The following is a 262,392-nucleotide window of genomic DNA, read 5'->3' as shown; positions in this document are numbered from 1 at the left end:
ATTTCTCGAGACGCTGCGTTTGAAAGGAAATGACAATAGTTATAGTTTACAGTTCTCACGTACGTTTCACGTTATTGCTAGTTACTGCTCTTTCGCAGACAATAGTCTCTTAGACGCGACCAGTGGTGGCGCAGCTGTAACGACGTGCAAGATCATTGTTGCTTGTTATCATCTGGGGACGACACGGCCTCCGTCTGTTCTTTACTCTACTGGATCGGTCTATTATTAGTGACATACTAGTGATTGTTGACATTACTTTCCCACATGATGACAATCTCGTGAAGGCCGAAAAAGAAAAACTATCTAAATATATGGACTTAGTCCATGAGATAGGAGATTACTATCATGTGGGATCATTGTGCCGATAGTGGTTTCAGTTAACGGCTTAATAGCGAAAAGCATTGATCAACATCTTAAGAGGTTATCGCTTAGCTGTTGGATCAAGAATTGGATGCAGAAGGCAGTTTTACTTGAGAAGGTGCGTAATTTGAGGAGATTCCTCTCTCTCTGAGGCCCAGAAAATAAGAATTTAAAGGCCTAAAATAAGGATTTTATATTATAAGAATATAATTGTATAAATTTCCTTATATTAGAATGTGTTTAAGTATCAATGTAAAATGAATATTTAAAAGTATTTAAATTAAAAGAAACACAAAATATCAGAATAAAACAAAACTTAACCAAACGAAGAAATAAAAAAAATATACTACTCGAATTAGCGAAGAGAACTAAAGAGAAATATGAATTAATAATGAAAATGAAAATTAACAGTAGATCGAAAATGTATGAAAATTTACAAAAACGTCGACGTCGTCTGCCCTTTCAGCACGGTAATTCCGTAACCAAGCCCCCCTACTTTGCGGCTCATAGGCTGGGTCATTTCGAATCAGTGATATTTCGTAAAGTACTTATTATAATGATGTAGAGGACCCTCAAATATCACCGATTTCACCGTGATTCCGTCACTGACAGACAGACTTTCTAATATAATAATTATCATTACAATATACGTCAGCGTAAGTTCGTTTAAAGGTTATGACATTTGAGCGTGAGTGTTCTTTATTCATTATTACCTTATAAAGTAACAGCTATTATTCATAGTTTACTTTTTAAACTACCTACGCTAACAATGCATTCAGGTGCTTAACACCTATAGATAGAGCTGGTAGTCAGCATTACTCCATCAAACTTACAAACTATAAAGAAACATTGTCTGTTCTGCCTCTACATTTTTCATAGTCCGAACCATAGAGCGTGATGCTTCCCTAACGATCAGTTTGCAATAAACGATCGAATAAAAAATATTTATTGCTAAGAATACTGTTTTCTCATTTACCTTTAAGGAGTCTTATATTTTGTTTAGTGTAGTTGAGTAATGGAATAATTTAAGTATTTCTTGTCTACATAAATATACTTAAACTAGCGGCCCGCCCGCCGCTTCGCCTGCGTGAACTACGTCATTATTCATTTCTGTCTCCATGAGTACCTACGTCCTATAAGTGACGTCCATACAAAATTTGAGACTCCTAGTATTTGTAGTAAGAAAGTTTCATACAAACTTTCAACCCCAAAAACAACCCCTTAGAAGTCGAATATTACAAATTCCCGTCTTAGCGAGCACCTACGTCCTATAAATAAGTAGTTTTCGTGATGAGTGAGTGATCTTTCGATTTTGTATATATAGAAGATGTACAAATGCAAGTTTGTAACGTGTTTTGTCTTTTTGCTACAAAAATACCTGCAATTATGAACTTTGATATTAATTAACTTTATCTTTAGCGAATGGAGTGGATGAGGTATTTTTATATTTTGTATGTAGAAGTTCATCAAAATATTCGTGGTGTTCGTTTATTCTTTATGCTTCATATTACCTGTATTGTAGTTGTTGTAGTTCTTCACTAATAAGAACTAAGAACTTGGCAATGGAGTACTAATCACTTTGCCAATGTCACGTTGCCGTGGCAACGGATCGCGACGCTATATTAAAGTTACGCTATACACACGTTTTAACAACTTTGAATTAAAATCGAATTTTTATATATAATGAAAATAAATGTTTATTAAATAAAGTCACCATTTTCTGTAAGATATAGAAGATTTGCAGGGTGAATATAGTGTCAAAACACTCCGTTTTCCACTTTCTGCTTAAATTCGACATTGCGTGTAGAGTGGCGGATTTCAGCGCCACGAAACTTTCCTGTATTTATATACACAAAATTTATTTATCAAAAATATTTTACTACAACCGTATCTATATACCAATACCAAGAATAGACAGACGTTTTTCAAAATCACATAACGATTTATCGAGACCACAAAGCCACAAGCTGTACTCCTTTACTATATTAGCATGATATATATTCCGATTAAAATTTAGTACGTGGCCAATAAATGCCAATTTATTTTTGACTTGGAACTCCGAGGATCCATACATACAGCATCGATGCCAGCGCACCTTACATGCACTGAGGTACAGTCGGCTACATACTATAAAACTCTAGGGCCCAATTATATTACTTACTCAATTGGAATAAGAGATAAATTTTGCAGTAAATGTCGCCATGTGTACTCGGCACGATCTGTCCCAGCAATAACTCTAATAATTGACGTCAGCCACCCAGTGCGGGGCGTCTAGGCAAAGTGGTGTAACTCAGGTTATTTAAATTTTCTATGTACGTTATACTGTATTATACAACTTTTATTTATTATTTGGCTTTATATCTTTTTAATAAAATGATTTCTGTGTATTTTTTTTTAGAAAAAATTACGATCAGTTTTGTTTCAATACAAAATTGCCATAAGACTTAATGATAACGTTCATTAAAAGTTAAAAAATGAATATAATGAAGTAGCAGTAACTACGAAAATGCGGGTTGCATTAGGGTTTAAATAATTTTCACATTATCTTAAGTGCTTTGCAAGCATACATTATATGAATAATCCAGTAGTAAAAGCGGGCGAAGCCGCAAGAGGGTCGCTAGTTAGGTATAAAATCGAAAAAATATAACAGTAAGATAATTAACATAGAAAATTTTATTTTAATTGATAGACCACCAAAATCCTTAGTATTGAAAAATATACCCTATATGCAACATGGCCATGGCCATAGCCTGCGGGAGCCCGGACTCGAGCACGATCCTTATAGGTCCTGAGCCAGCCGTTAAGTCGGAAAAGTTCAGGTACCTTGGAACCGTTATGCACGAGTCTGGAGGCATCGATCACGATGTCCAAGGCCGGATAAGCGCTGCCTGGGCCAAATGGCGGGAGGTCACTGGTGTGGTCTGCGACCGCAGAATACCGCCCAAGCTCAAGGGGCTGATATACAAGAGCATCATCCGACCGGTTCTTTTATACGGCAGCGAATGTTGGCCGGCACTATCTCGGCACACTCAGGAGCTTCACGTCACGGAAATAAAGATGCTGAGGTGGATGTGCGGCGTAACGCGGTCTGACCGCATACGCAACACATTCATTCGAGGTAGTCTTGGGGTCCGTCCGTGTCCGTGATAAGCTCCAAGAGCGTCGTCTGAAATGGTTTGGCCATGGTACGCGCCGGCCTAAGAACTATGTCGGATGCAAGTGCCTTTCTATATCAGTTCCTGGAGAGAGACCTCCTCGACGCCCAAGGAAGCGCTGGCTGGATGTCGTGATGCAGGACATGAGAGCCAATGGTCTAACCACCGAGGACGCAAAAGACCGTGCAAAGTGGAGTAGGTTGAGTAGGAGGGCAGACCCTGGCAATAGCCGGGATTAATGCCAGGAGGAAGATACCCTATATGCAACATATTACAGCATATCATTAGTCTTATCATCATTTGTACTTAAAATAAATAATAACCTGAACGTAACGTTATATGAATTTATACGAGGAAACTTTACTTATATTGTTTTACTTATATTGTTTTCCACTCCTTACATTGTAAGCTGTTTGTTCATACAATTATGTACATTTTAATTACTGATAACTGATTAGCGAAGGTGGTCTAACCAAATAAGAAATGTTGTGGAATGTTGGAAGTAATGTAATTATGTTAAACATAAACTTATAACGAAATGTATAAATTAAAAATAAAAGCAGATAATACTTGTGGCGCAGAGGCACAAAGTGCGACTGTAAGCGCGACTGGTTGAGGGTTCGATCCCCACTTGAGGAAATGAAATATTTATTTAAATGTATATTTTAATTTCAGACAAAGGGCGACGTTGAGTCCCGCCTCAACACGCAATACCTCCAAAGTTCGGTAGTAATGGTCGAAGTGTCTTAACACTAGATTCCTTCCGCTTTCCTTATGCCCACATCTAAGATTTTCGTAAAAAAAAACTAGATTTTAAGTTTAATCTTAACTTACAGCACTTTTATTAGGGCGTGTTTCGTGGTCGTCCCCATAAGTCAACAGTCGCGTGCGGTACTCGCTATGATATTTTAATTGTAGTGCGTGCCGTCTGATATATATTCATTGCATGTCACTATTGCTGGGAGCTGTAGATTTTTCAATTGCTTCCTAGCTTATAAACGATAGACACAACAAATCACTAACTTCCCACCACTTCCTTAGTTGTAAAATATTTTATTATGTTGGAATTAATAAAGGCAGATAAGAAATAGGCATGTAAAATATATTGTGGAATAATAAAGCATAGTCTAATGGGATTTTTTTTTATTTCCTTTTTCCTATAAATTATCTTTTATTCCATCAAACTTTTATAAGTTCGTTTGAACATTAAGCCATGGACTGGAAAGACACTTCTTGTAAGAACATCCATATTTTATTATTGGAGTTCCTGTATAATTATTACAGAGAAAACTATTCGAGAATATATTACTTAACTTTTTTTCAGCTTCACGCTGTATCCCGCACACAGCAGGGTATGCAGAGGGAACTTTTGGAACCGTAACTATTACGCACGGTGAGACACATTTACCCATAATATTATTCTATGTTTGTTTACTTAACGTTATCAATGGAATATACTATGGGCTGTGAGTATTAAAACAGATACTATAGAAAAAAAATGCAAAGGGCACGCCCATATTGTTAGCTCCTCCTCACGTTAGCCTCATTGTTAGCTTCCTTACGTTAAACAAAAGGGCATCCGAGTAATTAATCAGTAGCTTCACTCCATCTGACCCTCTAAAGTGAACACCAACATGGAAAGTCCATATTCCGCATTAATTCCTTTAATCCGAAAAATCTTACTATAAATCTAGTATTATCTAAGCACTATGAAATAGCTTTACAAACCTTACTTAAAGGGTACAAAAAGCGCTCTAGCGTAGATCGCAGCCATCTGCCGCTGCTATCTGTACACGGATAGGCCATTAGAACAAGTTGTTTCCACGGACTTCATTACCAGGGTGGTTGATACACAGATACAAGACCACCCGTACTTATGATGCGATGTATCTTCAGAGCATTGGATGTGACGGCCGAATACGGCTGAAACTGTACTTTTATCTCCTATTATGCCAATTTCCGGCCCTGGTGGAACATTAAGGTGCTTGCACGACTCCCTTTGGCCATTCGTTTAATCGTCACGCCGTCTTTAACAAGCAAGAATATCTTTCAATGTGACTTATTTACTTTTATCGAGTACTTCTTTTCTTTAATTTATATCAGTTTTCATATCGACGGCTGCTAAGTACACTGAATCCACTAACAAATTTAGTCAATTTCACTTTTTAGTATATTATTTAAAAATTAAATGAGCTTCACGCTGTATTCCGCAAACAGCAGGGTAGGCAGAGGGAACCTAGTGTTGAGACACTCCGTTCCCCACTATCTGCCGAATCCTGGAGGCATTGCGTATATTATTTATAATAATTAAATGATTTCCTAAAAATGTATGTACCTATACCAGGATACGCGGGACGCAAATATGGTCGAATCTGTATAAGTTGAATTTGTCTGAATATAAGTTGAAATAGCGCAGAGGGTGGCTTTAATCGTGTGCTTTTTATTATCAGTAATTAATATATTATTTTGAGTGTTAGTTTCAATTTAATTTGGAATAATAATGAATCAAAAATGGTGATAAGCACTAAATGTTGAAAATTTATCAACATCTTTTCATTTTCCTGTTTTTAAAGGAAACATTATTAGAAACACTGTTAACTCAGTATACTTAGGAGCCTACGGTATGTCAATTTGAATTTAATAAATATTTAAAATATTTCAGTACAAGCAAATTATTGGTATTAAATTATGTAATTAAATTATGTCTTTTATAATATATATATATATATATATACTTTTTTAAGCACTGAACGCCTGACGCTTGTGACCTGACACCCCTTTTTCGCTTCGCTCTTTAGCATCAATCTATATTATACTCTCTCTCTCCCTTACTTCCTATCTTTTCTCAGGATTATGAACACTATTTACAAAGGTCAATATATTTCTTATCCTTTTTTTAGCTTCATACTGTATCCCGCTCACAGCAGGATCGGCAGAGGGAACTTGTAAACCTAGTGTTCTTTCTTTTCCACCGAATTCTAGAGTCAGTGAAAATATTAAATAGTTACTTTCCAGAGTGGGAATCAAACCCACAACTAGCCTCGTTCATCCTTTATAATAACAATAAAATAATTAAAAGATATTAGAAATATCAAAAGTTTTGTTATGAACGGACCTTAGCGTCGCATTTAAGTAAAACAAGCGTCTAGTAAACGTCTATTAAAGCGGATCTATTGAGAAGAATTGCTGAATTAATTCCCACTTTTACGCGATACCGTTACATTGCCAGTACTTTGTTTTCCCGGTAACGCGAGACAATTACATTAAAAGCTTTTACTAACATCTCGTCTTGAGCTTTGATAGCAATAAACTCATTCGCTAAACTTTCAACTTGTTTCCTTACGCCATCGTGGTGCAGTTGTTATAAATCTTTTTTCACGTTAGTTATAGATTCATGTTGTGCTATATATATAATCCAACATGTAAATTGAAGTGGAGAATTAGTTCACTATATACAGTGTAATAATTCTCTATAATATAGTGCTATACCAATAATATACAATAATTTAAATTTAATTTGAAAATATAATATAATTTAGTCGGTGAACTAGTATGCACCAATAAACATAATTGTAACATGCATCGTGGAATGTTTTCAAAACAATGAATTATGAATAGGCAACGTGCATCGGTCAGCGGTAAATCACTGCCGCCCTGGAGGCAGACGCGAACTTCTGATACGATTTCAGAGATACAAAAGCGTAATAAGTATTATAAATCTAGCCTGCTATGTATGTGTAATTTATATAACGTTGAAGAACTGTTTATTTTAAGTATAAGCTTAATAGCTTGCTTTACTCGCTTTTCTTTTTTTTTAGCTACACGCTGTATTCCGTACATAGCAGGGTAGATAGAGGGAGAAGACACTTCCATTTTCCACTTTCCGCTGAAGTCTGTATGCATTACTTGTTACCAACGCGAGGAAATGGAAATATTCAATATTTCATTTCCCCGAATGGTAATCGAACTTACAAACGTCACGCTAACAGTCACATGCTTGTGGCCCTGCGCCATGACGGCCTCAGAATAATACATTTGAGATAGACAAATATTTACGTTCGATTCTAATATGAGGGCAATTATTCTAATTTCTTCGCTCTGGTAAGAAAAATGAAAATTATTGTAAATATTGAAAAATTATTATTATTCTGTTAACAAAAAAATTAAATAAACCAAAAATATTGAAGATTTCCAAGGCTTGAAGAAGAAGAAGAAGAAAAATACTACCCTATATTTTAACAGAAGTTATTTCAAAATCTATATATATACACACATATGTCTAATATTATACTTGTGTCTCTAGAAATGGCAAAAACAACAAACAAGTCTAGCCTAGCAGAAGTGTTCTACTTGTTTTGATATACTTTTACAAATGGACGTAAATCGTCCAGCGTTACTAACTCACCGTAATAAGGTGGTGAGCGTAATATCCACATGCTCTCCACACAGAACTGGAAGAAAGCGAATTTATAGTTATTTTAAACGACTTCGAACTACTACACAAAAAGATTTTTAATTAGGAAAAACGTTTCTTCCGTATTTAGGCAAGTTTCAATTCAGTGTGATTCCTATAATCTTAAATTTATTGCCCAATTTTTAGATATTCCTGCATTTTGTTTGATGAATAGATAAGATTTGGTGAAATTAATAAAAATAAAGTAGTACACGATTTTTTTAATTAATTTTAGAGATATGGACGTCATGATGAATTCCAACGACAGCGTCGTATAAGATCATAGTTTTGTTGTAATCTATATATATAAAAGGACTTGTCCTCACTGACTGAGGTAAGACGCACGCACAGCCGTAACCGCTGTGCGTAAAAACGTGATATCTGGACACATGTTTAGTTTCGCAATCTGGACATCCACTAAGAAGGGATTTTGAAAAATTTTAACCCTAAAGGGGTGAAATAGGGGTTCAAAGTTTGTATGGAAAAAAAATTAAATCGGCACCGATTATTATAAAATTTGAAATTTAGATTTTTAAAAGTATTTAATTGAACATGTGTTTCAGCGTTTTCTAGAATTCTCCCCCTAAGGGTGCAAATAAGGGGTTGAAAGTTTGTATAGAATTTTTTTTAAATCGGCACCAATTTTTATAAAATTTGAAATTCAGACTCTTAAAAGTATTTAATTGAACACATGTTTCATGGTTTTCTAGAATTCTTGCCCTAAGGGGGCAAATAAGGGGTTGAAAGTTTGTATGGAAAAATCTTTAAAACGCCACCGATTATTATAAAATTTGAAATTTAGACTCTTAAAAATATTTAATTGAACATGTGTTTCATGGTTTTCTAGAATTCACCCCCTAAAGGTGCAAATAAGGGCTTGAAAGTTTGTATGGAAAAATCTTTAAATCGCCACCGATTTTTATAAAATTTGAAATTTAGACTCTTAAAAATATTTCATTGAACACATGTTTCGTGGTTTATTAGAATTCACCCCTAATTACGCAAGCGAAGCTGCGCGCGTCCGCTAGTCTATATATATAAAATCGAAAGGTCACTCACTCATCACGAAATCTCATAAACTACATGTGCTAGGAATCTGAAATTTTGCATAGGAGTTATTTATAGGACGTAGGTGCTCGCTAAGACGGGAATTTGCAATATTCGACTTCTAAGGGGTTGTTTTTGGGGTCGAAAGTTTGTATGAAACTTCATTACTACAAATGCTAGGAGTCTCAAATTTTGCATAGACGTCACTAGGACGTAGTCATGGAGACAGAAATTAATAATAATATAGTTCACGCGGGTGAAACCGCGAGCGGGCCGTTAGTATTTAATATTTCGAATTTTTATTAGTTACTTTGACTATTTTATTTGTTCATTTCAATTACTAAAATTAATAATTTTATTTCTCTTCCTTATATCTACTTATTTACTAATACTATTCAAAAGTGAAAATTACTTATAAATATTCGTGTAATCAAGCGGGCGAAGCCGCAAGAAATGTGAAAAATTATTCCGCTGAGTGAGGATCGAACCCACAACCATCGAGTTTACAAAAAGACACTGTTCCACAGTAAACGACACGTTAATCCCTTATAGACATCTTAATTTGACTAAGTCGCTCTTACTGTACATATGACCGCGACCTGACTCAAAGGCCACGCCCGAAGGCGCAGATTTCAAACAGCGGGTAGCAAAAGCCAAACGATTGCAAATTGGTACATGTTATGTTATTTGAATTGTTTTTGTTTCCACTTTTGGTGTTATTGACGTACATATTCCCGATATTACTAACGGAACGACCGCAATCACTCTTAACTGAACTTTTTTTCCTTTTAGATATCTACAAATAAAAAATTAAAATAAAATAACTAGACTTTTGTAAAAGTACTGTAAATTATATATTTTTTAAAAATCAGAAGTAAAAGTCGGACTCGTGCACGAAGGATTTTGTACCATTATCTGTGATAACGGCAAAAAAATCGTTTATTGAATGGCCACTATATTTGTTTTATTCAATTTTTTAACATTTTATGTGAAAATATCAACTATATAATTATTACGGCTGACAGACCGATCCCTACCTCGCTTACCCTTACATTTAAATGGTTTTCAAAAAGGCGTGGCATATCACTCAAGAAAGGTCAAAAAAAAGGAAACTAGTTTAGATGATTCGTTATTTTGTGTTAAATTTTGAGCAAAAATATATGAATTTTATTTTAAGTTAGTAAAAGAGTACAAGCAAATAATTCCTCAAGTTCTAATACTGGCTTACAGTATTTACATTGATATTTACTACAATATTATATTTATATACATACTAGCAGACCGACGCAACTGCACCTGCTTGAATAGAAAATACATTAACAATAACCCGAAAAAAAAATGTAAAATAAATATACTAAATAATTACAGTACCTTCAGAGAAAAACTTATACCATCGCGGATTTTATTATATGTTTTTTAAAGGAAAATATTTTTGTAAAACATGGTTTTTATTCATCTCTAGGTTGAATCAGCACACGCCATGCAAGCGTCCAGGAAGCCCGTTTTCTTAAAAAAAACGAAATTATTAAAAAAACTAAAAATCTGTAAAAAAAGTAGCCTATATTCGTTCCACGACCCTTAAGTATCTCTATATGAAATTTTATCACAATTGGTTCAGCGATTTGGTCGTGATTTCGTCACAGACAGACTAACAGACAGAATATTAGTATGGATAGTAAAATTTTATTAAACTAAATAATACAAGCTGTTATTGCTTCTAGCGTTTTCCCGATACAATAAAACATTGAGTTAATTATCATGCAGCCGATTCTGTTATGTATCGGGATTTCAGAACGCCCGCCATTTTATAACACGTAATATAAAATAGCAATGGCCTAGAGCATCCATATGATTAGAAGCTGAGAAAATTATTTATAGATGAAGGCAGCTCTACATATTTCTGGTCTAGGTAAAATTGGCTTAGAACTACTTTGCTGTAGAATAATTATATGTATAAATAAATACTTGTGAGGCCAGTTGTGGGTTTGATTCCCACTTGAGGAAATTACATATTTAATATTCTCATTTTCGGTGCTCTGGTAACGAAGCACAGCCTGATGTCGACTTGCTTGTGCCACTCAACACGCAATGCCTCCAGAATTGCGTGAAAATGGGGCGGAAGCGGAAGTATCTTAACATTAGGTTTCCAGGTTCCCTCTGCCTACTCTGCTATGAGTGTGAAGATAAAAAAATTAAGAAATTCTTATACTTGGGCATAATATGTTGTAATATCAATATAGAGCATACTTTCTTTTCATCTCAAGTCCTTAAAAGTGCTGTGGAGTATTTTTCGACTATAAAGTATATTATATAAATGTACCTGACTACTTCCTTAATTGTTATTAACATTGTCAACCTAAAATTTAACCACTAAGAAAAGTCACATACAAAAACTTGTTACTATAAACCTAAACGACAAGACAAGAACAAATGATAGTTCAATTATAATTAATAATAACTTTATATTAAAAGAGATAGCTTTGCATTTTTTTATTCGTATCGGATCATACTTTTCATGTTATGATAAGCATCAGTTTAAAATATAGTTCTTTGTATGAAGACGATAACTGGTTCATGACTACGTGACGCCGCTCGACTAGAATATTTGGTGTTACATTGAAAATCACCTTTATTGCTATAGTCATAAGAGCCACTGTCAAATCGTGAGGTGTTTTCGCGATAGATTTCAAATAGTTTTTAAGTAGGTACTTGTATTGACATCCGAATGATTTAAATACTAAGTTACGAATGGCAAATACTTTATAGTATATTACGATTTTGGGTATGATTGTATTTTCACAATTTCGTTGTTAATGCCAGTTTTTGAAATTACTTATTTTTTTAAGATAATTACCTGAACGTTTAACTTCTTAGAAAGATATATTATTTTCGTTTTCATATTATTTCCGAAATTTATACAGTGATATTTGTTAATTATTGTATTTATAAATATCTGTAAATTTGTATTGGGGAAAAACCACGAGCACAAACCCAACAATTAGCACAGATATAGCAGTTGCTTTTAAAATTTTCCTCAAGAATATGATTTCCTGCAAAAAACTGTTCTGCTGAACCAGTAAAATATATGTGAATGAAAAAATATAAACCAACGTTGTCCCGTCGATCGAGCTACACGCTGTATAATGGAAAATTCCATTATACAGAAAATTAAATAATCTTTAATTAATCATTACTAATTAATTACTCACTGTATTCTTACTTAGATTTTATATCAATCTTAATACATATTTTCATATTAATGAAGTGATCAAACACTCAATTAAATTTCCAATACATAAATTGTAATTTGCGATTATACTGAGGCCGTCGTAGCGCAGTGGCATAGCATGTAATTGTAAACGCGACGGCTATGAGTTCGATTTCCACTTAGGGAGGTTACTAAAAAGGTTTTATTGTTTTATATTATTTAAGTTAGCATCAACTTAGCAGTTATTTAGTTGACCAGTTGGAAGTTTCATTTGAAACGGTAAATCATATTTTTTATATTGATTCAATAGGAATAACGAAAAATCCAGTCCTACGCTTTCGAGGATAAGTTCCAAATTTCAGCTTTCTACGCGACACAATTTCGACCGTATTTTATTAGTAATACATAATTACCAATAAAGTCGAAATTAGATAGAAGATAGGCTTTAAGCTGCCTTGACTTGACTTTGACTTTTAAAACAAATGAATATCGATAAATATAATTTAGCTAAGTAATAAGAATCGTACGTGTATCTTAAGTATTGGCCGATGGTATCGCACGCGTGCTCTGATAATCTAGGCCGCCCGCTGCGGCCACAAATATTATATAGGGGGCTTAGTAAAATAAATTGTTTCACATTGTTAGCTTCCGAGTCATTTGAATGTCTTTGGTTTTTACCACTTTTAACATAAAATGAGTAAAAATGGTTTATTTTAATATATTTATTAAAGTTTATTTTCTAATTTTAATATAGTCTTTAAGACACTCCGTTCCCCACTTTCTACCGAATTCTGGATGCATTGCCTCGACACCAGACCGAAGAAAAGAAAATATAAATTTAAATAAATATTTCATTTTGTCGAGTGGGCATCGAACCCACAACCAGTAGATTTTACATTCACACTTTATTACCCTGCGCTACGACTGGCCTCAGTTTTTTATTTTTAGTTTTAGTTTTATTAGTTTATTTTTAGTTCCCGAAATTTTCATTTCAGCACAATTAAATGCATTTTTTATTAAATGACTAATATCGTTACCTCCTTTTATATCATTAATTAAGTTTATTAAATTATCCCATTATATGGACCGTTTATTTTGAAAGTGGTGTAAGTCCATTTTTGAGAAAAATGAGCTATCACGTAATTCATGCTTAATTTAATGTAATTTTTTTATATATAACTAGTCCGTGTTTAATTTCTCAAAAAAAACCCATGTTTTGAACAACTTAAAATCGGTCGGTAAATGAAATTGCATAATCATCGATATACTAATCTTTAATTTTCTCGAAACAAAAGAAAATGGACTTACACCACTCTCAAAATAAACGGTCCATATATCGAACCCACTACCTAAACCACAGCAATCAACACCTAACTCACTATCAACTATCACACGATAAACATTTACATAAAATAAAATGTACGAGATAACTGACCTTATTGCTTCGCTGTCAGACTCCAAGCTTACAATATAATAATTATTTTTTGTATAATTTCTCACAGCTATATATGTACTCAGTGTTGTATTAATCACACATTTATTTGTATGGAGTTGTATGAGTCGGGTAAGGCACCTCCTTTTGCGACGACACCGCAAAAAGAAAAAGCCATGGCGACATGAAGTAATAAATATATGAATTTAAGCCTACAGAGTGCTTCCCACGTGATACATGATGAGATCCATCATAACTGTTATTCAGTTTATTTCTCGTTTGCTCCTAAATATACTTTCATTTGCATGTTCTTAATGTGTTAAAATATTGCAAAAATATACGGGGTATGGGTTCAAATCTCGTTACGTTCAATATTTTATGATTTCTAAAAAATATGTTTCGTCTTCGTAAATGTAGAATAATCTTTTGAAAATGTTGAAAATATTGCATATAATTTTATAAATATTTATATTGATGCAGTAGAATGACGGGTGTACGATATTGTCGCTCTGATAGTCAATCTTAACAAATGGCGTTTTATTTTCAAAGGTAATTTTATTATTTATTCAAAAAAACACACTTTTTAATTTTTGACAAAATCTGTTACGTTTTAATTGTATTAGGCTTTTATAGAATAATAAAAACTGTTCTTTCATTTAAAGTGGTGAAGACAAATACTCTCTGTATGAAGAAGTTAACTTTTAGATATAAAATTGTACTTACTATTATTTATGTTTGTATTTCATTATCACTAGAGGAAATTAAATATTTATATTTTCATTTCTTCGCTCTGGTGTCGAGACAAACGGTGCGACGTTAATTTCCGCCACTCACTGCGCCCAGAATTCGGCATTCGGAAAATGAGGAACGGAATGTTTTAACACTAGGTTCCCTCTGCCTACCCTGCTGTGTGCGGGATACAGCGTGAAGCTGACTTATTATTATACACTGATGTACTTGCTGCTCCTTGTCACAATAAATTGAGCTTATATAAATTTCAGATTCTATACTAACATGGAACAGCCGTGGACAGCAAATCATTTAAACCACCATTTAATGTACAAAACGAAAAATATAACTAGTTTCTTTGGTACTGTTATCGTGAAATAAATTTGATTATTAGGACTGCACAAAGGTATTATACATATTGACTGTATGATATTTTTTGTATACATATTTTTAGCCAATCTTGTTCCGAACGGAACGGAACGGAAAGACCTTCCGTTCTCTATTTTTCGAATAAATTTGAAACTTTACGTGTTAAGTGGCGGAACTCGACGCTGGGAAATTAAAATAGTTATTTTACGAAAAAGATAAGGAAAACAAACGTATGGGTCACCTAATGGTAAGTGATCAGGAGCTACAGGTGTGTTGCCTGCCTTTAAGTTGAAGATAGACGCGCTTTTTGAAGGTATCCATGTCATATGGACCTGGAAACACTGCCGCGGCGTGTAAAAGGAAATTCCTCCAAAACCGCATTAGGAAATGCCGAGATGATAAGGATGATATTTAATTTTGTGACGTACTGTGCCATTAGAAAACGCCGCAAGTACCATATGTGCGAGGTACAGTTTAAAACATGTGAACATACACATATATACTAACTATAATATAAAAAATATTTATGTGCCATAATTATAGTTCTATATAATCATTCCTCGAGTGGAAGTTGAACCCACAACCATCGCGTTTTAAATATTACACACAGATAAAGAAATAAAATAGCACAGTCAGTATGCAATCTCCATACGCCAAGAGTATATCACAAGCACCCCGGTGGTCCGGCCGGTATCACGAGCGCCCTTATTACGCGTCATGTTTATGTGTAAGTACATTGGAAATACAAACGGTTTAATATTGCTATAAAATAAATATGTAGGTACATATAGAGGGCAGTTGAGGGGCAGGGGCACAAAGCATGACTGTAAAGGCGACTGGTTATGGGTTCGATTCTTACTGAAGGAAGTGAAATATTTAATTTTTCTTTTTTCTTCGAGCCAAACCCAGCCAAATTTGCCTCAACACCAGAGGAAGGAAATGAAAATATTAAATATTTAATTTGCTTAAGTGGAAATCGAACCGACAACCTGTTTGCTTGGCCGTTGGTCAGACGCTTGTGCCCCTGCACCATATTTGGCCTCTTTGTTTACTATAATTCCCTCAACGATAATTGTCAGTTAACAACTATCATGTACGATCCGAATCCATTCACCTGCCGTACCTATATCGATAAGTAGCTACTATTGCTTTTTAAAACTATAATAAAAAACAATTAAAGGCAAAAGCCATTCAAAATATACCTCAAAGGTTTTTTTTAAGAAAACCCAATATCTGTTGCTGTGGGCAACGTGTCCCATTTTCAAGACCGGCGGTACTCAACGCCGCGCATTATCCTGTTACCAGAGCGAGAGCGTTCCCCCAAGTGAGAATCAAACCTACGTAAAATACGAGCATTTGAACATTCACATTCAGTTCAATATTTATTTTTTAATTTAATTATTTAGGTTTGCCAGTGTTAAAAATAATTAATACGGCAACCCTACCACGAAGCCCTTAACTTAGTCAATTGCCACGCATTTTTATCGTTCTCCTTGTTACTATGAAATTATGAGTATATTAAATTTTATAACTTAACACACTATCCTTAATGTATCTTGGGGCGTTATTAGTATCAAGTTTCAGTAATGTGACTCCAGACCACAATCTCTCTCAACACCTTGCGAGACATATTGCAGTCTCTTCAAAAGCTATTTACGATGCAGTAGTCAATTTTAATGTAGCCTGTGTTTTTTTGCTTCACGCTGTATCCCGCACATGGCAGGGTAGGCAGAGGGAAACTAATGTTAAGACACTCCGTTCCCATTTAAACACTTCCGTTACGCACTTTTTGCCGAATTCTTGAGACATTGTGTATTGAGTGGCGGAACAAAGCCGCACTTTGCCTTGTTCCTAGAACGAAAGAATATTAAATATTTCATTCCCTGGAACTTCTACTCTGCTATGAGTGGAATACAGCGGGAAGCTAAAAAACCAATTTGTTGATATGAACCAACTGGTCAAATAGTAAAAATAAGTAGAAGTAAAAATATTTTTAAGTTCCATAAAGGTTTTATAAATTATAAACAAAATGTAATTGCCGTTAGTTATACTGAATGGACTATGAAGGCTCTGAACCTATATATCTACTTATGTCCACTCAACATATAGGCTGTACGCGGTATCCCGCATATAGCTTTACAGGCAGAGGGAACCTAGTGTTATGAGTGGGATACTTCCCAACTTTCTTACCCTTAGCCCAACTTTCGAGATATTTCGTGTTGAACTGCGAAACTCAACGCTTCTCTTCATTCCCCAAGTGGGAGTGGGAATCGAACTTGCAACCGTTCGGTTCGTTGGCCTCATATGGTCACATCTATATACACATAAGAATAGTTACAAAATCGTATCTCATTTACACATAAGCGATCGTAACTCCGCCATGCGGCTCCCGACCAGCACCAATAAAGCTATGAAAGGCTAGAGCTAACTCAACTCACGACTTCTATATGTTTAAACATTAGAAGTTATTATTTATTTACTTTATCCTGACACGATTGTAGCCTGTAGGGTTCCATTTGACAAGTAGATAATAGAGTTCTCTCCTACAATGTAATTTTAACTTTGATATGTTTAAAACTGTTGGTTCATGTAGGGCTGTGTTTATTTCGATATTGTTTTCGAACTTCTTTTCTTAAAGGGTTGGTAAAGAAAAAGTGGTGTTAGACCATGAATTTGGACGACGTTTCGCCTACTTTTTCAATGATGCAGAAATTAAAAGGAAACGATTGGTTGGACCTTAGTAATGTAGATATCGTTTCTTAGCCACCTTCAACGTGCGGTATCTTTTAAATTGAATACGCTGCCTTTAATATTTCTTCGGATGAAGCTACTTATATAATAATGACGGAAATTCGCTTATGTCAGTTCTTTTGATTATTTGTTATGTATTACTTCTAAGCCTAGTTTAAGTAATAAAAAAGTTAACTAAAGCTACGGAACATTCGTCCATAGCGATCAAAAATTGGTCCATAATGCTCATAGGTTTATATATGAATCATTTTCAATTTATAATAACTTTTATATATCACCATTCACCACTCAAAAATGTTTTAACTTCAATGTTAGTTGAAAAAATTTTACTCAATATAATGAGATACATGTATTTCACTCGGTCGGTTGAATTATATTCATTTTCTAGCTCTGGTAACAAAACAAATTGCGGTGTTGAGTTTCGACACTCACACGCAATGTCTTGAATGTGGGGAACGAAGTGTCTTAACACTACGTTCTTTCAGATAGGAAACAGCGTAAAGCTAAAGTAATTTTTTTTTATCGAAGGATTCTAAAACACGCCCGTTACGTTGTTATTCTGCCATTTTGTAGTTTTTGTGAGCTGTATGTTTCTTACTTTATTTACTATGAAATTTAATAGAACATTGTCCATAATTTTAATACTGTAATTAAGCAAATGGATAAATAAAATTACAACGCCTATTTCTTTCTGACACTTTCCAGCAAAATTATTTGATACGATCTAAACGGAAGATACTATCTTGAAGGAAATAAATCGCTTACTTGAGCGTTAAGGTGCATACATATAGTGAGTCAAGAAAAAGAAAATTACAACTGTTTAAATGCCCTTCTTTTTATTTATTTTTTTCAGTTTTAACCTGTCTGTCGTATACAACAGGGTATGCAGAGGGAACTTAGTGTTAATATATTCCATTCCCCAATTTCCATACCATTTTGAAGACATTGATTGCTTGTTGATTGATAGATAGAACGAGGAAATGAAAATAATTCATTCCCCCAAGTTAAAATCCAACCCATAGCCACCGCGTCTAGAGTCAGAAGCTGCAATGCATACTGCTGCGCTACAGCAGCCTTTAGAGACTTTATTTTAAAAAAAACTCATTTTCCATTATTATATTGGGTCTTGGATTTTTTTTTGCATTTATTATATTTATTTTGCAGCAGTCTACAATTGTTCTGAAAATACTTTTCATATTATTTCATATTATATTATATATGAGTTTGACAGACACGTCAGATATCCTATGTTTTACATTCTTTTATCTCATGTGAAGAGTGTTGCTACTAATTTCTCAAACATTTTTATTGAAATACTTTACAATACTTGCGAAAACACTACAACATTAATAAAATAATATCGTTCTATACAAATAACGCAAATATCCATACATTTGAAAAGATAAATATCATATTTTGTCACTGGCACTCTAATCGAAGTAATTCATTATTAATATCTGATATCGCGCCTAGGTGACCACACCCTTATTGCACTTTAGCGATCACCTGACATTCTGCTAAATAACTACAGTTCTCCGTATTTTGTCATCATTAAACGTTAAAAATATCATTTACCAATAACACGAGTCACAATTTGTTCTTGAAATGCAATAAATAAGAAACTTTGATATATTATAGTGGCTTGTGCTATTTGAACATTTTAAATAAGTTTGTATAAGAATTGTAAATATATGGACTGTTTAAATATAAAATACGGATAAACGTTTTAACGAATTTGTATCGCGCATATTTTACTATATTTGCACCTTTAGGAAAGGTCGGTCTTGGGTAGCTAGAAAAAATATGTAATTTCTCAAACTTCAATATAATTTATTTTGTGGAATGTACGTAGAAGCTGACGATATCTTGATGCTTATGGTAGGTTTAGGGTGTTTAGGACTTTATAATAATTGGTAATTCAATAGTGTGGTAGATTTTTTAATAGTTTATATATATGTTTATATGTATCTCCTCATGTTACTCCTGGGAGACAAGTCAAGTGTAGGCTTAAGGGAGTCCTTTAAACTGAATTAAAACAATAACTCTCTCCTCTACCATCCGAGATCCTATCCCTGCTTGCCCAAACTCGAAATATAGATATGTATGCACTGCCTACGATATTCTAGAAATTAACTGATTATAGTTCTAGAGGTTGAGACGTTTTAGTAAATTGTATGTTGAAAAGTTTAAAGCAATTTTTTGTGTGTGTTATTCTATTATTCAACACTTAGGAAAGAAAATACTTATTAAGAAAACATATAAAAAATTTAAACGTAGCTAGATTTGGATCCGCGCTTCCTTAGATTGGACGATTTCCAAAGAGTCACAGGTTCAAATCCCGCTAAGTTAAAAAAATATGCGTTTTCTTAATAAGTACCTCACTTTGAAGAAAATTCACTCATGTAGAGTCGCGTGGTATAAGTGTACGTAATGGTACTATCAAGCTAATGGCTGATTAATGACTATATATACATAATTACTTATGGTTAGATTAGGAATGAAATTAAATTGAGTACATTCAATAGTTAATTTATGTTATAGATAATTTTCTTTTTATCTAATACTTCTGTATTTATTATTTTTTTGCCGTTTAATAGCTTCATAGGCACGTTATGAAGTAGATGAAGAAAATAGAAATTATATTATTAAAATTAAATCAGCTTCACGCTTCAGGGTAGGCAGAGGGAACGTAGTGTTGAGACACTCCGTTCTGTTGAATTTTTCGAGGCATTGCGTGTACTCAATACAGGGCGTAACTCAACTCGGCGGTGGAACTCAACGCCGGGCTTATCTTGGTGCCAGAGCGAAACAATAAATAATAATTTATTCCCTCGAATGATAATTTCCACTGTTGTGCAAAAGATTGTAATATAACTTGGTTATTACCGATTTCAACAATAAAAACTCGTCAGCTTACAACCTTTAAGCAAACAATTATTATCTCATTATTACAGTACTCTTTATTATAAAGAACCAGCTAAGTTCGAGTTGGCCTCGCCCACCGAAGGTTCCGTACCAATTTCATAATTGTAGGTCAATGGGGATGTGATTAATAAAAGTTGACAAACTTAGGTTTACGCGAACGACACTACCAGTATCCTATAGGTTTTTATTCCGCGCCGAATTTCTTACAAGCAAAAACGATATGGAATCGCTCGTATCTTATAATTGCGTTAACTTAGAAGCCTATTTTTTTCTGTGCTCCAAGTGACTGCAGACCTAGATATTTAATATTAATTTTAACTTAATATGATCTTGAGATAAATTACCGTCACCGACGGACAGACATACAAATAGAGGGAAAACAAAGTGATCCTATAAAGGTTTCTTTTAAGGCACGGAACCCTAAAAACCAATCAATTAATAAGTAAAGAATAAAATAATTTACTTTTGTGCGTTTTATACTAATTGCTAAGTACATATGATTATACATATTTGCACCTGCCTATATTTAATAGCAGTCTATCAGCTTCAGACTGACAGCCTCCGGTTGTAGTTTTTCAATCTGTTATTCAGTTTTAATTACAATATAAGCTTCAAACAACATATTGCCAAATAATTATAGTAAATGCCAATAGCGTAACCACTATAAAACACAATTAAAAGTGTTGTTTCTTTTTTAATTTTTTTACTTTGATGTAACCTCGGGTTTGCTAGGATGGTATGATACCCACTACGAATCTTGAAGTGTTACAGCACCCTATTACCCGTTTCGATTTTCGAGATATTGTGTTGAGCATTTTTTTTAGCTTAGCTGCAGGAAATGCAGAGAGAACCTGGGAATCTAGTGTTAGACGCTCCGTTCCCGAAATACACTTCCGTTCTCCACATTCCACCTATTTCTATGTTTAATTATTTCGTCTGGCAATATTTCAACAAGGTGACCTTAATATGAAATATACTTTTTTTATGTATTTTGATTGGCTTATTATGGTTGTTCGTCCCATTCATAATTTCATAAATCTATGGCGTGAAATGTCTATAAAAGCAGGTAAATAACTATGCATCACTTTGCTTTGCATCACTTTCCCTTAAAACTCGATATAGACGTAAGTAACGTCTACCATTAAACTATATATTTAATTGATTGCGTGATTCATCACGATTTCCATCTCGACTACAATATCGAATTAATTTATTATCGATACATCGATAAGAGTAACAACACTCGCCCGCTCTAAGGATTTCTTGTGTAGTTTCAAGTTATAAGAGAATAATTTTATTATTATTCAACACACTAGGTTATAACACTAGATTCTCATTACTTACCCTATTTAGGGTTCCGTACCTCGAAAGGAGAAATATATATATTATGGGATCACTTTGTTGTCCGTCCGTCCATCCGTCTCAGGAACTCGTGGAGGTATCAAGGTGAAATTTATATCAAATACTCAGGTCTACTGTTCCTTGGAGCTGTTAAAAAATCATTTTCTAAGCCCACGCAATCATAAGATACAGCCGTTTAGCCACAAATTTCGCAAGGAAATCAAAGACCTACGAAGCAACGTTTTATAACACAGATAAAGGAAAAAACACTACAAACTGATATTCGTAGTTCATTTCATAAAATGAATGCATATAGATACATGTCTGTCGCTTTTACAGTCGCATGCGCCAGAATGGATCGCTTAAAGTTATCATTATATTATAGCCAAATTAATTAATTATTACATAAATTGTAGCGTATATGTTAGTTTTAGGGGAATGGAATATCTTAAACTAGATTTCTTCTGCCTTCTCTTCTATACACAGGATACAGCGTAAATCTAATTATTTAATAAAATTTATTGATCAAACGATATTGCCCAAATCAATTAAAAGAATTAGCAGTAAATACAAGCGAACTCGGTATTCAGCTCATAGCTTAGACCTCTTCTAAGTAAATGCCTAGTCTACCACGATGATTGATCGAACGGACACGCCCGCGTAAAGTGCGTGTCAACGCAAATTAACCGCTACTTGGAAGCTGTGCCTGACAACCTGCTCCTACACTAGATTCATTTGTGATACACTAAGAATAGCACCTGACTTTTGATAGAGTTTTATTTAAAATAAATATAGCTTAGATGTATTACGCATACGAGTATAGTAAAGGAGGCAGGAATTTAGTAAGTTACTCCGTATCCCACTTTCGGTCGAATATTTCGAGGTATTGCGTGTTAAGTGGCGGAACTCTACGCCGGGTATCCTGCACACAGCAGTGTAGGCAGAGGGAACCTAGTGTTAAGACACTCCGTTCACCACTTTTTGCCAAATTCTGGAGGCATTGCGTGTTGAAAGGCAAACTCAACGCCGCGATTTGCCTCGACACCAGAGCGAAGAAATGGAAATATAAACACTTTGAATATAAAATCAAATTTAAATTTAATATACTTTATACACAGACAAACGTATGTATATTTTAAGTATAAATAAGTACGTCAGAGCATCAAATCTATACTCATGCTAAGGATCATGAATGCTGTCATTAACAGCCTCTTCCTTAGTCCGCCATGGTGCAAGTACACAAGCGAGCAAATGTAAACGCGACGTTTATGGGTTCGATTCCCCTCGAGAAAATGAAATATTTAATATTTTAATTTCCTCGCTCTCTTAACCGCGCGCGCTTAAAAATATATATTTAACCCTTAAAATAATAATTAACGGTCCCAGTTGCCCTTTCTTCATTTATGTCAAAAGAAATGATCTAACAGAGAAGCGAACAAAAAACAAGAATAAATAAGAATATCTTTACACAATAGGTATTTTACACGTACATAACTTTCATTAGCGGTTTTTTTATTAATTAAAACATGCTCTACTTCTAGTTAAGGTGGTATTTAACGACCTGCTTATATGTCAAGTCGTGTTGAAGCTCTTGTTTAAAGTTATTATTTGTAGTACAATTACTTCATTAAAAAGCCAGTTCATCGAACTAATAAAGATTAAAAGTTAAGATATGGAAATGTTCTTGAAAATACTTTATATTTTAAAAAATATATATATGACATAATGCTGTGGTTGCGGGTTCTCATTCGTAACAATGATTCTTTTTTATATCGCCATGCTTGTAAGATAACGTGCGTTGAGTTCCACCACTCAACTCGCAATATGGAAAACCGGCAAGTGAAGAACGGAGAACCTTATGAAAGAAATATTCACGATGTGGAGACTCCAAAACCGAAACCATTCAAACTCTTTCCAAATAAGACTTTACCAACCAACCCACGATATTATTCCCTAATAATTATTTCTTATTATTTCGTAAATCAAGAGGACAAGTCAACACAATCAATTTCAAATCAACCAACAAAAACTTTTCACATCGATCGCTGCATTTTGTATAAAACCTACAGCTTAATCAAAACCGTACAGGGTATCCGTAGACCTACAGTTATGAAACTTGAACACGAAGGAATGAGAACTTACAATACAAATAAAGGAAAAAATGCGAAAAGTGTATATTTATAGGTTTTTACTGCTAGGATAAACCTAGCGTGAAGTGAGCTCGACACAGCAGAGTGGCTCTACACCACAGTGAAGAAACAAAAATATTAGATATTTAATTTCCTCAAACGGGGATCGAACCCAGAACCCATCACGTTTACGTTCACACACTTGTAATCCTCGCCACGACTTGTATTTCTAAGAAAAAAATCAGTACAAACATATATTTATAGTTCATTCAACTAATATGTTATTATAAACAAGCAATAATTCAGATACTTAAGCTAAACAAACATTAGTAACGTCCCAACTTATAGCTAAAAGCGTTTTATCTCAGAATTTATAATCCACATCACTATTTATGCGATGTCGGTTAATCAAACCGGCTATGAATTAGAATCAAGGGACGTTGTGATCTGCCTCCGCGTAACTCATGTCCGTAGTAATTCTTGGTACGCTCCGGGCGATGCTAGGAACAATATATGAGTAAATGTTCTTATGAAACTGTTTGAGGAACGAAGCTTAGTTTTACATTTAATGGTTGTTCTTTCATTTTTGTTATTATTAAACATTTTTTATATTATATGCAAGTGGGGAAATAGTGTCTTAACACTAGGTTTCCTTTGCCTACCCTGCCTGTGTGCGGGATACTGCGTGAAGATAATATTATATGCATAAATAGAACCCACTCGTGGGGAAAGAGCACAAGCGTGCTTAGCTAAATGCGACAGGTTGTAGATTCAATTTCACTCGAAGATATGAAGGGAAAGCGCAGCGAAGGAAAAGCAAAAAAAGAAAAATAATTCATCCCTCTGAACACGACGGCCTCTATCTCTGTCTGTAATAATAATAATAAAAATAAAAGTACCTTTTAGCAAAATCTCTTAAGTACCTCTCTTGCAAAGCATCTCATCTAATCTCCAAGTAAGTAAGCATTACTAATAGCAAAGTTGAAAACGAGCATATCAGCGATCAGCCTCGGAGTCGTTCAGCACTCGTGAGCTGAGATAATAATATTAATATCGAGTTTCCACGTTTATTGAAATCTAAACGATAGACGTTTCTCAGACTGTTAGGGATGCCGTATTAGGCGGTCATGGGCGGCGAGCTTTGGAGCATTGTCTAATTGTATTGCATCGGCTGTAAACAAAACTTATCTTGATAACATCTTCAAATCATTACCGATTTTTTTGTTCTCGTTGTTGGTTAAACTTAGTTTACTAGTTTAATTTTTTTATGTAGGTTTGAGTGTTTGGTGTCTAAATTTTTGAGGCATCATGTGTTACATGGCGTAACTCAACACCGTGTTTTGGCTTGTTACCTGAGTTTATTCGTCCGAGCGGCAATTAGACTATTTGTGGACCGCTGCATTTAAGATCCGGGAAACAAATACTAAAAATTTTACTCTCTAGAACTGAAACTAACAACCAGGATATTTTAAAATTAATAAACTCATTAATAAACAACTCTAGAGATTTGAACTTTCTATCTTTCATATTGAATGAAGGCGGGGCGTAATGTAAGCGCAGCAAACACTCCCTTCTACACTTTTCATCCGAATTCGAGACATAATATGTATCTCTTCTTCTATAATATAATTCTCAAATGTATTAAGTGCATATGCATGGACCTCAAACCTGAATGCATAAGCCTAAATTTGAGGAGAACCGACACAACACAACTCATTGGGACTTTTTTTGATGAAGACGTCAAGACAGACACTTTTACACATTAAATAAAGTCAAAATAAACATTTTTTTTTGTCAAAACTAAAAAACAACGGAATATCAAGTTGCAAAGAAAAGTATGTTCTACAGGCCTACTATTAACTAAGTACTACTTAGGCCATACAAAATCTCTGTAATTCGAACCAAAGCGATTAAATCTTATTGTAATTACACCAATATACTCACATTGCGTACTTTCACGTTACAAGTAAGTTTCATTAGGAATTAAGCTTTGGCAGGAAATTCCAAAGGGAATATTTGAAATTTCTTCAAAAACCACTTAGAAGTGGATAAAATAATTTTAAATGCTACTGCGTGCGTATATCTCTTGTTTTATAGCCATCTTTAAGGACCTATCTGATTATAATAGCTCGGTCCTCTCTTTCTACGATTTATATAATGTCCATGCCTAATGCCTGCGAGTATAGGTGTGGTACTAACTTTTGTAATTTATGTTACTTGCTCGCATGAGGTCGTAGGTTTGATTATTTAAACGAGATGAAACTAAAACTAGTACGAATTTAAATTTCTCTGTAATAGTATTTTATTTATTTTCTTTCATATTCTTTTATCCTGATCACGGTGTCCCCTACGCCAGGTAAGTATAAAGCCAGCAGCATGGCACACATTTGCTAAAAGTAATAAACTGATTGCAAATACAATTCAAAAAAAAAAAATATATATTCTGAGTACTCTGAGTTACTTTCACAATTGAATTGTATTGTAATTTTTAATTTTACACATGCATATCACAATTTTTTTAATCTAAATTATGTATATATTTGTATGTTTGTACGTAAAAAATAAATAAAAAGCCTCCACTTAGATCGTTTTTTTAATATACAAATGTATTTGGTTCACCCAGTGGCCGACTAATGTGAAACAGTAGTCGCTGGACGCGATCTGACGACGAGCCGCTAAGTTGCAATTTGTATGCAGAATAATGAACGCGTGAACAAACTCTTGGGCATCGTTACCGAGTTTTAGATACACAAAATGTATGGAGCTGTCGTATGTGTTTTTTTTTTCAGATGCACGCCGTATCCCGCATGAGATAGGGAAAGAATAAACCACGACGTTTTAATTTGCAAGAATTTGAGCACGTACTTGCGCTTCATCTTACCAAAGCGAGAAATATAAATAATTCTTTCTCGCGACTGAGACTCGAACTCACAGTTATTGCGTTTACATTCAGACATTGTGCCCCTGCGCCACGAGGATTTCTAATAGATAATAAAATTAGTTTTTTACAATCGACCAAACTGGTTCTCAAAGTGTCATGAAGAAAAAAAAGCCTAAATATTCTTTACCTGTCTCCCGTAACATCTAATGGAAAAAATGGCCAATGACAAATACGACGTGATATATCATACAACCATTGTAAAAAACAATTTGACACCCGCATCGAACAGACAACCTTCGGATTACAGTCACACCCTTGGCCCATGACGGCCTACAGCCCATGTATTTTGACATAAATAATCTTTTGAACTTTTGCGTTTCTACATCATTTTCAGCAGCGATGTCATCTGCGGCGTGAAGTCCGTCTATTACGAAGTATCGCACTTCGTTAGCTCGACACATTCTGTACTAGCCTCGTTATCCGAAAGTATGTATATATATATGTTTGTTTGCAAAGGCAGCCTTGCCCCTTCAATCGGGTGATTTATCAACGAGGCGATGGCTATTTCAACTGTCTGGCTCGTTGGTATAGTGGCTAATAAGGAGGACAGCTAAGATTTTTTTTGCTAATAATGAAGCACACCACGAATTTTATTCGCCCGCTTTCGTTTCTATTCTTTTCTTTCATAATTAATTCCAAATAGATTTTGTTACCTCTAGCAGAAAAGATAGACAAAAATGACATATTTCATTCGCATTACCTTCACTCGTATGTTCTTCGTCATTTTCTGCTTCAGATCTTTCTTTTGGATCTTATCACTATTGAAAATATACATTTTTTAAAGTATGACAAGGATCTACCTCATCCTCGTGTTGAGGTAAGAAATTACCCCAACACCTGCTTCGTATAATAAATGATAATAGTACACGTAAGCCTATTAAAAATAATATATTTAAATAAAAATATATATTGCAAATAATTTCATTATCGCACCTTAGTTTAGCAAAAATTTGAAGTCAAATAATAATGTTATAACAAATACATTAATTTATGTCAGGCCATGTCCCTTGAGCGAGTATTATAATACTTTTCTGATAAAATCATAGAATAAACAATATTAACCTTTAACAGAATTATAATTTTAAGCATTTAGATTAGTTTAGTACTGGTCCTAGAACGATAACCATCGACACAGGCGTTCGAACAAGTGCTTAAAATATGTTTTTCGCTTTCTTAAAGTCAATTATTTAAATGTTAACGTTATTATATATATACTAAAGACAACGGTGGAATATAAAAAAGTATGTATAACGAGGCTATGGCGACTGTGCAATGACATGACAGTTGTGGGTTCGATATCTATTTGGGGGAAAGTATTAAATGTTTCATTCTCTCTCGCTGGTAACGAGGCAAAACGCGGCGTTAAGTTTCGGTACTCAACACGTTATGCTTCCAGAATTCAAACATAGGGAACCGAATGTCACTAGATGACTAGATGTGGATTAACACCAGGTCCCCAGATTCTCTATGCCTATCCTGCTAAATGCGGGATACAGCGTGAAGCTAAGAAAATAATAAATACGTTCTGAAAAAAACGTGAAATTGCAGTACACCAATATTTAACAGCTAAAACGACATAATACGACGGCATATTATACAGGAGAATAGAGTGCGACATTAATCTCTCCTTTCAAGTCCTCTCCTATTTTATGCGAGATCGGATGTGAAATTGGAAACAGTTGTTAAATATTCATATACAGGGTGAGTCATATTGAACTTTCCGATTTCAATAAGGTGTGTATTAAAAACAAAGCGACATGCAGTAAAAATTATTTTATTGTTTGAAAGCACATAACATGCAGTTTTAATTTAGTTGGTTTTAAAAATGATATCCTGTAAATGTCTACCTCCATTGACCACACACTGCTGAAGCCTTTCCCGGAAGTTGTCCATTACTCGTCGAGTCATATTCAGCGGAATAGCATTGATTTCTTCCGTGATTGCAGCCTTCAGTTCATCGATGGTTCGGGGACGATGCGTGTACACCTTTTCCTTCAGGTAACCCCAGAGAAAGAAATCGCAGGGGGTTAAATCAGGTGATCTCGGCGGCCACCCAACGTCACCTCGCAAAGAAATGAGATGACCGGGAAACATTTGTCGCAGGATTTCCATTGAACGCCTGGATGTATGGGCTGTAGCACCATCTTGTTGGAACCAGATGTTATCGTTGTCATGATTCTGCGTTAATTCCTCCAATTTCGGTTTCAGAAAAGTTTCAAGCATGTCGCAATACCGAGTGATCACGGAGCCGCCATTTTTAATAAACTCTTCAACTACGAACGCACGATGTTGTCCCGACCAAGCCATTGCTCACACTAAAACTGCATGTCATGGCGCGTCTAATGACACCATCCCCACCCTTCTACTCCTTCCCTTCTTCGTGCAACGTCCTTCCAAAACCGGAAAGTTCAATATGACTCACCCTGTATTTATTAAAACTAATTCTGTCACACACTATCTCTGGCATCTAAGAGACGGCAGTGTTTAAAGATTGGTTCCGCACGTGAGCAACTGATGGTATGATAAAGCCGTAACTTTCTGCCACAGTTGCACAGGGCACGCCCAGCTTTGCGTAATTTTGTCTAGAGTAACCTTCATTTTATTTTGATATAAATTTGTAAGATTTGCTTTGGAAGGAAGCTGATAGAAACAGGTTTATATTAAAGTAACTTTTTTTATGATATCTAATAAATTTATTTTAATCTTGTTATAGAATCGAAAATATAATTATCATTAAAATATTATTTTAATTAAAAATGTACAGTAACAGAAACACTATTTATTGCTAGTAGAAGTTATAAAATAAATTAAAACTTAGAAGGCAGGGCGGCGGGAAGTTTGTTATTTGTCAGTTACCAAAAGCAAAATACTCGTATATATCGACTATATATAGCAGAGTTCCCGTCCCTCCCCGAAAGGCAGAGGGAACCTACTATTAGGACTGTTCCCGAATTTCCGCAAAACTTTCCCGACATTGCTTGTTGAGTAGAACTTAACAATGCGCTTTGTCTACGAGAGTTTACAGCCACTACGTCAAATTATTTTATTAGCTTCACGCTGTATCTCGTACATAGCAAAAGGAACCTGGGAACCTAGTGTTAGGATACTGCGTTACCCATAAAGACACTTTCGTCAAAATTTTCCGTTCAATTCTCGAAGTACGTGTTGAGTGGCGAAATTCAACGTCGGGCTTTGCTTCCCCCCTAGTGGGAATCAAATCCACAACCGTCTTATATAATAAATAAATAAGCCTTTTATTCGGATATAACAGAATATACAATTAACTAGTCGTTTCACTACACATATACATGTAAATACTAATACAACATAATATTTATTAAAACTATTCGTATATTTGCTCCTTTTTTATTTTCTGTAAGTCCGTTTGCCAGTTAGCAAAGGCCTCCTCCAACCAACGTAGATTTTTGATTTTTTGGGATTTTTTCATTTTTTCTTTTGTGATTAGTTGGAGGGTTGCGGTCTCTTTTCCCCACGAGGACCAGTCGGCTTGGGGAAGATTGTGTTAGTTATTTTGTTTCGTTTTCGTAATTTAGTTGGATAGTCCGTTTACCGGTTGTTAATTGCTATTGGTTCATGTGTCACAACCGTCTTATACTAATATCATAATATAAACATAAAATACACAATCTACTTTTCTGATTGTAATAAAGTAGTGTTTACAGATTAGTTCCACACCCATTTCGTGTATCGATCGGTTTGATAAAGCCATAACTCGCGAACACACTTGTAGGAGTTGTAGGCGGTGCGGAAGTTTTACCAGATTTTAACGCCCCCACCACATTACTTGACTAAAGGTAATTATTAACTATTCTAAGATCCATTTCAATAAATTACACTTTTGTATTATATTTAAAATAGGATTTATGTTTTGTTTTTACAAGTTCAATAGTTTTATGGCAATAGTGGATGGTCGGACATTTGATTTCCATTCGAGGGAATTAATTTTATATATTTTTATTTTGTTGGTTCGGCAGAGAATCTGGACGGTGAGCAGAGAAGATTTTTACAGTGAGTACGTTCTTTCTGCCTAACCTAATATTTGAGAGATTAAAAAAGTTATAGAATTATTATAGAAGAAAGAAACATGTATTTCATACCTATAGTTATATCTGTTGTTCTGTTTCTTATTCTATTGTTCATTTCACCAATATCAAATTGAAGGGAGAATACACGATATATCTTCGGTCACTCACCTTTTGTAAAACTCAAAATCAATTAAGTTAAAGCCGTCGTCGTCGATTTTCACTCAAGGGAATGAATTATTATTTATTAATCTTTTTATTGCTTTGCTCTGGCTGAAAGGCAAAACCCCGGCGTTGAGTTTCGCCGCTCAACACGTAATGTCTCGAAAAATTTTAGCGGAAAGTGGGGAACACTGGAAATTATTTAAGGCATTTACCTTTTAAATATATATAAGCAAGCTTCCTTGTACCGTGTACTAAAAAATAAAACGGGAACCGCTGTGTTTATGCAAATAGACGAACATTTCAAATGTTGTTAGTGTAGGACTCTGGTGTTCTGAACCGAAAGACCTTTATAGACTAAGAACTAGTTGCTAATAATAATTACATTAAATTACCTTCACGCTGTATCCCGCGTACTGAAGAGTAGGCAGAAGGAAGCTAGTGTTAAGACACTTCGTTCCGCCAAATTCGGCGTGTAGAGTGGCAGAACTCACTGTCGCGCTTTGCATCGACACCAGATAAGAGCGAAGAAATAGAAATATAAATTTTAAGAAATATTTTATTTCCTTGAGTGAGGATCGATAGTCCGGCAGTTTCATTTAAAAAAAAAACAAAGAAAAAACTTTTGATTCTTATATTGAAATATATATGTATAATTTTCAAGTCCACTAGAATCAGAAAGTTGAAAATCTCGCAATTTATTTCGCAAAAACAAAACTATTTTGCAAAGAAAAAAATCTGTTGTCTCTCATACTACAGGGATACGATCTAGTACACAGGCAGCATAGATTGCGCGAATACTCCCAGATATCTCTATCAGATAGATATTGTTCTACATTATTATTATTGCTGTGCAGTACTTTAATAGCAAACTTACTTTAAAATCTTGCTCTTATTTGCGGTAGTAACTTCTTGATATAATTTGTATTATAGTGTAATTTTATTTTACCATTTATAATAAAAAAAAATAAACGTTTTTTTTTTCATATTTTAAACGCTGAATTTTGCGTACTACATAAAGTTAATAAGAACAATTCCACCGTTGAGAATCGAACCCAAAACCATTGCGCTTGCACAGATGAATCTTTAGAATAAGCAAAGCTCATTTTAATGAATTTTGTAACAATGTCGATATATGCATTATGTATATTATTTCCTATATATAGCAGTTCTTGGAATACAGAACTGAAATGATAAATTCATATTTTACTGACAACTTTATAGGATAAATGAATAAATTATTGTACAGATAAATTACTCAATGTCCGTAATATGTTAAAAGTACACATTCATATCTTGATGCAAGTAGGTAGGTATATATTATTCTAGTCGTATAATGTGATTATTTAAATAGTTGTATATAGTAAGGTCGACGAATCGTGGCCGCTCTGAAATTATGTTTTCTAAACTTTTGCACATTGTCTACTCGCGTCGGGAATAATCAAAAGTAGCGCAACCTACAACGACTCATCGATTCTACTGTTCGATGATAATATGAAATAGAGAAGAATAAGAATAACTTACTAATATAAAAACTTCTTGTTTTAAAAAGATCACAATGTATAGTTTTAGAAAATATTTGATTTAATATTTGGTTGTTAAAGCAATATTTTTACTTTTCTTTACTGCTTAATGTTTAATTTAGCTTCATATAAAAGTATGCATAGGAAAACTCGTATTAAGACGAGAACTTCCCGAGGCTTGAAGAGTTGAAGAGTCTTGTTGGGAAATAAAAATAAATCTTCCCGAGGCTAAAAAAATATACAGACATGTTAACTGTACAATTTTTACTATCGTTTACATAATCAAATACACGTATGTACGCAGGCATGGAAATAACAAGCTTTTATGAAGTATTCTAATAAATATTGCAAACAAAAAATATAAAACACGTTCACGTCAAGACATCAATAAGTTATTATTGTGCAGCGGCACCCATGTCTCTCATATATTGAAGTACATATTTGAATTTATAAATAATTGGTTTGATAGCGGCATGACTTCCGTCACTTAACACGCAATGCTTCCAGAATGAATTAGAAAGTAGAAGTGAGTGTCTTAACACCTGGTTCCCAGGTTCCCTCTGTCTACCCTGCTGCTTGCGGATTACAGAATAAAGCTAATAAAATTGGGTTGTCGGAAAAAACTCGTCAAACGCGAGTCGAGTTTTTTTTTTCAGGAAATCAAGGGACCGTATAACTTAGTACATGGTTTGAACTCGATATCTTCAAGCGTTCCTGAGATAAAGGCTCTTGACAGACAGACAAACAGACGGACAACAAAGTGATCTTATAAGGGCTCCTTTTTTACTAAGAGTACTTAACCCCAAAAGTACCAAGATTTATATTTTTGGCTGCTTCACGCTGTATCCCGCTCACAGCAGGGTAGGCAGAGGGAACCTAGTGTTAAGACACTCCGTTTCCCACTTTCTGCCGAATTCTAAAGGCGTGTTGAGTGGCAGAACTCAATACCGCGCTTTGCCTCAACACCAGAGCGAAGAAATGGAAATATGCATTTAAATAAATATTTCATCTCTTCGAGTGGGGATCGAACCCACAACCAGTTGGTTTTACAGTCACACTTTGTGCCCCTGTACCACGAGTGGCCTCTTGATACTAATGGTAGTAATTATGACTAACGATCTTAATGAAGTTAATCAATTATCGCCAGTAAAACTAATGAGAACCAGTGACTGACAATGCGTGAATGATATGCAAATATATTAATTTATTAATACTATTATAATTGTATTAATGTGCGTAAAAAAATAACTTTCCTGCTAGCTTCACTATATTCCGCATATAAAAAGAAGTCGAATGCAATCTAGTGTTAAGAAACAACATTTTTCACCCACTGCCCACATTTCGAGATATTGCGTGTTGAGTTGCGGAGCTCAAGGCTTACCAATAAATTTATCAATATTAAATAATTTATTCTTTGAAGAATGGGAATCGAAGCGGGTACTGGCACACGCTTGTACCACTGTACCACGATCATATTTATTAGTTTAATATAAAAAAGTTATTATTTAGAATTTTGAATATAACAACTGTCTCTAAGAACAACAGTGGAATCGTAATTGCGGAAATAGCCTTCGCTAGCGATAAAAGATCCTATCAATATTGAACCAGTTCTATATCCAGGATCGCATTGCCGTCGCATAAACAATAGAATATTATAAAATAATAGTTTGAATAAGCAAATAATACACCAAATAGGATTTTGCTATTTTTATCAAATTACGTTATAAATGGCTTAAGTGTTACTTGAGATTTGTTAAGTAAGTACGTATTTTAAGAAGCTATCTTTGCGAGCCGAAGGTTCCATACCAATATGACGTTTGTGGGTCCACTGACAGTAGTTATAAATTATAAAAGTTGACAAATGTTATATTTTTATTTTCTGATTCTGAAAACAAGATAAACCTTACGGCTAAACTTATTTCCCAAATAAGAACACACTATACCTTTTAAAACAATCAAAGTAAGTCTTAAACCACAGTATTTCCTTTTCACTATCGAGCTCTATAATCAGATATCAGCTGTTTACATCCAGCCTCCAGGAATTTAAATGCGGCGATGTTGTCGTGGACCTGCGGGCTTCGGGAGGTTAGAAGATGCAGCGCGACAAGTTACGATATGAATGAGATTGAGATATTGCGGGAATACGGAGCTGAAACGCGTGATGCGGCTGTTTAATAAGGCCTTGATATAACGATAAACGAGGCCGTCGGGGTACAGTGGCAAAAGTTTATATATAAATTTCTGACATAGTGCAGCAAAACTTGTATCTATTGATTGTATCGACTTAGAAGCTTATTTTTTTTCTGCGCTTCGAGGAAGGAAGGAAGAAGGAGCGAATCTACGGTATATTGGAATTTTTGATATAAATTTGAATTTTCCTCTCGTAATCTTGGGACTGGTGTCGATAGACGGACAGACAAACAACAAAATGATTCTATAAGGGCTTCATTTTTACCTTTTGAGATACGGAACCCTAAAAATTAAATAACTACTTCCTTATATCTCCTTATAGCTCACCTGCAATCCATTCTAACTTTGAATTATAGAACTAAATAATGTTAATTAATATCTTTGAAGTAGTTCATTGTTAAATAACCATAAAAGCAGCACAAAGCGTGCGCTAAGTAAACAATGGTTTTGTCAGCATCAGGCCATAGAGCAGATAAGGGAACTACGAGTAGGATTTAACAATTCAGCTTATTATTCGCGAATCTCGCGAACATAAGGTGTGGATGAAAGTGTTAAATTTCACAAAATTATTTGAATCACTGATGTAATGTTAAAATTTTGCTTATCACCACCATCGGTCACCATCAGTGGAACAAGCTACTGATTGCAAACGTTATAGTGGTAACATGATAGTGGTTCGATTCCCAGAAATGAATTATTTTCTTTTTCTCGCTCTCATAATAAAAATGTGATGATTTAAGTTCTGCCATTTAACACAAAAACCGAGAACGAAGTGTCTCAACAATTGGTTATCTTTGCCTACTTGCCTTTTTTTTCCTAACTCCTTTCTTTAGAATCTCACTTAAGTAAATGTTTGTAAACGAGACCTAATGGCTAAACTACAGTTCCGCGTAATCGATGTACCTACGATCCAAACAGAATCGATTGTTATTGTTCAGAAATGAGGATAAATAATAATTTATATATTAAATAGTAGAATATTAAACTTAAAATAGTAATACTCTAAAGCAAATTTATTTGAAAAAATCTTTAAGTATTTTTATTATTTAATATTTCTTACACTACTTCTCTCACTCTACTCGCTAACTCACTCACTCTATTCGACACTCTAATGCTTCTTCTTCTTCTTCTGCTACATGGCATAAGTCCCGGCTTTTATTGCCAGAGTCTGCCGATCCTGAATCTACGGTCTTCGACACGTATTGGTGCGGAGGCACTCCAATAGAATCGTTTGGTATTCCCTCTTCACATTTGCTGCCGTTTAAATACCTGCTTACCTTCGAAAATCTTCTAATTTTCTCTAGTAGTTTGCTTGATTGCACTTTCAACGCATATGCCAGTTTGGAATTGAGTCTGTTACGAATGCGATTTTGAGGGCTCAATCTGCACCAAGTATATGGTCCGAAAAATGCGCAACTAACCAAACTAAGCAAAAATGGCGTCCAGCACCACAACTCAACATGTAAAGTCTCGAATTTGAAGGGAAAGTAGAGAACGGAATATTTTGACACTGAGTTCTCTCTACCTGCCCTGTTATATGCCAAGATAAAGCGTGAATCACATTTTTAAACAATAATAAAAATTTAATAGCTACAGTCAACTGCAGATAATATTTGAACCTAAATAACTTTAGCGAATATAGTTATTAAACATGAAACGATCTCAATCACGACATAATCTATGGAGGCTGTATGAAATGTAACCAGTATTCAATTTGATGTTAGTGCCCAGATTAGTGTTTACTAAATGTCAACGCATTTGAAATATGTGTTAGTGTTAGGCAATATAGGAAAGCCTACCAATGTTCACAGATTAAATATGGGTTTCAATTTAAAATTATGTTATCTATGGTTATATCTGTATTTTAATTTTGAGATCATTTATAATCTGGAGTAAGGCATAAGATTTCTTATATATTTTTTATGGTTCACAAGTTATTCAAATTGTCTTAAAATATTAAAACACTTTTTAATGAAAATTTAAGATTTTCAGATTTGAACTTTTAAATGACACAGGACCAATAGCGAAATGAAAAAAAATCATCTAAATTCCTATAAAACTGACATTTTAATTGAACAAATTACACCTTACTAAGAAATAGTTATAAAAGCATACATTGCAATTTTCTTTAGCTTCATACTATTATTTTATACAGGAATTTAGAGTTAATAAACTCCGTTCCCCACTTTCCGCCCAATTTTCATAACATTATATATAGGGAGGCGGAACTCAACACTACGCTTTGTCTTGGAATCCCCCGAATGGAAATCGTACCCACAACCTTCACTTTTACTCATACTACTACTACTACTATACTACTCATATATTACAATTAAATGAACAAAATCATAAGAAATTCTAATTAATTCTGAGTAGCCACCGCTTCGATATCTCGCGGGCGACTGGTCAACACAATGTATTATAAGATGCCCCTATCGTCTAATAGCGGTAACAATGGCCGTGATAACCGTCTCACCCCATTAGAACGGCACGAACGTTGTAGGAAAAACGCCGTATAATTTATATGGTAGTATCGAGGTAACTGAATTGGAAATTAACTATGTATTTACTAGGCTGATTGCCTTTGGAATTGTTTATTTTTGTGTGTGGTTTTTGATGACGTTTTATTTTATTTTTAGGGTTCCGTACGTCAAAAGGTGAAACCGGAACCCTTATAGAATCACTTTGTTGCCCGTCTGTACGGCGTAACTTCTATAACTTTTGTAAATTGTAGGTACTTCTCGTTGACATATAATCCTTAAATTGGTACGAAAGGCTCAGCATTCCAGTTAGGCGTTCTCATCAGGCTAAATTTAATATACTATACATTAAAATTCTTTTAAGCTTGTTACATCTTATTCATATAGTTAGCACGAGAACATATGGCTTAGAGGTCAGAACGCTTGAACGGCTTCCAAGAGGCGTGGGTTCCAATTTTTATACGTTTTCTATATAAGTATTTTTCTTTCCTAAGTATGGAATAACACTTTAAAAATGTTAAAATCTTTATTATAATAAAATTACAGCTACTAGCTATTAATTAATTATATACTAAATTATCAATATCTTTGTAGACACACGAAAATGATAACTATTTCAGTTGGGGCACTAAATGAGTCAGACATTTGCTATTGGCGCCACGGTACCTCAGCAATACACAGATAAGCCTTCGATGAATAATTAAGAGCCTTCGTCATACTGCTCTAGTAACATAGTGTACCTCATCGATTGAAAATACTTTAGAGATAGAACTTACATACATATATGAACACATTTTTTTAATAAATAATTCGCTTCACGCTGTATCAAGCGGGGTAGACAGAGGGAGGTTAGTGTTAAGATACTTCCGTTAACCATTTTTGGCAGAATTTTGGAGGCATTCCGTGTTGAGTGGCGCAACTAAACGCCGCGCTTAGCCTCGACACCAGAGCGAAGAAATGGAAATATAAATGTAAATAAATATTTCACTTCCTCGAGTGAGGATCGAACCCACAACCGTCGCGTTACAGTCACACCCTTGTGCCACCGCGCTTACGGCCTCTGTATGTGTCGTATGACTTAAATAGGTTCTTCGTATCAGATGCAAAAGGAGCTGACAAATTGTAATTACCACATCATATCTTAATGTCTAAAGACGCGATTAACTGCTTATGTTAGTATTTCATCGAGATAGTATATTTCGATAAGGAACGACGTGATCTGGAATGTGGCTCACTTATACCGGAGCTTATAGTGCGTAATGGAGAAGTTTTAGCTTAAAGTACATTTTTTATCAGCTTCCTGCTGTATCCCGCACACAAAAGAGTAGGCAGAGGGAAACTAGTGCTAAGTCACTCCGTTCCCCATTTTTCGCTGAATTTTGGACGCATTGCGTGTTGAGTGGCAGAACTGCTTACCCTGCTACATGCCGGATACAGAGTGAAGCAAAAAGAAGAAGTTGAAGTGAAAACAAAAAGCGATATTACTATGGCAAAACTTGACTTAGTACCACCCAGGCAATAAGAGGTGGATCCTGTCAATATAGAGTAGCTGGTTTATATTACCAATCCTAAGTGTCAAATCGTCAGGAGAAGTTCTAGAGTAAGAAAGAAGAAAATTAAGAAAAAGAAGAAACCCTTTGTTTTTCATAATTTTCTTTATAAATGACCCTGTATTTTGTACTGTAGGCTGTCAAAATATTACTTCGTCCAAAACTAAATTTGAACCAGTATCAAGCACGTTACGTCTGTACCTACGCAATACGTTAGTTATGGCAATTAAAATGTTATAAAAAAGTAAATTGGACTGAAAACAAATGTTTATTAATAAAATTTCTTCTTTCTTCATAAAACTAATTAAATTTATGTATTTTTATTACCAACTGCAATGTGGAAGGTCCTGTTTACTTATATTTTAGTAATACACCACGAAAAATGCCTTGGATATCTAGTTGGGGCTGGCTGTAAGTAATTGAAAATGCATAAAAATATTTTAGTTTTTTTATGCTGTATCCCGCACGGAGCAGTGTAGGCATAGGGAACCTAGTGTTAAGGCACTCTGTTTCTAATTAAGGTACTTCCGTTCCCCACTTTTTAACGAATTCTTGAGGTGTTGTATCAATTCGGATATTCGCCACTCAATTAATAATGGCAGAACCCAATGCTGTGATTTGCTTCGTTACCAGGCCGAGGAAATGAGAATATTAGATATTTCACTTCCTGAGTGGGAATCGAACCCACAACCGTAAAGTTTAGATTCACACTCTTCTGCCCCTTCGCCACGACAGCCTCCATAAAAATGTTTTTTTTTAATTATTGTAAAGAAATCAAACACCTCGAGGCTTTTACAGAACTTATACTTCTTCCAGGGCTAGATACCATTAGGCTTGTACAATGTATATCTTAAATTATAATACAATATTTTATTCTAGAGGACCACTTTCCTCTTCAGCTCCAAATCTAATAATGCGCATCAGAATTTTCAACACATCAAGCGTCGCGCTAGTTCTATGTATAAATTTTCAAATATATCTTTTTATTAAACAAAGAGGTTGATTTACATTTTTCTATAACAAATTATCGTGAATATAAAAACTATTTATATAAAATCATTACATTCGGCCATCCGACTTCGTGCAATCTCCCGATGCACGACTACTCACAAAAACAGTACAAATCAACAATGTATTATTATAAACTCATTACATTCGGTCGATTACAAATAATATATGTATTGATATTGCCGCAGCCTACTTGACATCACTAGTTTCAACAAATATACAACTAATTAAATCATTGCGTCTTGAGCTAGTACAATCATATTATAACAAAATGCGCAATAGATACTAGACTTAACATATAATTTACAAAAAATAATTACTTTTGAGACCAGAAGACTTTTGGAGTTCTCTCAGAAGTTTAACCATATGTACATATAACGAAATTGTAACTTATCGCTGCGTGGAAGAAATACGAGAAAATCTATCAATAAATAAAACATGTTTTGTTAAAATGTTGTCTGTCGGTTTTGTCGGTTTATGTGTCCCTGCGTTTGTCTGTACGCATATCCTGAGATTATGAACACTTTAAACATTTTTAGTAATAAAAGTTGAGCAAGTAAAGAAATATGTAGTATAAAGTTTAGTTTCAACTTAAAGTAACATCAATAATCATACACACAAATATAAATATTATGTTCTAATGTCCACTGGCTACATGTTTGTTTATCTCTACGTATATTGCACTCTTTACGTACATACTATTTAAAGTTTATTTCTTGCTGTTGCCTATTATTATCTGTCAGTTCCGTTATTGAACTTTAATTTCACTCTTAAATATATAAAATAATAAGGATAGCGTATTTATATTTGAAACTCCGCTAAAATTACAAATATCCTACGAAATACTTTATTGTCCATCATTAAATAAAGTGTAGTAAAAGAAAATACTTCACATAAGAAAATGCACAGCAGGCGGCCTTATCGCTGTAAGCGATCTCTGCCAGGCTACCTTAAGGTGCACTCGGAAGTGTATGTCAATCGGTAGCCTACCGCTGCTTTATATCCTTATACACATACGTAATATATCCTATTATATTGTATAGAATTATTAATTATAATAAAATATAATTTCTAATGTCAACAAATATATATAAATACGGTCACGTTAATTTGTAAAGAAAAGGATACAAAAACTTAAATATGTCTAGGTCTAGGTCTTGGTATAAGGATACCTAGGAAATATTATTAAGCAATTTTAATTAACACAATAGATGTATGTTGATAAGTATGTAAAAAAAATCCATAACAGTACGTTCAGAAAAGTAAAAGGATCTACGATATTACAGAGCCAAGTAGTGTGCATCTAGCTGGGCTTATAATGTTTGGATTGAGAACGTTACATTCGATAGGAATACAGCGTCGAGCTATTGGCATCATCAAAAATAAATATATATAATAACAATTTTGCAGTTGAGTTATAACAATTACTTCACATACATACTCATAATAAAATCATAAGAGGTTCGGTCTTTACTTGAAAAATATTTTTTTTAAAAAAAAAATGTTATTAACCTAATAGAACCCAAAACAATTATTTTTGAATTTTTGTTTATTTGTCCGTTTGTCTGTGCGTTTGTTATCTCAGAATCGACTTAACCTATTTAAATGCGGTTTTCACTATTGGGTTCTGGCAAGCTCCCGAAAACATATAGGGTTAATTTTATTACAATCGGTTCATAAACAAAAAAAATAAAAGTTATGCCAATTTAAAGTATTTAGTTCGACAAATTTGCTAATTGCCGTAACAGTTATTTTATACAAGTGTTTTACTGAACTGACTGAATCTTTAGTTTTCAATTCCTTTATTAATATTTCTATTTCAGGCGGGCGTAGCCCCGGACGGGCCCACTAGTAGTAAATAAATTCTTATGTAATGTAAAGAATAACCTCATGAGAAACACTATAACGATTTTACAAAGTTATTTTTTTATTTTAAAATCATCCAATATGAGAATTCCAATTTTAATTAAGTAGAACAACATGTTCCCTGAACTATTCAAGACCGACCTAAACACAGCAATCCCTAACCATGCCACGGAACGACATGCAAGGAGAGTTGGCTGTGGCTGAAATATTCGAAACGATCATCTGTTGAACTATATTTACATAAAAGTCATTTAAACCATCAAATATTCTTTGCGTTGTAAAATTTACTCGTTAAAGAACCGATTCCGAAAATTCCTCAAATTTTTGCAATTGAAATTTACTGAATTTAGGTAAAAAAAATACATATATATATCAAGGACGAGTAATTTCGACGGCTAAATCAAATTTTAAAAACTATGATTTATATAAATAAAAAAATAATTTTCCGTATTATTTCTTAACGTATACACACACAATGCTACAAAAACTATTTTTTTAGTCCTATGTAACTTCCCTAGTAATTTCCTAAAAAATATTTCTTTTGAGATACTTTAATTTTTATAAATAAATTTAGAAATCTTTATTGCCCATTTACGATTAATGACTAGAATTGGTTTATGAATAAAAACGTTATGTTAATATGAAGCACGTTTGTAAGACCAAATTGCTGCAAAATAACTTATTGAATCGGCTAAAAATGTAATTTTCAACGTATAAACATTGTTTCTAAGTCTACGTTGACGATGCGGTCCCAGAACGAAAATACACTACGGAACAAAATCGCGTTTAAATAATTACGTACGTAGCAGTTATTATTATTTAAAGTTACCAGCAAACAAATTGCGATCTTTTACGAGCTACCAATTGTTAAAGTTTCGAGTTCGTAAGAGAGTAAACATCTATCTTCGTGACAAATTTGACTAAGACAAGGTAAGCAACAAACGCGGAACGCCATATTTTAATGCAGTAAAATCTCATCTACAACTAGAGCACTAACGCCTGCCTAGTCATCAGATGAATTTTCAAACGGTAAGTAAACCCCTGGACAGAGGTCCAAGAGAGGTGAAGAGAAACTAACAAGTTTATTAGTCTTAGTTTACATGTTTATTAAATTTATGAGCTTAAGAAATGCAGATATTGACACTCGCTCTATGTGCGTTTCAATTCGCTACCATAAAGAAAATGGCAGAATACATAAATATACATTTTGTACTAAATAATATGTTTTGGAACTGGAGAAAAATATATATAAAGACAATATACTACTAATTTACACATAATTTGAAACGTCTGTACATATTGTAATTATGCTAATAATAAAATTGTAACGTGTGTATGCTAATAAACTCTTATGTACGTAGAAACAAATTTAATTAATTTATTCCAATCACCCCAACCCGATATAAATCACATATATGAATTCTACTGGAAATAAAAAATGTCGAAACTTGTAGGTGGTACTACACTGGTGGCAGAACCTAATGCTGTGACTTTGTTATCGTGTTTCTATTTATCTTGTTTAATATATTTGTTGCCACAATAATTGATACATAAAAAATATATATCTTTCAATATATAAAATTTTGAACTAGCAGACCAAACTAACACTGTTATGACCTATGATATTTATGACACTGACGGTACCTGATCCTGATCCTAATCCTGACCCGATACCCGAGTGAGACTAATTTTCTACTTTTAATGCATGATATCTGAGATAAATCAATAAATCTTCTGGTTTTTTTACATTTCTAATAGGTTTATCGAGTATCCTAATACAGAAAATAGCTTTTTTCTTTCGTTTTAACCAGATCTAAAGGTAAAGCTAAGGGTAATTTATTACAGAAATATTGATGTATACTTTTTTATTGTCTAGTATTAGCTTTCATTTCTTTGAGAAACTGATCATAATTTCGCTCAAAGCACTTTATTAAACTTTTTGTAGATACGAATTATTTCCTCACAAGACCCATTATAAACAAACGAGCAAAAATGTCACACAAACTGCGGAATTACATTTAAATGTGATCTATTAACTTTTATAATACCAGTAACTAAAGTTTAACTTTAATTCTTATCTATTATACAGAAATTTATAAAACTAAACATTGCTTTTGTATACCAGTAAAAAGTTCCTTTGCTTGTCTTTATGTCACCGAAGCGCTTTATCACATCAGATGAACCGCTCATCAGAAGATGTAAATCACTCCTACGGCCGCGAAGATCTCGAAGTTTTGCATTTTCGATAAATTCCTTTTTTTTGTTTGTCATTGCCATCATTCCACTGGGTGGTTCCTCTAGGGTGCGTCTTAGCATCCGACTCCATTTCCCTCAAATTAATGCAACAAATGTCATTAAAAACTAATAATCTTAATAAATTAATTTGTGTATTTATAAATTATCAATTCAAAAGCATTCTCTTTTAAATGTCATTCAAAAAATATTTAAAATGTATCGTCAAAATGTCAATAAATAAATCAGAATCAATCAAAAGAAAAAAAAAATACTAAAATAATCAATATTAATAAACAAACATAATAATTTAAGCTTACATTACTTACAAAGACTACTACACACTATGCCTGACTGCCGCAATCATCAGTCACGAGCAGGCGCTTACTTAATGTTTTACTTTACTACTACGCCCGACATACCGAGGCCACCACCAGCCTCGAGCAAGCAGGCTCTTACTCTAAATACATAATATCAATCATCAATCTTCGGCACGCTGACCGATAATTCATCTACGGTACGCTGACCGTTAATTCATCTATGGTATTCTAACCATTCTTCTGTGGCACGCTGACCACTAATTCATCTATGGTATTCTAACCATTCTTCTGTGGCACGCTGACCACTAATTCATCTATGGTATTCTAACCATTCTTCTGTGGCACGCTGACCACTAATTCATCTATGGTATTCTAACCATTCTTCTGTGGCACGCTGACCACTAATTCATCTACGGCATCCTTAGCCGTGTATCAATCTTTATACTATTCTATAAAATATACTTAATCTTCATACTATTTTATAAATTATACTTAATCTTCATACTATTCTAATAAAATTATCTTCATACTATTCTAATAAAATGCATAATAACTCTTAAAGTGACTAAATTTTCAATCAAAAGCTCTCCGATCAATAATATCTACAAAAGCTAGCAGTGGGAAACTTGATTTCCATGTTTTTGTTGTACGTACCTCACTTTGGGGCTGAATCTGATCCCGCTTCTGAATTGTAAAGAAATCAAACACCTCGAGGCTTTTACAGAACTTATATTTCTTCCAGGGCTAAATAACATTAGGCTTCTACAATTTATATCTCAGGACTTTTACAGAACTTATACTTCTTCCAGGGCTAGATACCATTAGGCTTGTACAATGTATATATTAAATTATAATACAATATTTTATTCTAGAGGACCACTTTCCTCTTCAGCTCCAAATCTAATAATGCGCATCAGAATTTTCAACACATCAAGCGTCGCGCTAGTTCTATGTATAAATTTTCAAATATATCTTTTTATTAAACAAAGAGGTTGATTTACATTTTTCTATAACAAATTATCGTAAATATAAAAACTATTTATATAAAATCATTACATTATTTATTACAAATTAAGTTAATATCTTCACATTACATTGATTTAGTCTGCATTCATATACTTAAGTTATTTCATACAAATAAAGTTAAAATACGGTGTAGACTATGTTTAGTCATTTGTCTTTGGAACATTTTTTATAGCCTTACGTATCCCACATATAGCAAAATAGGTTAGGCTAGGCTGGCCCAAAACAATCTGTTCCCCACTTCCTACTCAATTATGGAGATATCAGTCAGTCAATAATTTGAATATTTCTCTTCACAGTGAACGTAAGGTTCGCCCAAATCCTACACACCGATTCAAAATATCAAGTATTGCGGGAAGAAATGGTCAAAACCAACACTAGGAATTTGGTCTACCATTGTCGAGCGGACAAAAGCGACTGCGACGCCGCCCTCGCTAAGATGAGATACAAAGCCAGTAAACATTTCTACGCTTTATCCAAGGCTGTGGTAGATTATGTTAAGAATAAAAGGCAGGCGAGACCCACTGGTTATGTTGGTAAGACGGTTCTTTATACTTTTTTTACATAAAGCAGTATCACGCAATGGCAGGATAGGATAATGAGACACCCCAATTGGGCCTTTTGTTCCTAAAAATATTAGTAAAATTAGTATTAAATCTGCCAATGTACACACAACTATTCACTTTTAATATTATTTGGTAATAAACTATACATTGCAGGTCAGGCCCCTTTGTTCTTCTCTAGATACAACTACCTAACTATATGCTATATGGCAACCCTAGTGTCATTTAATAAGAAAAACTGAAAATATTGATCCCTGTTCATATAATAATATGTTAATAATATAAAAAATATTTTAAATTTAAATTTAAAATGACTTCAGAAGCAGCACGTACATACATATACAAACATACAAATCTATACATATTTATGTCAGTTACTTTCTATCGCAACATGTTTTGCTTTGCACAATCATGTATATAAAAAATTGCATAAATTATTGAGGCCGCGGTCTCAAGGGTACTACTAACGCTACGGCTGTGGGTTCAATTCTGTCGGTTCAAAATGAATTATTATTTATTAATATTATAATGTCTTCTCTCTGGTAACAAGGCAAAGAACAGCGCTGAATTCTGCCACTCAACGCGGAATAGACTTGTCTTAACTCTTTACACTAGGTTCCCTCTGCTTACGCTGCTAAAAAATAGACAACAAAATTAATGTAAGTAAAATTAGCGAAATAATTAATCTGTCAAAAATTAATTTATAATCTGTCATATTTTGCCGAATACTTTTTTTTTAATACTTTACACTAATATCTTAGGTACGGCCACATTCTGCCAAGACAACATATGCGTACCAGACACCGACCCCCCTATCGTATACGGAGGATGCTTCACACTGATATCTTGCGGTGGAAACCAAACTTGGCATCTCGACCCTGTCATTTACAAAAAGAAGAAAAATAGATATTATTAAAGACCAAATAGTTATGCTAAATAAATTGAATTTAAAGTAATTGTTTTATTTTATATATAATAATATAATAAAAAAAATATCGAGAAAAAAAAAAGGTGTCTCTGACTGTAAACACGACCGTTGTAGCTTCGATACTCAGTCTGGCTCTGGCGAGTCTATTTTTATTTGATGTATTATATTTGTTTTTCAAATATATTACAGAAAACATTAAAGAACTGTTTTTATAGCTTTCAATCGAGTGTTAAGATAAAATGTCTTCTTTTGGTTCCCCACGTACTGGCCAATTTCTTATAGCTCCACGCCGTATAGCGCAAACAACAAAGCAGGCAGGGGGGACCAGGGAACTTAGTGTTAAGGCACTCCGTTCCCATTAAGACACTTCTGTAGCTCACTTTCCACCGAATTCAGAAGGTATTGCGTATTGAGTGTCGAAACTCAACGCCACGATTTGCCTTTGCCAGAAATGAAAATATTTCATTTCCCCGAACGGGAATCAAACTTGTCGTGCTTACAGTACACGCCCTTGTGCCGCAACTAACCTAACCTACTAAGGTTAGGTTAAGTACTAACTTATTGCAATTTATGTAAGACATTCTTGTAAAAAAACGTAAAATCTAATGAACACCTGTTGCAGCTACAATGGTACCACTGAAACAATGTAATACATTGTTAGAAGTTTCATAAATATTACTTTAAAAGAGCAGCCGAAGCATTTTCCTCAGTTATATAGAAGAAGAATACCAAAAATGAACTGAACGCAAACACTGTCATATATAAAATGAAACGTCTCATACATTTTGCTACGATATTTTTAGTTTGTAAAGGAGTCACGTTGGAAATAAGGGGCAGCGTCATGGTTAATAAGTAAGTTAATATATTTTTTTTGTTTTTGTTGACGTTAACTTAACGGTGTATCCCATATATAGCAAAGCAGGCGGAGGGAACCTAGTGTTATTACGTTCTGCACGTTCCACCCAATGAGTGAGTGATAGAACTCAACGCTGCTACGTGCGGGACAGACAGGAGGAATTAAAAAAAAAATAGAAATATTTAAATATAAATTTTCAGATTAGCAAAAGTCAAACCAGTAGGAGCTAATGTTGCAAAGAAATTCGTTCCCCTAACCGAAATTCCACCGCCTTTGGAACATAAGAAATCTGGCAGAAGGCATTTAGAAAGCGACTGTACTAAGAGACCACCTCCCCGGGAAGTATATGAAGGGAACAACATAGATATCGTTGGGGACTATTACGATGATAAAGTTGCGAAGACTGTAGCAACAGTTATTATACCTGATCATATTGATAGTGAGTGAATTATTATTCCAGCTATTTCTGCTAAAAATGTTTTTTAATTGGGCAGAACGTAAAAAACTTATTTTATTATTTTTTTGTACTTTGAAAGGTCTTTTTAGTTAAATAGGTAACCCTTTACTAAGTTCCTTCCAACTACAGCTCAATTAAGTTGGTTGCTGCCCGGTCCATTAAGCGTGAAACCTATTTTTTACTTTTAAAGATAAGGCTAGACGACGACTGGCCAGTCGCGGCTCAGGGGCTCGAGAGAGTGACTGTAAACGCGACAGGTTTGGGTTCGATTCCCACTCGAGAAAGTGAAATATTTAATTTCTTTTTTTTTTCCTCGCTCTAGTAACGAGGCAAAAGCGGCGTTGGGTTCCACCAATCACACGCACTTCCTTGAGAATTTGGCGAAAATTGGGTAGCGGAGTGTCTTAACTCTAACACTAAGCTCCCTCTGTCTACCCTGCTACATGTGGAATATAGCGTGAAGCTGACCAAAAATTAATTCAGCCTTACAAATACAAAACATTAAGCAAACTTAAGAAACATCCCTTACCAATTTCAACAACAATTTCCAGCCAAACATTTTCAAGTGACCACACAAGTGCCTTACCTAACAGTCGGCCCAATAGAAGCGATAGGGTACCACCCAAGTACGATAAAGAGCGAGCACCCCAGCGAATGCGAGAAGATATACCAGGACCACATAGCAGAGATGTACTCTGACGAAACAACTGACTACTCCGAGGAGTCTTTGGAGATGGCGAAAATGCCAGTTCAGGCTATGGCGGTGTCCGATTTGCCGATTTTTGGTGGTGAATTTCCTTTTTACGATGAAAATAAGTGATATCTTTTTTCTTTAATTTTTTTTGTACTTTGTGTAATATATTTTGTACTGTGTAATTTTTGTTCTTATTTTTATATGTTATCTTACATTAGAACTAAAAAACCGGTTTTCTAAGTGTTCTAATATTACATAATATATTATTTAGCTAGCTTTTACAAAACTCATATGAACCTAAAAAAGGAACTGTTTTATTCCACTCTCGTAGGAATAACCTATTTATATCCCATATTTCGACTTCCTAAGACCAGTATGTATATGTTTTGTATGTGAGCAATCCATCAGGGATTTAATTATAATCTATGAATGAAAATGGATCTCAAGATTGCTCTATTTTCCGTTAATTAAGTTCTAAATATAGGCCTAGGTGATGGATTTTTTTATATACGTATATTTATTTTAAGCACAAAATAAATTAAAAATAACAAAATCACTATCATTAATCTGAAATGAACTTCCAAAAAAATTTTTTTGTAGATAGAGGGTGATATTGTCTTATTTGGTTTAATGAGAAGGACATAAATAAAAAAACGGAATTAAATTTTATATTTATTATCATACAACTAAATACATACATAGATACATATATTTAAATTATTCTACTAAAATATTACACGGGCCCAGCTTGTAAATTAAATTTGTTAAGTAATTTTATGTCTTTATCCTTATCGTCAAATATTTCTTCTGTTTCGTCATCATCAAAATCGTCCATGTCGAGAGGATTTCTGAGAATAAAAGAAAATATGTTATAATCTTTTTAAAATAACCTTTAAAACAGGTTTTTTTTAGTATGTATGTATGTATTTCGCAAGTAGCAGAGTAAGCAGAGGGAACCTAGTGTTAAGACAATCTGATCCTCATTTTCTGCTTAATTTTCTAGACGTTGAGTGTTGAACGGCAGAACACTGAGGCTGAGGGTTTATCTTATTACCAAAGCCAGGAAATAAAAATATTTTTTTTCGCTGAGTGGAAATAGAATTCACAACTGTCGTGTTCATAGTCAAATGATCTCATGACAGCCCCAGCGGTAAGAACGTATAAGTGCGCCTTGTGTGTTATATATTTGCTTGTATACATCTATATATATAAAATCGAAAGGTCACTCACTCATCACGAAATCTCAGAAACTACATGTGCTAGGAATCTGAAATTTTGCATACGAGTCACTTATAGGACGTAGGTGCTCGCTAAGACGGGAATTTGAAATATTCGACTTCTAAGGGGTTGTTTTTGGGGTTGAAAGTTTGTATGAAACTTCGTTACTACAAATGCTAGGAGTCTCAAATTTTGCACGGACGTCACTTATAGGACGTAAGTAGTCATGGAGACAGAAATTAATAATAACGTTGTTCATGCAGGCGAAGCCGCGGGCGGGCCGCTAGTATTTGTATATATATTTGCTGTTGTACAGCAAATATATATACAAATATGTAACCATAAATTTATATTTACTACAGTAGGTTAAGTCTCACAGAACATCCGAAAATAAACATACTTAAGTAATTTTAGAAAATGTAATATTTGATAAAGTTACTTACTTATTCCAATCTATTTTATGTCTTTTCCTGTAAAAATAAAACAATGTCTTCATCATTAAATTAATAATTTAATTGAAATACTTAATTTGTCAATTACAAATTATTATCATTTAGATATTAATTCTCCAGAAAAAAAAAATTGGTATTAATTATAACCAGGGAATGAATTGGCGAGTACAAAGCTCGTTGCCATAGCAACGTGTATGCGACTATACAAAAGTGTTAAACATATGGTAATGTATGTTGTTTATTTTATTAAATTAATGTAAATTTATGCATTATTTTTTTTAAATCTTAGCATTCTGCAATCCTTCACCATATAAACTATAACTGTGGCCATACTACTCCATCCGCACTATTTTAGTAAAAAGAGATACAAAGTTTTTGCTTTATGTAGATTAACTTAAAAACGTTGCGCAGATACTCAGTCTTTAGAAGTAAAGTTCTTCTAAAGTAAGTAACTTAACTATTGGTCCTAAATAGGATTGGAACCCCACACTCATGTCTCAGCACTTATAGCTAATCGCTAAACTTACAGACAGAATAATCATACCTATTTGTAGCAATATAATCTTGGTCCATGTACTCTTCAGATATCTCCACAGACAAGGGCTGTCCTCTATGATCTTGCAGAATACCAAAATATCTGGGCGCTCGAGTCACCGTGAATAGCAAACCTAAAATTATATTTATGTAAGTTAGCTTTAGTACCGTCTTTTTTATGGAAAAGACAAGGCAAACGAGCGTACGGGTCAACTGATGGTAAGTGATCGCCATTCTATAGATGCGTGGCGCGTGGGAGGAGTTCATACTTCAGTGGCGTAGCTAGGGGGGTGCGAGCGGGGCGGTCGCACCGGGCATCAAAAGGAAAAGGGCATCAAAGTCGACGATCAGTGTGTTTTTTCTTTGTTTTTTAGACTTTATACCATTTTAAAGAGCATCAAGTCCTCTAAGCCGCACCGAGCATCGAAAGGAAAGGGGCATCAAAGTCGACGGTCACTGTTTTTTTTTTAGAACTCATCAACAGGAAAGGGGCATCAAGTCCCCCAAGCCGCACCGGGCAGCAAATACCCTAGCTACGCCACTGTCATACTTATTTACTTAGTATTGGGCTTATAACGTACGGTGCCGTTAAAAAGTTCAGAGACAGATAACAGGTCAAACAGTTCCACAGAACACTCCCCAAGATAAATTTTATAGTAAACTACTTATAGTGTAATTTTTTTTAATCACGCCACAGAAATAATAGTATTTTAAATATATATATTTTTAATGCGCTAGATTTGTATCTATAACTGCCGTACACGATAACGTAGACTGGCAATCTACATTTTAAATGTTCAAAATAATATTTAAATTCACTTACTATCATCAACAGCAAACAGTCCTTTTAGAGTAACAGACAAAACTATTAAAATTATCTGAAGCTTTAACTGTTTTTCACACATTTTAATGAATAATTGATTTTTTGTCTACTATATTAATATCTAATAAGACTTTCGAATATGTTCGACTTTATCAAAAGTTCAAAACAACATGTCGAACGAACGGTTTCATAAATTTCCAAAAAAGGAAATTCAATTTAAAAGGTAACTTGCCTACCAAATTAACTGTGTAGTGAAGTTTATAAAATAAGAATTGTTTCACAAACTTTCCTATTGTTGCAAATTTAAAAAATGCTTTGAATTAGAGTCCGGAAACACGTGACACGGAGTAAACAATTATGCAACCTGAAAACTCCATACATAAAATTGCAATAATTTATATAACAGCATTTCTTAAATTCATCCATTTTTCAGCTTCATTGCTGTCTAGAGTAGATAGCAAGAGAGAGTGAGATTGGGTGAGATGTATAATGTGAACTTCAAGGCCGTACTTTGCCTAATTAAATAAATACTTATTATAGATACATATTATTATCTTTTGAGTGCGACACGGTACAAGTTATATGAAACCGTGTACAAGGTACATGACCTTAGACTAATAACTTAGATTTACTTTAAATTAGTAAAAATTGTTGGAATGGAATAATAGAAAATCTGATTTTAATAATTATTTGGCTTTAACAGAGTATCTATTTTACTAGGATAGCTTAGCCTATTTTAAAAGAAAGTATAAATTTAAAAATGATAATAATGTGGGTAGGTACAATTTTGTTACCATTATATATATTTTTTTTTAATAGCCTTTATTCACTGACCCATTAACTTACATACTAAATTACGTTTAACTAGTATTTTCAATATGGTCAGGTTGTCTTCAGACATCAGGCCTCCTCCAATGGTCTCTTGAGTTGGCGAGCTTTCTCCAATGTTTGGGCAGGTCGTCTTCCCATCTCTTCACCTGCCTACCCCTTTTTCTTATTCCGTCTCTGGGATACCACTCTGTGACATACTTTGTACCTATACCTATTACCATTATAATACATACGAGTAAATCACCTAAGGTTAATGGTGCGTAGGACCACTACGATTTTTTAAAAATCTCTGATTTGAGATTTGCTTATAAATACAGACCTAAAAACACAGGATGTCTTAGGAAAATTCGGGCGTGTTTGATAAAATTCATATTACAATTGGATTTCTTTTAAATATAATCTATTTATATTTTTGTCCAATCAAGTATATCCGCACAAGGCTCATAAATATCATACAGTACAGTCATCGGATCGTGGCCTCCTGTATAAAGAAGCTGTATAAAGATTTTTCTCAAAAAACACAAAGAGCAAAAGTTTTGAAGTTCTAACTTCGGGGCGGCCAAGACTCGCCAAGACTTTGAGGCTTTGACAAGCCTTAAAGTCAATGAAACTATTTCAGCGCAACAAAATAATTCAAGCTTTAGTTTGGTTCAGTCGCGATATATAAAATTTGTAGCAAGTTGTATGCTCCTGAACCTGACTGTACGCAAAAAGGTTGTGGGTTCGAAAACCTACTTATTTTTGAAGTGAACGTGTGCGTGAATGCACATATTCACAATAATAAAAATAAATTTAAATCTTAAAATAAGTTTATATATTTTATATTATTATAGTAATAGTAATAATAATTATAGTTCAAAAGAATAATAATAATCATTATTATCATTATGTCCTCTTCTTTTTATAAAATGCAAGAATCAAGAAAATGTAGAAAATAAAAACGAAACTTTTAATAGTTTAATAATAAATCTACAATTAAAATCTCTGTTGCTTTTATAATAGGTATTTATTCTATGTATTATTAATAAATAGACATTTTGACAACATTAAGACAAAATAATAATAATAATGGATACCTAACAGAAATACAATTTCATAAAATAAAAACATTTATTTATTTAATCACTTTATTTAATATTAATTATTATTATAACCAAACTTATTATTATAACATTCTTAATTATTGTTGATTTATAATTTAAATAAATTATCTATAGAACAAATTGCCCTCTCCCCCCCACAATCTCCTCCCGCCGTAACCAATAAGGTCTTGACGTAATGAGTTATATTTTTTGAAAAACAGTTTCTTTAAAATTCTTTTTCTGCGTTTGTCCTCTTTCAGACATGATTCTAATTTATCCATACAAACGTCCTCCCTGTAATTAATATGCAGTTAATATTTTGATTTCAATATCTCAAGGGGACGAGAATTATTTATTTTTAAAAAATGCATAAATTATAATGATATGCGTATAATATTATTACAAAGACGTAATATAATTATATAGATTTACTTTTCATTATTCTAGATTTATGCTAAGCAAATTGTTTTAGGAGTACCTACTTGCCGTATAAAGGTTATAAAAAATGAAAATAGTAAATAAATTGTATAGATGAGAAGCCATCAATATACAAGTATTAAACGTGGTGACAGTTGTTGGTTCGATACCAACTCGAGGGGAAGGAACGGAGTGTCTTAACGCTAGGTTACGCCTACCACGAGACATACGGGATTTAGCGTAAGGATAAAATATCTTACTTGTAATTTTGATCCAAAAGAAGTTTAATTGGTTCCGTCTTAGTATATTTGTCTGGGAGTCGAGATCCTGGGGGCATTTTAGATAATTCTTTCATTATACCCATTATAGTGTTTTCGAGTTGCGCTAATTTTGGTACCATTAGCCTTTTAATTACCTACAAAAAGAAAATGCATTATATATATTTATTTCCAAGTTCTTAGTATATATCTACACATATATTTTATTTATTGTGACGCCCTTTTAGACTTAAAGTAAGAAAAGAGTTAGTAAAGTTGTAGGTACTAGAAACTATGTGGTTTATACACTATTAAATTATATTTGTAATTTATAAGTAGCAATAATGAAAAAGATAACAAAATCTCCGTTACATTGGAAATATTTTAAACAAAAAATTATATTATTGGTTAGGCTGTCATCTTCGTCAATTCGTCAATCATACCTTTCCACACCTATTTCCTGTTTTGCATGGAGTCCTAAATTTCCTCCCGAGATCCATGTTTGGTAAATTTTGAATCTGCGAGATTACATTCGAAAATGTACCCACAGCTGTATTTTTTCCTGTTGATAATAAACCATATTTGTTAATATATCTACTATAAATTCTAACTAAAAAATTATAATTTGTTAATAAAATTATAATTAATTATAAAAAAATACATACTCATATTTTCTTTCTTTGTTTTACCCATTCCTAGTACGCCATATTCATCTGATACCACAACAGTCAACTGAATAACAAATATGTAAGTTAATGTTATGTTAAATAAATAAAAAATTGAAGTCATATCGGAGAGAGAAATTGCTAAACACTTAAGTCTATGAAAGTATTAGGCTAAATGGTCACTTCTGTTTTCCTAAATATTTTCCTTTTAGTAATTGAGCAAACTTAAAAATCTTTTCACGCAAAAAAATATTTGTAAACATTTTGTAAGCAGTCAAGTTCTATTGCTATTACATCAATTTAAGCCGAAGCCTAGGTGGGCTGTCAAATTTTACAATTATTAATGCCGTCGGGGCGCAGGGGTACAAGCGTGTGACTGTAACGCGATGGTTGTGGCTTCTAATCCCAATTGGGGCAATAAATTATTGTATATTAATATTTTCAATTCTGTATTCTGGTACTAAGGCAAAAGCACATCGTTTCCACGTTTCGAGGCATTGCATGTTGAGTGGCGGAACTCAAATTCGGCGGAAAGTATGGAACATATTGTCTCTAATGTAAGCGTATTATCTATGATAGTGTCTAAAGGCGAGGTTCTCTCTGCCTACCCTAACGCAGCGTGAAGAAAAAATATCTTTTTTTAACCGATATTTTTTTTTATAATTTTAATTATTTTTCTGTTATTATTATACCTACATACTTATTCAATATAATTCCTTCACTAATAAATTTAAATACGACTTCATTACCAAACATTTTTTTTTTTATATTTCACTTATTATTTCCATTTATTTCTAACATTGATTGACACATTAAAATTACATGTTTCATATTTATAAATATTTTAAGTTTACTTTATCAATAATTTTCAACTTTTGACTTTTAAATTTGTAAGTGACGTTGACAATTGACATCTCACCTAACATAATGGTATTTTTACCGAAAGGCGGTTTAATATTTATCGCTGACTGCATTTTTAAATAGAAAATTATATTTATTTTGATTACCACTGAAAAATAAAATAAGGTCTACAAATTATAAATACGTGTAAACTGTTTATGGAAATGGAGGAAAATGAAAACAAACCAATACCAAATACAAATGGGCTTATTTCAATTCATTTGAACCATGATATTATAACTGTGTTAGATTTAAGCCATAAAAATATTAGTGCCATTGATGGAAATTTGCAGTTACCTGTAAATTTAATGGAATTGAACCTAACACATAATGAACTCCGTGAAGTACCAATTGTTGTACAAAACTTAACAAAGTTAAAATTTTTGGATATTTCATACAACAAAATAGAATATTATGATGACACACCAAAATTTTACCAAGAAATAGAAATACTCAATCTATCTCACAATGCATTACTTGGTCCTCCATACTGGATATGGGCAGAAAAGTTGAAGAATTTGAAAGAAATAAACCTGAGCTGTAATAACAAAATTACACAATTATTTATAAATGGATATTTTGAAGAGCTATTAGAATATGAAACACTAGTCACACACATAACAGCTTACAATTGTAATTTAAATAACAAATATATGAAATTATTGAGCACACTCCCATTAGCTAAGTCCATTTGTTTGGGGACATCAGAACTTAGTAATAGTAGATTTGCAAATTATATAGAAGAATTTCCATGTGTTGGTTTAGATAAAAGTACTGAAATTGAACATTTAAACTTAATTAATATAGGGCTCTTTAATATTACATCTGACATATCAATTTACATAAATCTAAGAGAAATAGATTTATCATTGAATGGCTTATCAGATCTTCCTGATGAATTTTCTTTGCTCGAAAATTTAGAAGTATGCATTTTATCTTTAAATAACTTGCTATACCTACCAGAAACTTTTAATAAATTAAAGAAACTTTTTTGTCTTTATTTAAATAATAATTGTCTATGTATACTTCCTGAGAATTTATGTTTATTGCCATTTTTGAAAAAACTTGATCTTTATGATAACAATTTAAATGAAATACCTGAAGGAATAGACAATCTTCTAGAACTAGACTTGGCACAGAATTACTTTGAAGAACCAGCGGATGATGAATATATAAAAAAGAAAACAAAACTCAGGATTAAGAGTCCAGAGCGAAATAATGGAAGGTAAAAACAATTAACTGTAGCCTCCGAATTTATGGTAAAGTAGAAAATGGATTGTCTTAGAGAGAGAATGAAGTATCTTACATAAAGTATGACACTAAAAAAAGTTTTTATAAGATTTTTAGTTATTTAAAAAATGCTTATTAAACATTAATATTTTAATGAATAGTTTTAAAATACATTGCTGATTATAAACTTTTATCATTTCAGGAAAGTAGAAAAAGAGAGACCTGAAAGTGAACACTCCAGGACTACTGATGAAGATATTTTATATAATTCAGAAATTGAAAAACCTGGTATATTGAATACATTTTTACATTGTATATCTCTTATAAACAACAACATAACAAATCTAATGTTAAGACAGAAATTATATATTGAGTGGCAGAACTCATGTCCACTCTTTCTCACAGGGCGGGGAAAGGAATAATTTAAGTATAATCATTCTCAATAAGGATTTCGCTCACAAATATTGCAATTACAGTAACATACTGTGCTGATAAGAACATAATAGAACTAATTTAACCTAAAATTAATTTTAATAAATGATGGTGTCATTAATGGCCCTGTTGTGGTGTAAGCGAGTGACTATTGACTCTGCAATTGTAGTTTGATTCCCTCTCGGGGGAAATGAAATATATTTTAATGTTTTTGCTCTGGTAACAAAGCATGTATTGAATTCAACAAGCATTTCCTCAGATTTAGGTGGAAACTTTAGAACAAACTGTCTTAACACTAGGTTCCTTCTGCCAATCCACTATATGCATACATTTATGGGATACAATGTGAAGCTAAAATAAAACAAAAAATATTGGGTATATTACTCAAAATATTGTTTTATATTTAGTTGCAGATGTAGATAACCAATCTTTCAGTGAAAAGGAAGATTGGGATTCTGATGAATATTGGATTCCTCATAGAGGCCCTTCATATACAAGTACACAGTCACCATGGCTTTATTTTGTCAAGAGAAAAATGAGAGAAGGCAACTTTTGCCCAATGGACGCCCATCAAGTGCCCATAGCTGAATTAGTAGAATATGAAAAATATTGCAACCCTAAAGTCAATTATGAGTCTGATGGACAATTTGAAGATTGTTCAAGTGATGATGATTGATACTAAATCTGTGATATGTATAATTAAAAAGCATGCCTTTCACTCTTAATAAGGTACTAGAAAACATTTTCCTACAATAGTTATCATAATAAATCTAAGCCCTAGATAGGCAAATGGAAATTCAGAAAACTTTGAAAATGATGTTTCTTTTTAGTTACAATCAAATAACATATAAATTTATTTGGTGTTCTGTCTGTTTAGGGGTTAAAGTACTTTATTGGGTTTTTTTTCTAATGTTGTTAACTTAAGCATAATAAATATTATTGTTGTAAAGTTCTTGTTTTTTGGGTATTAACCTAAGTATATACTACTAAATATAAATTTGTTACTCTTCTTGACTATTTATACAGTAGTTAAAAGTATTCTATTTACTCATAAAATAAAAAAATTCGAACAATTCAAACATTCTTTTTGTTTAATTTTAAGTTATTATTTTTGAAATTCTTAATATATAATCACACTTATATATGTACAACAGATTTCACTTCATTAAATATTTTTTCATGGATAATATTTCTGTTTTCTCTAGTAATCTGAAAAAAAGTCTAAGATTATGTAATGATAGATTTATTTTCAAAAAGATAAATTTTAGTATTAAAACATATTTTCTGCTTTCCACCCAATATAGAATCTTTTCATTAAGTGGTAGAATACAATATTGCACTTTATCTTACTGGAGCAAAGAAAATAAAATAATTGCAGTCAGCCATTGTATTGCTCTGCCAAACTGGCCTCAGCAGATGTATGAATAGCATAAATATATTAACTTATGAATGCTTTATTTTTTACATAAATTTAGAGTGCTTACCATCCAAATTTTTGTTTTGTTATTATTTCTTATGTATTCTATAATAGGATCTCCTTTTCTAGACGGTATTGTGGCTAATACTATATTTTTCGATTCTGTACTAAAAATTTCCTTTATTCTTAACTTGAAACTTGAACTAAAAAACTCCATTTTGCCAATTTCGTCTATTACCAATAAGGAATTATCATCATACTGTAAAGTACAAAATTTAAATCACAGAATTGAATGTACAAAAATTAATAACACGTAAAATTAAATTACTTCTTTTATGGCTGGTAATGCTACATTTTCAAATTCTTCAACTAAAACACCATATTTTCCAACTGAATATTTTGTGGGTGCAGGAAGCATATTCTGGTCTCTAGCTAATCTTCCTCTTTCACCAGTTAAAGAAATAACGTCAAATCCTTCCCGCATTTTATTTCGTCGCACTTCCTCGGTCAAAAAGCCTACAGTTTTTACTCCACTTGAATTTAATGAGGAGCATATTTTCTGAATGATAGTAGTTTTACCGACACCTAAAATTATTAATGATTATTTTTTTATTGTTTTAAAACCATAATAAACATGATTACAAATGAATAATGATATGTGTGATACCTAACCAGGGTCTCCGGTAATTATAAAATATTTGATGTTTTGCGTCATTATTGCTGAACTATTATTTTAACATTTAATTGACCTATGTTAGGTTATTACTATTTATTTCTTAATTTCTTATTATATTTTAAATTTTAATGAAATGTCAAATGAATACGTCTTCTGAGTTCTGATTTCTGGATTTGGACCACAGAACTACTATGTTGGACTAGGACTACGTGAGTTGGACTCACAGAACACATTTACTCTATGAGTGAATTGGACTAGCTAGTATATTGTGGACTAGTATTAAATATTAATATTAAGTATTACTATTACCACCTATTGTCTTTTCCCGAAAAAATAGCAATACACAAACCGTTACAAAAATATGTTATTCATAAGCAATTTTATATTAAGAACTTCTATTTATTATCATTAAATCTTGAAAATTTTTAATTTTTTAATAATAAAATACATTTTATATATTATCATCTTAAGCTTATTTTAAAGTTTTATTAGTCTGTGGATCTAAACTTTTACTTTTATCAAACGTGTTATCAGTTTTAACTTGTTTTTGTACAGTATCAAAGTTCAACTCTTTATTTTAATTCGTTGGCCGTTTCATTTCTCATTTAGTTAAGTGCTGTTGTGGTTATTGTTTGAGGATTTAATAAAATGGCCTCCGTCGCAGCAGTAACTCGTGCTTTATTAGGCAAAAATGCTATAAACGCCGGTCGTCTCGCCGTACTTTCAAATTCCAACTCTATTAAATTCTACAGCAGTGGTAATTATTATTATTATTATACCATATTACTTTTTAACTTTATAGGAAATTACTAATTATTAAAAAATAAGTAAAAATACAATATTAGTCACGTACCGGCAATAAGTTAAAACTTAAAAAAACATATTTTAAACTAAATTTATGTACAATCCGACCTTCTTTAGTATGTTAAAATCTAGTGTGAGCTTAATAATAAATTATAATAGTTTGTATTTCTTTTATGACTTAGGCCCATTGTGTTGCAGGGGCACAAGAGTGTGACTGTAAATGCTACAGGTTGTGGGTTTGATCCCCACTCGAGGAAATGAAATATTTAATATTTTCATTTCTTCGCTCTTGTGTCGAGAAAGCAGAATACGTCGGAAAATGTGGAAAGAAGTGACTTAACACAAAGACTCTCTTGCCTGCCATGTAAATGCAGTAATTTATTACATAATATAAATTTTGTTGCTATGTATAAAATTGCCACGATTTCGGCAAACACAGCTCTTATCATTTATCTTATTACATGATGACATATATTTTTGTAAATCTTGTTTTCCATATTAGTTTATCTGTTACATGATAAATTATCAATAAACAAATATTGTAGCTCTGAAATTAATTTAAAGTATAATAAACATAATTTTAGTGTCTGAAATCTTATTTAGTTTATGTATGATAAAATATAGTACTGTACATAAAATAAAAAAATAGATAATTTATACAAGCAAAATTATCTAATTTTTTATTTTATGTACAGTACCATATTTTGTGATTGCTTAAATAATATGTTTAGTTTACAAAATTATCACTACATAAAATTTATAATAGTAAAGCTTAGTGTGTGTGTCTACTAGCCACATGTAATTTTTTTTACTATGAAATTAAGGTATATAATTTTATCGAGCGGAAGTTGAACCACAATACTTGCATTTACAGTCAGGTCATTTAATATTTTATTTATAAACTATATACTAGCGAGTGGCCTTATGGAAATAACTAGCAGCTATAGCACTTAGAGTCTGTCAGTTACCACATGTATAAAAGGCTTAGGCAGTTACTCTGACCATATGTAAAAAGGCCACAATAAAATGATTAACATCCATTTATTTTATATACCTAAAACTAATTTTTCAATTTCAATTAATCACTCTCTAATGTCAACCAAACACTCCAGCTTTATAATATTGTTCTATTGTGAATTAATATAGGTAAAATTATGTCAATGTAATTATATTCCATATATTTTATTTATACTATACTCATACATAACATAATACTTAAACAAAAAAGAAAAAAACAATATAGCTTATTTAATATTTAAAATGATTATTTTTACAGCTCCGCAATATGAAAATATCAAGATAGATGTTGTAGGTCAAAAGAAGAATGTAGGTTTGATTCAATTGAACAGGCCGAAAGCTTTAAACGCATTATGCAATGCTCTGTTCAAAGAGCTTGGTGCTGCCGTTAAGGATTTTGATGCAGATGAGAAAATTGCAGCTATTATTATTACTGGTAAGGAATATATATTAAAATTAACTGAGTGTCTAACAGACACACAACACAAAATATAACACAGAATAAATCGAAAATTGGGGCGAAAGTGGGGAACCCTCCGTTCCCGTTCTTAGCATTAGGTTCTTTCTACCTATCCTGCTAACCTGCTATATGCGGGATGCAGTGTGAAGCTAAAAAATATTTAAATATGTTACTAACAGGAAATGAAAAGGCATTTGCAGCGGGCGCTGATATTAAAGAAATGCAGGACAACACCTTGAGCAGCACAACTAGGGAAGGATTCTTGCAAGAATGGGAGGATGTGTCGAACTGCGGCAAACCCATTATAGCTGCAGTTAACGGATTTGCTGTAAGTATTTACCCTAATTAAGTGTAAGATTCTCAATAACGATTTACAATTTCGAAAGTAAACCCGACGGTTTGGAAGTTAAAAGTAAGTAAAAAAAGTATTTGATATTTTCATTCCTCGCTCTGGTAACAAGGCAAAGCAAAGTGCTGCTTGAATTGCCCAATCAACACACAATGCCTCCAGAATTCGGAGAGCGGAGAAGGGAAGGGAGTAAGGGTATTTATGGGAATGGAGTGTCTAAACACTAGGTTCCCTCTGCCTACTCTGCTATGTGCAGGATACCGCGTGAAGCTACAACAATTTTATTAATAATGATTATTATAAAAAAAATCAACATTTTATAATCATTTTATAGCTCGGCGGTGGCTGCGAATTAGCAATGCTTTGCGATATTATATACGCGGGGGAAAAAGCCAAATTTGGTCAGCCCGAGATCAACATCGGTACCATTCCTGGAGCCGGCGGCACCCAGCGTTTACCCCGTTACGTGGGGAAATCTAAGGCAATGGAGATCGTTTTAACTGGCAACTTTATTGACGCTCAGGAGGCTGAGAAGATGGGTATGTATTTTTTAAATGTTGAATGGTAAACGTTTTGACTGGCAACTTTACTGAACATTTTAAATAATGGTATATTTGCAATATAACAAAATAAAAAATTATAAAATAAAAATATTATTTTAAGTAAAATTTAAAATTACAAATAAAATGTACAGTTGCTTTACTGTCATAAATATTCAAAGATTTTTTGATTTTCTTCAACCTTTAAATCTAATAGAGCATCTTTATTAATGAGGCAAAAATACATTAATCAACTATCCACTTGATTATAGGTAGCATACAAACACGACTCAAAAAATGGCAAGAATCAATATAACCACAAATGCAAAATATTATTTCACACAGACTTATGTATAACATAAAATTGTTCCAATAAAATACAACCTTATTACAGCGAGTTAAGATTTAGTACCGGCCGACCAGCGCGTAATGGATAAGAGAGCTCGTAAAATTTTATGATACAAAAAAATCAACTGTCATTCGAATGACAGTAACACTTAAAATTGGAAAAGCAATTTATTTCGCTCAGTATTCAATATTTTTTACTTACTATATCTAATAAATGAAATAAAAAAAATATATATTTGTATACTATCATTGCGTATGCAGATGATACTGCGCTTGTGGTTCATGGAAAAGATTGGAATGAGGCCAAACACTACGCTGAACATGCGGTCAGATGGATAACAGGCTGGTACAATGCTAATCTTTTAACTCTAAATATAGACAAAACCAAATACATCGCGTTCTCTCATCGCTCCCATTCCCAGCCGCCACCTGAGTTGTCGATTAGAGTACACACATATACTTGCACTCTTCTGGATAACTGTAATTGTCCTAGCTTACCTCGCACTTCTAATATCAAATATCTTGGCCTTACAGTTGATTGCTACCTGAACTGGAAACTTCATATCAATCACATAACCGGCCGTATAAGAAAACTGATTCCTATTTTCAGGAAACTTAGAAGTTCAGCTAATTTTGAAACCTTACTTCTTGTTTATCATGCCCTTATTCAAAGTCTCATCAGCTACTGCATCTGTGTATGGGGGGGTACAAGTAAAAAGTCGTTACTTCCCTTAGAACGTGCCCAAAGAGCCATACTAAAAGTCATGCTTGGAAAGCCCAGACGTTACAGTACCGACCTAGTTTATAGCAATAGCTCAGTCTTAACAGTTAGACAACTTTTCATAAAATCAGTTGTACTGCGGAAGCATAGGAGCACTCCTTTCAAGACCATCTGTAAGCGCAATAAGCCAAAGGTTTGTGATATCGAACGTTGCAAAACCAAGCTAGCTCGTTCTCACTTCTACGTCCTAAGCAGTTGCTTATACAATGATGTTAATAAAATTATCAACATTTACCCTTTGTCTTCGTCAAAATGTAAAGCAGTTATGAATACCTGGCTGCAGAGGTTGTCCTACTTGGATACGGAGAATCTTCTTCGTACCTAACTTACATTCATGACTCGTACATACATATACGCACATAAACACACACACGCACACACACAAACACACACACACACACATTTGACACGTGGTAATAATATAGAATCTAATTGTTTTTCTTTTCTTCTTTTTCAATAATTAATTTAAAACTTTTGTTATATCGCTTTATTTTTGCTTATGTCGACATAATAATATGTACCTAATTGATGAGTATTCTCACTTTTGTCATCGAAATAGTGTCTTAGGGGCAAAGATGCTGGCAGCTGTGACACAGTTTACACTAGTACGGCTGCCATCGCTCACCTCTACTAAATTGTTGTCTTGTTTTTTCCATTTTCTAACGAAATTAGAGTGTATATGTAACATTTAATTACTGAATAAAGCATTTATTATTATTATTATTACTATTGGCTACAATGGTTTTTTTTTATAACAGGTCTTGTAAGCCGCGTCTTCCCAGTAGAGAAACTTCTAGAAGAAACAATCAAACTGGCTGAAAGGATTGGAACTCACTCCCCCCTCATTGTTAAGATGGCGAAACAAGCAGTCAACCAAGCATATGAAACAACTTTGGTTTCTGGTCTGCTTTATGAGAAATCACTGTTCTATGGAACTTTTGGCACTGTAAGTTGTATTTTACATTTTTTTTAATACAAAAAGAAACAAAACAATGTCAATATATAAAAAATATAAAATATAATCAAAAATGCAAATACAGCATAGGTAAACTAGAAAAACCAGCAATCTTACTAACTGTAAACGCAAGAATGTGAGTTCGATTCTCACTCCAAGGATTAAAAAAAAATCATTTCTTTGCTCTTTGGCAACAAGACAAAGTGTGGACAAAGAGTTCTGTCACTCAACATGCAATAGAAAGAAAATGAGGACCTAGGTTCCCTATGATTGTATGTATGATATACAATGTGAAGCTAGAAAAGATAATAATATTTCTCAAGTATTTGTCTGACAGTTAAAATATATGTTACTTCATTATTAATATGAAAGATATTTGTAATTTATTTTTAAATTTTAGGAGGACCGCAAAGAAGGCATGTCAGCATTTATTGAAAAGAGAGCACCCAATTTCAAGAATAATTAAAAAACATGAGAATGTAGTTAGAATTTGATCAAAAATTGGTAATTGAAGATGAACCACCATTATCAAACTCATCAGTGATTTTTTTAGCAATATAGAATATAAGGGAAAATGAATTTATACCTGTGCTTTTTTGATTGTTGTTATATTTGATATATGTATATTTTACAGACAATATCTTTCTATACTTTATTATCTGTCTTTCATTAACCTATACTTTTTATTTTTCTTTATTTAAATTTTATGGAATTTTATTGTTTTTATTTACACTTTATTGTGCACAATTACTCATTTTGGAATATAGAGTAGTATGAAAAACGACAAAAAATAAAACAATTGACACACAAAAGGCGGTCTTATCGCTAATCAGCGATTTCTACCAGACAACCTTTGGGTTAGGAAATTGTGATAAACTAGTGGTTGGTGTAAATAAACTTACATGTCATATGTATTGCATGGAAATGAGATTTTGTGAAATAAAACAAGATAAAAAATATATTTATAGTCATACAGTAGCTATAAAATTTCGTAATTTTTCTAAAGTTATTATTATTAGTTAACGAATATAAAATTATTATTATTAGTTAACGAATATATGATTAATGGTGATCATAAAGCTTATTCTAAAATTTTAATGGAATTTCCCACAATACGACATTTGGTCAGTTAATATCAGATATTAATTACACACGAAATAATACGATATACGAAAGAAAGGGGAAGCGTGTGAAATCTGAAATTAATAACGTATCAAAAAGCAGATTCCCGTTAGTAAATGGAATTCAATATAATTCAAGGTATTGCATTTATTGATTACTTCTAGAAAATACTATTACGTATTTCTTACTTAAAATACAATGTCTATCTATTTCGAACATAATTATATGGTTACTCCGTTAAATAAGAAAACAAAAAATCCTCAATTTCATTTATAAGTTTGATTTTTTTAACATAAAGTTATTGAAATTATTTGCGTCTCTATACATATAATAAACTGACTCTGAACATATAAGGTATATGAAAAAATCTATAATTGGAGGCGTTTATTAACATAATAGTATGGTATGGTTTTTCAAATCTGGCGTTCTAAGCGTAAAAACATAATAGTACCTAAAACAAAGTTTTTTTTTATTTAAAAAAACATGTCAAAAAAGAAAAATAAAGAAACCTTCAAAAAGGGCGTCTATCTCCATCTCAAAGACCGGCAACGCACCTGTAGCTACTCTGGTGTTGCACAGGGTCGTGGGCGGCGCTGAGCACCATCAGGTGACCCGAACGCTCGTTAGCCTTGTCCTTTCTCCTAAAAAAAAATGTCTGTTTTTTTATGCGTTTTTTAACGTTTAGACAGAAAAAGAAAAAGTTTTTATAACTTAAACTTAAAAACTGATTTAAATTCAGTTTTTCAATAAGCTTCCTATAATATTTAATGTTTTATTTCAATTGGTTTATAAATAAAATAGCCGGTAGTTTCTTATATCAATACTGGCAACACTGTTTAATTCAATATGTCATTTTAGAAACAATTTTGATGCCAGAAATCAGAAAATTTAATGATTTACTAAAATAATACTGTTATTAAACATAAGAATTAATAAAATATCTGAAATATGAAATAGTAGAATCGTAATTGTGTAAATCGAAGGGACATACATTAAATTAATTAAGATATAATTTCTTTAAAAGATACGTGTACATTATCGGTCACAAATATATATCTAAAAATTTTATTATATTTATTTATAAATCACGAGAAAATCTATCGAAATGAGATAATTTAACATTTTACTTGTGCAATATATCATACACAACTAAACTCGAAACGAAAATACGGTCTGTTACTATTGTATAAGTGCAACGGGAGTTTTTCTTCATGATTTGGGACTATGTGTTCCGCACCAAGCACATTATGCAAGAGTTCGAGGATATAGAAGTCCACAAAACCAGCGTATCGGTGTTCGTCGCACTATTTTACCTGGAAATGCTGTACATATTGGTAATGACATTATCAATTTTAAATCGCATTAATCAATCATCTTCATAACTTAACTAATAATGTAAGTAAAGTGAATTAAATCACATATTTACTATTTCTATTTTGATAATTGTCTTGTGACATTGACATATTTTTGTGTATGTTTTGATTGCAGTAAACAAAAATGATTGGAGGTAAGCAAAATGTTATAAGTGAATGTTTGTATCTGCAGAAGGAAGAAAATAATAAAGTGTTTTTAAATGATTGTCAACTTTTAAAACAGCATCAAATAGATGGATTGCGCTTTCTGTTTCTACAATTTAAGAAGGTAGGTTTGTTCTAGAATCAATATTTGAATCCTATTCATATTAAATTTTATATGGATAGTGTATGTAAAAAAAGATATCTAGTATTGATTGTTTATCATTTTCATACACTGTATATTGTATATCCCATATCTTCACACTATCACTATAACCCTATGAGTATAACAAATTAAATATTTACATACTACTACATTTAATATTTTCTAGAAAAAACCAGCTGCAGTGGTCAATTTTCCTCCTGAATGTGGCAAATCAGTGACAATTGCATTATTTCTTAAAGTTCTAAAAAACATTGTAGACAAGCCTATTCTTATTTTGTGCAACAGTAAAAGTGAAATAAATGTATGGAATGAAATCATATTGAAATGGACAGAATATACTACTGGTAAAATATAATTTCAAATTTTCTATAATATTATTTTCAGTTTCCTAGTGTCAATATGGTCTTTATTATTATATTCTTAAATAACTTACTTTTCCCAAGTGAAGATACACGGTAAAACCCATTCACAGTGATAATGTCAAAACTATTTCCCTGGTCCTGTTATATTGTGTTTTATGCCATTCACAGTATTTTGTTTCATAGTTCAAAATTAAGTTCTAAATTGATTATCTTACTTGGCCGTTGTGGCACAGGGGCCGAATGTGTTACTGCAAATGCAACAGGTTGGACTCCAGAATCCATCAGACAGTGGGGAACAGAAGTGTCTCAATGGGAACAGAGTCTTAACACTAGGCAGGGGAGGGGAACCTGGGAAAGGTTCCCTCGGCCTCCCTTGTCATGTGCAGGATACAGCGGAAGTTAAAAAAAAGAATGTTGCTTCTTTTCAGATGATATAGCCATTGATTCATCAAATGTTTATATAAAGAAGAAAATCTTTATAAAACATATGGAGGATTTGACACAATACCTGCGTCGTAGTTGGAGCATACTCATTATTAAAGATGACTTAAGTAAGACCACATTGAAACTTGCATTTGATGCTGATTTTAAGATTTGCATCACATCTACTGATGTAAAGGTATTTATTTAGTTTATTTTTAGCTTCACATACTAATGTAATGTAGTAGTGACATAGTAGCTGAATTGAAAATATTAAGTATTTTTTTATTCTTCTCAAATAAAATAAAAACAATTCTTGTTAAATATTTCTTTTTTATCGAACCCACAACCTATAGGTTTGACAATCTAGTGTAGCGCTAAAGCGTAAACACGCTTTTGTGTCCCTGTTCCATAACTGGCCTCTTGTTCTATTTAATTATTTTATAATTTTTTGAAAATAATTTTCAGAAAGATCTCAAAATGCTATCTACAACTTACAACTGGTTAACAAAATTAACAATGGATCCCAATGATTTCATGCCCAGTGGAATCTCAATAAGAGAAAAAATTCAGAAAGATGTTCTTCTTGATTCATTCCTAGAAGATTTTCTCATACAAGAAACGAGGATTGAACCTTTTAAAAAAACACAGGTTGGTCTTTTAATATTATTTAAATTTTTAATTCAAACTTAAAGTTTAACTACTCATATGTACATATTAAAAATTAGTAATTTTGCATGATTTTTAGAGTTTTGTACCTCAAAAGAGAAAAACTGAGCCTTTATAGTGTTATAGAGTTTGGTGTCAAATCCCAAATCATGTGGAAGTATCAAGCTGGTAATAATATTAAACATTCAGGTCTATATTATGGACCAAAACATTAACTCCTAAGTACTCACAATAATAATTATAAATTTGAATTTATGAAATTAGAGTATTTATTTATTTATTTTTTATTTATTTATTTTATTAAGTTTATCAACGGCTCATACATTGTTACATTTCAGTAAATCTAACTTAAAAACTAAAAACAATTAATGTACTGCCACTTAAAGATAAACACTGCATGCAATATAAAGTGGTTGTGAACAATCGTGAAATGGTAATTTATATAAACATATGTTTGCAAATAAATAAGCGCGTATCAAAATTACATAAAAATATACTGAAAACTAGATTAAGGAATACACACATACATATATACCATAAATGGGTACATAACCAGGAGCATCAGTAATAACATAATTTACACACATTGTGTTGCTTTCTTAAAAGCTGTTAAAGACATTTTAAAGATATCAATATTCGTGGACACACTACATTTTTTATTATAAAGTGAGCTAAGCCTTGTAATAGGAGAATTAGATCCTAATTTTGTTCTCCGTTGCGGTGGTGCAAACAAACGGATAGGTTTTCGAGGTATTTTACGGGGTATAGTAAAAGAGAGTTTAGAGAGAAGACGCGGACAATGTATGTTATAATTTACCAATTTATATAAGAAAATTAAGTCAATGGCGTCTCTCCGAGTATTTAGGTCAGATATTTTAAAGTAATCTAGTGATTCTCTATAAGAGTACTTGTCTCGTTTAACTCTATTAAAACAAAACGCGAGATGTCTAACAAATCTCTTTTGCACCCGTTCAATACGCAGTGTATGTGTTGCAAAATGAGGACGCCAAACAACGCTCCCATACTCCAACATTGACCTTACAAGACAGTTGTACAAAATGATTTTCGTTTTAGGCTTTTTAAAATATCTAGAAATTCTAATTACAAAGCCTAACATTTTTGAAGCTTTTTTTATCAAGAATTCTATATGAGGAACAAACGTTAATCTGTTATCAATTGTGATTCCTAAATCTTTTATGGTCTGTGTCTCACTGATTTGCGCATTCTTAATGAAGTAGACTGATTGTATAATATTATTCTTTCTTGTAAATTTAATATGAAAGCATTTTGATACATTAAGCTCCATACCATTATTTTGACACCAACTAACTAGGGCATGTAAGTCTTTTTGAAATTTTACTACATCCTCCCAAGTTTCAATTATTCTATACAACTTTAAATCGTCTGCAAACAACAATGGAGTGGAATAGTTAAAACATAGTGGAAGGTCATTGATAAATATGTTGAACAATATTGGACCAAGGTGGGAACCTTGTGGTACACCAGAAAGTATTTTACATGAATATGAAGTAAATCCGTTAACCACAACAAAAAATGAGCGTTCCGATAAATAAGAACCTAGCCAATCGAGGAAAATACCTGCAACACCATATGAGTTTAATTTCATCAATAAAATTTTGTAGACAACTTTATCGAAAGCCTTACTGAAATCGGTGTAAATTGCGTCCACTTGTTTTTTTTTATCTACACAAGAAATAATGTCCTCCATGTAAGTCGCCATGTTAGTATTAACTGATCGACCTCTTAAAAATCCGTTCTGCTCATCGCATACGTATTTCTCAAAGTGTGTTTGAACGAAAGGGCATACTAAAGATTCAAAGATTTTAGCCAAGCTAGACAGAATAGAAATTGGACGATAATTGCTTACAACGTGTATATCTCCTGACTTGTGGATTAGCACCACCTTAGCCGTCTTCCAAACTGAAGGAAAAACTCCTGTATTGAGTGAAGTGTTGAATATGAAATGCAATGGGGTAACTAGGTTTACAGCACATTTGCTGATAAAATATGGCGGAATACAATCAGGTCCAGCACCTTTCGTGCGATCTATAGAATTTAGGGTTTTAAGAATTAAATCACTACTAATATACAATGAGACCAGTGCCTCACTGAATGCGTGATTACTGTGGTGTGCTTTGGGGCACAACAGGGGATCCAAGTCACAGTCATTGTTGTTATACACAGACTCAAATTGAGAAGCAAACATATTGCAAATACTGTTTCCATCTGAACATGTAGAGATGCCATTCGTAAGTGTGACTGGGTATGAACTGCTACCACCGCGTCTCTCTTTCACAAATGACCAAAAATATTTAGGATTATTGCATATTCTACTTTCTGATAAATTCATATAATTACTGTAGCATTCAGTAGTAATTGTGGCACAGCGCTCAGCCAATAACTGGAAAGATATCAAGTCTAAGGGGTTATTATATTTTTTATACCTAATTCTATATTTATTTTTTTCATTTAATCGTTTAATCAGTTGACGTGAGAACCAAAGTGGGTAATTTTTATTATTTGGTCTAGAAATTGGTACAAATTTGTCTATTACCTCTCGAATGACTCCATAAAAAATTTCAACTAGTTTATTTACATCCCTCACACCGGCGAACATATTATACCAATTTATTTTAGATAAGTACGCGTTAATAACCTGGTAATCCGCTCTATAGAAATTATAGCTGATATATTGATTGTTGTAAGGCAGTTTTGTTTCACAAGAAAAGTTAATGGTTATATTTAATGGTGGGTGAAGTAAATCTATTGTAGATAAAACATCAACTGCACGTGATACAATACATGGAGATGGAAAGTCTAAGAGTACCAAATCCAAGATTCTATTCATGCTATTAACAATATGGTTGTGTTGTTGAAAATTGTTTAGGTTAAGAAAATCCAAAAAATCATAGTTTAATGGAGAAGTGTAATAAGTATCTGAATTTTTGACCAGTTCCCAGTTGATATTACTCAAGTTAAAATCACCGATTATACATTTATGACAGTTATTTTGTTCATTAATATTAGAAAAATTATCTAAAAAAGCCTTAAGATTAGATCTTAATACTGGAGGTGGCAAGTAGACAGCACAAAAAGCTATTAAAAAAGGCTTCATTGGTGTGTCAAGATCAATAGTAACCCACAAGTCTTCATTGGCAGTCTCATATGAAAACTGCCGTTTACATCTTATGGATTTTGAAACAGCTATTAAGACTCCTCCACCTTCCTTCTTCGTCGTAGTTCTTGATTCCTCTCTGTCCCTTCTAAAGACAATATAGTTGTCATCAAAAAGTTCTGAGCTCAATATGCCACAGTTTAGCCAAGTCTCAGTTAGAATTATCAGATCATATCTGGTCCTACTAAGATTACAAAAGAAAGCATGCGTTTTTGTTCTTAGACCTCGTACATTTTGGTAGTATATCGATAAAGAACATAAGGTAGTGTTTGATGAATTCATAATGTTTATTTGCGCGAAAAACTATGTATCAAATACAACATGTATATTTTTCCCTTTAATATTAGACTATTTTATTCAGTGCATCCAAATCTCTTATTAATATGTATTCAGAAAAATCAGTTTTTCTTGTGTAAATACGACCTCCTCTGATCCACACGTGCTTATATCCTTTTTCTTTAGCTCTTATGCGTGTTGCCGCGTGTAACGCCCTATTCCCTGGACTGAGATGTTCAGAGATGTATATGGGGGACTTTTCGCCATCGAAACCTATGTATGACGTGTTTAATTTATCAGCAATACTTTTAGTTTTATTAAAATTTATTGATGCGGCCAAAAAGGAATCACGACATCTTGATGAGGCAAACTGAACAACAATAGACTTGGGACGATTGCTGTTGTTTTTAGATTTCATGACTCTAGTGCAATGGGCGATGTCTTCTATTTTAGTCGGGCTATTAATAACCTTTCCCAATTGTGCAATAATATTGATGAGATTTTCGTTTTTTTTCTGGGGGATGCATTGAATTTCAAGATTGTTGGCTCGGGTTTGTTGTTCTAAATTGTTAAGCCGGACTGTCATTTCCTTTAAATTTGATGTAATGTTTTTATTTTGTTCCTCTAAATTCCTAATTGTATCCTTATCTTTCTTGCTTTCTCTTACGATATCTTCATACTGTAGATTAATAAAAGAAACTGAGTCTCTAATATCCTTTATCTCCTCCCTCATAGACTTAAGTTCGTTGCTCAACATATTTTTCATAGATAACGTAATTTTTTCAATAAGCGTATCAGCCTGCTTATTCATCTCCTCCTGTATGATAGTACGTACACTATCTTCGGTAATAGAAGCATTAGTCGCACTAGGTGGAGATTCTAGAGCTTGTCTTTTTTTGGAACGTACAGTAATATTGGGATTGAAACGGACTGGTGTGTTATCACTATTTTTAGTTTTCGGTGTTTTCGAAACACATATTGGACAAGTCCATGCAGTTTTTTGGTTGGTGTAATCCAGGTTTAGGCATTTGTGATGAAAAGCCTTTTTGCATAAGTCACATTGTAGATATTTTTCGTTTTTGTTGTTTATTGAACAACAACCCCATTCATATACTGTCGCGTCCATTTTTATAGTGTAGACCACGAAATATATTTAAAAAAAAAAAAAATATACATAAAATATATCGTTTATAAAAGTAGCACTGTAATAATTGCTCCCATGCAAATGCACCTCAAGCAAACAGCATTTAAACTTATAAATTGCACGCTAATAAATGCTCTCGACACAGCATAGTGCAAAACCAGTCGCTTACTCGTTACGTTTAATAAAGCTGTGGTAAGGTAGGCACAAAAAAAAAAAAATTCTTGAGATACGCGAAAGAATTTGTCGAAATACTGCTTCTTTAGAGGAGAATACGTAGAGTTTATATGACACACAGTTACAACACAGACTTAAGTTTATATTAAGCACTGGCACGGTAGTTAAACTTCACTTTACGCGATTATATTTAAATACTTGTTCGGGACATTTTGACAACAACTGTTCACTTTGACTGGTGAGTATACCAGTCAAAGTGAAAAATATCAATAAAGGGAAAAAATAAATTTGTAACTTATAAGTATATTGTAGAAAGACTGCAACAAACTTATATTTATAGTTTATTTTATACAAAATTATTACATACGCCAGCAAACTTAAGATTGACAACTTCATGAAATTGGTATGGAATGGTTGTGAGCCAGTCTGATTTGTACTTGACTGCTTTTTTTATGTATTCTGTCTGTTGTGTGAAATTCTTCCAGGCCTGTGGGTGTTAATGTTTATTTTAGGTGTTTTTGCGTTGATTAATGAAACTTAGATAAAGAAAAGATCCTGAAATATTTTATATACTTTGTATTCTTTCAGATTCATAAACCACCAGATATTGATACTAAAGAAGTAAGCTCACCTAAAAAATCAAGGAAGAATAAAGATGCATCTGGAAAAAAGGTTAAGAGATCAAAAAGAAAAATTGATGATAACATCATTACAGACAATGATTGTGAAAATCAACCTACGGAAGAAAATAATGATATCATTCAAAAAAATAATGATCATATAGATATAACAGCAGATCAAAATAAACATAACGAAAATGAGAACTCAGAGAGTACACTGGAAAATTATGAAAATATTTCTGACATTAATATGAATCAAGATAACTTAACCGAAGAATTTACTTTTGGAAATGCCGCACAAGATATAGTAGAGATGAAAAACATTCTTTCAAATAAATCAACTGAATCAATAGATTTCGATGAAATTGCAATGAAAATAGATAATAATGATGTTAATGATAAAGATTGTAAGGACACTTTAGAAGAATGCAATGAAAGTAATGATAAATGTCAAAGAGAAGAAAAACTTACTGATAATGATGAATATTTTAAAATGTGTGATACTAAGAGTGCAGATTCAAAACCGACTGATAGTATGGATATAGGCAAGCTTGGTGACTCAGTGGTAAAGAATGATTTAGTTTTAAAGGAAAGTATAGATATAAAACAAACGGGAACAGAATTAGATATAAATGGCGAATGTCATAAAGACATAGATGCTAAGATAAGCGAGTTAGAAGAAAAAGCTCTCAAAAAGTTCAAAGGATCTCTGTTGGATAGTATATTTTAATTCATTTTTTTTCACGCTGTATCACACGTATAGCAAGGTAGGTAGAGGGAACCTAGTGTTAAGAGTTACGTGACACTTCGTCCCCCAATTAATTATTGAGACATTGCAAGTTGAGTGGCAGAAGTTGCCACAAGAAGGAAATCGAGGAAATGAAAATAAATTATTCCTCCGATTGGGAATCGAACCCACAACTGTCGCATTTAGTCACTGTGCCACGACGCTCTCTTTAAACATTACTTTTAAAGAAGTCATGAGTTGGATATAATCAGCTTAGGTTATATTAGTATTATTTTTTTTTTATTGTTTCTGTGTTAAAATCTGTATAGAATTTATGTTGTGATGCTTAATATATTGTTTCATGTATACACAAAATATGTTAATTTTTAACCAAAATAATTTAAGCATTGTAAAGGAATTCTTTTTCCCAAAATAATAAACTATTTTGCATTTTTATATTTTCATATTTAATATTATGTACTCATAATGAAATAATATGGCTAAAGCTTTTTATTATACATTGTAGGTAAGGTTGCCAACGGTTTTTCTGTGAAATATTGTAATTTACACATTGGAAATTAATATGATTTATTATATAGTGGTACAGAGTTAGAATTTTTCATTATTTTTGTATTAACAATAATTTTGACTTGGCACTTACATAGTGCTATATTCAATATGTATCATATTAAAGTAAATGGAAAGCTTATTTTATACAAATGAAATTACTTTGAAAAAAATATTTTGAAAATTATATGACATGAAATTTTGACATACTGTATATTTCTTCAATTATTATTTACTCGAGTGGGAATTGTCTAAAGCTCCATCGCTGACCCATTGCACCAAGGCATGGCCACATGTTTTTATACTTTTAATATATTTTGCCGAATATTATGATATTAAATATTAAAGTACAGTTGGCAACCCTAATTGTAAGGTTAAGATTGTTATTAAAATTTTATTTTATTAACATGTGTTTGTGCTTGCATGCGTTTATATGCAATGTATTTAGCACAATATATGATGTATTAATATGTAATATAACCAATAGAATTACATTTTAACTTGGTAAATTGTCTTTTTTAAATAAATGTTTCTTTTATTTCTATCTATTCAATGGTATAAACATTCTTCACATAATTATTTAATAGAAGCGGTCAACAAAATAATCTAGATACTGGTAATCTTGATAAATACAATATAATTTTTAAAATAATCAAAATTTCTGAAATAATTGGTTGGTTTTTTCTTTAAAATCGGGAAAAGAAAGCGTCTTAACACTAGGTTCTTTCTGCCTACCTTGCTATGTGTAGGATATAACGTAAAGCTAAAGAACATATAATTTAGATATAGTAGAAAAGACGGGAAAATAATACAATTCAACATGCAACATTCATATATATTTGACATTTAGTACATAGATTATATAATAAATGTGTGTATAAAGGAATGTAGACGAAGCTAATAGCAATACTAACAATTATTTATAATATTTCTATAATTTGTAAATAAAATGGATAATATTATATAAATATATCACAAGTAACATATATTAAAACATTTAGAATTTTGTACGAATTTGATAAAATGAATTCATTCAAAATAAAAACAAAATGTATATAAATTTATATCGACAAATTATTAAGTAAATTGCACCAGATACATCTATAGATACAATACTTATTACATAAAAGTAATATTTATATCATTTGATAGTGTAATATTATGAAAAATTTGTTATTTCATAAACAGTTTAAAATTAATGGGAGTAAAATATATAAGAACTAGGCCTCGAGGTTAATAAATTATATCTTATCAAATTAAAAATTACCCTCTTACATTACAAATTAAACATGCACAGATACGAAACTGATTTTTGTGCTTAAAGTGTTTGGCGAGTACTTTTGTGAAATAATATTTATAATATAACAATTACATATTTTTAAGTACCTAGTAACCTACAAATAATTGTTTGAACTACACAAAATATTCTAAATTTATTTTAAGCTTAAAATTTAATATCAAAGATATCGAAAACTGAAAAAATAGAATAATGAAAATCTTAAAGTAATAAAAAATACAATTTTGTCATTATTATAAAGTTAGATTTTCTAGTGATTTGTGCATTGTTTACTTTTTTGTGCCTTGGGAAGAAAATAATGAAAGATAAAAAAGTCCTAAGCTGACATCTCCACAGCCATTTACAGCTAGCTTCATTACCACTTCATATTGTACTAAATATATTAATTATTTATAACACTTTACGAAATACGACAAAGAAACTGCAAAATTATATAATTTTTAACAATGTTTATATTTCTTCATTATTAAATATTTTCCTATTTTATTTGAATTCCCCATCGAATTTATATTGTAAATATAAAAAAAAATATTAAAGTAGGATGGAAGTATGGAATGTCGTTGTGTGAAATATTTATCATAAAATATTACACAATTAAGATATATCAATGGAATTTATAATTAAACAACAAATATTTAAACCAATAATTTCTCAATATTTTACATATCTTAAAATATTTTCATATACAACCTTTATTAGGAACATAAGTAATAATATTTTTTATAAATCAAAGAATGTCCATAGACTGCGACGAAATTGTGAATAAAATGCAATTTTTAATTATTATTTGATAAGTACATGAAACACAAATCTATTCTGTAATTTTTTAAGTTTATTTAACATTCTTTAAGTGGCTGCTAAAAGTGACGCTTATAAAGCATTACTTTTTTTATCAATGTAGTGTTTCTAACAATTTACTTTCTAAAATATATATATATATTTTTAAATAACTTGCAATAGGTACCCTATAATTTTTACTAATATATCAACTAATCATTATTTATTTGTTCCAATTTATGTACCTAACTTATTTTAGAAATTCGAAATCTAAATGTAAATTTAAAAAATGCTTACTCTCTCTTTAAAATTATATTATTAAACACACTTTTAAAATTTTATCAACATTAACTGTAAATATTTTTATCGTACAATTTCATAAACAACACAACATATCTGAATATTTCTTCTAACATCGATTTGTATATAAATAAACATAAGTTTATAAAAAGTAACTAGACGCCTGCGCCTATGCACTATGAAAAAATATCTAACATTTACATACATCATTTGAGAATTTAGTTTGAGTGACAGCAGTTTAGTGCCAAGTTCAAAGTTTTTACCAAAGTAGAGTACATTTTAATTGCAATTAATAAGTAAATATTAAAAATCGAGCACATATGCTTCGTTCGAAATCACAATTAATTAATTGTTATACTACAATTAAACATCACCTAATTGGTAATTGTGACTTCCGCACCAAACAAGCAACCGATTGTTAATACAATTTATTATTTAATTATGATTTGCAATTAAACTTTTTTCAACTCTAGTATTACTTACAATTTAGAATATTCATAACAATAATGAAAAATCGTCTCCAAAAAGGCCGTTAATAAGAGATCAGTCAGTCATTCGTGATGTCTTCGCTGTTTAATAAGAAAGAAAAATACCATCTTCGCTAGGGAGTTAAATGTAAATATTCCGCTATAAATACACGGAATATTTTGTTTAAATTATCTATAGTGTTAAAGTCTAATGCGGATAAGTTGTCACGAGACGTGTGCCACACACTAGGGAACGGATTCGGGATGATATGTAGTACGTCCACGTCTGAAATTATCAGAAAAAAAAACACTGTTACTGCAGGCAAAAAAAAGAGAAAACCTAGTGATAAGTTATTTCGTTCTCCACTAATTCTGCTCCTAACAATATTCTATTGTGCATTTTTTTAATTCTTGTGGAATGTCATCTTTATATTTTACCTAAATTTCCTATAACTTTTTTAAATTGAGGTATCGAATCTGACGGAGTCTGTCAAATGTCAAGGATGTCTCAAATACTTAATCGTAAACTTAAAATATATTAGAAATTTCTAATATATTTCAGTTTAAAGCTATGGTTCCGTTTTAAACAAGTTTTAACTTTCTGAATAATTGATTTTGAAACATAGCGGAGCCTTAATTTTCCATTTATATAAATCTTTCACGCTTCGTTTGCCTTGCGTCAAACCGAGTTCACATGTTAGATTGAATTAAATTGTTATCATCCACACGTGGACAGGATATGTTAATATGTTATAACTTTTGTTTCAGCTTCACGCTGTATCCCGCATGTAGCAGGGTAGGCAGAGGGAGCCTAAAGTTAAGACACCATACCCACTTTCCACCGAACTGGAGGTATTGCGTGTTGAGTAGCAGAACCCAACGCCGCACGTTGCCTTAACAGCAGAGCGAAGAAATTAAAATATTAAACATTTCGTTTCCTGTAGTGGTAATCGAACCTGCCGCGTTTAGAGGGCACACTAGCTAGCCTCAATCATAATTCTTTCATTTAAAGAAAAAAGAAAGAACTTCAAAACACATTTCACGCAAACAATAAAAAATAATAAAAAAAGCAATAAAGCCCAACTTACCCCTCTTATAGAAAGGTATATGGTCGTCTTCAATTACGGCGTTTGATGTGGAAAGTCGGAAGTATGTTTGCTCGGCCTTCCCCGGAGAGTAGGCGGAAAGTTGACCCAATTCCGCCAGCCTCTGCTCAGCGCTAGCCATACGTATGTACCATTTCTCTGTGGATCTAAAGTAACTGTAGAACACTGGGTCTGGACTGCCAAGGAGGTCGAGAAGAACCAGCACATCCTAAAAATATATGGTATTTTTTTATTTAAATTTGTTATTATTAAACAGTGTTCTAAGGTAACGCTAACTATTAGATTATAAGTTAAATCAATTATTACTTGTTTGATAAAACATTAGTAATGTTAAGATGGAAATTATGTTTCTAAGTTGTCTATTATTTAATTTTTTTTAAGCTTCACAAATATATTTAGTATATGTGTGAACTACGTAGAGTGGCGAAACTCAACGCCGACACATTATGTAACGCCGAACATCTACATTACAATGTGTTACGAAATATTTGTGAATAACGTTCTTTTAATCGAATGTTTGATTAAATTGTATTTTGTATGTGTTATCGGTGAAAGGTCAAGGTACATTGATCAATGTATTAAGAAAACCATTTTATTAAGATATTTTTGTTTCTATGCTACAAATGTTTCTGATTTTTGCCATTTTATATTAAAAAATAGAATTGTATCTCGCAGAGAGTTGCGTGTCATCTTAGGTAGAGGGAAGCGGGAACATAGTTTGCCATTAAGACACTTCCGTTACCCACTTTCCGTAGAATTTTGCAAATTTTCAATTGATTTTGAAATTTTAGCATTATGTATTATTACATTTTTAATGAAAACGAAAATATCAAACATTTAATTTTCCCAAAGAATGTAGATCGAACGCCCGACTCTCCGCCAAATAAAATACATATAAGTAAAATGCATATCTTCTATATATATATAAAATCGAAAGGTCACTCACTCATCACGAAATCTCAGAAAACTACATGTGCTAGGAATCTCAAATTTTGCATATGAGTTACTTATAGGACGTAGGTGCTCACTAAGACGGGAATTTGTAATATTCGACTTCTAGGGGGTTGTTTTTGTCGTTGAAAATTTGTATGAAACTTCGTTACTACAAATGCTAGCAGTCTCAAATTTTGCATGTACGTCACTTATAGGACGTAGGTACTCATGGAGACAGATATTAATAATAAAGTAGTTCAAGCAGGCGAAGCCGCGGGCGGGCCACTAGTAGATAGTATAAAATAAGGTCACGTAACACAGCATAATATAATAGGTATAATTATTTCACTCATTATATGAGCACTATTATAACTCGCAACAGGATATGCCACTTTACGAACAAAAATATTTGTATATAATTGACACTCAGTATGTGAAAATTGTGCGGAAAATGTTTTATTTATATATAAGCAAGCACGAAATTAGATCGTCTAGTGAAAAATAGAAAATATTTTAGTTTCTAAGAGCCAAGCTACAAGTAAAATTTTAGATTACTACCTGATAATTAAGGCTATCTCACAGTGTTCTTATAATTTTTTCTGTTTCACCAGGGTAGGAAGAAATTAACATATAAATGTAAATAAATAAATTCCTTTCCTCTTGTGGGGATCGAACCTACAACCATTGCGTTCAGTTACACCCATGTGCCGCTCGCTGTGCCACGACGGCTTCTTACGTAAAACGAACGAACAAATATAAAACGAACTCGTTAATTAAAAAACTTTGACATTTTTTGTATCTCGGGTTTTTTCCCGCAGAGCAGTAAAGGCAAAGAGAACGTGAATTTTGTATGAGATTAATGAAATGAAAGCGGCATCTCAAGATCGATGTCAGAGTTGAGAACGATTTATAAATACCGCCCCTAGTGTTAAAAGACTCAGACGGGGAGTCTTTACGTTTAGGTATGCGTGTTACATTTCGGAACTCGCGGCGTTGAACTATGTCTACAACAATAAGAAAATGAAAATTATTTAAAAAAAATAACGGTTGTCTGCAAAATCGGTTAACAGACGATAATTTTACGTAACAACATGGTGAAAAAGTGCAAACTTTTATGAAATGAATTGAATTATTATTATTAAATTATCATTATTTTACATACAAAGAAGGAATTCATTGAAAAACCCCATTTTTTTTCGATGAATTAACATTATTATTTTCACTCGTTAATTCAAATATTTTATTTTCTTAAATTATACAGATTAATTACAAGTTCAATACGAATGTACTATCCATCATGCTAATACACATTTATAAGTAAATGATAAATAATTACAAATACTTTAGGGAGATAAGGCATGAATTTCTATTTATTTCGTAAACAACTTTACTATTATCGAAATATACTTAAAATTGTATCATTGTTTACAACAATATATTAAATACTACTTCGAGCCGAATGATAAACTTTTAACTTGGTTGGGTTTTTACTAGATTTTGTCAAAATAAGATGATTCCTTTTGGACCGTCTGACGCCATCGTTACGTATTTTGATTTCCCACTGTGGGAAAAAATTATGTTTAAAATAAATATGGGATTATATATTAGATTAAAAGAATTAGTTAGCTCAATGAAAATTTGAAATAAAGTATGTTTATACTATATGTAGAGTACAGTCGACAAGTCCTGAATTAAGAGTTCTGAACTTTTGTGCATTGTGCACATGGGAATAAAATAATTAAATATATACTTAAGTCTGACATTTGTGGTATGGAGCTTGCTTATGTATATATAAATTACACGTATATTTAATTCTATATGAATTTACAGATTCAAGGTCAGGACTGCTTCCATGGGCATGTCTAGAGATTTTTTTTCTTAGTAAATTTTCTAGGATGGTTACCAGACTATTCTGTGGTGGGCACGAACCACCCGGGGATTATTATAAGGCATAGGGGGGCCTATACCCACGCCCATGACTTCTCCATTACCAGTAGACTATTAATTATTGTATAATTTACAACAGTTCCAAGATATCATGGCAGCAAAATACATATTTGGTAATAATTTATATTTAAATTTTAATACATGACGCGCTCACTTTAAGCAGGAAAGGAAGGAAAAGTAGATATATTTACACTAGCGGACGCGCGCAGCTTCGCTTGCGTATTTAAGGGTGAATTCTAATAACCCATGAAACATGTGTTCAATGAAATATTTTTAAGAGTCTAAATTTCAAATTTTATAAAAATCGGTGGCGATTTAAAGATTTTCCCATACAAACTTTCAACCCCTTATTTGCACCCTTAGGGGGTGAATTCTAGAAAACCATGAAACATGTGTTTAATTATATACGTTTAAGAGTCTGAATTTCAAATTTTATAAAAATTGGTGACGATTTAAAAAAAACCTATACAAACTTTCAACCCCTTTTTTGCACCCTTAGGGGGAGAATTCTAGAAAACGATGAAATACGTGTTCAATTAAATACTTTTAAAAATCTAAATTTCAAATTTTATAAAAATCGGTGCTGATTTAATTTTTTTTCCATACAAACTTTGAACCCCTATTTCACCCCTTTAGGGTTAAAATTTTTTAAAATCCCTTCTTAGTGGATGTCCAGATTACGAAAGTAAACTTTTGTCCAAATTTAACGTTTCTACTACCAGCGGCTAAGGCTGTGCGTGCGTCTTACCTCAGTCAGTGAGGACAAGTCCTTTTATATATATAGATTATCAATCTACACTCAAGGCATCTAATATATAATATATTATGATAAATTGGCAACGGGTGAAATTCTAATCTATGTATATGCATAAATTCGAATAGTCTTAGACCTAACAAGACAAACATTCTTTCAACATTTCAACAAGACAGACTCATAAAATTTTGTACCAAAAAAAAAAAAATGAAAATTCTGCAAAAGAAAAGAGTTAGTAATATAATAAGAAATATATTACTAAAAGAAGGAAAAAGTTCTTTCATTATAATAAATATACACCTGAAATCGATCTATGTGTCCAATGTAATTTTTTGAACTGTTTTATAGTTGATAACAATGCTATCTTAACTACCTACTACAAGATAAATGGACCAATTGATAAAAGATATCTTAATATCGATCAATCAACTGTCAGAATGATATAATATTTAATATGCTTTTTCTTTCTATTAGAGGAATTAATAATTAGAGAGATGAGAGGAAAGGTAGAGTTTAACCTGTAGTTTTCTTTATCATAGCAAAAATAGGCCTCAGTCACTCTGTTCTACACGTCATAGTCATTGCATGTTTGGTGATAGAACTAAAGAAAATATTTTTGTTTTTAAAAACCAAAGTTTTGGACACTCCGTTCTTTCGAATTCTTAAGGCGTTGTGTGTTGAGTGGCAGAACTCAACGCTGTACTCAACCTTGTTACCAGATCGAGGGAATGAAAATATAAAAAAAATAATTCAGTGGTAATTAAACTCACAAAAAATAAAATATTTTAAGTTTAAATAATCCCCTAAATGATATTTGACCTACGACCCTCACAGTACAGTCTTGTTAGCTACGTCACTACTTTGTGTCTGGGTTACTATGGCGTCAAACAAACGCATACATCTACATAATTTTGTATTCATCAATATTGATTTACCTTGAATTTAGATGTTACAGAGAAGAATACAAAATAGCCTTACGTATAAATACCATGTATTCTTGTTCTATCTATGTATTATTAAAAAAATGTTGATGTGGACTTTTTTATTCATATTTTTTATTAAAAACCCGCGACCTGGGAAGCTTAGTTAAAAATTTGTTAAATTAGATTAAAACTGTTAATAACCGACTTTTGTGAGAAAAAGAGATTATCAATTCGACAGTGTTTTTTTATTATGGCGATCCAATTCCCAAGTAATTTGGAGTTCGCTGTAACCACTTTAATTAGTCTTCATTAGGAAAAAACTCACCATTCTCTGCAAATGACTGGCTCCTTCCTTATAAGGCATTCCGTGCCACATTTTAGCTAAATGACGGGCCCCATATATGGAATCTCTTGGGCCCCACTGTCTGAAAGCCTCTTCACCGTCAAAGAAAATGAACATGAGACTTGGCGACGAACTCTTTAATTTGTCAAGTTGTTTAGACATTACTTCAGCAAGATTGATCATCATGGCGCACGGCACCGCCGAGTCTGTAGCTCCTAAAAACAATTTAAGTACAATGTGAGAAGCGTGTTTAGAATTTTTAATTTTTATTGCTTGTTGTTCACTGTGTTATGTTGTGAAGTTTATATTTAGGTCAGTAAGTTTCCATATAAGGATGCGTAAAAAATAAGCTGCTTTGACAGCTGCTATATTATTATGGACTCATTTAGGGAAGAATAAAAAGAGTCTCTTAGTCTCTTTTGTAACGTTGAATTAGTAGTAACGTTGATTTAAAGCTTCAGTAACAACTAATAAATATTTATACGCATTTAGAAAGAGGCGCGGATTTAAATTCCGCTACGTTCTGATTTTTATGTTTTCTAAATAAGTTTTTTTTTTCCTAAGTGTGGAATAGCACTTGAAATACACTGAAAGCCTTCAAAAAACAAATCAATGAAAAGATTTTTTTTTTTTTTAATATAATTTACCACCCACCCAATAATTTATAAAGCGAGTATTTGAGCTAAATGCTAAAACTTACCAATAAACACATGTTCCCTCGTATATTTACTATCGTAATGGCACGCAAGTACCAAATATCTATCGGCATCGGGATTTAGCTTGGCTATTATATTCCTAAATTTCAATTCTCCGAACACAGGAGTTTGGTCTGTGAAGGCGTCTTCTGTGACCTCCCATCCTAGACCTTTCATCTCATCACGTATATAATTACCAACTTTTTCATGATTTTCTGAACCAACCACTCGTGGTATTAGGATTTCGTCTAGAACCTTCCGAAATTGTTGCCTATCTGATAGTTTCGCTATGTCCTTGATGTTGTCGTCTGTCAGTTCTTGTGCCTCGTGGAAGTTCTGAGAATAACAAATTGAATATAATACTAGAAAAGTGATAAGGTAATTTTAAATGTACAATATTTTTTTTTAGCTTGACACTATATCCGCTTATAGCAAGGCGGAGAAAATTTAGTGTTAAGACTTTTTTCCATTATCTCCTAAACAGTGAACATATCAGACATTATGTATTGAATGGCGAAATTTAACGCCACGCTTTGTCTTGTTAGCAAAGAGAGAAAATGAAAATATTAAATAATTCAATTCCCAGTCTGGAGATAGAACATACAACCATCGCGGCAGTCACACACTCTGCCACGGCGCCTCAACGATCTCGGACGTAAAGTCCTTATTACAATTTTTTTAACTATTACTAATCTTTTGGGAATTCCTCAAATATAGTTGGTAAACTAAAACATTATTGTCATATGAAAAATATTTTAAAATCCACATTTTCATTCTATACAATCTTAATTTTTATTAATCTTTTTATAATGAGATTTTTTGATAGCTCAACCTTGTTGTTTATTGTTCAATAGCTTACAAAAACTCTATTTGAGTATACTATAGGAAATAGGTATAAATAATTAGACAAGATATATACCTAGCTCCAACCTTGTGGTGTTGTGAAAGTGTTCTGTTCAATATAAGTCATAAGGTCATTAAGTATTTATAACCATTATTCATAGTTAAGTTAAAATTATTTAAAATGATATATATTAAAATTGTGAAAATATTATAATTTTTACTTAATACAGACATACAATAATCAACCCGCGTATAAATATTTTCAATAAATTAACAATTTATTACAAAATCTTTAAACCTTGTCTCTCTACCGATACTAAATTTGGAATGTTTCTACTATGGCTGCTTTAGAAGTATATTCTAGAAATAAATTAACAACAGTTCTAGACAAACTGAGATCTTTTAGCATGCTATAAATGAGTTTTGTTACTATGCAAAATGCATAGTAGAGCAGAGAGGGCTCACTCCCCACTAAATCTTTTTCAATTTCCTTATTTCAATTTACTCATACAATTATATTACATTTTTTGTATTTTGGCACTAAGTTGGCTTACCTACCTTAGGTAGGTAGGGAAAAGTTATGAAGCTTGTACTTCAATCGCTTTCTAATATTGATAATATGATACAAACCAAATATCCATGCAAATAATTAATTAATAGATTGGAGATATGATAATACTACTCTATTTCCAATATTATCTTTGTTTACTATGTAAATAAATAATCTCATTTATTTAATAAATAAGGTTTTATTGGAATATTTACATACATTATGCTAACATGTTAAAAGTGTTACAAAATAAGACATAAAAAACCAACCATGTCATATGATACATTAGTGAAAGTAAAGTTAAAGATGTTTTAAAAAAATATAAATTAATACAAGAAATGTATGCAATATTGTGATTTTATATTTTACATTGTACTTAATTGGAACTCGATCAAATGCGGTTGTAGGCTGAGATAATATCATCACAATGGACAGAAGTTTTACTACTTTTGCAAGTTTTGTTAGCGTAAGTTACAAATAAAGTTTGCTTACCTTTTCTTGATAGAATTTTAATGGTGTATCTGTGTTTACAAAAGTAAAACTTAAGCTAGCTATTAATAAACAAATTATTTTAGACATTTTTAACTTATTTCACTTCACACAAAACATATGCTAAAACATTCCTTTGTATCGTACGTACTCACTCGATGAAGTTCTACGCGAAACTCATTCAATTTTTAACCTTTCACACCTCCTACCCCATTCTTAATGTTGACAGCTTTAAGAAATGTTGCTATATTGGTTGTCTGAGTTACCCACATTTGCTAATAAATTTAAATATAATTTTTATTTAAAATAAATGTAAATATTCTACAGAAATAACTAAAATTCTACGATAACTTGAAAATATTTCTTTTCTTTAAAGTTGATAGGATTTTTTTATTCCATATGTAACATTCTGCAAAGAAATATTAAATATATATATATATATATATACATTGGGAACAAATCTACTAGATAAATGGCTGTTATAAGAACAGAATAAATATGTGTCTCATTATTTTATACTTTTAAATCGTTCATAAAAAATTTTATGACCTAATAATTAAATTAAATAGTTGAATAAATAATGAGATTTGTCTTGAATAAAATAAATTATAGTTTTTCATTAATGTTTTTTTTTAAAGCAGTTTATATTGAATTACCCGAAAAACTAGGAAGGTAAAAAACTAACAACTCAACAAATTCAAAGATTACATTTTAGATAAAAGTAGAATACCCAGAAGTACAACAAGTAACAAAACAAACCAAATGACTTACTAAATATTATGATAAATAATGTCCACAATTCAATATGTCTTTTGATAATATTATGATTTATGGTAAGTGGTCTGATATGATATAATTTTTTATCTCTTCAATATTAATTCGGTTGCATTGTATTTAGTGATAGCCATAATATACCTACTACCCACATTATTATTTTTTTCATCGTCGCGCTATAAAGTCAAAAGTCATCCTGCGTATAGCCTGGTAGGCAGAGGAAACCTAGAGTTATGACACTTCGTCCCCCACTTTCTGCCAATTTTTGAGACGTTACATATTGAGTAGCAGAAAGAGCGAAGAAATAAAAATATTATTAAATAACATTTCACTCCCCTGACTGGGCATTGAACCCAGAATAGTCGTGTTTTTCTTAATTAGTGACACACTTGTGCGATTGCGCCACGACAGCCTCAAAATTAGGTTGCACAGAGATTAGTGTCATATTATTCTTCTTTTAAAAAAATAACTTCTATCTTCACATTCTATTATAAAGTTTTGTGACGTCATAAAGTGTGACGTTAGCGGTCTCCAACAGTAGTTTAGTAGAGCGGCCTGTACTTTACTTTTAAAAACGCACCTTATACCGTTGCAATAGAGTTGTAAATTAATACGTAAGTAGATTGAAATATAGCACAAAGTTTTCCTCCAAAATTTATTATTAAAAAAGGTTCCCTTTGTTTCCATTGAGATACACAAGGGATGTGTACGACGCGTGGGTGAAATTATATTAAAGTCCAAAGAATGGTCTCGGGGATGAGGCTGACGTCTTCTAATTTAAGCATTGCTATATAAGACCACGCAACTGTAAAATGTAATTTCTATGTTAATCTTAAAAGAAAGTATGCTAAAATGGTACTGGAGTGCTTGGTGAATTATTTGGTGAAATATTAAATATAAATCCTTTGTTTATCAGATTTAAACATCTCTACATATAATAAAACTGTAAATTCTGATTTCGCAGCACTTCTTAGTGTACAGCGGCACAAGGGTGTAACTATAACGCGACGGTTGTGGGTTCGATCCCCACTCGAGGAAGTAAATTTTTTATTTACGATTATATTTCCATTTCTTCGCTCTGTTGTGGATGCAAAGCGCGGCGTTGAGTTCCGCCACTCAACACGCAAAGCCTCCAGAATTCGACAGGAAGTGGCGGTGGCGGAAGGTGTCTTAACTCGAGGTTCCCTCTGTCTACCCTGCTGTGTGCGGAATACAGCGTAAAGCTGATTTAATTTGATTTTTAAAATCCAAATATACTCGTATGTGCAAATATTTAAGTAAAATCCCTATAATTATTTTTAACTTAAAAATAATATTAATAATAACATGTGTAAAAATACTTTCAAAAATAATACTATGTTAAATCTTATCTTGAACTGTACTTTTTTACTCAGGAATTATAAAAACTCATCGAGTAAACAAGATATTCATCACACGGGATTCCCAAAACTGTTTCGAACAGGAAATCCCGGGATCTCATTTCCCTGGAAAGCGTAACCACCACCTAGCTGTATTTTTATTATGTGCAATTTAATTATTTTCCTGTCGAGATTATTTAAGTATGTAATCATGTGATAATTACTAAGAATTGATGCGGAGAATAAATTAAGAAGATGTCTAACGTTCTTGGGTTTTACGGAGTCCATATTCAATTAAAATCTACGAAGATTAATAAATAAATCAATTTGATAATAAGATTGGTCCCAGCTGAAGAGTCATTCTTTTATTTACAGGAAAAAATTTTTTTGCCTAAAACCTAGTAGGTAGATAGGTATGATGCCGGGGTTGCACCCAATACAAAATATTGTAATCGAGGAAAATTGAATAGTTTCTAATTTTCTAAACTTCACACTGTTACCCGCATTTAGCGGGGTAGGCAGAAGGAACCTGGAGAACTAGTGTTAAAACACTCTGTTCTCATTAAGACACTTCCGTTCCTCACTTTCTGCCGAATTCTGGAATATTTGCGTGTTGAATAACGGATCTCCACGCCGCGCTTCGCCTCGTTACCAAAATGAAGAAATGAAAATATTAAATATTTTATTTCGTTTCTTGGGAATCAAACTCACAGCCTGTGAACCAGACCTTATGTCACACGCGTGTGGCGCTTAGGGGAATTGTGCTCAAGATGGCATACTATGATAAGATGACACACTACCAATATTGATGAAACTATTAGCGCTAAGTGCGATCTTGTGACGTTTTAGAGAGTGTCTGTAGATGCAGCTAGTGCTTAAATTCAGTATGGCTGAACGTGAATGCAGACGGGCAAGTAATTCATGTTTTCGTTATTTTCAATTGCAACAAATTTTTCTTTCGCTTTTGCTTGATGGTGAAAAGACATGTAAGATAAAGATTTTCAATTTGAACTAATTATAAATGTAAAATAGGATTATTATATGACACAACTAACGTTAAAAGCGCATCCTAACCTATAACCTTTTGGCACAACGGTTAAAATTAAATTCATATATCTATTGGGTAAGATGACATACAAAACGTGAGTATAAGATGGCATACTATCTTACCCTTATAAATAGAATCGATGTATTTTTTTTGCTTTACCTACAAAATGCCTGGCAATTACAAACGAATATATATTGGTCACAAGAAGAGATGGATGAGGCTGCTAGAGCAAGGGCATTCAAGAGCCGTCAGTGACGAAGCTTATTTCCCTTTTGGAAAAGGAAGTGACTGATAACGGAATCCAACCTCATAAAATTTGCAACATGTATGAATCTGGCCTTAATACTGTTTAAAAGCCCCCCAGCAAAGAAGAAACTATTTATTTGTGAACTATGCTCGACAAATAATGATGGGGTTTTTATACCACATACTAAGTATGTCATTTTACCCTGTAGATATGTCGTCTTACACTGGTCGACCTAAGTGCGATTTTTGTTTATTTTTAAGATGTTTGAAAGATGATTGTTCTGAAACTAAAATAATTTCGTAGATTATGAAATATATAATAGTATACGCAATATGCTGTTCTCAGATGACTTTATTAATTTGAAATATTTGTCTTCAAACAAAAAGTATGTCATCTTAAGCACAATTCCCCTATTAACTTGCTCTTTGCTCTGTTGGTTTCTCTTGAATTAGTAATTTAGTGCCTACTAGATTTTTTACTGTTTTAGTTTTGGAGGGTCTATTATTGTGTTGATATTCTTTACATTAAAAAACACTCGTTCGTTTAATATTTTTTTAGAACTAACAACAAAAATTAAAAAGTAAAACCTTTTAATCTCATATTAATAATAAGTACTTCAACTAATGCTTATTACAATTATGATTTAAAGTTAAATAATAGGTACTAAAGCAGCCGACTGCATGTTTCAACACAAGTAGGTACCTACTATATAATATTACCTACATATACAAATTTAATGTCATAATAAAAATTAACTTTGATAAGGATTTATTGCTAAATTAAGTCGTTGCACTAGTTCACTATCAAAACCAATACTGCGACGTATTTTATATTGTGAAATATATAATTGTGAATTACCAACGACGCGGACGCGTATTGTTTTCGGATATATTCTACTTGAAAACACAACTTCGCCATTGCCACAAAATACCTCTATCGAACTAAAATCTACAAAAATTCTCATGTAAACATGACTAACGGGAGACCAATACGCACGCCTAATACCGTCTATGCCTCCACGATCGATGCTCACATATCCATGTTCTGCTGAATATCCTATTGTAAATCTACCCAATTTCCATTCGAAGACGAGCCCTACGTCGAAGTAAATCGATGTAGAATTCACAATCAACTCAAACGATTTGCTCTCCGCTGGGAATGTCTCTCCTGGACTGTACCACGCATCTTCTAATAATTCTCCTCGTAGCTCCTCCATTTCTCTTATGGGAGACATGAGGAGAACCCCGTTTTCATTTAAACGTAGTTCGCGTACAATTGTTAGCATGCTTGCCCATCCAAAAGTAGATTCTTTTAATTCACTCTCCCACATTCCAAGCCACGCTATAAGAATTCGTCTCCCATCAGTGGCAATCATAGACTTGGCGCCGTAGAAGTCGTGACCGTAGTCAAGTTGATTAAACGTAGCACTCGATACTTCTATATCATCAAATCTACCTTTGTAGTGATTAAAATGTCCGATTACGTACCCTGTTTGACATAAGTTTCTAAACCTCCATCCATCCAATTCCATGCCTTGGACGGATATTATTAAAACATGCATACCATCTAATTCAAATAGGTCTGGGTTCTCCCATATATAACCCATGTCTCCATAGGACGTAACCAAAGTATTATTAAAATTCCAACTAAATAAGTCCTCAGATGTGTATAATAATAGCTGGCCGTGTCTTTTCGTCGATGTATTTCCGACTATCATGTACCAACGTCTGCCGAAACGCCATACTTTTGGATTTCTAAATTCTCCAATCCCATTCGGTGATTGCCTTAAAACAGGATTGTATAAATATTTCTGAAAGAACACCCCATCTCCGCTCACAGCGACATTTTGCGTTTCATAACTTTCTTTTTCGGATAGAATTCGTCCTGTGTAAAAAAGCAGCAGAAAATTTCTATTTACAATAGCTGAACCTGCGAAGCAGCCATGGCGGTCGTAATAATCGTTTGGTAATAAAGCTGATGGGTAATGCATCCAATCAACCAAATTTTTGCTTACAGCGTGTCCCCAATTCATGTGGCCCCAAGCGCCATTATATGAATGGTACTGGTAAAAAATGTGATATTGACGTTTGTAGAAGGTGAAACCAGTTGGATTGCTTATCCAACCTTCAGGAGCGGTTATATGATAAATGGGTCGGTATCTTTTTCTTAATAAGTTGTTATGTTGGGCGACCACACCAAGTATAAATAAAAAGGCTACGGCTACAGTAATCCGAATGTGATCCATGACTGAAAGGATTAGGCAGCGATGTGTTTGAGCTAATTTGAACAACAATGGAATATTTGTTTGTAAATAGACGACACTATTTTTGTGTTGCGTGATATATTTTGATTATAATCATTGCGTCACCTTCACTTCACCTAAACATTGTGTCATGATACAATTCTACAATTGATTTAACAATTTTGAGCGAATTCTGTGGTGTGGTACTTCCATTCCATTTAAGGAATCTGTTAGGAACTTGGGTATAGTTATTGATAAGCATTTGTCTTGGGAACCCCAAATAGGAGAGATAAGTAAAAAGATTTATGCTGCTTCTGCATCTCTGCGTAGGCTGCGCAATTTCCTACCAATACCTACCAAAATTGCGCTGGCAAACTCACTCCTATTACCAATTCACGATTATGCTGATATTTGTTATCTCGACATTAAAGAGGAGCAACTGAATAAACTTGAGCGACTTCAAAACCTTTGCATTAGGTTCATATTTGGTATACGTAAATATGATCATATTTCTGAATTTCGTGATAAGCTCAAGTGGCTCCCTATCCGCCTTCGCAGGAATACTCATATACTTCATCTTCTCTATTCCGTGCTGTTTAATCCTTCTACTCCTCCTTATCTAAAGAAAAAATTCAGGTTTCTGCATGATGTTCACTCACTTTCCCTACGTTCCCAGAATAATCTATTACTTGAAATTCCTCCTCACTCTTCTTCTTTTCTGACTAACTCCTTCACTATTAAAGCTGTCCGACTATGGAATTCCTTACCAATTGAGATCAGACATGCCAAAAAGTTACAAAAATTTAAAACTTCACTTAAAAACCACTATATGAATATTTAATTTAGCCTTTGTTTTATACTTTTAATTTTCAAAATACTTTTTAGAAATGTATAAATATTATATCTAAGATTTATATGTATATATATATATATGTTATTTATTGTTTATTATTATATTTATTTATATAAATATTTATTCGTAGTATATATATATATCTATGTCCATGTATTTTATTCTTATTTCTACTATTAAATAATCTCCTGCAATTTAACGCACCACCCACCATCTTTTTTATACAACTCCAACGACCGAAGGTTGCCTGGAAGAGATCGCTTTAAGCGATAAGGCCGCCTTGTTGTACATGTTGTTTCTATTATTTTGTATATAATTTTTGTGAATTTTTTATGTGCAATAAAGTATATTGTATTGTATTGTATTGTATTGTGGTTAATAAAGTATTATGAAATTTCTGGGCTTGTCACATCTAGTGAGATACTTAAAATGAAATTCAACCTTCTAGATGGAGGCCATTGAAGTTTAATCCAGTAACTAAAATAAACAAATATAACCAATACTCATTACTTATTTATTTTCAGATTTATTTATTTTGGACAGGCCGTCTATCCCACGTGAATACCTTTATTACAAAATTTAGCCCTTGAGATTGGAACCCATGATAAAATCATTTATGTATGTAAGTATAAATACTTCCATACAAATACACTAAATCAAAATAAAATAATAAACAATAAAGTAATGTATAAAATGTATATATGTTTATTATCAATAGGTACAAAGTAACAGATTGAATATATTGATTTCTAAAACTAAATTATTGCATTATACTAATACTAGCATTGATATTCCATGTATCACAGTAGATTATACATTTTGGTCTTATCTTATATAATTATTTCTGCCACCATAGCTGTATGCATTGTTATATTATTAAACATCTAATATATATTTTTATATTTAGTAAAATTACATTAATAGTTGCATTCAGAGATGTCATTTAGCATTTAATTGACACTAAATTACACTAAAGTCAATTGAAGTCAGTAAACAAAAATGTCTCTAAATACAATTGTAAAATTATAATTTGTATCTTAACTCTTTTTTAATCATAATCATTATTAATAAAATATATGTGATGTCCAAATTATCGAATACTTGTCCTTATTCTAATTATTACTATACTAATACTAAGAAATAACATTTGAAAAACGAGACAGATCGAGACAGAACAGAAAAATGGAATGTTTTTAGTAAAAACGCTGCCAAAACCTTGCCATAAGTAAAAAAAAATAACCAAAACAGTTATTTAATATAATTTTAAAGTATTGTTATACTCTAATGGAATGTTTTCTTATAATATGTTAATCCTACATTAAATTACTAACTTGGAGATACAATGTCTGAATAGTTCTTATATATTTTTTATGTCAACACAAGAACATTGCAAGTAAATCCCTATTGCACAGTCAATATTAATTAAATCATTGTGTTATTTCATTATTTTATAATAATTATTTTAAAAAATTAGCTGTTTTAAATGGACATATTAAATATGTCAGTTTATTCAAATTTACATAATCAATTTAATTCGTTGTTTATAATAGCAGAACTACCTTCAAAATCGGTGGTAGTACTTTAATGTTAATTTTAAAATGTTATCAATCATTATTATAATCATTATTTAGACTCTCTCTCTCTTAGACTTAGCGTGCGGGTGTCGTAGCGCAGTATGCAGGTCCGCCCATAACGCGGCGACGCGCGCGTGTGCCGTGCCCTCCGCCTTCATTACCTCTGGGAGTACTTCGAGAGCTGAGAGGGCGTAGGCGCGAGCTGTTTTGGCTTCCTGAAATTTTTAGGGTTTGTTATAAATTTATTTTACATTTCTTATTATATTTAGATAGAGTGTTCCAGTTACAGCAGGCTTTGAAGCATGTAACGATTAAAACACTAGTAATCCCATTGTTCATTGTTATTTCATTGTCGATATATAAAAAAATTGACAATGCATTTTCCACATCTATATTTGGTAGAAAAATTTATACTGTCTTCCTCATACTTCTACTCTTTTTTTTTTTAATTTACTTTAATTATTTTATTTTATTTTTTTTTAAATTTGCTTTATTTAATTAAATACAACGATTTTTATGTAACTAAAAAAAATTAAAATTAATTTATTTAAAAATAATTCAATTAAAAATAAAAACATTGTGATGTGGAAGTACTGGGATAACATAAAACGCAAGAACTTATGCCATACAATAAATACACACAGTATGTTGTTGAATGGAAAATTTATTTATTTATTTTGAATACTTTTATATAGACTTCAAAATACTAGGATAACATAAAGCACCTAAGCATATCACATCAGCATATTGCAATGTAAGAAAGATAGGATATCCGGAAGTAAAACTGTGTCTATCTATCATTATTCTACTGATGTGGAACTGGGAGAGCATAAATTAGTAAGAAGTCTTTTTGGGCCAATATAAACAGAACAATAAATTAACAAACATTAGCAAAGAAATACCAGGACAACATAAACTATTAGAACATGTCATCAAGAACACCATACAAAGTTTGAAGAAATAGTCGGGGAAGTACCAGGAAACCAGAAGCTACTAAGTACTAATAAGTGAAATGTAGTACCAGCATGATATTGTATGTAGTAAGTAGTCCATCGCCACAGCACACACGCAAAGTACATACAGAGTACGTATGCATATTGTTTCGCACACAACTACTAAGAGTACATAAACTATAAGGACGTACACCCACCCCACCTGTACAGTACACCACAATGCGTACCGCCAACTCATAATATCTATGTTGTTGATATTATTGAGTAGGCAGAACGCACTTAAGTGCTAGTACCATACCTTCACATGAACTGTGACGTACCAGGAGAACATGAAGCATCAGAAAGTTTCTATGCGCTTAGTGTATCAGACTACCAGAACATAATGGCTATACTTGAACACAAAATTTCAAAATAATGATTTGCAAATACCAGGATAACATAAACTACAAAGACATGCCCACCTGTACAGCACACCGCAACGCATATCTGTGCCTAGCCCGCAGCGCGCGGGCGGCGGGGGCATGCGGGGCAGCGGGGGCGGTGGCGGCAGCCGCCCTCTCCGCGTGGAGACCGCGGGTGAGACGCGCGCAGAGCTGGCGGTATGCACTTAGTGCGTCCAGCGCTAGCGCCATACGGTCTATGGGCTCTTCGTCCTCAATGTCGTCTGTTAGGGAGTCAGTTGCCAGCCTGGGGATTTGATAGGGAGTTGGTTTTATTAATTTGATAGGTGATAAAGGGTATTTGAACATGTTTTTTATAATATTATTTCATCTACTGATATTTAAAAACATAATGGCATTTACCTAAATTTACTTAACCACTCCAAATAAATCATCGTTAAATTTAAATAACTATTCAAGGAAGTTTCGAACTCACAATCTTTACCTAAAGATATAAATATGAAAAATCTAAAAAAAACAATTTGCTCCATGTACAATTGGTATCCTATCAATACTTTTGTGAATGATACTATGTAAATAAAAAAAACAGCTTCATGTGCTTGTCCATATAGCAAAAGTCTAAGTCTAATACATTTTCCACTTTCCGTCCAACTTTTCGAGTCATCGCGAGTGGAGTGGAAAGGCTCAACGCTGAACTGTATATACAAAAGCTGAGAAATGATAATAATCAAATAAAATCATGCCTCGGAGCGGGTATCGAACCCACAACGATCACATTTAGTCAAACACTAACTACTAAGTAAATAATAAAAGACATAAACCTGGCGGCAGCAGTGGCAGAGTCGCGCATGCGCGTCCACCGCGGCGAGTCGGCGGCGGCGGGCGCCGCCAGCGCCGTGAGCGCCGCGCCCAGCTCGCGGATGTCCGCGCGTTCCGAGGAGCACCGAGATTCCACTGACAGATTATATAAATATATTTGTGTTATAAAATTTTGTTATTACTTTTGAAAAGAGATATGTAGAATTATTTTTACTCTTTTCTTACTCTGGGAGATACAATTTTTAAAAAATATATTTTATTCCTTTTTCTATTTTTATGCTGGATCTCGCAAATAACAGGATAAGTAGAAAGGACCAAATGTTAAAACTGAATCTAGTGTTCCTGTCAGAAATCCAAATATATTTTATTATGAAAAAAAAAAAAAAAAAAGATAATACACCAACCTTTTTCAAAAATTTTAAAGAGACGTCCTATCCCTAACTGTGTCAACCGCAACTCTTCTTGTTCAGATGCAAAGGCTTCTTGCATTTCGTCAGTTCTCATTTCGTTCTACGCATAAAATTTTTATATAACACTGTTATCCACAATAATACATAGCAATTAATAAAAAAATTGTATTCAATTTAATTATACATCTTCTTTTGCTTAACCTTCAAAATTGTAATATAATTATTATTTAAGCCATTATTGTATCTAGTTTAGTTTTATATGTAAACAAATAAATAAATTACTAAGAAATAATATCAAACTTGATTAGGCTCAATACAAAATAGTAATACATACCCATCATTCCTATGTAAAAAGAGATGCTTGAAAAAGGGAACCACAAAATAATAAACAGTTCCCACTTAACATTCATATACACAAAATAATAGTAATAGAATATATTCGTTTAAATTTTTTAAAATATTTTCTATTTGCCATTACTTATATTTAATATATATAAAATGTCTATTTTACCGCCTAACTTTCAACGCATTATGTGTTGAGTAGCGGAGCTCAACGCCGCTATTTGCTAGCGTGTACATATCAGTAATTCATAGTCTGAAGTGGGCATGGAATGCATACCACATTTACGGTTAAATTCTCTCTCTCTGTGTCTTTATTAAAAACTTCATCTAAATCCATTTAGTAGTTTTTATGTCAAAGCAGAACATTTGTTCTAAAATTACTAAATGGATTTAGATGAAGTTTTGCGAGAAGATTTGCACATTTATAATTTTAGTAGGTTTTCACTAGTATTGCACTTACCGGATCATCCTCCTGCGTACCAGCCAATATAAACTCATCATGTTTCGGTTTCTCCAGCCTGGGTGATGTTTCACACAGAAACGTTCTTAAATCAGCATCATGTGCCAACACAGGATGCCTTGCGACGAGGGTCAACCAGCGTTGTAAGGCCGCTCGTCGTCGCTGCAGGAACAGGGAACTGCCACCACCTACGACCACCCGTTTGGGTGGTAGGCTGCATACTGCGCTGTAATGTGGGAAAAATAACATTAAAATAAGAGTATTTTTACTGTATTAAATGTATAAAACATGGTACTCATTGTGGCATAAATTGCATTAAATAATAAAGATAAAAATATATTATGCAGGTGCAGACTTTACACGCCGAGCACTCCGCATTCTCTACGAAATTTTCGAATTTGTACTTTGTCTTGTTACCAGGGCTAGGAAATGGAAATAATTTATTCCTCAGAGTGAGAATTGAACACAAAACCGTTGCGTTTGCAGTCAGACACTGTACCGCTGTGCCACAAGGGCCTCGCCTTGTTAGTTTTACTTTGTTAGCTCCATTTTGAACTTAGTACCACAATAGGTAAATAATAATTATCAAAAACTTTGATGATGTTGTACATACAAAGCAAAATAAAAAATAGATATTAATATTTTAAAAATTCAACCATTTTAATATTCATTTCACCAACTGAATAAACATACGAAAATGAAAACATATTTCATTGTCTTTTATAAACATGTTTTATAAGAGATGTTTTACTATAAATGACTAAATAATTTTGCAGCTTTATTTAAGTATATTTCATGCAGGGTGGCAACAAATAATATTGAACCTAGGTTAAGTAACAAAAATATTTTTAAGTATAATTATATTTTAAGGTTGAGGCTGTAGTGGATTACCATCAGACTGGCAGGATATAGCGGGTTGCAGTTATTAGGGGATTGGGGACCAATTCCTGTATTACGGTTTCTACGAACAGATTTATGCAATATATTTTGTCAATGATATGACATGTAATATGTAAATTCAATCCACCAAACAGCTATATAAAAAAAAGATAATTTTTTAAATTTAAAATTATCAGAGCAAGGAAATCATTATAATTTATTATATCAATATCTTATATATAACTCACCGATAAGGATATTTAGCATACAAAACATCATAAAGCTGCACAAATTCATTGTATCTCCTTGTGACAGTGGTTCCGTGTCTACGAGAGCTTACATAATATTCACAATGTTTTAGTATTAACCCTTTTCTTTCAGGAACTAATTCAACACTAATTACATCTGTTGCTTCAAGTTCTTCAAATGTTACTTCTTCAGTATTTGTTGACATATTCACTAAAATTTGTTTGGCATTTAAATAGTTTTAATATATATTGCAGTTAGTATTGTATTGTAGGTTATGAATTTAATCTGAAATAACTTGAAAAAAAATATCAATACTCTTAATAGGTATTAAGTAATTTAGCTCTGTTAAGTAATTATGTTTTTATATATTATTTACAACTTCAAACTGTCCCTAACGCAGTGTAACAGTGTAGGCAGAGTGATCCTAGTGTAAAGACAGAATGTTGACAGAACTCAATACTGCATTTTGTCACATAACAGTACTAGACCAAGGAAAATAATAATCATTTATGCCTCCAAAAAGGAATTGAACTCACAACTGACATATTTACAATTAGATACTGCCTCAATATTTTTATGTTCCTTGATTCTGATATTTTTTTGACATTAAAAGATTTAAAATTTAAGCTGTAAGTAATATAGCATCAGTAAAAAAAAGTTTTGTGATAATAAGAATATTAATACAAACAGGACATTACAAAACTGATAAAAAGCAACATGTGTTTAACATTTAGGAATTCAAATAATCAAGTATATTGATAAGTTTAGAAACTACACATATTACATACTGTTAACATATTAATAATATTTTTTTTAGCTTTATGCTGTATCTCCCACACAGCAAGATATGCAGAGGGAATTTAGTATTAAGACACTCTATTCCCCACTTTCCACACAATGCACGAAGCATTGCACGTTTACAGTCACACACTCATGGGCCTGCAACATGACTGGCCTCAAAAAATTACATATTCATGTTTTGTGTAAATTAATATTCTATTAAGGCTTTATAATTAATAAGTAATATTTTAATAATTCCAAGAGCACTGTGCTGTGTAAATATAATATTTCACGTACAACATACCTGCTTTTTTATATTAGATTATTGGAAATTAAAATATTTGCAAGTTGCAAATCGTAAATTGTATCTATTTCTAAGCTGTCTTGTGGTGATACTTCCCATATAGTGCAACTGTAATCATATTAAGATGCTTCTTGTTTTATTCTTACTTCAAATATCACATCGATGAATAATTAATAAAAAAAAAACTAAAACTATAAATATAAAATAAATAAATGTTTTCCATTATGTCATAAACTTGTTTGGAAAACTTGCCACGTCCGGAAACCGGAAAAGAAAACTTTTGACATTTACATTTCGTTTTACGTTATTATATAATTTTATGTAAAATAATGGTAATAAAAATATGTTGATATGTTACTTATTGTTTTGTAAAAACCCCTTTAAAATAAGTTCCCTCCTTGATATATAAAAAGCTCCAGTTTCAATAAATTCTCCATTCCAATCCTGTCTCCGTGGACGACTGTTATATTTAAAATTTAATGGCTTTGTGCCAAGATTATCATGACACCATCGAAGTTGATGTTCTCTAAAATAAGAGATTAGAACTATTTTTTGCTTTTTCAGATTTAATTAATATTTACTTTTATTGAGAAATTACCTTTTAACAGAAAATATACAATCAAATGGTTCTGGATAGTTAAGCTTTTGAAATGAAGAATACAGATCCTTGGCTTTCATAAACGGTGATGTTGTCTGCAGAAGGGCTACAATTTTTACATCCAATCTGCTATTAATAAATTCGGACACGCCCCATATCGAGGGAGCCCAGTCTGTTGATGTAACATAACTTCTTTTAAAAATATCGACATTATCTAAAAAAATTATGATTAAATTTAAATTCAATATTTATGGTTTTGTGTGATAGAACATTTCTACTTACATTTAAGAGCTTCTAAGGCTATCAAAGGGTGATCTGTGGACACTGTTATATCCTGGAATCCAGCTTTCTTTGCAGTAAGTATATTACGAGCTAGGAGGCTAATACCGCCTACTATTTGAATATTCTTCAATGGTATTCCTTTGGAACCACCACGAGCAAGTATTAATATAGCGGGATATTGATCAGAAAATATCGGAGAAACACTGTATGATAAGAAATGTATATATAGTATTTGTTTTTACATTTAAACATAAAATAATATAGAAAAACATACACTCCAAAGACACAAATAATTTTTATTAACATGATAATGCTCTACTTAAACATACAGCCAAAAGACTTGATCGAACAAGGATATTACATCTAATGAAACATTTCCGTGATTGTTACATACTTGTAACGAGCAACGTGTACGACAATCACTTTGGTTATTGACGATATCATCATTGATTTAAACAATATCGAAAATATTAAACACGAAATTATTTGTTTTTGATAAGAGAAGAGACTTGTGTATTTGTGAGGTCCTATGGAACATTAGGATAGGCAGTGGGGTGTTCAAATTGTATTTCTAACTAGCACTACAATAGAGTTAATCTTTCGTTAAGTTAATTCGTTAATTTTAGCATTTTTAATAAACGTGAGTCAGATATATTGACCACTTTATTTCTTTAACTTCATATTATATTGTAAATCTTATTGTTTACTTCTATTAATATACAACAAAAGTAAAATATAAGTCTAAGAATTCAATTCTGAAATTACTTGAATAGATTTGGACGATTTTGATTTGTATGCCGTAAGGCGAAAGGTTCTTTTATGTTGTAAAAAAGCTAGTAAATCTAACATTTATTTTGTGCATTTACCTCTAGTGGTTCAAACTGTATTTATGATAACTAACTCGTCTTTTATTTAAATGGTTTTTATTTTTAGGTACCTACTCTTCGAAACAACGTTAAAGAAAAAATCTAAAAGCACTGGGTTTCTCATACAAAAAATGTGAGTCCGAAAGATCTGTATTGATGAAAAAAACTAATATTGCAATTAAACGGAAGCAATGTCTAAAAATTATAATGAAGAAAGAAATTAATCACAGGAATTGCAAAAAGATATTGTTTACATAAGTATGTAAACAATATATATAATATAACTCTCATCTAAGTGATGAGAGTTACGTTTATTCGTCATACAAACTTAAAAACTGTTGGCAATCAATTGATGTTACTGGATCAAAAGAACATGTGTCTAATGGCAAAACGTACATGCTTGATAAAATAGGATATAAAATAACTAAAATACTTCTTTCTTTTATTTAAATTATCTATATAAAAAAAATAAGATCATAATGAATAAAAAGTCAAAACGAACCATGTTTTAAAGTGAAATTAAAATGTCTTATCTCATTTCAAATAAACATATTTCGAGTTTTAAAAAAATAACACATTATGTAAAAATAATAACAAGAACCGTGACTGTTCTTGTCGTACTGTATAAATTCTAGTGGTGGCTTCAATTTCTCCATACCCTTTTTTGCCAAGCTGTAAAGCTTATTTTAATTAATATCTATTGAATACCACTCGTAAAAATAAATTTTTATTTATTGATATTTTCATTTACTCGCTCTGGTAACAAGGTAAGGGAAGAACAGAATGTCTGAATTAGGTTCCCTCTGCTTTCACTGCATAAACACCGTAAAGCTAAAAAAAGGAAAGAACACAGTAGTTACAATATTTCTTTTATTAAAATTTTCAGCATTATAGGTGCAGTACGCTATAGAACACAAATAACATTACTAACCTGTACCTGTATTCCTTGACAATATTGTCAACCTCAAAGTCACTTTTTCAACGGTTACGCCAATATGACAATTGACATTGTTTTCTGTTTTCCAGCATACCTGAAATTCTGAATATTGGCTGAAGTTGAAGTATAGGATTGCATTTATTATGAAAGTTCAATACCAAACTTGCAAATGACTAATTGCGCCATGCGCATAGCAAATGCAGGCTGCAAATATTCCATTAAAAACGTATCATTTACGTATCAAGCTTTTGTTTTTCTTTTAATAGAAGCAGTTTTACGCAATGAAGATCGAAGATTTGGAAGATGAAATAGCAGAGGTCGACAAAGATCTAGCGCAAATTGATAAAGAAATACTCAAGTTGCGAAATAAACAACGCGAACTGAACGAAAGAAAAACTTCACTTACGAATTCTATTTACAAAATAAAATTAATATCTTTGTCTAGGGTTGATTGGAATGGAAACGTGTACGAATGGTCAGATAAAGTAAAAAAAACCCTCAAAGATGTTTTTAAAATAGAAGCATTTAGGCCAAAACAATTAAGTGCCATAAATGCCACTCTTAGTGGTCAACATACAATAGTAGTCATGCCAACTGGAGCTGGCAAAAGTCTTTGCTACCAACTACCAGCTATTGTAAAACCAGGTCTCACCATAGTTATATCACCACTAGTGTCTTTAATGGAAGATCAAGTTAGGTCCTTGAAAAATAAAGATATTCCTGCAATGCTAATGACAAGCACAAGCTCAAAAGAAGAAACCTCCACAGCCTTAAATGCTTTAAAAGACAAAACTACAAAAATAAAATTATTATATGTCACTCCTGAAAGACTTGCAAAGAGTAAAAGGTTTATGGCAAATTTGCAGAAATGTTTTGCTGAGGGAAGATTACAGAGAATTGCTATAGACGAAGTACATTGCTGTTCTCAGTGGGGACATGACTTTAGACCTGATTATAAATACTTAGGGATATTAACCAATATGTTCCCCAATATTCCTATTCTTGGCTTGACAGCGACTGCTACAGCTCATGTTCTGTCTGATGTTCAGAAAATGCTTAGTATACAGGGTTGCCTGGTCATTAAGTCAACATTTAATAGGCCTAATTTATATTACAAAATTCTAGAGAAACCAACATCACAAGAAGATTGCTTATCAATATTAGAAAAACTTTTAAAATATAGATACAGGGGAGAAAGTGGTATCATATATACTAACAGTATTAAAGATTCTGAAGATATAGCTAATGGTTTGAAAAAGCGAGGTTTGAGGGTTGGCTACTATCATGCAACTATGGAAGCTAAGTCTCGATCTGATGTTCATATGAAATGGCATGCAAAAGAATATCAAGCCATTGTAGCAACTGTTGCATTTGGCATGGGTATTGATAAACCTGATGTTAGATTTGTTATTCATCACACCATCAGCAAATCTATAGAAAACTACTACCAAGAAAGTGGCAGAGCTGGCCGAGATGGACAAAGGGCAGAATGTGTAACTTTATACAGAATGCAAGATATATTTAAAGTTAGCTCCATGGTATTTTCTTCAATTGGCAGCATGGATCATTTATATGACATGGTAAAGTACTGCCTGAATGGAACTTTTTGTAGAAGATTATTACTTGCAAAGCACTTTGACGAGGATTGGGGAGATACTGACTGTAATAAAATGTGTGACGTATGTGAAAATTCAAATACAACCACCAGAGAAATTAGTCTTGAAAACCATTGTAGAACTATATCATACATAATTGAGAATGCTGCCCGTCAAGACACAAAACTGACTGCTCAGAAATTACTTGATGCATGGTTTTTAAAAGGACCAGTTCCATTGAGACAAAAGGGTAAAGAACCCAATTTTGCTAGGAATATTGGTGAAGATGTAATTGCATTTTTGCTTATTGAAGGATACCTTATTGAAGATTTTCATTATACTGCATATTCTACTATATCATATATTAAGAAAGGTCCCAACTTGGAAGCAGTTGATGATACAGATTTCACATTAAAAATGCCAGTGAGAAAATATACAGAATTTCATTTGGATAGGCCAGCACCCCAAGAGATTGAATCAATTGCAATAAACAAGCCAAATGCCTCAGAGATAAAGAAAAGAAAATCAAGTAGTGATAGAAAAACAAAGAAGTTAAGGATTATAGAGAGTGATGATGATTAAAAAATTCAGTGAAATAGTTATATACTTTTAAATAATTATTATTTATTTGGTTTTGATGACTGTTAAACCAAGATAATTATGTCTGTGCATGTGGGTGTCACTCACTGTTACACTAAGGCAACCTGCAGTAGACCTCTTTATTTGATTTTCAATGGCTACTTCATATTTGTTTTATTTATTATTTATATATTTAGGGATATGTTTAAAAATATTATATATATTTCTATTTGTTTCTTTATTATTATTAATGGTTGTTAGTTTAATTCGATAAAAACAACATTTTGAATGTACATATTTAATTTTACAATAATATTATTAAGCTAATATTAAATCACAAGAATTTTTATTATATCAAAAGAAACCCTGATTTCTCAAATTGTATAATTATTTTCATTACATTTAAGACTGACTGATATAATTCATAGTTTTGGTGATATTTTTTTTTTTTTGTTCCTGCTATTATATTAATTAAACTCGACGTCTTGGAGAATATTGTAATGGCGATAGTTTTTCATAAGCTGCGACATTTTCCTCTGTATACTTAGATTTCCTGATTGGGTATTTTGGTTTCCTATTTCTTATTGCATTAGATCCACTTATATGTTCTGTAATTAAAAGATTTTTTTTACACAATGTACTTAAATTTAATAAAAAATGTAAATGCCTGTCCATGAAAGACATATGACGAAAAATATATTTTGGGAATAGTTATAAAGTTGCAATAACACCCAAAACAAACATTTTTATATTTTTTCTGTGTGCTTGTGCACGCTTATCTCAAAAACGGTTGAACTAATTAAAATACAATTTTCACTCTTGTATTTTGTTAAATTTCGTAAACATTTAAGGTTAGTATAAATAAACAACTTACCAATCTTTCCGCTGCTACTTGACCTAGCAGTTTCGTTATATAAAACACTGAAACCGGTTGCCGATGACCTGGCAGAAGAGCAATGGCTGTCGACACCCAAAGCATCAAGGGCCCTCATACGTTCAGCTATTTGGTCTTTAATGAGATCCCTATGAGGACCAGCTTGGCCTAAATCTTCCATCTCGGCTAACCATTCGGCTCTTTCGCGAATTTGAGTCAGTACTACAATTTTTTTTAATATATTAAAACAAAACAGATATATTTCTTTAAAAACTTGATGTAACTTTTTATCGAAATATATCTGAGTGTTGTATACAACAAGAGAAGTCAAAGTGAAATATACAAAACTATAGATATATTATATATGATATTTTCAGTTTTTTAGTGGTTGTTGATATAAAAGCAGATATACATCATCTGTGAAAATGACTATCAAAGTTCATGAGATACAACCGTGTGACAAGCGGATAAACAGACAGCGAAGTCTTAGTAATAGGGTTCTGTAGGCTTTTTTTTAACACAAAAAAAACAAAATCTGCGCAGCCTCTACAGCTAACTTTACTAGGTACGACCATGACTCGTCAAGTGTATTGTCCCTAAAGCTTACAATCATTCCATTGTTCCTTTTTCGTCGGTATTTTAGATTTTTGTTTTGTAATTCGCGGAGGCGAGGGCGGTTTATGGTCAGTGTCTCCATAGGTCATTATATTTGCTAATTTATCTTTTAATTTCTCTCTATCTTCGCCTGTTTTTAACGGACAGTAGCTGTAACATTAAAAGTATTTTTTTAGCTTGCGCCATATAACACACGTAGCAGAGGTGACTTAGTGTTAAGACTCACCATTCCCATTAAAACACTTCCGATCTCCTACTTCCGCCAAATTCTCGAGATATCGTGTTAAGTGACGGAATTAAACACTGCGCTTTGCTTCATTACTAAAGCGACTGGGGGTCGAACCCATAACCGGCGTGTTATCAGTAGCAAGCTCGTGCCACTGCGCCACGACGACGGTCTCTAACAACATTAGGCTAAGTTCAGATGAATGCGCGATTCAGCCGGTTCAGATGACGCCGGATTAGTATCAAGAACGTGCGCGCGGTCATGTACACAAAAACATTGATTTGCGAGAAATGTCTAGTACCTATATGTGTGTTATCTATGGTTAGAGTCTTTAGCGGCGCGCCGAGCCAACCGCGCGTCGCCGCAAGTTCATCTGAACTTAGGTATATTTTTTAGGTACTATGCGTACACACTGTGGTGGACTAACTCCGTCGGAGGCCCGGGGCGGTGTCGTTGAATGAGGCCCCCCCAAGCAACCCCCCCCCCCCCCCCCCCCCCCCCCGGCCTAAAAAATTTTTTTATGTACAAATTAGTGTGTATACTTATTTAGTTTACATTTACACTTGAAAATAAACGACGAATTGGGATAATAAAAGAAGCCATGATCCGTCTAAATAATGTATGGAAGAAAAGAGGAATTTGTATCAAAACCAAAATAAGAATGGTACGAGCACTGATATTCTCTATTACTAGCATTTGATAGTTAGGTACAGGTGGAGGCAGAGCAGCTCTAGATGTAAAACCTGATCATTGTCAATTCATAAGCTTAGTTCCAATATAGATAATAATTTATCATCATGAGCTAGTTCACACTCTATAATAATATTAGTTCCGCGTATGAAATAAAGTACACTGAGATCTCAGGGCCCCCAGACCTACGTCATTTTAGTAAAGCTGAAATTTTGAAGATTAATAATCTAATAAGTAGGTAAGAGTGTATGCGTACTTACTAACTTGAAAGTGAGGCCCTTTCAAAGATAGCGCCAATTTAAGGTACACGCTCACCAACGTTACAGTAAAAACGCTCGTATTTAAATATGTTTTTGAGAAAAATGTAAAAAAAAAATATAACCAAACCCTTTACGTAGGCTTTACTCTTGCCAGACGTCCTAAAGATTGTTTAAAATTGGGACAAAATACACTATACTTCTTCTTCTTATTGGCATTAATCCCAGCTATTTCCAGGGTCTGCCTTCCTACTCAACCTACTTCATTTTGCACGATCTTAAGTGCCTCGATGGTGAGTCCATCGGCTCTCATGTCCTGCATCACAACATCCAACCAGCGCTTTCTTCGGCGTTCGATAGGTCTCACTCCAGGGGCTGATATAGCATGGCACTTGCATCCGCGTAACGTGGCCAAATTATCTCAGGCGATGCTCTTGGAGTTTATCCGCTACGTCACGGACTCCAAGACTACCTCGAATGTATGTGTTACGATTGCGGTCATACCGTGTTACGTCGTACATCCACCTTAGCATCTTCATTTCCGTGACGTGAAGCTCCTGAATGTGCCGAGATAGTGCTGGTCAGCATTCACTGCCATATAAAATAACAGGTATGCTTTTATATATCACCCGTCACCTCTGCTAGGAAGTCAGTCTACATCGGTCCATTTAGCTACTTTTTTCTTCGGGGTGACGTTAAAGTTAAAGTTAAAGTTGGTCCGTCAGGCTTTCCCCTGGAATTATTTTACAGTTAGTTACTTTGCCCATATGACACCGTCTGGTCAATAAGTAGTTAATTTGAGTTGAGTGGGACCCAATTTGCTATTTGCCAACTGCCATTTGACTTCCAAAACCACTTTGAAAAGGTACGCTATAATTTTACATATATTATTTATGGACTATTTTAAGACCCCTTATAAGTAACCAAACCGATCTGATGGCTCAATCATCCTCCCAGACAGAGATGTATCTTTATTTTGCGCTACTTCTGGAAGGGCCCCACTTTCAGGTTAGTGAGTACGCAAACTTTTATAAAATGACGTCGGTCTGAAGGCCCTAGGAACTTGAAGTAAAAAACTTCGAACTGTGATTCCATCACATGCAAACTACCGGTACAGGCTGCACTAATCCTTGTACTTATTTGTTTATTGGAGGCCCCCTTCAACCTTAAACTTTCTCTTAAGTAGATACTATGCGTTTTTTCAAAGGCTTATTTAGGATTTCATCAAGGGAATTTGCACCATTTGGAGGCCCCCCAGGACCCGAGGCCCGGGGCGGACCGCCCCTGCCCCCCCCCCCCCCCTAGTCCGCCACTGCATACATAAACATATAAAATACACCTTAAAGAAAGACGTTACTCAACATTTAATAATTTGCAGTCCAACGGAAAGAGGAGACACTCTCTGTCTTGATTTTGATCAAGATATAAATAAATTAATTAATCAAATATTTTAGTACTTACTGGTCTACACTTAAAGTTTCCGATACTCTTATAGCAGAAAGAGATCGACGTCGAGATGTTCTAGGTCGAACTGATGGAGGCTGCGGCCGTGGCTTAGTTTCCAGTTTGACTTCTTCCTGACGCAGCGTAAAGGCATTCTTACGCCGCTGCGCTATTGTAAGCTTAGATTCCTCTAGGAGTACTAGGATAATATATAGTAATAAAAATATATTGAATTTTAAGACATTTTTAAGTAAAAAAAATATTATAGGTACATTTTAAAAAATCTTGTCGGGCTGCGGAAGGTTCCAGTACTTTCGTGTGAAACACTCCACCGTGCGGTATAGTTTTGCTGGGCCACGTAATATTAACACATCCATTTGCATCGGGTTTTTCCATTATTTTAATAAAAACTTTTAATTATTGTTTAATATTTTGTGATATATATGCAATGCGTATGATTTGACTATTTTCAAAATATCCCAGGAAACGCTATTGATATAATAATAATGTAATAGATAAATTATATTTGGAATATTTTGTTGTAGTTAATATTATGTAAATTTTATGCTGAAAATAAAATATAAAAAATATATTTTATTTTCAGCATAATATTTACTAATTTAATAATTTTTATTTTTAATATTTTTTTATTTTGTTTACAAAATAAAATTAAAATATTATAAGCCTGAATATATTACATAGTGGTTGGCGGCTGACACGGTGGTGTTTCAGCTGGGACATACTTATTGCATAAAAAAATATATGAACCAGCCCCTAATAGCACGTGTCAGCGCGCAGCAACTTGAAAGTAAATTAAATTGAACGTAAAAAAATGGAATTCTCTGTTAGTTCAACAATTGAAAAAATTAAACTACAAGAACAAGATACAGAGATAAAACTCAACGAGGAACGAGAATGTGAGTAATATTAAATGGATAATTAAGTACTTGTTCTTACAAGAAATATCTTTAAGTATTTCTTTAAAATTGTAATTCATTTAAATTATTGTAGATGAAACTGCAATAGCTTCGCTGCACAAAGAAATTCGTAAAGCTACAATACAGGCGGAGAAATCAGAACAAGAACAACAAACGTTGATAAATAAAACAAACACTCTTAAAAAACAGATTGTGCTGGAAAAAATTCAACGTGATTCTTTACTTGACCAATTGAATACTATGAAAAAAGAGTTAGAAGAATTAAGAAATAAATCGGTAAAAAATATACAATTTCCTATTCAATGATATACTTTTATTATGTAGTAATAATCTAAGCTATAATTATTATCGACTAATAAAGAATGCAGGTATTTTAAAAGTGTGGGAGGAACGTTCAACATTTTGCAAAGAAATACAATCCACTTCAGATAAATATGACGTTTGGGCTCTTCTTACAAAGCCTGTTTGTATGGAAACATTTCCTAAAATTGTTAAAGAACCTGTAGACTATGATAAACTACTGTTAGAAAATCAAAATAGATTAGTAACCGCTATTGAAAGACGTAATATAGCTGTTGCTGAAAGAGATAGATTGAAAGCCGAACCAGAATGCGGGGAAGAATTTGTTCGGTAATTTTAATAATTATGCAATTAATAAGTAAATATTAAACATTTTTTTTTATATTTACCATTTAAGAAATAAAATTACAAGTTTATTTAAACATACTAAACTTTTCCTTTTATAGTATAAAGAATGCTTTATGTTACTCTTTGGAAAAGATTGAACCACTAAAAAAGGGATTTAATTTTAGCAATTAAATTATTTATAACATTTTACTTATTATATAAAATTTATTTAATAAACGAAGCGTCAAAAGAAATCAAAATATCAACAGCTGTAGAAACGTCAAAGTCACAGTTAATTCATCAAAATGTTGAAAAACTAAGTGCCTACCTGGAAAAATTACAAACAATTCTTCTTATTATTGTGTAAAAATATACAAAAATGAATCGAAGCATTTCCCTCATAAGGTATAAGATAAATTAAAGTTTATATTAAGGCCATATACAATAATAATATTCCTGTATAACTCTCCCCAGTGATCTCTTCCTAAAAATAAATATTTAGTTTTATGTGATTATCATTATTCCTTACATGCTTTGCTGTTTAATGCAGTTCCACCAATTCGTTATAATTTGTCTTTGTATGAGAACGTAAAATGTTTCCAGTACAGTCTTCATTGCTTATATAAACAAATTTAAGGTTATGATTGAGGATATTAAAGTTGTTTTATTATGTATTAATATGACTATATACAATGGTAACTGGAAAGTAAGTTACCAAAGTATTAGACTTATGGATTCATAATTTATTACTTGGTAGAACAAAAACACAACATCACAATATACATGACAAAAAATATTATGCCTCATCTAGTATTGAACACTAGATGAGGAATGGTTTTTTTATATTTTGCTTATGATGAATATTTATTATGATATCTATGTTATTTTTTGTTATCTTCTTATTTCTTTCTTATTCTCCAGATTATCTCATTACTCTGCAAAACACATGTAATATGTAAAGATTAAATTAAATCTAAAATTTTCAGAAATATTATAAAAAACAATAACCTACACAGACTGTACTGTACACAAGTAAAAGAGAATGAGCCAGTAAAATTTTCAACAAGCGAAGCTGCAAGACGAAAATTACCATCAGTATTTAGAAACAAACAGGCAGAGCAAATGCCGTGGTATCAACCCTACTGTGTAGTGGGCAGTGTTGCCATCTTCTTACTGTACTTCTGTGTTTTCCGAGAAGAGAATGATGTGGATCTTGAATTTAACAAAACACTATATGATAGAATAAAAGGTATGGAAAAACAGCAATTGTTACAATCTTATAGGTTCAATAAAGAACAAGGCTTAGGTGTTGCTGATATAGAGAAACGGTTGCAAGAAATAGAATTACAAGAAGCAAATGTTGCTGAATAAGTTAAGACTAATGGTATCTTTGTTTTAAGTAGTTTGTTGATAATAAATTATTTTAACTGTCTTTATTTTGTTTTCTTATGCTCCATAACTTTTTTTGTACATTAAATAAAACACATATAAATAGTCTGATGGCAAGTCTTTAATGGATTTGTCCTACAAATTAAGAGATGAAGATGAGATATGGACGCAGATAGCACTGGTCAATCCATTTATGATCATTTAGTGAGCTATAGAAGGAACTATGTTTGGGAGCATCCCTAAAGGATAAAATTTGAAATAACAAGATTTATACAAAAGATTACCAAAGTTGTTGACATAGCCCAAAGAATTAATATGGTACAGGCATGGGCACAGGAAGGGGGGGAGCCGGGTGATCTGTGCCTACCTCAGAAGTCTGGTCAGAAAATATCTTGAGATATGCTAATGTTGCTTTGTTGCATTAGTCACACAATCAATAATTGTGGAAATTGTGATTATGATAATGGAACTTCCCACCAGAGTTACATAGCAATATAATAAATAATGAATCTTGAATTCACTTTAAATTATCCTTCTATTAATTTTAGAGGAGTACTAGTAAATTAATATGAAATGTTTTTCAAAAACATTAATTATTGATAAATTGAATGGAATATGTAATTAGTAATTACAAATTATTAATAGCATACAAACAAGCACACCATGAGTTATGACTCATTTTTCAAATAATCTTCATATTGTTGCACAATAGTAATTATTAAAATTTGATGACTCAATTAATGAATTAGTCATTAAAACATTCTTAATCTATACATATAATAAGAAAGTAAAAATAGTGCATCTTTACAATTGAATATATTTACAAAATAATATTTGAGGGTGGCTTAGGAACAGTAAGAGCCAAAATTCACAAAAAAAAAGTCTGCTAGTCTCCAGAACTACTGGACGGATTTGAATGAAACTTTTTTGGTTGTATAACTGGAGTACCCGATGTGGAACCTTAGCAGCCCAACTAATCTCTAAGAGAAATAAATATAGCCTTAGTAAAAGTTGATCAACACAACAGCATTTTCTGTTCATGTAATAAAAATGAAGATGTGGAGCAGCTCATATGGAACGCTAATAGTCCAGCTAAACCTTAAGAGATATGAATATAATGACTTCGGAATAGTTGTTCTGCGTGGTCAGAGTTAAATGAAATGACTATATATATAAGCTAGGAGTACCTCCACGCGGTGCAGGCGGTAATAGTTGAGGTCTTCTTTATAATGATATATATTATTGAAAACTTTTCCTCGCCCCTGAAAAGTAAGTACGATCTTTAATGGAAGCTCTTATCTTGCATCCCTCGATTAACACAATTCTTTTATAGTTCGCTAACAGTATAATAAATAATTAGCTTTACGTATCAATGCTCTAATATGTTATCTTCTATATCTATTTATATAAAATCGAAAGGTCACTCCCTCATTACGAAATCTCAGAAACTACCAGAGCTAGGAATCTCAAATTTTGCATAGGAGTTATTTATAGGACGTAGGTGCTCGCTAAGACGGGAATTTGCAATATTTTATTTCATTGAACACGTGTTTCATGGTTTATTAGGATTCACCCCTAAAAGTGCATATAAGCGGGCGAAGCTGCGCGCGTCCGCTAGTAACGTATATAATTTTAAATATCAAGTATCATCATTCCTTACAGAAATTATGATAATGTCGTAAAAGAACATATTAGAAGTCTATAATTTCAGAAATTACAATTGTCAGTCAATTGTGTATTAAATAAATAATCATGTACTTCAAGCGGGTAAAGCCGCGGGCGGTCCGCTAGTATTTAATAAAAATCTCCTACTTTGGCTAAGGGTAGCAAATATAACTTTTTTAGTAAAGAGCAAGAGAATTTAACATTCTTGTTACATCATTTTAGTTAGCTGAAATATATATAGCACCATTGCAACTTGCTATAATCAATATTGTTTTGATATTTGTTTCATTACATAATAAAATTAAGACAAAATCAGTCATGTAATAAATTGGTTAAAAATTATTATGTAAAGAACTATAGACAAACAAAGAAAATTTATAAGGATATGGAGCTAAGGGCAAAAGCGGAAAAGAATTAAAATTTTCCTATTGTATATAACACAATTAAAACATTAAGTTATTACCATCAATTCTAGAATATGCTTACCCTTTTAGGACTATTGTAACTGAATATTATGTATTATAAGAAACTTGAAATATATTTTTAAGATTAGTTCAGTGAAAAGAAACAAATATTTATTCTAATTATATTTATTAACTCCAAAACTTGTCATTACACATACCAATAGTGCATCAAATTACATACACGGGGGCTTATGTAGTTATAATATTGCCTATAGTACTACCTAGATATACCACAAGTCACTAAGATATAGACTCTACGCTGTTTGTACAAGACGCTAGCCAAGAGTGAATCTCCGCAAGACGTGGCAGTGCTCCGTGTACACACAACATACTAACTTATGTTATAAGAAATTTATAAAAAAAAAATCAGTACTGCTGCCTCCTTACATTAAACGATTTTTAATGTTATTACTATAAATTAAATATGAGACAACATAGAAAATTTTCATAGAAATAATGTCCATTTGAATTATGAATAATTTAAAATTAGGTATATTAAAGCTAATTTATGCGCGTTCTCCTCGAATCCGTCTGGCCAACTGAATGTCTTTAGGCATGATGGTTACACGCTTAGCGTGGATGGCGCACAAGTTTGTGTCTTCAAAGAGACCTACCAAGTAAGCCTCGCTTGCTTCCTGAAATCGAAAAAATGATTAAATAACCATTAGGTTATGACAAAAGGTTTGCTTAATTTATAAAGAATTAGTAGACATTCCCACCTGCAGAGCGCCGATGGCGGCAGACTGGAAACGAAGATCAGTTTTGAAATCTTGAGCGATTTCTCTCACGAGACGCTGGAAGGGCAGCTTACGGATCAACAACTCGGTAGATTTCTGATAACGACGAATTTCTCGGAGCGCCACGGTACCAGGGCGATAACGATGGGGCTTCTTCACACCTCCCGTGCTAGGAGCCGATTTACGGGCTGCCTTTGTAGCCAATTGTTTACGAGGTGCTTTACCTCCAGTAGATTTACGGGCAGTCTGCTTGGTACGCGCCATTTCAAGTTATTGCTGTAATTTATAACAAAAAGAAATTTCACCCAACACAATAAACAACTGATGTTGCAATAGCGTTCACTTAATAATATTATTGTCAAAGTTAAGGAATCCGATTTTTTTATTAAAAATTATTATTTAGAATACGTACCTGGATCAAATTAACACACAAAACACAACTTTTATCGAAAATTAACGCAGTTTTACTAATTCTAACAGAGAACTAACAACAACGATCATATGCTCGAAGATAAGTCAAGATGGCGCCGAGAGAATGGCGGGTGAATACTGACGCCTTGATCTGGCCACCGGATTGGATAACCTCGTTTACGTATGAAGCAACTGATTGGTAGAAAAGTCGGCCATGCTATTGGCTGCTTTATTTCGTCATTATATTAAGTGCCTGTCGTCATTGGTTAGTAGTACGAACTCAGTGTTGTACTATAAGAAAAAGACAAATAAAAATTATTTATTCCAATTGTTCGTTTTTATTTAATGATGTAAAAATAATTGAATATTTATCTCTCTTGTGAAAGTTTGACTTTATTGAATCAATTAACCCATATACATTTAAAGTTTGTAAGATTAATTAATATTTTATATAAAAAAATATTTTTTAAATTATAAAAATGAAACAAAAATCGTACAAACATATCTTAAAATTTCGTCATAATATTAAAATGAAAGTTTTTGTTTTTTTAATATTTTTTATTTATTCTGCTTTCATTCTTAAAAAAATGTTGTTTGAAAAAAAATTACCTGTTTTCTGTCTCAGTTTATTATTAAATTGTAGCGTATGCGAGTACGAGACAAATAGAAAACATACTACGTGACATTACTGTCAAAAGCGATTGTGTTTGATATTTTTCTGTTTTTCTTGAAGACATCAACAAAGATAAGCTTATTTTAAGTTCAAGGCCGTTTGTTTCTGAAATGTTGAGTTATTTAAGTGGGATTTTATTATTTAATACGTTATATTTACATTTTTTTATTTTGTGACAATATTTTGTATCACGTGACCCTATATTGAATTTTAATTGGTCATCGGTGAGCGTGCCCTGCGCGACGCGAGAGGCGCAATAATAGTTCACCAAAATGCCGTCGGAATCTAAGCCTTTGTTGACAGCCCAAACAGAAAAACCAAATCATTATAAGTAATTACACGTTATAGATTTATTAATTGCGTAAAGTGATTGTGCTTCTTGTGTTGTACATTTTGGTATACGTTTTATGTAGTCCGGGGATTTTGTTTTCCAGATATCTAAAGGAATTCAGAGTAGAGCAGTGCCCGTCGTTCCTACAACACAAATGTACACAACATAGACCATTTACATGTTTTCATTGGCATTTTAATAATCAGAGAAGAAGACGACCAGTCCGCAAAAGGGATGGAACGTTTAATTATAGCGCAGATAACTATTGTACCAAATATAACGAGACATCTGGGATATGCGAGGATGGGGACGAGTAAGTAGTTGGCATTTTGCTTTGTTTTGTTCGTATAACTATTTTTATTTATTCTCTTCGTACTAGTATTATATCGTTTGTAAGTAATTTCATTGTAAATAAAGAATGAACGTATCTTGTTTTTAGCGAGCGTCTTGTTTTGGAATCTGTTTAGAAATCTTTTGCTAATAAGAAAATCCTAACTGAATAGAAAGTTAAATAGCACAACGCCAAAGGCGATGGCTTGCGATCGTTCTTAATTTAAGGACTATTGTTCATGACTCTTAAGAAATATTAGGTAATTGTTAATATTTATTAAGAGCCATAAATAAATATATATATATTTTAAATTTAATTAGAACTTAATAGATAATGGATATATCTTTGTATGAATGTATAGACAAATTTAATTGTCAAAGAAAATAGCTTTAATTATCTTTCTAATTGAGTTCTTAAGTGGATGTTATTTACTCAAGAGTTCAATGCCTATTCACTTTTCTTTCATATATTGATAACAGAATAACAATATTAAATATTTTTGTATTTATGACAGTAAACAAAGGAGTAAAAAGTTTCAAATTAATATTTTTAGCTATGCTAACTTAAATAATATATAATAGTAATTATACTATACTCAATGCTTCCAATACAATATTTAAATATTCTTAATTATCAGAATACTTATTAGATACCAGGTATAGGTAGTAATATTAGATATAACAACTTGAACATTTTAAAGTCAGCATATCACAATTGCTTTTCTGCTTTAATTATTTTTTCCAACAACTAACATTATAAAGAAATTGTTTTGTTTTTGAATTCAACATTAAGTAGGATATAAAATCAATAAAAATATAGTTCCAACAATATATTTTTCATGAATTGTTTTGCAAAAGTATGCATTAAATGCAACTTTGACTGTGTTATTTATTTTAAAATTCACCCTATGTAGATAACATTATGTAAATTTTGTAAAATATGCTATTATCAAATATCATACAGTCTAAATCATAAAGAAATATTTAAAGTAATTCATTGTTGGACCTCTATAAACATATGATACACATATATATATATATACATATACATATATATAGTTAAGGAAATATAGTGTAATGTGGGGATATTCAATTAAAGTAAATAAATATTTGTAGAACTAAAGTGAATTTATATTACTAATTACTTTGATAATTATTAATTTTGTTAGGGATGATTATACAGGAACATAAAAGTTAAAATTAGACACATTTTCTTTGAAAAACATTAGTCTGCAAATTTCCTCTAAAATGATTCAATTAGATTGACTTGTATTGTTAACAACAAAATATTCCTTTTAAAATATTGAGGTCATGGTTGTGCAGTGAGTCACCATATGACTGTACATGACTGTGGTGGTTGGTTCAATTCTTAATTGTTGCATTAAGTTCTGCAACTGAATTCTCTATGCCTACATTGTAATGGTATTAAGAATGGAGTTGAAAAAAATATTTACTTGTCACTTAACAATAATTCAGCTTCCCCGCAGCACAGCAGAGTAGGGAGAGGTAAGACACTCCATACCCCACTTTCTGCCGACTTCTAGTGGCATTGCGTGTTGAGTGGCGAAATTCAACGTCGTGCTTTGCTTCGACACCAGAGCGAAGAAATGAAAACATACATTTAAATAAATATTTCCTTCCATGAAAATGGGGATTGAACCCACAAGTAATAGATTTTGCAGCACACTTTGTGCTCTTGAGCCATCAACTGGTCTCCATTTTACAATGTAGAAATATTAATGTTTGTTTGAAGTGAGCTTAAGTCCCATTAGATTGAAACTTCATCAAATCTATATTTTATTGTTATTAGCTTTATATAGTAAATCAAAACCTAAAAAAAATATCGTATTTCCATTTCCCTCTGGTGTCGAGGCTAAGTGCGGCGTTGAGTTCCACCGCTCAACATGCCTCTAGAATTCGGCGGAAAAAGGGGAACTAAAGTGTTCTAATGGGAGTTGAGTGTTTTAATATTAGGTTTCCATGTTCTCTCTGCCTACCCTGCTATGTAGTGTGAAGCTAAAAAATTTTACAGTTGAAAGTGGTTTTAATAGCCTATATGAGAAAGAAGACTATTTTAATTTGTATATTTTTATATTTGAAATGCCCTTATATGTATAATGCTCTTATATGTATGTCCATAGTAAATTTATATTTTTTTATTTTAGATGCCCATATTTACATCGCACAGCAGGCGACACGGAACGTAGATATCACCTCCGCTACTACAAAACGTGTATGTGTGTTCACGACACTGATGCCAGAGGACTTTGTACCAAGAACGGGGCCCATTGTGCCTTCGCGCATGGAGCCCCGGACCTTCGCCCCCCAGTCTTGGACATGAGGGAACTGCAGGCCCTGGAGAATCCAGATGGAACTGATGGTGACGCAGGGGCACCCAACGCTTTAGATAGGGAACGAAATTTAATGAATGAAGATCCTAAATGGCAAGGTAGGTTCTTTAATTATTTGTTAAATAAAATAATGTTTTATAAATAATTGATTTAATTAATTTTAAATTTGTAAGTTTTTAAGAATCTGAGGTCTGAGGCAGTAACTTTAGTGAACTGATGGTAAATTATTTGACGTTAAAAAAAATTGAATAAAATTATTTGACTTTGACCATCCACTTTCAAAAGTATTGTTAATTATGTTTAATAAAAAAAATAATGGCGTTACTGTTTCCAGATACGAATTATGTTTTATCATCATATAAGACAGAACCATGTAAAAGACCACCTAGGTTATGTAGACAAGGGTATGCCTGCCCACAATATCACAATAGTAAAGTGAGTATAATATTATATTATTGAAAATTGTTATTATCACACAGTGTTTGATTGCAAGTGAAATGGTTTTGAAATCCACACTAGCTAGAGAATTGTAAGTTGGAATTAAATAGTTTTCCAATAACAAATTACTTCATTGCTTGCTATGCTATATGTATATGCGAGCGAACAGACGAGAAGGTAGACTATGCCCAATGTAAATGTATGCCTAAATAGAAAAAAAATGCTTAATGAATCACTTTGAATAAAATCTGAATTTTAGGATTTTTATTTCGTAAGTATTAGAGGACTTGTTTTAAATCAATACTGTAAGGAAATTTCAATATTTAAAATATAAGCTTTATTATTAAAATGTTATCTAATTTGTGTAGTAAATATCGTAACAACGAGGAAAATGGGTATATTCTTAGAAATTTATAGAATTGTGTAATTATTTATAAGAAACTAGCGGACGCGCGCAGCTTCGCCTGCTTATTTGAACCATTAGGAGTGAATTCTAATAAACCTAATAATATAAATAAATAAATAATTCTAATAAACGTGTTCAATGAAATATTTAAAAGTCTCAATTTCAAATTTTATAAAAATCAGTGGTGATTTAAAGATTTTTCCATACTAACTATCAACCCCTTATTTGCACCCCCAAGGGGATGAATTAAAATGAACCACGAAACATGTATTCATTGATATATTTTTAAGAGTCTTAGTTTCAAGTTTTATAAAAATCGGTGGCGATTTAAAGATTTATCCATACCAACTTTCAACCCCTTATTGGCACCCTTAGTGGATGAATTAAAATAAACCACGAAACCTGTGTTCAATGAAATATTTTTAAGAGACTAAATTTAAAATTTTATGAAAATCGGTGGCGATTTAAAGACTTTTCCATACAAACTTGCAACCTCTTATTGGCACCCTTAGGGGGTAAATTCTAAAAAACCGTGAAACGTGGGTTCAATTAAATATTTTTAAGAGTCTGAATTTACAATTTTATAAAAATCGGTGCCGATTTAAATATTTTTCCATACAAACTTTCAACTCCTATTTCATCCCTTTAGGGTTAAAATTTTTCAAAATGCCTTCTTAGTGGATGTCCAGATTACGAAAGTAAATCAAGCATCTGTCCAAATTTCACATTTCTACCATCAGCGGTTACGGCTGTGCGTGCGTCTTACCTCAGTCAGTGAGGACAAGTCCTTTTATATATATAGATTAATAGCAAATGTAGTAATTATTATAAAATACTTATAGATAAGCTGGTACTATATACAAAACCCACAAATATTTATAAATCTTTTATCCTACAAACTTATGTAATAGATATTTAAATTAGCAACTGATTGATTTCATTATTGGAACTTATTATTGAAAGTTATTTTATTTATTCTACTAACTTTAACTTTATTTAGATTTCTTCAAACAACATGTTTTAAATGTGTTGCAGTATAAAATACAATTATTTTTTTTTTGTTGTATTTTATTCTTTAATTGACATTTATTCAAACATTTGTAATATTTCGGTTTATTTTGTAACAATAAGACAGAGTTGTATTGTATATTTTAGGACAAACGTCGATCACCTAGGAAGTACAAATACCGCAGCACGCCATGCCCGAACGTGAAGCACGGCGAGGAGTGGGGCGAGCCCAGCAACTGCGAGGCCGGCGACGCGTGCGGCTACTGCCACACGCGCACTGAGCAGCAGTTCCACCCTGAGATATACAAGTCCACCAAGTGCAACGACGTGCAGCAGGCTGGCTACTGCCCGCGCGGCCTCTTCTGCGCCTTCGCCCATGTCGAGCCTGACGACCCCCGTGATCCCCGCGACCCACTCGACCCCCGTGCGCCACACACGCCCGCCAGCCTCGCCGACCTCCTCTCCGCCGCGTTGCCGGCGCCCGCGCCGCCCCTGCACCACGCTAATGGTTCCGGCGATGGCTCCGAGTGTGCCTCCACCTCCTCAGGTGGCTCGGCCCGCGCCCCTGCCGTCACCGGCTCCGCGCCCGCTGAGCCGCCCGCCACGCCCTGGGCTGCCGCCGCCTTCGACGCCACCGTGCTGCAAGAGGTCGTGGGCAACGCGCTTGACGACCTGCACCTCGACGACCCGCGCAGTCTCGTGGCCGCGCTCGACCGCGACCTCGCCGACGCCGCCTCTGCGCCCGTCGCCATCCCCGGCTCGCCACTGCCGCCTTTCCTGCGCTACGCCGACGAGCGCCTCTACGCGCATTCGCTGCCGCCGCCGCCGCGCGCCGACGCAGGCGAATTAGCGCGCCTGCGCGAGGAGGTCGCGGCAGCGCGCGCCGCCGCAGCGCGCTGGGACGAGCGCATCGCGCAGGCACGCGCTGCCTGCGAGGCCTGGCAGCGCGAGGCCGACGACGCGCAGCGCAAGGCGGCGCGCGCTGAGCGCCAGCGCGACGAGGCCGCGGCGCACGCGCGCGTCTTGCAGCGCGAGCTGGAATCGGCGCGCCGCGACGCGCGCGAAGTTCGGGACGTGCGCGACGTGCGCGGGTTGCCGCTGGCGGCGCTCAAGGCGCTGCAGGCGCAGGCGCGCGTTGAGCTGGAGGAGATCGAGAAGGTGCTGTACGCGGAGACGGCGGCCACGTGCATGGTGTGCGAGGAGCAGCCGCGTGCTGTGACGCTGGCACCCTGCAACCACTATGTGGCGTGTGACGCGTGCGCCGCAGCCGCCACCGAGTGCCCCTACTGTCAGACGCCGCTGCAGTAAACTATACTACTCTATGTTTTCTACTAATATATGTACATTTTTAACGTGAACTTTACAAGTACGCCGCGCGGTCGTTGGGACGCCTCGGCAGTAGCTCTCTACTCTGTTTAGAAAGAGATAAATAATTATGTTCTGAGCTATCTATGAATGCTAAACTTTAAATCTCTCCTTTATAATATTTTTATATATGTATGTTGAAGTGAATATCAGATAATAATTATAGGATATATTTAACGTTAGTGAAGAGCAAGACTTATTCTGGTAAACTTATTAAAATCTATGCACAGAATTAGATTTTCAAATGGATGCCACCATCGCAGATTACCTACATACAATGCGGTGGTACGAACTTCAACGAGTGTAATCATAAAATCTATTAAGATATTAAGAAACCTTTACCTTTTTCTACTCTATCGTATATTTATAAAAAAATCGTCAGGTCAGTAATATACATACGCGGCGGGCACGAATGGGGCGAGGACCTGTACCAAAGCTAACTAACAAAAAAATTATCGATTGAACAGATAAAATACCTTTTTATATTTGTCTATTAAAATATTATAATAACTAAATATTTTTAATAAACGATACATATTATATTACATAGGGCATGATTACTGTAGGTTTTAAAATTTCTGATATGCTTTTGATGTTGATACATTATGTTTAGAATCGTGTATTAGTGGTTGCTTTCTTACTAAATATACTAAATACAAAATATAATATAGCTATTTACGAGATCTTATATTGAAAATGAATATTGGACGAACTTTTTCATCAACATTATAATATAGCGTAGTTTTAGTGACAGAGTGGCGTATATATTATAGATAGTATTTAAATTATAATGCTAGAGTGTGGGCGATTATTTATATGAAATTTACAATTCATTTTTAAATCGATCGAAATGTCTTCTCTGATCATTTTTAATATATAAATAAAAAAAATATTTTGTCAATTTTACAATTTATTTAATTATTAATGTAATAAAAACAAATATAATAATATCGAGTAGTAACCGATTATATGAATGGACATCGTAATCGCCCACCACTCAGCTAATTTTATTTCAACATGTTGAATGGCTATAAGACTATAAGAATATATTATTATCTTTAAAAATATAAATTATATTTGAAAACCTCAGTACAATGGAATATTGAATCGTGCAAAAACTAATGTTGATTGAAGAAATAATAAAATAGGTTTATAGATATATGACCTTTCATATGTGATAGGATCAAAAAGTTTTGACATGAATATTCTATATTCCAATATTGGTAGCGTTGTTTTCAATTTTATTCCAATTCAATGCTGCCACTTTAATAAAATTCAATTGACGCTGTATGTCAAAAGGTTATTGACCCTAGCGCTATATGAAAATTGTAGTTTAGTTTTATATTCGAAAGTTTTGCATGATCATAGACTATATCTATATAATTATTCGCTAATCAAACAAGTTGTTACTCTTTATAACTTATTCGACAAGCTTATAGCTTCAGGAATGAAGGACCAATATCCACACATCCCTATTTATTGTCACCACTTTACAAACCTGGCCAAATGACTATCGTTTTTACGATTTTTTCTAACAAATCGATATTTTAAATGATACTTTCTGATAAATGATCTTTTTTAAAAAAATATATCAAATTATAAAATATTCTCAATTTCTTAGTAGCGTCTTAAAATTATCGAAGCAAAATATTTTTCATAATTAATTAAGTATTAGAGGTCTTTATTCGACTCATGGACGATTATGTTTTTGAACGATTTATAGTATTTTGACTTTATTTAGAAATCTCTTTTTATATTTAATTATGTTAGACTTTTTGCAATGCATAATATGGTATTTAAATTCATGTCTTTTTAGTTCAGTTATTAAATAATCATTTTTTTTTTAGAAAAAAAAAACATGGTTAAGTGTATAGTGCATTTTATGTGTACATTCCTAATTACTTTAAATATGTTTTTTTTGGTGGACACATTTTAATAATATTTTCGAGGTGATTACATTTTTTTTTAATTTTTTTATAAATGAATGAAAATTGACGATTTTTTTTTTTAAGAAAGTAAATTTTAATCAAAATTATTTTTATATTGCTAACTACGTATTATTATTATTTAATTAGAATCTTTAGAAATTACTCCTTAATTCGCCTGGTTTTTTATAGTTTTTGAATTTTTAATTTTATAAAGACGAGTCGAGCCTTATTTTGTTATTATATCAATGTTTAACGCATTTGTTTTTTATTTTATATTTTAAAACGTTGACTTTAAACAGACGAAGCATCGGTAATTTTATAATCTGTTGTTTTTTCTTTCCATTTTTTTAATTACCTATTATAATATATTGTTTTATATAATTATTATTAATTTATATTGTATCGTATATACGATAAGAAAAGAAAAAAATATACTCGTAATCTTAGCTACTTTTATAATAAACTATCGCCGTTTTATAGGTTTTTTTTATAATTTTTCTACAATAAAAAAAAATAATATAATATTAACATTATTTATATATATTTTAAAAGGAAAAAATTAATTAATTAGTACGTTTTTTGTATCGGTAATAGCATAGTAATAGTGACAACAAATTGAATTTAGTATAAAATTTAGATTTAAGTAGTGTTTTCAAATTGTATTCGACATTATTATTTAAGTGTAGACGCGAGCAACGTGCATTGTGTGTAACCGGAAGCAATACAACCACAACCGCCTTTTACTCAATAAAGGAAAAAAATATATATTTATTAGGGCGATCGCCACACGTGTTATAGATGTTATAAAGAAAATCTTAACTTTTGTAGTCACTCTGTTTGAACAAGTAAGGGATTCCCTTAAATATCTTTTTCATATACACTGCGGTTGCCGTGTCACCATGACTGCTTGGAACAAAAGATTTTACACGAACATAAGAGGGATCTTTTTTAGATATATACATATATAAATAAATAGTTATCGAGATATTATTCTAATAATATGTATGTTGTTGATGTGCTTTTGTTGATATACAGCGACAACCGCAGTTGTAATGTCGATACGGTACATTTTGTCGCGGACAAGTATAGGAGAGTGTGAGAGAATTGGATGCTTAAAATGTTTCCCGTTTGGAAAGTCACGTGACCTCATTTAAACAGTCAATTTAATGAAGTTGGAGATTAGAAGTATGGATGAAGGTGATACCTAGCATTTTACATGAATTAGTGCTTAAAAAGAATTAAAGTTGTGTTTTCTTTATTTATTTAATACTCTTTGTATTTTTTTAAAGAAAAAATAATATTGATAGAAATTATAATCCTACATATCACTTTCATCTACAGTTGCTATGTCTCTGGATAGAACAGGCCTTTGGAATCGTTATGTTCTCTCGTCTAAATTATACATACATACATGTATAAAGGCTGAAAATAACCTAACTATGCATAATTCATTTTTGTAATTATTTATTAAAATATATTCTAAACGCTGTTCTTTGTATTCTATTTGCAATCACAATATTTTATATATTATTAAAATATAATATAGGAGTGTGGTAGGCCTAAATCGTCACAAATTGTTGTATGAAGTCGCGTGGAGTGATAGGTGTAGGGTTGCCGCATACTGTAAATTATAAGAAAAAAAAACTTATTTATTTGACTAAAACGAAAATGCTAATTGGTTTTTGATTAATGAAACGTGAAGATTATTTAATATGAGATTTTTATATTAACAAAGATATATTAATTGGTATTTGTACGTTAAGTTTTTTGAAAATTTACAGTATGCGGACTAAGTGTTGGAAACAAAATGTTCTGTGTTGCCATCGCCTATAAAGTAGCTTGCTAGTGTTTGTATTTCTAATATTTTTTAAACTAAACTAGATGTGTACTAGAGTCACATTTATTTTTTATAGTCTTTATCACATGGAGGATATTTCATCGGTGTATTGAGTTGATGTATGAAAAAAAATGTAATTTACACTTTAATAACAAATGATTTTCTTTTATTTTAGCTTTTTTGACAATGTAATTTTGGCTGGCTTAGAATGATAATTTTCATTACTTTCATGTTTTCAAAACATATCAATTACTACATTGAACTACAACATGCACAAAGTAGTTGGTTTTTTGTTTTCAAATATTGTTTGTAACCTGATATTGTATCAGAGTAGACTATTTATGATTGAATTTGATGTGAACACACTAATAATATGTAGAAACGTATAAAAAGCGGGATTTTACGCTCGCGTCTCTTTGGAACTGCCAAAAAGGCACGGGTTCGAGTCCCGTTACTTTCATTTTTTTTATACGATTCTAAATATTTTGTTTATGTCTGTATGAATGATGTTTTTAGTTTTTGAGTACACACGTATTTGTTTTTATTGCAATTTGCAGTCGTCTAGTGGCTCTTGTTGTTGTTTTTATTATACTATTAATTGTATTAAGAGTAAATAATTTTCTTACACATTTACGATCCAATTTTACAGTTTTGCATTTTATATAAGCAATTTTTTTATTTAGGACCAATTTTGTTTATCATTTTTTTATATATTGTTGTGTAAGCATAATAATTAATCCATTAAAATATGTTTTAATTTAATTTTAATTATTTAATCTTTAGGTAGGTAGGTCCAACAAATTCTTTCAAATTAATTATTGTTAGTTGATGTCGGTGGGTGACACTCACACATGAAATAATTTTTTAAATATTTTTTTTATATTTATATTACAGTACGTAATTCCAATAAAGCTTGTAATTTGTCATAGTAGATATTTTATAAACAGTAATTTTCAAATCCATGTGATACAAACATGTAACAGAGAAGATTATAATATTCTAGGTAGGTAGGTTTAATAAATTTTAAATTCCATTCAATAAAATACGTGTTTTATTTATTAATAACCTTTGCCCTTATATATAAAAATAATAATACAAATGAAATGCTAACTTAATTTATTATAAATCATATTGCAGTAAGTCTACTAACTAGATGTTATAAAGGAGTTCAAAAAAAATCAATTTGGTACAAAAATAAAGGGTACAATCGATTTGGCTCTAAAAGGACGGACAATAATTTTAATGGATCAGAAAATTAATATAAACAAAAACCATCAAAGAAAAATCTAAAATATTAAGCACAAAATATTTATTTATTATTTGATTATTAATTTATTTCATTACTTTAAATGCGCCGTAGTATTGTGATTGATGAATGTTATTATTTTCTACTGTATATATAAGCATAGAGCTTAATCTAGAAGGTATTATAAAAAAGCCGTGAACAAAATTATATTTGGTTGTTATTTTATCCATTATAACGAATATAATGATATTGACCAAATTATTAATTACTATAAAAAAATACATTTAGTGAGTATTATAAATTAAAAGTAATAAACATTTTTATAATAGTAGGTAAATGTAGGCCCAAGCCCATAGCTCTAATTGTATGTTTTGAGAAATAAAGCAGATCATTAATTTATCTATCATTGTTAATTATAACAAAAATTAAAAAGCTACGTAATATGATAAATAATAATATGTTTTAGTTGCCATATTAATTTTCAATATGTACTCAATTATTATAAACGAAACAGCTGCCTTTTCTAACACAGATTTTTCAAGAAAATGTCCGAATATTATATAGCAATGTACTTATTTAGAAAAAAATATTTTTTATAGTAAAATATGTGAAAATCAAAAATTTTGTCTCTTGTTTACCCGCTATAGTAATCTATTTTTCCAACAAGCATATTGTGTATTTCTAAATAATTTTCCAAAAAATTTTATTTGTTTGTGACAACACCTCAAATTGATCAATACACACATTTCACCAATATGTTATACATGTATTTTATACACAAATTAAAATGTAACCTAACTAAAGCTTATAGTCATGATCAGTGATAAATGTTTAATTTATTTTATTATATATAAATAAAATTATATATTTGAAAATGTTTTAAAATCGCGATATTTCATATTTAAATTAAATTATTGATTACCACAGATTCATAATGGTTACAAATTTAATTTCCTTATGCCTATATATCAATAAATAAAAATAAACTTGACTTATAAACAATAAAAACTGAATAAATAATAACTCAGTAAACATGTAAATGATAATTATAAAGTAAATATAGTTTTTATATATTAAACTATCTACTATTAAAATAAAATTAATACACATTTGCATTAAAACTGCTATTGAAACACATCTATTGCTATTATATGGCTAAATGAATAATTGAGTATAGTTTACACCGACATCTAGTCGGTCGGATCACAATATTGCTATTTAGAATTTTGTAGATAATATTTATGAACAAGAATATTGTTTCGGGTAAAATTGAAAAAAATAAAACTGCTTATGAGAAAATAAACTCTTAATAGATATTTCTTAAAAAAAAAATGTTATTGAGTATAGTCATTGTGTATTTCTGTATATTAGTATAGTACATAGTTAAAACAATTATCTTCTAGAAGTTTCGAGTATTATTAAGCGAGAAAGCTTTTAAAAATTCAAAGAAAACATTATTTTTTAATTTACAATGTTTATAATCTCATACGAACGTCAAACACCTTAACTCTACTGCGGTAATAAATATAAAAAAATAAACTTATTATCTCTGTCACACTCAAATAAACGTTCTCATCATTAACTTGAACCTTAATATTTAAATCAAAACGTCACACGGTATGAAATAAATGCTTAGTTTACGTAAGTTGTAACCATAGTGCGTTGTGCAATTTTTATTTCTAATGCAAAATGTAGCCGTGCAAGAGCGTAGTCAGCTTTCTATAAGGGTGGGGCAGATAAAAAAAACCTAGACATTGTTTTTTAACAAAATAAGATAAATTTATAGAGTCAGTTACTATATCAGCTTTATAAATTCCATAGAGAAAAAACATAAAAATCCTAGTTGCTGGTGACATTTTCGCCCCTTATGAAAATAAAGTTTCTAAATAATAGACCGCTGGCCCATGGGAGGGGCCCCTGCTCCCCCTGCCCGTACCTCGCGACGCCCATGTAACAGTGAATATATAAAATCGAAAGGTCACTCACTCACCACGACATCTCAAAAACAACATGTGCTAGGAATCTGAAATTTTGCTTAGGAGTTACTTATAGGACGTAGATGCTCGCTAAGACTGTAATTTGCAATATTTGACTTCTAAGGGGTTGTTTTTAGGGTTGAAAGTTTGTATGAAAGTTCGTTACTACAAATGCTAGCAGTCTCAAATTTTGCATGTACGTCACTTATAGGACGTAGGTACTCATGGAGACAGATATTAATAATAAAGTAGTTCAAGCAGGCGAAGCCGCGGGCGGGCCAGTATATTAATATATGGCCAAGAAAAAATTATAATATTTTTTTAGAAAACGTATAGCAATTTGGACGTAGCGGGATTTAAAGCCGCGCCTCTTGGAAACTTGCCGAAGCGCTCTAATCACTAAGCTGTACGTTCTTATCAATAACGTCGAAATTCTTATACGCTTGTTACAACTTATTTAGGTTCTTAGCATATTTATTATCTACTTAATTTAACTTGATATATAAACTTAATTAAATATAAATAATTTTCTGATATCATAAATAAAAAAAATGCTTTGTTTAAAAAGAAATAACTTAAAATGAACATTATTGCAATAAATGCTTTGGTACTATTCGTTAAAAATATTTTTATATATATGCTCGAATATATAAAGTAAAATATATAAAATATTTTAGACAGGCTTATACTAAGTAAGCACAGGCTAGATCTTAATTTGAGATAAAATGATAAAAGAAAATCTTTAATCCTCCTATTTCTTTACTATATCTTCACATGTGTAATATTATTGTTCAAAAATATATAGTACAATATTTTATTGTATTATCTTCTGTACAATAATATTTTGCTTGTTTTTTCATTTCATTACAAGTCTTTAATTTCATTTTAAAAAGATTTTAAATGCATGTCTTTATAATTATAATCGGTGGTTATACGTAACGTAAATTTGTCAGCAAAAGCACTTTTTACAATTATATTATTCCTTTTTTTATCAAATTTAAGATTGTCAGTACAGGTGTGATTAAAATTCTAATTTAAAATTTAAGATATCATAAAAAATTGTCCTTTATTTGCTTTTGACTACTTAAAGTTTATAAAAAATGAAACACTTAAAAAAAGGAAACTATAAAAATAAGTTGTTTTGAATATATCCTACATAAGGCATACATACTGTCTATACAATCTAACGCGATCTATCAAAGCACTCGGCGGCAAAAGATTTTCAACCTTATATTATAGATTTAAAGTTATTTTTAAAACTACGTTTTTCATATAATTTAGGCATTTTCGTTATAATAGTAAATTCAAAATTTTGTTGAGTGCGTGAAGAATTGACCAGTTTATTATTTAATTTTTATTTTATTAAAGTAACTGCACTGGTATATTTGTTAAACCTTTGGTTTATTATTTATTTATAAATGTAATGTTATGACTGATACATATATTATTAGAGAGTCAATTTTGTGAGATTCTTTCCTACTAGGCTATATATTAGTATTAGTAAGTTAAATTTTCAGTAGTTTTTATTTAAATAAATAAAATTAAGTATGTTAATTATATGAGAGTGATGTATAAAAATACATACATCTAATGAGCATATAAATACGTATATTTAAAAAATATTAAATACGTATATTTAAAATATATTCAATAAACATTAATTTGTTTTTCTTATATTTGTTATAAAAACAACATATGAATATGTGTCTGTTAATAAGTGTGTTTACAAAAGACATTTGACAATCTAGCATTCCAATTTAAGTTTTCTTCTATGTTTATGATGTATTGCGTAATAATTTGAATTGGAATTTAAGGTGGACGTGTGTACTAGCGTATGTGGGCGTGACACTTCCATTTCGTATCTATTTAAGTCCAATGCATAGATGTATGTATGTGTGTGCTTAACACGTCACACGTACATATAGGTACATAATAACATACTCGTATAAATATTCCTCATCTCCGTGTTTGCCTGTGTGTGTGTGTAGTCGCGTATGTGGCCGTGTTATCTCGTCTACACGTCGGTGCCGACGTGCCGGTCAGCGTCGAGAGTGACGTCCTCAGGGCTGGCGAGGTCGGCGCGCAGGCGCACGCCGCGCCCCGTCAGCGTCCAGCGGCACGCCGCGCGCTCCGTGCGAGGGGAGATCCTGCGATTGTTGGATATTTATTAACTTAAATTCACGCTTTATCCCTAGCGGTGTAGTCAGAGACAACGGTGCGCCAAACGCTACGGTCTCTACATACCTCTTTCGCCTCGTCCACTGTCATCAACCTCTTCATACATGAAGTAAGTTACGAGGACCTCCATATAATGAAGGCAGTAACCAAACACAATTCATTTTATTTATTTCACAATCGACTTAAGGACTAGGGATATACTCCAAAGATGTTATTATTTTTGTGTACTTCTTGAAACTGATTCGTACTACTATCCAAGTAGATTCAAATCTCATTTACAAAATGTTAAATTACCTATACAAATTACATATCTACCACTGAAGACGAAGTTTAGAAAATCGATGATAAATTGGGAACGGAGTGACTTAACACTAAGCTCTCTCTGCTCCCTGCTACATGAGAAATGCAACGTAAGATATAAACTGGTTACCTGCATAGTGCGGGTTCACGTGCCGCTTCGTCCTCGGGGGTCTCGGAGCCGCTGGTCTCGCTCGTGGCCTCACTACCACCGCCACGGTACCTCTCTACGCCATCTATTTATTTTTTTTACTTAATTAGTAAAAAATAAAATCTAAGTATTTCTTGAGAATTGATTAAGAACATAATAGCATTTGTACACATAAAAAATATATACAAAAAATAATTGAAAAAGAAAACCATTTTTTAATAATAAGATGAATGACTGACCTCTTCTGTCGTCACACTCAGGTGCGTCTTCCAGACTCTTCAATATCTCCATACAGAGGTCATTGTCCAATGGCACAGGGTTGTCTGATTCACTAAACAAAAAAATAAAATCAGCTTCACGCTGTATCCTGCACCCAGCAGGGTAGGCTGAGGGAACCTAGTGTTAAGACACTCAGTTCCGGATTCGGAAATTCGGCGGAAGATGTTTCGCCGAATTTTGGAGGCATTGCTTGTTGAATGGCCTCATCACAAGTCCCACCTTTTTTAAATATTTACTTGCGGACGCGCGCAGCTTTGCCTGCTTATTTGGACCCTCAAGGGCCTTTAATTCTAATAAATCATGAACACGTGTTCAATAAAATATTTTTAATTTTAAGCATAAATTTCAAATTTTATAAAAATCGATGGCGATTTACTCTGGCCCTGAAAGAAATTGCAAGTAGCCTTGAGTCGATCATGAACGAACGGGTCATATAATAGCAATCACGACAAGCGTGTGGCTGATTCTATCACTAAGAACGCAATGACCCGTTCATATGAACGACGGCGGCCATCTTACACGACAACCAATCATGAACGATGAACGAATTCAAGCATTCGATCATTTGAACGAATTGGAACATTTCTATCATTTGAACGATGGATTCGTTCAAATGACAGAAATGTTCAAATTTCCAAGCATTTCGATCATTTGAACGAATTGGAACATTTCTGTCATTTGAACGAATTCAAGTGTTTCGATCATTTGAACGAGATTCAATATGAGATCGATGATTGGCCGCTGTGGCTTCTCAATTTCGGTCTCGAGTATCGACTTTGACTCGCGTTGTTTCGCGTTCTAACAGGGCGCTAGGAGAGTTTTTATTGAATATTGACGGAACTCTGCTAAAACCAGCCACGACTATTCCAGGACTTTATTGAGCTGCTCGATTATTGAAAATCCACTGAGCATAAAGGGCGCTTCGATAGGCTACGACAACACAAACATATTAATTAATTAACTTTTGAAAATATTTATATAACTTCTAAAATTGCATAATCAGTATAAGTAAAACTTACCCCTATCGCATTGATTCAAATTAAAATACTAGAAATTAATATCAAAAATAAAAATAAAAATCAATATGTTCAAAGGCAGATTTGAACTTGGGTCGCGACTATAAAATGCGCAACGATGGCCGCTGCGCTGTCAGACTTTATAAACACTTGTTAAAATTTCCTATCTTATAATAATTCCTATCGAGTCATACGAGTGCGACAGAGACAATATGAAAACTGGAATAAAATATATCTTAAACATATTAGAATTAGAGTCTATTTTTGCTGCACGTTTCAAAGTTAGTATATCTTACTTCTCAACTTATGATTTTTTAGTTATAGGTAATTATCATACAATTATTTTCAAATATCGTAAAAACAAATTTTTAGTTTTGAAGGATCATCAAATCATCAATACTATTAGGTGTTTTATTGAAGAGTTTAACCTAAAATTGTTTTGTGAAAGTTAGCTAGTGAAAAGTGAATCATATTAAGTCTACCTATTTAGTCTATTATATTTGTTTTAAACCTACATACAATTAATGTAAGATTTGGGCTTAGCGCATTTTATCACAGAATTAACAGTAATTACCTACCAAGTAGTAATCACTAGAGAATCTACATTTTTTAAACCTAAAATTGCAATGTTTTCGATACATGATCTTATTTACATATAATCTTATTTTAAATCCAATTCTATATTATTAAAAATTACAAAAAATCATTGTTGTGTTCTTATCATTAATTTTCATATTTATTTAATCATATTTTCATTTTTGTGGTATATATACATTATAAGGGTAGCAAAGACGTAAAATGTAATATTATTATGTAGTTTTTGAACTCAGAAAAAACTAAACTTATTTTTAGCAGTAAGAATAATATAATAATAATAAGAATAACCCCTTTTTTGTAACTAAAAAAATATTAATATATATTACTGAACCGATATTTAATTTACATATTTATAATGTTTTTCTTATATTAATATGCCTACAAAATAGCTTTTATTTACTTAAATGATCTGAAAATGGCTATAATATAGGATTGGACATCTTGTAAATATTTTCAATTTTGTTTAACTACTTATTGCACTTATATTATAATGGTGACGTTATAGAAGCCTAGTTAGTCTTGAAAATTAACTATATTTATAAGAATATAAAGAAAGATTGGTGACATTACTTAAGAGGTGGTTTAGTTTAAGTTTGAGACAGTTTTTTGTATATTTTGTAAAGGCTAGATTGCTTTTGAAATTTTCTGTTCTTTTAATATATTAAAGTGGTTAAAATGTATAAACATTGTGTATTATTATTATTTATGAGTATCAATAAATAATAGTGCTTTATCATTGGGCAAAATTAAATCTTTTTATAAGCGGATGAGATTGTGGTGATTTTAAAAACAATACCCTATTACGCTATATATTCTATTATATATAAATTACATGTCACTGTCACATTCTATGTCCTCGGTGGACTTCTAAACTACTGTACCGATTTTATTCAAATTTGCACACTGTGTGCATTATGGTGTTCCATTTATAATTGCAATATTATTATTTTATTAAGCTTATATCTTAATTTTTTTATTGCAATATTATTATTTTATTACATATTATTAATAATCAATAATATAGTGCTTCAAACGATTCCAAACAGATGGCGTGTGCCTGTTGACTGTATGGAATTAGGTAAGGATTCAATAGATGGCGCTATAGTAAAAGTATAAAAGTTTCATATCACTACAGAGTATAAAACAAAGAATATTAAATGATAGATAAAAAATTAATACGTTTTTAATAGGCCCCGATTTTTGAAATTGAAATTGAGACTAAAAAAAAAAACGTCAGCCTAAGAGAGTCAGAGTCAGAGTCGCTTATGAATGCTCAATCCAACCATTCAAATGAACGAATCATTTGAACCGGGTCATTGTCACAAATGATAGAGAATGATATCAATCACGGAGTTTGACCGAGCGACACAAGCCTAATTGCAAGCACTATGTGAAGTGAAGTTGCCTGTGAACAAGTCGACGAACGTAAGGGCGCCTCCTGCGGAACTCGAACCGCCTAAATACATGGCTTATATATTATTTAGGTAATATATAAAAGGACTTGTCCTCACTGACTGAGGTAAGACGCACGCACAGCCGTAACCGCTGTGCGTAGAAACGTGGAATTTGGACAGATGTTTACTTTTGTAATCTGGACATCCACTAAGAAGGGATTTTGAAAAATTTTAACCCTAAAGGGGTTGAAAGTTTGTATGGAAAAAAAATTAAATCGGCACCGATTCTTATAAAATTTGAAATTCAGACTTAACTTAAAAGTATTTAATTGAACACATGTTTCATGGTATATTCATTCAATATAGAATTCACCCCTAAATACGCAAGCGAAGCTGCGCGCGCCCGCTAGTTTAGATATATTTATAGACGGCACCATAGTTTGGTGACCGCTCCAAAAAAATGGGAAATAGCGTGAAGATAAAAATTAGTTATCCCACATTCGGCGGAAAGTGGACTGAGTACTAAATTTTTTTCTATATATGCTTTTGTCGTGAACCAAACGATAGCGCGGTTCAGAAATGACATGAAAATAATCAACGCCATCTCTCGAGCGTAAGAACAATCATTTATGTATATCAGGGAGGTTGCCGCCAGCTAGTGTCGCCAATTGGAATCTTGTAGTTTATTGATAGTTGACATGACATTCCAATTTATAACAAGCAATTTTTTTTTGTGAAAATTATTATCATGATGCGTTGTTGCACTTATGGATGTACCAATTCATCCATTAAAATTGAAAGTAAATCAAAAAGCATAATATTTTATTACCTGAGCGAAGAAATGAAAATATAAATTTAAATAACAATTTCCTTTCCTTGACGGGACGAGTGGGGATTGAACGAACAACGAGTCGCATTTGCAGTCACACTAAGTGCCTCTGCAAGGCGATTAGAAAACCAGTACCGGTTGTGCAGCACGAGCGCGACGGCGGGGGGCGCGGGCAGCGGCGGCAGGTGCGCGTGGCGCGGGCTGAACGCGGCCGCGTCCAGCGCGGGGGGAGGCACGCGCGGCGCCGGCGTGCCGCTCCACTCACCCCACACGCCTGTCGGACATGTACGGATATATTGTTATTGTATGTGAAGAATTGTTCATTGAAAATGTGTCAAGAATGGAATGTTTAATTTTGATTTCGATCAAGACACTTTCAAGTAGTTATTGACAAAAAAAATTGTGTAGGATAAAATTTTAAGTGAGTAGTCACTTTTTGTTTACAAAGAATAATAATTAACATTTGATATTTTTACGAATGACATAATATCTTATATAGTTATATAAGACATCTTCAGGTGAACGAATACAAGCACAAATAGACCTAAGTGATTATTATAAAAATCGAAAGGATTATTATCATCATTGCATATATTTACGTATGAGCATGTTTGTGTGAACATATAAATACGTTATGTAAATATTCATATATATATGACCGCATGCACGTTGCGTGTAGGTATATAAGAAGTGGTCACCAGGTGCGGGACGCCAGTCGTCGCGTTCGGCGAGCACGTCGGGCGGCGCAGGGTGTCGCGCGGCCAGCTCGTGCCAGCGCGCCGCGCCTACACCTGACTCCAGCGCCACGCGCGCTTCGCCTTCCTCCAGCGCCACCAGGATCTCCGCGTCGAACACCTGTAGCCACACATCATTGGATTTTTTATGTCTAAATGAAAGTATTTTAAAATTTGTATCTACACGCGAGGTGGTCATAAGCTCGAATGGTTATGGGTACATTAAAAAAACAAGGCAAAACATTAAATATTCAGACATTATGTACCTCCACGAGCGTGTTGGCGGCGAGCGCGTGCCAGTCGGCGGGCTCGAGGCCTCGCGCCGCCCACCACTCGTCCGCACGGGCCGCGGCGCCCCACATTCGCGACAGCTCCGCCGCCGACGCGTGCACCGCTTTCTGGGTCGAATATTATATATTTTATTTAAATATAAATTGCGTTAGTTACTATTTGCGACTGCAATTACCTATCTACTATATCTTGTTTACATGTGGTAGCTTTTTAAATTATTAATACTATATCACAAACACGTCTTAATCCGGGCCCTTTTTTATTATTATTACATTATCGTATACATACACAACTAATACGTATCATAAGAAATTATTAAAAAAAAACCACCGATACATCAATATGCTAGCTATGAATTACCCTCAGATCGTTAGGCAGCATGCGAACGCGCGCGCGCGCCGCGTCAGTGAGTGGTAGCGCGAGGTCGCGCCGCCTCGCCGCCAGCTTCTCGCGCGCCGACCACACCAGCTCGCCACACTCTTTCTCTATTTGTTTGTAGGCGCCAGTCTGCAATACGAATTTTATAGTTATTGTAGTGTGGACGGTGTATTGTGGTTGCTTTGGAGTTAGGCTTAGATTTGGAAATAATCAAAAGAAAGAAATAAAAATATAATCTACACAGTCACCTACAGCTAACTTCAGTTTAAATATTGTTTGTATTATTAATTTATGAAATTGAAGTGCAATTTTTATTGATAGTAAAGAGTTATAAAAAAAGTGCTATTACTAATAGATTTCATTCATACGCACAAATAATTCATATACAAAAACATTAGATAACTTAAATATCTATATAAAGAAAATGTTACTTTTATTGTATTCTAAAATTCATATATTATTTGTCACAGAAAATAATAAATAACTATTAAATTATGTACATGTTAATCTAAATAATGCCAATACCTTAGCAATCTGCACAGAGAACGGTCCGAAGCAAGCGTCGACAAAGTGTCTGTAGTCGCGCAGCGGGCGCTCGATGGCCGCCTCTGTGTCCGCCGCCCACGCCGCCAAAGCCTCCAGCTCGCCGCGCGCGCACACCGCCGCCAGCGCCTGCGCTGCACTGTATCACATACATAAAAATATCATATATAATATATATTTATATATTGTCAGTTTAGAATATCCCATTTGAAAATTTAATAACTACCTTTATTTTGTATAGTAGAGAATAGTAATTAAATTTTGGAAATTGTAAAAATTTCTCGTAATATTTGTATTATTAGACCTCTGTCTTTTTTTCTTTTTTTTGTCTCTACAAACAGAGATTTAGAGACGCAGGCACTTCATCTTTCCGCTTTGACAATATCATAGTAGCAAAGTGTCACATTGAGCTCCTGCTACGTAATATTCCTGCAATGTGTGGAGAATAGAAGAAAAAGCGTCAAGCTACCAAAAAGAAAAATATAAGTAAACTTTAAAACCTTATCTGATAACAGGCGTAGCTGTGCAGCGCGGGCCCGGCCACGCGGTGGCAGTAGCGCGAGTCGTGCGCGGGCACGCGCGCCGCACGCACTATGAGCGCGCGCCACGCCAGCGCCTCCCACGCGCCGCGGACTAACCACCACGAGACGCCACCTACGGGATGGAGTGGTTTAGCGCGAGTCGGATACGGATAGCGAAGGTTCCTTAATTTCACGGCACGCCGACTGCAGAACGAAGTGGTTAAGTGCGGTTACGAACAGAGTGGGTAACGTATTTTCACGATCTCATAATTGGATTCGGATATATGAAAAGAGGGTTCCGTAATAACTACAGTATTGTAGGTCAGTCGGACCCTCTTACATGTTGTAAGAGTCAAGCTGTTGTTACTGGACTTGGGGAGGCCAAATGCACAAAAAAAATAAATGAAATAGCCGAATACTTACCAACAAGAAGTATAATTGAAGCCAGAGGACATAAGAAAATGGCCACAACGAACGCGAGTACTGGCTGCACGAGACCGAGTAGCCCGACACGCCATATTAACGCTTCAAATAACGCGAACCATCTGAAGTCATGAAAATTATAAATCTTATTATAACATACAAACAATAAAATAATCATCACTAAATAGCATTTACCTGGAGGCCTGTCGTGACGCAGAGGCACAGTTATGCCTGTGTGTGACTTTAATCTGTACTGACTGTAACGAGAGATTGTGAGTTCGATTTGCTCTCGAGGAAATAAAAAATGTAATATTTTCATATCTTAGCGTAGGTGTAGACAGCGCCATTCAAAACACAACGACGCTTCCAGAATTCGGTGGAAAATGAAGTATGGAATGCATAATAAATGCATGCAGTAACACACACATACTAGCTTCAAACTGCTTTCCCACCCTGGGATATATTGTAAAGCTTAAAAAACGAACTACCTATTAACCCTTCCCGGATTGGGGCAGTCCAGGTCATACACCACCGCGAACCCGGCGTGCATCACCAGCGTGACAGGCAACATCCACAGCGGCACGCTGACAGCGGCGAGCAGCGACAGCACGCTGGCCGCCAGCGTGACCAACGGGAACACCAGTAACAGCAGTACGGAGCCCAGACCACCTATCAGACCATAGTTCCAGAGACGATTCGCTTGTCTACTCAGACCTTTGCCGAGAAGACCTGGAAGAATAGGTTAATAAATATTATGAATGTTTTTGTTTTTTTATTTACAATTTTTTGAATTTTTTTTATATTGTTCTATTTAATTTTGTCCTTTTGAACCCAAATTTGATAGGTCGGATTATATATAAAAATCAAAAACTATTTGTATTTTAATATTAATGTTTCTACAACGACTAAAAGACCTAGTCTCAATACATTCCGCCCTTCGCTTTCAGCCCAAATTAAACAATTTAAGTAATCATCCGTTCCCTCATTCACCAATTATTTAAAATTAAGAATTTTAACACAATAAAACATATTATTATGCATATATAACCTGTATCGGGTTCTGTTTCAAATCGCGTCCTCTCTTTGGATATATGTCGCCACAACTTCAGTAACATTGACCACATAGTCTGTGTTTCGCTGCTACGCTTCGGGAATAGAGTTCCGTTCACCTAAAACCATTTCAAAATATATGAAATGAAAAAATATGAAAAACTAAGTTTTTAACAAAATATTTATACCCTTTGTAAAATAAATAGCATAACAGCAAATCAGCTTCACGCCGTATCCCGTATATATAATAGTAGGCAAGGGGAATCTATTGTTAAGATACTCTGTTCCCCACTTTCCGCCGAATTCAACGCCAGGTTTTTGTCTTGACGCTCAGAAAGAAGAAATAAAATATTAATAAATTTAAATAATACACAACCGTCGCGTGCAAGTCACACCCTCGTGCCCCTGCGCCACGACAACCTCTACCCTTTGTGTAAAAGAAAAAATATCTTACCTAATCTGCTTACAACAAAAATATAATATTTTGGATTGAATGTCAGCAACTAAGCAAATAATAACTACGGCTAAAAATATTGATAATTCCACCCACCTGAGATAATTCAAGATCCGGCACAAAGGGCTTAACACATAGCAACGTGCGTAACGAAAGAGGCGAGCACCACGGCACTAGTACACCTAGGAGGAACATCAGGTTCCACGCCCAGCACCAGGTTCTGTTAAATAGAAATAAGTATAAATAAAAATAAATACATATAAATAAGAATAAATTTAATGATTAATAAAAACCCATATTATAGGTAATATCAATGAATGATAATGGACTGTCTTAATTTAAGGTTCTCTTTCCCTATTATACTACATATATGGTCTTATTGTACATTTACATATACTTCCCACAGAAAAAATATGTGAATTTATTTATTACACATACCTATGAGCCAAATTAAGCAGTCTCCAGCCAGGCCACCTGGTAGTGGTCGCCCTGGTCTTCTCTACACTCGCGAGGAAGACGGGCTGCGAGGGGTCAGACCGGGGGGTGACGATGTTAGTGGCTCTGGTGCTAATCACTGTCGGTATCCGTTCTGATCGTCCTCTAAAATGTCGGTGAATCTCCCAGTTCTGGGGTAACCATATGCGCGTTGACCATATGAACTCGCGGGTTGGTGTTTTTGCTGCGCGTAGCTCCTATTTTATATGAGTAAGAAAAAAATATATATTTTTTTTAAATAATAATTAATTTAAACATACATCTGTAAAACAATATTTAACATTTATTTCTTACAAGTAGGAATACATTAACAGTTTTTATTGACCTTCGATGCTTTTTGTATTTTTTTAGGTCTTATTTTTTTGTGAAAAAATAAAGATTGTACCTTTATTGCACAGTCAATTTACTGAGACTTGTGGTCTCAGTAAATTGACATAACAGTCCATTCATGAGGGGGTGGCAGCAACTTCATGGCAAAAAGTGGGGAGCGGAGTCTCTTAACACTAGGTTCCATCTGCCTACCCTGCGATATGCGGGATACAGCGTGACGCTCAAAAATAAACCTACTAATATTTACAAATACCAGGAAAACATAACCTTTCAGCACCACTACGTACCTTCATAAGCAACGGCTCCCTATCCCTCAAGAAGGTTAGGTCCCTCAACAAGAAGTATCTATGCTGGGGCAGCTTGTGCCCCTGCATAGCATTGGCCGCGTCCTCCATGCCCGCCCAGCGGAGTTCATTGCGGAGGGAGTGGGCCGCTGCGGCCAGTTTCTCCTTGCGCCACGCATCGGCCCGCGATATTATGGGATGGGAAGCCCTGATGCGGGCCTCGGCTGTTGATAGGCCAGCTTCGAGTTTGCGTCGTACGCCTTCTTCCGCTCTGTTAATGAAATGGATAATTTTGATTTAGCAAGTGAAGTTGGGTAAATTTATATAATTTTGTTGATTTACTTCTGAGGAGTTGAAATGAGTTTGTAAAAACGTTACCGTAGTGTTGTGAAACATAAACGCTAGAAGTGCCGAAGATTGAGAACCCCCTTGAACGGCCGTCGTGACAAATTTGTCCCATTCTACTTATTATGTTGATTTTTGGTATAATACAAAAAAAATATTATTAAAATAATGCGTAAAATATGTAGACCGTCTTTAATAATCAATTCTTATTCTTTAACAAGCATAAAAGTACCAAAAAACAAAACACAAAGAAAGAATCAAATATTTCAAATATGTTCTAAGGTCGTGACAACTAACTGAATAACTCTTACAAAATTATAAGTTGTTGAAATTCGTTAATATTATTATTAGGTCAAGAAATGCATTAATATATTCTTCATCAGTGACACATCACAGATGATTTTTAACATTGCATAGTAATGCCTCCAGAATTCAGTGGAAAAGGCCAGCGGAGTGCATAGCACTAGGTTCCCAGGTTCCCTCTACCTACCCTACAATTGCTCACATTTGGTATCGAGTGTTTTTCTGAAATTCAAGCCTAATTTAGTTATCCCTTCATCTGATACCTCACTTGAACTAGCGGCAAAATTTCGTATTGACACCAATTTTACATCACTTTTCAGGCTATTATTTTTTAAGATTTATAAATAAATGTATAGTTTTCAGATTTTTTCCTGTACTAGTACTACATGTAGATGCTAACTGCCAAATTTTATAATTCTAAGTTAACTGAAAGTACCTTATTAATTTGATTCCCTTTATAGTGTCGAAATACACGTTTTTTACTAAATAAATGGTCATATTTTTTTTAAGGGCGCTTTTTCAGGAAATCAAGGGACTGTAGATCGTCATATAGTTGATATTCATATACTCATATGAATATCAACTCGATTTGTCCAAGCATTCTTGAGATAAAGGCACAGACAGACGGATGGACAGAAAAATTATCTTATAAGGGTTTTTTATTTCCTTAAAAGCTACAGAACCCTAAAAACTTAGGCATTGACTGCTAAGCCAACCATTCAATTTTTTTCCGCCCCCGCATCACCCTTTCACCTCCACCTCGTCCCCGAGACGTGGAAATATGTCAAATTATACCCTCAAATAATAAAATAATAATGGCGGGACAAAAATGACCCAGCGGCAGTTCTAGGTAAATCTATTTTTTTTTCAAAAAGTATGACTGCTATAAAATTATTTATATTTTTAATTAAATAAAGGTGTAAAATTGGTAATAGTAAAAAAGTTTCATCAACATAAATTAACAAATAAAAAAGTTATATACAATCACTCTTGCGTTTGGGACAAAAATGGGACGGCGGCGTTTCTAGTGTTAATCTATTGTGTCATATAAGGGTAGAATTTTTTTTTGTAGCAGGGTAGAGTGCACACTTTTACTTTTCCACTAATTCTGAACACATTTTGAGTTGAGTGGCGTCGCACTTTGATTCGATACCAGAGCAAAGATATGAAAATATTGAACACTTTATTTTTTCGGATAGGAATCAGACCAACCTGTCGCGTTTACAGTAACATGATTGTGCCCCTGCGCCATGACAGGCCTCATTATAGCATATGCATAACATCCATAAGCTGACATTTGTTGATGTTTCATTTAGAAACTTAGTGGCACTTAACGCAAAATATAATGTCTCTAAGAAAGTCTGACACTAACATAACTTCTATTTCTCAACATATACCTGTTGACAATAACGGCGGCGCGGAGCTGCGCGGCCAGTAGGTCCGGCAGCGCAGGGCCCAACGCCGCCAGCTGCTCGCAGGCCAGCACCGCGCCGCATACGCGCGACACGTATTCGCGCATCGCCGCCGCGCTTACCTCCTGTGGGGGGGAGGAATTTTTTATTAATTTAATCATTTTTTTACCTTATTATTGAAAAAAATATCTACATTTTAGACTCCTTCTATATATAAGCTATAACTGAGACAATTTTACCACATAGTGTGGCCATGTGTAGTGGCTTCCTTGAAGTTAGGTTTTCCGAACTTTTGTGCATTGTTCACTCGGGAACAAAATTTCCAAGGAGCAAGGAGTAAAATTTAAATAGGTCTGGACTGTCAATCCTTTTGAATTATGAGGCTTATTTTTTCCTTTAGTGTTTTTAATAATTATTTTTTATATATGTATATTTTACTAGTATGATGTAATACTTTTTACGCCTTAGTGTGCTTTTTTATACAAAGTCCCGTATATAATGACCTTGTTAAGAAATAACTTATAGAAATGAGGCTGCCACATGTTAATTTAAGCTCCTATATATTGTCTTTTTCTTAATGTAATATTTACAATAAACTATCATTATTATCCCTTAGAAAAACATCGACCTCTTCAATATCCTTCAAAGGCATTTTCTGACTGGCCAACAGGGCAGCCCTTCGTTCGCGGAAGTGTAAGAACCAACCCCTCGATTCTCTCTCAAGTATGGTTTGAAGAAAGGGCGCCGCCCGACGAAGAATGTCACGTCTGTAGAGACGGAGGTCCACCTGGGAAGTAGATGGTGTTTTAAAATTTATAGGTATTATTTTATATACCTTCACCCTGTTCACGGTGGGACGTGGGAAACGAAGTATCTTAACAGGGAATTAGTGTTAAGATACTTCGTTTCCCACGTCCCACCGTATTTTGAGACGTTAAGTTTCGCCTGAACGAACGATTTGATTAGATTAATCAGTTTTTTTTTCACAAAATGGAACATAGTAACGTAATATAGAGATTTTTAATAATTTCGAATGATCAAATATTTAAAATGAATTATTTATCATATGTTTTGTCCACATATGACTCAGTGAATGCTAACGACCAGACGATCATTCAGGCTCTCAGGGTTTAATTCTCAGTTAAGGCAAAACTTATGATTAAGCCAGTATTAAATACATGCCAAATGTAGAGTATAGTGATAATGCTTTTTTAAAACATTTCTAGCACATTCAATATTTATGAATAAAATGATATAAATAAAGAAATAAAAACCTGAGTCCTCTGTGGCGTCGTATACAAATACGGTATCCTCGGCACCGCCCGAGAGTTATCTCTGATATCTCTACTCTCGCTGTTGGCGCGCCGCATCGCAAGGTTCACCCACGCGGCGAGCGCTGCTATATCTTCTTGATTTTCCGGCTGAAAAACATCGATATTTTTATTAATAAATTTCAAAAGAAAGTATTTAACCCTAGCAGTCGAGTATATTTTAGTATCGTAATTTTTTTGGAAATTCGATATTTATCCGTAACTAAGAACTACTTATACTAATAAACTTATAATACTTGCTACTATGTCCGATTAATCAGTTTAAAAGTTGCATTTAACTTATATACACATTTTTAAAAAAAATTTTCCATAAAAATCTTTACCGCTATACCGAATCACCAGAAGTTCTAATCCAAGGACCGGCACGTCCGACTGTGTCCATGATGGTTGCAAGTTCAATCCCAGCTCAGAAAAATACTTGTAGAGATGTGTAGCAAGACAAAACGCTACTTTAAATTAACAGCTCACCAAGATATGTTCAAAATAGATGGAAAGTAAAGGACGTAGTGTATTGACACTAGGTTCCATTTGCGTAACCGACAAAATATGATTAATTCTAATAATGAAATAACAAAGGCCCGTAATATATACCTACCATTAACATAAATCACGCTAAGCAGTAAAGTGACCTAATTCGAAAGTCACAAAAAATGTACTAGGAATTGTGACCTATTTTACAAAATTCCATTTCCAAATTGAAATGATCAAGTAATGCATTTTAAGAATAGATATTTTTGAACGTATTAAAACAATATTGTAATAAAATAATAAAATGACGGTTGTTTCGTTTCTATTCAAAGTTAGCTATATGTACTAAAAGAACAATAGTTAAAGCAAGTTAGAACGTTTATCTATTTATGAAAAAAAAAATCATTATCATTATCATCATCATCAGCACCATCATCATTAGGCTGTCATCGTTTACCATGTTTTTGGTTAGTCTAAGAACTTCTAAAGTAAAATAGTGCTATATTGACCCAACCACACCCACCTTACATATAAGTTCAGCAACGAGATATCGCGAGCGCTCTTCTCGTATTTTCTTGTCTAGATCACGCGCTTCAAGCGACGGCATTCCAAATATTAAGTCAATCAGTCTATAAGAAGGTATAAATATATTATTAATAATAATTTAAAAAGGTAGCAAAATCTAAGATTCATTTTAAATGTAGGTGAGACTACTATTTTACCTATGTAAACCTTGCATAAGCGCCTTCGCACCAGCAATGAGAGACAGCGGCTCATCTCTCAGTAGCCTATCTCTCGACACCACCACGACGAGGGCGATAGCTCTAGCTATGTGGCAGTATAGCTCCTCCCGAGCCCTCACTCTACCCCTCTGCAGCCACCCAGCGACACGCCACACGTGGATTTGTCCGGGAAAATGTCTTGATGGTACTTCGAATTCGCTATAACGATATTTATTTTAATTTAATATTACATTCCAAATAGATGTTGGAATTATTACAAAAAATGAATATTTTAATGTTGTTTAACATCACTTAACACGATATAGGTCAACTAAAATTAACAAAAAATGTGTTATTTAAAAAAATCTACCGCAAAATTGCGGCTAAACTATGCTATATCATACAAAAAAAACTTAAATTTAAAAATACGAACCTACAGTATATAAAATAAATTTCTGACCCAAATATATTTAATTAGGGCACGTATTGCCAGAAGGCAGCTATTGTATGGTTCCTATTTTGTTAGTATTCCTTTGTCTTATGATAAATACTATATAATATATATAAGTGCTTATTTTGACATACGATGCTATATCATACCTAGACTTTGGAAGAGATTATTTCGAGTGATGGAATGCGTCTACTATTAGATGAATGCAAAGGGATATAAAAATACACATAGAATAAAAAGCTTCTAAGGCACGAATGCGGGTGGGGCATGCTATGTATGTAGAACACTGTCGCCAATGTCAGACCAATTGGTATTTATAATTATAAATATTAATAAATTGAATTGAAATATATATTTTTTCTTCTCAATTGTTTTTTTTCTCTGATTTCGCATGTCTCCGTTTTGCGGGTCAGGCAGGGAGATACCTAGATGTCACTTTATTTTCTCTTTTTTAGCTTTTGTTTTCTTTTTTTTAGTGTCACGCTATATCTAGCACATAGAGGGGATCCTTATGTTAAGCAACTCCTTACCCCGTCATCAGATTGAAGAAAATGAAAACATTAAAAACTTTATTACACAGGTAATACTCATATCTATTATGATAATTAATAATAATAATAATCATTGTAAAATCTAACTTTTAATATAATAAAAGTTATTTGGTTTTATAGTTATATCTATATATAAATCGATTGTATCAATATTAGAAATATAAACGATTTCTACATTATTTTATCTCGAAGCCAAATTAAAAAAAATAAAAGTATAATAAATATTTACGTAACATAACGTTGTAATAAATATTCGAAACTGAAATAGAGCCTGAAGTGCCTGTGGGCGGCAGAGCAGTAAAAGTTCAATTTTTTTAAATATATTTTTTGTCAAAATAAATATTTATTATCGTGGTCAATCGTGTTGCAGGTACACAAACGTGTAATTGTAATCGCGACAGGTTGTAAGTTCGATTCCCACTCGAGGAAGCATTAAATATTTTCTACCTTCCCACTCTGGTGTCGAGACAAAGTGCGGCGGTTATTTCCACCACTCAATATGCAATGCCTTCAGTTCAATTCGGGTGGAAATAGGGAATGGAGTGTCTTAACACTAGGTTTTCTCTGCCTATTCCAGCAGGATATAGATGCAGGATATTCGACGGGTTTCCTTAGCCAACATACAAAATCTTTAAAAAAAGAAAATGAGGAATGAAAGTGATGAAAAGTGACAGCCTGCCTGTATTTGAGGTGTAAAAAAATACTTTTAACTACAAAACATGAAACCAGGTTATAATTAATGTTTAATAATAGTTTGTAAGTAGATAATTTAGAAATTTGACATTTCATTGGCGTCAGTGCATTTGGAGGGTACACACCTACACAAAAATATAACGTAGAGACAAGGCAAGGGTAACGTACCCCCTTTCACGAATCGTATCCAACTGTTTAATATTTAGCTTCTTCGGCCTATATCTGTCCTTGAGCAAGCTTATGAGAGAAAAATGTATGATAATAAACTATTATATGAACGCTAACTGTTAAGCATGTTTTTTATTTCTACACAAGTATGGGTCTTCTCTCTAATGGCTAAAATGAAAAATAATACATGAAAAATGTCTTATAAATAATATATTATAATATGTTGTATGTAATGTATGTATAAATATAAATATATATATTTACTATAAAACATACTTATACAGATTAATATCTAAAGCGTAATTTTAGAACCAAATTAAAAACTCATACAGTCTCAGCTTCAGGCAAGTACCTACATACAGTCGTTTCTTCGGCTCTGACAAAACTAAATATTCAAGTCGACCTTCGCCTAACTTCTCATAACTTTGGTTGTTATCGCTCTTAATGACCAAACACTTTTTTGGGTTTGGGAAACTTAGGCCCGTTTTTATAAGGCGCCTTCAATTCTTAGATCTTGAGATGCAATTCTCATTCATAAATTATAATCACTTTCACACTTACTCACACTTAATCACAAAGATCTTTCACGCCAAAACTACTCAACCGATTATCATGAAACTTTGTAAACTCTAAGAATATTAGAGGTATTAGAAAAAGCATAGGATACTTTATGTAAAAAAGTATATTGCTTTGGATATAATATAAAATTAGCTTAAGCGAGCGAAGCCGCATATATACAAATACTTTCATGATTTAGCGGGCGAAGCCGCGAGCGAATAGCTAGTATTAATATAAAATGCAATACGTAACCAATACAATGGTAATCTTATTTTGAACTAATCAATCAATGCCATGTTGTGATATATATGTATTACATAATCATTATTTACAGAGAAGATAATAAATTCCATGAAAGTAGTAACGTCAGCATATAAAAGCTATAGTTTTAATTTGGCATTTTAGTTTTAGAAAAAAACGCATATAGAAATAGATATTTTATAAATATTACTAGATATGGTCCCTACATTTTTTTATATAGATAATAAAATGTTAATATATTATTTTGAGATCATTTTTTGTAAATATGATGATGGTTATGAGTTCGATTGCCATTGGAAGGAATGAATTATTTTCGTTTTTCCATTTTTGACGAACAATGGAGAAAGCAGTGCCTTAATACAGTTCTCTCTGCCTTTCCTTCTATAGGGGAAAAAAGCGCGAAACTAAATATGAATACATAGAAAATATATCTAAAATAGTGGCCATAAAATAAATTTAGATAAGTTCCATGTTATCTAAGAATGTTATGACATTGGAAGGAGTTCAAAAAGCTATATATGGACCGTTTATTTTGAAAGTGGTGTAAGTCCATTTTCTTATGTTTCGAGAAAATTAAAGGTTAGTATGTCGATGATTATGCAATTTCATTTACCGACCGATTTTAAGTTGTTCAAAAAATGGTTTTTTTTTAAAAAATTAAACACGGACTAGTTATATATAAAAAAATTACATTAAATTAAGCATGAATTACGTGATAGCTCATTTTACTCAAAAATGGACTTACACCACTTTCAAAATAAACGGTCCATATATGAATGAAGTACTGTCGACCTTATATTTTAGTAGCTTTTCATAAGCTGCTAATATATAATATGTTACGCTTTTTTATAAGAATTTTACGGTCTATTTAAAATTATATTTTTTGTATCACAATAACAATTATAAATTCATATTTATAATTTATTTTTATATTTTCATATTAAAATGTATAATTATATGTAATAGATAAGTTAGACTTAGAGTGAGTTCGTCAATTTTAGCTGCACTTCAAGACGTCTATTAAAGTTCAATCAATCATTATAATTGACATTTCATTGTGCAGCTAAGTAAGTATAACTAAAAGGTTTTTTTTAATTTATTTTTTTTATTTTTTTTCTTTTTGTTTTTAATACAAATAGATACTTTTTTATTTCTATGTTCATATTTAATTTTAGCTATACGCTACGATCCGTTTCCGGCTGTCTATCAGTAAGCATCTAAGTGAATCCTCCAAGGAAAAATAGTGAAATTAAATAGTTAAATTTGACTAAATTGCGTTTAAAACAATTGCCGTGGACTTAAAAAGTGCCGCTCTACGTTATCACAAATATAAAGTGCCAGTAAAAACCAAAACAATCACAAAATTATCGAAATTCTTTTCACCAGTATAAGTTCAAGGTTATTTGTAGAAAACAATCATAGACAATCTAGAAGAAAAGTGAAATGACGCCACAATACTGCCAACCAAAAGAACTGTCATAACTTAACGCTTTGTCACACGCAAAGATAATTGCGTTTAGTTGAATTTTTTGTGTTAATTAAATACAAATAAAAATGGAGCAACAATTTCAAATGCTTTTTGACCAAATGAAAATAGAAATGGACAGGCAAACCACAATGATCACCAACAATCTTCTAAAACAGATGAACGAAAAATTAGTGCCGATATTGGAAGATAATAAAAAACTGAAAGAGAAGATGGAATTACTAGAAAGAAAGGTATATAAACTAGAAAATGACAAGAAAAGGAATAATATACTACTCTTTAAATTGGATGAGACAGAAAAAGGCTCAATAGATCTACACAAAGCAATTATAGAAATTATTGGAAATGACCTCAATATCTCTCTTGAAACAAGCGATATTCAGAACACATTTAGAATTGGAAACAAACATAAAGGAAAACCCAGACCTGTTCTGATCTCTTTTACAAATTATTGGAAAAAAGTTGAAATTTTAAAAAACAAGAAAAGATTTAAACATGTTTATGTAGTTGAAGATTATCCAAAATCGGTGCTAGAAAAAAGAAAAGAACTGCAGCAACAACTTAAAGAGGAAAAGGCTAAAGGAAACATTGCTTATATAAAGTATGATAAACTGATAGTTAAGGAAGACAATGTAATTACAGAGAGAAAGAAGAGAGAACAATCAACTTCTCCAGGAACATATATAAACCCTAAAAAACAAGTGAATATGTCTTCAAATAGCATAATAAATAAAACCAATGCTTATGATTTGATGAGAGGGAGATCAAACTCACTTACCTCCACATCATCAACTAGCATTAAAAAGAATTAGCAATTAGATATCAGCAACCGGAGACGGACCAACCCCAAGCCGACTGGTCCTCGTGGGGTTGATAGACCTACACCCTCAAATACCACTCCATCCACCCTAAATAATAAGACAAGCAAACTGTATATAACCACTCTGAATACAAGGACACTAAGAACGGAAGACAGACTCATCGAGCTCGAAAATGCATTAAAGGATATTAAATGGGACATAATGGGCCTATGTGAAGTTAGAAGACTCGGAGAAGAGATACAGGAATTTAAAGAATACATATTTTTCTTCAAAGGAGAAATTCAAGGGAATTACGGAATAGGATTTCTGGTTAAAAAAGAATTAAAAAAATATGTGGAAGAATTTGTTGGCATATCAGATCGAATTGGCATTTTAAATATAAATTTACCTGGTTTCAGGAATCCATTCTCAATCCTTCAGATATATGCCCCTACAGACCAAGCAACAGAGAAGGAGAAAGATATATTCTACCAAACCCTCACCAAAACAATGCAAATAGTAAATAAGAATATAATAGTAATGGGAGATTTTAATAGTCAATTAGGAAGTAAATCGGAAATAGGTGAATATATTTTGGGAAAATATAGCCAAGGAAGGCGAAACAATAATGGCCAAAGATTCATAGATTTCTGTTTCGAACATAACTTGAGAATAATGAACACTTTTTTTCCTAAAAAGCAGAAAAATAAATGGACTTGGATCTCCCCTAATGGTAAAGATAAACACGAGATAGACTTCATTACTACTAATGTGCCCAAGATTTTTAACAATGTTGGTGTGGTGCCCAAATTTAACTTTAATTCCGACCATAGACTGGTGAGAGGTGCTATTGCGTGTAAGAAACTGAAACTACCAAGAAGAAAATTCCACGGAACGAAAGGGGGGGCCCTACCACTTTTAACAGAACAAAACTTACACGAATTAAAAGGTTCATTAGACAAAATAGAGAAGCAAAGTAACGGACAAGACAAGTACAACTCTTTAGAAGAAGCGCTGTCAAAATTAAAGAATTGTTTGTGGGAAGGTACAAAAGACAAGCTTGGAAATACAGCCAGATTGAAGATTATGGAGAGAAAAGAATTGATTAGTAATAGAACAGAAAACCGTGAAAAAATAACAAACATTAGCAAAGAAATCACAAAAGCAATAAGGGACCATAGAAAAGCAAGGCGGCTTCACATAATAAGAGAACAAATAAGCAAAACAGGAGGCATTAAAAGGGCTTCAAAACAACTAAAAGAATATTCTACATGGATATTGAAAACGATAAAAAAAGACAAAAAAAACAATATTCATACTACAACCAAACGACAACACATCTTAAAAACAGCAACAGATTTTTACAAAGAATTATATACAGACAATCTAACGGAAGAAACAGACGATACAACATTTAAGGACAATATAAACCAAGAACCAATCCCACAGATTCTGCAAAGCGAAGTAAGAAGGGCTATTCAAACACAAAAGATAGGAAAATCACCTGGCGATGATAAGATAACTAATGAACTACTAAAAGCAACCATTGAACAAATAATAAAACCTTTTGCTCATATATGTAACCAAATTTTAGACACAGAACAAATACCCTGTCAATGGACATCTTCAACAATCATACTTTTGCATAAAAAGGGAGACAAGAATAATATAAACAATTATAGACCTATCAGCTTAATCCCAAACTTGTATAAAATATTCATAAAAATTATACTAGAACGCCTGACCAAACAGTTAGACGGTAATCAACCTATAGAGCAAGCTGGATTCCGATCCGATTTCTCAACAATTGATCATATACACACTGTCAAGCAAGTAATAGAGAAATGCAACGAATACAACCGCCCGTATTACTTATCCTTCGTCGACTATAATAAAGCATTTGACTCCCTGAAGCATAGCTACATATGGGACTCATTGAGAAACCAAGGGGTTGAGCAAAAATATATAAGAATAATAAAGCAAATATATGAGAAAAGCACAGCAAAAATACAACTAGAAAAAACAGGAAATCTATTCCAAATTCAGAGAGGAGTTAGACAAGGAGACCCGCTGTCACCCAAGATATTCAACGCAGTCTTAGAGAACATCTTCAGGCAACTCAACTGGGACAACTTCGGCATCAATATCAATGGAGAAAAGCTACACCACCTGAGATTCGCAGACGACATAGTCTTGTTTACAGAAGATCCAGACACCCTACAACTAATGCTGCAACAACTAGCATCAGAAAGCAAAAAAGCAGGACTATCAATGAATACCAGCAAAACCAAATTAATGACTAACATGACCAAAGTCAAAATAGAAATGGAGGAAGAGATTGAATATGTCAACGAATATATATACCTGGGTCAAGTAATATCAGTAAAGGATCTGCCAAATAAGGAAGTAGACAGACGAATAAATAACACCTGGCAAAGATACTGGTCTCTCCGTGAAATAATGAAGAATAAATCAGTGCCCATTTCAGAAAAATCAAAAATATTTAACACATGTATCCTCCCATGCCTCACCTACGGCTGTCAAACTTGGCCATTATCACAGAAAATTGAACACAAGCTGGGAGTATGCCAAAGAGGAATGGAAAGGAGCATGATGGGCCTGAGATTGAAAGACAAATGCAAAGCAACAAAAATCAGGAGCAATACCAAAGTGTTGGATGTCAAAGTAAAAACAAGAACTCTTAAGTGGAAGTGGACTGGTCACATGATGAGATCACATGCAGGAAAGTGGACCAAAAAAGTCTCAGAATGGTACCCAAGAAATGGAAAAAGACGGAGAGGGAGACAGATTAAAAGATGGGAAGACGACCTGCCAAAGGGGTGGAGACGGATAGCACTAGACCGGAACAAGTGGAGGGAACTTGAGGAGGCCTATGTCGTAGGACAGCCTGACCTGGTAGCTGACACTAGCAGAAATAATAATATTTAACAATAAATTTAAATTTAAAAAATAATAATAATAATGATAATAACAGTTGGAAAAAAAATGGACAATTTCAGTTAATATTCTATTCTTATGTTAGTAAATATTTCCATATATTGTGTAAAATGTTAGTTATAAGTAAAACAAATTATGTAAACAGGTCAGAGAAAATAAAGGCTCTTTTTATTTTATTTTTATTTATTTTATACGCTACATCCCGCACATAGCAGAGCAGGCTGAAAGAATCTAGGAAACTAGTATTAAGACACTCCGTTCCCAATAAGACACTACTGTTCCCCACACCGCCGAATACTGAAGCCATTGCGTCTTGCATAGCGTAACTCAACGCCGCGCCACGTCCATCGATATCATTACACAAATTGAAGTAACATCAAAAAGTTAACCAACAAACACAAAGCGTTGTGCAAACGTTAATTGAAGTTAACGAGGGCGAAGGATCAAAAAGCTCGTTCGCCATTGTCAAACGAGAAATGAATGCAAGAGACGAGCTATAATCCCTCCGTATGTATGATTATAAAACTAGGGCACAATTTTAGTGTCAGTAGAGTGTTATAAATTTGAATAAATTGTTTGGGCTTGTGTCGCGTTTTAGTTTAGGAATTGAGAGTGAAATATTCATTTTGTTTTTTATAATAAAAAAAATCTGGCTCTTGGGTTTTGAAATATTAATTAAAAAAAAAATTCGAAACCTTCCTCGATAAAGGGGCTATCCAATACAAAATATATTTTTTAAATTCCTATCAGTATTTTTGAAAATGAGGGCGTTTAATCAAACAAACTCTAACTTTATAATGTACTAGCGGCCCGCCCACGGCTTCGCCTGCGTGAACTACGTTATTATTAATTTCTGTCTCCATGAGTACCTACGTCCTATAAGTGACGTCCATGCAAAATTTGAGACTCCTAGCATTTGTAGTAACGAAGTTTCATACAAACTTTCAACGCCAAAAACAACCCCTTAGAAGTCGAATATTGCAAATTCCCGTCTTAGCGAGCACCTACGTCCTATAAATAACTACTATGCAAAATTTGAGATTCCTAGCACATGTAGTTTCTGAGATTTCGTGATGAGTGAGTCACCTTTCGATTTTATATATATATATATAGATTATAAATATTGAGGTATAAATTTTATTAAAAATCGATGTTATAGCTTAGGCGTAGACAAAAAATAAATACGTTATTTCACATATCCAAATACTAATATCCAAAACATAATGAGTTTTATTCGACATATAATCAATAATAAACGCAAAGTTAACGTTCATATTATTAAATGTACAAGAAAAAATATTATAAGTATAATAAACAAATACAATTTTAGCGAAAGCTTGTAACAATATAATATCCAAATATACATACACATTTGATATAAAAACTTACCCCTTTTCTCTAATAGAGTGTAGTTGTTTCGGTGAAAGGGGATGGGGTTCGACGCCCGCGTCGAGTGCGGCCGCGTCGAGCTCGTCGCATGGCGGCGGGACTATTATATCGGATGGTCGATTACCCGGACCCGAGAATCTTGACTGGGGGAGCACTGAGAGACAAAGATATATAAAAATATACAGATATTCTCATGCTAACAAAATGTGTACATTTTTTCTCAGCCTCAAGATGTTACCGCTAAATGACAGGGTAGGGTGAGGGATGGAGTGTTAAGACATTCCACTTTATGACCAATTTTCGAGATATTATGTGAGGAGGTCTTGTCAGATAAAGGAAATTAATACAATTCATTGCAACAAATGGGAATTGGACAAACGAGCAGTGTTTACAGTCAGACACTGTTGCTGCACAACCACCTCAGATATGTACTTTGTGCTTACAAATTTAAGAAAAAAAAAATCAATTAAAATTTGTTAATTAATTAAGCCATCTAAGTAATTTAAAATTTGAAACTATTTTATAAAGAAAAAATCATTAACCAAAAGAGAATATATATTTTTTTATCTAATTGTGTTCAAGTTGAATATATAAAATGTATAACGTTAGTGACATAATGATAAAAAGATTCTGGTTCAATATTACTATTTTATGGAAAATATTTTTATTTTAAATTTATCTTTCTATATAGCATAATAATATTATATTTTTTATGTTCAAAGAGGCCATTGAGGCACAGCGCAATAACTTCTGACCATAAACACAATGATTTTGAATTCAAACCCCACTTAGAGGAGTATCATTGAGTTCATGAAAACAAATGATGAAACATTATAATTGTTCCACATAAAACATAATATAGATAATTTTATTAACATAAAAATCACTTCGATTGTTATTATGATAATAGATTATTGTCAGTAAGCTATAACTTATTAGTAATTTTTCATGAATGCCTTAGAAACTCTTTTGTGCTAGCTGAAATATTCTTCTTTGTTATATATAAGCCTTTGTCATGAGCTACTATTGTACTATTCAAGTTTAATCTTTAAGAAATGAAATATATTCTGTTTAAGTTATATTAGCTTAGCTTGTTGTTAGTTGTGATAATTTATGAAATTACTAAGGTACAGTTAAATAAATTATAGGTATAAAAATATCATTTTTACATAACATGGTAAATATACATGGTGGGTGTTTATATATTATTTTAAATTTATAATCATGTTTATGTCATAATCTCATTAAAAATATAAATATTCATATAAAATCGTTGAAATACATATAGAAACCTTACCAATTGGAAAAGTTTTCCAATGATAGAGAAAGTCTTCAGCGACTTGTTTAATATTGTTTACAAGCTGCTCGACTTCCGGGGGGGCTCCAACTAGCTGGACATCGAAGCGCAAGGGCTCACGCTCGGGCGCCGGCGCTTCCAGGACCAGCGAGTTCGGTCTAGACGCTCGCTCCTCCCCAGACATCCTGTTCTCCCCTCAACTGACCAGCCTCACTAATCGCATAATGATCCTGGCCGCTGTAGGCGGAGATATCACTTGACACCGACCACTTATTGTTTTATTATTTACATTCATTTGATCAATTCAAAAAAATACATCTTAAGAGATAGCGCTGCGATATTTTATTTTTGTCATGAAATTTGATACGAGATCATTTGACTATGTTAGTTCAATATGCATGTAAATTATTTCAAAATGCGAGAAAAAAATATACGAGAACCGATATTTTCGACTCTAGCGAAACGATTTGCCTTCTTGGTTGATTTGACATATGACATGTCAAATGGGAACTTGAGTAGTGACGCCATTTTATTGTGTTCGTCAGAAAATTCAATCATATAGCACTAAGAAAATATTTTTTATTAATGTTATTCAACGTTAACATAAGTCTCACTCTGGTCACATGTAATAATTTTATCATTATATTTTGTGTTTTTTTTAACAAAACATTGGTAACATTATTAAGTGTTAACGGTAACTAAAAATGTAATGAATATGCAATATAATATAATATTATCTGTGATCATGTTTCTTGTGTCAATGTGGTAATTTCGATCTTGTTTGGAAAATACGGGTTTTATTTATGAAAATCATTTGCATTTACGTTATAATTAACACATTCCAGCATTTCTTTTAACTGTACTCGTTTTGAGTAACACATATACGGGCCGTTATATCAAGTTTCTGTCTTTGAAGAAGGCTGAAGGCGATCGTGTTGGGTATGTCCTAATTTGACTATCATTCTCATTTCCATCGTATTATTTATCTTGCTTGTTTAATTTATGTGATCGTCAACAAAGTTTATGTGTTTTTCGAAATTTTGAATTACTTTTTATTTATTTTGGTAAGTCTTACTTTGATTAATTGTTTATTTCAGTTACGTTTATTACAACAAAAAAAAACTTGTTTCAGTGATATGGAAGCGATGGATATTCAGGCTGTAGAATCAAAGTTAAGCGATGTAACAGTGACTGCGATACCTATGAGTGGGAAAAACTCTCATAAAGATTTAGCTCTCGGAGGTAATAATCACGCGACCATATCCACTGTCCCAGCGTCGTCACCATCGTCGAATGGCAAGGATAAAGACAAGGACAGCATGTCCAAATATGCTCAACTTTTAGCAGTCATTGAAGAAATGGGCAAAGAAGTTAGACCAAGTTACTCAGGAAGTCGCAGTTCTGCAGAAAGACTAAAAAGAGGCATTGTCCATGCTCGTATTTTAGTTAGAGAGTGTCTCATCGAGACAGAAAGGTCTGCGCGACAGTAAAACAATTCAGTCATATACCTCAGTCAATTTTAGGTACCTCGTTGATGATAGGAGCATATACGGTAAACATTGTTTATAGTTTTATACACAGGCACCATTGATACAAAACAAGTCACAGAAAACAAAATTATAGTAATAATAGTACATATTGGATATCTATTATTTGTAAAGGATATTTTTAAAAGTTTCTAATTTTTTAAAACAATATACGAAAAACTTAAGCAAAAGTTAGAGTAAAATCAAATATAAAATCCAGGGTACTTAGACATTAAATTTATAAAGAAAATAATTGTGTGAAATACACATTCAATTTAAGATGGAGTTATATAGGTATTTATGGTCATATTTTATTTAAGGTCAAAATTTAAACAGGTCCCCAAAGAGACAACTATCCGCTTTACAAAAGTATACTTAATTCTATAAATATAAAATCTTGCATATTTTTATTAGTGTTAAGATAAAGATTAATAAGGATATTGGCAGTTGTGAGTTACAAATTTAAAGTAATACAAAAAATTCAGACGTGAAGTTGTTTGGTGGAATTAGATTGTAAATCATGTTAATTAAGTAGTGTTATTCATTCAAAATAAGTATCAGTTATGAAACAAAAACATACAATACATAAAAAAATCAAACTCATTGTAGAACAGTCATGTGGGTACAATCAATATGTTGGGATATCAATTATTTTCATTCATTTGCTTTGGTAACACAGTATATTATTTGAAATATAATATTCAAGGGATAAGCAGAGAAAGAAATTTCTTGACACCAGTAGTCTCTGTCCACCCTGTTATTACAATTTATAGCATTAAACTGAAAAAAACATTAATGTGCCAATCATGATGATAAATGTGATAATGATGATTATAAAAATTCAGTACAACTATATAAGAAAGACAATATAATATATATTTCTAAAAATGTTATAGCAATAACACTACTCAATTAATGACAATGATTTGCTTGTGACAAATTTTCGTATTTTAGCCTTGTTTTAAAAGAAAATGTTTAGTCTACTGATTTTGATTGAACACAGGCTGTGAACAACATTTATTGTGAACATCTACCTCAAATGCAAAAATATAATATTTTTAATATTCTTATGAACAGCTTTCTATATAATGATATAGGAATACAGAAATAAGTATTGGCCAAATTATTTTTTTTTTATAAAAAAACAAATTGCTCATTTATCAAAATGGCTGTTACAAATTCTGCAATGTGCTGTAGATTTTAGTCAAATAAATAAAAAAAATAGATACTAATTTAGCCATAATCTGTGCACAATGAGATTTGTCATATTGTAGACAACATGACAAATGTCAAAACAATAGTGTGATAATTATGTATGTTAATCCAATTTAAACAGGGTTCACATTTAGTTGAAATTCAACAAATCTGAACAAAAATTATAAATACATTATTAAAAGCAGAGTAATTTAATACACAGAATATTTAGTAAAATTAACAAAATATATATAAATGATGGACCCTGTCCCCACAGATGACATTAAATTTAAATGTTTAAGGCCTTGTGCATGACCTCAATTTTAGGATATTATAGATTTTAAGAAAAATATGTGCTCATCATTTTTGGTAATTATTATTTAGTAGTGTTAAGTTGTATATAATTTTATTTTTATAGGCTAATCCACCTTAGTCAAGTCAGTTAAGAATTCTGTCATGTTTAATAATTTGGCGACATTGCAAGATTTGAAATAAACAAAATAATTCAGTAAATTAAATAAACTATGAGTATTATATATATATCTATAATTTAAAAAAAAAACAAAATAAAAGAGCATTCCATGTCTTAGCAATGTTGCCATACAAACCATACACAAAAAGTAAAGTCAAAAATACAAGTCCAACTGCCGTTGAAGTATACTTGATAGATAGTAATTAGTCTAAGAAGAAATTACGAAGTAGCTTTTAATATAACGTAAGTTACCATTAACTATTAGCGTACTTACATAATGTTATACTTAAAGTCCATTTCAATTGATATTTTTTATATTAGATTTTCCTCTTCATATGTTTATTTATATGGAAAAATAATGCATAATTTTAATTATTATTAATAATTTAATGAATTTTGACTAGAATGTATACTGGATGGCTTAAACTTTTATTTTGGAGATTTTATTTTGTGCTGAAATCTATTATTAACGATTTTCTTGTAGTTATCAATGTAATTTGTAAGTGACGAACCATAAAACAGTACAAATTTTAGTAAATTAGTATTGTGTGTTAAAATGTGAATCGAGATATATATGTTGGTAATGCGCGATGACGCGATAATATACCATATTTATTCCCGTATGGACTTATTTTTATTATTAATTATTAATAAATGGATTTAAAATATCATATCGAAGTTTTATTTCGGTTACGCTCGAAGGACCAATACATATTATGTATGTACATCAAATACTGACGGTTTAATATTTTATTTTTTAATCAAAACAAGTTCACACAATTAATCGTATATTATTTAATAGAACCTAGTAAGAAATAATATCAAACGGGCCGTTTTCTGCTTTGCGCTCGGACTCAAGACATTGCGGGTTAAGTTGCAGAATTTATTGCGGTTATTCCGCCGCCGTACTTATAAATAAAATTTACTTCTTCAAATTTAGCGCGGCTCGAATCTAAAATCAACACGTTTACAGTCAACTGCGCCACGAATGTCTAGTAAACAGTCAGTAATGTAATATCACTTCACTTTCTGCTTATTGTGGCATAAGTAGGTGGCGGAACACAGCATACCGTTTTGTTCTTTGTGAAAGATTATATTAAAAGCGTAAATATTCTAGTGTGGATAATATTTTGACTTTTTTTATCTTTATGCACTTCCCTCATATAGACATGTTTTCAACTGAAGCACTATATTACTATTACCCCGAATTCCTGCCTTTAATTGTACTTGACAATGGTAAAAATATCTAAAATATAAATAATATTTCTAGTTACATTAATGGCGGTTACGTGGAATACTAAATTCAAATGGCTGGCGGGCTACAGTGCGGATTCTGTGGAGTGGTGCCCTGTAGATCCATTTCGACATGTTCTAGTATGTGGGACGTATCAACTACAGAAAAACGATGAAGGTAAATTAATTTTATTAAAACATGTAATAATATGAATTAACCTAATATTTTTGTATAAGTGTAGCTACTCTGGTCCAACCTACTTATCCTCTTTACTGAGTTTTCGTCCTCTAAATTATGGCTTCCGATATGGTATTTAAACATTAGATACTTATTATTATATAATTAGTTGCAAAACTGACACACTGAATTTTTTTTCAGATGAAAAAACAGCTGACCAACAAAAACAGAAGAGACTTGGCAAAATTTACCTCTTTTCGATCCTAGAAGATACCACTCACCTGTCACCCGTTCAAGAAATAGAAACTGCTGGTATTCTAGACCAAAAATGGTGTTACCACACTATACAGGAGCATCCTGTATTAGCCATCGTCACTTCTGAAGGATTTATACAGCTTTATCAGTTAATAAATGAAGAAAGCTCACTAAAATTAAAGCTTTGGACAGAAGATTCCATTGGAAGTTCTTTAGCTCTTTCTGTAGACTGGTCTTCTAATAAAGAATATTGTGAAAATCCGTGTTTAGTTGTAAGTGACTCGTCGGGTGCAGTAACAGTTTTTCGTGTTCTTGAAAAAGGATTAGAGAACATAGGCCAATGGAAGTCCCATAATTTTGAAGCGTGGATTGCTGCTTTTAATTATTGGAATTCTGATGTTTTTTATTCTGGTTAGTATCATTGGTTATTTTAGAAAATGGTAATTGGTTAGTAAATTTGTCCATAATTATTTAGATACTGATAAAGGTTGTTGATTCTGTCTTAATAACAAAAATAATACTTTTTTAGCCAACACGTTTTAGAATTGTAAGCGATTTAATGATTAACATATTTATTTATATAGTCTTACGTTAAAAATTGTATTTAAATAATAACATTCCAGGTGGCGACGACTGTTTATTCAAAGGGTACGACGTAAGAGTGCCCGAAGCGGTGATCACGAACCGCAGTCACGAAGCTGGGGTCACATCTGTAAGGAGTCACATTGAGATAGAACATGAACTTCTTAGTGGGAGGTTGGTTTTTGTTCCTATTTCAATATAAGTTAAGCAACATCGATTACCACAGTACGCTTGATGAGTTTTGACCGCCCCGAACTAAGGCAGGCTTTCGGAACTTTTGTGCACTCGAGAAGAAATTAATTAAAAGAAATCGTCCGTGTTCGCCATTCGAGGACCTTTCTTCCCCATTGGTTGTCGGTATATACTTATTTGTAAATAATAATATATTTTGTTCTTTTTTTTCTTTAACAAATATATAATGTCTATTAGTAGATTGCTTTTTACTAAATCCATAGTTCTATTTTGTTTAACCAGATCAAGAAAATCATGAACAAATATATCTTTATTATTGTACATTATTTAGATATCAATAAAAAAATAACAAACTAATTATATTTTACAGTTATGACGAAAAAGTCCGTTTATGGGACACAAGGAACCTAAAACGTTGCATCACCGAGACCGACGTCAAGGGCGGCGTGTGGCGACTAAAATGGCACCCATACAACAAAAGAGTAATTTTAGCGGCCTGTATGTACGGCGGGTTCCGTATACTAAATATTGAAAAACAAATTAATATAATATCAGAATATTTAGAGCATGAAAGTATTGCGTACGGCGCGGATTGGAAATTCGATGATAAATTGTCGATGGTAGCGACTTGTTCGTTCTACGATTGCACTGTGCATGTGGGCGAGGTTGATTTATAGTTTCGACTTTCGTGCAATAGTTTTTTAATTAAAAAATATATTGTTATCATTGTTTTGTAATATACTTAGTTACTGCTATTTTTTATATCTTCAATGTGTAAAAGGAAACTGTTTTCGTTAAGCTTTGTTTCGCGTTTTTTTATACACTTGATTAGGACACTTTTTTCTTCCCTTTTATTGCTGCTCCAAATGCATCTTCATGTAATTAATCATTACATTTTTTACTGGCAAGTATCCATTATAATAAACAAATATATGGTAATTTTAATATATATATATATATACACTAGTCTATGAAAAATAAAAAATAAAATCATACTATAGGCAGAAAAAAAATATACTGAAATAAAAGCAGCAAATCTCATTTAAACATGTTGTATTTCAATTTGCTTATAATGTCATGATAAATATAATTTATAACAATTACATACTTAATAAAGTAATTATTTCGCCGTAATTAATAAAAAATCTTACACCATTTACAATAAGAAGGCTTTGGGATGTCGTCGACTCTCTTCTATGTCCGAATAAAGTTTTTTTAAAAACACTAAACTGGCCTGATTACCCCTAGTATAAATTTGTACCTTATTATTTTCTAAAATACAGTCTATTCTATTCATTCAATTTAAGATATTATTATTTATAGATTAATTATAATTTCGACATTTTTAACGCGTCAGGTAGAACTAATTATTCAATTTATATAAATTCACTATACTTGGCCGATGTTATATTCTTTTCAATTGATGCAGCCCTAATTTTGCATTTTTTTGTTTCAAGTAAATTCAATTTGTAATTACTACTAAATATACAAATACTCACTAAGTGCATGGTCTAATTAAATTTTTTGTAGTAATCAACTTAAAAATACAGATTACAAATTCCAAATAGAATAAGTTTATTTACTATTCCATCCTAAGTTATTTAAATTATAAGCGTACATTTGTGTGTTATTTTTTTTTATAAAATGACTTTAAACAGAATGAGACATATTTATGCATTTTTTAAATTTTTAAGACCATTTTTTTTAAATCACATGATAGTAGACTAGTTCTGAACGTAAAATGGCAACACAGCTGAAATATGATACAAATACTCAATGCTTTTTAAATATTTTTTATTTTTTATCACTGCATTGTTACATGTTGTCAGAAAAGTTTACATAAAATGTATTAAAAATATAATATAAGATATTCGGGTGAACGAACAGCTACTTCACATATTTTCTTTTACAACATCTTTTCATTTATTATTTTACAAAGAAGTATGTGTCCAATAAAGTTGTATAAGCAGCTTATGTAAAACAATTAAATAGCTGTCACGATCCATTATAAATACAAATGGAGTCATTTAATATGTAAAAAAAAAAGCAATTTGGCCCTATCAAAGTAACAAATTGAAATGTTCAAACATTGAACAACAGACAAAATACACAGATACACTTTATTATGGTTCAAAAAAACGCAAATATACATTATAATATAGCATAATATTAACATGATATAAAGATTTCAGGGCTTAAATAAGTGTAATCTCTATGACGCGTCGAGGCCCCTCCATATATTATGTCACACGTTAAGAGGATTGACGAAGTGCGACCTTACGTGACAAGGGGTGGGGAGAGGTCCTAATTTTCATGATATAATATTTCAGAATATAATACACAAATACAATTTCCTAACTGCTGTTTTAATTTAATTATTAATAAAAAAGAATTAAATTTTTCTTACTTTCTTTATATGTACTCTGTTCTTCACTCTCTGTCTATTATAAGGTACATAAGAGAAATCCAATGTTTTACAATGGATATAACTAAAAAAATTACATAACTATTATATGCTAATACGTGATGTCACACTAGATATGAGAATTCGTGTGACATAATTTATAGACGACCCCAAAAAGCAAATAATAAATTTATAATACATTAATTGTAGACTTCAACACCCAAAATAACTTTGATTACGACAATTTGCGCGTTCCAGAACATTCCCATATATTATCGCCCGCGACATATATACATACATATATAATGTAATATTGCAATATATGCAGTTTTCTAATGATTTCCTCGTCCATTTTGTTGTTTATTTTTACACCTTGGTATGAAATACTGGGTCTATTGAATATACCATCTTAATTTTATTTTACAATGAAAACCCGATGGTGTTCTGATGCTTTAAAATCGTATAGATCTATATATACATCCATTACAACAATAATATTAATAATTAAGTATTAATGGTAAATACTCTGTACATATACATATTAAGATTCATTAATATCAAATGTTGGTATGAATAAATTAGCTCTAAAAAAGTTTAACGACAATTTATCTACATTACCTATGTTACAACTGAATCATATAGATGCAAATAAAGTAATCTTCATTCAGATCAAAATTTGGAAAATTAAATAAAACATTGGTGTAATTTGTAATAATTCCTGCAACTTTCAAACAAATATTATTTCACTACATTTTTTTTTAGCTTCACATGGTATTCCACATGTAGCAATGTAGGCATAGAGAGTGTAGTGTTAAGACAATATATTTCTCGCTTTCCGCAAAATTTTAGAAGCATTGCATGTTGAGTGGCTGAACTCAATGCCATACTTTATCTTAACATCAGAGCAAAGAATAGGAAATAATGGCACATGACACATGTGCAGCAATAATAAATATAATATTCACTTTATTATTCAAAAACATCTTTAAAATCAAATAGAATACAGCTATTTACTTAAAAAGAAATGATTATTCCTATATTTGCTTTATATATGACTCATCTAATAAGACATCCAGTTGTAGGCAACATGTTGTGGGAAGCTAGGGCCTTTGAAATATTTCCTAATAAAATCTAAATCCTGTAGAATATAATGGTCTAATTAAGTTTATACTACTATAAACTTTTATTTTACTAAAATTTTCTTTGGACTTGTAGTCCGTAATCAGTTATAATAAACAATATGGGGGGAGTTTGGAAGATTTGTATTATAAGTTTAATTCGATAAGCCTTGTAGTATACACCATTAAAGTATTCAGCAGATTCATATAAATAATCAATATTTATAAAAAAAGTCGCCACAGACTATAAAACATCAGTTTCACTAGTGTAAAAATAATTAAAAAAATGTTTACATATAAATAAATGATTTCTTTACTTAAATGGCATATACTGTGGAATCATGGCATTTTGGCATCAGAACACCCCAACAGTGCGAAATCGTTAAACCGACATCACACTATAATACCATTAATAGTACAATATATTTTAAATACATTAGACTCTACTTTCTTCATTGTGGTCGATAAAAATCGTATGAAATACATTTTTTTATTTTCAACAAACAAAATAAGCTGTAGTGTTTATAGAAGAAAGCACCCACACCATGCGCAGTTAAATCACGCTTAAAAATATTTTTTATGTTTCTAATTTGAAACCAGATAGAAGAATGTAAATTTTTGAATAGAACTTGTGTAACATTAACATTGCAGTGAGGGATTTACACATTTTCAACATATATATTAAAGTTTTGCCACCATTAAAAATTTATAATAAGTATCTGAATAGAAAAAGAAATAAGTATATGAATATTCTTCAAAATTAATAATAAGTATCTTAGATTTTTTTTGTAAAAATTCAAATAAATATGTTAAAACTGCATGAGAAATAATTTATGTCAAATTCCTAAGTTACCTTCTTTTTGAAGTACAAAATGGTTAGTAATGGTTGTTATACTGTAGAATAAATAACCATAGTTGTATCAGAAATATTTTTAATTTATATTAAATAGCAAAAAGAAATTAATCTTAGCCTTGAGCCTACTCAGTCTGCAGATAAATTCGCCACTGGCATGGGATGCTTCTTCAAAACAAAGTCAAAGGGCATCGAGAGATTCCACCATCAAATACACAACTGGTCACTATCTACATAAGTACTCTCTTATAAAATCCACAGTCAAATGCGAGTATTAAATGTTCTAATTTCATACTTCACATTAAAAAAAAGCCTACAATATCATAATTAAGTGAACTTAACAGATTACAACCTTAAACATGATCAGGTAACAGAACAGCTCACCAGGCACATCACTATTTGCGGGTCACATCAATAAATGTCAATTCGGATTTACAAATATGCCAACCCTATCTTAATATATTTATGTATAAAACAATATTCAATTGTCGTATATGAAAAAAAATCGTGTTAAGCAAATTTATTGCTATTTTAGAAAAAGTATAAATAATTTAATGTAGCACCTCTTGGAAACCATCTACATGCTTTGACCACTAAGTCATTAGTTCATTGAAATAATTGGCCAAGTTTTCTAGTTAGTACTTCCAAGAGGCGGAATATTTCTCAATGCTTAGTGTGAAATAATACTTTAAAAAAACAATGTTTAAAACGGATTTTCATCAATATATAAAATTAATAATATAAGAAATCCAAATTTTTGTATGAAAGAATACACTTAACAAAAAAGACTGAAGCAGCATATTCATAAACAACCAGGTAACAGTATATCCACACATTGTTTAAAAGTTCACTGTCCATTCACTCCATACAAACTTAGGTAACACTTTATCACTACACTTGCTATCGCTAGGCGTGTCTAGGGCAAAGGGCTCTAAAGTCCTCTCCTAGGGACCATGTTGATGCACAGGGCACATGTGTTGAGGCTTTACAGGCACGGGCTGCACAGGTTAGGGCTGCCCCAGGTTTTCCACATGAGGCACATTTAGCTGCTCGGGCCCCACATACAGCAGGGGCGAGGCCCCATAGTCGGCATCCAGCAGCTAGCAGCCCTGGGGCCCATACGCCGCAAGCCTCATGGAACCACACCTCCGCGCCTTCGGATGACGATGCGAAACGAAGTTTTGATGCTTCATCTAAGTTTCTGGAAATTTGAGATTTATTTGTTTTAGTTTTTTTAGCTCCATGCTATACCTTGCAAAGCAGAGAAAGCAAGTGAAGATCAAACTCAGTGTTAAGACACTCTTTTACAAGAGGACGGAAATGAAAATATTAAATAGAGAGAGAATAGCGCCAAATGCTTTAGTCTTTGGATACTCTTAATTTCTTTTATCTGTAATTATATTTAGGCAAAACAATAGCTGTCATTATATCATGTCATGCGGGCTTGTAAATTAGGTATCAATATCAATGTAAATACATTGATTGATTAGTGAAAAGGCGAACTGACGACCAACATGGCGTCCAGCATTTCTGTAAGAATCACGGGAACTTTTATTTCAAAAAACCGCCGTCACAAAGAATTGTTTACATTTTAAACGATGGAGTGCTAATAATATTCCAATAACTAAACGGCTAAGAACGAAGTAAATCACCTATCAACAACAAAGACTTACATCAAAGTTGGCACACTGGTTGGTTGGTTATAAGTATGGTGTCAATACTTATAACACAGCAATTAAAAATTTTAATGTATTAAATAAATTACAAATTTACAACACATCCACCAACAAACTAAATTAACATTCACTCACCTAAAATCCTCACAATTAACATCAATACGGTAAGGCCCGAACAGATCACCCAGGCCCACATGATGAGGGCCCCTCTCGCAGAAGGCGCACAGCCACGAAGCATCCGGGGTGGAGGCGTCGTACCGAAGCCCCAGGGTACTGGCGTGGAGCCCTCGGGCCCTCAGACCGTTCCTCCACTCATCAGCTGTACGTTTGTCTTCCTCTGTTGCGTTGGCTGATGCGTTTACTACTGATACGGATACTGGTGAATCACGTGGACCGACGATCTGGAAAGATTTAAAAATGACGTTTTAATTTTTTTTAGCCTCAGAGAACAGAGGGAACCTAGTATCAGGACATTCCTTTCTCAAATTTTAGAGACAATGCGTGTTGAATGGCGGAATAAAGCCGCGGTTTGTATTGTTACGAGGTTACCATCCGTAAGGTAATAAATGAAAATATAAAATAATTTATACCACTACTGAGTAGGTTAGTAATTTTAATTAAATTTTTTTTTACATAATTATGGAATAAAACTTTAAATAAGTTATAAACAAATAGTTAAAAAGTACAAAAAGAATTACTTCACCTGTATATAGGGTCCTCTCGATCGACTGGAACTTGCATTACTACCAGAATCATACGCATCTTTAACAGGCGGGTCCTTCTTCTTCTCTACTCCCTTTTTCCGCGCCATCTTTCGTCGAGGCGCGTCATCGCCCGTCGAAGCTCGACTTTGTCGCTTCGACGCTTTCTTTTCGCCTTTCGTCGGAGCAGATTTTCGTCGCTTCCTCGCTTTGGCTGTTTGTTTCTTTTCTGTTTCTTTATCCGGTTCGGTACCCGTCGGTTCTTCTATGCCGGCGAACATTTTTTCTAATTGATTCTCGACTTCGACGAAGCTGGCCGCTGTTGGTTCGGCGCTACTTGCTTCGCTCGCTTCTGGTTCTGCCGGTTTCGCTTCTGACGGTGATTCTATCGGTACGTTCGTTGATTCCGAGTTAGACGTTCTGGCACTGCGTCGTCGTGGCGCAGCGGCGGTGGCTGGTGGGGCTTCCGGCTCCTCATTTTTGGTGGGTGTTTTCTGTGGTTTCACATCCGGCGGTGGTGTCTTCGGTTTCTCTTCGGGCAACTCGGTTTCCGGTTCGGGGCTGGCTAGCACGCTTTTCAACTTATCAACGGTTACCGGTATTTCCGGTTCCGGTTCCAGTGTTGGCTCTGGTGCTGCGTCTGTGCGGTTCGATTCTGTACTGGCTATCATGGCGGCGATATCGTCTATTGTTTCCGCTGAACCGGAGCGGGTTTTTCTTCGAGCGTGCGGTTCGGGGGGTTGCGGTTGCGGTGTCGGTGGTTTTTCTGGTTTCTCTTGTTTTTCTGGTTTGTCTGGTCCATTGGGCATGTGAGATAGGTCTCCGTTCTCTAGGGGGAGTTGTGTGGGAGGTGGTAGTAGGACATCGGCGGGAGGCTGCGGTGGAGGGGGTGCAGGTACCGGTACGCGGATGGTGCGTTCTGGTTTCCGTTTCCGCTTGGAGCCGGGCGGCGCCCCGCAGGAGTCTGCTGAATCCTGGAATTTTATGGTGAATAGATTAAATTTAGTTATTTTAAAACTGATTTAAACTTTTCGATATTGCTTTAGATTATTTTCACATTCGTTTTTATATTTTAAGTTCCAAAATTTGCTAAATTCTTATAACTATTAATAATAATTTATAAAATCACGTCTCTTGTATGACAGCTCCTTTAAATATTTATATTATTCTGTTTTTTACTATTTGTTGTTGTAAAAAAATATATAAATATATCAACTGTCTAACTCTCACGGGTCATGAGAAACACTAGTGACAGATGGACAGACAAACAGCGGAATCTACGCAATAGGGTCCTGGTTTACATTTGGGTACGGACATCTAAACAAAATGAGCTAGAGCTTTTTAACTGATTTCTGTAAGAAGAGGAGGTTATCAATTTGAGTGTATTTTTTTATGTTTGTTAGCTCAGTACATTTGACTGGGTGAACTGATTTTGATGATTTTTTTATTGGAAAGCTAACGCTTTCCATGCGGTCTCATTTTTTTCGTCCATTTGTGACAATGGTATCTATGAGAAAATCACACAAGTCTTAAATTTGTATTCGGAATGTGCGCGACATATGGACAAATAACTCAATGTCGCGCCAAACGATTTCAATGATGATTTAGTTTGCACAAAAATAATACATGATTATGATTGAAGTTTAACATACGACAACCACTACCTACTCGTTTGAGAAGCATCCTTTTAAGGTCTACTTATCACTTAAAATCGTAAAATAAATTATTTTTTTAACAAAAAGAAAAACCGACATTAAACAACAAACTAAAACGTAATTAACTTTACAAAGATTTTATAATTTTGAAGTTGGTGTCAAGCTAATGCTACAACTTTACTACAATATTTACTTACAGATACTTTAAATTACTAAGCCTGTTTGGTTTACTTGACACGGACTTCAATATTACAAAATCTTTGTAATTTTTTTTTTATGTTTTAGTTTGTTGTTGAAAGTCGGTTTTTCTTTTTGTTAAAAAATAATTTATTAGTAAAAACCTTTAGGTCCGATTGTAAAAGAAAAGATTGTGGATTCAATTCCTACTCGGGGCAATGAAATATTTAATATTATCATTTACTTGCTATCACTCTGTCCGTTAGCAGGCATAGAGTGTCTTCGCACTAGGTTTCTTCTACCTTCCTTGCTGTACGCGGGATAGAGTGTAAACCAAAAAAAAACTATTAATAAAAAAACCATCCTCACTTCATTAGACGACGGTGGAGACGGTGTAGGGGCAGCCCTAGAGTGCACTATCACCGAATGCGGCGACGCTGGCGCAGGAGCTGCTGACAACCTCTCTAGCAGAGCATCTACTCGAGTATGAGGTGGCCTCGAGTGGGGGGCAGCACGGGCAATGAGGCTATTTATAGTGGGTGCATCCCTAACCGATAGGGCTGGGGCCCCAGGGGTCGGGTGGAGGGGGGCTGGAGAGCCGTTGGTGCCCCTAGGTCCCCCTACGGTGAGGTCCACGCCTCCTCTAGCGTAGGCTAGTAGCTCGTCCGCTCGCATTAGTTTGTCTGTAATTGGTTGAATTTAAATAGTTCAGAAACAAGTTTTTTACCTCCACCGATTGTGACTGTATATGTGACGGTTGTAGGTTCGATTGCCATTTGGAGTAATTATCTAATGTTTTCCTTTCCTCAATCTTGTAACAAGACAAAGCCCGACATTGAGTTCCGCCACTCAACAGTGTCTCGAAAATTCGACGGAGTGGGAGCGGTGTGTTTCAACACTAGATTCCCTCTGCCTATCCTGCTATATGCTATTACGATACACGTAAAATTTTTAAGACTGTTTTAACTATTTTTTTCGTTATCTATTTTTGGCCTACAATTGTGATGGTTCTTATGCTAAATACAAGTTTTTGATTATTATAAAACAAAAATATGATCTGTTATCGAATACTATTAAATGAACCTAAATATATTTTATTTTTCATTGGTCTTACAACTACTTTGTTTGATGCTATGAATAGTAGAACACGCCAGTACTTTACACACAAATTAATATAACTTTTCGTTTGTTTTTCTGTCTGTATTTCTATATCTTACCTCTGCCTGGTCCCAAATGTGGATATAGTTCAGCTGGCGGCAGTGCAGCACCAGCCTTAACGTCCCCAGGAGACGGCGTGTGCCTTAAAAAACATAGTAAATCGTGAGTTATTATAGTAATCTTATAATAAAAAAAATGTCTCTCTGATTTACCTAATATAAACTTATTTAAGGTTAGTTGATTATATTCTTTGTCGTACATTACGTTAAGTATTATAATCAGCAATATTGTTGATATAATATATCCCTAAGAATCACGGTATACAAAATAAAATTATTGGGCTTAATTTTTTACATAATTTAATCAGTGAAGAAGTGATAACTTTCATTCATATTTAAGTATTATTGCAGGCCTGGAGGAAATTTTCCGTGAACTTGATTGGGAAGGAAAGGGCCTTTCTATAAGTGGTGAACAATTGACACATCGAAGATTTGTCGAAGATTTGCTAATATTATCAATTTCTAAAAATAGTCTCCAATCTCCAATACACAAAAAACTATAACAATGACTAACGACAATAACAGTATCGAATATGTCAATGAATACGTTTATTTGGGGCAACTAATATGAATATACCAAATGTCTAAGGAAATCGAGAGACCCATTAGCAATTTTTGGGAGCGGTATTGGAGCTTCAAAGAAATATTGAAAAACAAAACAAAGAGGATCATCATGCGCCGGGCGCCACTCATAAAGTACTAGTAAAACTAATCCGTAATTATTAAAAACGAGTACAACTTATTAAATTAAGCCGTTCGGTTCGGTTAAGTTTATCAATTTTATATCTTGAAAAGTACTAAATCGATTTTCATAAAACTTGTTCTGTTTTAAGTCCTATGTATATAGTCCTATACCTAATTAAAATCAAAAAGGATCAGAATCTCGATGTGGCTGTAAGTTTCCGATTTATGGGCCAACACCTACAAAATTTGGTACATGGGCTTGGACGCCTAAATATATGTATAATATCCAACTTCAACGATAACACATTCGTACCTACAAACAAATACCCTCCTTTATTTGAAATCGGTTAAAAATATATTAAGCCGAGTGAGACATCATGCGGATGAGACAACCTTGGAGTCTATAAAATAATGTGGTATTGTAGTTAAAACTCTAAGACGCGTAGAATAGCATGTTTGTCTTATTAATATTCATGATTTTGGAAAACGCGAAACGCGAGTTTGTTTGAGTTTATAATTAACTTTATTATTTTTAAATGGATGACACGCCGTGGCGCAGCGGCACAGAGTCTGATTTTGTATGGTTGTTCGCTCGAGGAAATGAATCTCTCCAGAATTAAGCGGAAAGTGGGAAACGGCAATATTGTCTAAATGGGAAGTCTTAACTCTTAACAATACGTTCCCAGGTACCCTCTGCCTATCCTGCTATGTTCATGAACATAAAAAAATAGAAACGCAATCACAGATAAAATAAATGATAAATTGTAACGCAAGAAGAAATGTATACGAACGGAAAAACCATCTTTCATTTCCTTTTATTCATGGCTTCATTATTATTTATTATAGGAATAATTATAGTGTCGTGTGAAATGAACCATGTGTTCTGAAAATAGGGGTCGAAGGTTATGGGTTTGACTTCCTATTATGGTATATGTTATCTGTATATTATATAGGTTAATTGATATATATTTTTGTATAGGCTATGGTAAATCTGCTACATGAGAAAATGTGAAGATGTAGATTACATATAACTTATCTTGGCTTTTAGCACTGGCGTATGACTGAAAACGCGTTAGTTGTGAGTTCAAATCTCACTCTGGGGAATGAATTATTAGTTATTAATATTTTAATTTCCTCGCTCTAGTAACAAGACAAAGCGCGACGTTGAGTTACGCCACTCAGCAGGCAATTTCCCGATTGGGCGGTGCGTAGGGAACGGAGTGTTTTAACACTATATTATCTCTGCCTTCCCGGCTACACGCGGGATACAGAGTGAAGCTAAAGGAAAAAAATTACCTTAATAAATGCTTATCGGGCGGCGTTGGCGTATGTCTGTATAACTCGGGCGGCGTCGCGGTGTGTCTGAACACGGAGTTGGCGCCGCTCTTCATCGCCTGCAACAACAGACCCTACCGTAGTGCGGGTGGTACACAGCGGTGTTTAGTTACGTTATGATATTATGAGTGTGAAGTTAGTTTGTAAGCTTACGTGGATGGATGGATGAGAAGTGATTTAATATTTTAATTAGATAATTTAGAAAAAAAAAAATTATATGTTATTTATTAATGATCTGTTCTTGGGTCGAAAATGACGAATTATTAAAAAATCACAATTATAATATGCATCTATTATGTTTTTGAAATAAACTAATATTTCTCTTTCTTTGTCGTTCTATAATTGTATTCAATACAAATATTTCTTGGTTATTGTGGTTACAATTAATATTGTAGACAATATATGAAATCTACAATAAAATGTTCAAATCACTTCTCATTTCATACATATTTACACAATAATGGAATTGCAGATGGTACACAAAAGATAAAGAAGTTTAACTTTGTTTCATTTTAACTTTTCAGTTTAGATTGTAAAATTAGTTTGTATAAAGAAACATTAAAGCTTAAAATTAAAAAGCAGCATAATGATTTTACTCTGAACTTCTTGTTAATTAATTTTATAAACTTAAAAAAGAAAAAAAAACGAACTTTATATCTTTTTTTTATATTATTATGGGTTCCAAAACAGAATGTGTTACTTTTCTAGTCATAATGAAAGATTGTGTTTTCTTCATCTACTCAGCAAGATGACCAAATACAAATAATAAAGTAAAATAAATGAATGATAGCTCTATATTATATTAGTACCAATTAAAGATAGTTTATTAATTTTAATTATTTATCAATAAAAAAAATATTGTTTTTCATTATCACTTAATAAGAAACCACCAATTATGATTACTATACAAAAATTGCAAAAAAAAGGTCAATGAACTTTTGACATTTGATACAAAATGGCCGCTTTTAGGCCCCCAATCGGTTAATTATAGATTACACGACTAAGCAGAACATAATGCGCATTATATTGATACTACAAAACTTTTTCTTTGAGTTGATTCCAATGGATGTTATTTTTCTAATATATGGAAGAGTATATGTCATCACTTGTTTGGGGGAAATATATTAAAAAAAAAACAAACTGCACAATAAAAACGTATGTTGATAATAATATAAATAAGCTTTAAACTTCTATTATTACTGACAGGTATATTGTTGCCAATAGACCTGATATAGTATTATGATTGTTGACGTTACTATCCCACATGATGACAATCTCGTGAAGGCCGAAAAAGAAAAACAATCTAAATATTTGGACCTAGCCCATGAGATTACCGCCATGTGGGATGTCAATGCGACTATCATTGTGCCGATAGTGGTTTCGGTTAACGGTCTAATAGCGAAAAGCCTCGACCAACACCTTAAGAGGCTATCGCTTAGCTGTTGGATCAAGAACCGGATACAGAAGGCAGTGTTACTTGAGACGGCACGTATTGTGCGGAGGTTCCTCTCTCTGGAGCCCTAGCCACCGATGGCTTGGACCCTTGTCCCGCCCTCGGAAGAGTGGTTTTTTTATATTTTTAAATGTATCTTTTTTATAATAATTTATATTTAAAAATGTAAAATTTATTCACATATTTAATAAAAGTATATTCAATATAAATAAGCTTTAAAAATTTTGACTAAAAGTTGCGTATATTGTTCTTAATAAAAAATGCATCCAAGTGACTCATGTGCAAAGTATAAACATTTAGAAAAAAAAAAAGCCTATTCTGCAATGCAATTTCATTGACAACAAGTATTTTATTGATAGAATTATTATTTTCTGTCAAACCGGAAATAACATGTAGGTATAATAATGAACATGGACGGTTCTATTATTCCCTCTGTCATTGTATTTTCATTTATTTTCTTCTAAATTAAATACATAATTTCATAATAAGCGCAATCTATAAATTGTATTAAGGATTTTTTTTATATAAAATTTATTTTATATTTTATATTTAATTTACTCATTTGACACTTTTGTTTTTTAACGGCGAATTTATTATGAAATTATATTTCATAATAAATTCAATTCATGACGCAATCATAAATTCCTCTGATTAATTTCTTAAGAATTGAATACACATACATACGTTATTTCTATTTTAATAGTGAATAAGGCAATGGTGAAAAGTACAATACGATCGACCAGTTGTAGCCGCCGCGAAGTTAGCTGCACAAATTTTAGAATGTTTCTATATTTGATTATCTTCTTTCCTATCGAACAATATGGAAATAAAATCTAACGTCACGGCAACCAAAACTCATCAACCGTACTATAAGCTCATTTCTAACTACATTAGACCAAAACGAAACAGAAATATCCACAAAACCCTTACTTGCAACGGGTCGGGGGGCGAAGGCGCCGGCACATGGTAGAGGTGAGGCGGAGGGGTGGGAGTATGCCACGTGACGCCTCGCTCTGACGCCATGTGGGCCTGCGGGGCTCGGGCCAGGAGGTTCGCCACCTGTAACTGAAATTAGAAAGGATTGGAAATACGTACTGGAACGTCGAACGCTGACGTGACGCAGGGGCACGGGGGTGTGACTGCAGCGCGTCGGTTGTGGGATTGATCCCTACTTGAGGGAATGAATTATTATTTGGTAATATTTTCATTTCTTCGCTCTGGCACCAACGCAAAAGCCCAGCGTTTAGTTTCGCCACTGAACACACAATGCTTCAAATAAATCGGCAGAAAGTTCAGAACAGTGTGTCTCAACACTAGGTGCCCTCTACCTAAAAATTTATGGATATGCTTTCAATTTCTTTTAGAATTAATCAGGTGAGGTGATTCCCACTCGAGGAAATGAAATATTTAACATTTTCATTTTCTCGCTCCAGTGTAGAGGCGAAGCGAAGAGTAGTTCACCACTCAACACACAATGTCTCCAGAATTCTACGCAAAAATAGGAACGTATGCTCCCTCTACCTACCCTGCTACATGCGGGATACAGCGTAAAGCTGGAAAAAGTCCGATTCATTGATTATCAAGGTAATTAATGAAGGTTCATAATATTTAATAATGTGTTATTATCCTATCCTATCCTAAGAATACTATAACATCAAAAACCTGCATGTAGCATATTTTTTTTATTAATTTACTTTCGATTTTTATTCGCTTCACGCTATATCTCTTCTGGAACTCTGTACTCATAGTACCTAGCACAGGTACGCTGCTGTGTGCGGGCCTGTTAAGATATTCCGTTTTCATATTTTCCGCTTCTTTATGGAAGAATTACATGCTGAGTGGGGAAACCCATCGCCGCATTTTGCCTCGACACCAGAGCAAAGAAATGAAAATATGTATTATACAATTAAATTTATTGGAGTGGGAATCGAACCCAGAACCTGACGAGTTTACAGTCACACGCTTGAGCCCCTGCGCCACGACTGGCCTTAACATCCTTACTTTCGTTAAATTATCATAAAATCTAAAAGTCTACTATAAAATTGTTTATTACGTATAATCGTTTCTTCATTAAGACAATAAGGAAATGAGAAGTCGTTAATCAAAATATATAGTGCTATAAAACTTTATTATTTACGAGGAGTTTCCTTTGGAAATGGCAATATTTTTGTTGTTCAGGCTAAGCACTTTTCTACAATGACATACGAAAAAATCTATACTAATATAATAAAGCGGAAGAGTTTGTTTGTTTGTTTGTTTGAACGCTAAGATCTCTGGATCTACTGGTCCGATTTTCATTGTTTTTGTTTTGTATGAAAGCTGCATTCTTCAGAAGTGCTATAGGCTATATAACATTACATTACACATATATACTAATATATTTTAAGTACATTCTAATTTGACATGCAATTTATTCTGCCATGTTAATAACAACCGTCGTTGCTACGCGACCGCTACCGCGACGTTTTGATATTCATCTTTATGAAAATAAATATAATAGTCACTTTTAGCATTTTATCTAGATTGAAATTATAGTTTACTGTATAACATACTAATAAATAATTAAGGAGATGTCACTGATTCTAAATGACCTAGCCACCTAGCGGGCGGCACAGTGTGAGTATGACCGACGCGAACGGGCAGATGACGTTGACGGTTTTATAAATTTTCATACATTTTCGAACTTTATTTGTTGCTTATAATTAATTTAAAATACACTTTGATTCTCTTCTTATTTTATTTGATATTGCCCGCTAAAATTATCCTACTTAATAGAGAGAAATGTTTAGTTATTTCGTAGAGTCGATATCTATGTACGCACGTACGGAAAACTTTAGGTACTTTTTCTAATATTAAGAATACCTATCCTTTAGTTACTTTTAATCCTTTTGTTAGTTCATTTCAATAACTCAGATAATTTTTTCTAATAATGTGTATCTACTTATTATTCTTTTTGATTATTTGAGCTTATATTTTCTTACTAATTCTATTGAGAATTGAAAATAATTTCATGAATATATTTAATAAATATTCTTATAGTTGAAGCAGGCGTAGCCGCGTCCGGGTCCACTAGTATATAATAAAAAAATTGTATGAGAAATATTAGTACCTAGTATTCTATATTGGCAGTGTTCACTATCTATTTTTTTTTCACCACTCATCATATTAATATATGTACATGACATCTGACATGACTGTAATCAGTCATGTCAGAACCCAGTGTTTTGACACTTCGTTCTCCGCTTTTAGACACTGTGTGTTGAGTGGCGGTCTACTATCTTGTTAGAAGCAAGAAAATTAATAAACTTCACTTGAGCGGGGATCGAAGCTGCAGTCAGCGATTTTACAATCGGGATGGAGGTCCTACTCCGGTAGGTTGGCTTCGAATATAATGTGAATATCTATACTAATATAATAAAGCGGAAGAGTTTGTTTGTTTGAACGCTAAGATCTCTGGATCTACTGGTCAGATTTACTATGTTTTTGTTTTGTATGAAAGCTGCATTCTTCAGAAGTGCTATAGGCTATATAACATTACATTACACATATATACTAATATATTAAAATACTTTCTAATTTGACATGCAATTTATTCTGCCATGTTAATAACAACCGTCGTTGCTAAGGAACGGTTTGCAAAGTTTGTTTGTTGTTTTAAGAAAACGTCACCCAAAATGAACTTATATTTTGATATTCATCCAATAATTTCATAAATATATTTAATAAATATTCTTATAGTTCAAGCAGGCGTAGCCGCGTCCAGGTCCACTAGTTATTTATAAAATTCATTTATTGTGTTTTTTATTGTATTTTTAATATTTACGTTTTTCAAACATTCCATCGTTCAATGTGATGTCTTAAAAAACCCCAAATATAGCATGATGACGCTCTCGAAAACTATTCAACTTCGTTGATGTCATTAGAAATTTTCGCCAATTCGTATAATAAATAAAAAAATATATTTTTTGTATATTGAAGTTTCATGCAAGTGTTCTTTTTTACTTCGATCACTACATCGAGAGAAGCGATTAGTCTTATAAATAACTAGCGGTCCGCTCGCGGTTTCACCCGCGTGAATTATGTTATTATTTATTTCTGTCTCCATGACTACGTCCTAGTGACGTCTATGCAAAATTTGAGGCTCCTAGCATTTGTAGTAACGAAGTTTCATACAAACTTTCGACCCCAAAAACAACCCCATAGAAGTCGAATATTGCAAATTCCCATCTTAGCGAGCAACTCCTATGCAAAATTTGAGATTCCTGGCACATGTAGTTTCTGAGATTTCGTGATGAGTGAGTGACCTTTTGATGCTGTAATACCACACATGACAGGGTAGGCAGAGGGAATCTAGTGTTAAAATACTCTATTCCCCATTTTACAAAGAAATTCCTCCGGATTCAAAATCCGGAGGCATTACGTGTTGAGTGGCGGCAACGCCGTCAACGCCGCGCTTTGCTTCGATACTAGAGCAAAAGAATGGAAATATAAATTGAAATAAATATTTCACTTCTTCAAGTCGGGATTCAACCCACAACCAGTTGCATTTACAATTCCAGATGTGTGCACTGCACCACTGGTGTATGACAATTAAATTGAAAAAAAAAAAGAATTATGTAACATATATTATAATATATGAACTTTCTTTTGCATTATTTTGTAGCAAAACATCAACAGATGTCTTTTTATTCATTTTTATGTTTTTTTTGTCTATACAGATTTATTAATACATTTTATTAAGTGTGATATCAAATATTTAACATGTTAATACATTATAATTTCCAGCACAATTTTTATTTCATGCTTATCTTTCCAATTATGAATGTAGATTAAGAAAAAACTTTGCACTTGATGCAGTGATATTGAATTAGTTTTATTTATATGATTTACACTTTATGCCACACACTAGATTGTAAGACACTCCATTCTTTGCTTTTCCAAAATTCAAGAGATTGTGTGTTGAGTGCCGGAACTCTATCATAAGCAATATGCTTTCTTTTAAAGATTTTTACAAAAATTATATTGCAAATTAAAAGCAACTATGTCATGGCAATTTGCACTAACTTAGTAAATTTGGCGGACTTGGCATACTGCAGTCTGACTACTCATGTAATGGTATGACCATGTTCAATCTCTATGTAATAAATAATTATCTTTTATGTCTTTAAGGCAAAGTATCTATCAGCCTCACACTGTATCCCACACACAGCATGGTAGGCAGAGGGAACCTAGTTTGTTAAGAAACTCCATTCCCCATTTTCAGCTGAATTCTGGAGGCATTGCATGTTGAGTGGCAGAACTCAATGCCGCGCTTTGCCTTGACACCAGAGCGAAGAAATGGAAATATAAAAGTAAATAAATATTACATTTTCTCAGGTGGGGACCAGACCCACAACTGTCACGTGACAGTCACACCCTTGTGCCGCTGCACCACGGCCTATGGGTGGACAGATGAACATAATAGTCATCATAATATTCATTGAAAACATGTATTTTTAAAGATACTTTAAAATTAATAATTATATGATTCAATATATAAAGATTTTTTATTAATGCTTTATAGCTAGTTGAATGTAAATTTTATTCAAATATTTATATTACACTATTATTATTAAATTAATGTAATTATTGTAATAATACTTTTAATATCTGATAGTATGGCAACATTAAACAACTATGTCACTAAGGAGGTCAAACATGCAAACAGCTGATTCTTGTGTTGCAATACACATTAAAATAGGTATTCAATGAATCTTCACTCAAGGAAATAATATAAAAACTTGTTTTCGTCGTTTTACAACAAAAACAACGGCCGCACGCCAAAGTGCGCCTGAAGTTATGAATCGTTAACGCAAAATGAATATGAAATAAGCTTGTTATGTTTATTTATGAGTATTCAAATGATATTTCTTTACAACTGTGTATAAATATGTACAAAAGTAATTGAGATATTAGAATTATAAGCACCACCTGCAAGGGGCTCCAGCCCGCTCCGAGTTGCGACTGTCTACCATTGGGGTTGTGCTGCGAGCCGCCAGACATCGTGCGCGGTGATCTCGCGGCACTGTTTACAATACTATTTCAGTTCCGATACGATAACAAACACTCCCTCAGTCCACCATAGTGTTGCCGGCAACTTTGAAGTCTTCGCCCGCGTAACTGCGCTCCCTTACGACGTGTACAGAAACTTCTAAAATGTTTTCATGTGCACATGTAATATTTTTAAGCATCCATAGCAGCCAGCAGTCACTGTGAATTGATAACCGCACATATGTTCACTTATTCATTGGTTTATTTAAAAGAAAACCATATTTATTTCAAGTACGGTATGGTGTTCACGAATCTGAAGCTCACTTCGCGTGACATTTTGAACGCATTTAAGGTTTGAAAATATACACTGTACCGGCACTTTATGGCTTGATTTTTGTTCTTTGATCAATGCCAACTATGTCCTTTTGTGGAATTGTACATTTATCACTAATAACTGCGAGAATAAACCGAATTATATCAAACTATGCACAAGGATCACATCCAACAATGGTGGCCGATTGGGATTTTGAAAGCTTAAACAGCGCCATCTTGTGAACAAACTTACAAAACTTTGTACAGTCGGTAAAGCAGTAAAACGGAAACATGTTATTGTTTATGGTTATGAAAAAATCTCGTGTTACATTTATCTTATAATAATAAATTTATATTTTTAATTATAAATCCGTAGTTGAAGTATAAAAAGTATGAGGAATTATAGATATAAAATAAAAGAATTAATTATTTCTTAGTATTTTATGTAGCTAAAACAGGAACAACAGTATTACAAGCTAAAAAATATTTAATTAATGGCAGCACCTGTTGCTATAGTAACGCTTGTTTTGATTATTATGACGACCTTGTGTTCGATGAATGTAATATAAAGCACACCTACATATTTATTCAGAGAAATTTAGTGATTTGAAATAAAATAATATACATTTATTTCTGTTTGTTTCTAACCAACGAGTTTATTAAGTGATTTTTTAAATAAAATAATGTACATTTCTTAAGAAATATAAAATAAATAGAAAAAAATGCGAGAATCTGGAGTAACAAAATTTTTAGTTTCTTTTACCGGCCAAATAGAATATGTAAGATTTCCTGCAGGAGTATTTGACGAACAGTTGTATTTACAATATGAAATAGTATGGGGTCTCGATTGGGATCCTATTTCTGGGTTAAACTCAGGAATAAGTCAAATAGCAAAGTCCGGAATGGACCCGGAAAAGGTTATATTTAACATGCCTGTAGAAATGTTATTTGGGAGCACGAACGTTTTTGGATGTATGTACATTATACGTATTTATAAAAAGATATTAGTAACATTGTATTGATAATAAATATTTAAGAAGTGTAGAGTCGTAAGATATTTTTAGATTGATGCTGTATCCCGTATATAGCAGTATAGGCAGAGGGAACCTGCGAACCTAGTGGTAAAACACTGTTCGTTCCGTTCCACCCTTTTTACCGAATTCTGGAGGCATTGCGGAACTTAACGCCGCGCTTTGCCTCGTTACCAGAGCGAGGAAATGAAAATATTACATATTTAATTTCCTCGAGTGGGGATCGAACCCATTACCAATCGCGATTAAATTCGCACGCTTGTACTCGTACCTAGTCATGTATCTATTTTTCTTATATCAAATTTTCTTTTTATCACAGCATAAAACTATAATATTTACTTTGAAATACCCCTAAAACTTTTCATAGGGCCTCAGCTAGTAATAACAGTGCGTGCCAAAAATTTCTTATCTGGAGATACTCTACGGGGATACGCATTGTTTCTCTTACCACCCACTACTGGTACTCAAGAGTTGTCATCTCCTCTCTTAAGGCCGAGATCGGCTACGTTGTTGGGAGAGTGGTTCGCCTGGTTCACTGGCAGGCATCCAGAGCTGGTAGACCCTAGAATGTTGGCGAACGGAAAGGAGAATTACCGTGAGTTGAGAAGAAAGCAAATGCTAATAGTTTTTTCTATAAATTTTATTATTTTTACATATGTTTCACAGTTCAAGGTTCGAAGTAATTAGACAAAGTCACTCTGTCTTTTATTTTTTGAATGATGTTGAGGCCATCGTGAAAAAGTGTGAGGCTGTAATCACGTCGGCACTGGATTGAATTGTCATTAAACAAGATAAAGCGCAACGGTGGCGGTGGGTTCCGGTTTTTAAAAACTTCCGGCGAGATTTGTTGAACATGCCTTGAACATAATCATATAACACATTAATTGAAGTGCATTCTCCTATTGCGTTATATTGTTTTTTTCACCGTACATTCTCCTTTGTGTGTTTTACATTCAACGTGACACTGGCGAAGTGATTAGTGCTGAATTGGCACGCTCGGAACGCCATAAATAAAGAGCAGCAGCAGCAACATTAATTGAAAAGTTACAGTTATAAAACTAATTATAATTACATAATAAAAATAAAGACCATAGTAGTACCTACTTGGTAGATATCATAAGACGAAGGCTAAATCTCACTTTAATCATCTTTTTCCGATATTAAATTATTTTATTTCGTAATTATAAAGTATACATATAGGTATAAATAATTTATTTTAATTCTCAATTCTTAATTCTCTGGCGTTAAGTTTTATTTTCCTGAAATTTATTAGAATAGGTAAAATCAAAGTTAGTCATGTAATATAGGAACAAACTTGTCCAATAAATAATATATTTAAATTTACCTCAATAAATATTGTAATATGTTCTATTCTGCTTCTTGGGTAATGTCTGTATACATTGTTAAACGGGAAAATATGATATTTATAATAATTAATGTTGTCATGTTAAATACAGGATTAGATCTTATATACCTATCTAAATATAACACCAATCAATTAATGATTTGGAAATAAACATAAAGTGAAGAAAACAGAGACTTGTTGTTATACTATACTCTATTCTTCAGTCTCCGCCCGAATCTGAGACACTAGAGAGAAAAAGTAATCATTATTCAATCCTCCGAGTAGAAATCGAACTCACAACCACCATATTTAAGCACTCGCTATCCCATTGTGCCATGAGGACCTCTAATTCTGTTATAGTACCTGATTTACTGTATAGATATATAATATTTTCAAAAATATATTTTTTTTCTTACAGTGCTTAGGACGGAGTCTTATGGGAGTGTTAAATTGAAAATGACAATGGTTTCAAAAGATCTTCGAAAACTTGGTTATGATAATCAGCCATAAATTAATTTTAAGTACGTACTATTACTTATCTATACTATACATATAATAAATAATTGTTACTTTTAAACGTCTTCTTTTATTAATTATACCACGTCTAATAAGAAGAAAAGTTATTTTTTTTTACAAAGGACAGAAGTTGACTAACATAATTTTTTTAATCGACATCAGTAAAAGGAAGAAGAGTCCCTCTCTTCTATCGAGTTAATCAATTCGACTTTTTTTATGTTTGTTACAACTTTTGACTGGGTGAAGCGATTTTGATGATGCTGTTTTTATTTAAAAGTTAGTGCCTCTCGCGTGGTCCTATTTGAATCCTATTGGTTTATTGCTGACAATGGTATCCTTGAGAAAACACTAGTCTTAGATTTGCACATGTGCGCGACAAATGGACGAATAACTAAATATCCCGCCAACCGATTTGGATGATTCTTTTTATATTAGAAAAATACACTTCAAGGTTAGTTTGATCAAGCTTTTGTAAAGTTTTTATAATGGGAACCGGTTAAAATTCATAAAGTCGATTTGTTTTTGTAACAAATTATAATTATTAGTTTTACGCTTTCTCCGTAACGAGTATTCAGGAATATCACTTTCCAATTCTAAAACATTAATTGATTGATAACTTTTAAATGTGAATAATAAATAAAAATTAATTAAGAACATAGATAGGTACATTATTTATTAGTATTTTTTTAGCTTCACGCTGTATCCCGCACACAGGCAGAGGGAACCTAGTTTTAAGATACTTCGTTCCCCACTTTCCGCAAAATTTTTCGAGGCATTGCGTGTTAAGTGGCGGAACTAAACGCCGCGCTTTTCCTAGACACTAGAGCGAAGATATTAAAATCGATCGAACCCAGAACCGTTGCCGTGACCTCTATTTATTAATGTTTATAACTATTCTTTGTATGTACCTATATAATCATACAGACCCCTATCCTTTCTTTAAGGTATTTATAATTATTGTCATTAAAATAATGAAGGTAGTAAGTATAAAGAAGGTAATTTAAAAATATACGAAGATATGCAAATATGTATATAATTATATTATACTAGCGGACCGCTCGCGATTTCACCCGTGTCAACTATGTTATTATTAATTTCTGTCTCCATGACTACGTCCTAGTGACGTCTATGCAAAATTTGAGACTCCTAGCATTTGTAGTAACGAAGTTTCATACAAATTTTCGACCCCAAAAACAACCCCTTAGAAGTCGAATATTGCAAATTCCCGTCTTAGCGAGCACCTACGTCCTATAAGTAACTCCTATGCAAAATTTGAGATTCCTAGCACTTGTAGTTTCTGAGATTTCGTGATGAGTGAGTGACCTTTCGATTTTATATATATAGATTAGTTGAAATATAATCACACGTTTTCTGTTTTAAATAGGTTGTTGTCGTATCGATTTTACACAAAAACGTTGTACGTAAACTGAAAATCCTTTTAAGTTTCAACCTTGACATTTACTTTGAATATATGTTTGTGGTAATATATTCAAATAATATTTTTTTTTTTTTTTTTGTAATTTGTTTTTATTTAGAGACTTTTTAAGCAAGTTTTATTATTGTTTTCTGGAGAAAACGTATCGATTTTCTTTCTTGAGGCCAATCGTGGCCCTGGGGCCCAACGGTGCGGCAGAATTTAGAGAGACTTACAAATACGGACTTAAGTTTCGATCTTAACAGATTATTACAACGGTATCTCAAAATCGCTCTCAAGATCAATTTCAGAGTTGAGACTTAAGACCGATTTATAAATACGAACCTACAACTGCGTCAGCCGTCGATATTTTTTAACATATATTTGTATATATTTATAAATACATTTAAATGAATGGCAAACGGGAAATTTTTCATATCAAACAAATTTATGCAATGCTTGTTTCTTTGACGCCTGAATATTTTTTACGGAGGTTTTCCTTTGAAAAGACATTGTATCTGGCATGCATAGATAGTGTGACATTGAACTAAATGTTATTTTAATTGGTCCTCCATTACGCTTATACTTTACTTCAAGGGCTTGTTTTCTTTCTGTATTTTAATTAGCTCCATATTATATTTTTAGTGTCTAGTAGAAGAAACTATTTAGATATTCATGTTCAAGTGAAGCCAGTTACTGCGCAGGAGTAGCAGATGATGCGAAAGAGTTAGGTAGCTACTTATAAATTCATTCTACAGTTTTTATATGTTTAGAATGACCTTTATAAGTAGGTAAAGAAATTCACTTGGTCCAATCAAAAATTCAGAACAACAGAATACCTCATTTTAGAGGTAATTACGCTTTTTCAAATATAAACACTCCCACAGCGGTATACGAATCCACAATGTTTACATGCAGTCAGACACGTTGACTGCGTCAGGATGACCTCATATGTTGTTTCATCTTTCTTTTTAGATTTTTTTTAGCTTCACACTGTATCTTGCAGATAGCAGTGTATGCAGGGAACCTGGGAACCTTGTGTTAAGACACGCCATTCCCATTAAGAGACTTCCGTTTCCCACTTACCCCTTTGTGTGTTGAGTGACGGAATTCAACGCCGCGAAGATTTATTTAAAACTATAAACTTGTTGAAGAAAAAAAGATTGACTGATTATTTTAATTTTCTCATCATTTTCTGATCATTCACTGATTAACCTAAATAGTTAATAATTTTTTTTTTTGTGCGTAAATTAGTTTTTGATAAGTATATTATTATCTCTTTATGTCATCGGCCCCTGCCAGATGGGCCGATGACATAAAGAGGTTGGCGGGAAGCGGATGGGTCCGAAAAGCTGAGGATCGAGTGTGGTGGCGAGAATTAGGGAAGGCCTATGACCAACAGTGGACAAAAGATGGCTGTTGATGATGATGATGATGAAGTATATTAAATGTATATACACGGTTTTTTTAAAACGAAGTAGGTACATAATTATATTAATCTATACACTTAATTATATCTGTATATAACAGTACTCAGTAAAGGAAGGCCCTGGCAATAGCCGGGACTAATGCCAAGAGGAAGAAGATAACAGTAGTCAGCAGTCGGCACACGTAACCAGTAGGTATCAAGTACCGAGTAATACGTAGCTGACACACCTATGGACCTGCGTTGGGGGAAAACGGGTTTACCTCGTCTGTGGTTTATGATGAAACATGGGTGTGTCGAACACACCTATAACATGCGTGTGCAGATTACGTTTCAGTTTGTATCCGGCATGTGGCAGAGAGAAAGGGTAGGCAAAGAGAGCCTAGTGTTGAAACACGGAATACCTAAAAAAAAATGTGGGGAACAGTGCGTTTTAACACTACGTTACCTCTGGCTACCCTGCTGTATGCTGGAGCGTAAAGCTGATTTCTGTTTTTATTTATATCTACTTTTAATGAAAATCTTAAAATTATCTTAAATGATAGAGAAAGAATAAGATCGATGAATACCAAAAGATTGATAGGTCACCCGTTAAGTATGGGCAAGAGGATAAAAGATAAAATTGCACACGTCACCTTAGGATATAGCAAAATGTAAGGTAAATAAAAAGAACTATAAATACCTAAGTAACTGTATCGTACTCCATTTTACTGCAGAATATTGCACCATATTTATAAAAATGACTATTTTCTATGTTTATGGAACCGCACCTTCATCGTCATGTCGTTAGGTAAATAAATTAATTTTTAACAAAAAGAAAAACGGACTTCTAACAACGAACTAAAAAGTGAAAAATAATTTTACAAAGATTTTATAATTTTAAAATCGATGTCAAACTACTGCTACAACACCTTTAATACAATATCTAATGACTAAGCCTGTTTGTTTTACTTGGCACCGACTTCAAAATTATAAAATCTTTGTAAAATTATTTTTCACTTTTTAGTTCGCTTTTAGAAGTCGGTTTTCTTTTTGTTAAAAATTAATTTATTTTATGATTTTAAGTAATGGGTAGATCTTAAAATGATGCTTCTTAAACGAGTGGTGATGGTGGTGGTAGTGGTTCTCAACGAGTGGTTGTGGTTGTTCTATGTAAAACTTCATTTAATTAGGTATTATTTTTGTGCAAAGTTACATTTTGGTATATTAACAAGAACATACATAAAAAGTATTCGGGCGAATTGGGAATCTCCCTTCTTTGAAGTTGGTTGAAAATGAGAACATCCATTTTTTTGAGGTTGGTGGAAAAGAAATGCAACCATCAGGAATCTCACTTCTGACATCAATTTAAAAAGTTTTTACTTGTAACTATTACAGTATAATAAATTTTTTACCAAAAAAAGCAAACTTTCTCAATTTTCTCCGGATTCCATAATCGAAACCTAACCAAACTTTCACCAAATTATCCTTGAAGTGTATTCTTTCAAATAAAAAAAGAATCATCAAAATCGGTTAGCGCAACATTGAGTTATTCGGCTATTAGTCGCGCACATGCCTAATGCAAATTTAAGACTTATGTGATTTTGTCATGGATACCATTGTCAGACATGGACCAAAAAAAATGGGACCATTCGGGAAGCTATACCTTTCAAATAAAATTTTTTTTATCAAAATCGGTTCACAAAAAAAAAAAATACAGTCGAATTGATAACCTCCTTTTCTTACAGAAGTCGGTTAAAAAGACCGGTAAAGACCTGTGCTCTTTAAATCTTCTTATTTAAGAAAATCCCGGTAGGTACAGATTGTCTTAACATCAGGCTGTTTCTGCCTGCATTGCTATATATGTGAAATACATAAAAAAAAATGAAAATCTTTTTTCCGCAAAATAGAGGCAAACGAAGGATAACTGTATATCTTTTCCTCTTGATACGCCTCACCACCCCTATAATACTAATTACGTGAGATTACATTACATGCCAATATGCCTTGGGATATCTCATTGAAATTAATAGATGATTTTTTTAGTTAGAACTATTGTATATTCATTTATAAGAAGTATGATTTGTTTACCTAGATTTGTTCAATATCTTTAAAGTGTTATTCCTAAGAGTAGATACTTTAAGTACTTTAAAATTAAATCAATTTCAAAGTCTCCAGCATTGTTCTATAATTGTTATTTAAGTATATGTTTTTCAGAAAAAAAATATTATGACTTATTCATCTTTTCAACGAGTACAATTTATTATACTGACATCTATTTGAATATATTATTCATTTTATTTGATTTATTTAATAGCATATTAAAAAAAGGGGAAATAACCTTAAGTAGGTACACTAGTTAACGAATCATACATCTTTAACATAAGAGTTTATAAGTTAAACAATAACTAATAAAAAGTGACAAAACAATAGTAGAGTACATAAAACATTATTAGTAAAGAGTAAATGAGTAAATCCAGATGCCAATATTAGTTAAGACTACTTTATAAAGCTATCTGTTAAAGCTCGGTTATCATTGAAACGTAACCTGCGCAAGCGCAATTATCAAATATACAAGCAGTCGAATCCGAACCGTCATATGAGACGCACGTCCCGAAATGTAATATTATTTAAATATATTTAATAATACATCGATTTTGTTGTGCTGTGAAATCATCAAAAATAAGGTATTTTTTTTGTTCATTTATTATTTACATGATTAAATATAAATTATATTATTTTCAAAGGACACGTGAATAAGGTTTCATATAAGATTTTTTTTACAATTTTCATCTACATTTTAAAAGTCAAGATAATGTTATTTTTTTGGTTTATATTTTTTAATTTTGGTATTTTTTAAGTAAAAAAAAAACAATGTTATATAAGCAAGTGTATTTATATTGCAAATATTTAAAAATATTTATTATCTTTTTACCAATTACACTTCATTTACATATAGTAATTGTAAATAACATCAAGGATTTTTAATGCTAATTAATTTGATATAGAGCCTAATTAGGCCTCAATTTCGAACGTTTTTGCCAATTATTGATAATGATATATATAAGTATCTGCATTTTAATTAAGTTTACAGTTTTAATATATGCATTTTTTACTTATCTTTTCCTTTTCTTTGCTTGTGGGGATTCCCGAGTGGAAATCGAACCCAAAGTAAGCGCGTCTTCAGTTAGACATAACACACGTATTTATTTATTTGACAATGAGTTTTAACTTGGTAAAAATAATTACATAAATACAAAAGTTGTTTATATTTTTGAATTATAATAATCTTGGTACTTTTATCAATATGTATATAACATTATTATCGATTATGTATATATTCATAAAAGTAAACTAACTAAAAATTTTAATAAGGCTGTTTCAAATTGTAGAAGTCTGTTTTAAGCTAGATTTTGATAAATCTCTTTTTAAATATATGTACCATTAAGTAAGTGACCTTTCATAATGTGAACAGTTTTTTAGTGACTATACAAATATTCTTGCTTCGCCCGCTTGAACTACCTACACAATTATTTATTTACTCATCTGAATTACTTTCATGCTCATTACTTGTCATTTCTTCTTAACTTTGAATTACGGAACTGTTTACTTTTTTTATTTCTAGAAATAGATTAATTTCTGAATATTTTTATGTAGGTTCTTAACGATTTGAATTTATGTCATGTTTCTGCAAGTATGTACACAATATATTTGTATATAAGTACATGCATATATATGAATATAAATTAATTTATTATTTAGCAATTAGCATATCTATATCAGGAGCAATTAAACTTTTAATGATCCAGTATTTTAGAGCGTTCCTTTTATGGAGGTAATTCTGCGAAATATAGAAGACAGGGAAATACTCAGATTAATATTATCAAGGAAAACCAAGCTTTGAAAACTATTACTTCATGTTTTCACTTTAGTTGTATTTACATATCTTAAATTTACATGTAGATAATAATGTATGTTTTTCTTATTTTCCTTTATCAAAAACTATAAGTCGCCGAATTTCATACACTTCAATACGACCGCTCTTGACATACGGATAACAAAATGACCCCAATCCCAATCCCAATTCCGGAATACCACCACCCACCCTAAGACAATAATTCATTCCTCCGAATAAATTCGATCCATAGCCCTCGCGATTACAGTTAAATCCTGTGTCGCTGGAATACAGAAAAATATTTCATAAAAAAAAAAAATTGCTTCACGCTGTATCCCGCACACAGCAGAGGGAACCTAGTGTTAAGACACTCCGTTCCCCAATTTCTGCCGAATTACTTCTTAATCAAGTAGTTCAATTATTATATAATATTGCACCTTTTTTTAAAATGAATGGTCCGTTTTATTATTATTTATATAAGAGTTTATATAAATATAATAATGACGCCAATCGTAAAGCAGGGATCGCGACAGATTGGGGGTTCGACTCCCAGTCATGAGGAAATAAAAAATAGGGGAGTTGAGTTTTGTCTCTCAAAACGTAAAACCTCAAGAATTCGGAGGAAAGTGGTCAACGGGAGTGAGAACGGGGGTGTTTTAACATTAGGTGTCCAGGTTCCCTCTGCCCACCCTGCTATATGCGGGATACAGAGTGAATCTATATAAATAAATACAATAATCAATGATAGCGAGAGCTGGACGATTGTATCACTTTATCGAGCAACAATGTTTCGAAATCGGTGATTTGGCAAACGCGGCTATCCATTCAAGGATGAGTTAAAAGATTGAGTAAAATACTAACTAGTTACATTGTTTATCTATATATAGAATAAAAATGTAAAGGATCGGTGTCTGTACATGGAGAATTTAATATGAGAAAAACTTATGTTGGAGGCATTTATCAATGTGATAGAACCCCAAACAACTTTTTGTTTTGTTTGTTTGTCTGTGCGTTTATGTACGCCAATCTCAGAAACTGCTTAACCCATTTAAATTAAATTGTATTGTTATGTTTTGTCAAACTTCTCTAAACGTTGGCCTCATATTATAATCTACATCAGGTATCTAATTCGCTTGGCAACTATAAAAACTCGTCCTGATATCGCCAAAACTGATCAAGGCTTGTTTGCATTTTATATTAATGATATAGTCGACTATTTTTTTGTATTATTTCTCTACTACGAAAATAAAAAGCCTACTTTACCTTTGAAAGGTCGGACTTTATCTTTTTTATATACTAAACTACTAATACTAAATAAAAAGTTTTAAAATTCTTTAAATATTTTAGAATCTAGATCAATTTAATTAATCTGTTGACTACCTCCCAAGCACTATTACTAAGATATAATATGTATGTACACTGCATACATTCTCTCATTCTCGTTTTGTAATACTATTCAGGTGAATAACATTAAGGTATTATTAAATATAAATAAAAGCCTTATTCACTAATTAAATATGTATATGACAATAATTAATATTAATTTAACAAGTTTTCTTTTACATAGTATATTATTAATTACAATTTTTAAATTTATATCAGTATGAACATATATGGGGTAAATAGAAATTTACTGTTCTTCATTCTCCGGGATTTCTCCGGGATTTTTGGGATAAATATTATGCATGTTAGAAGTGTTATATAAAAAAACGAGTTTATACACAGTAAAAAGATGGCAATGACAAAAATTTGTTAAAAAAGAATAAATAATAAATTAAATTAAAATGTTTAATAAGAGTTAAACGCTAACTTACGTCCCTGTGTACCTATTAGTAGTATATATTACATTAATTTCACTACAGTCGTCAACATGCCTTACACCTGTTTAAATATAATGATATAAACAACTTTATCAACGAAATACTCAGAATATATCATTAAAATGAAATTATAAATATCATTCGCAGTAACGTTAAAGGCGTAACTCTGTGGAATTTCCTTAGTATTGTAGAAAGAGGTGCATTGATAATAATTATAATTATTTTGACTTGTATTTCGGGTTTTTCGAATGTATTTACTAGAATTTGAGGCGCGGAACTCTAAAAATACACGTAAGTAACTCAAAAGCTTATGGCTTTTTTCCCCGTAAAGTTTGTAAACTTTTATAACTTTAACTTTGCGTTTTTTTGTCCTGAAAATAGTACGAAGGCCTCGATAGGCGAGTTCGACTTACACTTAACCGATTTATTTACTAGTGTTGTTTGACTAACGATGTTTGTAGATGCAATCCTTACTTAAAGGAATCTAATATATTCTTTCTCCGACCTGACATGCAAGAATAGTCTTGCAACCCAATATTCAAATAGTGGTAGACAAAGCGCGCTATTGAGCTCCACTACTCAATACGTAACGTATCCAAAACTTGGCGGGAATTTGGGAACGGAGTGTTTTGACACTAGGTTCCCACTGCAATGCTCATTTCATACTACTGTTTTAGTAAGATACATTATGGAGGCTATCAAAGTATTCCTATTTTTTGCATCTCGTGTAAACAAGCTGCATGTCAAAATGCAATTTTAGTTGGCGTTTAAATCGTCTCTTGTCACGTTAATTACTATTGTAATTTATATTATGTTTATTCAGTAATTCACACCTACTTATAAGTGGCAATTGAGTTAAATTTGCAAATCGAAGCATTTCTTATAAGTAGATATTTTTGAATAATTTAGAATTTTGATGTTCTACGAAAATATGTATTTTAATTCAAATTTCAATAATTTCAATAATTTACCACTAATGAAAATTTTTAAAAGATATGAGTGCATAATATATGTGTACATCGTAGTGCAGAGGAACAAAAGTGTGACTTTAACGCGACGGTTGTGGGTTTGATACCGACCCGGGGTAATGAATTATTATTTATTAATGTTTTCATTTCTTCGCTCTGCCACCAAGGCAAAAGCCCGGAGTCGAATTCCGCCACTCATCACGCAATGCCCCGAAAATTCTGCGAAAACTAGGTTCTCTCTGTTTACCCGCTATGTGCGGGATACAGTGTGAAACTGTTTTTTTTTTTGTATATAATACATTGGAAAATATTAATAAAAAATATACGTGTACATTAAAAATAACATTTCTTTTTACATTGTTATTGTAGTCAATTCAAACGAATGTGAAGTATCTGGTTAATCTTATCTATTATAATCTCACGTCATCAGATAAGTACTATAAAAACACTTAAATATATCAAACAACATATTGAAGCTAGACGTGGTGCATGACGCGACAAGTGTGGGTTCTATTCCCATTCGGGGAAATGTAATATTTAATTCCATTTCCTCGATTTGGTAACGGGGGGAAGCCCGGCGCTGAGTTCTGCCATTCAACACGCAATATCTTGAGAGTTGGGGACGGATTGTCTTAACAATAGCTTCCCAGGTTCCCTCTGCCTATCCTGCTATGCGCGGAAAATTGCGTGAACCCATAAAAAAAACAACATATACGTGGCCATCTTTCCTTATAATAAACAAGAAAGTAAAAATAGATATTCAATAATAAAGTAATTTGTCAATACAGTATGTATAGTTTTTAATTCATTGATAGATCAATTATATAGTTATAATTACTTTGTGCCCAATGCTCCTGCCGTTGCGTGGCTAGCGTCTTTTTCTTTAATCAGACCAAGGAGTTTTTGACGATTTCCACTAGAGGCAATAAAATGTTTAATATTTATCTCTTCGCTCTGTTAACGAGGCAAATTGCGGCGTTGAGTTCCGTCCCTCAACAGAATTCGGAAATTAAATTAATCAAATTAAAAAAATATGCATTTTATGCTGAACCGTTATTTATGTTGAAGCTATGGGAGCAAAGTGGTACAGCGCTGCCTACTACAAACGCAATGGTGGCGGCTTCGATTCCCTCTCGTGGGAATGAATTATACTTATCGAATCCACGATCTTTCATTCGAAAACAAGAATTATGGGTCTGCAGTTATTAATTATTCAGATCCATATATTATACTCATTATTAATTACGCAATAGTTTTTTCTTTCAGTTTTTAAATTTTGTATTAAAAATTATATAACAATTATTGTTTAATTGCGAAATTTAGTTCAGTCTCCGTAACAACAATCAGCCGGATATAATTATGTATGTATTTTAACGGTAGTTGCATAAAAAAAATAATTAAGTACCTACCAGTTTTTGTTTCATCAATCAATCACTTCGTAAAAAGTTAAGTATTCATTAAATTGTATAATTTATTTCTTTTTATAATGTAATCAATAGTTTTTTTATATTAACTAAGCAATTAAATTATTTAGTCTGCTAATGATGTTTTTTAAATGTGTTTGTTTCCCTTTGTATCCAACCGCGGCGAAGCCCTAAAGGAGGGTTATGTTTTTAAAGTGTATGTAAATATGTCCATAATAGTAATGTTTCCCGTTACTATTAGACCAGTATACCGATTTTGATATAATATAATAAAAAATGTATTCTTAAGCACTTCTTTTAGAATATCATCAATATTTGATTAAAATCTTATTAATTATAAAGATATATAATGTATGAAAAAATAAGGAAAAGTGACCTCGGAAACAACCTAGTCTATACTTACATTAGAATAATCACGTAGCGACAATACTAATTAAGCTATACTTGCAAATAATTTTATTATAAGGTATGGTACTATAATAATAATATTATTTTTTTTATAAAAGTTCAGTATATGAAACTGTATATGAAACTGAAAAAAATGTATTTCGATACTAAAAAGGGAATCAAAATTAATAAGGTTCTTCCGGTTGTCCCAGAATTGATTTACATTTATATTACATTTGATTGTTTTTTCTATAGATATTATATAACGTCTAAATAAATGATCGATTGTATCGTTGCCCGAAGGCACTATTCCGAAGGTAACCCTATACTACAAAAAAAACTAGTTACGATCCAGTTTCGTATGGAAAAATGAAAATTTGAATATATTTGTACTTGTAATAAATAGTCATATGAATATATAAATAAGGATCTGATAAAACTAGTAATTTTATTACAATATTTTTTTAAAAAGGAAAAAAAAGTAGTGTATAATATATATTTTTTAAATCAGTAAAACTAAACTCTCCGAACAAATAGGAAGCCTAAGCCATAGAAAAAAAATATTTAACCTCCTTTTAATTGTGAGGAAAATCATTATTAGATATGCGACGTCCTTTCATTTTAATACCTCGAGGTTACAAGCAAGTAACTGTTGGGCAATGAGTACAGTTAAACAAACGGTTTTCATGGTGTTTTTTAGCTTCACGCATATAGTGGAGTAGATAGAGGGAACCTGGGTACCTCTGTTGCTATAAAGACACTTCCGTTCTTCCCTTTCCGTCAAATGCTAGAGGCGGATTGCGTGTGGATTGACGGAACTTGGGTGGTAGGGCGAGGTAATTGCGTAGGCAGATGGTACGTAGTGTTATGACACTTTCCCAAATACCACCTAATAGTCGAGACATTCCTTGTTGAGTGGCGTAACTCAGCGATGCGCTTGGTCTTGTTACTACAACGATGAAAAAAAAAGTATATATTGTTAATCATACCCTAATCGGGATTCGAAACTACTACCGTAATTTTTACCGGCATAGTTCCACACCACGGCTGTCTTTGAGCCATGACGACCTCAGTGTCAATAATATAAGAGAGTACAATTTTCAATAACAAGGCTTTGCGTTTGAATAATTATGAATAATTAATTACACTGTAAGTATGCCATTACATTAAAAGATATAATTCATTAATTTTTCATTACAAAATAAATTATTTTCAATAATACTTTTTTATACTGGTCAGAATTCTTGGATAGTTCACAAGGGGCACGGCTTCAAATACTTGATACTTTTTAAATTTAACTCTTTTATCTTCACAGTGCGCAGACGAAACCCGGGGTGTGGGTGGTAAGAGTTACGACACTTCGTTCCCCACTTTCCCCGAGTGGCGGAACTTAACGCCACGCATTGCCTTCATTTAAGTCACACGCTTGTGCCTCTGTCTCCTTGGCCTCAATTTATTTTCAATGTTTGTACGAAAATAAATATGAATTTAATATATATAAGCGGAGTTGGAGGCAGAAGTTAGTAAATACATAATATCTATACAATTATGCTCATTAAGTGAAACAGCAAGTAAAAGAATTGTGCAGTAGACTATGTTTAAAATCTTTTTGTATTTAAAAAGGCATTTGCATATGAAAAATATTCAAGAAACTACCATTATTATAATAGCATAGTCTTCAGGTATTTTTCTCATATATTATGTTTTATACAGTATTTGTTTTTTTTATTATTCCATCAAAACATTGTAACTATTATAATTATGTAGTAAGTTAATTACTAATTTTGATTTCGCGAGTGCCGCGTTTAGTTGCATTCAACCTGCAATATCACAAAAGAATGGGCGGAAAGTGGGTAACGGAGTGTCTTAACACTAGCCACATGGTAAAAATATCCCAAAAATACTACTACTATATTTAAAGCGAATTGTACAAAATTCGGAATTGAACTGTCGGTAGAAGTGTTTCTAAATAAGTGTAGGTAGGTACATATAGAAAAAAAAAATAATGCTAGTCTTCTTATTAGATGTGTTTAAATAATAATATATGGAAAATAAAATATGGAAACGAAACGAAATAAAATATGGAAAATCTTCTTGTATATTGTAGCTAATACATATAATATTTATTATTTCAACAATTTGTATCGAATGAACGTGACGACTATAGTTTCGAAAGTAAAAAGAAAAAAAATACAGTTGAATTGATAACCTCCTTTTCTTACAGAAGTCGGTTAAAAATATTAATATTTGTGCACTCTATAAGCCGTAAGCTGAGCTATTTATTTATTTATTTATTTATTTATTTATTTATAAGGCCCACCAACAATTGATACAATTATTACATGCCATTAAAGAAAAAACAAAGTAAATTATTTCTAATAGCTATGCATTTGTGTGGGTGTTATGGGGGTATTTAGAGTTATTTTCAAGGAGGAGGGGGCCTAGGCTTTAACGTTATATGTTCTTGTAAACGTTGTTTTTTTTTCGGAGCAATTTTTTTATAAATAAAAATGGGGTAGCCACCCGATTATTCTGGGGTGAGCATGGTCTACATGTCCGCCCATGTTTTTTTTGTTGTCAGAACGTTGTATATAACGAAAGAAATAATTATTTACACAACCATACAACTGACGAGAGTGAAAATGAGGATGTAGAAAAGTTGATATATTTTATTTTATATTTTTTGTATCGATAACTAATAAATAATAATCAATTTTATTTTTTTCTGGCACTACTTTTGATGATCAGCATATATGCAAAGTTCAGGTTATGCTTCGGGAACTTTGTTATGTTATTATAATTATAAGCCTTCCTCTATTCAAAATTACTCTCGTGAAAACCATATTAAAATTCGTTGATAATTATTTTCTTTTCTTTAGAGTATGGTATACTCAAGAAAAACATAAGATTAAATATTGTCGTCTTACCACTGTTAGAAACAGTTTCCTCATTTTCAAATACATGAAATAATAATTACAGTTTGTTATGATAGGCTTGCACGTGCTATATAAGGAAAACTCTTGTATTAAAGTATAAATAAACTAATTTTAATATTGGCAACACGACTTTTCTCAGTTTACTTTGACGGCGATCGCAGATTCAAATTACGATGGATTTTCTTAGGAACCATGAGGTAGACAAAGATGAAAAACCCGGAGTCGTAGAAAAAAGCCTAGGCTAGGCTAGTCGTTGAAATAAGGCTAGTTTCATTACATGACATTATCGAAATGGTTATAACAAAGTTTTTGAACTAATATCTTAGCAGCTGTCTTGTATATTAAAATTATAAATGTTGTCTTTTATTAGCCGACATTCCAAATACATATCGTTACCAATATTCATATGTAAAATCGTCACAATTATACTTTTTTTTACTAGTAACGTTTGGACAGTTCACAAAGGGGCGCAGGTTCAAATTCCGCTACGTTCAGAAGTCATTGCTTTGCATATATATGTATAATTATACGATATATGTTAACGTCTCGAAAAGGAAAGAATATATTCTCTCGTTCTATCGGTATAATCGTATTTCATTACACTACTACGTACTTACTAGGTACATATTTATGAAGACATTAGATAATTAATTTAAAAATACGAATATAGCAACTACAAGTAAGTATGATGAATGGATCTCAATATATCCTTTTACATATTTATAATCTCTTAACGGCATATCTATGCTAATTTGTCCCATTGAAATATAATAAAATGATTGCAATGAAAACTTTGAATATATTATATTAAAAATTCATTACGAATAGATACATTATAATGAAAATTATGATATATCTATTAATTAATTAATAATTATAACTTTTTTTTACCTTCACGCTGATAAAGAGGCATAACGTGGCGTTTAGATCCGCCACTCAACACAGAATGCGTCAAGAATTAGGCGGAAAGTGGGGAACGGAGTACCTTAACACCTTAACACCTTGGTTCCCAAGTTGCAGGATACAGCGTGAAAATAAATAAATAAATAAGCTGTATAGTCAAACACACATTTCATTTCTAGTTATTTATTTATTTTTAGTGAGCGGGATGCTTCAATGAGTGATTATAACAAAACAATAGGTGCTTACTTCTGATGTGCGTCATATAAGTTTACACTTAAAATTTTTATTTTCTTTGTCACTAACTTATTTTTATAATAAACGTAGAAGCCTCCACGCGGCTTCTCCCGTTTGAAATCTACAAATGTTTATTTAATATCATTCATTGTGTATTTAGGGAAAATTGCTTGATTATTTTAGTACGGTTATACATTTAGTAAATTATAGCTTAATTTTTTGGGTTTTTATTTGAATTTGCTCTTAAAAGCGGTATTAGGTACAAGTGCATGGCAAAGGTGATTTTTGTCCCACGGGTAAATATATAGCTATATCAATAGAAAATCAAATATTAAAAATAATTAAATCCTCAGTGGGAATCGAAGCCACAACCGTCTATAATGTTTTTTTAATTTACTTTCAAACTAAAAAGATATACTTTGTATTAATTTCTGTTTTGACAAATTAGCGTACGATTAATGATTGCGGAATCCATGATAGGTCATATACAACAGGAGAACGTGCATCGATCTAGGTGATATTATAAAAGGTCAAGTTTCTCACCTAAGTACGTACATAGTTGTATAAGGGTGCGGTCGCGTCGATTGGGAGTTCGATTCTTGCTCGGGGAGTGGAATATTCAATATTTTCATTTTTTCGCTACTCTATACGCAAATATTTTCCATTGGAGGCCTAAAAACTTAACTTTGAATTGATATTTTTGTGTAAAGGTTATTTTTAAAATTTTCACGCTTATTTTTTTGTTAAATTAAAAATCTCCACAGTTAGCTATTTCCAATGAACCAAAGCCAATATATACAACTAAATTAAAAATGCATATTTCTAATGTTTAATTTTAATTGAATTAATTTAAAATATTTTTTTCCTCTTTTTTAGCAAGAAGCATTGACCTTTAACTTTGGAACAAACTTCGTAGACTAGTTTCTGTTCGTTTATTTTTTGTTATTAGTTCATTAAAATTAATTAAGAATATTGAAGGCTGTATCTAAAAACTGGTTGGTATACGTTAGTGAACTTTGTACAAAAAACAGCACATTTTGCATTTCATACAAATTATATTTTATAAGTAAGCACCCACGACTTGAATTCGGTTCAATTTATTCGGTTCAAATTTTTTACTGTGCCATAGTAAGGTCAAGGTTGGACCTATAGACTTCAATCAGTTTTTATATATTAAAGTCAAATTAATTAATTATTTTTGTATAGCATAAACACTTTATACATTTCTAATATACCTACATTTTAAAATTACAGTGATTTCAATGTTTTTATGAAATGAATAATAAAATATAAATAATTTAATGGAACTACAATTTTTTACGATCGTTTTGCTTTTTTATAGGATTTAGTAAACTTATAATTAAATAACAGACAATTTATACTTTTAAGCTGTTTACTTTTTTATTGCAAATTGAGGGGCAAAAGAGACGTTGTAATTAAGATGTACCTAATTTTGTCTATAAAAATATATTTTTTAAAGATTTAAACTTTTTTTAGACGAGATTCTATGTACGATTAGAACTTTAAAGAATAAATTTTATATTGTTTTCCTCGTAGAAAGAAATATTATTAAAATTAACATTACATATATCTATATCATAATTCCAGAAAGGTAGAGTATATGCGTAAAGTATATTTTATTGCGATAGTAGTTTCGTGTCACACCATGTCATGTTTAGCATGGTAAGAGACTGTGTCAAGGATCATTAAAATTATGAAATTTGCAAATTGATTCTAGTTTTGTATCTTCTTCTTTGTAGAGCGTTACTTATATAGGAATTGTTTGACTCTAAGCGGGTCGGTTGTGGGTTCGATTACCACTCGAGGTAGTGAATTATTTTTATTTTCACGCTCTGGTAACATTAGGTTACCTCTATATAAGGGGCCTACCCTGCTATATAAGGAATATATATTAGAGATAGATTAATGAGATTTTCAGTTCATTCAATTAAAATTAAATAAATTTACAATCATAATTCGAGATAAATAATTTTGTCATTTCTGGTTTTCTTCTTCAGTATTGTAGAATTCTGTTAAATAATTATTTATTTATTTGCAAAAACTATGTAAAGTACAATGAGGCTGTCAAGGAGTGCTTATATTTTATACATATATAAAATTGTAACTATATTAGAAAATCTATTATTAATAAATGCCCATTTATCAATTGAATAGAACCTAAATATTTTTTGTCTGTTTGTTTATATTTAGATTAACTAAGTAGGAAGTGTGGCCGTGATGGAGCACGTCGTTTCGGTTGGTTTTCTTACAAGGATACTTCATTCTCGGATATGACAAATATATTAAAATTCAATTAGTTTAGAGAAATAAACATTTGATCATCAACTATTATACAAGTGATATGTAGAACTATTTATTCTTTATCACGTTTAAAAGCACATCTTTAAACTTTTCTTTTCACTTTCATCTTTAATAGTTCCGACACTCAACAGGCAATGCCTTAAGAGTCCGGCGGAAAATGGGGACAGAGAGTCCTAAAGGAAAAGGAGTGTATTAACACTAGGTTCCTACGTTCCCTCTGTCAACTGTATCCTGCTACGTGCAGGATACAGCATTTAGCCAAAAAATGTTTTACTAAGTAACCTGACTTGGAATACTGAACTAATATAAAACCTGAGAAGATAATGAATTAAAAACAAATAAACAGTTTAAAATAAAATTATAAATAAAGGTCATACTAATAAAGTCGTATATAATTAAAGGTTTTAGACCTTTTTTATTATTTAACGCAGAGTTTATGTTATTATCTTAATTATAATTACCATAAAGATAATTTTCATTAGTTAAACAATTAAACCCTTCTTAACACATCGTAGTGACCTCGAAGTTTTATTGCAAAATACATTCTAAATCCATTTACGATGTGATCATTAAAGGAATTTTATTTTTATTTTCAGATGAAGCCGGTCCTGCTGGTTCTATTCTTGTCGGCTGTGTACGCCGACGAGCTGCCACTGTCCTGTAATAGACCTGTCTATTGTAAAAGCAATTTGCTGCACTATGTTCAAATGTCAAGAATCTTCACAGATTCTAAAACCTTTGTGGATCTTCATATGAAAAAAGATGAAAATAGTACCATAGCCGCTTTTGATGAGTTGCTCAAAAATACCAATAAAAATCCAACGAACGAACAAATTAAGGAATTTTTGGACAATTATTTTGATTCATCAAGTGAGTTAGAAGATTGGACGCCAGTTGATTACAGCCCGAATCCACCTTTCCTAGCTACTATCCGAGATGAAAATTTGAGGAGCTTTGGAAAGGATATAAACGACATATGGCCAACTCTAGGAAGAAGAATAAATAAAAAATTATTTGAAAATCCTGATCAATACAGCTTAATCCCTGTAGATAACGGTTTCATTATCCCTGGAGGTCGATTTAAAGAATTATACTATTGGGATACATATTGGATTATTGAAGGTCTCCTTGTTAGTGGTATGAAAGACACTGTCAAAGGAGTTATTGAAAATTTAATACAATTGTTGAAAAAACTTGGTCATATTCCCAATGGGAGCAGATGGTACTATCAACAAAGAAGTCAACCACCTCTTCTTTCGGCTATGGTATCTTTATACGTTCGAGAATCGAAAGATATAGACTTTCTTAAACAAAATATAAACGCTCTTGAAGAAGAATTAGAATATTGGTTAGATACTCAATTAATTACATTCAATGTGAATGATAGAGCGTACACTTTGCTTAGATATTATGCGCCAAGTGAAGGTCCAAGACCTGAATCTTATTATGAAGATTATAAGGATGCCCAAATATTCGACAGCCCTGAACGTAAACAAGAATTTTATACAGACATAAAAAGCGCCGCTGAAAGTGGTTGGGACTTTTCATCTCGTTGGTTTATTGGTAATGACGGAAATAATAAGGGTAATTTATCTTCAATTCATGCTAGTAAGATTATACCAGTTGATTTAAATGCGATATTTGCAAATGCTCTTCAAAATATGGCATATTTTCAAGCTTTGGTCGGCCAGCCACGAAAGGGGGTTCATTGGGCCTACCTTGCTAAGCAATGGCGAAACACAATCAAGGATGTGCTATGGAATGAAGATGATGGAATTTGGTACGACTGGAACTTACAAAACGAGGAACATCGTAAATACTTTTATCCGAGTAACATAGCACCTTTATGGATGGGCGTAGTTGATAAATCGTTAATTAAAAAGAATGCTCCTAAAATTTTGAACTGGTTGAAAGAATCTCACGGCTTAGACTATCCTGGCGGTGTCCCTACTTCTTTAATAAGAAGCGGAGAGCAGTGGGACTTTCCTAATGCCTGGCCACCTCTAGTGAGTGTTACAGTGAATGCGTTAGAGGCTTTGGAAACTGAAGAATCCCTTCAAATGGCTTTTGATGTTGCACAAAATTGGGTGCGGTCGTGTCACGCTGGTTTTGAATCCAATAAGCAAATGTTTGAAAAGTATGACGCTGAAGTTCCCGGACGTGTTGGTGGTGGTGGAGAGTACACAGTTCAGACAGGATTTGGCTGGTCTAATGGTGTGATATTGGAGTTCCTAGCGAAGTATGGAAGAAAGATGACTGCAAAGGACAACGCTGATTATTCCGTTATTGGAGTTGAGGGTGCTCATGTCCAGAAATCTGGAAAAAAGGAATCTTCATCCGATGAGAGTGGTTCTAAAAGTGATGATATTAAATAGAAATTCATTATTAGATAGAGTGATTTGCGTTTCCTAAATATATTTAAAGTATTTTCGAATTATTATAGTATATGTAATTAGATGTCTGACATATGCGTAGCTAACTGCTAACTCTGCAAATTTTAAATTTTAATTCATAGTAATAAGTATAATTAAACAAGTGCCATCATATAAAAGTTTAGTATATAATATACATATTGGTTATAACAGTAAAACATAACATAACAATAGCACAGTGAAAAAAACAACATTTCAGCTAACCATCTTAGAATCATACATTTGACTAAATTAAAATTGTATCTTATCTAGTATATTAGCTATAATTACCTATTATATTTTATTTGATCAAATATATTTTAAATATTGCAATATGTATTTGTCTTAAATATAAGGTATTTTTTAGATTCTTTGTGTATCCCGCACATAGCAAGGTAAGCAGAGGGTACCTGGGAGCCTAGTGTTAAGACTCTCTGTTCTCATCAAGTTTCGTTCTCCATTTTCCGCTGAATTCTGAAGGAATTGCGTATTGAGTGGTGAATCTCATCACGCTTTCCCTCGTTACTAGAACGAATAAAAATATTAAATACGACGACTACGACTGGCCTCGAATGGTATTTATTATATAGACACTGTCCCAGGTGAAGTTTGTCACAATCATAGAACAAATTATACCTAGGTAATATAAATAGTTTTTGAAATACAATAATATAAATTAATATACCAGTACATTGACTGATGAAATGAATTTATAAAAAATATATTTTTTGTTAAAAATAATATTAGTTTTTATTATTTTATTGTCTTACGAGTATATCTATGAGATGCAAAAAATCCTAGAAATTTATACTTTGAGGTGCATCCTTGACCAGCATCAATATCACACATATAATAAAATCAATAATTATACACCTTATAGAGTATAATTATACAGTAAAAGTATTATTTTTATTTTAAGTAATCATGTATAATTTTATGTTATTCTTATTTATAATATACTGTGAAGTTGTATTCAACTCTTATTATAATGAAAAATATTTGTTATTGTGTTTAATAGTTACCATGTAATATGTTGTGAACTTAAAATAAAGGCTGTGTCTTTATTTGTTTTTTTATATATTCAAGCTAATATATTAAATAAATCAGCTTCACGCTGTATCCCGCACACAGTAGGGTAGACAGAGGGAACCTAGTGTTAAGACACTCCTTTCCCCACTTTCCGTCGAATTTTAGAGGCAATGCGTGCTGAGTGGCGGAACTAAACACCCCGCTTTGCCTCGAACCCAGAGCAAAGAAATGGACTGAATATAAAATCTTGAAAAATAACAGATAGCCTCTATGTAGAAGTTCGAAGGGAATTTTAGAAAACTCACCCTGAAGAAAATGAACTAAGGGTTGAAAGATTAAATGAAATTTCGTCGCTTACAGGAAAGGGAAGGAAATGTGTTTATTTTATGAAATTGTACTTTTATTACGAGAAAATATTTCATGGGGAAATCGAATATCACGCAATGTGGTTTTACATATTTGTGATATAAAATTTTATAGGCGCTGCAAGTCTTTTTTGTTAAATATAATAATTGCTCCTAAAATAATTTATTTATTTATTTATTTATTAAGTACAACTGACAAAACTTACATTTAATCGGATATTACAAACATGTTTTAAAAACTATTGGCTAAAGTGATGCTTTACTTATTAAGCTGCTACGGCATGATTAGGGACCGTTTCATAAATATAATAAATAGTTTTCGTAAATATAATAAATATTTCAAATATTTGTTTTAAATATTTCTTATATATTTAAATTCTTACATTAATAATAATAATAATGTACTAACGACTAAATTGTTATAGCTAATTATACTCGTATTCCATTAAATAGATTTTTACAATATTTATTTTTGTATAATACGAGTACTATAATTTTGTTTTATAGCGATCTGTACACGTTATACTTATTGTCAAATTGTAGACAAATTATTACATAAATGTATTATTCTGATGTTTATACATCACCTAAATTCGTTTAGTACTTTATGTGTGAAATTGGATCAAACATCCATCCTTATACACTTTCTCGTTTATGATATTAGTAGGAAGGATATGTACCTATGTATAAATTATTTGAGGTTATTTTTTAATTATAATTATATTTAAAAAAAAAAACATTTTGCATAAATATTTTTCACTTTATGTACATCCCTGATCCATGCTACAGCATAGACAACTGATAAAGTATCATAGTTTGGCAACGTCAAATTGACAAGCGAGTCAGATATCAAATTCCATCAGTAATACTAAACCGTGCTCAACCGGCACGCTCGAAACGTCACAATAAAAGAACTGTAGGTACTAATACTGTAATATAACGCCGGCATGGCTGTGAAAGTGTTTGTTTCCTCTGATTGTTGACTAGTCTATTGACACTAATCGGTCATGGCTCGCAATGTGCTGAACATGAACAGTCGTTCGCCGCTCGTTCGCGCAGTCGGCTGGCTATTATCGCCCGGTCTAAAGGTTATGTTTACCGAGCTTCCCGCCGCGAACTTAAATTATGTTGGTGCCAAGAATTAGGCGGTATGTTCCGCTTTATCCTGTACTCGGGCTGCTGGGGTGTGCTCAAGCCCTCACAATTCTACCGAGCTGTAATTCCTCAATATATTGTACTGGAGAGCTGCTCCATAGAGTGCAATTAGCGCGGATTTTCCCTGATTCGAAAACTTTCGTAGATTTGAAACTGAAACGTTCCGAAAATGAAACCTTAGCGGATTTTACGAAACTTATGGATGATACGAATCAGAATCCTTCGCGGGAACAATTAGCTGGTTTTATAGATTTGCACTTTTCCCAAGGCGATGAATTAGAAGCTTGGAAGCCACCGGATTACAATCCAAATCCACCAATTTTACAACAAATATCTGATCCTAAGTTACGTGAATTTGCAAAAGTTATTATATCCATATGGACTAAGCTAGGACGTAAAGTGCAAAATAATGTGAAGTTGCATCCTGATCGTTACAGTTTCTTGTATGTACCAAACGGATTTATAGTTCCCGGTGGTCGATTTAAAGAGCTTTATTACTGGGACTCATTTTGGATAATTCAGGGTCTTCTCATTAGTGATATGGTACAGACTGCTCGGGGAATGATAGAAAATTTATTATATTTAGTTGAAAAAATCGGATATATTCCCAATGGTAGCCGTGTATATTACTTAGGTAGAAGTCAACCACCTTTATTAGCGGCAATGATGGCTAGCTACGTTACTGCTACTGGAGACTACGCTTGGCTGGAACAACATATTACAACATTAGAAAAAGAATTAAATTATTGGCTAACTACAAAAACAGTAGTGGTTGAAATTGAAGGAAATAAATATACACTATTGAGATATTACGCAGATAGGAAAGCAATTGGGCCACGGCCAGAGTCCTATTACGAAGATTTTACTAATGCTCGTATCTTGCCAAATGAAAACATACGTAATGATTTTTATAGCGAGATCAAAAGTGCAGCCGAGAGTGGATGGGATTTTTCCACGAGATGGTTCGAGACAAGTGGCGAAAAGGTTGTCGGCAACCTAACGAAAATACATGCGACACAAATTATCCCTGTTGATTTAAATTCCATCTTTGCCGGGGCTCTTCAGTTTGCTGGTAATTTCAGAAATGCGCTGAAAGACAGACGGGGGGCTCAAAAATGGTGGAGCTTAGCCAATTATTGGCGAAAAGCAATACACAATGTTATGTGGGATCCCGTGGATGGCGTCTGGTACGATTATGACTTACATGTGAAATCGCATAGAAAACACTTTTACCCCAGCTGTGCGGCTCCGCTATGGGCAGACGCTGTCGAAAAATACGATGCCCCAATGTATGCGGCAAAATTAGTAAAGTATTTATTATCATCCGGAGCTTTGAATTTCCCAGGTGGTATACCAGCATCGGTCCTTCATTCCGGTGAACAATGGGACTTCCCTAACGCATGGCCTCCCCTGCAGAGTATTTTAATAGGTGGATTAGATAAAAGTGGATATATAGAGGCTAAACGCTTAGCGAAGGAGCAAGCTAAATTATGGATACGTTCAAATTACATAGGCTTCAGCATTTGGCAGAAAATGTTTGAAAAGTACTGCGCAGTACAGCCTGGACGCCACGGTGGTGGGGGCGAGTACCAAGTTCAAGACGGCTTTGGGTGGACGAACGGCGTGGCGTTAGAATTATTATCAAGATATGGTAAAAGTTTAACGTTAGACGATCAAAACATATCACCAGTGCCATCAGTTAGAGTTGTATAAATCTCATATTTATCGTATAAAATATTTTTGTTATATAATATACCTGCATAATATATGTAATTATTGAGAAATTTAAATTGATTCTTCCTGTAAGTACATACATTATTTAATAGCTACTGTGCCGTATGTATGTGTATCTGCACATACGATATATATATTTTCTTTTTAGTTCCACGTACAATCCTTAAATTTATGAAAAGTATAAAATAAAGTGACTTATCGGTATAAAAATTGTATGAGTACTTTAAAATGGCTATTTCAATGTTTGCTTCAGTCAAAATTCACAACATGTAGATAAAATATTACTTTAATTACTAGTGACGATTTCTGAATTCTACAAAAAAAGTTAGCAAGTAAGCTACGTTTACTTTTTAAGAAATTTTATAAAAATGTTGTAGGATTTAATTTCGCGTTTCTTGGAAACCGTCCAGTAGCTCTGACCACTAAACCATAAGTTCTCATCAAACGGAGTGAAATTTTTTAAATTCTCATTGAAATTCTTATACACTTGGGCCAATTTATCAAATATTTATAATTGTGAATATTATAGTTATACAAAATAAATTTCGATGTTAAAACAAAATTGAATTAAAAATCACAATGCTTTTATGAAAGATAGCTCTTATGATGTTAAATAATATTAACAGCTGTATTTTATTTATTGCACAGATTAAAACAAAATTGCTACTTTATTAATTTATTGATAAAGAATATCAGAAATTATGATGATGAAGAGCATTGCAAGAATGCAGCTTCTGCTTATTTTTAGATTTTCAAGATGGTGCGCCTTAATTAGAAGTATTGATCTGATCCATACATTTAATGTATTGCTTGACATGTGTTTAATTCAATTGTTTTTAAAGAATAAAAAAAAAGTTAAATAAATTTTTTATTTTTTATTTTTTAATAATATCCTGAAATACACGTTTTTAATGTTGTAAGTACCAATGATAATTATTTATTTATTGTACCAGTTTAAACATAAATTATTATTAATATTAATTAAAATAAATATAATTTAAATGAACAGACTAATTTTCATTTTCCTGTATAGCAATAATTATAAAGTACGGCGTCACGCAACGCTGTGTACAAAGAGGGTAGATAATGGAGAGCAGTGTCCTCTTTGCAAAATATATAACACTATAAATGACTTTTGATTGCTATTTGATTTTTTTATTGCTATTTATTTTGTCATTATAATGTAGATAGATAGAATATAGAGATGTATTTATATAAATAATAATATTATCGATATATTTATCGGTCGGCACATCCCGTTTTTATACGATAAATCGTTTGTTTACATTTTTACAATTACGAGAACAGGAAATCTCTATTTTTATCAGTACAAGTCGCTATTTTTATATATTATTATGTAATTAATGAATGTTATGTTATATATGTGTTTTTTTTTAAATTAATAACAATAATTTATTATTACTTTAATAGTATCTAAAGCATAAAGTTGTAGGAAAAGGAAAATCAACTTATGATGTACATATAAACATTCGACACTTTCTCAATTTTTGGAATACTTTGTTTTTTTTTGTAATATTTTATATCTTAATATTTTTCAAGATTCCAGTTCTTATGTCAGAAAGAAATTTTTATTTCATGGAAAATATTTTTCTTTTCGCAGTAAAATATTTAAGTTAATACTCGTGTATTAACTAATATTAAGCAAGTTCAAAAAAGAATATTTCAACTTGGACCGTGCCCATCCCAGAATAGTCTGGTGCCCACGTCAGAAATTTTACTAACAAAAAAATTGCTCCAAAAAACAAAAAAATAACGCTTACACGAACGTCAATTTTCTAGATACGCTAATGAACAACAAGTGAGAATTTTTATCGTTTTTAGATTATTTTTATTTTTACTAGACTTATATTAAATATTTTAACATTGATTATTAATATAATAATTTTTCTTAATATAGGTATATTCGTAATTCATAATTACGGCGGCACTCAACCGATCAAACGACACTTGTTGAGCTAGCGTTAATTGTCAATTACCTAATTAAACTGACTTGCAAGTAAGCGTGAATTATTAATACCTAATTAAAAATAATAATTTGCAATTATTCTCTATTCTTATTTAAAATAGTCTAAGTAGTAAAAAACAGTAACTATCTATGAATGTGCTTATATTTAAAAGTTTTTTTTTTATTAACTCAATTTTAATTTTCTATTAACGCATTTGTTGTTAACGTTATATGAAATAAGGTATAAACGATAATTGTTGTTCTTATAAAAATAATTTTGATTTTCATATATGCATATACTACATACGGATGTGTCAGTTGTGACTCTATCAGTCAACATATTTTACTTTACCATTTTGTGCAATTATTTTTTTTAGTTTTACACTGTATCCTGCACAAAGCAGGGTAGGCAAAGAAAACCTGGGATTCTAGTTAAAGACACTCCGTTCCCATTAAGACACTTCCGTTCCTCATTTTCCACCGAACTCTCGAGGCATTGCATGTTAAGTGGAGTAACTCAATGCCGCGCTTTGCCTTGCAAGAGCGAAGAAATGAATGTATCAATAATTTTATTTCTGCGAGAATATCGAATCCACGACCTTCGTTTACAGTCGCAGGCTTGTGTTCCTACGCCACGAATGACCTCAATAAAAATTGTGCAATTACTTAGTACTTTTATTATGTAAGCGTTCTTAATATCAATTAAGTTATAGTTTAGTATTTGAAAGTGGGGAACGGAATATCTTAACACTATGTTCCCTCTGCCTATCCTGCTGTACTTACTGTGTGCGAGATACAGCGTGAAGCTGATAAAAAAAGTCTTTACAAATACTTAATGTAGATGCATAAAAAAATTCAATAAATAAATATATTATAAGAGTTATACATTTACATTTATAACAACAAAATTTACAGCCATTATAAAGTAAAACTCGACGTTACGCTTTAAAATCGTAGCTAATTAATTTCCAAGCGATTTCTGGTGTTTAATCTCAAATGTCGATACTAGTGAAGTGTGAAATGTGTTATAAATATCGATACGTCATTACTTCTTGTAATTATAGAAGAAATAGCGCCATAAAACATTATAGTAATTAGGCATAATGGCATGGAAAATTACGTTGATTGTAAATTCATATATATTTCATTTTTTTAATTACTTTTTTTTTATTTTTTTTAAGCTTTCTGTATCCCGGTGAGAAGATGACACCTGGCAACCTAGTGGTGAGACATCCGTTCTCCACTTTTCGTCGAATTCTGGAGGCATTGGATGTTGACTGGTGAAAATAGACGCTGCGCTTTTTCTCGAAGAAATTAAAATATTAAACTTTTCATTCCCTCGAATGAGAATCGAACCCACAACTAGTCTGACGATATTATACTTACTACTTTAAAATGTCTTTTAAATATTTTTGTTTCTCAGATGTAGCGTTATTTAAATTAATTACTCATAATATATCCAAATCATGGGGAAAGGCTCTACCAGATCAGTACATACAATATTACGTAAAATCACATTGTTGCTATGAAGAGTAAAAAGACATAAGAAAAGTGCAGCAAAAGGGCACAGCTGAATAGTCTTTTTTAGCTTCACATGTATTTCGCACATCAGGGTAGGCAAAAGGAACCTAGTGTTATGTCACTATCTTCCCCACTTCCTTTACCCACTTTCGGTGAATTTGAGGCACTGTTGAGTTACCAACGAAGTAATAAAAATATGAAATATTTCGTTCCCTCGAATGGGAATCGAATCCACGACAATCGCATTCACAGTCGCCCCTCCGCCACGACTGCCTCGACAAGGTCGTTGATGTGTTTAATTGCCGAAAGCAAATTAAATTAAAAGTATAGGACGGACTTATTAAGTATGTAGATACCTATTTTATTATTTTTCTCTCTCAACAAAAATATTCCAATTGTGGAAATAAAAAATAATTGGTGTTACTCAATTTTATTATTAAACATTTAAAATCTATCTACTTACAGTGCTTGGAAGTTTATTAAAAATGATTTTGGTTTACATTTCTATATCTTAAAGTTTAAGGGCCTTATGTTAGTAAATTCTCTTTAATTATAATAATTATGTGAATTAATGTAATATTCCATATAGATCTTAGAATAATTTGCTTTCTTTTATATTTAAGGCAGATCAATACTGTTTTAACGAAAAAATAATGTTTTACCACCATTTTATATATATAGACTAGCGGCCCGCTCGCGGTTTCACCCGCGTGAACTATGTTATTATTAATTTCTGTCTCCATGACTACGTCCTAGTGACGTCTATGCAAAATTTGAGACTCCAGGCATTTGTAGTAACGAAGTTTCATACAAACTTTCGACCCCAAAAACAACCCTAGACTATTAGACTATTAGCAATAGAATATTGCAAATTCCCGTCTTAGCGAGCACCTACGTCCTAGAAGTAACTCCTGTGCAAAATTTGAGATTCCTAGCACATGTAGTTTCTGAGATTTCGTGATGAGTGAGTGACCTTTCGATTTTATATATATAGATTTATCATGAGGTCCTATTTTTTATCTAACCGCGTTAGTATGCCTCTGTCAAATTTAAAAAGGGGTATGTTTTTTTAAAGATATTAATTATTAAGCACAATAAAGCCTTTGATAAATATAGATAGAGCCAAATTTCCGAACTTTTTTAAATATAACTAATTATTATTTCAAAGAATGTTTCTTCTTTCTAGATATAATAAATAAATAATATAAAAACTAAGTATTATGAGACGCAGCTATCAGCTACGTTATTATAATTGACGACAAATGTTTTAAATATTAAAAATAAATTAAAATTTTAGGTACATAGTAACTTATTAACAATATATGGAAGATTTTTACTAATATTATATATATATATAAAAATTTAAAACTATGAGGATCAAATGTGAACTACGATAACCTATAATAGCATTATCAATATTAAAAAACCCAAAACACTGCCATTTACTGATATTTGTTGGTTTACTGTCACCTTACATATAAATGTAACTTTGCGGTTAAGCCAACTCTATTATTCTTTTATATACAACCAAAATTCAGCCTAATAATTATATATAATTTTTATATAAAATCATGACATTTTGCTCTTCACATTTTCATTTCACGTCACAGATTCAAAATAAAAGTTATAAAACCTGATTTTCTTTTAGCTTTACGCTGTATTCCGCAAATAGCAGGCTAAAAAAATTGAACTTAGTGTTAATATACTTCGTTCCCCACTTCCCGCTGATTCTGGAGGCAATGTGTGAATGGCGGAACCCAACGCCGTGTTTTGCTTCAAAACTTGATTATTTGTTTCTAATTACGAAAACAATTATTTTCAATACTATTGTTATAAGTTCATTTCAATACACAGCAAATCTAATGGATCGTGTGACATATATGGCTGGTATCATTCCACGGAGCCCTCCACGTTGTCGAAGCCGCAGTCGCTGGCGGGCGTCACGTATGGCAGTTCCATCTGACATCCGAATTCCGCTTCATACAATACTTGCTGTATTTTAAGTCGGGCTACGGAGTTTTGCTTCGAATTTAAGCGTTTTAGAGTCGACGCGCAACTTAAGAGGAATAGCTCGTCAGGGTCTGTTCTGTTGCAATGACATGGGTCTTCGTCGGTGGAGTTTAGGCGCATTTTCTTCGCCGGTTGTGAATCCTCGTCCTCTTCTAAGTCACGGGCCTCGGGGAAGGAGAGGTCTGGTAGCGAGTGGTTTGGACGCTGTCGGGGCTCCTCGTCGGGCTCCGAATCTGATGTTTCTCGTTTTATTCTGTAGATTGATTTTTTTTTCATATTATTTAAATATTTGGGATTTTTTGTATTAAACGAAAAGATCCGTTGGCATATTATGTGTCTGACTAAGTAGCAAAACTCAAAGTGAAGAAAATACCAAATGCTTAAAAAAAATAATTTTATAAACACTTCTTCAATTGGGAATGGAAGGCCATATCCTCCACGTGATATTCGTTGAAACAACAGAAAGGTAAAGTACTATCAATTATTTATACTATAATCACTTCCTATGTAAATTATAAATATACATATATGCGCCTTATGAAAATCTTAGCGCACTAAGCTTTCACTTCACAAAATAGTAAAAATAATAATATTAATATTATATTTTACTTACGGAGTATCACTTTTAGGTTCTACATGGGGTAAAAGAAATTTCATAGCATGGAGGTAAGGCCACCGCGTGCGACCGCCGTGAGTCCGCTGCAGCTTGATGAAGGAATCCCGTAGAGACCGCCAGCGTTTCTTACATTCCGCCTCTGCACAAATATATAAGTAAAAATATGCTGTATGTAGAGGTTATCGTGACGCTTTGGCACAAGGCAGTGGGTTCGATTCCCACTCAGGGAAATTAACTATTATTTAATTCTAATAGAGTTCTGCCATTCAACACACAATGTCTTAATAAATCGGTGGATTTTGGGGAATGGAGTATTTTAACACTAGGCTACCGTGAAGCAAAAATTATACTAGAAATTAGAACTCGTAGCAAAAATATATATCGTATTTTAAAATGTTATTAAAGGTTTTTTTCATAACTTACCAGACACGTTAAGAACTTCCTGCACATCCTTCCACGCGTCGTCCCTCAGCTTGGTCTTGTTGAAGCCGCTGACCGACTTGTCATACAAAATCGGATGCCTCTCAACCTCTTTTATCAAATCGATTTCGTTCATTTCTCTTTCTCCACCGAATTATTTAAATTTAATTAGTAAGTTTGTGTTAAAATAAAAAGAATTTAATAATAAATTATAGTTGATTTTTAGTTTTTTTCAACAAGGGTGTGTTCTTAGAGGGTGGGTGGTGTACTGACGCGCGGGGCGTACGGTACGCGCGCGCCGTACGTATCGAGCGGCGCGGCGCGGCGACGCACTGGATATCTTGGGGTTGAAATGTAAGTATACAGAACAACCCCTGTTATGAAACATGTTATTTAGTTAATTAATAAGATTATTGCCGTTTATAGGACGCTATATACTAGTATATAACTAGTATATTCACTAACTCAATAACTAGTATATAATAGTATTACAATAATAATACATTTTGTATATTTTAGATGGTTAGTAGGCACTTTTTTATTTATGTCTTTTTGGGAAAATAAATAAGAAAATATATATGTGATTTTTGTTGTTATTTCATAATTGAAACGGATTTCCACTCGAGGAAATTAAATATTTTCATTTTTTCTCTTTGGTAACGATGCTAAGCTACTCAACACGCAATGCCTGCAGAATTCAGCGGTAAATATGGAACTGAATGTCTTAATACTAGGATCCCTTTGCCTGCGCCACGACTGGCCTCATTTATTTACTTTATAAGCGCGGCTATGGGTTTTATTACTGTGGTATAAAAGCGAGGCGTTATGTTCCGCCAAACTCGAAAACTCTGCAAAGAGTTCAGAATGTAGTGGCTTCCCCTCTCTGCCTACCCTTTTATATATGAGATACATGATGCATGATGCATGATAGCATGATGTTAAATAAAATTAAGATATAACAAATTAATAATATCATATAAAATAAAGTCTGTTAACAATTAAGGTGTAAAATTTTGCGCAAAGAAAAAAATGCATGCATGCATATTTACATGAAATAAAATTAAAATATAGACAAAAAAGGAAAACTAATAAAAAGGATTAAGCTGAATATTACAAACATTGTCAGGTGTGGGGTTCGAACCCACGCTCCCTCCCGGGAACCAGAGCTTAAATCTGGCGCCTTAGACCACTCGGCCAACCTGACGTCTTTATTTTCATGAAAATACAGTACATATCAAATATCAATTTAAATAATTTTTTTAAGCCGACTCCAAAAAAGGAAGTTCTTAGTTTGACCTATATGTATGTAGGTATATATATTTGTCCACGGTTATCTCACGTTTGACTGGACTGATTTTGGAACAGCTTTCGGAAAGGTATTTGTCACATTTACGAGCTTTATGTATTTCTACCGACTTAAAAATGAGGAGGTTTTCGGTTTTTAAAAACAATATTTTAAATATAAATTTTGATACTAAAATAAACGCTGCTTCGCCTACATGGTCACATAGAAATGGCTAAGAATTGTGTATAAATAAGAAACATGACATTGTAAGACCTGTATTTATAAGCTTAGAAGCCGCTCTCAAATCTGATATAGCGCTCAAGATCGATCTCTAGAGTTGAGTATAGTTTATAAGTAGGGATCTTAGTGCAGAAGCTAACTCTAACTGCAGGTAGTGGGTTACATAGAAACGATTAACGTTTAACAACATGTCATGTTTCTCGGTGACTGAACTATCCAAGACAAAAAAAAAATGTCTTTTTGAAATATTTTTTTAATTTCCTCGCTCAAGTAACGAGGCACAGCGCAGCGTTGAGATCCATCTTCGATCCCTCACCACGCAATGCCTCGAGAAATAGACGGACCGGAAGTTTCCTAATGGGAACGGAGTGTCTTAACACTAAGTGCCATTGACCCTGCTATGTGCGGTGTGCAAAATGAACCTATAAAAACTTATTAAATAAAACCGTTACTAGACTACGTAGTACGTACCATTTTAACACTACGCGAAAAGAATCCAATTTCCAGAAACTTCCCTCCCCACTTTCCGCCCAAATTCGAAATACCCGAGGGAATGTAATATTAACATTTTTATTCAAAAATAAAAATACTACATTTCCTCGAACCCACAGCCCAGTTACACACTTATGTCCGTGTGCCATGACTGGAATTAAATTAATTCAATTTCAATCATTTCCACGCAATATTTACGAGGTTAAGCCTCGTTTTTCAGTCAAGTAAATAATTATAATAAATTACTTTCTTTAGTAATAAGTAGTAACAGTACCTAATGATAAGGGTAAAATGAAACTATGAATATTACTTTTCTACATTTTATTAAACTATATGAAAAAAAGGATATTTCATACAATAGATATATGTAGTTATATAATCTATTAATATAAAAAAAAAAAAATATTAAAACACAAAAAATATCACACAAAAAAACCAATCTGTGTTTAACTCGCAATAAGTGAATATGATTATGCAAATAAGCCATATATAAATAGCTGTTTTAAACATTTTCTTAAGTACAATTAAAATTCAATACCCTGATTCATATTTAATTTTCAATAATTTTTTTAGAAAACGTATTAATATTTTAACGTCCTTGGATTGTTTTCAAGAAATGCCCCCTACATTATTTTTTTATATGTTTACTAAACAAAATGTATTTTTTTCCCGAGTATTGAACAACTCTTTAAAAATGTAAAAAATCTTCCATGTTTATATTTTATAAAATCTAATTTAATTTCTTTAATTACAATTAATACCTTTATAAAACTTAAATACTGTAATTTGTTCTCAAAATAATCAGAAGTATACTATATAAAATGAAATAATTAAATACATTCATATGCAAACAAATTAATCCGTCCATAAAATCTTTTATTTTAATACAAATTTATTTAAAGATATACATTTACTTTTATTCCTTGTTCCTTTACAAAAATATCTAGATTTTTTTTTATCTAATCTAAAGCTTTTACAATATCGTTGTTTTTTACTTTTGGAAGATCAAGTAATAATATGTTCAATATACAAAGATATATATTTTCTATACAAAATTGACATATAAATGTACTTATAATGTAAACATCTAAAAATATAAATGTAAAAAAAATCTTAACATAATAATACACAAAGACAATTGATAAGACTTTTTCAAATATTATTTTTAATTAATTTATTTGGATTCTCTTAAATAAAGATGTTTTTATTTGTTTCTTTAATAATACAAAAATAAAATAAATTATAAAAATAAAAAATATACAAATGCATTTAAAAAGTTACAAAAATTGTGGTATAAAAAAAATCTATATAAAGTACAAATTTATAAAGAAAGTTAATAATCAAATAATGACCATGTAGGTATGACTGTTAACGCGACGGTTGTGAGTTCGATTCCCACTCGGGGGTAAGAAAAAAATTATATTATCATGTCCTCGCTCTGGTAACAAGGTTAAGCGCGGCGTTGAATTTCTCCTCCCATTGCGTATTTGACAAATATAAAAAAAATAATTCAAATTCCAATTTTACATAATATGAAAATGTGAATGAATATGAAACTTCTAATTATTAGCATTATTGAACTTAATTTTTTGACAACTACCAGAGGCAGAACAAACTATCTATTCTTAAATCTTTAAAACTATATAGGCATTTTCAATAAATAAAAAAGTCAATTAAATCAGCTTCATGCTTTTTTTTTTTTTTTTTTTTTTTTTTTTATTTTAAAAAACTACATCCACGGGCTCATAGTTGCCCGTGCCTTTTTTTATTTTAAGAAAGTTCTTTTAATGTGGCGTACTTAATTTTGGGACAATTTAAACTGTACTTCAGCTTCATGCTGTACAACGCACACATGGTAGGCAGAGGGAACTTAGTGTTAAGACACTAGGTTCCGTTGCATATTTAGTGGCGGAACTCAAAGCCGCGCTTTGCCAAAACGAAGAAATAAAAATAAATATTAAAAAGAAAAAGAAATATTAAATACACACAAAATGCTTAAAATAAGTACTAAAATATCAATTCAAACGACATTTTCAGTTATAATGATGTTTTTAAGCTATCGGTTTGATATGTTCGATGAACCAATCAGCGCCGTTGATTAGATTATCCATTTCCACGGGAAGGCTGCTGAGGGCGTGGTTGTCCTCGTACATGAAAACTCTGGAATTACAAGAAAATGTATTATTTTTCGTGTATAAAGTATATGAGATACACATTTTTTTTATAGTTGTATCCTGTATATAGCACTGTCTCCCATTGAGATTTTTTCATACTGCACCGCACTGTTTTTTTAAAAAACACAAAACACAAAATTGTGTTGAATGGCGGATCTCAACGCCGCGCATTGCCTTTGTCACCAGAGCGAGGATATGAAGAAATTAAATATTTTTTTTGAGTGTGAACCCACAACCGTCGTGTTAATGTCACACGCTTGTGCCACGACAGTTTCGTTTATTTTATTACTTTATAAATAGTTAAAGAAAGGTTATGATATAAAAAGATTGAAGTGAAGATATAGAAACAAAATAAAAATAAAAAACAGGTAGAAAATAAAATAACTTCATTATAAGCATTCCTCAGAATGTAGACTGCACGTGAAATATAATGTTAGGACTCTCCGCTTTCTAATTTCCGCTCAATTTTCGAAACATCGCATACTGACTGACAGCTTCGTTCGTTTTGTCTTATAATCAAAACAAAAAACGAAACGTACACATTCCCCCTAAAAAAGGATCGAGCCCATAGCCCTTCACGATGGTCATTTTTATTTATCTCAAATAAAAAATTCTCACCTAGTATGAACTCCATTGGCCTTCAACTTCCTGCTGTATTCTAATCCCTGGTAATATGGAACCCTCTTATCTTTACTTCCCAACATCAGCGCGGTAGGTACAGTCACATTGTTAGCGTGAACTATCGGAGACACTTTGCGTAGAGCTAAGAGCTTCTCGTTCAACTCCTGACCACCTTCTTGGAACGGAAAACCGGCTTCCACTGAACACCTGTGGATATCAATGTAGTAATGAATACGAATATGTTGGAAACTAGCGTTTTAATAAGTATATGCCTAGTAATGGATTAAAAAAACTTTTAAAGAATGTTTTTCTGACAGAAAACCGAACATCTTAGTTTTTCTGGAAAAAAATGTATTAAAGAATAAGTTAAACACAATAAATAAAAAAAAAAACAAACTTAATAATAAGCCAGGATTTAATTCATTATATTTTAATAAGTTAAGGTAGGCAGAGGAAACATATTGAACCTTCAGGCACTCCGTTACCCACTTCGCAGATTTGATTAAAAAAACGTATTGAGTGATGGAAGTCAGTGCAACGCTTTGTCTTGGGACTAGAACCAGTAAATAAAACTAATTCACTTCCCTCAGCTGGGAATTGAACTCACAACCGACGGTGTGCCGCTGCGCCACGACCTCATTATAAACTTGATTATTTTTATATTATAGCAAAAAGTAGTTTGAGTAAGAAGGCAGACCCTGGCAATAGCCGGGATAAATGCCAGGAGGAAGAAGAGGAGAGCAAAAAGTATTTAAAATTAACTGAATAAAATATATTAGTATAGAGAAACATGCAATGGATAAATAAAAAAAAAATGATAAAAAAAAGTATATTATAAAATTAATAATAATTTTATTAGCACTTTAGTAAACTTTGTATGGTTATATTAAAACAATTATTAAAAAAGCACATTATTAAAAAAGCATAAAACTAAAAGAGATTCATAACAATACAAATAAGTTTTGCATCTAAAGTTTCACCTTTAACACAGCAAAAATAATCGCAAAATACTTAAATACAATATTATTTATTTTTAACCGACTTCTGTAAGAAAAGGAGGTTATCAATTCGACTGTATTTTTTTTTAATAAGTTTATTTGAAACATGTCAGTGCTTTTGTTGTGCAGTTTTGTTTACTATATGCGAACAAATTTTGGAAGATTTTCTGACGATCAGTTGATAGATATTAGAGTCAAGCGCGTTACAAAATGTTTTTGAAATAACGATTTTATTATATTATTTATATTACATATTATAACCTATTGAGAGTCACTCACCCATCTGGATTATCAGCATAATTAGTTTTTGTTGCCAAATCTATTAAAGGATTTCTCAAGACCATTGCTTTGAACATTTCAGAATGTTTCGCTAAATGACACCCAATGAATCCCCCAAAACTCCCCCCGTATATAACAACGTTGTATGTCTGTCTCTTTCTTTTTAACATTGTTAGAGCGAGAAGGCAATCTGTGACGTCATAGTCCCCTATATTCCCCATTAAGCATTTAACGTTTAAGTCTCCTTGGCCGGTGGAGCCGCGGTAGTTTATTCTAAGTGTTGCAAAACCTGAAGGATTATTTTAAGTTTTTTAACCGATTTCGTATAATAACCATTTTAATTGCATATTTAACTTGTATTTTTCGTAAATGCTCAGCGTCCATTGCGTTAAAAATTAAGTAAACATAGACAAAATGATTTAATTTTTTTAATACATACTACATTTGTATTGTTACGAATATTGTTAATATGCATAAGTTAGTAAATAAAAGAACAAATTCACCTTGGAGTAGTACTCATTTGTTTAACAGAATAGGTTTTTCTAATTATCCCGCAATTTTTTTTTTCAAATGTATCGAAAATATAGAACTGAGAGATTAATTACATAAAATTTCACGATTAACGCAACACAAAGAAACCGATTTATATATTTACAATATTATTGTTTCAATTAAAAGACCTCAAATAGCTCACCCATCAGGAATATCCCCATAGTTGGTTTCACTGACCAAATCTATTAAAGGATTTCTCAATACCATTGCTTTGAACATTTCAGACTGTTTCGCTAAATGACCACCAATGAATCCGCCAAAACTCGCCCCGTAGATAACGACTTTGTCTATGTGTCTCTCTCTTTTTAAAGTTGTGAGAGCGAGAAGACAATCTGTGACGTCATAGTTCGCTATATTCCCCAATAAGCATCTAAGGGCTAAGTCTCCTTGGCCGCTGGAGCCGCGGTAGTTTATTCTAAGTGTTGCGAAACCTACAAGATTTTATTTAAATACAATTTTACAATATGTATAGATGAATATCGATTTTATTAGACGTTATTATAATAAATCGATATATTTTGAACGTTACGTTAGATTTGTCTGGATAGCGCAAGTGTTATTGTATTCATTAATTTAGTTTATGCAGCCGGATTTTTTGTTTTATTTATACTTCACTTGTTAGGTATGTAAATAGTATTGTGCGGAAATTATTGTGATACATTTTTTTTGGTAAATTTCATTAGAAATATGTAGCATTCTGTATTTTTAATAAAATTACTTCAAAAATAATTAAGTAGGAATTGTGTATTTTTCGTAAGCGCTAAGCGTCCCTTGCGTTAAAGGTGAAATTCGTAAGGATATACATAGTACAATTATATTAAACTAGCGGCCCGCCCGCGGCTTCGCCTGCGTGAACTGTTATTATTAATGTCTGTCGTATAACTAACTCCTATGCAAAATTTCTGATTCCTAGCACTTGTAGTTTCTGAGATTTCGTGATGAGTGAGTGACCTTTCGATTTAGTGATCGACTACATTAATTAAAAAAAATATCCAATACATAAGTAAACCTGTATTGTTATTAATATTATACACATACAACAAGATCCCCAAATAAACGCAAAAGAAATAAATGAGTTACCTACCATTTCATATACTTTTCAAAAAGCCAAAGATAAAAGCTTGCAAAAAAAATAACCACATCAAAACAAACAGACTCACCAATCAGCTATATCACTGGTGTTATTCATGGACGCCAAATCTATAACTGGGTTTCTGGCAACCGTCGCCTTATACACATCAGAGTGTAATCCACTCAAATGAGTCACCAAGAAACCGCCATGAGAGCCTCCATATAGCATTAATTTCTCATTATTTATAGGAAATTTATCTACAGCTTTGTCTGTGGCTAGTTTGCAGTCCGCTACATCGGCGGAACCTATCCTGCCTGGTAGGAAGTGTATGGACGTATCCCCCGAACCCGCGGATCCCCTATAGTTGATTAGTATACATGCAAAGCCTGTAATGGGGAAATTATTTTTTTCAGCTTTTTTCCAGTAAGCACCTAGTGTCAATACACATCCTAATTCACTAAGCTTTAAAAACAAAATGGCCAACATTTGTTTTTATTTCTTAACTAGCGAGCCACGCGCGACCTCACTCTCTTAATCTTATTGCTACATTATAGCCAAATTATTTAAAACTTTAGCATAAATCATGGGCTAGGCGATTCTAATGTATAATCTATTTTATTGTAATGTTTCATCAAAATCCCTTTAGTTTTTTTTGCGTGAAAGTGGAACAAGCATCCATCCTCACCAACTATCACATGTATAATATTAGTATCTATGTACTCTACAAGATTTTTAACTTACACTCAGCTTATTACATAACTTTCTTATATTTTTGTTTATATAAAGATATTCTTTATTATAATAAATAATTTTGTTATTTTTCTTTTATGCCATTCAAAGTAACAGTAAAACGCAAGTGACACTTAGCATTTATCAAATACAAAACGTAATATTGTGTATTATGAATCTATATCATTTAAAATAATACGCTAAAAGCTTAATATGAATTATTCATAGTAATATTCTCTTTTTGCTTCACGCTATAATCCGCACATAGCAGGGTAGGCAGACGAAACCTGTACACCTAATGTTAAACAATTCATTCCCCACTTTCCGCCGACTGCTTTTTTATTTATTACTAATAGAAAATTCAATTCTTTGTTTCATTACCAGAGCGAAGACATGAAAATATTAAAAATTTTAATTCCTTGAACTAATTGAACCTACCTGTCGCCTTAACGGCCTTAAATATACACTAATTTAAATAGTAACAAACAGACTTGCCAATAAGATTAAAGAATGAAGCTTCTAATGAATACGCATTGACAAATGCGGAATGCGGTCCGCCGTGCGGCCATACTATCAATGGATGATCATTCCCTTCATTCGGACCGAAATATATAGCTGTGAACGATGCTGTAAATAAAAAAAATACGGGTACAGTTGGGAGTGTTAGTGGCAAGTCTGAAAGGCAATGGAGCGCCTTAACACTAAATTCCCAGGTTTGTAGCGCATTGGAACAGCGCAAAAGTATAACGCTAACATTTGTGGGTTCGATCCCACTGAGGAAAAATATTTTTTATTTATCCGCACTACCGAAATTTTAGGCAAATTCATAGGATATTAGATAAGAAACCTCCATGTATACATACAAACAGTATCTTCACTATTTTCGTGTTTCAAATCCATATATTCCAATTTGGAGTTGGCTATTGAACTTGGAACAACTTGTGGCATACTTATTCTCTTCCATTCAATATTATGTTCGTTAACTTCACTCGGCAACTTGGCGACAAATAACTGTAAGAATTTTAAGTTTAAATGTACAAATATATATTTAAGAATATAAAGAAAACCAAAGGCAAAGGCCATTGAGGCGCAAGAATATAACATCTGACTGTAAACATGACGATTAAGGGTTATGTATTACGATTACCAGTAATAAATTATTTCGATTTGCCCGCTTCAGTAAGAAAATAAATAATTTTAAATATATAATATTAAAAATAATGTTTGTTCACCCAATTCAGAAATACAAAACGTTAAGTTACACTAATCTCATAGTCATATAAATTCTCAAAATAATGATATATAAAACTAAGATGTATAGACTAATTGGATATATATACATAGAAATTATGAAAAAAAAACATGTTTTAAATATACCTGTCCTGGAGTACTCATATTGGAAAACGTTGCCAATATAACGTCAGATTGCACGCTCAATACGCTTGTTGAACCCGCTACCTCTTTGTTGTTAGATATATCCACTATGTTACCACTATCTGGAAAAAAATACAAATTAAATGAACAAGGATCTTGGAAAACAAGAATATTTCTTAGAAAAAAAATATAATACAAAATTAAAATAAGCAGTTTATTTTTTACATTTTGAACATTAATTAACAGAGAGCTTTAGAAATAAAATATGAAATTGGCATTTTGTTTATTTATGGTATTACAAATTCTTATTTATATATAGCGGTGCTGAGTTCTGCCAACCTGATATTTTAAGACACTCCGTTTACCGCTGTCCACCGAATTTTGGAGACATTGCGTGTTGAGTGGCTCAACTCAACGCCGCTCTTAGTCTCGATACCAGAGTAAAGAAATGGAAATATAAATTTTAAATAAATATTTCATTTCCTCGATTGAGGATTGAACCCACGAGTCGGTATACAGTCACATTTTGTACCTGCTCCACGACTGATTATTTAAAATATACATACCTAAATTCACAACATAACTTCTTATTTCATTTTGCTGTTGAGTGCTAAACACAAGTCTCTTTCCATCGCTACTAAAACCCTTTGATGGTAAATTTTGGCTGTAAATCCCATAAAAATCTCCATTACTTATTTGTATGTTTGTTTGTACTATGTCTATAAGAATAGATATTTTATCTATGACGTCACTCACGTCAGAATTTAAAATCGATGCAATCTGAAATTACAAAAGTGCAGGAGAGTTATTGAAAAAAAAATCTAATATTTATTCATATTTTATAAATATATTATAAGTAATTGAGATAGTCAATGATATATATATATATATTCATATTTTATTTATATATATATTTATATATATTTATCTTTACATTGTACTTAAAAAATAACACCAACAAACAAAAAAACCACAGAAATTCTCTATTAAATTAAACAAGCACCTCAAATTAATTATGTATATTATAAATTCAGTCATATTTAAACAAAAACTACAAAAAACTTACATTATCAGCCGCCATTTTAACAAGTTGATGACAAGCATGGTGCGGCCCCTGAGCTTCACGTTGTAGCCATACTAAATCTCCAGTAGGGGAGAAACGGGGGGAACGAACCGATTTGTTTTCTGGGCTTAGTTTCCCTATAAAATTTTAAAAACAAAATATTTTTTTTAGAAATGATAAAAACAAAAATATATTAGAAGAAACCTGCTTTTGATTATATGATTGTATACGCTCAACAATTGGAACCTTTTATATTTATTATTATATTTTTCTTGTACGCCGAAAACATATGCTTATCGCTCATTTGATGCAACGATGACGTAATTGTATTTTTAAAGAAAACTTAAATATGTCTATGTATGTGGAAAATCTATTTACAAACTCTAATTGCATTTCCTGTGGCACTTCTAAACAGAGCAAATACGTCATTGTTTTACCAAATGATACATGAAAACAAATTTCTCAAAAGACGGATTTATGGAAACACAACACTTAAGACGAAAATAAACCCGTTAGAATGATAAGTTTTAATGTTTATATTAATATTTTAATAAAAAAATAATTTTTATTTTTGTACTATAAGTAACAAAGTAACAATATAAACTCACTTAATCCGCCATTAAGAGGCGCACAGAATATATAACTGGGTCGATTGGTACAGTAAATTAGCCCCAGTCTCCTCACACCCGATATGTCCCACGCCACTCCCACTATACCATTTCCGGATGGGGTAAAACGAACCTTTTGATAAACAAAAAATTGTTAAAAAAAAGAGCAGCGTTGAGTTCCGCCAATCAACACGCAATGCCTCCAGAATTCGACGGAAAGTGGAGAACGGAGTGTTTTACCACTAGGTTCCGTCTGCTTAATAATTAGAAAAACACTAAAAACACATTTTAATTTATTATGTTTTGAGGCCACTGTGACATTATATAACACTTTTGTATTTTTTATATTTTCCCATTTTGTAGGGTACGTAGAGGGAACATAGTGTCAAGACTTACTAGAATGAAGAAATGAAAATTATTAATTAAAAATTATTATTTTGGACGGAAATGGAATTGACAACCACCATGTTTATATTCTAACTAAAGTTAGCAAATTCTAGCTAACACTCTCACTAGGCTACTACAAATTAATTAATTTAAGGGGGAGTCTTAACGCTAGGTTCTCGTGATCCTCTGCCTCTACTATATGCGTGATACACTGTTAACCTAAAAATAAAAATATATTGTTCTTACCTGTCCCGGACACCAATTATCTGGTATATTCTCCAAAATGGTGAATTTTTCTTCATCAACATTACATACAACTACGACTGTCTGATTCTTTCCGATTAATTGTTCCCCCCAATCTTCTCTATATAAATGCTCTTCGCCCTACGAAAGTAAAAATAAAAGTTATTAAAAATAATAAAAAAAATAAAGTAAACAATGTGGTTCAAAACTGAAATCAATATTTATAAGAAATAATAATTTTATTAAGTATATTTGATTTCAGATTTGCACTACGAACCCACAACCAGTCGGTTTTACAGTCAGACTTTATGCCCCTGCGAGACGACTAGCCTCAATATACTTATATAGTTATCGAAAAAAGAAACTAAAATACCGGTACTGGTTTCTTATCGACATTGCTCTTGTCTTCCGCAGGTTTCCTTTTGATGAATGGTTCAGACTTCTTTACTTTCCTTTCAGCGACATAAACTACTTGTTTTTCATCCGGCGACCAGTCCAAGCTCCCAAATTCAGCTAAAAAAATTTTTTATATATTTTTTTCAGTTTCACAGTACCATGAAGAACACCGTGTCTAAACACTTAATTCTTTACTTTTAGCTTAAAGATTTTAGAACGAGTGGCCATGCAAAATTACGCAAAATTTAGGAACATTGCGTTTTCAGTATTGGACGTCGCGCTTTTAACATTTTTTTTTTCCGATAAATTAACATTTATTTTCAGTGCAAAAATTTTTTAACTTAAATTATACTGATTAACTACAATTAACAATATGCCAACTAATTACAAGTAACAATGAATGGATAGATGCGTCCGAAGACGAACGCTTAGGCCCATCGTGTGCCTCTCTATCGTTTGTACCACTCTCTCGCTCACACGCTCGGCTCAGAAGGAACGTGACAAAGGGTCATGCTTTCTTTAAAACATATAAAAATTTCTTATATCTTTGGGTAGTAGAATTTTGTAAAAATCTTCTTAAGAAGATGCTAACAAAATAAATAAGTTCTAACAAACGTATATGAATTTCCACGCAGCTCGATGAGAATGGCTTAGTAGTCAGAGCGCTTGGACGGTTTACACAGTTTTTATGTTTTCTAAAAAAGTATTTTTCTTTCCTAAGCGTAGGATAACACTTTAAATACATAAATAAAACATTTACAAGACGTTATCACGTTAAAAGGATAAGATTACTTACAATCCGCATAAACATCTCCATGTATATCCAACGATGTTAGATCAATAGAATGCTTCAAACAGCAGTTGGACCAGACCTCGAGGAAGAACTTCTTCTTTGAGTTGTCCTTGTCGTCTTTTTCTTCTCTTATTACTGCTTTGAAACTTTCACTGGGTGACACAGCTGTTAGTAATCTATAAAATAATAAAGAGTTTTAAGTTGGAGGCAGTCATAGCGCAGAGGCAAAACCTGCGACCATAAGCGTGAAAGATTGTAGGTTCGATTTCCACTAAAGGAAATGTAATATTTAATTGGTCAATTAAATATATTAATTCACTGCACACACTTCACAAGGCAAAAAGCACAGTGTTGAGTTCCACCACTCAACTTCCAATGGGCTTTAGAATTCGGCGAAAAGTGGGGAACAGAGCGTCTTAACACTTGGTTCACTCTGCCTTCTCTGCTATGTGCCATTATATTTGCTTGAAAATTATTATTTATTTATTATTACATAATACTTTTATATTAAGGATCTAATACCTTTGCTGGGAAAACCAGTACAAAAGTACTGAAATTTCTCTTCAAAGTATTCAATTTGTTTTAATGGATGGTTAAACAATAAAAAATTTTTCATTTATTAGAAAAAAATATTAATATGTACCCTATAAAGTCTACAAAAAAATATACTCACTCATGACTTATATCAGTACCGAAATCACTCTGAGCAATCACTCCCAAATTGTCATCCAAAATATAATCTATAAAATACTGTGTATTCCGTCCCTTGTCCAAGTTACGAATTGACCATCTTGATGTAACCCTATTACCTTTATTATTTAACCTGCCCCCTACTATGGATGGTATTTTTGTTAGCGTTTTATATGCTTTTATTACATGTTCCATCTGAAATACATAAATATTTTTAAAATATTTATTATAAAACCATTGGAAGTAGACAACACTTTTTTATTTCTCCATATATCCTTGTTTTTGAGGCATCGCCAGTTTAGTGACAAAATTGAATGCCGTTTTTCTACCAGACAGGGAAAATAATTTAAACATTACTAGAGAATCAAAACTACAACTATTATGTTTGGACTTAGATAACCACAGCATCATTATAGCTTTCATGCTTGTTGGGTATCAATATTTACAACCAACATTTAAAGTAGACTTAAGTATTTTTTATATGGCTTCAATGAATTTCCCAATGAGACCGTTTTGGAGCAGTAAAAGTGTCAACTATAAATGCAATGGTTGTGGGTTCTGTTGCAGGGCTGTGGATAATTTTTTTTTAATTCCTAATTGTGAGACAAAGTTAGGTGTTGAATTACACTACTCAACACACAATGTCTGTATTTGGAATTTGGAAATGGAAAGCAGCTGAAAGAAATAATGAGATGACAAGAAAACTTACATGAGAAGACATCCTCCATATTTCCCCCATATTTTAGTTCTAACAACTGTTATCAATATCTGTAATATGATAAAGTGTAATTTATCAATTAAATATTTACTTTAGCTAAGATTTATAGCTGCTACAAGAATGTGTTTTAGTTTATATAGGTATAAAATATTACTAGAAATATTACTAGAAAAAAAATTTAGTAGCTAGTTTCACTCTTTTTCTCACAGTATGATGAACCTGGTATTGAGTGGTGGAACTCAACATCTGGCTTTGTATACCAGAACAGGGAAATGAAAAGATTAAGTATTTCTTTCCCCCGAGAGGGAATTGAACACACAATTGTTGTATTCACATTTGCAACCTTGTGCCCTGTGCCACGATGGTCTTACTTTATCATAATTGAATTAATTGATGTAAATTTTATGTTATCTTTCTGAGATGTAAATAAGTTACAGATTTAATATACATTGATAACATTATTTAACGTTTATTTACGACATAGCAATCGTTATCACAATTTATGTTTAAGAATAGTTTGATAAAATGTTAAATTTACGTTCGTTTAAACGAATTTTACGTTCGTATATAAAACATGTTTTTCGTTACTTACATCTATTTTAATGTAAACAAAATGACCTATAAAAGTTATAAAAGCAAATAAAACAATTTAAAAAATAACTTAAAGAGACAAGTTGCAATAAATAACTTTAGTATGAGTAAGGAACGCATAACATTTAATTATACAAGATCCAAAAAATAATAATTGAAATAATTAATATTTACCCGAAAATACGAAAAGAAAGAACTTTTCCACTGCTGTTTGTAAAACAGCTGATAAAGCAATTTTACCGGTGACAACTGTCAAATATATTTTGATAGTTATGTCTTATATCAGCTGACTAGGGATGTCTGCTATCGACTATTTTATGTATCGATACATCAATTCAAAATCAATTTTTCAGACAACTAAAATCTAATAGTTATACTGTTTTTACTATTAATATTAGATGGTAAGTAATTAAAACTTACTTATTTTTAGTTTATTTTGCAACAGTACGAATTTAATGTCATTTTCTTGCCAGGACAATCATAATGTGGAGAAAATACTTTAAAACATGTTCGCCTGTTTTTAAAAACTTATAATTTGTTTCAATACTTAAATATGCCTATTATATAACGAATAGTGTTGAAAATAATCATTTAATTCCGTATTAGAAGGTAACATATAAAATATATTTTAAGTTGTAAACACCGCATGTTAAAATATCGCGGTAGTAAAATGATAAGATTAAATAGAAAACCGCGTTTTGATAAACTTATGAAAAAATAAAATAAAAAACAAAAAAATAAACCACAAAATTAAACGAATGTTTTTGCAATAAATTCTCAATTAAGTAATTGGGAAAAGGGTTCTCTCTGTCTATCCTGCTATGTGGCTACAACGTAAAACTATAGTGTAATGTTATTAAAATGTAAAAAAAAACTATTAATGTTAGCAAATTTTAAATAATAAAAGTGATATTTTTTTATGCATTTAACAAATAATACGGCTTCACCAAAATTTGGTGAAACCGTACTATTTATACGTAGTCTATAGTTTATTGTATAATTTTAATTCTTTTTGGGCATATTTAAGTTGCATGAGAAAAGTATCTAGCAGAATATGTTGTATCCCGCATATACATAGGTAGTGTTAGGGCACTTCGTTCCCCATTCTCCGCAGATTTTTGTGAGATTGAGTAGCACAACTCAACACCGCGCTTTTGCTTTCCATACTAAAGCGAAGAAATAAAAATATTAATAAATCATATTTCATTATTCATAATTAGATTCCCACTAGGGAATTGTATAATATCGATTGGGAATCGAACCCACCGTCATCGCATTAATGTCATACGCTTATGCTCCTGCGCCACGACGGCCTCTAAGTTTCATCTTAAAAGAATTAATGTACCTACTCTTTAAGTTTTAAATTCTATCTCTATTGTATATTAACATTTTACCTACATTAGTAGTTATAAAAGTAATAAAAAATCACAGATGTAAGAACCTTCTTTTTTAGCTTCACGCTTCATCCCGCATACAACCTTGCGTTTTCGGTTGTCAATAAAATTGGGGAAAAGAAAATTGTACACGGAGTGGTGGAACTAAACGCAGCGCTTTATTATGAGAGACTGGGCGAATAAAAATATTTTAAATATAATAATTTCCCAAGTGAGTCGAATCCACAACCATCGCGTTAAAAGTCATTCTATCCCACCGTGTCACTCTATCCTCTATCCAACCAAGATTCCAGTGATAAAAATGTATGGCTTTACTTTAGTATTATTAATTAATTGACTTTGCGGGAAAACCTTTAGTTGTAACAATATGCCTAAACATTATTTTAAGAAATTGTCTACTTGAATTCTTACTTTTAATTTCATATTTCTACATTTAAACATATATACCTATTTTTTCTTTCAATCTAAGCTATTCTACAACAAGGTACAAGTACAAAGTACAAGCTAGGCTGCAAGTCCACTAGAAATATAAATTCTATTATCTATACTAGGAAACATTCATAGCAACATAACAGAATATATTCATAGCAACAATATTCAGTTTTAAATTGCATGTTCTTTTTTATTAGGATATTTTATTTCCTCAAGTGGAATTAAAACTCACAACCTGTAGTGTTTGCAGTCACACGCTTGTGCCACTGCGCTATGACTGGCCATTTGATGTTCTTATTTTGTTAAAAATACGACAAGAAAACAAAAAAAGATATTTATTAAATGAAAACAAAAGTTCAAAACTATAATTTAATGAATTGAATCAAACACTTAAGAAAGATTTTAATCTAAAAATAAGTTTCACTGCTTCACTGTATCCTGCACACAACACTGTTCCCCACTTTCCGCCGAATTCCAGAGGCATTGCGTGTTAAGTGGCGGAACTCAACGCCGCGCTTAGCGTGGACACCAGAGCGAAGAAATGAAAATATAAATTTAAATAAATATTTTATTTCCTCGAGTGGGAATCGAACCCACAACCTGTTTCGCTTACAGTCACACTTTGTGCCCCCGGGCCACAACTGGTCTTAAAAAAAGGTTTTGTTCATTATAAATACAACTTAAAACATAATATAAGTCAAAGCTTTAATAAAGCTTCAATTTTATGTACTGGAATGTTATTTACCCAACAATATGTTACCAGAGTGGAACGACTATTACCCGGAGCAGTATATATATATACAATTACAATTATCCTGGTAGGACCAAATTTGGGAATACAGTGTCTCCAAAGTATGTTTCTCCACCTACCCCACTTATTTGTATCATATAGGGAAGCTAAAAGAAATTATATTCTAAAAAGAATTTCTTAGGAAAATGATGGTAAAAGATATTGCCAGCTACTAAAAAGAAACATTTTCAAGCTAAGTGTATCAAAATCCACAGAAGCTTTCTCACAAGTTAACCATATGAGGTGAGGACAACACATTCAGTTATTTTACTCTGCAAAATTTCCTCCTTTTTGTTTTCTTGGTAAATATTGTTTATTTTCCTTGCTATTATATTTTTTTTGATAATATATAACAAAATACAATAGCAGCACCATATTTTTAACATTTAACTAATTGTTTGTAATGTTATGATTCTGTCCACTTATTTTTAGCCCGTTGTGGGTTTTATATTAAACAATGTAAGCCATTGTTTTCATTTTCAAATAAATTAACTGTTACTAATAAATAATAACTATTATTAAAAAGTTCTTTAAATAGGTAATATCAAATAGTGTATAATATATTTTACCGTTAACCAATTTACAGTCATTATTTGGTCATAAATTACTAAGCTTGTTTAATCTAAGTAGAAGTACCTCTTTTAAAATACTAAGAACGGTTGCATTTGTTTTATTGTAGATAGTAATCAGTGCACATATTGTTATCATATTACATAGAAATATGACTGCATGCTTCTTACTTATATAGAAGCAGATACAAATTCAGAAAGTTTGCTGTCTTTGATTTTGTTTCAACAAAAAACAAGTTACTTTTGCGGGCATAAAAGTGATTAAGGTAACAATAATTTAATTAATTATTTAGAATTATTTAACTTCGCATTTAATAAGTGTTAAAATAGTGGCCTAGTGGTTCTTCAATTAACTTATAATTTAGTATATCATTACCAAAAAGAAAATAAATGCCAGAGTTAAGGATATTCTAAAAGTCCACAGAGGTAATGCAGTAGCACTTTACAAGAGAAAGACTAATACTAAAAAGCAATCAAACAAAAAAATGTATGTAAAGCATGTAGTGTATTTTTAAGTTTAATTAAACTTATAAATTAACTATTGTTCTTTGCCTGTATCTTCTCATGAGCTCAACCATTTGAACGGGCTTTTTTCAAGTCAAAATTGCACATTTTTTTTTTGGTTATTTTGTTTTGCATTTTTTTATCTTTTATGACATGTCCAAGTGAATGTTAAGCATTTTTATGGAATAAAGATATTTTGACTTTGACTTTATTAAATTATATAAATAGTTGAATTGATAATCTGAATTAGAAGAAAAGCAAATTTTGGTTGCATTTAGTTTGAAAATCAGATGTCAGATACAAATATACTATTCTGCCAAATATGGTATCTGAAAAAGATCGCGCATATTTTTTGGCATCGGGAATACATGGACATACCGTGGCAATGTATATATCAAGCTTCCTTAGAATGAGCGGAAGCGAATCTTAGCAGGCACTAATCTACTGAAGTAGTTAAAACTGTTTTCAAAAGCTACTTCTTCTGTTTCTATAGTAGATAAAGCACAGGCGCTGAGCGTCCCAAAGTAAACCTGCCACCATTAACACATCATGGATGATTAGCCGTAATATAACGTTACATATTTATATCGATATCTGCAACTTTATATATCACATCCCTTAATTTATTTGTTTTATATGCAGACATCTGGATTTTTATTATTAATTTATGTTGTGTAAAATTTTACTCTTACAAATATCTTTTATTAAAATTTATTTGTTTATTTTAACACTTGTAGATTCTTGTTTTCTTTATAAGTCATCGTGACAGTGTCAACTGTCACTAGTGTAAGATTAATACTTTTTGTGACATAGATAGTAGTATTTTCGTCTTTTACAATTTTTAGTTTTCATAGTACAGTATTAACTGTTGCTAGTGAAATGATGTAAAAAAAGAACATTACCATCTATCATTAATAACATCTATTTCATTAAGAACATTTTTTTTTACCTCAATCCTATAGTAGGCAGGGAACCTAGGGTAAAAACCTGGAAGGAATCGATTGTTCGAGGCATTGCGTGTTGAGTGAAGGAACTCAACGCCGTGCATTGTGTTATTATCATAGCGTGGAAATGAAAATATTAAATAATTAATCCCCACGAGTGCATTCTCAGTCCACAACCGTCGCATTTTTTAAATATATTATTTCATTAATAGTCATCGGGTCAAATCCGCGAATTTACTCAGTTTCATTTTACTTAAATCAGCCAACGACGGCCTATTTTACTTAATTTTTTATATTCTCTTTGTTACATAGATATAGGTTTATTGTGTATTCCAAGATAAATTTTAATTCATTAGAAACGGTTGTTTACCAGAATAGAGTCCAATGGATTGTTTACGCTGACAGTGATTATCTAATGACGTTATTTTGTCTATTTATATGCTTTTATTATGGAATGGCAGTGTTGCCGGGTCTATTCGACATGGGTATTCTCTCTCTCTTATCTTTATAAAGTTCATCTACCTCCACCTTAAGGGCCACTCCACTGGTGCGGCACGGGAGCGTCGGCGGCGGTGTTCACCTACCACCAGGTGACCCGATCACTTGTTTGCCTTATCTTTTCCATAAAAAAACACTATACTAAACTGTAGCGTTCAAAAGTGTTAATGATGTTTGTATAATATTTAATCTATTAGAAATAGTCTTCAACTCCTTTGTAAAATCAGTTCTAGTTAAGCTCTTCCTTGCTTAAGTGTTCTCAGTAACAAACATTATTAATTTATCGTGACGCTACGCGGTTGTCAATTTCAAGGGCCTTTCTTAACTCTGGGCATTTAAATATTTTACTTTTAAATTATTCCTTTTACTATATCATTTTATTATTGACGTTTGTGGGCCCTGCATTGTAATCAGGTGGGTGTATTTGATACTCGTTGGCAAAATTTTGCAGAGTGAGGTCTAAAAAGTACAAAATTTTGATACGGCCGAAAGTTCAGACGACTTTTGACCAATACCGAAAGTATGGCCGAAACTACTATTTTCGGCCAGTCTAGTCAGAAACTTCAGTAAGTCACTAGTAACTGACTTACTGAAATGACTAAAATATATGTTCCACCACTCAACTCGCGACTCGAAACCGTGCCTTAACACTAGGTTCCTTCTGGCTACCCTGCTTTAGCTGGAAAAAAAGTAAAAAAAAATACAACTCTTATAAATAGAGTCATAAAAAGAAAGTAATATATAAGCTAAAGATGAGCTTAAATATATCTTTAATTATATTTCAGATATTAATACCAGCGGTAATAAGTAGGTACAAAATGGGGGAAATATGGAAACTGCCTTCTCATGTAAGTTTTATTATCTTGTACAAAACGTACCTAAATGTTGATATGAGAGTAAAGTTCTATATAAGCAATGTACGTGCTTGTTGACTTAAGGCTTGTGAAGGTTTGCTAAGCGCCGATCATCAATATCGCCTACACGGCATGTCATGATGTCCAGTTTGTTTCTTTTTTGTTATGAGATTTACAACTGCACTGAAACCCCTTTCTACCAGGTATGAAAGACTACGAGAAACTCAAAAACAGTTTCAAATAGTGTGCAGTTTGAGACCGATGAGGTTAATAATTATAACAATATATTTTAAAAAAATAATGTTAAAATGTTTGCAATGTTTGCAATTTCTTCCCATTGACCCTCATTTTCATTTCATAGACCCCTAATTTTTTTTTCGCCCACGGGGCGGGGCCCCCTTATCGTTCTGTATCTGAGGGTCGATATAGACCACTTTGGGAATCACTGGTCTAGAAGCTTTTGGAAGCTTTTTGGCAAGTCACGCCAATCACTGCAACAGCCGAACCGTGTTTAGACGTTTGTGAAAGCTTGTTTTTTTTTATTTCACTAGGCTTATAAATTAAAAAATTATATCACTTTAAAAGAATCTTCATCTTTCTACATTTCTATATTTTTAAGACACTCAGTTCGTTTTAGCTATAGTTCTCTTTTATATCCTTTAGCTGGAAAGCGTTATAGAGGCATATAAAACGTTATCAAAAATACCTTCAATAGTAGGAGGCAGGTTAAATAATAAAGGAAATAGAGTTGCATCAAGATGGTCCATTCGTAACTTGGACAAGGGAAGGATCACACAATACCTTATTGATTATATTTTGGATGAAAATTTGGAGGTGATTGCTCAGAGTGACTTTGGTGTCGATATAAGTAATGTGTGAGTATATTTCTATGTGTAATTTAAATTAATTTCTACAGTAGACTAGTAGAACTATTGCTCAAATACCTACCTAATAACCAAAGAAAAAAATTTTTTTAGAAGTTCATTATTCGGATCGAACCCACAACAATTATTTTTCGTTAAGACGCTGTACCTACTACTGCGCTACAAAGGTCCCATTATAATGATATTTTGACTTTATTTTATTTCCATAGAGTATTAGCCGCTGTCTCTCCTAATGAAAGCTTAAAAGCAATAATAAGAGAAGAAAAGGATGACGTAGACAGTTCAAAGAAGAAATTCTTCCTCGAAGTCTGGTCTAAGAGCTCTTTGAAGCATTCTATTGATCTTACGTCTTTGGATATACACGGAGACGTCTATGCGGATGGTAAGAATTTCTGTCTTATAAAATATTTTTTTCTGTATCACGCTGTGGCCCGCATGTAGCAGAGTAGGCACCCCCCACTTTCCCCCGAATTTCATGTGGAGTGACATAGGTACAGACAGCGCGAAGAAATGAAAATAATAAATCTTTAATTTCCTCTCTCTGAGTGGGAATCGCACCCACAACTTGTCGCGTGTACTTCTTGGCATCTCTACTCAATCAATTCATACCTAAGTTCGTAATTCTTACCTTTAGTATATCAAACAGAATTTTAATTTTCACTATTATGATTTTAAGCTGAATTTGGTAGCTTGGACTGGTCGTCAGATGGAAAACAATTAGTTTATGTAGCTGAGAAGAAGATAAAGAAGTCTGAGCCGTTTATTAAAAGGAAACCAGAAGGAGAAAAGAGTGACGCCGATAATAAGCCTGTACCGGTATGTTATATTCTTTTTATAAGTTTCATGCTGTTTGAAGGAATAGAGGGAATCTGGAAGCCAAGTGTGAGGACACTTCGTTCTTGTTATGACACTTACGTGGTTCACTTTATTATTAATCATTGTGAGTTAAGTGAAAGAACTCAACGCCGCTTTGTGTCTCGTGATCAAAGAAAGAAAAAGAAAATAAGTAATTAAATATTTTATTCCCCCGAGTGGGAATCGAACCCACAAGCCCGCAACGGACGCGTTTACAGTCGCACGCTTGTGGACATAAGCATTGCGCCACGACGATCTAAACTTTACATTAACAATCAATTTACCGATTGAGATTTGAAATCACTACACTTAATTAAGTGTATAAATATTATTTTAAATATTATATTAATAAGCAAATTTTGTAGGGTGAAGAGCACACTTACAGGCAAGACTGGGGGGACCAATTAGCAGGAAAGTATCACACTGTCATAGTCGTATGTAATGTTGAGGAAGAAAAATTCACCGTTTTGAAAAATATCCCTGATTGTTGGTGTCCGGGACAGGTAAGAAAAAGCATTGTAATTTATGTTATTTTTTTATTTTAGACGATGGCGTCGATAAAATGATTAGTTGATGCCAGTAGTGGTGCAAGAGCACAAATGTCCGACTGTAAACACGACTGGTTGTGGCTTCAATTACCATTTGAGGAAATGAAATAATTAATATTTTAATTTCCTCGCTCTGGTAACGAGACAAAGTGTGGCGTTGAGTTCCGCAACATGTGCCCTAATGGGAATGGATAGTCTTAACACTAGGCAGGCTCCTTCTGCCTACCTTACTATGTGCGGGATACAGCGGGAAGCTAAAAAAAAATAATTGATAATATTTAAAAACGTAAATTGTCTTCTGTATAGGTCCGTTTTTCCCCATCCGGTGATAGTGTCGTGGGGCTCGCGTTTGACATATCTGGTGTGAGGAGGCCAGCTACCTGTACACACCGAGCCAGTTATATATTCTGTGCATCTCTTACTGGAAAATTGAGTGAGTTTTGTTGTTTTTTCATTTATTAGATTTTTTCTGCTTTACACAAATATCAAAATTATATTTTCTTCCCCTGATTTGTTTATGGAGGGAAGCCGAAAACAGCAGCTAAATAAGGTGCAAAAAAACTAAAGTTACTTAGTTACTAAGTACATTTTAGTTAAAATAAGTATAAAGCTTAATTTTTTTGGTTAAAAATTTTAGGTTCTTAGTAACTAAGTACACTTTAGTTAAAATAAGTATAAAGCTTAATTTTTTTGGTTAAAAATTTTAGGTTCTTGCTAAGTGTTTGGAAATAGATAACGTTATTTCTAATATTATTGCCAACAAAATATTTAAAGCTTACTAAAATTAAATACTATTTTTTTGCTCCTAATTTTCCTAATAATTGCTAAAGCAACTACGACTCAAGCTCCATATTCCCTAACGGTAGTTACCGGTGTCGGGTGCACAGGAATTTTCGTGGTTTGTAACCAAGGTCTAACTGGGTTTGACTCTTAATACATTAGGTTAAGTGAAATAAATAAGTGTCTTAATAGGAACGGAATGTATTAACACTAGGTATCATAACACAATTTTCACGAAAAGTACCCTATATTCTTTTTTCTAAAAAATAATTCTAATCACAGTAATGATTTAAAAGCTTGATTTATTTCTGTCCTCCAAGGGACCGCAGAGGTCGAGATAAATAATTCAACAGGGAAAGTGATCCTACAGGGTTCCGTTTTTTTTATTTTGTAGTATGGAACTCTAAAAACGGAGTGGAGACGCATTTCCGTACGTAAAGGTATGAATGTATATCTCTACGCATTTCCTATATTTATTAGAGAAATTTCGGTCCAGTTTCCGTTCCGTTTTTGGAGAATTGGACATTGTCAATTAGTAGAAATCAGTGCCTCACAGTTCTTTGTCTCACCAGTCCGGAGTTAGTATGGTAATTTAAATATGCAATAATATACGAGTAAAGCTTAAATTCAAGACAGCCGTGAGTAGAAACAGATGTTTCGCAGCTGAGCCAAAATGGTGTCGATATATACAAACATTTTCATCATAAATAAACAGCTTTTAACAAAATACACAATTTCAAAGGGAAACTGAGTGCAGAAAACAAATCGGTGCGTTCGCCCCGCTTCTCCCCTACTGGAGACTTAGTATGGCTGCAACGAGATGCAAAAGGACCGTATCTCGCCTGTCTTCAACTTGTGAAAATGTCAGCAGACAATGTAAGCTTTATGTCTTTTTTACCTTCGGACTGTATCCCACATATGTCAGGGTAGGCAGAGGGAACCTAGTGTTCCGCTCCGTTACCCACTTTCGTATAAAAATATACTTAATTTACTGCATAATTTTATAATTTTCTTCAAGTTTACAATGAAAAGATATATTGTAATTTTTAGATTGCATTGATATTAAATTCTGATATAAGTGACGTCACAGATAAAATATCAATCGTAATAGACATAGTAGAAACAAAGAAGAAAATAACCAATGGAGATTTCTATGGGATTTACAATCAATATTTATCATCGGATGGTTTTAGTAGTGATGGGAAGAGATTTGTGTTTAGTACTCAACAACAAAATGAAATAAGAAGCTATGTTGTGGATTTAGGTAATTATATTGTTATAAGTTGGTTAAATTCTAGATAATATCTGCACTAATAGAATAGCATTCTTTCATGCCCAGAATACTTAAAATATAAAACTTTTTACAAAAAATAAAAATAGAAAGAAATTATAATCCATTTCATCTTATGTAATAATTAATAATTATTATTGTTTAAATTTATTTATTTCTTTTATGTTTGATTCTATTTTCCAGATAGTGGTAACATAGTGGATATATCTAACAACAAGGAGGTAGCGGGTTCAACAAGCGTATTGAGCGTGCAATCTGACATTGTATTGGCAACCTTTTCCAATATGAGTACTCCGGGCCAGGTGGGTTTTTGTACATATAAATTGAAATATATAAAATCACCAATTTTAAGTAATAATAATCAGCTTCACGCTGTATCCCGCGCACAGCAGGGTAGGCAGAGGGAACCTAGTGTTCAGACACTTCGTCAGTCCACTTACAAGTGGGGACACTTGTAAGTGGAATTGGAATTAATATCTTTATTCTGTTTATGTTTATATATTTATATAATTTATAAAATACAATAATCATCTTACAGTTATTTGCCGCCAAGTTACCAAATGTCGGTAATGAACAAAATATAGAATGGAAAAGAATAAGTGCGCCGCAAGACGTGCCAAGTTCAATAGCCAATGCCAAATTGGAATATATGAATTTGAAACACGAAAATTGTCAAGATCCTATTTGTAAGTGATAAATAAGTATAAATGAGGTTTTTATTTCTTACCTTTGTAAGAGTTATGAAAATATAAAAAATGTACTCTTAGCAAATAAGAAAAAAAAACTAAATTAAACGTATCCTGAGGCGTACTGTTCTCTCTGACGTAAAGATAAAATAATATATTTAAAATGTCCATTATGTTGTGGGGTCATATTTGAAGTATTTTGTGTAAGCCGATCTTATTTTTATTACGGAAACATTCCGTTTATCGTTTATAATATTACTTGTCGAGTAACGGAACCCATCGATTGTTTTGCCAAGACAAAGGAAAAAACAATGATTTAATTATAATCACCTTTTTGATTGGAAAATACACACTCACCTACACAATCATCACCACCACCATCACCGTTATCATCACCACCACCATCATCATCAACATAAATCATCTTAAATGACATAAAAATGCTTAAATAATTATTTTTAAATATTCCTTACAGCATCATTTACAACAATATACTATGGACCAAGTGAAGGAAACGACCACCCGCTAGTAGTGTGGCCGCATGGCGGACCGCATACTGTATATAGCAATGACTACTCTATAGAAGCTGCATTTTTTAATCTTATTGGTAAGTTAAAAAAAAAAATGTATATCAGCTTCACGCTGTATCCCGCACACAGCAGGGTAGTAGTAGGGAACCTATTGTTAAGACACTCCGTTCCCCACTTTCTGCCGAGAATGGAAACAGGTTGTCTTAACACTAGGCTCACAGGTTCCCTCTGCCCACTCTACTAAGTGCGAGATTCATTTATTTCATTTTGTCGCTAGCTCTCTGTAAAACAGGCTCTGTCATTTTAAATACTGACTTTCAGATTTATATTGAAGATTTAAAACATTTCAATAATGCAACCATTTTTAAATTTAATTTTCAAATATAATTTCTTACATACAAAATGTCATCATTACAGGGTTTGCATGTATATTAATCAACTTTCGAGGTTCCGCGGGTGCGGGTGACGCGGCCATACATTTCTTAATAGGCAGAATAGGTTCTACCGATATAGCGGATTGCAAACTCGCCACAGACAAAGCTATAGAGAAATTTCCCATAAATAATGAGAAATTAGTATTATATGGGGGTTCCTATGGCGGTACTCTTGTGACACACTTGAGTGGTCTCCCTGGCGTGTATAAAGCGGCGATTGCAAGAAATCCTGTAATAGACTTCGCGTCTATGAATACCAGTGATATAACTGATTGGTGAGTGTTTATGTTTGTTTCTTAACGTTTGCTTTTATTAGGTCGAACTGTAATTAAGTAACTATGTGAATCTAAGAATCTGAATTAGGTACTTGCATAAGTATATAATTTTTATATTATCATGAACGAATTATATTAGAATTTATGTTTAAATTTAATGGCGGAGATATTTGAACTTAAGTCGTTAGAACAATTGACCATCAACGAATATCACTACATATCTAATTATAACTAATTTGTGAGTTTTGTTCCACTATTACGCAAAAACTAGTGAACAGATTTACTTAGATGAAATTTCACAGCTTATCAGAATAACACATATTCTACAACAAGTTTAAGCAAGTAAATCCACATTTCGGTCGCTAGTTCTAAATATGATACAATTTTATTTTCTTAATTTTCATAATTTAAGCTTTTTTATTATAGCTGTTCGTGTATACATTTTTAAAGCTTACATGATTATGATACTTGTTCTTGCCTTGTTTATTAAAATTTTTACCCTTTATTAAGAATACTAATAATAACTTATAATTACTTTTCGACTTTTTTTCAAAATATAAGGTTTTTTTACATCTCCACAGGTGTTCAATAGAAGCTGGTATATCTTTCGTAGATGGTGGTCAGGAGTTCGACGATAACCTGTTAGCCTTACGCAAAGTATCTCCCATAGTTAACGCCCACAACGTGAAGGTTCCCACTGCGCTTATGTTGGCTACTAAGGATAAAAGGGTACCTAATTGCCAGGGAATTGAATATAGCAGGAAGTTGATGGCTAATAATGTTCATACTAAGTAAGTATTGTTTTTTTTTAAAGAATATATCGTTTCTTTTAATTCTCTTACTTTCTTCAGTTCCATGCTATATCCCGCATACAGCAGTGTAGGCAGAGGGAATCTACTACTACTATAAACATAAGATAATTATACAATTGACAAAACAAAAAAAACTACAATTTAATCATTATAATCAAGCCAAGTTGCCTCTATTTTGGCATGCCAATCTACATATTTTATTACTCGCATACCAGAGTCTTCATGTACGAGGACACCCACCCTCTGAGCAGCCTTCCTGTGGAAATGGACAGTTTCATCAACGGCGCCGACTGGTTCATTGAACATGTTAAGCCGAAAGCTTTAAATAAATGTGATAACAAAAAATGCCATTTAAATTAATGATTTAGTACTTATTTTAAGTTCATTTATCATTTTTATTTATCGTTTTAAAATGTTTATAAGATAAAGATTGATAGAACGTTATACCATATGGAGTTTAAGTTGTTTAAGTATTTTTTTATCTCCTATTGCCAAGATAATAATAAATATCCAAAAATTATGGAAGTAAGGCAACACTAATATGTGTATATTCATAAAAATGTCATTTGATCTCAATTATTTTTTTTTATTTACACTTGAATAATGATAATGATCTTTACGCTCTATTAATTTTATTTTTATATTTTTACTTTTTTTATTATTTTTAACCACTCAACTAATTATTAGTTTATGCATTACATGTAATATTTTTTAAATCTCTACTGTAATTTTGTAGATTAATTTTTCAACATTGTCTTTTACGAATTTAAGAGTGTATGAAAAGAAATATATTTATTTATACTTTTTTATAAAAAAAATTAAAATGGCCATCAGGGTAGGTATTCCAAATTTACTTTAGGAAATATTTTTCTATTTTTGTATTACATTTTAATACTATTGTATATTTATTACTTTTTAAAAATTAATAGCGATAAAGTTTAGTTATAATTTGTTATTTTTTTAAGGTAAAATCTTGGTTATGCCAGTATGAGATATATAATCTATGCTTTATAAATATAAAAGAAATGTACACATCTATTACATAATTTTTTATACCGATGAATAAATAAAAAAAATGCAATCACAGTTTTATTTTATTTTCAAAAGAACATCTACATCTATCTACATACCTATAACGTTTTAAAAATAAAAAAAAAATCTCCTTTTTTATTTCTTTTTTGTAACTTAAATCCGTAATAATGTTATAAAGCTTGAAGACATCAACATCGCAGGTGTACCTACATAGTGTAGGCGGGACAGTTGGAGGTTCGACTCACTTGTGTTTAAGTTATATAATTCATTTAAATTCTAATACGATCAAATATCAATCTTCTAAATGGTAATGCAGGTAAGTTTCCCCCATTGTAAAAGGCAATAAAAACAATATCATTACACGCGAACTGACCGCGGGGGATAAGCAGGTGTGTGACATATGGTAGAGGTGGTATAGAGACACCCTTTAAGTGCTAGAATTATTTGATGATTTGTGAAGTGTGAAATTGATCTACTTAAGATTATTTTGTCGGGGTCGTATTTGTTTACTTCAATCATTTTAATGTATTGTATTTTGAGGGTAGGCAGAGTCGGATTAAAGTTTCAATCATATCCGAAGACCTGACCGGAATTTTCTGCCTTGATCGGCAGAGCAGTGGTGAGCTGGTGTCGAATGGCGGAACTCAACGAAGCGCTTTGCCTCCTTACCTGGACGAGGAAAATATGACAAAATAATTAATTTCCTCAAGAGTCGAACACACAATTTGTGACGCGCCAGTCGCATGTTTGTGACCTTCCATCACGACGGGCCTCAAATTTCTCCACTCTCTCATATGATGTACCTATACACGAAGATGTATACCTACATTCATTTCATTTATTGTACTTCTTATCGGTTATATTTTAAACGTTTCAAGTAATTATAAAGAAGACCAATAAACCCATGTATTTCTAGTATTTATTTCTATTTATGCATAGATACTTAAGCATTTTTAGAAAATTGTATAAAGTATTAATTTGAAATTCGTTTCTAATTGATTAATGACTCAAAGGTCGTGAACTTTTGCGTATTGTTAAAAGGTTTTCTAGGCGGGTCTTAGATATGGGCTTATTCTATATATTGTATGTACCTATACCGAATTCAATTCAATCATCAAAGTTTTCAGTATCTGAAAATCTTCAAATACTTAGAAATATTTCAAGTTTTCAGAACTCTGAATTACTGAGCTTCACTATCCTGCACATAGCAGTACGTACTTAGAAGGACGTGGAAATCTTGGGGAGATTTCCACATCCATCCATTTACGCCGAATTCTAGAGGCATTGTGTGTTGTATGCAGGAATTCAACGCCGCGCTGTGGACACCATAGCTAAGAAATTAAAATATAAATATCAAAATTATATAAAAAAAATATTTAAAATTAAACGTTACGATATTTTAGGGTTCACTATACTATCGCCACATTAACAATTAATATAACGTGAGGGTAGGGGGGTCCGTTCCCGGTCCTGTGCACGGTGACTGGTACGTGTCGTTCCGCTCTGTTGAGGACACCTTACTGTTTCAATTGTCATGTGTTGTAGACGCGGGAAAATGCTGTGTAGATTATATTGTTTATAACATAAATTACTTTTATTAACGAAAATTATTGAGCCCATAGTGGCACAGCGGCACAGCGGCAGCGCCCGACTATAAGCGTGACGATTGTGGGTTAGATTTCCACTTTTGGGGGAATGAATTTCTTCCTGCCTACCTTGCTCTGCTATATGAAGTTTAAAAAATAATTTAAAGATATTGCGCGATATCATTTAAATGGGCGGGAATTTGTAAATGCAATACATACATTAACACAAACTTTCTACAATTTTGCAGGAAAGCTTTAAGATAAAAAATAAAAGCTGACGTCGTGTGCAAATGAGCTGAAAATTTATTATTAGCTCGTTTATAAATACAATTACGTATAAATATTCTATTAAAAACTATAACGTTGGCTTAGAGTGTAAACCTATGTAGTCTATTTTCCTCGTTTCGTAGTCGTACATTTTTTGTTTATTTTCTTCAATTTAAATAATATTTTCTATTACTCACAAAAAAATAAAGATTTTTTTGTATGTAACAGCGTGTAGAAGGCTACGAAAACACTTCACGCTGACATCGTCTAAACATCAAGCACTTGTCCTAATTGCTCGTCAGAAGGGTGCCTGAATTTGTTTGCTCGTGTCAAATATGCGGTTCAATCAATATTAAGTTTAATAGTCTTATAAATGTACAATACTTTATGCCCTTACATTAAATATTATTTCATAGAATATTGTTCAAATAAAGGAAGATTGAGGCTACCGTGCGCAGGAAAATGGGGACGACTGTTAAGACACTCTTGTTCTCCATTTTCCGGCAAATTCTTCAGGCATTGCGTGTTGAGTGACGAACTCAACATCGTTGAGAGTTCATTTATATTTGCATAATATGTCTAAAGATTGTTCTCGATCTAATTTGTAACATTATCGTGGTGATAGCCATATCTACATACCTATATGGTACATAAAACAAAATAGATGTAAGTTACACTAACTAGCGTTTTTGCAACGTTCGACACATTATATATATAAGATAACAATTCCTCCTAAGTTCATTAACAAGGAAGTACCCGCAGTTGATAACAGTCCATGCTAGACGATAACCATGACTAATTGTCCGGAGCGTATGCGGGCTGGACTTCTTCGGAAAAATATCGATCTGCCACCACCTGTTCAATGGGGAGAGCGCACCTGCCACTGCCACTAGCGAGCGCGACGCCGGCACGAGCGTACACACAGTACAGAACGCTAACGGCACGGTAACAAAAGCAGTTTAAAGTTCGCGGGGGGCTGACCACTTCTACGTCACGCCGTCCGCGCGCCGTCGCCGATCGATATACCACCATCTTACCGCACTACCACATACCAAATAGGTGGACCGTTCTCGAATACTCTTATTCATAAGACATAGGTGAAGAATAAGGAATGTCATCATGCACATAACATCAGGATTGTCCCCGGCGTCCGGCGAAATGCTGGACGCCTCCGTCGACCTCTATGGCGACTCGGGAGATAGTGGGTTCTTCGCCATGGACCACGCGGTCCCAGAATCTTCGCACACCGTTGAAATCGAATGCGATTATGAACAAGCAGAAACTTTTGTGCTTAGCGAATCTCCATCATCAACTGAAACTGAAACAGTGAAGATTGATTTGCCAAAAAAGAATCCAGTGAAAGGATTACCGAAAATCGAAGAAGATCCCGAAACTGATTTGACGAATTTGACATGGTTGCAGAACATAACGAACATTATGGCAGTCCCACAATTTCCTATACCACCAATGTCGCCAAACCCTCCAGCGAAGCCGCAGCCTCAAAACACGAGGCTACAGAAGTTCAATCAAACACTAGCAAAATGCCAGAAAGATTTCATGGAGAACAAAGAAGAGTACCAAAAGAACAGTGACAAAAAACCGCCATTCTCTTATAGCATTTTAATATGTATGGCAATGAGGTATAACAACGATAAAGTGACTTTGTCAGCCATTTATTCATGGATTCGAGATAATTTCAAATATTACAGGAGCGCGGACCCCACATGGCAGGTGAGTGTAGCACTCGATAGTAATTTGCCATCGCTTTCAATAACCGTTAAATCTGCAGATAAGATACCGTTTTATTTAATTTAGGCGAATAAATTGATTTCCAGTATAACGTTGTTCCGTTCAGATTAGGGTCCCTTTATCTAAAAGGGAAATTTATTATAAATGTTGAATAAATTATTGTAATATATTTTATAACATGCACAAATAAATTATTAATATATGAACCTATTATTACTATTTTTTTACACATTGGTGAAGTGAACTTTTCGCGGGGCGTCACGAATTATAGCCCAAAAAATAAATGTCGATCGGGACAGGCATAGTCCCGCTTTTCATGGATCGTCCCACATATTTTGAAATCTTTTTTTTTGCTTCAAGTTTTTAATAGACCTACTCTGTTCATAAAAATACAAATAAATATATTCCCAAGTTCTGAATAATTTTGAAAACTTAACTGCCCTACATAGTACCTAAACCAAAACAGTATCATTTAAAGTGATGTTTTTTAATTAAAAATCATTTTATATCTATTACTGCAACCTAAAATCTGGCAACGCTGATGTGAACCCATACTATGAGAACCGTCCAAAATACACATTTACTTAATACATTTTGAAATACTACTTATACTAAAGAATTTTCAAATATTTCTTTTTGCAGAACTCTATTAGGCATAACTTATCGCTGAATAAAGTATTTGTGAAGGTAGCCCGATCTAAACAAGAGCCAGGAAAGGGCGGTTTTTGGAAATTAGACCTCGCTCATCTAGAAGGCACAAAACGTATATCTAACCGAACGCATAAGAAGAAAAAGAACATCCCTAAAATAGATCCCAAGATAAGCGAAGAAAAAATAGCAGTAGCTAACATACCGCAAGTGCATTCCATAGATTTAAATGAAATAAATCAAGCAGTTACATTACATTTACCGGAATTGAACCTGAACTCCTTACCGGATATAGATATGGAGACGAATATAGGTGCGAATGTGATTGTTGAACCAGTGGCGCCATTAATCCCGGAAGATGATCTTTCTTCTTGGCTTCTGAATCCTGCAGATTGGGCTGATTTTCAGCTGGATGTCTTAGATAACTATTTGGATACATGCTTTAAGTGAGTATCGAGTGATTCTTTAGAAGTTTCTCCCTTTACGGCATACGCGAAAGAGGTTTTTTATAATGTATAGATAAATTTCTTAAAAATCGTGTTCTTTTAAGAAAACGTAATCGAATACCAAAAAAATGTAGGTTTTGTATATTACGCTCGCATGGATTACTGTTGTTCTATAGAAAATTAAAAAGAATAAAAATCTATAGATTTTAATTAGACAATGTCGTAAAACGAAAAGCTTAAAATATGTTTTGTTTTAATTTGTCTCTTAAAAACGTCGTCACTATTTCTTTTTAACCGATTTTGCTCAAAATAAAGCTCCCTGTATTGTCGTGTTCTTAAAAAGAATAAATAGTCTTTAATAAAAATAAATACATTTTTCGTAGTTAATTATTATTATTTAAAAAAAATTGCGATTTATAATGCAATATGTATAAAAGTGTGCCTTAGTCATATTACTGTATCAATAAAAACAATATAAATTTATTAATATATAAATATAAATCAATGACATTTACCACTCAGTATTAGGATAAAAAAATATTTTATAAATATAAAATAAACATTTTAGTGAAAAATGTTTTTTTAAATTAGATTGACGCGAGTTTTTCTTACATTAATAAAGGAGAACTTAACATGTTTACATTACTTTACATCATGTACCTAGCTATAGGTGTGTAATGGTTTAAGTATATTACGCACAATAGAACTTTATTGAAACCACTAAACTACAAAGGTCTACGTCTACGCTACTTATATTTATAAAGAAATCGATATTTTTTACTCATTGTCATAAACCTATATATATATAAAGTGAAAACGATTACGCGTGCATGACTCACTACAAGTATAGGAATGACATTCAGTTTTTCACGAATCATTTAATAGCAGCCTACGAGGAATAGAAATCAAACCTTCTTATCATTTAATTCCATCGCTCTGTGTAACGTAAAGTTGCCTATTTATTAAAATTTAAGGTTATTTGAATTAATATATTTAGATATTTTGCTAAAATTCTTTGCATTGATATAAAATTGTGGTAAATTGAAAATGTTACAATGGAAACGATTTAAATAGGCGGGAAAATTAAAATCGTTATAACAGTTGGCATATAAAAAAATGTAGATAAATAATTAATATATCGATTTTTTTTTAATAATAAAAAATAAGACGAAACGTAGAGAAAATATTATGCAATAGAATCTTGCTTAATTAGTCATTACTATTTAAAAATAAGTATATAGTATAATTTTAGTATTATAAAAAGAAACCTAATTCAGGCATTCCGTCCAGTATTATTGTATGCAGTTACTGCATTGTGTACGTTTTGCTCAGCACAAAGTGAAATTGTATTTATATATTTATTAAAACGTATGTAGATATTATTGCCTATAATTTTAAATGAAAATGTCTCTTTGTATATACAAACTTTTTCTACTAGTTCGTGGATATTGCACAAAGTAGATAGGTATCTACATGGCATTTAAAATGTGAATAGAATATTTGAAGTAGTGATTGGTGTATCTTCCGTCCGTCGGTGTCCTTATATGTTAGAAATTAGAAAATAATAATTAATTAAATATATCAACGCAAATCGCGGGCCTAAGTGAAATTCCCGAAGTCCATTTAGATAAATCTTACAGAAGTATGAGCCGATTAAATAAAATATTATGTATCTCTCAAAATAGCGTCGTGTTTAGTATTTTTAAATTTCGTGATCATAAAATTTCTAATGCTTCAAAATAATTCAATATAGCAGTTAGCGTTAGTAGATGGTATTCTAAAGTCCTAACTTAGTGTTACGTCTATTAAAACTATATTGACGATATCTAAAACTATACAATTTTTCGTACTAAATGGGATTTTAAAATATTTATTATATTTGGAATTGTAGGTTTCAGAGCCATATTATAACATGGATTCAATTTAACGTGTTCCGATTCAGCGATGTTAGTATACAATCTTGAATCTACCTATGAAAACTGCAAATAATAGTTTAATAATCTATCTTGTCTTGTTTGTTATACGAGATTAAACATGCGTTAATATGAGGTCAGATGTGGAAGTGAGGTCTTTTCATACGTCATTTGGCATGTCATACGATGGAGAATCTGTAAAATCTAGTCATTTTATAAAGTCATAGGTAATAAGATATTTGTTTGATAATTCACCAATTGCGTGAAAAATATGCTTGTATTCGAATTCTTACCAAATTTACATATTATGTATTACCGCAAAATTACATGATAAAGTATACATATTAAAAACCTGTAATATTTTTATTAATTATATATACCCATTATACACCAATAATAATAATATACCAATGGAAGACAAAAAAAAACTAAATGTTGCAAAATTTGACTTTTTTGTCTCTACTAAAAGTTAATCTTTTATGTAAGACGACACAGATTTTTTTTATTTCATGTAAAATAAATCACTATAAATCTAAATATAATATACTTAATCATGATTTATGTACATTATAGAAAAAAAAAATTGACTTGGTGAGTAATTTTGATATTGACAATTACTTACATAATTATTTTACTGTCTTTCATTTGTGAGAAGACTTATTAATATTTTTTGTATGTATAACTATGAACTATATTTGTTATTAATTTTAAAAATAATTATAAAAATGTTATTCAAAGCAAATAACAATAAATAGTAAGTATTACATGGTTGTTTTAGAAACGTGGCTCAAACTATGTACGGATCATTTGTCTGTAGAAGTGACCTTAAATATATTGATAATAAAAGTTCCATTGTGTTTTATTTCACAACCTTTTAGAAAATGAATATATCTCTAAAAGTCATTATTAATAAATTAAGAGGCATTATTATTGAGTTTCACATTCAATATATAAGTACTTATTTGTCATAATTTATGAACAGCAATTTCAAAACAACATGTATTAAGACTTCACACATCGGTTCAGATATCTGTATGTGATGTAAATAATAACATGTACTTATTTCTTAGTTATTTATCATATTTTAATAATATTTTAATGCACCTGGCGTCATATGAAGTGGCAAAAAAAATCTACGATGTTTGATTACTATCTTAGAAATTAGAACCTAAAATTTAGATATTAGAATTAGCAAACGCGGCGTTGACTACCGCCACTCAACACGCAATGCGTCCAGAATTCAGCTTTTGCTAGTAAGTAGTTCTAGGGTGGTCACCAGACTATTCTGGGATAGACACGGACCACCCGGCCTCCTCTTACGCGCATGAATCCGAGTGTATGAATATTAAATTCCCAGGTTATTCCTGCCTACCCTGCTATACGAGATGCAGGGTGAAGCTAAAAATAATAATAATTTGAGACGTTTTACATCGTAAGTATGGGTCAAAGAGAAAAATATTTTGAGCATAATTAGGTACATATATTTCTACTTAATAAATAATAGGTTTCTTTTAATAGATTTAAATACATAATATTTTATTATATTTAACATGGCTAATGACAAGAATTCGTTACGCTTAATAATAGTATGTAGTACTATTATTAAGTCATCTATATTTTACAAGTTTATTAAACACATATTCTAAATATGGCTTCTTTTAACGTTATACTATCACAAACATTATTTTTATTCGTACTTTTAACTAATATTATCTCTTCAAAAAATATATTAGCAATCATTGCTATGGCCGCATTAATATTGCCGCTCGGTAAAGTTGGTAACACAGAACTGTCAACTACATATAAATTGTCTATACCTATAACTTTAAAAGAAGTATCGACTACTGAATTTTTAGAATCTGGCAGCCCCATTGCACAAGTACCCACTGGATGGAAACTCGTTAACGTGAGATGTCTTACATAACATTCTAAATAATCATCTGAAAAAAATTTATAGCCCTCACAACCCGGAAAAAATAAATTATTTAATTGAGCTGACATAGATTTCATTGTTTTTGTTACTAGAATTTGCTTTAATATTTTTAAACCTTCAATTAATGTTTTTATATCATCTTTATGGTGTAAATAATTTGGATTTATAATCGGTGGTATATTTGAATTTTTACTCTGCACACGGACTTCCCCTCTGCTTTTAGGATGGAGAAGCAACGTCATAAAAGTAGTTGAATATTTATCAAAAAGTTTAGCAAAATAATTAGACCATATTTTATTACTTATGCCTAAATTTTTCCTGAAATAACTACCCCTATCAGCAGATATGCCGACTGGCAACACCATGTATTGCAAATTTGGTGTTGTCAGATTTTTAGTTGAAATAAAGCCTATAGCCTCGCATCCCGGAGTTGTTAAAGGACCTTTTCCGTAATAAAAATATTGAAAAACATTCCAACAATTCATAATATCAAACATTGTAACAGATTGGGCTTCATTAAAAAGTACCAAATCTAAGCCAGTACCTACATGATCTTGTAAATTTTTACCAACTGGCAACTCTTTTATTACAGTAATATTTAAAGGTTTTAATACTTCTGCTGGTCCAATACCAGATAATTGTAGAAGTTTTGGTGAATTAAATGCTCCTGCGCTAACAATCACACCCTTTTTGGCGTAAATTATATTTTTTGATAAACTTATTTGGACCCCTATGCATTTATTATTTTTTATTAACAATTTTTCAACTAATGTATTAGTTAAAATATGTTTTGAATCTACATTATCTGATGTAGTCCACCTTTTCCCATTATTTTGAGTTAATATTGATTTTTTAAAGCCTATACCATAATCATTTTCTAATATATTAAAATGTAATTCTTTAGTAGCTTCTAAAACAGCTTCACTTAATTTACTTTGATATTGAAGATTGTTTAAATGGAAAATATTTTTTTCTATATATTGGAATTGATTTTGTATATACTCTTTAGTATACAGACCATGAAACCATTTAACATAATGTGATAGGTTTCCTCTGACATGTATCATGTTGTTTAATTTTGATGAACCACCCAATATTTTTCCCTGAGTTTGTTTACATTTCTGAAACAACATAAATAATAAATATTAGACATTTGAATTATGTAATAAATTTTGCATATTTTCATATTCTATATATATATATATATATATATATATATATATATATATATATTAATATTTTGTTTCATTCTTTATATTCAGCATGAATTTGAGACTTTACATGTTGAGTGGCAGAACATAATGTAGCAGTCGCACAGTCTTGCCAAAGGCAAGGGAAATTGAATTAATTTATTTTTCTCAGAAGGAATCAAACACACACACACACACACTGTTTACAAAGAGATACGATACAACTGTGTCTTGATTTGTTTTTAATTTTAATAAAACAAAAACTTATTATTTCATCATAAAGATAACACTGAAAATAGCACCTGAGTGTAGACATATTGATTGTGGGTTTGATCTTCACTATGAAGAATCTCACTCAACCTCTGGAACTCATAATGTGTTGAATTGAATGAAGTATGAAGTGTCTTAACTGTAGGTTATAATGAAATCAGATGTAAAGGTGAAAAGATTTTTTTTTGTCTTCTATACTTACTGAACCTTCCATAGCAAGGCATGCACCTTTCTGAGATACAGTTTCATATTGCCAATCATATATTGAATTATGCAATAGTGGACCAAAAACTGGAATGTCATGAAAAAAATGACTTTTAGCTCCAGCTTCTATAACAACAAATGTATAATTTGTTTCTTTTGCTATTCTTTGAGCTATAAGGGACCCTGCAGTTCCAGAGCCAACTGAAAATTCATAAAATCTGTTTAGTCCCTTAGAATAAACTTAAGCGACTATTTACTTAAAACATTAAATGTTAAAAATAACTAGAGGTTTTATATTCTAAAAACAATTAAGAATTTAAAAATATACTTACCTATAATGAAGTCATAATGTGTTTGTGCTTCATTAATAACTTTTGAGGATAAAAAATCATTAAAATATATTAAGTACGTAAATATTGAAAACGAATAAATACCTACACTAAAAATAAGGAACTGAAAAAAATGGATAGGTGACATGCTATCTTTTTACTTTAATTTCTATTTTCATGGCGAATATTTACAAGATTTTTCTCGATATAACATTTTTAGGTTATGTTTACAAATTAAACATTGACATTGACGTTTCTCAAATGAAACACTTGTCTTATAATGATAATAATATCATGATCAAAATAAAAATATAATAAATTTATATATTTACATAATAAAATAAAATTTGAAATAAAATTATGTAACCATTTTTTTTTATTGCTTGAATAACTGTTCTGTACATAATTTCATTATACTATATTTAATATTTATTCTCTTTGTATCATTAATACTAAGATTTACACGTGCAGATTATTCTAGTTTCTTATGGCATGCAATAAATAGAGTTTATTTATTTTATACTTGTGATAACTCATACTAAACTTCCAAGTAAACATAGACTGGCAACCACACAATAAATTAACACTTTAAACAAAAAATCTTCACGCTGTATCCTGCGCACAGCAGAGTAGGCAGAGGGAACCTAGTGTTAAGAAACTTCGTTTCCGACTTTCCTTGAAACAACATATAAATTTATTTTTCTTTTATTTATATAAATTTATATTTCCTTTTTTTCGCTCTGATGTGGGCGTTGAGTTCTGCCACTCAACACGCAATGCCTCTGAAAAATTCGGCGGAAATTATAAACACTTTGCTTCGGCTTATTATTAGAATATCATAACATGTGTCAATTAAATTATTTAAATATTTTATAACAATATGACAAGTCATCTGAATATTGTTCTAATTTTTATATATATTTTAATACACCTGACTAATATGTCTATAATACTTCAATGCTTCGAAATATAAAGAAAATATGTATTTTTTATTATCATCGTATTTACTAGTCGAAAAAATTAAACAGATGTAAAATATAAATATTATATATTAATTCACTATACAAAATTAGCTATTTAAATAAAAAAATACATCAAGATTACTAAGCATGTCAATAAAACACCTACACATAATTATATAATTGGAATATAATATATTATTAAGCATAGCATTAGGCAAAATTAACAAATGTAATTGTAAAAAAAACATTTACACTTGTAAGTTTACAATCTGTGGTTTTGGTGTTAACTTGCTTTATTTTATATTTGAAATACCAAGTAAAGATAATATTTTGGCTAAGCTAAATAATATGTAAATGCTTAGGGCATTTATTAAAACAAAATATTACTAGGAAAATATAACCTTTCTGTTAGTTAATATATTTTTCTGTAAATATGTCCAACTTGTAACTAATTTACTAATTTAAAAAATTATACACATATCCATATTTAATTGAAATATAAATATAATATATTAATTACGCTTACAAAAGTAACTCTTTATATATTATACTTGTAAAATCTGTGGTTCTAACTTCAACCTATCAATGGTTTCTTGCGGCATACAATAAGTAGGGTTAACTTGCTTAATAGTAGAGTTCCCTAATAAAGATAGTCCGGCTAAACCGAATAACGTGTGGAAAGGATCAGTTATGTCTCCGGGACGGTCACTGAAACCACCAGTTTCAGAATCTTGACACGCCAGTATATATTCTTCTAGATTTTTCTTGTCGACCCAGTGTATTCTGTTTAGCATTGATAGGGAGGACATTACCCACCTGTAATATACATTGAATTGTATGAATTCATTAAATAATTTTAAATTAATTCAAGTGAATTTTGGTTATAATATTATTTTTAATAACATTTTATTCCGACAGCTATTACAATGTATAGTTTCCAAATAACGAGGACTCGATTACTATACTCATTATGGCTGGAGCCATTAGACATTTCTAGTAACAAATTGAGGTTGTCGTGGCAAAGTGCGTTTCACTGTAAATGTGACGATTGTAAGTTCGATCACCGCACAAGGGAGATGATGTAATGGATTTGTTTTCCTCGCTTTGATATCTACTAAACTCAAAATAAATTTAAAATCTATGGTTGAGTTCCACCACTTGACGCCATGTCTAACAATTTGTCAGTATGTGAACAAAGGAGGGTCTTAACACGATATTCCCTAGCCTCCCCTCTACCAACTCAGCTAAACGGGGAAAAGATTTAAGCAACTACTACTTTCTAATCATTCCTAAATGTTACCAAGAATAACACAAATCGGGTAACTTCTCAGGTCTTCCATTTAGACCTCCGCTGGGCAACTGTCTCTCACACAACCACCACGCCAGCTCGTCCGCTTTGAGAGCATCCATACGTTTGCATATAGATAGAGTGCCCACACAACAGTAGATTAGCCCTGAAATTATTAATGTACAAAATTAAATTTAAAAAAGTGATATTGCTGAGTAAACATTTTATTTCTACTTTATTTATCAATGTGTTTTATTATGTATTTCTATATATAGATAAAATACTCTTTTACCACTAACAAAGTGATTGTAGAGCGTAAAAAATAAATTGGCTCCTTGGGAAAAGCCTAGAAGTTGATTGGTTCTCTCCCAAACTGTTTGCTTCCTTTTTTATAATATAATTTACTATATAATGTAAAAATATAATAATTAGGTCCAAAACTAGACCTAAATAACTTCGACGCTCAAGTTTGCCATACATGCCTGTCTGGAACGTACTAACGCACTCGCAAGCTAGTAAATACCTGGAAAGCATTGGAGCTTTGAAATTGGAGATGCTTATCGAAGATTGGCAAGTATTTAAATGTAACATACGATACAAATTATGATAACCGTGTGTAAGTCGTGGCGCAGCGGTATTGCCTCTGAGTGTAAGCGCGACGGTTGTGAGTACGAGTCTGACTTGGGAGAATTAATTATTTTGTTATACTCGAGAATTGGGCAGTGTAAATTGTGCTTTGTCTTAACACTAGGCTCCCTTTGCCTACCTTGCTCTATGCAGGATACAACAAGAAGCTAATCAAATAAAAAACAATCAAAAAAATTAGTAAATACCTGCATGACTTTCAGAACCAGGCTTAGATCCAAAACCTCCATCAAAATTCATACAGCTTAATACAAAATCAACAGCTTTAGTTACATTTATTGAGTCCAATTTATGCAATAATGAAAGACACATCACAGCGCAGAAAGAAAATCTTGTGTCAACTTCACCCCACTTGTCACCTAAGAAATTGAAATTATTATATGTATTGATATTTATACCTTGTTTAGAAGACATTTTTTTTAATGTAAAGGGATTCAGTTGTCCAAGGGCTCTGATAACTAGGTTACAACTCAATATTTTCTTAACACCTTATAAATATTTATTAAATAGCCTTCTCTCTTGCCACATGACAATTCTAAAGAAGTATCTTTGTGTAGTGTAATTTGTAACAATCACCTTACAAAGATGCTAATAACATAAATAATGTAGAGGTTAGTGCTGCTTAGTGGTGGGCAGTATCCAAGAAATGTGGTTTCAAATTTATTGCTTAAATTTTTATGTTTTCCTGCTCTTTAAGAATGTTAAAAAAAATTACACAGTTGTGGTATCTGTACCATGATTGTCTTAATAATGACGGGATCCCACTGAGGACAGCATCTGATTGTAAAAGCAAAAGTAGTGAGTTTGATTCCCAATTGGGATATGATTTATTTTTATTTATCAGCTACTGGTGCAATTCAATATGCCTGAATACAATATTATCAATAAGTTTTTAATCAAATTCATAGAAATATTTATATATCTGCTATGCTTAGATGGACAAAAAATGTTGTATAGATTAAAAACATGTTACTAACCTTGATCCTTGACTCTAGTCAAGATAATTATATTTAGGCAAGTTAAAAACTAAACCTTGAAAGAAGAATGTGCTCAAAAATAAAATTACAATACACACAAAATAATATAATATAATTATGTAACAGTCAATAAATAACTATAATTTTCCATAATTCTTTTAAAACAAACGTTGAAACAGTTTTTATAGTTTTACCTATGAAAAGAGAGTTTTACCTATAAAGCTACCATCTTCCTGTTGCATTGAGGCCACAAATCGAACTACTCCTTCAATATCTATTGCGTCCAGCTTGTCATACATTGTGAGGACCTGTAAGAAACAAAGTTTTATTAATAATATTTTTTTTGTTGTGTAGTGTTTACAGTTGCATGTGTGCCCCTGAGCTACAACTGGTTTCCAAAATTACTATGCATTCCGAATATTACTGGGTAGAGAGAGGGAACCTAGTGTTGAGACAATAGGCTCTCTACCCACTGTCAATTTTTTTTCAGATATTGCATAAAGGCAGGCGTTTTCAAACTGGTAATAACTTGTCTTTTAAAATGGTAACTAACATAACATAGTAGCCATTTTCATTCTAAATAATGCATATTTTAAACACCACAAATAGAATATCAATCTATATTAAAAGAAAATTTTATCATTTTTTTTTACATAAAATAATAAGTTATACTTGCCTGAATAGCACTTAATGTGTACAGCATGTGGGGGTCATGACCGTTACTAGCTGATATTCCCCCACTTTCACTATCTTGACAAGATGATATAAAGTTAATGATTTCTTCTTTTGGCATTCTATAATTTTTAATAATAATAATAAAAACTTTTTATTTCACACTATAATGTACATAGTACAATTTTAAATTTACAAGAGCTTATAAAATAATAAAATGTGAAAAGGCACCCTTATCACTAAACATGATCTCTACCAGGCAACCAAATTATAGGAATAGATAGAGGCATGCGGGCATAGTGTGTTGGAAAAATAATTATGACAATATACGAAAATAGACTGACATACCCTGACATATATTAGGCACAGGCCAAGTTTAGGCATTGATTATCCAAAGTTAAGAAAATTGGAAAATTATGATAATGATGAAGATTAGCATACACTATTGAATCTATGTATATTCCATCAATATTGACATTTATATAGTATCAATATTTTAGTAACATAACTTCAAGTAATTAAGTAGCATTACATTTATGTTTATAATACTATTACATCATGTATTTATTATTACTTAGATGACATTATAAATTGCATTACAACAGTTAATTTATAAGTAAGAAGGAGTAACGAATAATCATTACATTAAAATGTTAAAGTAAAATGTTTAGTTTCAATTTATAGGTTTACAAAATACTAAGGTATAAATTAATATAGTTACAAAAATTATTTAATTCGAGTTGTTACCTCGACGATTGATCCATTAACTCCATAGCTGTTAGACTCCAATATATTCCAGACATTCGTAAATATTCTGTCATACAAAATTCATAATCATTTTTATTTAGACCGTAGCTGGCTAAGTAGTCTGAATGCTTTTGTAATAGTAGTGTCTTTGGTCGATCCGCAGAAAGGGTTACATCTTTTGTCTTGTAAGACATATTAATTTTTCTAGATTGTTATTTAATACAAGTTCAAATTAAAATTTGCAAACATTAATTATTGAAAGCTAGGCTACGAAATAATTATTTTGATTATATTTATCATATATGTCACTGTCAGTTTGACATAATTTCAATAATGCCAACTGAATGAAATTCTTAAAGCAAATTTAATTTTACTTAGACACATTTTATAAGGATTATCTAGTAAAGCTTAAATCTTACAATATTAATTTTTCATTATTGTAATTAAGTAAGTTATTCAATATGAATAATAATCATATCGGGAAGCTGATGTCGGATGTCTGATTTGTTTGTCGATTGGAATGACGTACTGTTTTCCCTTTAATTATAAACAATTTTCAA

General features: G+C 32.5%; 31 protein-coding genes, 1 long non-coding RNA gene and 1 other non-coding gene across 45 annotated transcripts; 18 read left to right on the top strand and 15 right to left on the bottom strand.

Annotated features, from left to right (window-relative positions):
• Positions 1–39,123: 39,123 nt before the first annotated feature.
• On the top strand, positions 39,124–46,716 carry LOC146531233 (uncharacterized). Its single transcript, XM_085198770.1, has 3 exons — positions 39,124–39,199; positions 45,537–45,773; positions 46,562–46,716. Exons 1-3 carry the CDS (start codon positions 39,124–39,126, stop codon positions 46,714–46,716), a joined length of 468 nt encoding a protein of 155 aa, XP_085054896.1.
• A 778-nt stretch (positions 46,717–47,494) lies between these two features.
• On the top strand, positions 47,495–48,861 carry LOC146531232 (uncharacterized). The gene is made up of 3 exons (XM_085198548.1): positions 47,495–47,580; positions 47,785–48,023; positions 48,593–48,861. The coding sequence occupies exons 1-3, from the start codon at positions 47,495–47,497 to the stop codon at positions 48,859–48,861; spliced, it is 594 nt and encodes a 197-aa protein (XP_085054674.1).
• Positions 48,862–49,461: 600 nt separating this feature from the next.
• Positions 49,462–51,173, bottom strand: LOC146531231 (uncharacterized). The gene is made up of 3 exons (XM_085198547.1): positions 50,950–51,173; positions 50,397–50,423; positions 49,462–49,583 (listed from the first exon to the last, which is right to left on the bottom strand). Exons 1-3 carry the CDS (start codon positions 51,171–51,173, stop codon positions 49,469–49,471), a joined length of 366 nt encoding a protein of 121 aa, XP_085054673.1. The 3' UTR covers positions 49,462–49,468.
• Positions 51,174–53,702: 2,529 nt separating this feature from the next.
• On the bottom strand, positions 53,703–59,935 carry LOC146531229 (uncharacterized). Of its 3 annotated transcripts, none has more exons than XM_085198037.1 (7): positions 59,666–59,935; positions 59,346–59,578; positions 59,061–59,252; positions 55,015–55,081; positions 54,793–54,911; positions 54,353–54,507; positions 53,703–53,969 (listed from the first exon to the last, which is right to left on the bottom strand). In XM_085198037.1, the coding sequence occupies exons 1-7, from the start codon at positions 59,706–59,708 to the stop codon at positions 53,801–53,803; spliced, it is 978 nt and encodes a 325-aa protein (XP_085054163.1). In that variant the 5' UTR covers positions 59,709–59,935; the 3' UTR covers positions 53,703–53,800. The 3 variants fall into 3 exon arrangements, with proteins under 3 accessions (XP_085054163.1, XP_085054164.1, XP_085054162.1); XM_085198038.1 differs by having other exon boundaries at positions 59,322–59,578; positions 59,661–59,934; XM_085198036.1 differs by having other exon boundaries at positions 59,322–59,578; positions 59,666–59,932.
• Positions 55,859–58,649, top strand: LOC146531230 (uncharacterized). Its single transcript, XM_085198035.1, has 3 exons — positions 55,859–57,139; positions 57,347–57,432; positions 57,984–58,649. The coding sequence occupies exons 1-3, from the start codon at positions 56,073–56,075 to the stop codon at positions 58,250–58,252; spliced, it is 1,422 nt and encodes a 473-aa protein (XP_085054161.1). The 5' UTR covers positions 55,859–56,072; the 3' UTR covers positions 58,253–58,649.
• Positions 59,936–60,176: 241 nt separating the features above from the next.
• Positions 60,177–65,580, top strand: Echs1 (Enoyl-CoA hydratase, short chain 1). The gene is made up of 6 exons (XM_085198039.1): positions 60,177–60,426; positions 61,750–61,926; positions 62,130–62,278; positions 62,634–62,838; positions 64,726–64,913; positions 65,323–65,580. Exons 1-6 carry the CDS (start codon positions 60,318–60,320, stop codon positions 65,386–65,388), a joined length of 894 nt encoding a protein of 297 aa, XP_085054165.1. The 5' UTR covers positions 60,177–60,317; the 3' UTR covers positions 65,389–65,580.
• A 1,316-nt stretch (positions 65,581–66,896) lies between these two features.
• Positions 66,897–77,627, top strand: LOC146531226 (uncharacterized). Of its 2 annotated transcripts, none has more exons than XM_085197968.1 (6): positions 66,897–67,439; positions 67,533–67,685; positions 67,891–68,068; positions 68,515–68,705; positions 68,975–69,157; positions 74,554–77,627. In XM_085197968.1, exons 2-6 carry the CDS (start codon positions 67,542–67,544, stop codon positions 75,313–75,315), a joined length of 1,458 nt encoding a protein of 485 aa, XP_085054094.1. In that variant the 5' UTR covers positions 66,897–67,439; positions 67,533–67,541; the 3' UTR covers positions 75,316–77,627. The 2 variants fall into 2 exon arrangements, with proteins under 2 accessions (XP_085054094.1, XP_085054095.1); XM_085197969.1 differs by having other exon boundaries at positions 66,897–67,378; positions 74,554–76,425.
• LOC146531227 (uncharacterized) lies at positions 72,607–73,805 on the bottom strand. Its single transcript, XM_085198110.1, has one exon. It carries the CDS (start codon positions 73,771–73,773, stop codon positions 72,715–72,717), a length of 1,059 nt encoding a protein of 352 aa, XP_085054236.1. The 5' UTR covers positions 73,774–73,805; the 3' UTR covers positions 72,607–72,714.
• On the bottom strand, positions 76,700–87,526 carry LOC146531225 (glutaminyl-peptide cyclotransferase-like). The gene is made up of 5 exons (XM_085197970.1): positions 87,307–87,526; positions 85,427–85,757; positions 84,709–84,941; positions 79,809–80,034; positions 76,700–79,006 (listed from the first exon to the last, which is right to left on the bottom strand). The coding sequence occupies exons 1-5, from the start codon at positions 87,391–87,393 to the stop codon at positions 78,855–78,857; spliced, it is 1,029 nt and encodes a 342-aa protein (XP_085054096.1). The 5' UTR covers positions 87,394–87,526; the 3' UTR covers positions 76,700–78,854.
• A 6,981-nt stretch (positions 87,527–94,507) lies between these two features.
• Positions 94,508–101,279, bottom strand: LOC146531224 (sorting nexin-8-like). Its single transcript, XM_085198111.1, has 7 exons — positions 100,997–101,279; positions 99,912–100,122; positions 98,785–99,010; positions 97,977–98,082; positions 97,575–97,707; positions 96,814–97,039; positions 94,508–95,614 (listed from the first exon to the last, which is right to left on the bottom strand). Exons 2-7 carry the CDS (start codon positions 100,115–100,117, stop codon positions 95,453–95,455), a joined length of 1,059 nt encoding a protein of 352 aa, XP_085054237.1. The 5' UTR covers positions 100,118–100,122; positions 100,997–101,279; the 3' UTR covers positions 94,508–95,452.
• A 71-nt stretch (positions 101,280–101,350) lies between these two features.
• Csas (CMP-sialic acid synthase) lies at positions 101,351–102,308 on the bottom strand. The gene is made up of 4 exons (XM_085198112.1): positions 102,151–102,308; positions 101,877–102,079; positions 101,595–101,808; positions 101,351–101,522 (listed from the first exon to the last, which is right to left on the bottom strand). The coding sequence occupies exons 1-4, from the start codon at positions 102,180–102,182 to the stop codon at positions 101,351–101,353; spliced, it is 621 nt and encodes a 206-aa protein (XP_085054238.1). The 5' UTR covers positions 102,183–102,308.
• Positions 101,865–103,174, top strand: LOC146531222 (uncharacterized). Of its 2 annotated transcripts, none has more exons than XR_014878779.1 (2): positions 101,865–101,950; positions 102,810–103,174. It is a non-coding gene; the product is annotated as an uncharacterized LOC146531222 (long non-coding RNA). The 2 variants fall into 2 exon arrangements; XR_014878780.1 differs by lacking the exon at positions 101,865–101,950 and adding an exon at positions 102,408–102,516.
• Positions 103,175–103,681: 507 nt separating this feature from the next.
• On the top strand, positions 103,682–106,187 carry LOC146531221 (ATP-dependent DNA helicase Q1-like). The gene has a single exon (XM_085197963.1). The coding sequence runs from the start codon at positions 103,961–103,963 to the stop codon at positions 105,854–105,856; it is 1,896 nt and encodes a 631-aa protein (XP_085054089.1). The 5' UTR covers positions 103,682–103,960; the 3' UTR covers positions 105,857–106,187.
• LOC146531220 (UPF0193 protein EVG1 homolog) lies at positions 104,151–110,430 on the bottom strand. The gene is made up of 5 exons (XM_085197966.1): positions 110,231–110,430; positions 109,977–110,157; positions 107,335–107,492; positions 106,728–106,949; positions 104,151–106,461 (listed from the first exon to the last, which is right to left on the bottom strand). The coding sequence occupies exons 1-5, from the start codon at positions 110,352–110,354 to the stop codon at positions 106,325–106,327; spliced, it is 822 nt and encodes a 273-aa protein (XP_085054092.1). The 5' UTR covers positions 110,355–110,430; the 3' UTR covers positions 104,151–106,324.
• Positions 110,431–110,598: 168 nt separating this feature from the next.
• On the top strand, positions 110,599–111,698 carry LOC146531219 (uncharacterized). Its single transcript, XM_085197967.1, has 3 exons — positions 110,599–110,875; positions 110,970–111,172; positions 111,258–111,698. The coding sequence occupies exons 1-3, from the start codon at positions 110,791–110,793 to the stop codon at positions 111,528–111,530; spliced, it is 561 nt and encodes a 186-aa protein (XP_085054093.1). The 5' UTR covers positions 110,599–110,790; the 3' UTR covers positions 111,531–111,698.
• Positions 111,699–111,781: 83 nt separating this feature from the next.
• On the top strand, positions 111,782–112,955 carry LOC146531218 (uncharacterized). Its single transcript, XM_085197965.1, has 2 exons — positions 111,782–111,928; positions 112,510–112,955. Exons 1-2 carry the CDS (start codon positions 111,903–111,905, stop codon positions 112,892–112,894), a joined length of 411 nt encoding a protein of 136 aa, XP_085054091.1. The 5' UTR covers positions 111,782–111,902; the 3' UTR covers positions 112,895–112,955.
• A 2,196-nt stretch (positions 112,956–115,151) lies between these two features.
• Positions 115,152–116,350, bottom strand: LOC146531217 (histone H3.3A). Its single transcript, XM_085197964.1, has 3 exons — positions 116,191–116,350; positions 115,761–116,054; positions 115,152–115,676 (listed from the first exon to the last, which is right to left on the bottom strand). The coding sequence occupies exons 2-3, from the start codon at positions 116,040–116,042 to the stop codon at positions 115,548–115,550; spliced, it is 411 nt and encodes a 136-aa protein (XP_085054090.1). The 5' UTR covers positions 116,043–116,054; positions 116,191–116,350; the 3' UTR covers positions 115,152–115,547.
• Positions 116,351–116,854: 504 nt separating this feature from the next.
• On the top strand, positions 116,855–127,899 carry LOC146531216 (uncharacterized). 2 transcript variants are annotated; one of them, XM_085197960.1, is made up of 5 exons: positions 116,855–117,193; positions 117,276–117,506; positions 119,689–119,972; positions 120,209–120,309; positions 121,874–127,899. In XM_085197960.1, the coding sequence occupies exons 1-5, from the start codon at positions 117,135–117,137 to the stop codon at positions 123,032–123,034; spliced, it is 1,836 nt and encodes a 611-aa protein (XP_085054086.1). In that variant the 5' UTR covers positions 116,855–117,134; the 3' UTR covers positions 123,035–127,899. The 2 variants fall into 2 exon arrangements, with proteins under 2 accessions (XP_085054086.1, XP_085054087.1); XM_085197961.1 differs by having other exon boundaries at positions 116,857–117,193; positions 117,297–117,506.
• LOC146531214 (uncharacterized) lies at positions 125,105–157,998 on the bottom strand. 2 transcript variants are annotated; one of them, XM_085197957.1, is made up of 23 exons: positions 157,516–157,998; positions 156,219–156,372; positions 148,767–148,835; positions 146,904–147,122; positions 146,705–146,810; positions 145,657–145,803; positions 145,011–145,169; positions 144,368–144,507; positions 142,326–142,593; positions 141,652–141,905; positions 141,310–141,433; positions 140,758–140,878; positions 140,198–140,438; positions 139,710–139,831; positions 139,266–139,419; positions 138,748–138,904; positions 138,205–138,351; positions 137,820–137,951; positions 137,518–137,674; positions 136,955–137,093; positions 132,944–133,035; positions 132,687–132,789; positions 127,958–132,225 (listed from the first exon to the last, which is right to left on the bottom strand). In XM_085197957.1, the coding sequence occupies exons 1-23, from the start codon at positions 157,697–157,699 to the stop codon at positions 132,093–132,095; spliced, it is 3,522 nt and encodes a 1,173-aa protein (XP_085054083.1). In that variant the 5' UTR covers positions 157,700–157,998; the 3' UTR covers positions 127,958–132,092. The 2 variants fall into 2 exon arrangements, with proteins under 2 accessions (XP_085054084.1, XP_085054083.1); XM_085197958.1 differs by lacking the exon at positions 148,767–148,835 and having other exon boundaries at positions 125,105–132,225.
• Positions 150,784–152,441, top strand: LOC146531215 (uncharacterized). Its single transcript, XM_085197962.1, has one exon. The coding sequence runs from the start codon at positions 151,140–151,142 to the stop codon at positions 151,881–151,883; it is 744 nt and encodes a 247-aa protein (XP_085054088.1). The 5' UTR covers positions 150,784–151,139; the 3' UTR covers positions 151,884–152,441.
• Positions 157,999–158,203: 205 nt separating the features above from the next.
• Positions 158,204–164,376, top strand: LOC146531212 (diphthine methyltransferase). Of its 3 annotated transcripts, none has more exons than XM_085197928.1 (5): positions 158,204–158,454; positions 161,978–162,118; positions 162,320–162,784; positions 162,997–163,129; positions 163,518–164,376. In XM_085197928.1, the coding sequence occupies exons 2-5, from the start codon at positions 161,986–161,988 to the stop codon at positions 163,822–163,824; spliced, it is 1,038 nt and encodes a 345-aa protein (XP_085054054.1). In that variant the 5' UTR covers positions 158,204–158,454; positions 161,978–161,985; the 3' UTR covers positions 163,825–164,376. The 3 variants fall into 3 exon arrangements, with proteins under 3 accessions (XP_085054054.1, XP_085054055.1, XP_085054053.1); XM_085197929.1 differs by lacking the exon at positions 158,204–158,454 and adding an exon at positions 159,002–160,950; XM_085197927.1 differs by lacking the exon at positions 158,204–158,454 and adding an exon at positions 161,601–161,811.
• LOC146531213 (uncharacterized) lies at positions 158,652–159,005 on the top strand. Its single transcript, XM_085198546.1, has one exon. The coding sequence runs from the start codon at positions 158,652–158,654 to the stop codon at positions 159,003–159,005; it is 354 nt and encodes a 117-aa protein (XP_085054672.1).
• LOC146531211 (uncharacterized) lies at positions 164,184–183,003 on the bottom strand. Of its 2 annotated transcripts, XM_085197925.1 has the most exons (9): positions 182,824–183,003; positions 182,391–182,669; positions 177,351–177,485; positions 174,929–175,041; positions 172,949–173,031; positions 172,101–172,414; positions 169,902–170,873; positions 169,334–169,599; positions 164,184–168,723 (listed from the first exon to the last, which is right to left on the bottom strand). In XM_085197925.1, exons 2-9 carry the CDS (start codon positions 182,460–182,462, stop codon positions 168,429–168,431), a joined length of 2,250 nt encoding a protein of 749 aa, XP_085054051.1. In that variant the 5' UTR covers positions 182,463–182,669; positions 182,824–183,003; the 3' UTR covers positions 164,184–168,428. The 2 variants fall into 2 exon arrangements, with proteins under 2 accessions (XP_085054051.1, XP_085054052.1); XM_085197926.1 differs by having other exon boundaries at positions 174,929–175,026; positions 182,391–183,003.
• Positions 183,004–183,326: 323 nt separating this feature from the next.
• On the top strand, positions 183,327–185,683 carry B9d1 (B9 domain-containing protein 1). Its single transcript, XM_085198434.1, has 3 exons — positions 183,327–183,734; positions 184,161–184,388; positions 185,557–185,683. The coding sequence occupies exons 1-3, from the start codon at positions 183,485–183,487 to the stop codon at positions 185,646–185,648; spliced, it is 570 nt and encodes a 189-aa protein (XP_085054560.1). The 5' UTR covers positions 183,327–183,484; the 3' UTR covers positions 185,649–185,683.
• A 5,320-nt stretch (positions 185,684–191,003) lies between these two features.
• Positions 191,004–206,514, top strand: LOC146531209 (trehalase-like). The gene is made up of 2 exons (XM_085197955.1): positions 191,004–191,160; positions 203,959–206,514. The coding sequence occupies exon 2, from the start codon at positions 203,959–203,961 to the stop codon at positions 205,735–205,737; it is 1,779 nt and encodes a 592-aa protein (XP_085054081.1). The 5' UTR covers positions 191,004–191,160; the 3' UTR covers positions 205,738–206,514.
• A 1,492-nt stretch (positions 206,515–208,006) lies between these two features.
• On the top strand, positions 208,007–211,064 carry LOC146531208 (trehalase-like). Its single transcript, XM_085197956.1, has one exon. It carries the CDS (start codon positions 208,293–208,295, stop codon positions 210,033–210,035), a length of 1,743 nt encoding a protein of 580 aa, XP_085054082.1. The 5' UTR covers positions 208,007–208,292; the 3' UTR covers positions 210,036–211,064.
• Positions 211,065–213,957: 2,893 nt separating this feature from the next.
• On the bottom strand, positions 213,958–216,942 carry LOC146531207 (uncharacterized). The gene is made up of 3 exons (XM_085198445.1): positions 216,593–216,942; positions 216,167–216,308; positions 213,958–215,806 (listed from the first exon to the last, which is right to left on the bottom strand). Exons 1-3 carry the CDS (start codon positions 216,723–216,725, stop codon positions 215,434–215,436), a joined length of 648 nt encoding a protein of 215 aa, XP_085054571.1. The 5' UTR covers positions 216,726–216,942; the 3' UTR covers positions 213,958–215,433.
• Positions 216,943–217,709: 767 nt separating this feature from the next.
• TRNAL-UAA (transfer RNA leucine (anticodon UAA)) lies at positions 217,710–217,793 on the bottom strand. Its single transcript has one exon. It is a non-coding gene; the product is annotated as a tRNA-Leu (tRNA).
• Positions 217,794–220,296: 2,503 nt separating this feature from the next.
• On the bottom strand, positions 220,297–232,205 carry LOC146531205 (acylamino-acid-releasing enzyme-like). Of its 4 annotated transcripts, none has more exons than XM_085197951.1 (15): positions 232,069–232,205; positions 231,295–231,353; positions 230,569–230,780; positions 229,899–230,071; positions 229,080–229,219; positions 228,710–228,847; positions 228,077–228,209; positions 227,472–227,605; positions 226,972–227,185; positions 226,409–226,527; positions 225,895–226,042; positions 225,527–225,658; positions 224,391–224,688; positions 221,399–221,608; positions 220,297–220,766 (listed from the first exon to the last, which is right to left on the bottom strand). In XM_085197951.1, exons 2-15 carry the CDS (start codon positions 231,322–231,324, stop codon positions 220,658–220,660), a joined length of 2,190 nt encoding a protein of 729 aa, XP_085054077.1. In that variant the 5' UTR covers positions 231,325–231,353; positions 232,069–232,205; the 3' UTR covers positions 220,297–220,657. The 4 variants fall into 4 exon arrangements, with proteins under 4 accessions (XP_085054077.1, XP_085054078.1, XP_085054079.1 ...); XM_085197952.1 differs by lacking the exon at positions 232,069–232,205 and adding an exon at positions 231,896–231,915; XM_085197953.1 differs by lacking the exon at positions 224,391–224,688 and adding an exon at positions 223,373–223,661 and having other exon boundaries at positions 220,432–220,766.
• Positions 232,206–235,071: 2,866 nt separating this feature from the next.
• Positions 235,072–245,673, top strand: LOC146531204 (acylamino-acid-releasing enzyme-like). Its single transcript, XM_085197950.1, has 15 exons — positions 235,072–235,345; positions 237,817–237,873; positions 238,543–238,754; positions 238,973–239,145; positions 239,440–239,579; positions 239,984–240,121; positions 240,473–240,599; positions 241,689–241,822; positions 241,997–242,210; positions 242,421–242,539; positions 242,776–242,923; positions 243,399–243,530; positions 243,871–244,162; positions 244,744–244,953; positions 245,190–245,673. Exons 2-15 carry the CDS (start codon positions 237,844–237,846, stop codon positions 245,332–245,334), a joined length of 2,214 nt encoding a protein of 737 aa, XP_085054076.1. The 5' UTR covers positions 235,072–235,345; positions 237,817–237,843; the 3' UTR covers positions 245,335–245,673.
• A 2,467-nt stretch (positions 245,674–248,140) lies between these two features.
• On the top strand, positions 248,141–250,785 carry LOC146531203 (uncharacterized). Its single transcript, XM_085198507.1, has 2 exons — positions 248,141–249,590; positions 250,251–250,785. Exons 1-2 carry the CDS (start codon positions 248,979–248,981, stop codon positions 250,704–250,706), a joined length of 1,068 nt encoding a protein of 355 aa, XP_085054633.1. The 5' UTR covers positions 248,141–248,978; the 3' UTR covers positions 250,707–250,785.
• Positions 250,786–254,073: 3,288 nt separating this feature from the next.
• On the bottom strand, positions 254,074–256,803 carry LOC146531202 (glucose dehydrogenase [FAD, quinone]-like). Its single transcript, XM_085197949.1, has 3 exons — positions 256,545–256,803; positions 256,211–256,413; positions 254,074–255,669 (listed from the first exon to the last, which is right to left on the bottom strand). Exons 1-3 carry the CDS (start codon positions 256,687–256,689, stop codon positions 254,245–254,247), a joined length of 1,773 nt encoding a protein of 590 aa, XP_085054075.1. The 5' UTR covers positions 256,690–256,803; the 3' UTR covers positions 254,074–254,244.
• A 796-nt stretch (positions 256,804–257,599) lies between these two features.
• Positions 257,600–262,134, bottom strand: RabGGTb (geranylgeranyl transferase type-2 subunit beta). Its single transcript, XM_085197948.1, has 6 exons — positions 261,833–262,134; positions 261,090–261,207; positions 260,628–260,721; positions 259,625–259,795; positions 258,804–258,957; positions 257,600–258,319 (listed from the first exon to the last, which is right to left on the bottom strand). The coding sequence occupies exons 1-6, from the start codon at positions 262,024–262,026 to the stop codon at positions 258,049–258,051; spliced, it is 1,002 nt and encodes a 333-aa protein (XP_085054074.1). The 5' UTR covers positions 262,027–262,134; the 3' UTR covers positions 257,600–258,048.
• Positions 262,135–262,392: the final 258 nt, after the last annotated feature.

This window comes from Heliconius melpomene, chromosome 15 (assembly GCF_056956725.1).
Source record: "Heliconius melpomene rosina isolate 202511_hmr_F chromosome 15, ASM5695672v1, whole genome shotgun sequence".
NCBI classification, from domain to species: Eukaryota; Metazoa; Arthropoda; class Insecta; order Lepidoptera; family Nymphalidae; genus Heliconius; species Heliconius melpomene.
The sequence above is the reverse complement of the archived record's forward strand: the minus strand, read 5'-3'. Positions and strand labels throughout refer to the sequence as shown.

What these genes read in the sequence shown, in the direction of transcription:
- LOC146531233 (XM_085198770.1), top strand. Translation starts at nt 39,124, where the DNA reads ATGTGGAAGGTCCTGTTTACTTATATTTTAGTAATACACCACGAAAAA. An exon ending in ATATCTAGTTGGGGCTGGCT is followed by an intron (nt 39,200 to 45,536) that starts GTAAGTAATTGA and finishes TTCTCTTCACAG; the next exon opens with TGAACGTAAGGTTCGCCCAA. An exon ending in GAGACCCACTGGTTATGTTG is followed by an intron (nt 45,774 to 46,561) that starts GTAAGACGGTTC and finishes CTAATATCTTAG; the next exon opens with GTACGGCCACATTCTGCCAA.
- LOC146531232 (XM_085198548.1), top strand. Translation starts at nt 47,495, where the DNA reads ATGAAACGTCTCATACATTTTGCTACGATATTTTTAGTTTGTAAAGGA. An exon ending in GGCAGCGTCATGGTTAATAA is followed by an intron (nt 47,581 to 47,784) that starts GTAAGTTAATAT and finishes ATAAATTTTCAG; the next exon opens with ATTAGCAAAAGTCAAACCAG. An exon ending in TATACCTGATCATATTGATA is followed by an intron (nt 48,024 to 48,592) that starts GTGAGTGAATTA and finishes AACAATTTCCAG; the next exon opens with CCAAACATTTTCAAGTGACC.
- LOC146531231 (XM_085198547.1), bottom strand. Translation starts at nt 51,173, where the DNA reads ATGGCGATCACTTACCATCAGTTGACCCGTACGCTCGTTTGCCTTGTC. An exon ending in GATTATATTGCTACAAATAG is followed by an intron (nt 50,424 to 50,949) that starts GTATGATTATTC and finishes TTATTTTTACAG; the next exon opens with GAAAAGACATAAAATAGATT. An exon ending in CATAAAATAGATTGGAATAA is followed by an intron (nt 49,584 to 50,396) that starts GTAAGTAACTTT and finishes TTTTATTCTCAG; the next exon opens with AAATCCTCTCGACATGGACG.
- LOC146531230 (XM_085198035.1), top strand. Translation starts at nt 56,073, where the DNA reads ATGGAAATGGAGGAAAATGAAAACAAACCAATACCAAATACAAATGGG. An exon ending in CCAGAGCGAAATAATGGAAG is followed by an intron (nt 57,140 to 57,346) that starts GTAAAAACAATT and finishes TTATCATTTCAG; the next exon opens with GAAAGTAGAAAAAGAGAGAC. An exon ending in TTCAGAAATTGAAAAACCTG is followed by an intron (nt 57,433 to 57,983) that starts GTATATTGAATA and finishes TTTTATATTTAG; the next exon opens with TTGCAGATGTAGATAACCAA.
- LOC146531229 (XM_085198036.1), bottom strand. Translation starts at nt 59,708, where the DNA reads ATGACGCAAAACATCAAATATTTTATAATTACCGGAGACCCTG. An exon ending in CATTACCAGCCATAAAAGAA is followed by an intron (nt 59,253 to 59,321) that starts GTAATTTAATTT and finishes TGTACTTTACAG; the next exon opens with TATGATGATAATTCCTTATT. An exon ending in CAGGAAATAGGTGTGGAAAG is followed by an intron (nt 54,508 to 54,792) that starts GTATGATTGACG and finishes TTCTTTTTGTAG; the next exon opens with GTAATTAAAAGGCTAATGGT.
- Echs1 (XM_085198039.1), top strand. Translation starts at nt 60,318, where the DNA reads ATGGCCTCCGTCGCAGCAGTAACTCGTGCTTTATTAGGCAAAAATGCT. An exon ending in CTGCAGTTAACGGATTTGCT is followed by an intron (nt 62,279 to 62,633) that starts GTAAGTATTTAC and finishes ATCATTTTATAG; the next exon opens with CTCGGCGGTGGCTGCGAATT. An exon ending in TCTATGGAACTTTTGGCACT is followed by an intron (nt 64,914 to 65,322) that starts GTAAGTTGTATT and finishes TTTAAATTTTAG; the next exon opens with GAGGACCGCAAAGAAGGCAT.
- LOC146531226 (XM_085197968.1), top strand. Translation starts at nt 67,542, where the DNA reads ATGATTGGAGGTAAGCAAAATGTTATAAGTGAATGTTTGTATCTGCAG. An exon ending in TGTTTCTACAATTTAAGAAG is followed by an intron (nt 67,686 to 67,890) that starts GTAGGTTTGTTC and finishes AATATTTTCTAG; the next exon opens with AAAAAACCAGCTGCAGTGGT. An exon ending in AACCTTTTAAAAAAACACAG is followed by an intron (nt 69,158 to 74,553) that starts GTTGGTCTTTTA and finishes GTATTCTTTCAG; the next exon opens with ATTCATAAACCACCAGATAT.
- LOC146531227 (XM_085198110.1), bottom strand. Translation starts at nt 73,773, where the DNA reads ATGGACGCGACAGTATATGAATGGGGTTGTTGTTCAATAAACAACAAA.
- LOC146531225 (XM_085197970.1), bottom strand. Translation starts at nt 87,393, where the DNA reads ATGTCTAAAATAATTTGTTTATTAATAGCTAGCTTAAGTTTTACTTTT. An exon ending in GAGGGAACATGTGTTTATTG is followed by an intron (nt 84,942 to 85,426) that starts GTAAGTTTTAGC and finishes AATTGTTTTTAG; the next exon opens with GAGCTACAGACTCGGCGGTG. An exon ending in TATACCTTTCTATAAGAGGG is followed by an intron (nt 79,007 to 79,808) that starts GTAAGTTGGGCT and finishes TGATAATTTCAG; the next exon opens with ACGTGGACGTACTACATATC.
- LOC146531224 (XM_085198111.1), bottom strand. Translation starts at nt 100,117, where the DNA reads ATGTCAACAAATACTGAAGAAGTAACATTTGAAGAACTTGAAGCAACA. An exon ending in TCTGCCACTGCTGCCGCCAG is followed by an intron (nt 97,040 to 97,574) that starts GTTTATGTCTTT and finishes TCAAATCCCCAG; the next exon opens with GCTGGCAACTGACTCCCTAA. An exon ending in CGTTGCGGTGTGCTGTACAG is followed by an intron (nt 95,615 to 96,813) that starts GTGGGCATGTCT and finishes TAAAAATTTCAG; the next exon opens with GAAGCCAAAACAGCTCGCGC.
- Csas (XM_085198112.1), bottom strand. Translation starts at nt 102,182, where the DNA reads ATGTTAATAAAAATTATTTGTGTCTTTGGAGT. An exon ending in ATTATTTGTGTCTTTGGAGT is followed by an intron (nt 102,080 to 102,150) that starts GTATGTTTTTCT and finishes CTTATCATACAG; the next exon opens with TGTTTCTCCGATATTTTCTG. An exon ending in AGCCTTAGAAGCTCTTAAAT is followed by an intron (nt 101,809 to 101,876) that starts GTAAGTAGAAAT and finishes TAATTTTTTTAG; the next exon opens with ATAATGTCGATATTTTTAAA.
- LOC146531221 (XM_085197963.1), top strand. Translation starts at nt 103,961, where the DNA reads ATGAAGATCGAAGATTTGGAAGATGAAATAGCAGAGGTCGACAAAGAT.
- LOC146531220 (XM_085197966.1), bottom strand. Translation starts at nt 110,354, where the DNA reads ATGGAAAAACCCGATGCAAATGGATGTGTTAATATTACGTGGCCCAGC. An exon ending in AAAGGAACAATGGAATGATT is followed by an intron (nt 106,950 to 107,334) that starts GTAAGCTTTAGG and finishes AAAAAATTGTAG; the next exon opens with TACTGACTCAAATTCGCGAA. An exon ending in AAGTAGCAGCGGAAAGATTG is followed by an intron (nt 106,462 to 106,727) that starts GTAAGTTGTTTA and finishes TTTTAATTACAG; the next exon opens with AACATATAAGTGGATCTAAT.
- LOC146531219 (XM_085197967.1), top strand. Translation starts at nt 110,791, where the DNA reads ATGGAATTCTCTGTTAGTTCAACAATTGAAAAAATTAAACTACAAGAA. An exon ending in ACTCAACGAGGAACGAGAAT is followed by an intron (nt 110,876 to 110,969) that starts GTGAGTAATATT and finishes AAATTATTGTAG; the next exon opens with ATGAAACTGCAATAGCTTCG. An exon ending in AAGAATTAAGAAATAAATCG is followed by an intron (nt 111,173 to 111,257) that starts GTAAAAAATATA and finishes CGACTAATAAAG; the next exon opens with AATGCAGGTATTTTAAAAGT.
- LOC146531218 (XM_085197965.1), top strand. Translation starts at nt 111,903, where the DNA reads ATGAATCGAAGCATTTCCCTCATAAG. An exon ending in CGAAGCATTTCCCTCATAAG is followed by an intron (nt 111,929 to 112,509) that starts GTATAAGATAAA and finishes TAAAATTTTCAG; the next exon opens with AAATATTATAAAAAACAATA.
- LOC146531217 (XM_085197964.1), bottom strand. Translation starts at nt 116,042, where the DNA reads ATGGCGCGTACCAAGCAGACTGCCCGTAAATCTACTGGAGGTAAAGCA. An exon ending in CCGCCATCGGCGCTCTGCAG is followed by an intron (nt 115,677 to 115,760) that starts GTGGGAATGTCT and finishes TTTCGATTTCAG; the next exon opens with GAAGCAAGCGAGGCTTACTT.
- LOC146531216 (XM_085197960.1), top strand. Translation starts at nt 117,135, where the DNA reads ATGCCGTCGGAATCTAAGCCTTTGTTGACAGCCCAAACAGAAAAACCA. An exon ending in ATATGCGAGGATGGGGACGA is followed by an intron (nt 117,507 to 119,688) that starts GTAAGTAGTTGG and finishes TTTTTATTTTAG; the next exon opens with ATGCCCATATTTACATCGCA. An exon ending in TGAAGATCCTAAATGGCAAG is followed by an intron (nt 119,973 to 120,208) that starts GTAGGTTCTTTA and finishes TACTGTTTCCAG; the next exon opens with ATACGAATTATGTTTTATCA.
- LOC146531215 (XM_085197962.1), top strand. Translation starts at nt 151,140, where the DNA reads ATGGAGCAACAATTTCAAATGCTTTTTGACCAAATGAAAATAGAAATG.
- LOC146531214 (XM_085197957.1), bottom strand. Translation starts at nt 157,699, where the DNA reads ATGTCTGGGGAGGAGCGAGCGTCTAGACCGAACTCGCTGGTCCTGGAA. An exon ending in TTGGAAAACTTTTCCAATTG is followed by an intron (nt 156,373 to 157,515) that starts GTAAGGTTTCTA and finishes TTTGTCTCTCAG; the next exon opens with TGCTCCCCCAGTCAAGATTC. An exon ending in AATCCGGGAAGGGTTAATAG is followed by an intron (nt 139,832 to 140,197) that starts GTAGTTCGTTTT and finishes TCATGACTTCAG; the next exon opens with ATGGTTCGCGTTATTTGAAG.
- LOC146531213 (XM_085198546.1), top strand. Translation starts at nt 158,652, where the DNA reads ATGGAAGCGATGGATATTCAGGCTGTAGAATCAAAGTTAAGCGATGTA.
- LOC146531212 (XM_085197928.1), top strand. Translation starts at nt 161,986, where the DNA reads ATGGCGGTTACGTGGAATACTAAATTCAAATGGCTGGCGGGCTACAGT. An exon ending in TTCTGATGTTTTTTATTCTG is followed by an intron (nt 162,785 to 162,996) that starts GTTAGTATCATT and finishes ATAACATTCCAG; the next exon opens with GTGGCGACGACTGTTTATTC. An exon ending in CATGAACTTCTTAGTGGGAG is followed by an intron (nt 163,130 to 163,517) that starts GTTGGTTTTTGT and finishes TATATTTTACAG; the next exon opens with TTATGACGAAAAAGTCCGTT.
- LOC146531211 (XM_085197925.1), bottom strand. Translation starts at nt 182,462, where the DNA reads ATGTCTGGCGGCTCGCAGCACAACCCCAATGGTAGACAGTCGCAACTC. An exon ending in CCCGATAAGCATTTATTAAG is followed by an intron (nt 173,032 to 174,928) that starts GTAATTTTTTTC and finishes ATGTTTTTTAAG; the next exon opens with GCACACGCCGTCTCCTGGGG. An exon ending in ACATTTGGGACCAGGCAGAG is followed by an intron (nt 172,415 to 172,948) that starts GTAAGATATAGA and finishes AACCAATTACAG; the next exon opens with ACAAACTAATGCGAGCGGAC.
- B9d1 (XM_085198434.1), top strand. Translation starts at nt 183,485, where the DNA reads ATGCGAGAATCTGGAGTAACAAAATTTTTAGTTTCTTTTACCGGCCAA. An exon ending in GAGCACGAACGTTTTTGGAT is followed by an intron (nt 183,735 to 184,160) that starts GTATGTACATTA and finishes AACTTTTCATAG; the next exon opens with GGCCTCAGCTAGTAATAACA. An exon ending in GAACGGAAAGGAGAATTACC is followed by an intron (nt 184,389 to 185,556) that starts GTGAGTTGAGAA and finishes TTTTTCTTACAG; the next exon opens with TGCTTAGGACGGAGTCTTAT.
- LOC146531209 (XM_085197955.1), top strand. Translation starts at nt 203,959, where the DNA reads ATGAAGCCGGTCCTGCTGGTTCTATTCTTGTCGGCTGTGTACGCCGAC.
- LOC146531208 (XM_085197956.1), top strand. Translation starts at nt 208,293, where the DNA reads ATGTTGGTGCCAAGAATTAGGCGGTATGTTCCGCTTTATCCTGTACTC.
- LOC146531207 (XM_085198445.1), bottom strand. Translation starts at nt 216,725, where the DNA reads ATGAACGAAATCGATTTGATAAAAGAGGTTGAGAGGCATCCGATTTTG. An exon ending in GGAAGTTCTTAACGTGTCTG is followed by an intron (nt 216,309 to 216,592) that starts GTAAGTTATGAA and finishes ATATTTGTGCAG; the next exon opens with AGGCGGAATGTAAGAAACGC. An exon ending in GAACCTAAAAGTGATACTCC is followed by an intron (nt 215,807 to 216,166) that starts GTAAGTAAAATA and finishes ATCAATCTACAG; the next exon opens with AATAAAACGAGAAACATCAG.
- LOC146531205 (XM_085197951.1), bottom strand. Translation starts at nt 231,324, where the DNA reads ATGGGGGAAATATGGAGGATGTCTTCTCAT. An exon ending in TCGATAAGAAACCAGTACCG is followed by an intron (nt 228,848 to 229,079) that starts GTATTTTAGTTT and finishes TTACTTTCGTAG; the next exon opens with GGCGAAGAGCATTTATATAG. An exon ending in ATATGAGTACTCCAGGACAG is followed by an intron (nt 226,043 to 226,408) that starts GTATATTTAAAA and finishes AAATTCTTACAG; the next exon opens with TTATTTGTCGCCAAGTTGCC.
- LOC146531204 (XM_085197950.1), top strand. Translation starts at nt 237,844, where the DNA reads ATGGGGGAAATATGGAAACTGCCTTCTCAT. An exon ending in CGGAGACGTCTATGCGGATG is followed by an intron (nt 239,146 to 239,439) that starts GTAAGAATTTCT and finishes TATGATTTTAAG; the next exon opens with CTGAATTTGGTAGCTTGGAC. An exon ending in CCGATAATAAGCCTGTACCG is followed by an intron (nt 239,580 to 239,983) that starts GTATGTTATATT and finishes CAAATTTTGTAG; the next exon opens with GGTGAAGAGCACACTTACAG.
- LOC146531203 (XM_085198507.1), top strand. Translation starts at nt 248,979, where the DNA reads ATGCACATAACATCAGGATTGTCCCCGGCGTCCGGCGAAATGCTGGAC. An exon ending in GCGCGGACCCCACATGGCAG is followed by an intron (nt 249,591 to 250,250) that starts GTGAGTGTAGCA and finishes TTCTTTTTGCAG; the next exon opens with AACTCTATTAGGCATAACTT.
- LOC146531202 (XM_085197949.1), bottom strand. Translation starts at nt 256,689, where the DNA reads ATGTCACCTATCCATTTTTTTCAGTTCCTTATTTTTAGTGTAGGTATT. An exon ending in ACATTATGACTTCATTATAG is followed by an intron (nt 256,414 to 256,544) that starts GTAAGTATATTT and finishes ATGAATTTTCAG; the next exon opens with TTGGCTCTGGAACTGCAGGG. An exon ending in GCCTTGCTATGGAAGGTTCA is followed by an intron (nt 255,670 to 256,210) that starts GTAAGTATAGAA and finishes ATGTTGTTTCAG; the next exon opens with AAATGTAAACAAACTCAGGG.
- RabGGTb (XM_085197948.1), bottom strand. Translation starts at nt 262,026, where the DNA reads ATGTCTTACAAGACAAAAGATGTAACCCTTTCTGCGGATCGACCAAAG. An exon ending in ACACATTAAGTGCTATTCAG is followed by an intron (nt 260,722 to 261,089) that starts GCAAGTATAACT and finishes TGTTTCTTACAG; the next exon opens with GTCCTCACAATGTATGACAA. An exon ending in CCCGATTTGTGTTATTCTTG is followed by an intron (nt 258,320 to 258,803) that starts GTAACATTTAGG and finishes TGTATATTACAG; the next exon opens with GTGGGTAATGTCCTCCCTAT.